Source organism: Nomascus leucogenys, chromosome 7b (assembly GCF_006542625.1).
Source record: "Nomascus leucogenys isolate Asia chromosome 7b, Asia_NLE_v1, whole genome shotgun sequence".
Lineage (NCBI taxonomy): Eukaryota > Metazoa > Chordata > Mammalia > Primates > Hylobatidae > Nomascus > Nomascus leucogenys.
The window spans coordinates 12,068,357-12,349,535 of record NC_044387.1 but is presented as its reverse complement, the minus strand read 5'-3'; the positions used below and the strand labels follow the sequence as shown (position 1 = coordinate 12,349,535).

The 281,179-nt window shown below is 52.7% G+C and overlaps 6 protein-coding genes across 27 annotated transcripts; 2 read left to right on the top strand and 4 right to left on the bottom strand.

Moving 5' to 3' along the window:
- The first annotated feature begins 56,415 nt into the window (after positions 1-56,415).
- Positions 56,416-77,083, top strand: PICK1 (protein interacting with PRKCA 1). 3 transcript variants are annotated; one of them, XM_030815575.1, is made up of 13 exons: positions 56,416-57,390; positions 57,709-57,806; positions 59,209-59,320; positions 65,034-65,162; positions 67,700-67,766; positions 69,026-69,115; positions 71,826-71,879; positions 73,005-73,067; positions 73,834-73,967; positions 74,353-74,445; positions 75,133-75,183; positions 75,664-75,808; positions 76,236-77,083. In XM_030815575.1, the coding sequence occupies exons 2-13, from the start codon at positions 57,766-57,768 to the stop codon at positions 76,502-76,504; spliced, it is 1,248 nt and encodes a 415-aa protein (XP_030671435.1). In that variant the 5' UTR covers positions 56,416-57,390; positions 57,709-57,765; the 3' UTR covers positions 76,505-77,083. The 3 variants fall into 3 exon arrangements, with proteins under 3 accessions (XP_030671435.1, XP_030671434.1, XP_030671433.1); XM_030815574.1 differs by having other exon boundaries at positions 56,416-57,443; XM_030815573.1 differs by having other exon boundaries at positions 56,416-57,541.
- Positions 77,084-79,532: 2,449 nt separating this feature from the next.
- On the bottom strand, positions 79,533-85,202 carry SLC16A8 (solute carrier family 16 member 8). The gene is made up of 5 exons (XM_030815572.1): positions 84,485-85,202; positions 84,103-84,370; positions 83,329-83,472; positions 82,280-83,119; positions 79,533-80,119 (listed from the first exon to the last, which is right to left on the bottom strand). Exons 2-5 carry the CDS (start codon positions 84,314-84,316, stop codon positions 79,803-79,805), a joined length of 1,515 nt encoding a protein of 504 aa, XP_030671432.1. The 5' UTR covers positions 84,317-84,370; positions 84,485-85,202; the 3' UTR covers positions 79,533-79,802.
- A 1,104-nt stretch (positions 85,203-86,306) lies between these two features.
- On the bottom strand, positions 86,307-118,418 carry BAIAP2L2 (BAR/IMD domain containing adaptor protein 2 like 2). Of its 2 annotated transcripts, XM_030815570.1 has the most exons (14): positions 118,155-118,416; positions 116,942-117,017; positions 116,064-116,150; positions 115,662-115,723; positions 101,412-101,483; positions 101,068-101,184; positions 99,989-100,135; positions 91,433-91,585; positions 90,994-91,129; positions 90,646-90,862; positions 89,036-89,176; positions 88,179-88,374; positions 87,627-87,673; positions 86,307-86,799 (listed from the first exon to the last, which is right to left on the bottom strand). In XM_030815570.1, exons 1-14 carry the CDS (start codon positions 118,203-118,205, stop codon positions 86,724-86,726), a joined length of 1,578 nt encoding a protein of 525 aa, XP_030671430.1. In that variant the 5' UTR covers positions 118,206-118,416; the 3' UTR covers positions 86,307-86,723. The 2 variants fall into 2 exon arrangements, with proteins under 2 accessions (XP_030671430.1, XP_030671431.1); XM_030815571.1 differs by lacking the exon at positions 87,627-87,673 and having other exon boundaries at positions 118,155-118,418.
- A 755-nt stretch (positions 118,419-119,173) lies between these two features.
- Positions 119,174-188,630, bottom strand: PLA2G6 (phospholipase A2 group VI). 10 transcript variants are annotated; one of them, XM_030815564.1, is made up of 17 exons: positions 188,505-188,630; positions 175,939-176,188; positions 153,017-153,232; positions 150,885-151,068; positions 147,795-147,982; positions 142,785-142,881; positions 140,655-140,837; positions 136,959-137,067; positions 135,782-135,943; positions 133,876-133,954; positions 130,373-130,536; positions 128,018-128,168; positions 123,711-123,847; positions 123,163-123,317; positions 121,133-121,300; positions 120,183-120,256; positions 119,174-119,985 (listed from the first exon to the last, which is right to left on the bottom strand). In XM_030815564.1, the coding sequence occupies exons 2-17, from the start codon at positions 176,145-176,147 to the stop codon at positions 119,841-119,843; spliced, it is 2,421 nt and encodes an 806-aa protein (XP_030671424.1). In that variant the 5' UTR covers positions 176,148-176,188; positions 188,505-188,630; the 3' UTR covers positions 119,174-119,840. The 10 variants fall into 10 exon arrangements, with proteins under 10 accessions (XP_030671424.1, XP_030671427.1, XP_030671422.1 ...); XM_030815567.1 differs by lacking the exon at positions 133,876-133,954 and adding an exon at positions 134,911-134,962 and having other exon boundaries at positions 175,939-176,192; positions 188,505-188,596; XM_030815562.1 differs by having other exon boundaries at positions 175,939-176,192; positions 188,505-188,596.
- A 20,429-nt stretch (positions 188,631-209,059) lies between these two features.
- Positions 209,060-223,687, top strand: MAFF (MAF bZIP transcription factor F). Of its 3 annotated transcripts, none has more exons than XM_030815559.1 (3): positions 209,060-209,390; positions 220,977-221,043; positions 221,580-223,687. In XM_030815559.1, the coding sequence occupies exons 2-3, from the start codon at positions 221,008-221,010 to the stop codon at positions 222,054-222,056; spliced, it is 513 nt and encodes a 170-aa protein (XP_030671419.1). In that variant the 5' UTR covers positions 209,060-209,390; positions 220,977-221,007; the 3' UTR covers positions 222,057-223,687. The 3 variants fall into 3 exon arrangements, with proteins under 3 accessions (XP_030671419.1, XP_030671421.1, XP_030671420.1); XM_030815561.1 differs by lacking the exon at positions 209,060-209,390 and adding an exon at positions 212,898-212,933; XM_030815560.1 differs by lacking the exon at positions 209,060-209,390 and adding an exon at positions 220,096-220,118.
- Positions 223,688-225,950: 2,263 nt separating this feature from the next.
- On the bottom strand, positions 225,951-278,989 carry TMEM184B (transmembrane protein 184B). 8 transcript variants are annotated; one of them, XM_030815557.1, is made up of 10 exons: positions 278,841-278,987; positions 253,176-253,425; positions 251,362-251,527; positions 237,057-237,147; positions 236,483-236,558; positions 233,185-233,276; positions 231,831-232,000; positions 231,192-231,386; positions 229,358-229,378; positions 225,951-228,441 (listed from the first exon to the last, which is right to left on the bottom strand). In XM_030815557.1, the coding sequence occupies exons 2-10, from the start codon at positions 253,365-253,367 to the stop codon at positions 228,164-228,166; spliced, it is 1,281 nt and encodes a 426-aa protein (XP_030671417.1). In that variant the 5' UTR covers positions 253,368-253,425; positions 278,841-278,987; the 3' UTR covers positions 225,951-228,163. The 8 variants fall into 8 exon arrangements, with proteins under 8 accessions (XP_030671417.1, XP_030671418.1, XP_030671413.1 ...); XM_030815558.1 differs by lacking the exon at positions 278,841-278,987 and adding an exon at positions 278,455-278,625; XM_030815553.1 differs by lacking the exon at positions 278,841-278,987 and adding an exon at positions 278,484-278,625.
- Between the last annotated feature and the right edge of the window lie 2,190 nt (positions 278,990-281,179).

The window sequence follows — 281,179 nt, the reverse complement described above, 5'->3', positions numbered from 1 at the left end:
TAGCATGTGATGTGGGTACATTTCAACATGCTTGATGCGATGTGGGGTCAGTGGGACCCACAAGAGTCTTATAAAGCGTCCAGGGCACTGCAACCTCCGCCTCCCGGGCTCAAGCAATTCTCCCACCTCAGCCTCCTGAGTAGCTGGGATTACAGGCACTTGCCACCATGCCTGGCTAATTTTTGTATTTCTAGTAGAGACTGGGTTTCGCCATGTTGGCTGGGGCCATGGGGCTGGGGTTGCTCAGCAAAGTCAGCTGTGTCTGGGGGCAACTAAGAAGGGCTTCCCGGTGGAGGTGATGTTTGGGTGCAACCTTACAGAGAGAGAAGGGATTGAATAGAGGGAAAAATGGCCTGGTGGTGACTTTTGAGTCTTTTTTTTTTTTTTTTTTGAGACGGAGTCTCACTCTATCGCCCAGGCTGGAGTGCAGTGGCACCATCTCAGCTCACTGCAAGCTCTGCCTCCTGGGTTCACGCCATTCTCCTGCCTCAGCCTCCAGAGTGGCTGGGACTACAAGCACCTGCCACCAGGGCCGGCTAATTTTTTATATTTTTAGTAGAGACAGGGTTTCACCGCATTAGCCAGGATGGTCTCGATCTCCTGACCTCGTGATCTGCTCGCCTTGGCCTCTCAAAGTGCTAGGATTACAGGAGTGAGCCACCGCACCCGGCCAACTTTTGTGTCTTGACATAAAGGGAGATGTATGAGCAAAGGTTCAGAGAAGGGAAAGCACATGGAGAATTAGGGAGAAAGGCGAGATACTTGGCATGCAAGATACTTTGGAATTAGGATGTGGAGAACTGGGGAGGGGTTAGGGTAACTCTAGAAAGTTTGGTAGAGGCTTATGTACCAGGCTTGGACTTTATCCTAAGGACAATCAGGAACCATGAGCGAGACAGAGGCTTGCTCTGTTGCCCAGGCTGGAGTGCAGTGGCATGATCTCGGCTCACCGCAACCTCTGCCTCCTGGGTTCGAGCAATTCTCCCGCCTCAGCCTCCTGAGTAGCTGGAATTACAGGCACGTGCCACCACACCTGGCTAACTTTTGTATTTTCAGTAAAGATGGGGTTTCACCAAGTTGGCCAGGCTGGTCTTGAACGCCTGACCTCAAGGGATCCGCCCACCTCGGCCTCCCAAAGTGCTGGGATTACAAGAGTGAGCCACTGCACCCGGCTGGGAGATAGTTTAAGAAGGGTGAGGATAGTGGTGGTGACACAGTCAGCCTATTTTTATTTATTCATTTTTTTTGAGACGGAGTCTCACTGGAGTGCAGTGGTATGATCTCGGCTTACTGCAACCTTTGCCTGTCAGGTTCAAGCGATTCTCACACCTCAGCCTCCCAAGTAGCTGGGATTACTGGTGCACGCCACCACGCCCAGCTAATTTTTGTATTTTTATTAGAGATGGGGTTTCACCATGTTGGCCAGGCTGGTCTCGAACTCCTGACCTCAGGTGATTCACCTGCCTCAGCCTCCCAAAGTGCTGGGATTACAGGCGTGAGCTACTGTGCCCAGAACAGTCAGGCTTTTTTTCCCAAGTTCACTCTGAAAGCATTTTGGCAGCTGCATGGTTGATGGGGAAGGGAGGGAGGTGCTGGAGAGTGGAGGCTGGAGACCCACTAGGAGATTAGGAGACTGTTTTTTTTTTTAGATGGGGTGTCGCTGTGTTGCCCAGGCTGGAGTGCAGTGGCGTGACATAGCTCATTGCAGCCTCAAGCTCCTCAGCTAAAAAAATCCTCCTGCCTCAGTCTCCAGAGTAGCTTGGACTACAGGCATGCACCTCTGTGTCTGGCTAATTTTTATTTTTTTGTAGAGATGTGGGGGTCTCACTATATTGCTCAGGCTGGTCTAGAACTCCTGCCCTCAAGTGACCCTCCCACCTCCCTGAGCTCCTGATGGCATAAGCCACCACACCTGGCCAGAGGCTGGAGTGTTAACACTGGTGAAAAATGATGAGAACCTGTATTAGGATGGGTCGTAGGGAGGGAAGAAGAGGAGAGATTTGAGAACAAGTCAGGCAGTGGCTGGAGTGAAGGGCGTTGGAAATAGGTGGTAATAACACCCTTGCCACTTCCTGAGCGCTCACTGTGGGCCAGGTGCTTTCTACCTATAAGACATGCATATTTACTCGCTGAGTTCTCATGACTGCCAGAGTGGAGCAAGAGATGGCAGGCAGGCCTGATTTAACTGGAATCTGCAGAATCCATACATGCCCTGCAGTTAAAAACCACTGGCTAACTTGATTACCTCTGTAAAGAAAACAATAAATAAAACCCAGTGTCAAAAACCACATGATAGGCTGGCCGCATTGGTTCACGTCTGTAATCCTAATACTTTGGCGTGCCAAGTCGGGCAGATCACTTGAGGCCAGGAGCTCGACACCAGTCTGGCCAACATGGTGAAACCCCATCTCTACTAAAAATACAAAATTAGCCCGGTGTGGTGGTGCACGCCTGTAATCCCAGCTACTTGGGAGGCTGAGGCAGGAGAATCACTTGAACCTGGGAGGTAGAGGTTGCAGTGAGCTGAGATTGGGCCATTGTACTCTAGCCTGGGCAAAAAGAGTGAACCTCCATCTCAAAAAAACAAAACAAAACCATGTGATGCATATTTGTTGTTGGCAAATTAGAAAATATAGAAAAACAAGAAGAAAGGCCAGGAGCTATTGGTTTTTAACTGCAGGGCATGTATGGATTCTGCAGATTCCAGTTAAATCAGGCCTGCCTGCCATCTCTTGCTCCATACTGACAGTTATGAGAACTCAGCGAGTAAATATGCATGTCTTTTAGGTAGAAAGCACCTGGCCCACAGTGAGCACTCAGGAAGTGGTAGGGGTGTTATTACCACCTATTTCCAACACCCTTCACTCCAGCCTCCCGAGTAGCTGGGACTACAGGTGTGTGCCACCATGTCCGGCCAATTTTTGTTTTGTTTTAGTAGGGTCAGGGTTTCACCATATTGGTCAGGCTGATGTCAAATTCCTGGCCTCAAGTGATCTGCCCACCTCAGCCTCCCAAAGGGTGGGATTACAGGCATGTGAGCCACCTCGAATGCCAGATTTAAGAGTTTGGAGTCCTGATGGGGAACCACAAAGGATTTCAGCTCAGGGGTGACAGAACCCTATAGACCTTTAGCAAGCTCATTCTGGACAGATGGAGGAAAGACTGATAGCAGGAGAGCTGGTACTGGCCTGGGGGCTGGAGAGGAGAGCTCCCACCAGCAAAACATTAGGATGGAAGGAAGTTGGTGATCAATTGGGTGTGCAGGAGGCAGGGTGAGGGGTTGTCAGGCAAAATGGGAATGGAGGGGCGATGTAATCACTTAAAATGACAAGACCCAGAGCAGTGCCCTCTGAGCGAGGTCTGCAGAGTGGGACCTCCTTGTGCTGTTTGTCACTGGTCCTCGGTAAGGTCAGAGATGAGTACAGAACTTAGACAAGTATAGTCTAGAAACTCCTGTTACAATTTGACATGGCTGCAATTTCCAAGACTGTGATTCATTTTTAGTAATTATTTTTTATTGTATGTTACAGAAGTATTGGTCCGCAAAGAATTGGTTTTAAAAAACCTTGGGCCAGATGTGGTGGCTCATGCTTGTAATCCCAACATTTTCAGAAGCCAAGGCAGGAGGACCACTGGAGGCCAGGAGTTCAAGACCAGCCTGGGCAACCTAGTGAGACACCATCTCTATTGAAAAAATATTAGCCAGGTGTGGTGGCCCGTGCCTGTTGTCCTAGCTACTTGGGAGGATTGCTTGAACCCAGGAGGTAGAGGCTGCAGTGAGCCATGATGGCACCACTGCATTCTAGACTGGGCAAGAGAGTGAGACCCCATCTCTAAAAAAATAAAATAAAATAGTTTGTTCTTCACTCTATTGAGCTGCAAAAACGCTGGTCTAGATGGACATTGGGACATACGGAGGGCAGCGAACCAGTGAGCGAGGCAGTGAGCAGGCATGTGGGTGGCTGTGCACACACGCCAGGGACCTGGGATTATTTCTGGGGTCAGAGTGATCATGGGGAGCTGACCACAGCCACCCAGCCCATAGCAAGGGCCACCCTCCAGCCGCTCACTCAGCAAATATTTAGCAGGCACGTACTGTGTGCCAGGCCAGGAGCCGAAGCACATGTTGGGAAGACAGAGGAGACGAGGCAGGTTCATCCCTTCCTCTTGGAGCTGATACCTGCTCGCATTAGTCCCCAAGGGTCATTCCAGAAGGGAAACTTCAACGTGGCTCTGGGGAGGAGCGGGCAAGGGGAGCAAGGAGCAGTTTTTCCATCCTACCTGGTCCATTGCCCCCACAGACCCCCCAGGAAGGGCCTGGCTTGGGGAGGCAGCAACCAGGGGAAGGACAGGGAACAGGACTTGGGTCAGCAACCACGGCCCCAGCTCTGTCACCTCTATTTATGCCATTTTCCTGGGAAGCCTGTCATCTCCGAGCTCCAGCTTCCACATCTGCAGGGTGGGGATCCTGGGGTCCTCCTGCCTCATCCAACAGAGGTCTGGATTAGAAGGAGCTTGGGAGAGGACAGTGGGCTGACTCGTGATCACAGTCCAAGTTTCCAGAGTGCATCCTGCTTCTGTCTTCTTGTAGAGCTTCTGGAAGCCACAAGTGCACACATCTGAAAGGAACTTGGAATTTACTGGTATGGGTACTCCATTTTACAGGGAATCAAGCTGAGAGGCCTGGAGGGAGACAGATGTGGCTAAGGTTGCCCATGGTGAGCAGCAGAGTGGGAACATGAACCTAGACCCCCAACTGGACATCTGGCACCCTGAAAGCCTGAGGGAAGGGCCCTCCCAGAGTGCCGTGAAAATCTGGATGACAGAGACCATGTCTCTGGCAGGCCCCCAGCCCCTTCTTCACTAGGTCTCCTAATAGCAGCCACCCAGGACTGCCCAGGGTGGTGGGAACCTTTCAAGAAGGCAGAGGGACAGTGGGCTCAACCATAGGGCAGAACCCTGAGGGGCTCACAGGGCATGAGGTGGCCCAGGCAGGCAGCAGTGGGGTGGCTGGCAGACAGAAGGGGGACCCAGCAGCAGAGACCCATGTCAGGGGGCAAGGCTCCAGACCTGTGAGGGATGTGGCTAAGCTTGACCTGGAAAAAGGAACGCTGGGAGCCCGGGAGGTGGACAGAGTGGGGCCGCCCCCATGCCTCCAAGACCCGCTTTCACCTCTGCAAAATGAGATGGAAAGCCATGCCTCCCAGGGCTCCTGGTGGCTGGCAGATGACAGAGAGGGCGCCACGGGCCTCCAGTTCTTCCCGAGTCCCCCGGGGACTTGCCTGGGCCCATCAGCAGCAGCAGGCGCTCCGCAGACTTGCTGAATTAACAAATGCCTGAGGGAGGGGACGGGAACTCACACTAGTTGTGTTCGTGGTTGATTTCTGTCCTGAAGAATGGGGAATTACGGCGTTGCTGGGCTCCCTGTGATGGGGCAGCAGGACTGAGGCCTGCAAGAGTGAGTGTAGACGCTGTGGTCTGTGTGCAGCCCATTGCCTTCAGGGCTCTGCCACGGCAGGCCCCCTTTAGCTCCTCTATTGCTTTGCAATAAACTCGCTGGCTGCGATGGCTAACGCCTGTAATCCTAGCACTTTGGGAGGCTGAGGCAGGTGGATCACCTGAGGTCAGGAGTTTGAGACCAGCCTGGCCAACATGGTGAAACCCCATCTCTACTAAAAATACAAAAGTTAGCCGGGCGTGGTGGCACCTGCTTCTAATCTCAGCTACTCAGGAGACTGAGGCAGGAGAATCACTTGAACCCAGGAGGCAGAGGTTGCAGTGAGCAGAGATTGCACCACTGCACTCCAGCCTGGGTGACAGAGAAAGACTCTGTCTCAAAACAAAACAAAAAATAAAACATTAAAAAAGGCAGGCACTGTGGCTCATGCCTGTAATCCCACCACTTTCAGAGGCCGAGGTGGGCGGATCATCTGAGATCAGGAGTTCAAGACCAGGCTGGTCCACATGGTAAGACCCTACTGGGATCTGTAAGTCTCTACTACAAAAAATTAGCCGGGCGTGGTGGTGCATGCCTATAATCCTAGCTACTAGGGAGGCTGAGGCGGGAGAATCGCTTGAACCTGGGAGGCGGAGGTTGCAGTGAGCCGAGATCACGCCACTGCACTCCAGCCTAGGTGACAGAGAGAGACTGTCTCAAAAAACAACAAACAACAACAACAACAACAAAACATTTAAAAAGTCAGGTGCGGTGGCTCACGCCTGTACTCCCAGCACTTTGGGAGGCCGAGGCAGGCAGGTCACCTGAGGTCAGGAGTTCGAGACCAGGCTGGCCACATGGTGAGATCCCGTCTCTACTACAAAAAATTAGCCAGGCTTGCACCTGTAATCCCAGCTACTAGGGAGGCTGAGGTGGGAGAATCGCTTGAACCCAGGAGGCAGAGGTTGCAGTGAGCCGAGATTGCGCCATTGCACTCCAGCCTGGGTGACAAAGCGAGATGCTATCTAAAAAAAAAAAAAAAAAAAAGAAAGAAAGAAAGAAAAGAAAAAAAGCAAAAAAGCAGTGAATTAATTAATTTTACATAGTATGATATGTGGGCAAGTGGAGCAGGGAAAGGGGTGTCAGGAGTAGAGGGGACAGTGATGGAGGGGCAGGCCTCTCTGAGAAGGTGGCATATTCATGAAGACCTGAAGTTGCACAGGCAGTTGGGCACTTGGGTATCTGGGGATGAACATTCCAGACAGAAGGAACAACCGTGCAGAGGCTCCAGGTGGGAGCGTGGCCGGAGCGTTCTGAGGACAGCCAGGAGGCCGGTGCAGCTGGGACAGAGTGAGCGAGGACAGTGTGAGAGAGGAAGAGATTCGATGGACCACCAGATGGTCCCTGTGGTGACATGGGCTCATACTCCAAGGGCAGTGGGGCTGCAAAGGGTTTAAGCAGAGCAGAGATGTGCCCTGATCTCTGTGTTCACAGGATTGCTGTCTACTCTGTTGAGAATGGCCCGAGGGGGTCAAAGCAGAAGCTGGGAGGCCAGGGAGGAGGCCCCTGAGGTATTTCAGAGGAGAGGCAGTGGCGGGGGCCAGGGAGTCGGGGGTGGCCTGGCAGGCCACAGTGGCAGTGGTGAGAAGTACACAGTTTCCTGGTTGGGTTTGGTTTTCCTTTTTTAAAATTATGTTTTTGACAGCTTCACTTAGGTACAGTTGACATACAATAAACTGCACATATTGAAAAGGTGCACTTGGATGAGTTTTGACACGTGTATGCATCACACATGAAACTCTATCACCACAATCAAGTAAACAAGCACCTCCACCGTCCCCAAACTTTCCTCTTGCCCCTTTGTCATCCCTCCCTTCACCCCACCCTCTCCCTAGGCAACCACGTGCAGTCACTGTAGATTAATCTGCATTTTCTAGAATTTTATCTAAATGGAATCATACAGAAGGTACTCGTTTTTGTGTGTGGTCTGGCTTCTGTCACTCAGCATAATTGTTTTGAGATGTATCCATGTTGTTGTGTGTATCTGTAGTTTATCCTCTTCATTACAGAAGAATATGTCATTGTATGGCTAGACCATAATTTGTTTATCCCTTCACCTGTTGATAGACATTTGGGTTGTTTCCAGATTTGGGCTATTACAAATAAAGCTCCTATGAACATTCATGTACAAGTTGTGTGGACATATGCTTTCATTTCTTGTAGGTAAATAGCCATGAGTGGAATGTCTGGGTCATGGGGTATGTATATTTAACTTTTTTTTTTTTTTTTTGAGACAGAGTCTCACTGTCACCCAGGCTGGAGTGCAGTGGCACGATCTCGGCTCACTGCAGGCTCCACCCCCTGGGGTTCACGCCATTCTCCTGCCTCAGCCTCCCGAGTAGCTGGGACTACAGGCGCCAGCCACCTCGCCCGGCTAATTTTTTGTATTTTTAGTAGAGACGGGGTTTCACTGTGTTAGCCAGGATGGTCTCGATCTCCTGACCTCGTGATCCGCCCGCCTCGGCCTCCCAAAGTGCTGGGATTACAGGCATGAGCTGTCGCGCCCGGCCTGTATATTTAACTTTTAAAGAAATGATCAAGTCTGGGCGTGGTGGCTCATGCCTGTAATCCCAGCACTTTGAGAGGCCGAGGTGAGAGGATTACTTGGATCCAGAAGTTCAAGGCCAGCCTGGATAACACAGCAAGACCCCATCTCTATTAAAAGTAAAAATGTTAACTAGATATGGCAGGGCACACCTGTAGTCCCAGATACTTGGGAGGCTGAGGTGGGAGGATTGCTTGAACGCAGGAGTTTGAGGTTGCAGTGAGCTATGATTGCAGCACTGCACTCCATCCTGGGCAACTGAGCAAGGCCTTGTCAAAAAAAAAAAAAAGAAAAAGGAAAAGAAAGAGAGGAGAGAGAGAGAGTGAGAGAGAGAAAGAAAGAAAGGATCAAACTGTTTTCCAAATTAGCTGTACCATTTTACATTTCCACCAGCGAGGTTTCAGAGTTCCAGTTCCTTCACCCTGAACAACATCTAGTCTGATCAGTTTGTAAAATTTTAGCCATTCTAATAAATATGTATATGTAATAAATATGTAGTAATAACTCCTTGTGTTTTTTTTTCTTTCCTTTGAGATGGAGTCTTGCTGTGTCACCCAGGCTGGAGTGCAGTGGCGCAATCTCGGCTCACTGCAGCCTCCGCCTCCCAGGTTCAAGCAATTCTCCTGCCTCAGCCTCCCAAGTAGCTGGAATTACAGGAGCACCCCACCATGCCCAGCTAATTTTTGTATTTTTATTAGAGACGGGGTTTCGCCACACAGGCCAGGCTGGTGTTGAACTCCTGACCTCAGGTGATCCACCTGTCTTGGCCTCCCAAAGTGCTAGGATAACAGGCATGAGCCACTGCGTCCAGCCTTAATGGTGTCTTTTGAAGAGAAAAAGTTTTGAATTTTGAGGAAGTATAAGTTATCAATTTTTTTCTTTTATGAGTTGTGCATTTAATGTTATCTAGGAAATCTTTGCCTAAGTTCCCAAATACTATCTCCTATATTTTCTTCTAAAAGTTTTATAGTTTTATATTTAATATTTGAGGCTATGATCTGTTTTTTTCTTTCTTTTTGAGACAGGGTCTTGTTTTGTTACTCGGGCTGGAGTGCAGTGGAATGATCACAGCTCACTACAGCCTCGATCTCCCAGGCTCAAGTGATCCTCCCACCTCAGCCTCCCGAGTAGCTGGGACTATAGGCATTCGCACCATGCCTAGCTAATTTTTGTATTTTTTTTGTAGAGGCAAGGTTTTGCTATATCGCCCAGGCTGGTCTTGAACTCCTGGGCTCAAGTAATCCACCTGCTTTGGCCTCCCAAAGTGCTAGGATTACAGGTGTGAGCCACTGCACCCAGCCTTGTGATCTGTTTCGAGTTAATTTTTAAAAATATGTTGTTAGATAAAGGTTATGGTTCTTTTTTTTTATACACATGCTTATTCAATTGTTTGAGTGCTATTTATTGAAAAGACTGTTCCTTCCCTATTGACTTATCTCTTACACCTTAGTTGAAAATCAGTTGACCACATGTGTGGGTCTATTCTTGGGCTTTTTATTTTTCCACTGATGTATGCCTTTATGTCAATGCTACACTGACTTGATTATTACAGGCTTGTAAATCTTGAGATCAAGTAGTAGAAGTCCTCCAATTCTGTTCTTCTTTTCAAAATTCCTGTACTAGTCTGGATCCTTTGCATTTCCATATAAATTTCAAAATCAGCTTGTTAATTTCTTCAAAAAAAGCTTGCTGGCATTTTTTTTTCTTTACTGGGATTGAATTAAATCTATAGGACAATGTGGGGAGAATTGATATCTCAGCAATGTTTAGTTTTTTTGATCCATGAATGTGGCATATCTCTGCATTTATTTATGTCTTCCTTAATTTCTTTTGGCAACATTTATTTATTTAAAATTTTATTTCTTTTTTCAGCATAATAAAGCACCAAGTAATCAGTAATATTTTATAAATTTCATGTAGAGGTCTTCACATCTTTTGTTAAATTTATCCCTATTTATCCCTAAGTATTTTATATTTTTATACTTTTTTTTTTTTTTTTTTTTGAGACAGACTCTCGCTCTGTTGCCTAGGCTGGAGTGCAGTGGCACAATGTTGGCTCACTGCAACCTCCATCTCCTGGGTTCAAGCGATTCTTGTGCCTCAGCCTCCCCAGTAGCTCGGATTACAGATACCCACCACCATGCTCAGCTAATTTTTGTATTTTTAGTAGAGAGAGGATTTTGCCATATTGGCCAGGCTGGTCTCGAACTCCTTGCCTCAAGTGATCCTCCTGCCTTGGCCTCCCAAAGTGCTGGGTCTACAGATGTAAGCCACCGCACCTGGCCTGTTTTTACTTTTTAGTTTGAAATAATTTTAGATTTACAGAAGCGTTGCCAAGGCAGTACAAAAAATTCCCATATATCCTTTACCCAGCTTCCTCTATGTTAAGATTTTACATAACTATGATACACTTACTAAGAAATTAACATTGGTAAAATACTATAACAGAAGTACAGTCTTTATTCAGATTTCCTCAGTTTTTCCATTAATGTCGTTGTTCCAGGATCCAAACCAGAATCCCACATTACATTTACTCACCATATCTCCCAGGTCTCCCCCTAACTGTTGACAGTTCCTCTATTCTCTTTCCTATGTTTCATGACCTGGACATTTTTGAAGTGTACAAGTCAGGCATTTTGTAGCATGTCCCTCAACTTGTTTTTTTCTGGTGTTTTTTTGTTTTTGTTTTTGTTTTTGAGATGGAGTCTCGCTCTGTCAACCAGGCTGGAGTGCAGTGGCGCAATCGCGGCTCACTGCAAGCCCCGCCTCCTGGGTTCACGCCATTCTCCTGCCTCAGCCTCTCCGAGTAGCTGGGATTACAGGCGCCCACCACCACGCCCGGCTAATTTTTTGTATTTTTTGTACAGACGGGGTTTCACCGTGGTCTCGATCTCCTGACCTCGTGATCCGCCCGCCTCGGCCTCCCAAAGTTCTGGGATTACAAGCGTGAGCCACCGCGCTGGCCCTCTGGTGTTTTTTCAAATGAGGGTGTGGATTTTGGGGAAGAACACCACAGAGGTGATTGCCCTTGTCATCACGTCATTGCAGGGGGCACGTGATATTGATATGTCTTATTCATGGTGATGTCAGCCAGACCTCTGAGTTAAGATGGTGTCTGCTCCACTGTAAAAACAGCTATCTTCATATTCTATCCATCAGAAGTGAGTCACTAAGTCCAGTTCTCACTCAAGGAGATGGAAATGAAGCTGCACCTCCTGCCCCACAGAACTTATTCTAGCACTCCCTCATTGCTTAGTTATGACTTCCTTCCCTTTCTTCCCTTCCTTTCTTTTCTTTCTTTCTTTTTCTTTTTTTCATACAGATTCTCACTGTCGTCCAGGCTGGAGTGCAGTGGCATGATCTTGGCTCACTGTAAACTCTGCCTCCCGGTTTCAAGTGATTCTACTGCCTCAGCTTCCTGAGTAGCTGAGATTACAGGCATATGCCACCATGCCTGGCTAATTTTTGTATTTTTAGTAGAGGCGGGGTTTCATCATGTTGGCCAGGCTGATCTCGAACTCCTGACCTCAGGTGATCCACCCGCCTTGGCCTCCCAAAGTGCTGGGATCACAGGCGTGAGCCACCATGCCCCGTCAGTTGTGACTTCTTTCTTAAGCAGAGAGAAATCTTGCTGTCATTATCTATAGCATATTTACCTATCTGTACAAACTCTGTGTACATGTAAAATGGTCTCAGAATTTCTAAATTATACCCTTGTCAAAAACAAATTTACTAGCTAGCATACAGTGTTTGTGTATAGTTCTTTTTGTCTTTAGCTGTACAGTATCTAGTAAAAACACCATTACACAAAGTTATTTAGGTCACCTTATTCTCTCTCCACATTCTTCAGTTTCATTCTGACATATTTATAATACAAATTTATCCCCAAGTTATCCCTAAAAATTTCATGTTTTGTGATGTGGTTTTAAATATTTTAAAAAGTAATTTCTAGTTGTTTGTTGCTTGCATATAGAAATATAATTGACTTGTGGCTGGGCACGGTGGCTCACGCCTGTAATCCCAGCACTTTGGGAGGCTGAGGTGGGCAGATCACCTGAGGTTGGGAGTTCGAGACCAGCCTGACCAACATGGAGAAACTCTGTCTCTTCTAAAAATACAAAATTAGCTGAGCGTGATGGCGCATGCCTGTAATCCCAGCTACTCTGGAGGCTGAGGCTGGAGAATGGCTTGAACCTGGGAGGTGGAGGTTGCTGTGAGCCGATATAGTGCCATTGCACTCCAGCCTCGACAGCAAGAGTGAAACTCTGTCTCAAAAAAAAAAAAAAAAAAAGGAAAGAAAGAAATATAATTGACTTGTATTCACCTTCTATCTTGCAACCTTGCTAAACTCATGTATAATAGATTTTTTGTAGATTACTTAGGATTTTCTGTATAGATGATTATGTTGTTTGTGAATAAAGACAGTGTTGCTTCTTCCTTTCCACTCTGTATGCCTTTTTTTTCATTTTCTTGCCTTATTGCTCTGGCTGGGACTTATTTTTTTTATTTTTTTTTGAGACAGAGTCTCTCTCTTGTTGCCCAGGCTGGAGTGCAGTGGCGCTATCTCGGCTCATCACAACTACCGCCTCCTGGGTTCAAGTGATTCTCCTGCCTCAGCCTCCTGAGTAGCTGGGATTACAGGCACCCACCACCACGCCAGGCTAATTTTTTTTTTTTTTTTTTTTTGAGACAGAGACTTAGTGTGGCACGATCTCGGCTCACTGCAATCTCTGCCTCCCGGGTTCAAGTGATTCTTCTGCCTCAGCCTCCCAAGTAGCTGGGACTACAGGACCATGCCCAGCTAATTTTTTGTATTTTTATTGGAGATGGGGTTTCACCAGGTTGGCCAGGATGGTCTCAATCTCTTGACCTCGTGATCTATCTGCCTCGGCCTCCCAAAGTGCTGGGGTTACAGGTGTGAGCCACTGGGCCTGGCCTGGCTAATTTTTGTATTTTTGTATGTTTTTTTTTTTTTTTTTTTGAGATGGAGTCTTGCTCTGTCGCCCAGGCTGGAGTGCAGTGGTGCGATCTTGGCTCACTGCAAGTTCTGCCTCCTGGGTTCATGCCATTCTCCTGCCTCAGCTTCCCAAGTAGCTGGGATTACAGGTGTCCGCCACCACACCCGGCTAATTTTTGTATTTTTAACAGAGACGAGGTTTCACCATGTTGATCAGGCTGGTCTCGAACTCCTGACCTTGAGATCCACCCGCCTTAGCCTCCCAAAGTGCTAGGATTACAGGCGTGAGCACCGCACCCGGCCTCTGGCTAGGACTTCTAATACAGTGTTGAATAGAAGTGAGACTGGATATTCTTGGTGTGCTTTGAAGGTAGAGCTGACAGGATTTCCTCAAGGACTGGAGTGTTAGTGATTATTATGAACGTCAAACTTCTGTTGGAGAAAGAGTTGGTGCCCATGGAAGGGGCCTGAGGCTCCATCGGGGGTGGTGGGGATGGTTTTTGGGGAGCAGAGAGGCTCAGGGTGTTGTCAGGAGCCCCTGCTCGGCAGAGGTGAGAGGTAGGTGAACAGGAGACTTTCCCATGTGTCTTCCTTCATCTAGTTTGAGCTTGAACCTGAAGGAGCTAACTGGACTCGATGTGATCTGGGGGAAGGAAGACAGGGTGAGACCTGTTTTGGGATCAACTCTGGAATAGCTCCTTGAGCACTCCTCTCTCCCTCAATCCCAGATTTCTGCTTTTGGGTCCCCCATCCAAAGCAGTTGAATAGGCAGGAAAGGTTCCTGGATTTGGAGTTAGGATCCCTGGGTTGGAATCCTGGCTCTGTAAATGCAGCTATATGACCTGAGAGGTGTCCCAGCCTCAGCTGCCCCCTCTGTGGGGGCCATGATAGAAAGACAGCGGAGTTGTGAGAATCCATGATAGCAACAACACCACCACCACCAACAGCCACACCTGTCTAACCTTAACCATGTGCCAGGCTCTGTTCTAAGTGCCTTATTTTTGTTTGTTTACTTAACTTCCCAAGTTTCTGTGAGATAGGTATTATTATTATCCTCATTTTACTGATGGAGCAGTGGGAAAGGACCCCAGGTCTCATAAGTGGCGGTGGGGGCGCATCTGAGTCTCAGCCTCTGCTGGTACTGCCCATTGTGCTTTTGCTTGTGTGGCCTCCTCTGCTCAAGCATCCGCCCCTCCTGGAACTCTCCCCCAATGGTCTTCCCTACTCTCTAGCCCACACCACCAGTGTCAGGCCCACTGCCCTGGGCTCCTACACACTCATCTTCTATGTTCCCTTCACATTAGGGGCTATGTCTTGCTCAGCCTTACACCCCCTGCGTCTGGCCAGGGACTCAGCACCCACTGGGGCATCAGCGAATCTGTTTTGCCCTCAAAGGCACAGCTGGGCCAAAGCCTGGGGTCATCATCATGTCTCTGACCACACCCTTGGGGGTCACTTCAGAAGGCCTCCTCCAATGAGCATTACTCTGGACAAAGCCCCAGCCCAAAGGCATTTGGGAGCCTGCTCCTCCCTCTGTGCCTCCACCAGCTGTCCCCGGGATGCTCCAGGAAGTGCTGCGCTTGACACACGCCCCCATCCGCCACCTCCCAGAGAAGGGACCATTGTGTCCGAAGGGTTAACGAGGGATGTGAGGAAGGGGCCCTTTAGCCATGATGCCCTCTGACCTTTCATAAATCAGAGGGGCTTGGGGGCGAGGGGGCTGCTTGGCAGGACTTGGTGGGGTGGGGGCTTAGAAGCAGCTGCGCGCGACGTTGACATTGTTCCCACCATTCTAAGTGCAACAAATCCCTCTATTGTGTTCCTGGTTTATCTGGTTCCTCTTGTTTATGAGCAGGGCTCCTTTGGCAGCGGTTCCAGCCCTGGGCGGGTGGAAAGAGTGCTGGCACGCACCGCGGGGGGAGGGGGCGGGAGGGGGCCGCCGTCAATGCCCGCATTGTCCCCGCGCTTTTTGTTTCTACTGTAATGACATGTTGGAATAGAGAGAGAGAGAGAGAAGGAAAAAAAAATACAAGCTGGGGAGGGAAGAGGAGGGCAGAAAAGAAAGAGCAGAGCAAGGGCCTGGTGTGGATTGATGTCTGGGCCTGGGCGGATGTGCCGGCAGCTGGGCGGCCGGGAGAGATGGAGCCAGGCCGGGGTGCTGGGGGGCAGCGCAAGGGACCAGCCAGCCCCCCACCCCAGCCTCTGCTGCCTGGCACCAGGTCCCCCCACCACTCTCCAGCCCTCCTGAGGCAGCTGTGGGGCCGTGCCTGAGCGGGACAGGTGCCAGGGTCTGGGGTCTGCATCCTCGTGTGCCCTGGCCTTGCTGTGCCACCCAAGGCAGCCTCTCTAGGTCTGGGTGCCCAAAGGCTGCAAAACTGGGGTGCTGGGGAAGAAAGGCTCCTCTGGGGTTTTGGAAATGATGACCTGCCTTTCCTAGTCCTGGGTCTGTGCGTCTGAGCCTCGGGTAGAATAGGGGGCTCACACTAGGACAGAAAACCCTGAACTGCCCCCAGAGTGATCGTGCTCAATGTCAGCTTGGCTCTGGGGGTCTGTCTCCCAGCTGGGCCTGGTCCAGATGCGGGGGCAGGAGCTGAGAAGAACCTCAGTAGGGGAGGGTGGGCCCTGGTACCACCTGGTTCTGCCAAGGGCTCCCAAGTTGTTCGCCATCTCTGGGCCTGTGGGTCTCTCCCTCTTCAGGTAATGGGCTGTAGGGTCCTTCCAGATCTGGCAGTCTGGGCTGTATCTAGGGCTATGTCCAGGTTGTAGGGAAGAGCTCAGAGCACCTGAACGGGTCATGTAGTACCGTCAGCATCTCAGGGCTGGAGGGGCCCTCTGAGGCTGTGGCCTCTCCCTGCAACTTCCTGTAGGTCTCTCTGTAGCATCAGCCAAGAAGTCACCCGCCCCCGCTGGCACAGCTCCAGTGACATGGAGCTCACTCCTCACATGGCTTGCTCTGTCCTTGCCCAGCCCAGGCTTTTGGGAAGTTCTTTCTGAACTCTGTCTCCCTGCAGCTTCTACCCTTTGGTTCCAGTTCTACTCATTGGAACCATATGGAACAAGCTAAGCCTCCCTGAGAATTGGTTTCCTCACATGTAAAATGGGCATGATTGTCCCTGCCCTCCTGCCACATAGCAGAGGCTATCATATGGGCCCTATAACGTGGCCATAAGGTGGAACATTATCCAGATTCTCCTGGGCTTCAGCTAGGAATTTCTGTCCTGGGAAACCGGTGGGGACCATCCCTTATATGATGGAGGGCAGAGTTTGCTGAGAGGATTGGCTTAGAGTGGGGACTCAGGCCAGAGCAAGGGCTCAGGCTGTGATCGAAACCAGGGCTCATCTGTGGCTGGGGTGAAAGGTCATTCTGGGAGAGTGCAAAGGCTCAGTCTGAAGTCAAGATCAGGGCTTAGGCTTGAGCCAGGTTAAGGGTTCAGTGTAGGGTTAGGATCAGGGCTATGAAGGATTTGGAACAGGGCTCAGTTTATAGACAGAGTCAGAGATAGGGTAAGCGTTCATTCTGGACTTAGGATAATGGTTCACTCTGGGGTCTGTAGAGTAAATATTCATTTTTGGTTTCAGGATCAGGGTCCAGTTTGTGACCAAGATCAAGGCTCATAAGTGTCATTTTAGATTTAGAATCAAGCTGAAGGAGGGGTCAGGGTCAGGGTCAGGCCTCAGGCTTAGAGTGGGGTCAAGGCCTCAGGCTATCACCGAATTCTGATGGACAATCTCTAACTAGTGTCATGGCTCCATCTGGGGCTGGGCTGCGGTCAGGACTCCGTCTGAGCCTGTGTTTTGACTGTGAGGTGGCCCAGGCTGGGCTGACTCCTGCATGTGCAGTTTTTGCATCTTCTCCCTGCTGAGAGTCCACCAAAGTTTTCTGTGGTAGACCCCAGTCTCTGGAAGTTATCACCAGAGCAGGCAGCACCAGGATGTGCCCGTAGGTTCAGCAGTGGGGAGATGAGGCCAGATGCAGGAGGGTGTCCTCTCTCCAGGCAGCCCATGGGAGGAGGCCAGTGTGTGGTGCGGGAGAGCTGGGGAGGTTGGGGTCAGATTCAGGGAAGAGATTGGCCTCTGGAGGGCCAGGATGGCTCGGGCACATGAAATCCCCCGCTCTCCAGGGAGAACCAGGCCAGTGGCGTCAGGATTTCCAGAAGATCCTCGGGATGCTTTGGGGCTGGGAAACATGGCTAATGTGGAGAAGAGTGAGCCGTGGAGGGAGGGGGTGGAAGAGGTTGGACCAGGAGAGAAGGAGGTGTGGGAGCACCTGGGCCTTTCCCTGTGCACGTGGCTGTGTGTCGGTGGACTGGGAAGGTGTGCATGTGTGTGGGTGTCTGTGTTGGAGTGATAGGGACTTGACACATGTTTGGGGCACAGTGTGGCTGTGGGCGGGGTCAGAGTAGGGGTAAGATGATACCCTCCACATCCCCCATTCCTAAGCTGCTGTTGCCACTTCTTCAGCCCCCGGGCTTGACATTCCCCAAGGGTCCTGGCCATCCCCACATGACTGGCATCTGTGCCCTGGGCAACCATCAGCTGAGAGCCTGTGACTACTGCCCAGCAGCTGGAGACACCCCAGGAGCAGCCTGCCCTGGAGCAGTCCATGGCCTCGCAAGGACCTCCTTGGGGGCGGTTGGGGAGTGAGCCCCTCAGATGACAGATGCGGTCATGACCCCGTGGATCACACACCTACCCTTCCTGATCCCCCAAGCACACCCTGAAAATGGCCCGGTTCACAGGAATCTGCCCAGGAAATAGATCTGCCCAAGGCAGAGAGAGGGAGGGTGGACATGGTCGGGCGGGGGGGGGGGGCGGCACCAGGGAAATCAGGCTGTTGTCTGGGAGAAGGTGGCATTCCCTCCTCACGTGGGCAGGGCCCACAGCAGTCCATGTCTTCACTGGCCTTTTAAGAAGTCTGGTGGGGCTGGGCATGGTGGCTTATGCCTGTACTCTCCCAGCACTTTGGGAGATGGAGGCAGATGGATCACCTGAGGTTGGGAGTTCGAGACCGGCCTGACCAACATGGTGAAACCCCATCTCTACTAAAAATACAAAATTAGCGGGGCGTGGTGGCGCATGCCTGTAATCCCAGCTACTCAGGAGGCTGAGGCAGGAGAATCACTTGAACCCAGGAGGCAGAGGTTGCAGTGAGCCGAGATCATGCTATTGCACTCCAGCCTGGGCAACAAGAGCAAAACTCTGTCTGAAAAAAAAAAACAGAAGAAGCAAACAAACAAAAAAACCAGAAGTCCAGGTCTAGGTGGGCCGGGCGTGGTGGCTCACACCTATAATCCCGGCACTTTAGAAAGCTGAGGTGGGAGGATTGCTTGAGTCTGGGAGTTCGAGATCAGCCTGGGCAACACAGCGAGACCTTGTCTCTGCTAAATATACATACATACACACACACACACACACACATATATATACATATATATACATATTTAAAAAAATTTTTTTAGATGGAGTCTCATATTGTCTCTCAGGCTGGAGAGCAGTGGTGCAACCTCGGCTCACTGCAACCTCCTCCTCCCGGTTTCAAGCAATTCTCCTCCCTCAGCTTCCCGAGTAGCTGGGATTATAGGTGTGCACCACCACACCTGGCTAATTTATTTTTTATTTTTAGTAGGGACGGAGTTTCACCACGTTGGCCAGGCTGGTCTCGATCTCTTGGTCCCACCGGCCTCGGCCTCCCAAAGTGCTGGGATTACAGGCATAAGCCACTGTGCCCGGCCTCTACTAAAAATTAAAAGAAAATTTAGCTAAGCGTGGTGATGCACACCTGTAGTCCCAGCTCCTTGGGAGGCTGAGGTGGGAGGCTTTCTTGAGCCCAGGGGATCAAGACTGCAGTGAGCTATAATCATGCCACTGCACTCTAGCCTGGGCAACAGAGTGAGACTGTCTAAAATAAAACACCAAAACACAAAGAAGTCGGGTGGGATCAGAAGGTTTCCTGCCACCTTTTCCCCTCCACCTCCACCCTCTCTCATTGCCATGGTTTTCTTGGTTCTTCTGTGCTATAACCATCCAGGGTCAGCTGCACATTCACTTACTTGCAATCAGGGTCATGATTGGGTATCAGGGCTAGGAGGGACCTGAGCGGCCTCCCAGTCCCACACTTGTGTGTGCTGCCTAGTGTGAGGCTCTTTTGCGGTTACTCCTGTCCCTTTGCTCACGGCCACTGGCTGGGCCTCTACTGTGTACCAGGCCCTCAGCAAAGCATCCAGGGCACAGAGGAGAGTCCCATGTGGACCTTTCCTGGGGTGCACACTGCTTCTGAGGGGAAGACAGCCAGCAAGGGAAGGCCCAGGCTGAGGGAGTGCCTGGCTGGGGAAGGCACCAGGAAAGGCTTCCTGGAGTTGCTGACCTTGAACCAAGGCTCATAGGTGAGGAGGAATTGGCCAGGCAGAGTGCGTATGTGGTGAGGGTGGCCCAGAACTTGCTGATAGAGAGGGAACTTGGCCATGGGGCTGCCTTTGCCAAGCTCTTTCTTGTGGTTTGATAAGAAAAACTCTGGTGGGTAATAGCATCTGTCTCCTGGGGGTGAAGTGAGAATGACAGAATCTCATTTCTCCCATCTGTTAAAGGAGGACACAAGACTTCAGTACTCCAATGGTCTAAGCAGCTGTCTCTGACCTTTTTCTTTTTTGAGCCCAGGCTGGAGTACAGTGACGCGATCACGGCTCTCTGCAGCCTTGACCTCCCAGGCTCAGGTGATCCTCTCACCTTAGCCTCTCAAGTAGCTGGGATTACAGGCAAGCGCCACCACGCCCAGTTAATTTTTATATTTTTAATAGAGATGGGGTTTCACCATGTTGGCCAGGCTGGTCTCAAACTCCTGGGCTTAAGTGATCCTCCCTTCTCAGCCTCCCTAAGTGCTGGGATTACAGGCGTGAGCCACTGCACCTGGCCAACCTTGTTGATTATGCATCCTTCTCAGTAAAAATGTGGGGCACAGAGTCCCAGAATATGGACAGATATTCCTCATTTGAAAAATCGATTTTGGGCCGGGCACAGTAGCTCACGCCTGTAATCCCAGCACTTTGGGGGCCAAGGCGGGCAGATCACTTGAGGTCAGGAGTTCGAGATCAGCCTGGCCAACATGGTGAAACCCCATCTCTACTAAAAATACAAAAATTAGCCAGGCATGGTGGTGGGTGCCTGTAATCCCAGCTACTCGGAAGGCTGAGGCAGGAGGATCACTTGAACCCGGGGTGCAGAGGTTGCAGTGAGCTGAGATCGTGCCACTGCACTCCAGCCTGAGTGACAGAGGGAGACTGTCTCAAAAAAAAAAAAAAGTTTGCCTCCTGAGTTTGGATAGTATGAATCAGAGGCATTTGAGTATTGAAGCCATTATTGAATATATTTGGGTCCTGAGTTTTGGATAGCAGAGTATATCTCACAGAATTTCTAAGAATCTGGCTGGGCGTGGTGGCTCACACCTGTAATCCCAGAACTTTGGGAGGCCGAGGCAGGTGGATCACCTGAGGTCAGGAGTTTGAGACCAGCCTGACCAACATGGTGAAACCCCGTCTCTACTAAAAATACAAAATTAGCTGGGTGTGGTGCCACATGCCTGTAATCCCAGCTACTCAGGAGGCTGAGGCGGGAGAATTGCTTGAACCCGGAGGCAGAGGTTGCAGTGACCCGAGATTGCGTCACTGCACTCCAGCCTGGGCAACAGGAGTGAAACGCTGTCTCAAAAAAAAAAAAAAGAAGAAAGAGAAGAATCTGTTTAGTTCTTAAGTAAAATCTCAAGGCATTATCTGTTTATTTCTAAGTTATATACATGTTCTACTATGCTCAACATGCACAAAGTAGAAGTTTTAAAATAATGAGAGTAAAAATAAAAAAAAAGAAATAAGTGGGCCAGATGAGGTGGCTCATGCCTGTAATCCCAGCACTTTGGGAGGCTGAGGCAGGAGAATCACTTGAGGCCAGGAGTTCAAGACCAGCCTGGCCAACATAGCAAAACCCTGTCTCTACTAAAAATATAAGAAATTAGCCAGGCGTGGTGGTGGGCACCTGTAATCCCAGCTACTCGGGAGGCTGAGGCAGGAGGATCGCTTGAACCCAGGGTGCGGAGGTTGCAGTGAGCCGAGATCGTGCCATTGCACTCCAGCCTGGGCAACAAGAGCAAGACTCTGTCTCTGAAGAAACAGACAAACAAACAGAAATAAGCACTGAGATTCTCCTTCTGTGCCCCACTGGGCCATTTTGTGTTCCCCTTGGGGTGTCCCAGCCGTCTCTGAAGACTCCTGGGCTGTGATAGGGACTGGGGGGAGGGTGCCTCCAGAGTGGTTTTCCCAGATGGCAGTGGGGTCTGGCAGGGGACCTAGTCATAGAAGGCATTTGTTTATCAGCACACGTCACTGTGCACCCATCTCACCTACACCTGGCGCTGGGACTCTGGGGAGAAGAGATCCGGCATCTGCTTGAAGGACGTCAGTGATGTCTGCTTGTCTTCTGTTATCAACAGGCTACAAGGCCTGAAAACTGTTTCTTAAAATCTATGAAAAGGTCTTCCTCATCAAACTGTGTGGGACTGGTGCCTTTTTTTTTTCAGTAAGTTTGTGTGTGTGGCAAAATATATGTAGCCTAAAATTTCCCATATTAACTATATTATTGAGTGTACAGTTTTGTGGCACTAGGTGCATTCATATTGTGGTACATCCATTACCACTATCCATCCACAGAACTTTTTCATCTTCCCAAACTGAAACTCTATGCCCATTAAACACTAACTCCCTTAGCTCCAGCCCCTGGAGATCCCCATTCTACTTTCTGTCTCTATGATTTTTTATTTTCTTTTTGGGATGGAGTCTCACTCTGTCGCCCAGGCTGGAGTACACTGGCATGATCTTGGCTCACTGCAACCTCTGCCTCCCAGGTTCAAGTGATTCCCCTGCCTCAGCCTCCCGAGCAGCTGGGATTACAGGTGCGCAACACCACGCCTGGCTAATTTTTTTTTTTTTTTTTTTTTTTTTGAGACGAATTCTCACTCTGTCGCCTAGGCTGGAGTGCAATGGTGTGATCTCAGCTCACTGCAACCTCCTCCTCCTGGGTTCCAGCAATTCCCCTGCCTCAGCCTCCCGAGTAGCTGGGATTACAGGTGCCCGCCACCATGCCTGGTTAATTTTTTGTATTTTTAGTAGAGACGGGGTTTCACCATGTTGGTCAGGCTGGTCTCGAACTCCTGACCTCAGGTGATCCATCCGCCTTGGCCTCCCAAAGTGCTGGGATTACAGGCATGAGCCACTGCGCCTGGCCCTGTCTCTATGATTTTGACTACTCTAGGGACCTTAGAAAAATGGAATCATATAATATTTGTTCTTTTATTTCTAGTTTATTTCACTTAGCATAATGTCTTCAAGTTTAATCTATGTTGTGGCGTGTGTCAGAATTTCCTTTTTATGACTGAATAATAAATTATATGGATATAGCACATTTTGTTTATTCATTTATCGATGGACATTTGGGTTGTTTCTACTTTGGGCTATTACGAATGATGCTGCTATGAATACGTGTGGTCAGATTATCTGTTTGAGTCCCTGCTTTCAATTCCTGGTGACTTTTATAAAGAGAATTCTTTGACAAGTTTTCCTTGGTTTTCGGTCTTAGGGATCATGGTTTTGTAAGCTACAGCATGCTGAGAGGACTGTAACAGATGTTTGTGGGGGCACAAGACATTATGGGGTGCAGGAGGGCAGGGGCAGGGACAAACATGGGAAGGATGGACACTTGGTGCTGACTGAGAATGCCCCAGGCAGACCAGGTCTGGGAGGTGGGGGTGCAATCCGTGCAGGTGTGGAGGGTCAAGGGAAGGTGGTGCATCTGAGGGCATGATTTGAGAGTGTGATTTGGTCTGGCCAAAGTTCAGGGAACCAAGGAGGCTGGCAGTGGGAGAGGACTGGGCAGAGTAGCTCAGAGACTCTGCCTGCTCCTGCAGGGTGGGCAGGACCCTGGAGGGGTCGTGCAAGGTGCTGTGGACTATGCAGAGGAGTCCATGGAGGGAAGAGGAAGCCATGGAGATTCTTAGTAGTGGAGGGGAGGGTCTTGCTTCACCCCAGGGGCTGGCTCAACCATTGGTGCCACCTTGCACCAGGGATGCCTGGAATGTCAGGGAAGCCAGGTGGAGCTGAGGCCTCCACCCCACAGCAGCTTTCTCCTTTCTTGGCATCTCCGGGCCTCTTGGAGGTCCCTTCCGTCTCTTGGTGTCCTGGTCCCTCCAGCCACTCAAGAGGACATTCCCTAGGCAGCTTGGCCTCTTCATATATTTGACCATTTCAGGGCTTAGCTCAGTCTCCCTCCCAAGAGATGTTCCCAAATATGGTCCCTTCACGTTGACACATGTGCACTCACTTGCTCACACACACACACAGGCACTCATGTACTCCCACAACACACAAACACATATAGATGCAATCACAGCACACATGCACATACACACATGCAATTATACACACAATCACACACATACACACACATGCAGTCATACACAATCACAATATACATGCATGCGCATGCCCACAACTCAGATACACGTGTGCACACACTGACTCATATACACACACGTACTCAAAGACACAATCACAAACACACATTCACACTCACAGTCCCAACATTCACACATTCCTTGACAGCCCCCCTTGTTTCCCTGCCCACGCCCTTCTCCCATCTCTCTCATTTCCAGACTTCTCTGGGGGCTGGAATACACAGTGCTGAGACCCTCCTAGGCACTGGCCCACGGCCTAGGCTCTTTCAGCATCTCCTCCCGCTGACTCCTCCCGACAGTCCTGCTGGGTGGATATCATCACCCCATTGTACAGATGCACAAACTGAGCCCAGGTTGCTGATGGTCTCACCAGAGCTGAACACAGGATCCAGGGCACTCAATCTGCACCCTCTTTTGGGCACTTTTCATGGCCAGCATGGTGTTTCCTATGTATGAAACTCACTGCACCAAGTTGACATCCTCCCCAGGGCTGAGACCATCTCTTCTCCCTTCTGTCTTCTACATAGGATGGACTCAGGAGTGCTCAACAGATGCTCTAAAATCAATGACTGAATTTAGAAGTCAACTGGAGAATGTGCTCCTCAGAGGGCCCTGGAATCTTCCCCTCATGCACTTGGGTTTCAGTTTGCTGAATAAGACGGGCTCTGCTGCCTGCTCTTGGGAGAAGGTTTTGGCAGAGGACTCTCCTCAGGTGCCCCTGCCTGGATGCCCCCTTGCCCCAGAAGGCTGGCCTTCAGATGCCTGGTAGGCGGGCACCAGGTTGGGGAGGAGGCTTGGTTGGTGCCTTGTCCATCTTCCTGAGCACTGAAGCCCTGAATAGGCAGCTTCTGAGCAGAACACTCAGTTTCCCTCTCTCTCCCTCCTGCCCAGGGCAGCTGGCTTGCTTGACCCAAGCATGGACAAGTGAGAACAGATGAAAGAGGCCAACAGACCCAGGACCCAGCCCTTTCTCTGCCACCAGCCAGCACTCACTCTGCTGTGTGACCTGAGGCCAGGCAGACCATCTCTCTGGGCCTCAGTTTCCCCCTCTATAACACCAGGGGCCGGTCTCCATGATCCCAGGGCCCTCCCCAGCTGTGCCCTTCTGCAACTGTGAGATTCTGAGAGCAGAGGAGGGAAGGCGGGATGGCCCCTCTTTCCCCACCGCCTCTCTCTGTCCCCCAGGGTCACCCCAAAGCCGCCCCCTCCCCTGGCTCCCTGGAACTTCCCTGCAGCTGCAGGCCTGGTGAGACAATTGGGTGTTTTAGAGAAATACATTTTTGGGCTAATTTGCCATGCATAAGTGTTTCTCTTACCCTTTAAAGGCGGAGAACAAAGAGGCCTTTCTGTGCCCAGGCAGGCTGCTGGGGAGGGGACGCAGCTGTACTGGGCTGGCGACCCTCCTCCCTCCCCCCATCCCTGCGAGCGCCCCACCACACCGCCCACCGCCCCCCAGAAGAGACAGCCCGGACTTTCCCAGCCTCCCCCAGTCTCCTACCCCGGCTGCCTCTGAGGCTTCTCTGGCCCTGCCTTGCCCCAGCTCCCCCTCCCAGCTGCCCCAGGCAAGAGGGAAAGTGTGTGTGGGTGGGTGGATGGATGGACGGGGAGGGGCGTGCATGGAGAGACAGTGGCTTTCCATGTGGCCTGGGTGGCGAGGCTCACTGGATGGTGATGACCTGCCGGCTGTGTGTCCGTGTCCCTGGGGACTGTGCGGTGTGTCGTGGTGTGCGAGATGGCATAGGGTGCGGGATGACGCCAGTCCTCAGGTGACTCGTTAGCATCTAGGGGGTTACAGGTGGTCCATTCATTCGTTCATTCATTCATCAACTAGTCTCTATTGAGTTCCTCCTACCTGCAGGCCTCAGAGTGCTCCCATGCTGGGTGAGGGGCACCTGTAGTTCTAGGTAAGCACGCTGAGTTCGTGTTCTTCTCAGAGGATGTGACTGTGGGAGGGGTTGCATGGACAAAGGTGTAGAGGCGTGAAATGGAGGCGTGTCACCCATGTGGGGCAGGGGTCAAGAGCAGCTCAAGGAGATCTCTGTCCTTCTCTGCTCAGTGGGGGTGGTCCTGAAGCTGGCGGCTTCCACAGCACGTCCTTCTTGGCCACAGTTCACTGTCCACACCTTTTCCCAGGCCATTCCTTCTGCCCAGAGCTCCCTCCTCTCGCTGTGCTGTTGAGACCACATCTGGCCTCATGTGGGGCCTGTCACAGCTCCCGATCCTCCTCCATCAGGGCTTGGCCCCTCAACCATCCTCATTTGCTCCTGCAGCACACCCAGAAACAAATGCTCATATGCACATGTGCACACACACATTCCCCCACCTCCGCCACCCCAGGCCTGTGAGCAGCTGGCTCCCTGTCTGCCCCTCCCCATCCTTATGAACTCCTCGGTGTCTTACCCAGCACCCAGCACAGCACGGGCTCATAGGCAAGGACACCGGACACCCCCCTCCACACTTATAACAGCAGCAGCCAATGTTTATTGAGCCCTTACTGCATGCCACAATGTGGTGGACATCAAATGCATTTAATCATAACCACCTTACAAGGTGGCGCTATTACCCACCGCCGTATTCTAGAGAGGAAAACTGAGATATACAGAGGTTAGGATTTTGCTAAAGATCATCCAGCTAGCTCTTAGGGGAGGAGGTGCCACAGTCTGGGTTGTAAGCCATCGTATCTGCGTCGCTGAAAGCCCCAACTCCCTGGAGCTTTCTGGGATGTCCTGGCCCACTGACCGCCCCTTTTGACATCCCGCAGCTTGTTCTGTGTGTTCCTACCTTGTGTGCGAGAGAGAGAGAGAGAGAGAGAGAGAGAGAGAGAGACGCGCTAGAGATGCAGGGGGTTACCACATGAGAACAGTGGGGACCTGGGTGATTTAGACAGAGACACAGAGCCAGGGTTGGAGGCTGCGTAGGCTGCTTTCCTGCTGCACGGCGATGCCTTACTTAGGGTGGGGGGTTTCAAGACTGATGAGGGACTGGGAGCCCCTTCTCACAGCCCCACATGGTCTTCCCTGGGGTCAACACACCTGGATGGCACATGGACAACTCCCTGTGCTCCAAATGTCAGTGCAGGGTGACTGATACGGGGGCTCACGACCCTCTGTGCCTGTGCATGCATCTGTGTGTGTGTGCGCGTGTGTGTACGTGTGTATGTGTGTGCATATGTGTGTGCATGTGTGTATGTGTGTGCATACGTATGTGCACATGCATCTGTCTCTGGGTGTGCTTGGGAGATAGAGAAGAAAGCAGAAATTGGGGAGAGTACAGCGGCCACATAGCCACTGTGTCCCTCTGTGAGATGGGGAGGAAGGGGCAGCAGCCTGTCGCGCTCCTGCACACACACCCTCTGAAGGTCTGAGTGAAATAAGCAGAGAATGGGATGTGGCTGTTTGTCCTGGGGGCTTGAGGGGACGCTCCACCCGCACTGTGATAGGCAGGCAGCTCCCAGGCCTGTCTGAACAGGAACTCTGCCAACTCTCCAAAGGCCCCACAAGCCCCGGCCACTCCATCACAGCCCATTGATGGGCACTTATGGGTGTTGACTGTGCAACTTGGCTGGTGAGCCAGGCCTGGGGTGGGCAGGAGAAGCCTCTGAAAGGGTTTCAGAGGAGTCCACAGTCTGAGAGAAGAGAGCACCCTGAAAACTGGAGTTCAGGGGTCTAAGGAGAGACTGCTGTGGTCTGTAGGGTGAGGTGGTGCTGGTGAAGGCAGCCAAGGAAGGGACATCACCCACTGGAAGGCTTGCAGCTTAGGGAAGGAGACTTGAAGATTAGAGATGGATAAAGAGTGGGGCATATCACAGAATCCCAGAATGGGAGAGGCAGAATGTCTTTGGAAATGACCCTGTCTAAGTCTGGCATATCCAGAGGGGAAAACTGAGGCCCAAAGATAGTGGAGGATGACTTGGCTGACAGTGATGGAGTCATTTCAAGTTAGTTCAACAAGCACCTCCTAAGCCTGTTGGGCACCAGCCTGAGGATAAAGCCTTAAATAAGGCTCTGTCTCCTCTGGCTATGGTCTAGTGGGGTGATGGACAGACAGATAAGCACCACCCTGTGCCATGAGTGCAATGATCAGTGTGTGCAGGGCACAGGGGCAAGGGGGTAATGGAGGACTTCTAACTGGGAAAGACCTCTCAATGGAGGCAGTACCTGGGATGGGTTTTGAAGGATGCAGAGGAGTTTGAGACTGACCACAGAATGAAAGGATTGGTTTCCAGGTAACCTGGATGGTTCAAGTTGGTTTCTGTTTTTGCTACCTGTGAAGCAGTGACCAGTCTGTCCTCCATTAACACCCCATTATTTGGGAGACTGCAAGCAAGCTAGAGAAGGCAGGAAATTTCGGGGTGTCTCTGTCCTGAGGCAGAGGATTGGATGCAGGGTTTCACAGGGTCTTGGCCTTCACCAAGGCACCACCAGGTCAGTCCTGGTTGTGGAGCCTTCGTCCACACTCCCTCCCATTCAGCCAAGAAACATTGATTGAACACCAATTGTGAATGAGCCTTGCAGGCTGGAGATGATTTCAAGAGGCAGAGTTAGGGGAAAGGCATTTTGGGAAAAGGGAATAGCATGAGCAAAGATGCGGCTGTCGCAGCAGCAGGAAACTAAGGAAGCAAGGGCCTTTTTGGCAAGCATCATCTGTTCTTGTTTGGCTCAAGCATGGGGGCACCAAGGGAACAGTCAAGGTGCAGCTAGGAAGATTGCCTGGGCCTGATGCTGGGGCCGGAAAGCCCAGGGGAAGAGTTTGAACTTTCACTGGTGGCAAGTGGGAGATATCTATGGATTTTGAGAAAGAAGGACTCCCCCAAGATCCCCAGATAGGGCTGGGAGCTTGAGAGAACCCAGAAGCCCCCTGGGGAGCCAGGAGTCGGGCCCTCTGGACAGTCATGTGCTGGTAAATATGCTTCACAACCAGCTCTGTCTGTGGGAGTGGGAGACACAGAGGTAGACTGCCAATTTTCATAGTGTAAAAAGTCCCATCAGGGCAGGCTCAAAGCTTCCAAGGTAATATCAACTGGCTTTGATTCCAGAGACTTTCACAGGTGGCTCTCGGGAGCCAGTGTGAGCTGACTCCGGCACACGGCCACACCCTGGGTTATAAACTGTATTTGCCCAAGACTGCTAGTGCTCAACCCTCCTTCTCCCTTGATCTGTCCTGTGGTGCCCTGCAAACCAGAGCCCAAGGATAGAAAAGTACTCTGTGGTTTGTCCAAGCTCAGGGGACCGCCATGGTCTGAGACCCCAGGCCTGTGGGTCTGAGCCTTAGCTCAGCTGCTTATGCGCTTGGTGATTCAGGCACACCCTCACTTCTCTGGGATGACTTGCTTTGCAGGGTCGCTCCTGGGATAAGAAGAGGCCACGCAGTGGGGAGGTGTGGATGGGGGCAGGGTTGTGCTGGGAAGGCCTGGGGAGCGTGGGCAGTGGTTCCCCGGGGATCAGGAACAGGCCCTCTCCCACCCCACCCCCAGCTCAGTCGCTGGACAAATCCATCAGATCAGTCGGCTGTCACCAGTAGGGGGTGGGAAAGGCAGGGTCTGTGAAATGAGGGGCCCTGGGACAGGACGAGGGCCGGAAGAGCTGTGAGAGGCCCTGGGCAAGAGGTAAGGAGGCAGGCTACAGACCACCAGCACTTCAGACCCTGCCGATGGAAAGACGGGTCTTGGCAAATGTCGGTGTCGCCCCCTCCCTCCTTGTCCCTTGGGAAACTCCTACTACTCCATCAGGCCTCAGCTCCAGCACACCTCTTCCAAGACGCAGGGGTTAAGAGTGAGAGTTTGAGCGTCATTCCATCTGCAGGGCCCTGGACAATCTGCTTCATCTTTTTCAAACTCATCTGTAAAATGGGGAGAGTAATACCACAGAGCCTGCAGGATGGTTGCAAGGATTAAATGAGATGTTCTTGGCACGGAGGAGCCTACTTCTGACAACAGGGATTCCCTCGTTCCTTGGCTACTTCCCCCCCCCACGTCCCCCCACAAGGTAGGCTTGGCCCTCTGAGTCCTCACCACACCATCCTCTTAGCTCAGGTAGTAATTACAGTCATGTCTGCCTCCTCCATGGAACAGTGAGCCTCTAAGTGTGGGGACTGGGTCTGATTCACCACCAGGTCCTCAGAGCACAGTGCAGTACCTGGGCAGGCACGGACTTCACACCCTGTGCCGCTGTCCAGGTCCCCACCAGCACCAACACCCTGTCCCAGGCGCCTGATGTCACAGGTGTCCCGGCTGAGTGGCAGCTGCTCACTCAGCCTCCACTTCCTCACGTGTGACCCTGGTGACCTCTGAAGGTTGCTTCCAGCCTGAAAATGCTGTGAGTCCATGTCTCAAACCCACGTCACCATCCTGCCCCCAGACCAACCCCTCCCCGCTTCCCTGCCCCATCAACGGCCCCACTGTTCTCCAGTGACCCAGGCATGAAGCTTTGGAGTCATTTTTGACTCATCCATCCCCTTCATCCCCTATGGCTAGTCATCGGCCACGGCAATTTTTCCTTCCAAACACATCCGTAGTCCCCTCCCCAGCATTCTAGTCCCGTCTGTCTTGACCTCCATTTTGGTCTGAAGTCTGGAGATTTTGTCCACTTTCTTTTTTTTTCTTTTTTTCTTTTTCTTTTTTTTTTTTTTGAGACAAGAGTCTCGCTCTGTCACCCAGGCTGGAGTGCAGTGGCGCAATCTCGGCTCACTGCAAGCTCCGCCTCCCGGGTTCATGCCATTCTCCTGCCTCAGCCTCTCCAAGTAGCTGGGACTACAGGCGCCCGCCACCACGCCCGGCTAATTTTTTGTATTTTTAGTAGAGACGGGGTTTCATCGTGGTCTCGATTTCCTGACCTCGTGATCCAGCCGCCTCGGCCTCCCAAAGTGCTGGGATTACAAGCGTGAGCCACCGCGCCTGGCCTCTTTTTTTTTTGAGACAGGGTCTTGCTCCGTGGCCCAGGTTGGAGTACAATGGCGCGATCTTGGCTCACTGCAGCCTCAACCTCCTGGGCTTGTGATCCTCCCACTTCAGCCTTCCAAATAGCTGGAAGCCTAGGCACAAGCCACCACACCCAGCTAATTTTTAAATTTTTTGTAGAGACAGGGTCTCACTCTGTTGCCCAGGCTGGTCTTGAATTCCTGATCTCAAGCAATTCTCTCACCTTGGCCTCCCAAAGTGCCGGAGTTACAGATGTGAACCACTGCACCACACCTGGCCTGATTTTGTCCATTTTCTAACTGGCCAGTGTCCTCTCACCTTCCACCACAGCCATCTTCCCAGGAGAGCTCTGGAGTTCCACTGCTATGGTCCTCCCAAAAATGCGCAGCGGGTATCTGACAGGGGAAACTGCTTCACACCCATCACCTGTCCCTGAATCCATCAGTCAGAAGCCGAGCTGCTGCCTCGAGGCTGAATGTGCCCAGGAGAGACCCGGGTCTCTGCCCACAGTCAGGCACATAGTCCACTGAGCTCTGATATTCCTTAGGCCCAGCACTGGGCATGGGGCAGGGAAACCAGGATGCTTGAGGCATAGGCCCTGTCCACACCCTGACTGGGGACATGGATGGATGATGCCACACCGACACAGTGTGCTGTAGGAACCAACGTGGGGTGGCGGACGCCCCTCATGCTGCCTGGAATCAGGACGTGTCACAGAGGACGGACAGTCGAGCTGGGTCTTGAGGAATGAGCAGGAGTTCTGTGGAGAGGGTGCTTCAACAAGGAAGCTACCTGGATGCACAGTTATGAAGGCCTACAGGGGCAGGAGGGGTGGCCATGGTGAGAGGCGGGGAGGCCAAGCTGAGAAGGGCTCCGTGGGCCGCTGGTGAGCTGCCTCTGGAATCCCTTACTGCCGTCCATAATTCATGTCCCCCACACGGAGCTGACTTCCCCAACCTGTGAGGCAACACTTCCCTGTAAACATCAAAGCAGCCATCTGTAAGCCATCTTCGAGCCCAGGAGGTTGAGGCTGCAGTGAGTCATGATCATGATACCGCACTCCAGCCTGGGCCCCAGAGTGAGACCCTGTCTAAAAAAAAAAAGAAAGAAAAAGGAAAATAAAAAAAAAAGGAAGTGGACAAAACCTCGAGATTTTGCACAGAGCTGTCCTCCCTAGTTGCCTGTCTTTCTTCGCCAGCCTTTTCAGGTGGATGGGGCATGGCTTATCTCTCCCATTTTACAGATGAGGACTCTGAGACCTACAGAGAGAAGGTGCTTGCCCAGGGCGGCCAGCTAGGCTCTGGTAGAGCCAGGCCTGGAATTCCCTGGCCCCGGATCCCAGAGTCTAAGAGGTTACAGGGGGGCTCAAGCCTGGTTACCCAGTCACTCTGGGGTAGGGCTGGTTCTGTAGGACCAGATGGGACGACAGACAGGCCCAGCTGCTGGGAACCCCAGGACCAATCACCGGTGCCCAGGGAGCCTCGCCAAGGCAAGCCCTGCTGGGCTGGCACAGCCTCTGAGGCCAAGCCTGCTCCCCCAGTGCAGTGGGGGTTGGGGGATGGGATCTGGCCCCGGGGGAGCGGGAGGGACTGGGTGGCGGATTTGTGTTTCCACTTGATTTCCTCAGTTGTTTTCCAAGAGCAGTGGCAGGATCCTGAGGGGAGGGGTGGATGTGGGGAAGCCGCCGGAAGGCGCCAGAGCCCCGCTGCCTGCCCCCCATGTGACTCCGCTGACTGACGACAGTGCCGCGTGGAAGGGCCTCGAGGCTTCTGTCCTGTGCTCACTGGGCGAGGGTGTGACGTGGACGAGGGCACTGGGCGACTCCTCGTGACCCATGCTGACTCCAAGTTTGCTGCCCACTTGGGGCCCCAACCCCTTTGATTCTGGGAGTCAAGAGTGGTTATGACCACTGCTGACCCCTATTCCCTGCACCATCCCAGGGGTCAAGTGGCTGGGGCCAAACCCGGACAGGGCAGGGGTGCCCCAAAACCTAGGGCTTGGCATGGCCCCTTGGTGTCCTCCCGACTCCCGTTGTCAGCCCCTTCCGCCTCCCCTTCTGCTTCCTCTGCTCCCACTGTTTCAGCCTTGCTGCCTCACCACCACCATCTGTCCCCCAGCTCCTCGGGCCTGTCCACGCTGCTCCTTGTCCCCACTAGTTGTCTTTTCCGCCTTCCAGGGCTGCACCGGGCTCTCACTGGGCCTCGGGCCACAGCCTTTTCCCTTCCATGCACCCCTGCGTCCCAGGCCTGGCAGCCTCCCCAGGCCTGTCACAGAGGAGTGGGGTCAGCCACTCCTGGCTTCAGAATCTGCTCGGCCACTTCCTGGCCACGTGTCGGTAGGCAGGTCCCAACCCTTCTCTGGGCTCCAGCTTCCTCCTCCGAGAAGCGGGGGAGGGGATAATGCAAAATCAGCAACCTCCTGCACCAGCTCTAAGGAGACTGAAGTGCCCAGCACGGGGTAGGGTGGGGAGGCAGCCAAGAGGTCAAAGGAGAGCCAGGCCACTTGGAGTTGAAATCCCAGCGCTGACACCAGCTGTGCAGCCCTGGACCTCTCTCTGAGCCTCAATGTCCCCCTCTGTAAAATGGGGATAATAACAGCAGCTTCCCCTTGGGACAGAATGAACTAATCCCAGGGGAGACCTGTCAGCCTGGGCTTTCTGGAGGGGGTTGTGCCTGCGCAGCTCGGAACAATGAGTCAGAAGCGGCCAGCAGAGACATGGAGCGCACTGGAGGTGGGGGCAGGGCTTGAGCAGAGGCCAGAGGAGAAACCAGTAGGGAGCTTTCGGCCCAGGGCTGGGAGTGGTGGGAGGTGAGACCTGGGGCCCTGGCCTAGGACAAGCTGGGGCTTTCCAGGATCCCACCCCAGCCTCCCCACCCCACCTTGCTAGCCAGGGGGCTGACATCCCTCCCCGCTCCCCAGGCAGATTCCCTTGTGCTGGTCCTTCCACCTACAAGCTCTCCCGGTACCTCTTGGCCTCTGCAAATCCTGCCCATTCCTCCATAACACACACAGTGTAAGTCTTGCTTCTTCCAGGAAGTTTTCCCTGCTCTCTGCCATAGCCATCTCTCTCTCTCCCCGTGTCTCTCTCTCTGTCTCACACCCTTCTGTGGCATCACCTGTGGCACAAACTCACCATTGTGGGTTATTCTGTAAATGGTGCACATCTGGAGCCCATTAACTGTTAACAACAGGCGCCTCCGAGGGCTTTACATCCAGTCTAGTGTGTGCATACCCCTCACCTTGCCTGATTCTCAGCACCATCCTATGGGACCAGAGGGATAAGCCCATTTGACAGATGAGGATGCTGAGGCCTAACAGGCCAAGGGGCTGCTGCCCAACAGTCTAGAGCAAGTCAGTGGAGCAAGTGGGAATGAGGGGTCGCTCTCTTCCCTTCCCAGGGCAGGGGGCCTAGCAGGAGCACGTTTCTTTTCTGTTCATTTGCAATCCCTTGGTCTATCCTGCTCCTGTTCTCAGGGCCATACAGCCTCCCTCTCCTGCCCAGCGGCCTCTCTGCCATCTGAAACCCCCTGCTACTGTCACCACTTTCTGCGTGACTGCCCCACCTCACTCTCCAGGTGCTGCCTGACACCCGCAGGCACTTCATATGCATCTGCTTCATAACTGTGGCTGAACTGAGGCACCCGCCGGGCCACTGGGAACGGCAGAAGAGGAGGGGAAGCCCCGGCGGGAGCGGGTGGGAGGTGCTGCCCCTTCCCAGCTGGATGACCATGAGTTGCAGCCTCACATCTCAGAGCCCCCTTCCTGCCCCCAAAGGGCAAGCTGCCTTCTTTTGATGCACCCACAAAGCTCCAGGGTGGGTGTGGTTTTATTGATGAGGAAACTGAGGCCCTGGGAGGCCAGGAACTAGCCTGAGGTCAGAGGTGAGGCACTGAGCCCCTGCTTTTCTTTTTTTTTGAGACAGAGTCTCGATCTGTTGCCCAGGCTGGAGTGCAGTGGCAGGATTTTGGCTCAATGCAACCTCTGCCTCCCGGGTTCAAGCAATTCTCCTGCCTCAGCCTCCCAAGTAGCTGGGATTACAGGCGTCTGCCACTACACCTGGCTAAGTTTTTGTATTTTTAGTAGAGACGGGGTTTTGCCATGTTGACCAGGCTGGTCTCGAGCTCCTGATCTCAGGTGATCCACCCGCCTCAGCCTCCCAAAGTGCTGGAATTACAGGTGTGAGCCACCGCACCTGGCCGAGCCCCTGCTTTTCTAGGCCATTTGCTGATGTCACGGCACCATGAGGCTGGTGGGACAGCGAATGTCCTCAGAGTCCTTTGAGAAGCTTTAAAAATTCCCCCAAGAAGAGGCTTCCTTCTATGCAACCAGGACGTCCACAGGCAAGTTTCCCCTTCAGGGGCCTGGAACCCCCCATTAGTGAACCACCCTCAGGGGCAAGGCTGCTCTCCTTAGGAACCTGCCCTAGAGGAACAGGCCCATTCTTAGCACATACTAGATGCTCAGTAAACACTTACTGAAAGAATGATTTGGATCTCATTTAGGAGGGGTGGGCAATGGGGGAGGAGTGGCTGCAAGGGATGGGAGAACGGGGGCAAGGAGGGCTGCAGCCAAGGCCTGTGGGTCTCTCAGTTTCTGACCTTGACCTCCATAGAGTCCTGTTGTGATGGAGTTCAGACCAAACCATCCCCTGCTCAAAGCCCCAGCGGGCCCCTCATGCCTAGCCTTCCCCCAGCGTTCAGAGCTGGGCCCTCCAACCCCACGTGTCTGACTCCTTTTCCCACACACTGGCCTCCTGGCTGTTCCTAAACTCAACAGCACATTCCCTCTCAGGCCTTTCATGCTGTTGCCACTGGCTGGAACATTCTTTCCCCAGACATCCTTCCTCTCTTCTTTCAGATCTTTGTCAAAGGTCATACTCTCGCAGGGGTCTTCTCTGACCACCATGTCTAACATAACACCCCTCCCATCTCTCTCCACCTTTACCCTGCTTTGTTTTTATTCTGGAACTCATGGCTGCCTGATGTTAGCTTGTAGGTTTACTTGTATACTGTCCATCTTCCTGAGGAGAGAGGAGAATATCTGCTCCGTGAGGGCAAGCTGGTCTGTTATGTCCACTGCTGTAGCCCCAGAGCTGGAACAGTGCTGGCCACGTGGGCACTGCTCAATCAGTGTTTGAGGGAGGAAGGAAGGAAGGAAGGAAGGAAGGAAGGAAGGAAGGAAGGACAGAAGGAAGGACCTCTTTATTCTGCTAATGAGCAACCATACTACCTTTTTGATGTGATGTTATGTTATGTTATGTTGTTATTTTTGAGACAAGGTGTCACTCTGTCTTCCAGGCCAGAGTGCAGTGGCGCAATCTTGGCTCACTGCAGCCTCGAACTCCTGGGCTCAAGCGATCCTCCCACCTCAGCCTCTGGAGTAGCTGGGACTACAGGTGCGCACCACCACGCTCGGCTAAGTATTTTTTTTTTTTTTTTGTAGAGATGGGGATCTTGCTATGTTGCCCAGGCTGGTCTTAAACTCTTGGCCTCAAGCAGTCCTCTGCTTTGGTCTCCCAAAGTGCTGGGATTACAGCTGTGAGCCACTGTGCCTGGACTCTTCCTATCTCCTATCTTTTTTGTTTGTTTGTTTGTTTTTTGAGGCAGAGTCTCACTCTGTTGCCCAGGCTGGAGTGCAGTGGCACCATCTCAGCTCACTGCAACCTCCACCTCCCGGGTTCACACGATTCTCCTGCCTCAGCCTCCTGAGTAGCTGGGACTACAGGCACGAGCCACCATGCCTGGCTAATTTTTGTATTTTTAGTAGAGATGAGGGTTCACCACGTTGGCCAGGATGGTCTTGATCTCCTGACCTCGTGATCTACCTGCCTCGGCCTCCCAACTCTTCCTATCCTTTGTTCATCGAGTGCCTCCTATGTGTGGCCCTGTGTGAGGTGCTTTTTGAATAAGTAGCCTCAGCAGAGAGACAGCAACTCACTTCATGCAGGTTGGCCGGAGGTAGCAAGGGTCATCAAGTCAGCGTGTGGGAAGTGCCCTAAGCACAGTAGGTGCTCATGAATAGTAGCTTCTTTTAGAACCACTTGCCTGCGATCAGATGGCCTCTCTGGCAGCCTGAGACCCAGTGTTGGGGGGTAAAAGGTTGGGGAAAGGGAGAAAGCTGGGGTGGGGAAAGAAGAAATGTGATTAAATTTTAGGAAAAACGTTCTGAAAGGCAAACTGCAAAGATGGAAGGGACAAGCTCCCTGTCAGTATCAGGAGGCCAGTGGAGCCCTGGTGGCCCTGGAGCCAGGACCAGCTTTGGGACCTGAAGCCAGAGGATGTGAGGATTCAGAGGGCGTCCTCTTGAGGTTAAGGTGGGCCAGGCCCCAGAGCTTGGAGCAAGCGGCTTGGGGGAAAGGACCAGGCCGGGCCCAGGCAGGTGGAAGCCATGGCTCTGGCCAGGTCACAGGGCGGCTGGGATTTGACCTGGCGGCCATGATGAGCTCTGGACCCAGGAGCCACCCAGGCACAGGATGGGACGGGTTGAGAGATCTGGCCGTCCAGGCTCTGAGTGTGCCCTCGCTCCGCCCCACCTTCCGCCGTGGCCTCGAGCCCCTTGCGCCCGCGCCCATGGGGTTAAATCTCTCCCTGTCTCTCTCTGCTCCAAGTTGTTTTCCAAATGAGGCAGAGAATGGTTCTCTTGTTACCAACATGGCTTCTGGGCATTGGGTAATGCGCTCCCTCTTCTCCCGCAGCGCCACAAAGGGACCTTTTGTTCCCCTCCCTGCCCCTCTCGCTGGCTCTTCCCGGCCCCCCACCCACCCCAACTCCCTCCTCCCCACGCCGCCGGCGCCCGCACCCCGGGGCTGCGCGCTGACCGTGGCGGCCGCGGCGCCCTCCCTCTCCCAGCGCCTGCACTGGCGGCAGCCATCTTGCGAGCGGCCCTCAGGGCGACCCGGGCTTTCCCGGGGTTCTCGGGGCCGGGGCAGTCGTAGGGGGCGGCTGGGGCTCCACAGGATGTCCCTGACCTACCTTGCACCCCCCAGGGAATGGCAGGACCCTCCTGTCCCCAGCCTCTGCGCCAGGCCTTGTCCCTGCATGGGACAAGAGGCGGCCCTCCGCCATTTCCCACGGCCGTTGCCTCCCGGGAGCGGCTCCCGCCTGAGTGGACTGCGCTTGAGGGGGCTGCTGCTGGGACCCAGCCCCTCCAGAATGAGCCGTCTCTGCACCTGCTCCCACCCGTGGGTAGCACCAGATGGGGCTGTCTCCCGAGACAAAGCCTAAAACCAAATGTACCGGAATTTTTGGAAACTGAAACACGACGTGTCCTAGATAAGAATGTCAGGAAGCCAGCCAGACAACGAAGAGTCTGCCCTCCGGGGACACAATTTCTGTCCACTGTCCCTGCCCACGTCCCCTCACAGCCCTGCAAGGTGGGTGGGGACGGCTGATGATGCCATTTTTCAGATGAGGAAACTGAGGCACAGAGAGGCCCCCCACAGTCAGGACTGGGCGCTCATCCAGTTGACTCCAGCGCAGATCCTCTCTTCCCAGGGCAGCCACCCCCGCCTTGTGAAAGCGGGTGCCCGGGGGAGGGGAGGGATGGAGACCTGGGCAGTTCACCCAGGCCCAGGAGCCAGAGCCCTGGCAGGTTGTACGCAGCGGCTCCCAAGAGGCACCGCTTCCACCCCTGCACCAGCCCTACCTCCACAGACGCGCAAAGGAAGCAAAGCCACTGCTGGTGAAGAACCTTGGCGTTCCAGCCGCGCACAGACACGCAGAGAGGAAACCGGAGCACCTGGAACTGGACGGGCTGGCGGGCAGGGGCAGGGCGAGGACCATTGAGTTCAGCGAGACCCTGGCGGCCCTCAAGGAAGACAGGCAAATCAGTGAAGAGCCCCAGTGCTGCAACAGGGGGCCTGGGCTACCCAGGAGCTCCTAACCTGAAGTTGAGAAAGGAAGGCTTCCTGGAGGAGGTGACTGTGAATAAAGTCTCAAGAGACAGTAAAAGTTCTGCAGGCAATGAAAATGAGAAACGGAGTCAGGCATGGTGGCTCACACCTGTAGTCCCAGCACTTTAGTAGGGTGAGGTGGGAGGATCACTTGAGGCCAAGGAGTTGCAGACCAGCTTGGGCAACATAGGGAGACTCTGTCTCTACAAAAAAATTTAAAAATTAGCTAATCATGGTGGTGTATGCCTGTGGTCCCAGTGGTCCCAGCTACTTGGAAGGCTGAGGCCAGAGGATCACTTGAACCTGTGAAGTCAAAGCTGCAGTGAGCTGAGATCACACCATGGTACCCCAGCCTGGGTGCCAGTGAGACCCTGTCTCAAAAAAAAAAAAAAGAAATTGAGAAAAGGGTAGGAAAGCAGATGTGAATGGCAAAGCTGGTGGAGAGAGGCACCCCAGGCCATAGGCTGGAGCAGAGGGCCTGGCAGGGGTGGTGGGAGAGGCAGCAGGGGGAGGAGCGGTCAGCAAAGTGGCCACAGAGGTCAGCAGGGAGCTCCTGAGGACCAAGGGTGGCCTGGGAAGGTCTGAGGACTAGATCCTGCGGGCAGTGGGGTGGTCACTGTAGGATTTCAAGGGAGTCAGATTTGTGTTCTAGAAAGACTGTCACCGTATGGGCTGGCCATATTCCAGTCTGGTTTATTACTGTTTTCCTAGCACCTAGCTCAGTGCCAGCACACAGTAGATGTTCAGTAAATGCTTTGAATCAATACACAGATGCCAGCGGTGTATCCAGAGGCGATGGTTAACTCCTGCGGGGGTCCTTCAGCTTCAGTTTCCTCCTTTGTGAACGAGGGCACTGGCACCTGCCTGGTGGGCATGTTGTGATGGTGAAGGGAGCATGGCAGTTTGGGCTTGCTGCCCTGCACGTGGTCGGTGCCCCGTAATGGCAGCTTTTATAAAACGTGTGGAGGATGTGCCAAGGGGGACATGGGGGCAAGGACCCTGGTCAGGAGTAGTCAAGTCAGCCAGAGGAGAGAGAATAATGACAACGGTGACGTTGATCAAGGGCTGAAGTTCTTCATGTATTTCATTCGTGTCATCCTCAACACAGTGAAGGAAGACAGCACCGTAGTTATCCCTGTGTTATTTTCCAGGAGGCGGCAGCTCAGATAGGAGTGACTCGCCTGAAGCCCCGTGGCCAATGCATGGTGGACGGAAGCACATGGAATGCCACAGCCAGGCTGGTGACCAGTGCTGCTGGTGGGGACTGGTCAAGGCAGCCGCCGGGGAAGGGATGTGAGGACATGGTCCAGACTGATGGACCAGATGGCAGGGGCAGGCACAGGGGGAGGGAGATTTCAAGGACACCCCTCAGTTTCTGGCCCAGGTGACCAGGTGGAAGGTCATTCCATTTCCTGAGTGAGGGACACAGCAGGGCAGACAGGCTTGGGGAGGGACTGTTGGGATGTCTGGAGTCTAGGAGAGGATCCAGGCGGGGGATGGAGGGGAGGGCAGAATGAGCTCATGGGGCAAGTGGAAGGCTTGTGGGCGGTGGAAGAGCTCCAGCCCCTGGACACCTAGCCAAGGTCAAGTAATAAGGACAGTAGACGTTACATAGCCTTGACTCTGTGCAGACCTCATCCTGCATCCTTATGTTAATTCATTGAACCCTCCCAACCATTATCAAATTGGAGGCACCATTATCACCCCCATTTTATAGTTGGGGAAACTGAGGCAAGAGACATTAAGTCTGCAATATTGGAATAGGCAAATCTGTAGAGAAAGGAATGTGGGTGAGTGGTGGGCTGGGGCTGGGGGCTGGGAAGGATCACGGCTAACGGGCACAGGCTTTTTTGGGTGATGAAAATATTCTAAAATGACTGTGAAAATATTGCACAACTCTGTGAACACACAAAAAACCACTGAATTGTATGCCTTAAATGTGTGAATTGTATGGTATTTGAATTTCACCTCAATAAAGCTGTTATCAAAAAGCAAGAGAGAGAGAAAGAGAATATTTGTACTTGGACACTTTTGCCCCTGGGTGGAGATTACTCCACCTCAGGAAGCAGTAAACCCCAACCACCAATTTTTGGAGGCTTGCTGCATATGACTTTGGGGATGGGTTGGGGAGGGATGGGGTAGGATAGTGTCTCAGCTGCTCTTCCTGGAGGAACGAGGGCCCAGCCAGCAGATCACCCAGAAGTTTGGCGCCCCAGCCCCTCCTAGAGGAACCCTGGTGTCTGTTTGGGTCCAGGAGCACACAGTGGTTGCCTTCCTCCTGGTCCTCCTGGTCCCTGCAGGTCATGGGCTGTAGGCCCAGGACGATATCTGTGACGGTCACACCTGGCTCCTCCCTCCACATCCCAACTGAGGCCGGGAGGCCCAGGGTGCCCTGGTGCCCAGGGGCTGTGACTGACCCATGGCCTGTGCCAGGATGGGGACTGTCAAGAGGCTCCAAGGGACCCCCTGGATGTGAGCCAGTGGGGGAATGAAAAGAGGAAGGGAGAGGTCTGCAGGCCTGCCCCACCCACCTGGAGGGGTCAGAGAAGGAGCCACGCTGTCCAGGAGGGTGGGATGGCCCGCAAAGTGGCCTGGAGAGACAAGGAGGAGAGGGTTTGGGAGAGTGCCTTCCCATGCCATGGCACCTTCTCCAGAGCAGGGTCACAAGCATTCAGGAGGGAAAGAAGTGCAGACAGCTAGTAGACAGTTCTTTGGGGAAGCTGGGCTGGGAAGGGAGAGGGAGTAGAGCAATAGCTGTTCTTATTTTCTAGGCTGAGAGGAAGGAATGGGTAGAGGGGAGTAGAGTTGCTGACCACACAGAAGAGGGGTGGGCCAGAGAGAGAAGGGCTCCTGCAGAGATAGGGGGTTCTGGAGCTGGGTGGGGGCCCCCCACTCCTAGGAGGGCAGCAGGTGGGGTGCGGGCTGAGAGCTGCAAAGCTGTTGGCCAGAGGGGAGGCTGAGGGGCCCTGTCCAATGGCCTCTCCTCTCTGCAATACAGGAGGGGTGTCAGGAGTGTGGGGCTTCAGGGGGTTTACTGTCTCTACTGAATGTCCCAGAAGAAGGAAGCCTTGGGGACCAGAAAGGGTGGGTGGCACTGGGTGAGGGCCCGCATGCCACTGCTGGGCTGTGTGGAAGTCCCCGTCTGAAACAGGGTTGTTCTTTCTCTTCTGAGAGCTCCGAGTGCCGGCCTTGTGCCCCTGGCCTGGGGAGCAAGGGGCCTGTCCTCTGTGGGTTTATTTACAGCTTTTCAGAGGTGCCTCTGCCTGGTCCTGGGCAACTTGTCATCAGCGCACCTGGTGTGGATACTGAGGAGAACTGACAGAGGCTGGGTAGCTCCTGGTGCTTCCCCAGGCCCCCAGCCCTATCCCTCAGCTGAAGACTGCACCTCCCTGTCCCACCCAGGCTGTACCTGTCACTGCCCTCCACTCCACCAGGCTCAGCACACAGCAGGGCCTCAGTCAGTTTGCCCTTATGCCTGTATGCTCTGGGCAGATTCAAAGCACTTTCCCCTAACTACCCACAGTGCGCCATCTCTCCACCACTACCCCTGTGCACACACACTCCCAGTGGGGCTGGGGAGAGTTCTCCCGACCCTGGACCCAAATCAGGCACTTCGTCCTGAGCGAGCACCTCCTGTGCCTTATTGACCCACTCGAAGTCCATTTATTCTTCCTTTTGACACAGTCCTGATACCTTGGGTGCTTCCATTTCCTAGGCTGGAGGGGAATTAGAAAGGTGCGTGGGAGGAGAGAGGGCCCAGAAAGAGAGAAGACAGGTAGTAAGTTGGTTTTGACGATAACATTTGCAGCCTAATTTCAAGGGAGGCCCTAGAGCCACTGTATAACACAGACATGACACCTATGGGGCGCTTGTCGAAGGACACACGGATGCTCTGTTGGTTTGGTGGCTGTGATGACTTCATGCAAATGGCAGCTACATTTGTATGACACTTTGTTAAAGCAAACTAGGTATAAATAAAGATTCATGCCCAAAGATGTGTATTGCGATATGTCTTATTGTGAATAACTGGGCACAACCTTAATCAACAGTAGAGAATTACGGCCGGGCATGGTGGCTGAGTAGCTGGGACTACAGGCACATGCCACCATGTCTGGCTAATTTTTGTATTTTTAATAGAGATGGGGCTTCACCATGTTGGCCAGGATGGTCTTGATCTCTTGACCTTGTGATCTGCCTGCCTCGGCCTCCCAAAGTGCTGAGATTATAGGCATGAGCCACCATGCCCAGCCCTTTTTTTTTTTTTTTTTTTTAAGACAGAGTTGCGCTGTGACGCCCAGGCTGGAGTGCAATGGTGTGATCTCGGCTTACTGCAACCTCCACTTCCCGGGTTTAAGCGATTCTCTTGCCTCAGCTTCCTGAGTAGCTGGGATTACAGGCCCGTGCCATCATGCCCAGCTAATTTTTGTATTTTTAGTGGAGACGGGGTTTCACCATGTTGGCCAGGCTGGTCTCGAACTCTTGACCTCAGCTGATCTGCCTGCCTTGGCCTGCCGAAGTGCTGGGATTATAGGCGTGAACCACCGTGCCTGGCCAGCATCTTACTTCTTAACACAATATGTGAGGCCCTGGAAAACCTAGCCTCTGCTGGCCTCCTTAGCCTCCTCCCTCACTGCTGAACTGCTGTGGTTTTCACAGCTGGTTTTACTCTATGCCTTTGCATATGCTGTTCCCTCTGCCTGGAATACCTTTCCCTGCTGTCCCCATCTACTTTGGTCTAACTTTTACTCCTCCTTTAAGAATCACAGGAAGATTGCTTGAGCCTAAGAGTTTGAGACCAGCCTGGGCAATGTAGTGAGACCTCATCTCTCCAAAAAATGTAAAAAATTAGCTGGGTGTGATGGCACACACTTGTGGTCTCAGCTACCTGGGGGGTTGAAGTGGGAAGATTGCTTGAGCCTGGGAGGTCAAGCCTGTAGTGAGCCGAGATTGTGCCACCGAACTCCAGTATGGGTGACAGAACAAGACTTTTTCTCAAAAATAAATAAATAAAAAATAAGGCCAGACACAGTGGCTCACACCTGTAATCCCAGCACTTTGGGAAGCCGAGGTGGGCAGATCATCTGAGGTCAGGAGTTTGAGACCAGCCTGGCCAACATGGTGAAACCCGTCTCTACTAAAAATACAAAAAATTAGCCGGGCGTGGTGGTAGCTATGTAGGAGGCTGAGGCAGGAGAATCGCTGGAACCCAGGAGGCAGAGGTTGCAGTGAGCTGAGTTTGTGCCACTGCACTGCAGCCTGGGCGACAGAACGAGACTCCGTCTCAAAAAAAAAAAAAAAAAAAAAGAAAAGGAAAGAAAAAGAAAAAAGAATCAGCCCCAGCATCTTCTCCTCCTGGAAGCCTCCCTGGCTTCCTGGCTGGGCTGGGGTTCTCTTTTCTGGTACCCCCTATTCCTCTGTTATAATTTTTGGTTGACATGCTGATCCTCCACTTCCAGCCTGTGAGTCCCTCGAGGGAGAGACTGTGTCTGGTTTGCCTCCATGTCCCGGTGCTGGCCCCATCCTGGCACATCTGGGCAGGAAGTCACACGACCTGGTTCTATTCCTGGTCATGTTCCTGCCCAAGCCACCCCTTTGGTTTCCCCATCCAAAATGTGGGAGAGCTGGGCTTTGCCAGGTCACTTCTGAGGGTACAATTGTCCAGAAGATGGACAGGGCTGGCATGGCCAGGCCTGTGCCAGGCGCCCGAGATTGATGGGTTGAGGGCCATGGGCAGTTCCCTCGGTCAGAAACCCCCTCCTTGGCTCCCTGTAGGCCCGTGTAGAGAATGGGGTAGGTGTAGAGAGGGGGTGGAGGGCCACATGCCAGGGCCTCAGCAGACCAGACCCCACCAAAGAGGCTGGCCTGGCACCCCCCAGCAGGAAGGTGGCCCCCAGTGGTTATCAAAGACCAGCGGTGCCTTCCCTCCAAGGATGAGGGGGTGTCCCTGACAAGCAGGGCCATCCGTCAGCCCTGAGCACAATGGGGTCATTAACCCCTGACCCCAGCTCCTTTTTAGCCACTTCCTCTGAGGGCTGAGTGTGTGGGGCTGAGAAGAACGGAGCGGGGATTTCTGTCAAGCCTCGCTTTTCAGCGAGGGGCCCAGGAGCAATGGCTGCTTGGCTGGTCCCAGGCTCTCTAGCTCCCAACCCCTGAGGCTCCCTTGGAGGTCTGGGGGAGCTTCCCACTCTCGGTCCCCTGAGAGGGCACCCCCTTGGCCAACCACTCTCAAGCCAAAGCAGTGTGTATGGGGAGGGACAGATAGAAACCCTGAGAAAGAGACAGAGACTGGGAGAGAGGGAAGCCGAGGGGGGCAGATCATCGGAGACAGACACTCGAGATCCGAGACGGCTCCTTTCCCTTTACAAAGTGCGTTCACAGGAAAATCATAGACCAACCCTGCTTGTGAAATTAGATGTGAGAATCCTAAATAAAATATTAGCCAAACAGATATATTCATCATGCCCAAACTGAGTTTATCTTAGAAATGTAAGGGTCATTTAACATTTGAAAAATCTGTTCGTGAATTTATCACATTAATAAATTAAGGGAGAAAAGTCATATGATCATCTTGGCACTGGAAATCAAGGTCAACATCTACTTAAGATAAAAATGCTTTAGCAAACTGGAGATAGAAAGGAATTTCCTTAGGCTGGGCATGGTGGCTCCCAGCACTTCGGGAGGCCAAGGCAGACGAATCGCTTGAGCCCAGGGGTTCGAGACCAGCCTGGGCAACACGATGAAACCCCATCTCTACAAAAAATATAAGTTTAACCGGGCCTGTTGGTGTGCGCCCGTAATCCCAGCTACTTGGGAGGCTGAGGTAGGAGGGTCAATTGAGCCCAGGAGTTTGAGACCAGCCTGGGCAACATAGTGAGACTGTGTCTCAAAAAAAAAGAAAGAAACTTCCTTAAACTGATAAAGATTATCCACAAAACCCAGCACAAACACAGTTCTTAAAGGGGTAATGGACACATTTCTTAAAATCAGGGATGGGTTTGCCCCTCATCCATGAGTCGATTCAACATTGTACCTGAGGTCCTAGCCTGGAAAGTAGGCATGAAGAAAAGGGATAAGGATTGGAAAAGAAAAGCAAAACTGGGATTATTTATAAGTGGTATGATGGTCTATTCATAGAAAACCCAAAATCATCTACTGGCAAAGTATTAGAACTATGAATGAAATTTAGCAGAGAAAGGATATTCCTACATCAAATCAATATCAAAAACTAATTATAGGGTGCGGTGGCTCACGCCTGTAATCCTAGCACTTTGGGAGACCAAGGCAGGTGGATCACGCGAGGTCAGGAGTTCGAGACCAGCCTGGCCAACATGGTGAAACCCCGTCTCTACTAAAAATACAAAAATTAGCCGGGCGTGGTGGCGGGTAATCCCAGCTACTCAGGAGGCTGAGGCAGGAGAATCGCTTGAACCCGAGAGGTGGAGGTTGTAGTGAGCCGAGATTGCGCCACTGTACTCCAGCCTGAGTGACAGAGCAAGACTCCACTCAAACAAACCAAAACCAAAACCAAAACAAAACAAACAAAAAAATTAATTAGAGCTAAAACAGATAACCCTTGAAAACATGATGCTCAGCAAAAGAAGCCAGAGGTAAAAGGTCATATATGAAGTGATTCCATTTATATGAAATGCCCAGAATAGACAAATCCATAGTGACAGAGAGTAGATTAGAGGCTTCGGGGAGTTGGGGAGAGGAGGGCTTGGGGAGTGACTATGAATGGGTTAAGTTTTCTTTTGGTGTGATGAAAATGTTCTGGAATTAGATAGCAGTGATGGTTGTATATAACCTCGAGAATATATGAAAAACCACTGAATCATACACTTTAAAATGATGCATTTTTATGGTATGTAAATTGTATCTCAAGAAAAAAGTAATTGCATTTATAAACATCAGAGCTGACAACATATAATTTTTAAAAATCTTCCATTTATAATAATAACAAAAATTACATCTAACAAAATATTTATGGTGATAAACCTAAAATGCTACTGAGGTACAGGCACACTGAAAAATGGCATGGCAGTTTCTTTCTTGTTTTTTTTTTTTGGAGACGGAGTCTCACTCTATCGCCCAGGCTGGAGTGCAGTGGCATGATCCCGGGTCCAAGTGATTCTTGTGCCTCAGCCTCCCGAGTAGCTGGGATTGCAGGTGCGTGCCACCGTGCCCAAATAATTTTTTTTTTTTAAGACAGGGTCTCGCTCTGTTGCCCAGGCTGGAGTGCAATGGTGCGATCTTGGCTCACTGCAACCTCCGCCTCCGAGGTCCAAGCAATTTCCCTGTCTCAGCCTCCCAAGTAGCTGGGATTACAGGCACGCACCACCATGTCCAGCTAATTTTTTGTATTTTAGTAGAGACGGGCTTTCATCATGTTGTCCTGGCTGGTCTCGAACTCCTGAGCTCAGGCAATCCACCCACCTCAGCCTTCCAAAGTGCTAGGATTATAGGCGGGAGCCACCGTGCCCTGCCCAGCTAATTTTTGTATTTTAGGTAGGGACAGAGTGTCACCATGTTGGCCAGGCTGGTCTCAAACTCCTGGCCTCAAGTGATCTGCCTGCCTTGGCCTCCTAATGTGCTGGGATTACAGGTGTGAGCCACCATGCTCACAACTGGCAATTTGGCAATTTCTTAAAAAACTAAACACACATTTACCATAGGACTCCATGATAGCACGCCTGGGCATTTATATCAGAGAAATGAACACTCATATCCACATAAAAATAAGTACACAATTGTCAGGGCAATTTTAGCTGTAATGGGCAAAAATTGGAAACAACTTAAATGCTCTTCAGTGAGTGATTAAACTAACTAGTGCCTCCATTCCACAGAATACTCCTCAGTAATGAAAAGGAATGGACTAAGCTAAGAACAGGCTTCCAGAAGGATGGAGCTCAAGGGAATTAAGCTGATTTTTTTTTTTTTTTTTTTTTGACGAAATCTTGCTCTGTCACCCAGGCTGGAGTGCAGTGGCACGATCTTGGCTCACTGTAACCTCCGCCTCCCGGGTTCAAGCTATTCTTCTGCCTCAGCCTCCTGAGTAGCTGGGATTACAGGAATACATGACCACGCCTGGCTAATTTTTGTATTTTTAGTAGAGACGGGGTTTCACCATGTTGATCAAGCTAGTCTCGAACTCCTGACCTCGTGATCCACCCACCTCGGCCTCCCAAAGTGCTGGGATTACAGGCGTGAGCCACTTCGCCTGGCAAAAAAATCCTATTTTGAAAGGTTACATGCTGAGGAGCTCCATTAATGTAACGTTCTCAGAATGACAAAACTGTAGACACAGAGCACAGAGTTGTGGTAGCTGAGGGTTGAGGCAGGGAGGGGAGGAAGATGGGGAGGGAGGTTACCATAAATGGGTAGTATGGAGGGTCTGTGATGATGGAAGATGGAACAGTTCTGTTTTTTTTTTTTTTGAGACAGAGTCTCACTCTGTCATCCATGCTGGAGTGCAGTAGTGTGGTCTTGGCTCACTGCAGCCTCCACTTCCTGAGCTCCAGTGATCCTCCTGCCTCAGCCTTCTGAATAGCTGGAACCATAGGTGTGCATCACTGTGCCTGGCTAATTTTTGTATTTTTTGGTAGAGGTAGTGTTTCACCATGCTACCCAGGCTTGTCTCGAACTCTTGAGCTCAAGCGATCTGCCCGCCTCAGCCTCCCAAAGTGCTAGGATTACAGGGGTGAGCCACCACGCCTGGTCAGTTCTGTATCTTAATTGTGATGGTGGCTACTTGAATCTACTCATGATGAAATTGCATAGAACCACACACACACACACACACACGCACGTGTACACACATACACATGCACACACAGGCATACACACATATGTGCACACACACCTACCTGAATGCATGCAGAACTAGCGAACTCTGAATAAGGTTCTGTGGTCAAGTACTCTAACTATGTAAGACGTTACCTTTGGGGGAAATTAGGAAAAGAGTACCTGGGGCCCTTCTGTACTATTTTTGCAACTTCATGTGAGTCTAAAATTGTTTGAAAATAAAAACATAGACAAAAAATGTTATTGGAAGACATTAAAGAAGATCCTCAATATTTGCTTCACCATAAGGAAAGCTGAGATGGAGGAAGGGGTGCAGCATGGGCAGGGTTGTGGCTGAAAATGGAGCGGCTGTGAGGGATCACTGGGCAACTTGGTGTTAGGTAAAAAAAGCGTCATTACCCTCTTCTCTCTAATTTTGTACTTTAAAAAATTTCCTTAATAAGAAATAAAAGATGTAAGTGAACGCAAAGGGACAGCTATTAAGTTGCATAGAGAGATTCAGTATAAAGATGTTCATTCTCCCCAAATTAATGTCAGTTCAACTCAGTCCTGATCAAAACCCAACAGGCTTTCTGATGGAGCTAATCAAGCTGATTCCAAAAATCAGTGAGAGAGAGCAAAGCAGTAAGAATAGCTGAGACATTCCTACAGAACGAGGTGGGACACCTGCCCTACCCACTATCAAGGCCAGGCGTACAGCTACGGTCTTTAGGCCAGTCTGGGATTTATCAGTGCAGAGGCGGCCACCGAGACCTGTGGGACAAAGAGCCCGGCACAGACCAACGCACACAGGGATATTGAAGGTGGGGGCGTGGCAGGCGAGGAGAAAGGAAGGACCAGGTGCATTCACATCAGTTTCACCTGCTGTCTGTCCTCATTCCTCTCCTCTAGGCTGGCCTTGCTCTTCGCATCCCAAGATCCCATTCCACACTGAGGTCACTGAGGCTCAGAGGGGGCCAGTGACACGCAAGGTCTTCTGGCTCTGGTCCTGGGCTCTTTCCAAAGTGTGGTCCCACCAGCCCTCCCCGCCTGTGTCTGAATCATGGGCCTCCAACCCACTAAGGTCCTGAAGATTCAGAACCTCTGAGGGAGAGGTGGGGTTGGGGTGTTGCGGCATCTACAAGAGAAATAGCCTCCCACTTGAGTTTGAGAACCCTGACCAAGGGAGAGGGAGGAGAGAGAGAGGGCGAGCGCAATGAGCCAGCCACTGTGCTGCCAGGGTGGGGAACAATCAGGCTCTGTCCCTCTCCTCCCCACCCCCCTGGGCTCCCACCAGCTTTCATCACTGACCTAACCCGGGGGCAGGGCACTGGGGGGTGGGGGTGGAGGGGAGGGCAGAGGTCAGCCCATTACACGCCCAGCCAAGCCAGGAATAGAACCACTTTGGGGGTGGCTGCGGGGACTTGGGGACCCATGGAAGCCCACCTCCCACCTTTGGCTGGAGGCAGCTGACTGGAGGAGGCAGTGGAGAAGAGAGGAGATAGCTGCCCTGTACCCCAAGGGTGGTGAGAGCCAGGGCTCCATCAAAGCTAGGAACAGGCTTCCAGAAGGATGTGGATGCCCCTGAGCCACGCTAACCCCCTCCCTGGCCTCCACTGCTGCCACCCTAGTGGGAGACACTTTCCTGTCCCAAGACGAAGGTGACCCTTGCGACCCGCTGTCCTCAGGGCTGGCCCACCCCACCAGGCCTCCCTTCTGCTGCCCCAACCCAGCCTCCTAGTGGTTTGTTCCCTGCGCCCTGTCCCCACCTTGCTTCAGACTCAGGGGGTGGTGGTTCCCACCCCCACCAATGGGCCCCCCTGTCTCCCTCAGCCTGTCTATGGTAGCCAGGGGCCTCCAGGCAAACACAAGTCTGACTGCCCTTTCCCTTCCCGGCTAGAGTCTCCTGTGGCTCCTCAGTGCCAGGCAGATCAAGGCCTGGTGGGGTGGGCCAGCCCTGAGGACAGCGGGTCGAAAGGGTCACCTTCGTCTTGGGACAGGAAAGTGTCTCCCACTAGGGTGGCAGCAGTGGAGGCCAGGGAGGGGGTTAGCGTGGCTCAGGGGCATCCACATCCTTCTGGAAGCCTGTTCCTAGCTTTGATGGAGCCCTGGCTCTCACCACCCTTGGGGTTCTGATGCCAGCACTTGAGGCCTCTGCTATCTCTGGCCACCGCCTGGTATCTGGCCTCCTACTTTTGATGACACAGTTATTCATTCATTTAACAGACAGGTGTTGAGTGTTACCCCATGCTAACCAATGTGCTAGGTGTTGGGGACAGAGGTGTGACCTGGATGGACCAGGTTTCTGCCCTCAGGTACCTGGCCATCTGTAGAAAACAGACCAGAGACTGGTTAGCAAGCAGGCCCCATCACCAGCCACTGTGCAGGCATCTGTGCCATGAGGGGGATAAGAACATAGGACTGGCCCCTGCTGGCTGCGCCACCTCTTCTCAGGCCGCTCGAGGGTGACAGTGCACACCTGCCGCAGAAACGTCCTGCTGCTTCCTCCCGGGTGTCCCTGAGCACTTCCTCAGAGAGACCCTCTCAGAGCAGCATGTCTAAAGAACCCCTGGGCCAGGCATAGTGGCTCATGCCTGTAATCCCAGCACTTTGGGAGGCCGAGGTGGGCAGATCATCTGAGGTCAGGAGTTCGAGACCAGCCTGACCAACATAGTGAAACCCCATCTCTACAAAAAAAACACAAAAATTAACCAGGTGTCGTGGCACTTGCCTGTAATCCCAGCTACTTGGAAGGCTGAGGCAGGAGAATCACTTGAACTCAGGAGGCGGAGGTTGCAGTGAGCCGAGATCGCGCCACTGCACCCATCACCTTTCCCACCCCTCCATTTTATAAAATCTCTGGTGTTTGCCACCAGCTGGAAGCAGCCAATTCTTTGCTTACCAGTTGATTGCCTGCTCCTCCCACTCACGAGGGCTCTGTCAAGGCAGGGCCTTGCTTGTCTCATTCCCTGGTGTGTGGCCTGGACGTAGTAGGTGCTCAAGAAATATGTACTGAATGAATGAGTGCGTGAATGAGTGAGCGTGTGGGATCACCGCACTGCTGAGGCTCATGTGAGGAAAGGAATGGAAGCTGCTCGGTTCTGGGCCTGTGCACAGAAGACACCCAGCCTTAGCTGCCCGGGTCACTGTCGTCTGCTTGACCTGAAAGCCCACACTCTAAATGTCTATGTTGACGACGAACTGAGCTAAATTCCAGCAACCCACTCCGGCTTCTGGACCTTTAAGTAAGGAGGATTGCAGGCCTGGGCTGGGGGACAGCGGTGGCTGCAGAGCGGACAGCCAGGCACAACGCGGGCATGCACAAGACCAGCTCACCCGTCCACAAAGTATACAGACCCCTGAGCTCCACGGCAGCCCTGAGTCAGCAGGTGGCGACAGTGGCAGGTGCGGAAAGCTGGGGGCTCTGTGGCTGGCCACAGACGCCAGAAGCTGTCTTTCCTAATGGCCACCGGGTGGCAGCACTTCACCAGGAATGTGGGCAGCAGAGCCAGCCCTTGTGGATTGAACCTCAGACGGAGCCACATGGACGGAAGCTTGGAGGGGACCCAGGCCCAGGGTCACACAACTTTCAGTGGCAGGGCTAGGCCAGGACAGAGCTCACTTGCCTTGGCGCCTGGACGGACTCAGGAGTAGCCTCAGGGGAGGAGGAGATGCGAGCTGAAGAGGGAGGGTGTGAGCCGCAGCCCTAGCTCAGCCTTCTGGGAGTGGGTGGGTGTCCTCATCCTGATTTCAACCCCTAGAATCCTACCCATCCTGAGGAAGGGGCTCTACCCAGCCCTCCCCTCTGAGGCCCTTGCCAGTCGCTGCCCCCAGCTGTCTCCCTCACCAGACTGTGATTCCCAGGGGCCTGGGACTGTGCCTTGTCCCCTCCACCACCCGCCACAGGAAGCCTTTGCACCTTTCCCTCTTTCCCTTTGCCTGCCTCAGCCTGGGCACCACCAGCACCTCCCCCAGGAAGCCTTCGCTGGCCTTTGGTTGGGCAGGAGCCCCTCCTCTGGGCCCACGCAATGCCCTGGATTATCTGGGATGGTGAGGCCCTGGGGGCAGGGATTGCTGGTGCCTCGCACAGGCCCACCTGAGTGTGCACAGACACTGCATGTTCGCAGCCTCTGGCACAGTGGTCCTCAAACCGCAGCAGGCATTGGCATCACCCGCAGAGCGTTGTGAAAATGCAGTCCCCAAGATCTCTCCTTCCCCAGAGATTCCAATCCAACAGGTCTAAGCTGGAGCCCAGGGATCTGCATTTAAGACACTTCCCAGCCAAGTCTGATGCAGAGGCCTGAGCATCTTAGGGTTCGTTAAATGTACCATCGGCCCCGACCTCTGCAGGGTTCAGCAAAATAACTCTAAACAGAAGGACCATAAAAACCTCTGACATCTGTGCTCTGTGAATCACTCGCAAAACACTTTCACATCTGGTTCTCCTTTTTTGTCTTCCCCTTTTAATTAATTAATTTGTTTATTTATCTATTTTTTTGAGACGGAGTCTCACTCTGTTGCCCAGGCTGGAGTGCAGTGGCGCAATCTCGGCTCACTCCAACCTCTGCCTCCTGCATTCAAGCAATTTTCATGCCTCAGCCTCCCAAGTAGCTGGGACTACAGGCGTGTGCCACCACGCCCGGCTAATTTTTTGTATTTTTAGTAGAGACGGGGTTTCGCCATGTTGGCCAGGTTGGTCTTGAACTCCTGACCTCAGGTGATCCACCTGCCTCGGCCTCCCAAAGTGCTGGGATTACAGGCGAGAGCCACCGCGCCCAGCCTGTCTTCCTCTTTTTAACCACTGTCTTGGGAGGATCATCATCCTCACTCCACAGACACGAAGGCTCAGAGACAAAGGGTGACATGTCCAAGGTCCTCCAGCTAAAAGAGTGGAGCTGGGACTTGAGCTGGAGCCACCCTGGGCTAGGGGAGCTCCAGTCTCTGTTACAGCTGTTGGGTTTGAAGGATGCTGTTTTTCCAAAACCAAAATTCAGGACCTAGACAAGGCCTGGTGACTCCAGCCCTGTGGAGGAAACTCGGGCCACTGCCACTGTCCCTGTTGAGGCCCTCCTCATCTCTTCCCTGAGACACCCAACCCTCTTGATCCCCTCTGCTCATCCAAGTCCTCTCCTCCTGGACCCAGAGAAAGTTTCATCCCATACTAAAGCCGCAGCAGTTTCTGCAAGCACTAGATTTGCAGCCAGGTATTGCACTGGACATCGTGGTCAATTCAGAGAAGGGCAAAATGGAGCACCTGCCCCCCAACCAGGGGCTTCCTGTCCAGCTGGAAAGACAAGAAGTGCTTACTTAGGTGATAGAATAAGATACTTGAACTTTCTTTTCCCTCAAATAGATTCCTGGTCCCAACCAGACCCCCTCAATTGACTGGGACATGTTCCTCTGCTGTGTGGGCTGATTCCAGTGACCCCCTCTGCTAAAAAAGCTAAGCAGATTGTGACATTTTCACACGAACAGTATTACAAAGCAATCCGATTTCCTTTTTCTTGTCTGTTACAATGACACCTGTTGATGGATTTCAAGTATACTGTGGAAGATGGGGGTGCCAGAGATTAGAAAGTAAGTAGAGAAAAAGGCCGGGTGCAGTGGCTCACACCTGTAATCCTAGCACTTTGGGAGGCCGAGGTGGGTGGATCATCTGAGGTCAGGAGTTCGAGACCAGCCTGATCAACATGGTGAAACCCCGTCTCTACTAAAAATACAAAAAATTAGCCGGGCATGGTGGCGGGTGCCTGTAATCCCAGCTACTCAGGAGGCTGGGGCAGGAGAATCGCTTGAACCTGGGAGGCGGACGTTGCAGTGAGCTGAGATCGCGCCACTTAACTCCAGCCTGGGCGACAAGAGGGAGACTCCATCTCAAAGAAAAAAAGAAAAAAGAAAAGAAAAGAAAAAAAATTGCAAAAATTAGCCAGGCGTAGCTATGAGCTCTAAGCCCCAAATTTAAAGGGGATAAAAACCTTGCCAGACAAAATACAAGCATGTAATAAATTAATCACCGCAGAATTGGCTCAGGAAAACCATGAAGAGATTTCACAAGGCAAATACATAGCCAATTGCTGAACAAATGATTCAAATAGCAACTGCTCAGGAGCTCAGAAAAGGGAGCAAGGTATATGAGCTGAGATTGTCTGCTAAGGCTGCCGGGAAGAGGTGAATTAGAGCAGAGCCTGCAGGCAAGGGATGAACAAGGCAGAAAAGAGGGGCATCTTTCCCAACCTGAGAAGGGCCAGAGTGGGTAGGGGATTATGAGGTCAGAGTGACAGCTGTGCCATGCAAATTGTTTACAAAGCACTCACACCTGTTTCTCCTTTTAATCTTTTGTTTTCGAGATAGAGTCTGGCTCTGTCACCCAGGCTGGCATGCAATGGTGCGATCTCGGTTCACTGCAATCTCCACCACCCAGGTCCAAGCGATTCTTCTGCCTCAGCCTCCTGAGTAGCTGGGATTACAGGTGCATACCACCACGCCTGGCTAATTTTTGCATTTTTAGTAGAGACGGGGTTTCACCATGTTGGCCAGGCTGGTCCAGATATATGATCTAGATCTTATACCAACTCCTAATCTCATGATCCACACTCCTCAGCCTCCCAAAGTGCTGGGATTACAGGCATGAGCCACCATACCCAGCCTCTCCTTTTTTTTTTTTTTTTTGAGACGGAGTCTCGCTCTTTCACCCAGGCTGGAGTGCAGTGGCGCGATCTCGGCTCACTGCAAGCTCCGCCTCCCGGGTTCACGCCATTCTCCTGCCTCAGCCTCTCCGAGTAGCTGGGACTACAGGCGCCCGCCACCACACCCGGCTAATTTTTTGTATTTTTAGTAGAGACGGGGTTTCACTGTGGTCTCGATCTCCTGACCTCGTGATCCGCCCGCCTCGGCCTCCCAAAGTGCTGGGATTACAAGTGTGAGCCACCGCGCCCGGCCTCCTTTTAATCTTGACTTTCGCAAATACCTGGTGGCAGGTGTCATTTCCTCATTCTACACATACCTGAGGCTCAGAGTGAGACAGTGACTCACCCAAGATCTCCCAGCTACAAAATGGTAGAGCCTGGGCTTGAGCTAGCATGGTCATGGGCTGGAAGAGCCACAGTCCATGTTAAGGCACCCGGGTTTGGAGACTGCTGCCTTTTTTTTTTTTTTTTGAGACGGAGTCTCACTCTCTTGCCCAGGCTGGAGTGCAATGACCTGATCTCGGCTCACTGCAACCTCCCTCTCCCATTTTATTTTCTTTTTCTTTTTTTTTCTTTTTTCTTTTTTTTGAGACGCAGTCTCGCTCTGTCGCCCAGGCTGGAGTGCAGTGGTGCGATCTCGGCTCACTGCAAGCTCCGCCTCCCAGGTTTACGCCATTCTCTTGCCTCAGCCGCCTGAATAGCTGGGACTGCAGGCGCCCGCCACCACGCCCGGGCTAATTTTTTTGTATTTTTAGCAGAGACGGGGTTTCACCATGTTAGCCAGGATGGTCTCGGTCTTCTGACCTTGTGATGCGCCCGCCTTGGCCTCCCAAAGTGCTGGGATTACAGGCATGAGCCACTGCGCCCAGCCTCTCCTTTTAATCTTGACTTTCACAAATACCTGGTGGCAAGTGTCATTTCCCCATTCTACAGGTACCCAAGGCTCAGAGTGAGACAGTGACTCACCCAAGATCTCCCAGCTACAAAATGGCAGAGCCTGGGCTTGAGCCAGCACGGTCATGGGCTGGAAGAGCCACAGTCCATGTTAAGGCACCTGGGTTCGGAGACTGCTGCCTTTTTTTTTTTTGAAACGGAGTCTTGCTCTCTCGCCCAGGCTGGAGTGCAATGGCCTGATCTCGGCTCATTGCAACCTCCCTCTCCCATTTTCAAGCGATTCTCCTGCCTCAGGCTCCCGAATAGCTGGAATTACAGGTGTGCACCACCTCACCTGGCCTTAGACTGCTGCTTTTTGAAACCAAAATTCTGGCCTGGAAACAGAGCTTGGTTTTCCCAGCCCTAGCCCTGCCGCTATGATACCAGAGGAAGAGGCTTCCCAGGGCCTCCGTTTCCTTGCCTGCACAACGTGGCTGGCAAGACTTGGTCTTCTCTCACGGGGTGGTGGTGAGCTTTAAAATCCTGCGAAAGTGATCTGACTGGAGAGCAGTGGACACGTGGGAAGGCTGTTGTTGTCACGGCATTCTGCACATCTGTCCGGACTCAATTAGCCACCTAAGGAGAGAGTAGGGTGGGGCTTCCATCGGCCGTGGGATATGCGGATAATCATCCTTCTGTATCTTTCTTCCATGGCTCCTGGGGCAGCTGGGGAAGCAAGCTGGATGGGCCTGGCCCCATACTGCCGGATGAGGTGGATGCCTGGCTGTGGCTCTGGGAGAGCCAACCTCCCCCAGGGAAGCCACTTTACACAATAGCAGTGGCAGCAGAGGCTAGCGAGAAGACAAGATTCAGACTCTTCAACTGGGGAGCACAGCTAGCATTTCCCGAGCCTCAGGTACATGCGGACCGTGACCCTCCCTGGGACCCCAGGGGGGCTGCTCCTCAGGACTAAGGAAGGAGAAGGGGGTGTGAGAAACCTTTCACCATATACCATCGAAAACATTTACCTCAATGGCCTTGGTTTACACATGGGGAAACTGAGGCACATAAAGGGAAGGGAGCATGTCCAGTCTGTCCTTAATAGCAAGACCCACTGAATACACCTCTCCTGGCTCTCTGTTTAGTGTTTGGACGTTCAAAGATGCCTAGACTAGGCGGCGGGAGTTTCAGGGCCACGATCCAGATCTTATACCAACTGTGTGTGGCCCCGCACAAAATCACTCCCGGTTCTTTGGCACTTAAGTTGGAGAAACTGGGATGCGCTGGGACCTCAAAGGGCCATTCCAGTAGGGGAGTCACAGGCCCAGGTGGTGAAGGGGTGAAAGGGCATGATGTCTCGGGGTTTATAGTCCACTGAGCCTCGCCGGAGGTAACACCGGCTCAGGGATGCTTTCGTTGCCATGGCAACCGCCGGGCCGGCGCGGGCCCCTGAGTGCGGCTGAGGAAGCTGGGACAAACCCTGCCCTTCCCAAGATGGCGGCGGCGGCAGGGCAAAGGGCGGGGTTAGACGCTGTCAGCCTGTCCAGACCGTTCCTCTGTTTTCGCTTGTTCCTACTAACGGCGAGCTTCCGCCAATACTTGTTCTTGTTCTTGGTTCCGAGCGTCCCGGGAGCCGGGAAGGGAAGGATTGTCTGCAGTGATTGGAGCAAATATCCAGTGGGGGAAAGGCGGGACTTCCGCGTCCTGCCGGAAGTGACGTGACAATCGCGGCCACCGCCAGGTGGAACGGCAGGTGGGTTCAGGTACCAGCCTGGCCCGGACCCGGCTGTGGGACCAACGCTTCCGGTGAGCGACAGAGGCAGCTCCCCAGGGCCTGGAGACCCGTGGGGCGGGCTCTGGGATCCGAGCCCATCGCCCTGGCCTGGAGTCCCCCTTTGTACCTAGTAAGAATCACCTACCCAGCCCCCCACCCGGAGACTGCCCCATCCCACTCCAGAGGGGAAGAGGAGGGCCCTGCTGTCCCGTATGAGGGTGGTGGAGGGAGGGGTGGCGTTGGCATTTAGGCACTTCGGTTCCCTAAATCCTATGCTCCTTTCTCTCCCGGATCCAGTTCCCCATTCCCCTACCGAGCTGGGCAGTTAGCCAGCCCACTCCAACTCTCGGAACCATGTTTGCAGACTTGGATTATGACATTGAAGAGGATAAACTGTGAGTATTTTATTCCCCCAAGTTCCAGCAGTATAGGAGCCCCAAGTTCCTCATTTCCCTGGACTTCCCAGTCCCACAAACCCTTGCTTCTCAGCGGTGGATCAGTTGTCGTACTGAAGCAGCAATGGACCCTGCTCTCCCAGGAGCTCACTATTTGTAGGGGGCTGTGGACAGTTAAAGGGATAATCACAGCTCAGTGCCATAAGGGCACTGTTAGCATGACTTGGTGACGAGAAGAGCAAAGCAGATGGAGCAGTGCTTCTGCTGGGGTGGTCAAGGAAAGCTTCATGGAGGACGTAGCAGTTGAGCCAGGTTTTGAAGGTTGAATAGAAATATTGTAGGCACACCTTCCTTCCCAACATAGGCTGTTAGTAGGACAGATTTTCAAAAATTAGATTTGTCTTCCCATTAGAATATATCCTCTTTCAGATCAAGCAGTGGGTGCAATGCCTTTCTCTGTGCTCAGCAGTTAGTAAGGGACTTGATGTCAGTAGGTTGTTAGGGAATGTTTTTTGAATGAATAAGTGAATTAGCGTGAGTACTTATCATAACACACCAGTCAATGCTTATTTATAGTGGAAACTGAGAGGTAATTGAGCAGTTGAGAGGTGGGAGGTGGACAGTTTAATAGAGGAAGACTCCCTGGAGTAGGTGGCCATCATACTTCATAGACGCCTGATAAGGTGACAAGGACAGAACGTGGCTCAAATCTCAGAGATCGAATAAATGAAAGGGAAGGGGGACCTATTTTTATGGAGTGACTGCTGTGGACTGGGTTGCTGTTAGTGCCCTCCACGCATGGTTAGAAGAACTCTGATGAGGGTGCTCATCCCCATTTTATGGATGAGGAAATTGAGATACACAGAGGGTGACTTACCCAAGTCCCATAGCTGGCCGGGCGCGGTGGCTCACGTCTGTAATCCCAGCACTTTGGGAGGCTGAGGCAGGCAGATCAACTGAGGTCGGGAGTTCAAGACCAGCCTGGCCAACATGGTGAAACCCCATCTCTACTAAAAATACAGAAACATTAGCCAGGCATGGTGGTGGGCGCCTGTAGTCCCAGCTACTTAGGAGACTGAGGCAGGAGAATCACTTGAACCCGGGAGGCAGAGGTTGCAGTGAGCCGAGATTGTGCCATTGCACTCCAGCCTGGGCAAAAAGAGCAAGACTCCGTCTCAAAAAAAACCAAGTTCCATAGCTGATAAATGGCAGAGCTGGGGTTTGATCCCACATCTGCTTAACTCCAAGAGCTGTGCATGTTCCAGCACAAAATGTTGTTTTGTCCAAGGGAGGGAGAGAAAAAGCTGGGCAGCCAGTGGAGCCCCTCAGGAGTTTTAGAGGGCCCACCCCCTCCAGTCATCCTTCCGCCAGGAGAGTCAGCCTAGCTTGCTTTTCTTTCTAGTGGAATCCCGACTGTGCCTGGGAAGGTGACCCTGCAGAAGGATGCTCAGAACCTGATCGGGATCAGCATTGGAGGAGGGGCCCAGTACTGTCCCTGCCTCTATATCGTCCAGGTATTGGGCACTTTGGAGGGGGGGCACAAGGTACATCCCTACTTGGGCATGACAAAGGCAGGTTCATTTCTCCACGCTGCATAGCTGACTCCTTCTCATTCTTGAGGTCTGACCCTCTCAGAGGGGCTTTCTGACCACCTGCGCTGCATTGGTCTGCCCTGTCTTCTCCCCTGTGTTGCTCTGTTTTTTTCCTTCTTGGCACTCATTACTTGTTATTTGCCCTCTGTCTAGTAGAGTAGACTCTTTGCCCTGAGGGCAGTGTCCTGGTTTGCTTTTTCACTGCAGTAAGCACCAGGTACAGTGCCTGGCACATAGTGGACATGCAATAGAAATTGACTGTTGAATCAACAAAACCATCAGCCTTGGGTACTAGCCAAAATGAAGTGTCATAGGAACACGATGAAATAATGGCCTGAGTTCAAATGCAAGCTTCTTCCCTACTTACTGGCAAGTTACTTAACCTCTTTGGGCCTCAGTTTCATCACCTAGAAAGCGGGGATTTAAAACAGGTAGACATAATCATCTCTGGGTTCTTGTGAAACTCAACAAAATGACATGACACACTAGAACTTAAGAAACGTGCATTGGCCAGGCGTAGTGGCTCACACCTGTAATCCCAGCACTTTGGGAGGCCGAGGTGGGTGGATCACGAGGTCAGGAGTTCGAGACCAGCCTGGCCAACATGGTGAAACCCCATCTCTACTAAAATACAAAAAATCAGCTGCGTGTGGTGGTGCATGCCTGTACTTCCAGCTACTTGGGAGGCTGAGGTAGGAGAATCGCTTGAACCTGTAAAGTAGAGGTTGCAGTGAGCTGAGATCACGCCACTGCATTCCGTGCATTCCAGCCTGGGTGACAGAGTGAGACCCTGTTTCAAAGAAAAAAAAAGAAAGAACCATGCATTAAGCAGTAGCTGCTGCTATTTTCCAGGTAGCTGTACATTTTCCCAGATGCTCTGCCAGTGGTGAGGAGCACTCTTGTGTCTCTTGTAGAGGAAGCTGTGCTGGTGATATTCTGTCCACTGTAACTCAGGAGTGGTGACAGGCCTGCTGTGGGGCCTCCTTCACTGTGTGGCTCATTCAAGTCAGTGACCTTGCTGTAGCCTTGGGAAGATCTGTTCTAACCCTCTCACTGGTGGCAGATGGGAAACTGGCCTCTGTGAGGATCTTGCTAAGGAGTCGCTTGTAGGCCTGGAAGACAGATTCCCAGGATTGACCTGGTCTTGCTTCTGCTCACAGTGCTGCCTCCTTCATGAGCCATTCGGCCTCCTGTGACCCAGGAGGCATTAGCCAAGCCTCCCCCAGGCCTGGCCTCCTGGCCATGTGTCTGCTCAGCCTCTTGCCACCTCCCTCTACCTACCTCGGGTGCAAGTTTGCTTAGAATGATCAGACATTATAAAATCGTATAATTGATTTTTTTTTTTTTTTTTGAGACAGAGTCTCACTGTGTTGCCCAGCCTGGAGTGCAGTGGCATGATCTTAGCCTACTGCAACCTCTGCCTCCTGGATTCAAACGATTCTCATGCCTCAGCCTCCCGAGTAGCTGGTATTACAGGTGTGCGCCATCATGCCCAGCTAATTTTTGTATTTGTAGGAGAGAGAGGGTTTAGCTATGTTGGCCAGGCTGGTCTCGAACTCCTGATCTCAAGCGATCTGCCCACCTCAGCCTCCCAAAGTGCTAGGATTACAGGCGTGAACCACCAGCCAATAAAATAATAGAACTGGCCGGGCGCGGGTGGCTCACACCTGTAATCCCAGCGCTTTGGGAGGCCGAGGTGGGCAGATCACCTGAGGTGAAAACTTCAAGACAAGCTTGGCCAACATGGTGAAACCCTGTTTCTACTAAAATACAAAAATTAGCCAGGCATGATGGTGGGTGCCTGTAATCCCAGCTACTTGGGAGGCTGAGACAGGAGAATCGCTTGAACCCGGGAGATGGTGGTTGCAGTGAGCTGAGATCATGCCATTGCACTCCAGCCTGGGCGGCTGAGTGAGACTCCGTCTCAAAAATAATAATAATAATCATCATCATCATCATCATAGAATTTATTTTTTTAATTCAATTTCGTTTTTATCAAAGTGCCATGTGACTTGCCTCTACCAAGTCAAGAGCATTGAAAGGCCTGTGTCAAATAATTGCAATCCACTGCCCTTCCCCTGGGCACCTCACCCGGCTTTCTCTGTCTCTTCATGCATGGGCTTCCATTTTTCTCAATAGTCTCACTCTGTCGCCCAGGCTGGAGGGCAGTGGTGCAATCATGGGTCACTGCAGCCTTGATCTCCCCAGACTCAGATGATTCTCCCACTTCAGGCTCCAAGTAGCTGGGATTACAGGCATGTGCCACCAAACCTGGCTAATTTTTGTGTATTTTTTGTAGAGACGGGGTTTTGCCATGTTGCCCAGGCTTGTCTCAAACTCTTGGGTTCAAGTGATCCTCCCGCCTCAGCCTCCCAAGGTGCTGGGATTACAGGCGTGAGCCACCGTGCTCAGCCTATCCTGTTATTTCTTGATCTATCACCTGTAAATATCCATTGACTTTGCCTCGTCCGGTAGATGAGAATTTAGTTCTTCCCATGACCAGTCTGTTTCCTCTCATCCCACCTTTCCAACGTAGTTATTTTTCCATTTTTGGCTAAATTAATATTAGTACAACAGAGATTTTGTTCGGGAAATCTTTTCCAAATGCCTCCTAGGCTCTGTTGTAGGCACTAGGGATAAAAAATTGAAGAAAACAAAGATCTCACTCTTGCAGAGCTCTCATTCTAGTCAAAACAACTCTATGTTTAACTTTCTGCGGAATCTATGTTTGTTTTCTTAATTCAGCCTTTTCTTCTTTTTTGAGAGGGTGGGGGTAATTTCCTGTTTTTTTTTTTTTTGTTTTTTTTTTCATTTGCACTCTCCTTGTTTTCTCAGTACGTTTTCCACAATTTCCCATCTTTTTTTTTTTTTTTTTTTTGAAATTAAGTCTTGCTCTGTTGCCAGGCTGGAGTGCAATGGTGCAATCTTGGCTCACTGCAACCTCCGGCCCCCGGGTTCAAGTGATGCCCCTGCCTCTGCCTCCCAAGTAGCTGGGATTACAGGCACGTGCCACCACTGGCCTGGCTAATTCTTGCATTTTTACTAGAGACGGGGTTTCACCGTGTTGGTCAGGCTGGTCTCGAACTCCTGACATCAAGTGATCCACCTGCCTCGACCTCCCAAAGTGCTGGGATTACAGGCGTGAGCCACCATGCCCGGCCCCATTTTCTTCAGTCTGTTTTCCGCCCTGTAGTCTCTCCCCCTTGTGCCCTCCCCCTGCCCCTGCCCCTTCTCTTTGGATTCCCCCATCTTGGGGGTCCCTTTCCTGATTTACTCCCTGATCTCCCGTGGAGAATATCCTCCTGTAGCTTTCTGAGAAAGGGCACGTGGGATGTCAATTTTTTGAGACCTCGGGTCTGTCGTTTTTGGTCATTGTGGTTCCCATATTCCTTTCAGTTGACATTTTGGCTCATTCGATTCAAGAATGAACGTCAAGGTTGACAGTAATTCCTTCGTGGAAGTGTGATGGCCTTGTCACATTGTCCTTTGCTGTCACATGGCTATTGCCATTCTTATTTGTGATCCTTTATTTGTGATGTGTTTTGTTTCTGATCTGTGAGGACTTTGAGGACTTTCTTTTTGTCCCTGGTGTTAGGAGGAGTCGTGATGATAGCTGCAGGCACAGGCTTTTGTTTGTTGTGCCAGATCCTCAGAGGGCGGCGTCATTGGGAACGCCGTGTCCTTCTTGTCATGTATCTGGATGATGACATCCTGCTTTCTGTATTCTCTGTTCTGTTTTTTTCTATATTTTTATTGTGGTAAAATTTACCATCTTAATTTTTTTTTTTTTTGAGACAGGATCTTGCTCTGTCGCCCAGGCTGGAGTGCAGGGGTGCGATCACGGCTCACTGCAGCCTCAACCTCCTGGGCTCAAGCAATCCTCCCACCTCAGCCCCCCAAGTAGCTGGGACTACAGGCACGCGCCAACATGCCTGGCTCATTTTTGTATTTTTTTTTGTAGAGACAGAGTTTTGCCATATTGCCCAGGTGATCTTCTCACCTTAGTTTCCCAAAATGCTGAGATTACAGGTGTGCACCCCCGTGCCCAGCCCTTGGTCTATTTTTGAATTAGGTTGTTTGGTTTTTGTTGTTGAGTTTTAAGAATTCTCTACAAAGCACAATCAGCTAAGAGGAAAAAAAGAAAAAAGAGTTTTAGGAATTCTGTATATATTCTGGATATTAATCCCCTATCAAAAATGTGATTTGCAAATATTTTCTCCCATTCTGTGGGTTGCCTTTTTACACTGTTGATAATGTTCTTTTCTTTTCTTCTCGTCTCTTTTCTTTCTTTTTTTTTTTTTGAGTCAGAGTCTCTGTTGCCCAAGCTGGAGTACAGTGATGGGATCTCAGCTCACTGCAGCCTCCGTTTCCCAGGCTCAAGCGATCCTCCCACCTCAGCCTCCCAAGTAGCTGGGACTACAGGCGTACACCACTATGGCCAGCTAATTTTCGTATTTTTTGTAGAGACAAGGTTTTGCCACATTGCCCAGACTGGATGGTGTATTTTGATGCACCAGTTTTAAAATTTTTATGAAGTTCAATTTGTTTATTTTTTCTTTTGTTACTTGGATCTTAGGTGTCATATCCAAGAAATTACCATCAAATCCAATGTCATAAAGGTTTTGGGCTAGGCGTTTTTCTGAGTTTTATAGTTTTAACTTTTACATTTAGGTCTTTGATCAATTTTGAGTTAATTATTATTATTATTATTTTTGAGACAGAGTCTCGTTCTGTTGCTCAGGCTGGAATGCAGTGACATGATCTCGGCTTACTACAACCTCCGCTTCCCAGGTTCAAGCGATTCTCCTGCCTCTGCCTTCTGAGTAGCTGGGACTACAGGCGCCTGCCACCATGCCCAGCTAATTTTTGTATTTTTAGTAGAGATGGGGTTTCGCCATGTTGACCAGGTTAGTCTCGAACTCCTGACCTCAGGTGATCCGCCTGCCTTGGCCTCCCAGAGTGTTGGAATCACAGGCGTGAGCCACTGCGCCTGGCCTTGAGTTAATTTTTGTATATGGTGTTAAGTAGTGTCAACTTCATTTTTCACATACCATTGTTGAAATGACTGTCCTTTCCCATTGAATGTTCTTGACACCCTTGTCAAAAATCATTTGACGCCGGGCATGGTGGCTCACGCCTGTAATCCCAGCACTTTGGGAGGCCAAGGCAGGTGGATCACCTGAGGTCAGGAGTTCGAGACCAGTCTGACCAACATGGATAAACCCTGTCTCTACTGAAAATACGAAATTAGCCGGGTGTGGTGGTGCATGCCTGTAACCCCAGCTACTCGGGAGGCTGAGGCAGGAGAATTGCTTGAACCTGGGAGGCAGAGGTTGCGGTGAGCGAGATGGCACTATTGCACTCCAGCCTGGGCAACAAGAGCGAAACGTCAACTCAAAAAAAAAATCATTTGACTATGTATCTGAGGCAGGAGGATTGCTGGAGCCCAGGAGTTCAGTGCCACAGTGAGCTGTGATCACGCCACTGCACTCCAGCCCCGGTGGTGAGACGCTTTCTCAAAAAACGAGAGCAGAGGGTAGAGTGGAAGACAGAGCCAGGCAGTGGTCAGGTGTCTTCCCAGGTTCCATCTTAGCCCTCCCTTTCTTCCCCCACAACTCTCCTTATGCACCCACAGGTATTTGACAACACCCCAGCAGCCTTGGACGGCACAGTGGCAGCTGGCGATGAGATCACCGGTGTCAATGGCAGGTCAATCAAAGGGAAAACTAAGGTGGAGGTGGCGAAGATGATTCAGGAGGTGAAGGTAAGGGTTGCTGCAGAGCAGGTGTCCAGAGGCAGTCACACATGCTTCTGAGACCTCCAGGCTGCCAGAGGCCCCAGCGGGCTTGGAAGGGGGTATCAGCCCTCACCACCCCCTTCCTTGGCACGTGGAGGGTCAGGGTCACACTCCAGCCTTCCTCATCCATCCCTCGTTCATTCAATAAATAGTAATCGTGCTTCAGGACTTGTGCTGAACCTTGTCAAGAGAGTGGGCAGCAAGACCACAAGGTCCCCGTGAGCTCCCAGGGAGCTGACAGACTCGGAACCACCCCTCAGGCAAGCCCATGTGTCCCCCGTCAGCGCTGGAGCTGAAGCTAAAAGTCCAAGGTGATCCTCCCTGGGTCAGTAGACACCCAATAATGTCAGCCGGGTCACGCTGGGCCTGCGAGGGCTAAGAGGGAAAGAAGAGCGCCCTTTCCCCATCCTGTGGGAACTTTCGGTCCCACGCAGCCTCCTGGGCTCATAGACACCCAGAGACCCCCCTCCCAGGCCAGCTGATCTGCTGCTCTACAGACCAGAGTCACCTGCTGCTCCAGGCCCAGGCCTCTCTGCAGGGACGCTCCCTCCTGGAATGGCAGGCGGCATCCCGGCCTCTCCCGAAGCGAGCATGCAGCCGCTTTGTCATTTCCTAGCCATGTGGCTGCTAGCGAGTCTCAGGAAACCAATACCGTGAAAGAAGTGATGTGCAGGCAGTGCACAGCCATGGGATGATATGAAAGTCCCAGGGGCAAGGGTCCCCACTGTGAGTTCAGCTTGGCCAAGGGTGGCAGCTACCTCCCTCAGCCCCACTTCCGTCCTCCGAGTTCTGGCACCCCTGATAGTCCCCCTTCCTGCCTTAACCCAGGCCAACTGCTGCTCCATCCTCTCTCCCCTTTATCCTCCTGTCCTGCTCCTGAGTGGCCCCTGCTTGTCTCCTTCCTTGCTGTAGGAAGAGTCCCATCCTGCACATTCTCCTATTCCAGCCCCTTTAGCCATAGGACAAATCAGGGCCTGGGGCTGGGGCTCAGAGCTCTGTTGTAAAAAAGGAAGCAGAAAGGTTCATTGAGACCCCACAGCTACCACTCCACGTGGTCTGGGTATCACTGCCTGAGGCATGACCTGTTAGGCAAAGGAGCTGATCACGGGAACAGGTGCAGGGGGTCTCGTTCTGGCCAAGTTGGGTTGTGTGTGCCTGCCTCCCCATCTCTGCTCGCCAGGTCCCTCCCTGTCCTCTCAGGCTTGGTCATATCAGCTCCTGAGGTTGCTCGTGAGAACAAAAGCTCTTTGTATTTGCACACGGCCATGACAGGGATGGAGCAATGGCCCAGCTCCCCTGTTTGGGTGCTGGGCAGGGATTACTCTCCTCACCCATCTTACAGGTGTCCACAGGTGGGGAGTGACCTGCTTGTGGTCACACAGCTGAACTGGAGCCCGGGCCTGACTCCCACTGCAGCCCGCTTGCCGTTGGCCTACAGCTGCTCCCTGTGGGGTGGCCCCTGAGCACGCCTGTGTTTCATTCTGGGGGAGCAGTTCACCCCACCTCTGACTCTGATTGCATCTGCTCATTTTGGTTTCCCTTTGGGACTTGATTTTTAAATCCTGTTTTATATTTGGATGAATGTGGTCCCAAGTTCAAGGGCTTTTGGTTTGCAAGGATGAGAGTGAACACAGTGCCCTCCCGTGCTCAGGGAAGTCCTCTTGGGAGAAGCCTGTGTCTCCTGAGCAGTCATTAGAAAGTAGTTTGTGTAATTCCCTGATTCGCATCAGCCTTGGGGGGCTGGGGCTGCCCCTGCCCCTTCCCCTTGGTGCCCCAGCACCAGGCACAGAGCAAGTGCTCAGATGTAGCTGTTCAATGAGTAGAAGGATTCCTGGGGATGGGGTGGTTTGGGGTGGAGGAGGGAATAATCAGGGTAGGGAAATGACACGGCAAAGGCTTAGAGTGTGGTTTGCGTGGGGAGGGATGAAGGAGAACCTGACCTGGCCAAAGCACAAGACATCAGAGACTGCCAGGCTGTGGGCCGTGTGCCGGCCCTGTCCCCACTGATGCCCCAGGGCTTGGATGTAGAGTAGGAAGGGAGGGGCCTGAGAACAGACAGGGTCACAAGGTGGGGCCATGTCACAGCTCTCAGCCTGGCCCTTACTGGGGCTTTTTTTTTTTTTTTTGAGACAGAATCTCATTCTGTCATCCAGGCTGGAGTGCAATGGTGCGATCTCAGCTCACTGCAACCTCCGCCTCCCTGGTTCAAGTGGTTATTGTGCCTCAGCCTCCTGAGTAGCTGGGATTACAGGCACATGCCACTACGCCCAGCTAATTTTTGTATTTTTAATAGAGATGGGGTTTTGCCATGTTGCCCAGGCTGGTCTCAAAACTCCTGACCTCAAGTGATCTGCCCGCCTCAGCCTCCCAAATTGTTGGGATTACAGGTGTGAGCCACCACATCCGGTGCTGGGCTCAGGATTCTCAGTCCAGAACAGTCTTGGCGGGGAAGGGGCTCAGGGTCTGGAACCTTCCTCACTAGTCTGTGTGTGCTGCTTTTCCAGGGGGAGGTGACCATCCACTACAACAAGCTGCAGGCGGACCCCAAGCAGGGCATGTCCCTGGACATTGGTAAGCTGGTCAGAGCAGTTACGGGTGTCCAGCAGCCTCCCTGGATGGGCCCTGGCCCAAAGGAGAAGTGCCACAGCCAGCCCTGCCCTCCCCTTTATGACAGGAGAATCCAGAGTTACATGGCTGTGGGCTCTGACCTCTGACCAAGCAAATCTGAAAGGCCTGGGAGGACTCCCGGTGCTCTCCCTGCATCTGTTCCTGTACTCTGTCCCTGGTTTCTCACTCCCCCATGTTTCACCCCTACCTCCCTGCTTCGGCCACCTCCTCTGGGAACTTGCTACCCTAGGGTTGTCCTTTGCAGGCCAGTGCCTCGGCTTACATGGCCCAGGGCCTCACTCTTCATAAAGGGAGAGCAGCCTAACCCTGGCCTGGCGCCTCATGCCCTCTAGCACAGCTGCTTTCCTCCCTGGCCTCTCCTGCCTTCAGCTCCCAGGGAGACTCTGGATCTGAACTGGACCTCAGGCATTGGGCAGAGGGTCTGCGCCCTGGGATAAGTTCCCTCCTGTTAGAGGGGCTGAGCCTCGGTTCTGTAGAAACTTTAAGACTCAAGAGCTGGACAGCAGCTTCGAGTCCTCTGGACCTTCACATTACGGATCAAAGCCTGAGACCCAGAGAGGGCGCTGCAGCCCCTGGTGAGCGCACACCTAGGTCTCTCAGCTCTGGAGCCCAGCAATCCTCTTCATACACCCTAGGGCCAGAGGCCAAGGGCCTAAGGGCAGGCTGGATCTCTCTGGCAGCTCCCTCCGAAACCCTCTGGTTCCAACACAGGACTAAGTCCCCTTCCTAGGACTAAGCTGGTCAGATGCAGTAATTCAGTCTGGGGTCCGAGTTTCACGGTCATTGATGGTGCCCATTACTTTCACATAACCAGCCCAGGGGCCCCTCTTCTCCCCCTCCCCTTTATGTGATACCCTAGGTCCTGATGTGACACAGAGGAGAGGAAGAGGCCTCCTTGGCTTCCATTAGCCTGTGCTGAGCCCGGGCAGCACTGGGCTCTCAGCGACCACCAGTTGATGTTGCGCAGCAGGCCCTGGGCGAAGCACTTCATGTTTAACTGCCCAGACTGCCAGCACCTCTGTGAAGCAGAGGGAATAGGGCAGGGGCCTAGGACCTCCCCACTGGACATTCCCCACTTCACAGCCACCCCCATCAGCCCTTCTGCCCCCTATGGGGTGCTCCCTGTGAATGGAGGTAAGGCTGGGGGCAGGGATGGCCTCTGGGCAGCCACAGACTCACCAGGTCCTTTGTCCCCCGCTCAGTGTTGAAGAAAGTCAAGCACCGGCTGGTGGAGAACATGAGTTCAGGGACCGCAGATGCTCTGGGCCTGAGCCGGGCCATCCTGTGCAATGGTGAGTCCCTTCCTACCCAGCTTGGGCCCCGGAGACTCAAGCCCAGGCTGAGAAGAGGGGAGGGGCACCATGGCTGCCCACCAGGCTGCTGTGGGTCCCGCGGGTCTGACCCTGGCCTCTGCCCATGGAACTGAGAAGTCACCATCTCTGCATCCCCAGAGGCCTCTCCAGCTCCCGGAGGGTCCACAGCTGTCAGCTGGGCTGTCTTAGCCAGTGTCCCTCAGGTCACAGATGGGGAAACAGACTTAGTGTGGGGAGGTGCCTCTGCCTCTGCCCTCAGCCCCCTTACCCCTCACCCCAGCACTCTCACTGCCCACCTCGCGCCTCCTTTGTCCAGGAGGTGGCGCTGCTGCCCTTGCCTCTGCAGGTCCTCCCTTCGTGGTGGCTGCCCAGGCGAGGGGGGAGGCGTGTACATGCACATTTACACACGCATGCACACATGCGCACACACTTTCCCTCCTTGGGGTGGCCAGCGAAACACTCAGTCCCACTCCTACCGTCGCCAGTCCGAGTTTAAGAATAGCAGCAGCTCTGCAGTGTGCGTGTGGGGTAGATATAAATACCTTTAGAAATTGTAGGCTCAGCTGGGCACACTGGGCTTTATTGGCTAGGGAAGTGGGGGTGGGGTCTGAGCTTGTTCCAAATGGTGTACAAAAGTGGCGGCTGCTATTTTCAGCCTCCTGGTGCCTATAAATCCCTGTTACTGTAGTTACCAGCCGTTGAGATGAAATTAGAACTGGTTGTTGTGTTTTTCCCCCCAAACCTTGCAATTTCCCTGGCCTTAAATAGGGTTTCTAAAATTGAAGCTGTCATGATGTCCCATGACCCAGCTAAAAACAACAGCACAATGCTTACATGGCTCCTTTCCTGCCGGCTGGCCAGGTGCTAAGGCTCTGGGGAGCCCAGGCCTGGAGGCCACCGAGTGGCCAAAGCCTCCCCAAGACCTCTGAATTGCTCCCTTCCTCCCCCGACAGCCTGTCGCACAGCCACCTCCCTGCCCAGAGAGGCCTGAACACAGCCTCCGCTCTGTAGGGACCAGCCCCACAGGGTCGGTGGGTCTCTCCCTGTGTGCGGCAACGAGAGAGTGTGGAAATAAAGACACAAGACAGAGATAAAAGAAAAGGCAGCTGGGCCCGGGGGACCACTACCACCAATGCGCAGAGACCGGTAGTGGCCCCGAATGTCTGGCTGCGCTGTTATTTATTGGATACAAAGCAAAAGGGGCAGGGTAAAGAATGTGAGTCTTCTCCAATGATAGGTAAGGTCACGTGTCCACTGGACAGGGAGCCCTTCCCTGCCTGGCAGCCGAGGCAGAGAGAGAGAGAAGACAAAGAGAAAGACAGCTTACGCCATTATTTCTACATATCAGAGACTTTTAGTACTTTCACTAATTTACTACTGCTATCTAGAAGGCAGAGCCAGGTGTACAGGATGGAACATGAAGGTGGACTAGGAGCGTGACCACTGAAGCACAGCATCACAGGGAGACGGTTAGGCCTCCGGATAACTGCGGGAAAGCCTGACTGGTGTCAGGCCCTCCACAAGAGGTGGAGGAACAGAGTCTTCTCTAAACTCCCCCGGGGAAAAGGAGACTCCCTTTCCGGGTCTGCTAAGTAGCGGGTGTTGTTCCTTGACACCTTTTGCTACCGCTAGACCACGGTCCACCTGGCAACAGGTGTCTTCCCAGACGCTGGTGTCACCGCTAGACCAAGGAGCCCTTCTGGTGGCCCTGTCTGGGCATAACAAAAGGCACTCTTGTCTTCTGGTCACACCTCACTATGTCCGCTCAGCTCCTACCTCTCTATGGCCTGGTTTTTCCTAGGTTATGATTATAGAGCAGGGATTATTATAATATTGGAATAAAGGGCAATTGCTACAAACTAATGATTAACGATATATATAATCATATCTAAGATCTATATCTGGTATGACTATTCTTGTTTTATATTTTATTATACTGGAACAGCTCGTGTCCTTGATCTCTTGCCTCGGCACCTGGGTGGCTTGCCACCCACACCGCTCCTCCCTTCTTCTGCTAAAAAACCCTGACCCAGGTCAACACAGGGGGCTGGGGAGCAGAGAGCGCCCGACTGCCCCCCCTCTCCCCTGCAGCCCTCACTGTCACACTGCTGCCCATCGCCCGGCCACTGGGCTGGCTTCTCTGCTGGGCTTTGAGCCTTGAGAGCAAGACTTGGCTCAAAGTGAGCCTGACATGGTGGTTGGCACACAGTAGGTGCTCAAGAAACACTAAGCCAGTGAATGTGATCACCAAGGCCTCTTCCCAGTGTGAGCTCTCTCAGCCTTCCTGAATTTCCCCCTCCCTCCCCAAGTTGCGTTTTCCCTTCTGAGCCATCTGTGTGCTTGGGAGGCAGAGACCACGTCCTTCCTGCGCTAGAGGCCTGGCTGCTCCATCTCCAGTCCTATGGCTCCTGCCAGCCTTCCTCCCCAGCTGCCAGCAGGCTTTGTGATAGAAGTGCGGGAGCTTTGCCTGCTAGGCACGGACCCTCCGCTGGCCATGAGGAGGGCCTAGTCATTTACAAAACACCTTTGAACCCAGCTGACCCGAGGTGCCAAATCCCCCTCCCTGGGACCCCTGATCTTTCCCATCCTGGTTCTCCTCTGGGGTTGCCTCTCGCCTCCCCAGCCTGGCCCTGGGCCTCCTGTGGCTTGCTGAGCCCACTGACCTCCCCTCTTCTTTGAATCCCGACAGATGGGCTTGTCAAGAGGCTAGAGGAGCTGGAGCGGACCGCTGAGCTGTACAAAGGTGGGTTGGGGGTGGCCTCGTCCTGGCACTAGCTCTACCCCAGGGAGCATGCTCTTAGCAGAGTGGCAATAGGGGTGCTGGCACTAGGAATGCCAGCCTACAAAATCCTAGGGCCATGGGCATTAAGAGTTCTTAAGAATATATCCTTCTTCTGAATTTAAAAATAACTCGGGCCTGGTGCAGTGGCTCACGCCTGTAATCTCAGCACTTTGGGAGGCTGAGGTGGGCGGATCACTTAAGGTCAGGAGTTTGAGACCAGCCTGGCCAACATGGTGAAATGCCATCTCTACTGAAAATACAAAAATTAGCCAGGCATGATGGTGCGTGCCTATAATCAGTACTCGAGAGGCTGAGGCATGAGAATCGCTTGAACCAGGGAGGCAGAGGTTGCAGTGAGCCAAGATCACACTACCGCACTCTAGTCTGGGCAATAGAGCAAGACTCTATCTCAAAAAAAAACACAAAACCTGATACTCATAAAAATTCAGAGAATAGCACTTGTAAACATAGCGAGAATGCCCTGGAATCCCATGCTGTCCCAGGGCTAAAGCCCACAGCAGGCTGTGTACCCCTGCATCTTAATCCTGGTGCCCCTGTCTAATGGGGCTCCTCATGGGTTGGGTCAGACTGAGCTTTTACCCCTGGGCTGTGGTTGGGCAGTGGGGAAAGGCCATGTATCAGGGCCTAGCAGAGGCCTTGGGTGGGGTGGGCAGTTGGAGGCCTTGGGTGGGGTGGGCAGTTGGAGGCCTTGGGTGGGGTGGGCAGTTGGAGGCCTTGGGTGGGGTGGGCAGTTGGAGGCCTTGGGTGGGGTGGGCAGTTGGAGGCCTTGGGTGGGGTGGGCAGTTGGAGGGCTTGGGTGGGGTGGGCAGTTGGAGGCCTTGGGTGGGGTGGGCAGTTGGAGGCCTTGGGTGGGGTGAGCAGTTGGAGGGCTTGGGTGGGGTGTGCAGTTGGAGGCCTTGGGTGGCATGGGCAGTTGGAGGCCTTGGGTGGGGTGAGCAGTTGGAGGCCTTGGGTGGGGTGGGCAGTTGGAGGCCTTGGGTGGCATGGGCAGTTGGAGGCCTTGCCCTGGGCCAGTGTGGTCCCCGCCATGCGTCCCCGTTCTGCATCACTCAGTCTCTCCCACAGGGATGACGGAACACACCAAGAACCTCCTACGGGCCTTTTATGAGCTGTCGCAGACTCACCGGGGTAATGGCATCCCCCAAACCTGTGGCGTGACCCTGGGCAATCCCTGGGGCTTCTCACTCCCATGCTGAGGTGGGTCAGACCCACAGCGCCTGACCTCAGGCTCCCTCTGGGCTGGGCCTGGTCCCAGGTGCTGGGATTTGCTATGGGCCTGCGGGGAGCATCTAGATCAGCTGGCCTCTTAAGGGCCGCAACGATGGACAGGCCCCACCCTGTCTCCTCACACTGCCACTGGCAGTCCACAAGGCCCTTGCTTATTTATATTTCTGACAACCCTGTAACTCTGGGCAGGCCGACTGCAGCTGACCCCAGCTACTGCAGAAAATGAAGCCCAGACCGAGGAAAGGGCCACGCCGCTCCCAAGTGGTGGAGCTGTTGTTCCAATCCAGGTGTCTAGACTCGGCCAGTGTTGTTTCAATCCAGGTGTCTAGACTCGGCCAGTGTTCTGCCTCAGGCGGCGCCACCTCCACAAACCTTGACCCAGTCTTCTCTCACTGGTCCCTCTGGGGAATGAGGGCCAACTCCCTTGGTGTGTACACTCAGGACTTTAGGGGGCATAGACCAGCTCTTGGAGGTGTCAATCCAGTTTCCTCCAGGTGCAGACTCAGCTCCTTCAGGGGGTTTAGACCAGCTGTCTTGGAGGTGTAGCCCCTGTGCAGACATTGGCCTCCAGCCTGTCAGGCCCCCTGCCCTGCTTCTCCCCAACAAACCCCTGGCTTCTCTTAGGGGGCCAAGTAGGGGCAGCCTTCAAGGCAAACTTGTCCTGCAGCCTTTGGGGACGTGTTCTCTGTGATCGGGGTGCGGGAGCCCCAGCCAGCTGCGAGCGAGGCTTTTGTTAAGTTCGCCGATGCCCACCGCAGCATCGAGAAGTTCGGCATTCGGCTTCTGAAAACCATCAAGCCGGTAGGTCCTGTTGAGCATGCGTGTGTCTGGCGTGTGAAGGTGGGGAGGGGAGAGTGCGGCAGAGAAGGTCCTGTGCTGGAGTCCTGTGCCTGGGTACAGCCTCTGGCTCAGTCACCCACACAGTGGACTGTGGGTGAGTCACTGTGCCCCCTTGGGCCTTGCCATTGACCTCTGGGCTGGCTTCTGACCCTGGCTCGCCACTAAGTCACAGCTTGCCCTAGGCCTGGCACTAGTCTTCTCATCCTTGAGAGGGACAAGGCATCGGGGAGCACCATCTGGCTCTGATAGTCGAGTCCACCAACAGGGGTGACGCATCAGTGCCATTCATTGTCACCCTGGCACCCCCCCGCTGTGACAGCCTCAGCATCCACCCACCCTCTTCCAGATGCTGACGGATCTGAACACGTACCTCAACAAAGCCATCCCGGACACTCGCCTCACCATCAAGAAGTACCTGGACGTGAAGTTTGAGTACCTGGTGAGTAGTCCAGGTGCCCAGGCTGCTAGGGCGAGCGCCCACCCTGGAGATCTGCCCCACTTTAGTCAGCCACGCTGCGGCCAGCGAGGCCAGCCAGCGCCGACCGCATGTCTGCTCCAGGTGTGGGCCCAGAGGCCCAGGGAGGTGCAGCCAAAGCTCTGCTGCGCCTGCACAAAGAAGCGTCTGAGAGCCTGGGGTGGGCGTGGCTCTCGCTGTGTGCACTCTGACCCCTTGGGATTTGTTGCCTTTAAACAATGGGATAGACTAGGTGAGTGAGCATAAAGTGGGTGTCAGTGAACGTTCGTGAGTTTTACATTTAATTATTCTATAGTCAAAGGAATTGAGAGAAAATGCTCCATTAAGCAAGCCAAGGTTCCTTTGCTGCAGGACTTATCAGAGCCTTTGATAGGCCCAGGTGCAGTGTGAATTTTCAAGGGTCTTCCTAAGCTCCTTTAACGACAGACCCCTTTTTTCCCAGAGCACTCTTGGGCCTTGAGTTTGGTCAACTTGGCCGCAACTCGGCTGCCTAAGCCTCAGGCCCTGTCATCCCCCAGCACCTGCCGCTGTCCTCTCTGGGACTCTCTGAACACCTGCGCCAGCCTCTCCCGCTGCGTGTGGGTGATGGGGGTGGAGCTGGGGATCTGGGGTGGGGGTAGCCACTCTGACAGCCTCACCTGTCCCACACAGTCGTACTGCCTGAAGGTGAAGGAGATGGATGACGAGGAATACAGCTGCATTGTGAGTGTTGGAGGGGGTGGGGGGCTTGTACCTCCCCCCACCTGGTCTGCCAGGGATAGCAGGTGGCTCAGGCCAACCCGGGAGAGACCTGGGGGACTTGGCTGGACTCTCGTTCCTGGAGATTTGGGGCCATCTTCCCAGTCCCGCTGGGCCTCGGTGTGCTGGGCACCCGGCCGGGAACCACTCCCTCAGTCTGGGGGACTCTTGGAGGGAAAATCGGATTTTCTTCACTCCTATGAGGCATTTTTAAGTTTTTGATTTTTCTGCTGTCGGGATCCATCTCGTGGCCAATGTTCATTGAATGTGGCAGAGGTTTGGGTTTGGTTTTTTCCTCTCTTCAAAGCTATCACTGAGTGCTTCTGAGAAACACTGAAGTCTCAGAAATGAGGTCTCAGGAATGAGGAAAAGCCGTGGCTTTGAAAGCTCAGTGCTGTGCGAGGCTGTCCCTGAGCAGGCCCTCCTGTCCCACCCCCGCCCCAGGCCCTAGGCGAGCCCCTTTACCGGGTGAGCACCGGCAACTATGAGTACCGCCTGATCCTGCGCTGCCGCCAGGAGGCGCGCGCCCGCTTCTCCCAGATGCGCAAGGATGTGCTGGAGAAGATGGAGCTGCTGGACCAGAAGCACGGTGAGCGCAGCCCTCCTCCCTGTCGGCTCTCCATTAAAGAGGTGGGAAAACTGAGGCCCAGAGGGGTAAGGTACTCACCTGAGGTCTCAGGGCCAGGCCACGGCCCGGATGTAAAGCCCCTCTAGGAGCCCAGCCATCTGCCCAGAGCCTGGCCTGGGTGGGGCTGGCCTGTGCGCGTGGGCTCCGTGGGCTGCACTCCATGATCCATTTACCCGACAGCCTCCTGCCTTCCCTGAACTGGGAGCTGGGAGGCCCCGGGCTGGGCAGCGCCTGCCTCCGCCCCTTGCCAGGTCATGAGGGGTCAGGGAAGTGCCCGAGTGGGAAGCCCAGGGGAGGCGAGAGTTGGGCCGGGTGGGCTGGGAGAGTCTCCTCCCTGAGGCAGGCAGCCAGAGCCCACTGCAGCCTGTCCCCCGACCTCCCACCCCAGTCCAGGACATCGTGTTCCAGCTGCAGCGCCTCGTGTCCACCATGTCCAAGTACTACAACGACTGCTACGCAGTGCTGCGGGATGCCGACGTCTTCCCCATCGAGGTAGACCTGGCGCACACCACACTGGCCTATGGCCTCAACCAGGAGGAGTTCACAGATGGGGAGGAGGAGGAGGAGGAGGAAGACACGGCAGCTGGGGAGCCGGCCAGGGATACACGAGGGGCTGCTGGGCCATTGGACAAGGGTGGAAGCTGGTGTGACTCCTGAGTGCCCCGCGGGTGTGGTGCCCGGGGCAGGGTGCGTGGGAGGACGGAGCCTGGGAGCGGGGCGGGGCGGGGCCGCCGCGCAAGGGGGCGACACATAAAGGCCTGCTGGCTTGGGGCGCCTGCCTCCCTGCTCCTCTGTCCTCGCACAGCGAACCTGGGCTCCTGCCCAGGACAGGCACCAGGGTCATGGCCTGGGACCTGGACACTGGCCCCTCCACCCTCCCTCCCCTCCCGGCTCCCTGGCCAGAGGGAGAGCTTGGTCTCTGGACCTGCCTTAGGAAGGAGAGGGAGGGCAGGAAGGAAAAGAAAGGACTTGGATGTGGCAGTCATCTGGGCCCTGCTCCTTGTGGGCACTCACACTGCCCCCGGAGCCTGCCGGGAGTGGGGCTGGCGGTAGACAGCTGAGGTTGGGGCCAATGTCTCCTGGGCACCCTTGCCTCGCCCCAGACCGGCCCGTCCAGTCCCCATCACACCTCGGCGGCCTTTATTTATTCTGTTCCCCCAGCTCGGCCACTTCTCTGAAGGAGGGCTGGGTTCTGGGCCTGTATCAAATAAACACAAACCTGGATGGCGCAGTGGTCGCAGTGGCTTCAGACTCTCCTCGTCTGCCCTTCCCCTCCACCATCTATTGACAGCGCCCTTGCTATGCGCCATTTATGCCTCACTGAAGTGTTGCAGGGCTAGCACTGTGGTCCCCTCACAGCTGGTGATTTGAGGCTCAGAGAGAGATCTTGCCCAAGGCCACACCCTGTGTGGAGACACAGTGGGTTTTAATTCAGATCTGTCCTGAAGGCCTGACTTTGCCACCTGCCTCCAAAGCTTTCTGCTTTTTGGAGCCTTTTGTATCTCACCCCCGCCCCCTTCCCCTTACCCCCTTCCCCCCGCCTCCAATCTGTGACCTTTCTGTGCTTCTGACAGGAAATAAACCTTTGGGGAAGAGAAGGGCAGACATGGAGCCAGGGCGACTGAGCCCCCAAGTAGGGGAGGGTGGTAAGGGGTAAGTGCTGACTCCAGGTGCGCCTGTGCTGCCCGGGTGGTGGGGAAAGGCGTATGGGGAGAGGTGCTCGGGGGCTGTGGGAAGGGGGGCATGGGGAGAGGCCATGGGGAGTGTCTGCAGAGTGGCAGAAACAGAGTGGCCACTTCTCCTGCTTCTGGCCAGCCTTGGCCTGGTGTGATCAGTCATAGTGGCCCTTGTCACTCTAACGTGTTCCTGTTCGGACGATGAATATGGCCATCCTGAGAATGCGTGGGGGCAAGAGGGTGTGCAAGGTGGGCTGAGTCTAGGATGGAAAAAGGGTTTCTGCATCAGCTTTGAGCATGCAGTGCTGGGCAGAAACCCAAATGGGAGGCTTGGCAGGGGTGGGACATGGAGGAGGGGCCAGCTGTCACCAGGAGCCCACCTGGGTCCTCACAGAGCCATCAGACAGACCACACTGCCTCCCTGAAGGGGGCAGCCAGAGTGGAGGCCAAGAGCACAGGCTGGAACTGACAGCCTGGGTTAGTTCCTGACCTCCCTGGGCTTCAATTTCCCTATCTGAAGTGTGGCACCTACCTCATTGGCTTGTTAGGAGATTAAATGAACATCTGGAGAGGGCTAAGAACAGGGCTTGGCACAGAGCAAACGCTCTTAAGTGTTAAATAAAGTCAGACGGGCCGGGAGCGGTGGCTCACGCCTGTAATCCCAGTACTTTGGGAGGCCGAGGCAGGTGGATCACGAGGTCAGGAGATCGAGACCATCCTGGCTAACACGGTGAAACCTCGTCTCCACTAAAAATACAAAAAATTAGCTGGGTGTGGTGGTGGGTGCCTGTAGTCCCAGCTACTCAGGAGGCTGAGGCAGGAGAATGGTGTGAACCTGGGAGGCAGAGCTTGCAGTGAGCTGAGATCGTGCCACTGCACTCCAGTCTGGGCAACAGAGCGAGGCTCCATTTCAAAAAAATACATAAAATAAATAAAGTCAAACGCAGTCACTGCTCTAGTGGCGCAGGGGAAGCCACAGGCCGTATAAGTGGAAGCCAGCCAGGCATCCGTGGGGCTCCCCAGACCTTCCTGGGGCCTGGATGGAAAATGAGGGCCAGCAGGGACCAGTGGGGAGGGGTCACTATGGGCTGGGCTGGAAGGTGAGGGGAGTTTGCGGAGGGAAGGTGGCTTCCTCTGCAGGGGCCTGTTCACCAGGCTCATGATTTGGAGGGAGGCAAAGAAAGGAGGGGTGATGTATGGGAGGAGGATAAATGCGTAGAGGGAATAAATCACATCTTGCCAGATTCGTGCACCTGGATCCAAGTGCAGGAGGTCAGATGTCAAAGTGTGAGGGAGATCATGGGATGCTCCGTGGGGAGAGGGCAGGTGCTGGGATCAGCAGATGACCTGGCTGCCAGCACAGTGTCCACAGCAAAAGCCCCTGGCCCTGGATACCCAAGTTTGTCCTCTAGGGGGAGAGATGCCCTCTGGAAAGGTGAGGGGACATGGCCACCTCGTGGAAGGCAGCAGGGCCCATGGTGTTACTAAGCGCCTGGTCCCACCCCCCACCCTCCCCAGGATCCCAGGGGACAGAGTCATGTGCTCAGCCTCCAGTGAGCAAAGAAGGCAGCGGGGCTGGGATTCAAACCGACCCTGACCCTGGGACCTGTGAGTCTTCTCAGACCGCTCAGGCCCCCCGCCTGCAGGCAGCCCCCAACCCTGAACCCTGGTTGCTGCCAACCCCTCATTCCCTCCACAGGAAAAGGCAGATGCCAGCGAGGGGGCCTTCAGCCAGCTCTGAGCAGTGGGGCTGGGCAGGAGCCAGGCACTGTGCCCACCCAGCCCCGTGCCCCTGAGCCCTGTGCCCGCCCAGCCCCGTGCCCCTGAGCCCTGTGCCCACCCAGCCCCTTGTGTCTCTACACCTGGGAATGATGGGTCTCTTCATCCATCTCGGACGCTTCCTCCCAACACTGCCCACCTAGAAGCCTGCTTAGGGGGCCTGGAGAGAGACCTCCCAGACTCCCTCCTGCCACCCCAACCCCCAACTCAGGTGGCAGCCGGAGCCTGGGTGGAGGAATAGAACCTTCTGTCATTCAGCTGAGTTTTATCAACAGTTTCCTGTTGCTCCATAGCGGCTTCACTGGCGATGGGGGCAGGGCCTGGCGGAACTTGGGGCACAGATGAGGGAGGCAGTTCCCAGACACCCAGGGGATCAACTGGAGCCCAGACGTGGACCCCAGGGGTGACCATCCCAGATCAGCCTCCCAGCGTACCAGACTCTCTGAGACAAGAAGCTGTGTTCCCAAGTCACTGGGCCACCCCACCCAGTGCACCCTGAGTTACACAGACTCGGCAGCCAGCCTTGGCCTTGCCTCTATTTCTGGTTCTGTGGGCTCGCCCCGGGCGCTGAGCACCTCCAGGGCCTCCAGGTTGCCGGGTTCCTCTGCGACGACAGGCAGGGGCTCAGAGTCCCCTTCAGCCTCAGCGTCCTCAGTGTCACTGGCTCCGCCCTCAGTGCCTGATCCTGACGGGGCAGCTTTAGCATAACGCAGGCAGCAGTTGGTGGCGACAGCCATGAAGACCCCGGCCAGGGCCACCTCAGAGCCGGCCAGGTAGAAGATGATGTCGTAGTTCTTCAACGCATCCACCAGGCGGCCTGGGGAGGAGGAGGAAGAGGAGGAAGAGGAGGGAGAGGTAAGGTCCTGTGGGGTCCTCCCCTCACTTCCCTGCACTCTCAGGTCAAGGGTGGTGCCACTGACTTGGTGAGGCTCATGGGTGACACACACATGCCCACTCTTTATTCCTGTTTTACAGATGTGAAACCCCATGTGGATTCTGCCATTTGAAACTTTAAAAATGTCACTTGCTGTCCCTGGACCTCAATTGCTTAAGTGATATGTGGCTTTTGGTGAGGCATCCCCTCCACCCGCTGATTCAAGCCCAAGTGTCCTGTGACTTGCTTGGCAGTGGGGCATCTGGGGTGGGAGCGGCGAGGGGGCCCTGGGCTTAGCTCTGCCCTCCTGGGGGCCTCCACCTCTTGCTGTTGCCATGTAAATGCCCTGGTCCTCAGGGGCTCGGCCTAGTCCTCCCACCCCTCAGTCCCAGGAGGCCCATGAGCATCCCAGACCAAGCCATCATCAGCACAGGCGGGGCTTGTGGGCCAGTTACTCATTTCCTTCTCTATTTCTCAAGGCTTCTATCACTTGTAGATACTACTTTCAAACTCAGGAAAGTCTCTCTTTTATTATATATTTTTTTAGAGATGGGGTCTTCCTCTGTTGCCCAGGCTGGTCTTGAACTCCTGAGCTCAAGGGATCCTCCCGACTTGGCCTCTCAAAGTGCTGGGATTACAGGTGTGAACCACTGCACCTGGCTTCAGGAATTTTCTTATTCTTTTGAGACAGGGTCTCACTCCATTGCTCAGGCTGGAATGTAGTGGTGCCATCTTGGCTCACTGCAACCTCCACCTCCTGGGCTCAAGCCATCCTCCCACTTCAGCCTCCTGAGTAGCTGGAACCAGAGGTGCATGCCACCACACCTAGCTAATTTTTGTTTTGTTTTGTTTTGTTTTGTTTTGTTTTGGTAGAGACAGGGTTTTGCCATGTTGCCCCGGCTGGTTTCAAACTTCTGGCCTTAGCCTCCCAAAGTGTTGAGATTACATGTGTGAGCCACTACTCCTGACCAGGAAAATCTCTTAATTGCAGATATTTCCCCCTAAAGTGTGGTTTGTCTGTGTGCTTCACCCTCTCTCTAGGTCATTCTCCTCACCCCATGCACCTCCTCTGCCCATCACATCCATCCAGATCCACACAAGAAATGGAAGACAGTTCCTGGAGGCCTGGGCAGGCTGGTTTTGTGGGCTGCCCACACACTGGCTCAGGGGCTTTGCCGCTCTCACTGGGTCAGGTGGGTTGACAGAGCTCAGTGAGGGCACTCGGTTAGCCCAGCCCTGAAGGAAGGACGGGCAGCTCACCCCATCTCAGTGCAGCCTGTGGCCCCCGCAAGGTGTCCTCCCTGGTTACTGCACCATCTCACAGCCCTCTGGCCTCTGGGACTCAAAGGCAGGCTCCCTGCTGTTTCAAGATAACTTGACAACCCGGGAAAACCCTCATGTCCCCAACTCCCACCTTTCCAATTTTGGTTCCTGCCTTGCTTGCATAAGGACGCTGTTCTCCCCAACAAGCCCTGCCCATCCATGCTGTGCCTTCACCTGGGGGATCTTCCAGGAAGCCTTCCCTGACCACCCTCATGACGATGACTTCCTAAGGGTGACGGTGACAAGTGCCAGCAGGCCATCTGCACAGTGAAAAACACCAGTGCTTCTCCTCCCCATCTGCCCGCTGAGCACCGCCACTCTATTTCTGGCCCCAACACCAGTTTCCCAAAGATACTGTTCCCGTTCCAGTCACCATTCTAGATGCACCATTCTAAAGGCGTGGGCATTTAGCATCAGGTACACTGAGGCTCTCATTCTGGGGCTGCAACTTGCGCTAAGGCTTTGTGCCTCAGTTTCCTCATCTGCAAAATGAGAATAAGCACCTGCGCTTCAGACGGCCTTGTGCCAACTGCTTGGGATGGCAGACCTGACCAGCTACCAGTGTTGCTTTCTTCCCCGCACCTTCCTCGGCTTTCCTGTCCTCACCCAGAGCGGGCGGTCCGGCTTGGAGGAGGGACTAACTGGCCATGAAGAGGAGTCCACCCACCCGGCTGCCCCTTCCCCTCATCCCGGGAAGTTCCATCTGAGACGTGGAGGAGGGAGCTTCCCTGGGTCTAAGGGGCAACTAGGCTCGCCACCCCTTCTTTCTTCGGGGCGCACCGGCAGAGGGCGGTCCGATGAGCACAGCCACGGCCTCCACGAGCAACACCAGGCCCAGCGCACTGGGGAAGCGGGGCGCTCCCACAGCCGCCATGAGCACCTCGAACTGCAGCGCGCCCACCATGCCGTAGGAGAGGCCAAAGGCGACGCAGAAGGCGACGAGGGCGCCGTAGGAGCGCGCGCGCGCGCTGCTCAGGTCCGTGAGCCCGTTGGCCAGCAGGGCCAGGCTGAACAGATACGGGACGTGCGGTCGCAGACGCGCCAGGCCCGCCAGGGCGCCGCACGCCGGCCGCGCCACGATGTCCACGAAGCCCACGATGGACAGCAGGAAGGCGGCGTCGGTGTCGGGCACGCCCGCGTCCTTGGCGTAGTTCACCAGCAGGATGGCGGGGACGAAGAGCCCAAGCGCCATCAGGAACTTGGTGACGGCGTACACGGCGAAGGCGCGGTCGGTGCACACTGCCAAGTCCAGCAGGCGCCGGCGGGGCCGGGCCCTGGGGGGTGCCTCGCGCAGCTGCAGCCCCGCACCGTCAGCCTCCGCCTCGCCCGGAGCGTCCCCGGCGCAGTCGCCGGCGCTGTCCCTGCGCGGTCGCGGGCCCGGCCCGGGCGGCGGCCTCATGACAGCCCCGCAGGCGCAGCAGTGCAGCAGGAGCCCGCCGAGCAGCAGGAAGCCGCCGCGCCAGCCGAAGCGCTCCAGCAGCTGCTGGCCGAGCGGCGACAGCGCGGACAGGAACACCGGGCTGCCCGCCGCCGCCAGCCCGTTGGCCAGAGGCCGCCGCCGCTCGAAGTACAGCCCCAGCATGATGAGCGACGGCTGGAAGTTGAGGGCCAGGCCCAGGCCTGCGGGCGAGGCGGCGCTGTGCCGGGGTCCCCGGAGAGCCCCTCCCTGGCCCCCGCAGGAGGGAGGGGCCAGGCCCGGGAACCCAGCAGATCCGGGAACCCAGCCGAGGGACTTCGAAGACTGTCCCTCATAGGGAAACCGAGGACAGATCTTGCAGCAAGAACCCCCGACCCCCAACCCAGCGGGGAGGAGACCAGGGGGCCCTCACCTGTGAGCACCCCAGCGGTCAGGTAGAGCTCCAGGAGGCGCGTGGCAAAGGAAGCTAGGATCATGCCCGCGGAAGCCAGCAGCCCACCCGCCAGCATCACCGGGCGACAGCCAAAGCGGGTCACGAGGATGCTGGACACAGGGCCTGTGGGCAGGGCAGGGTCACCACCCGGGTCCCGGGATGGCTTGAGTCCTCTAAGGAATAAGGTCACCTCCGGCTCAGGGACACAGAGAGGAGGGCATTGTCTGGCCAAATTCACACAGCTTGGAGGGGACAGGCCAAAGAGACAGCATCCTGCGAGGGCAAGGCCCAGAGCACCCCATCCTGCGAACCCAAACCCCAAGCAGAGCGGGGGCTTCCACACCCCTTTAACCTTCACAGCCTCCAAGTCCCGCCCTGGCACAGACTGGGATTCCTCCGCAGCCCCGCCTCCCAGGATGGAAACTCCAGCAAGCCCCCCACCTACAGGTCAGGGCTGCGGGGAGGGGGAGTGCTTCTGTAGATCTCAGCTTTCCCGCCTCTACAATGGGCGGGTGTGGGTCTTAGAAGGGGCCCGCTGAGCTCGCAGGGCAGCCCCCTGGGCCGGCCCCGCCTCTGGCCGCTGTTCCCCTCCCTCACTCTCTTCCCCTCTTTCTGGTGCCAGGGTTCCCACAGTCAGGAAGGGACTTCGGGGGCCGCCCCCGAGGGTCAGGGGGATGCTCAGGGGGTCGGGTGTCTCCTGGTTCCGGATCCCAGGGGTCCCGGGGAGGCGGAGGGCCGGGCGGGGACACTGACCCGTGCCGTAGAGCATGGCCAGCATGATGGAGGACACCCAGGCCGTGTCGCTGTAGCCGGCGCCGAAGTCGCTCATGAGAGCGCGGAAGAAGACGCTCACGGCTTTGGGGAAGCCGTAGGCGAAGCCGGTGACCACAAAGCAGGCGCCCAGCACCACCCAGCCCCAGCCGCCGTCTGGGGGGCCCTCGCCTCGCCGGGGGCCGCCAGCGCCCATCGCTGCCTCTGTTGGGAGGGGGCAGGGACAAGAGGGAGTGGCTGGGCCAGAAGCCTAGAGAAGGAGGGGGATGGAGACGAAGCATGGGGAAACTGAGGCACAGGGCTACCCACGTGAGCGTGGCTCAGGTCTGGGAACCAAAAGGGGAAACGGAGGTAGGACTCTCACCCCAAGTCTCCTTCTCCTGCAAAGGGCGCTGAAGGACGAGGGGAGGACGACGGGTCCCACCTGACTCTGCACCTCGGCAGGCTCCCTCTGAAGGACACTGCTGGCCCGTCAGGACCTCAGGTGGAAGGCGTCGGGAAGTGGAGCAGGTATGTCCCTGGAGGTGGGCGTCCAGCACCAAAGTCGCCCCGCACGCGTGAGGGTCTCGGGACAACAGAACAAACAGCAGAGGGGCAGATGCCAGCTGCAAAGGGCCGGTGTGCGTGACTTTCCTCTTTAGCCTTGCACCATGTTCCTAATGTTTCTCAGCGATCACAAATGACTATTGTCATTAGAACATTAAGGGGACAAAAGCCACTTTCAACAGATATCAGCCAGGGGAGCTGAGTTCCCATGCATCCCAGCTCAGCCATGGATTCCCTCCCTGACTTGGGCCGGTCGCCTCCCCTCTCCCAACCTCGGTTTCCTCCGATGTAAGATGGGTGATTGATCACCCCCAGGCCAGCTGGGAATCTTGCGGGAGAGGAGTCAGGCCTCTGGCTTCTGCCAGACAGGTAGGAACCTTAGCAGCACTGGGAGAGTGGCCTTCTGCCCTCCAAACCTCAAACCGTCTGTATGCAAAGAATGGCTCCAAAGCCTGTCTCATTCCTGGGGCTCCACCCAGGGCCCTCCCAGCAGCTACAAGCGCCCCCATAACAGATGAGGAGGGTGTACTCAGAGACAGGTGCATCAGGAGCCCGGGGCTGGGGATAGCCTCCTCCCCTCTTGCCTGGAGTGTCCCTCCTGGCGCTGGGCAGTGCCACCACCCCCAGGGTATCCGGGACTCTGCCCCTCCTCCACTAGGACCAGGTTGTGGCTTTTCCTGCCTGTTGTCCTCTTGTCACAGGGGCAGCCACTTGAAGGTGGAGACAGGAGGGTGATCCCAGGCAGCCCTCACATCGCACTCACCTGAGCCTGCCTCGTGGGTTTGGGGGTCCAGCCTCACATCTCCTGAGGCCTGCAGGGAGGGGCCGCCGTCGCAGCTCCCGGTGAAGCTTACCCGGATGGGGGCTGCCAGACACCCCAGCTTCCCACCAGCCTGGGCTGAGCCTCTGGCCGAATCCCGCCTGACGCTTCCTCCCCCAGGCCTGGAGCTTAGAGTGTGTGCCCCCACCACACCTCACCCCTGCTAAGAGGCTTTTGTCCAGGAGGGGAGAAGAGACTGGGAGCCCCAGGTCAGGCTGGGCCTCCACGGTGGGCTCCCTGTCCCAAGCCAGTCCAGGAGGGAGGAAGAGAATCCCTCCGCCTCCTGGAGCCTGGGGTGGCAGACACAGAGACCCTGCCCAGGGGGTCCTAGTCTGGTGCTGGAGGCACAGCCCTGCCCTGAAGAGACCCCAACGGTTCTAATCACCTCAGTGCCTCATCTGCCCCCGCCCCAGGCCACATTCCAGGAGGGGCTGGCAGCTTTCTCTAGAATGAAGCTAATCCACGCCTGTGCTTGGGAATGTGGGGGTGGGGAGGGACCAGAACAAAGGGTGCTGTGTCCAGGCTGCCTGAGGGCAGCTTGCTGGTGGTCCCAGCCCTTGGCCACTGCCACCTCTCCCCTGACCCAGGCAGCCGCCACTTCCTAGGAAACCCACACGTCGAAATGAGAGCAGGTGGCGATGGGGGCTGCAGCACGAGGGCTTTGGGGCAGCCCTAAAGAGTTCTCCAAACGAGGGGCTGGGAGTGAGATGGCTTCCGGGGAACAGCCAGGACCTCAGTACCCCCTAGACCCCATTCTCCAATGGGGGAGTCTCTATCCCTCACCCCCTGCCCTGTCCCCCCAAATAAGACACCACTAATCCTGCTGCCGCGTCACTTTGCGTCCACTTCCTTTATTTCTCATCATTTACAAAAGACGTACAGAGAGGGCATGTGTTGGGCACGGAGCAGGTACAAGGGGCTCCTCCCCACGGGGGCAGAAAAGGGGGAAAGAGGTTATGGGGCAAGAGTTGGGCCCCCCAGGGAGAGTCCTGGAGCCCCTGGAGGGGGAGAAATTGTCCTGTCCCCCTATTCCGCCCTGCTTTACTTTGAAGGTCTCTGACCCCAAGCCAGTGCTTTGGAGCTGCTCAGGCTGCCGGGGTGGTCTGGGGAAGGACAGCCACCCCCGGTCTCAGGGCCCCGCTTCTCGGATCCGCTGCTGTTGCTGCTGTCACTGCCACTGCCAGCTCTGAACAGTCCCTGGGCAGGTGCGCTGGGGGGTACGACCTCGGACCCTGCCTCAGCGGATGAGGGGTGCTGAGCGGTCATTGGTGATAGTGGGACGAAGCTTGACGGTTGCAAAAGGATTTGTGCCCCTGTAGGAGGAGAGGATGGGGTGAGAAGGGCAGATGATCCCCACCTGGCCGTGGCTCAGGAAGGCAGCTGGGCAACTGAGGTGGGTCCTGCCTCCTGCCCCTAGTTGGTCTCCATCCACTCCTTGCTCCACTTCATCTTTTTTTTTTTTTTCTTTTAAGAGATAGGGTCTCGGCCGGGCACGGTGGCTCACGCTTGTAATCCCAGCACTTTGGGAGGCTGAGGCGGGCGGATCATGAGGTCAGGAGATCGAGACCACGGTGAAACCCCGTCTCTACTAAAAATATAAAAAAATTAGCCGGGCGTGGTGGCGGGCGCCCGTAGTCCCAGCTACTCGGAGAGGCTGACGCAGGAGAATGGCGTGAACCCGGGAGGCGGAGCTTGCAGTGAGCCGAGATTGCGCCACTGCACTCCAGCCTGGGCGACAGAGCGAGACTCCGTCTCAAAAAAAAAAAAAAAACATAAAAAATAAAAAATAAAAAATAAAAATACAAAAAAATTAGCCGGGCGTAGTGGCGGGCGCCTGTAGTCCCAGCTACTCGGAGAGGCTGAGGCAGGAGAATGGCGTGAACCCGGGAGGTGGAGCTTGCAGTGAGCTGAGATTGCGCCACTGCACTCCAGCCTGGGCGACAGAGCGAGACTCCGTCTCAAAAAAAAAAAAAAAAAAAAAAAAAAAGAGATAGGGTCTCACGGTGTTGCCCAAGCTGATGTTGAACTGTTGGAATCAAGAGCTCCTCCCGCCCCAGTCTCCCTAGTAGCTGGGATTACAAGTGTGTGCTGCCGCGCCTGCCACCCTCCTCACTGTTTGGGCCCCCATTTGAGGACTCACCTCGGGAAGAGCTCCTGTGGCGGGTACTGCTCTGAGGACATCAGTTTCTGCAGTGGGGGTGGGGAAGGGCTGGTTTGGTGGGGAGAGGGGCAAGCAATCCCTTGCTCCTCCCCTCCCTCTCCCCATGCCCGAGGGCAGAGCACTGGGCCAGAGAGCCCCTGCCATGCCAGGCTCCTGGGAAATGAGACCCTGAGGTTCTGAAGCCCAGAATTCTGTGGGTTGCAGAAGTGAGAAACCCCTGGGCCAGAGCACCACCTCCGAGGACTAACCACCCCCCATGATAAGACCAGGGTGGTTCCATGCAGAGATGCTCTCCCTGGCCTCCCCCAGCCCTGTCCTACTGGCCAGCCCCAGGCCACACTCTGCCCCGGGACCCTGGTCTTCCCCTTCAGCACAGACTCAGCCTCACACCACCCCTCCCTGCACTGAGGAACAGACTGACGCCAGGTGGGCGGGTCCCCTGCCAGACAGCTGGTGACAGAGCCTTGGGATCCCTGCTCTCCTGCCTCCCTGCCTGCTGGAGGCCCCAAGAGAGGGCGGGCGAGGGCTCACCTTGACGTCAGTGGCAACTGCTGTGCTGCGGCAGCTGCTGGGCAAGGGCGGAGGTGCAGGGCTGGGGGCACGGCTTGGCACCCGGCTTGGGGTGCGGGAGCGGGACTGGCCATCCCAGTACTCCAAGGGTGCTGTGGAGTTGCCCGGCCGGTCCAGGAGGTCATTGAGGCTGTGGCTGCCCCGGAGTGGGTAGGACCTAAGTCCAGAGAAAGGAGGGGGAAAGAAGGGGGTTGGGGCCTGTCCAATCCCTTGTCCTGTCAGTAGCTGGGGCACCTTAGGGAGGAGGCATCCGACAGCTTCCTCCCCACACCTGCGTGAAAGGAGACTGCTGACTGGAGGGAGGTCCTGAGAGGAGGCAGAGGGATGGACGCAGTGACCTTCAGGGCAGAGAGAGGGGCTCAGGGCTGGTGGTTCTGCAGGGGCTGAAGGGGGCTGGGTCCACTCAAGACTGCACCTTGCCACCTGGTGCAGTGACTCAAGCCTGTAATCCCAGCACTTTGGGAGGCCGAGGTGAGTGGATCACCTGAGGTCAGGAGTTCAAGACCAGCCTGGCCAACATAGTGAAACCGTCTCTACTAAAAATACAAAAAGCCAGGTGTGGTAGTGTGCGCCTGTAATCCCAGCTACTCAGGAGGCTCAGGCAGGAGAATCGCTTGAATGCAGGAGGCAGAGGTTGCAGTGAACTGAGATGGCACCACTGCACTCCAGCCTGGGTGACAGGGTGAGACTCCGTCTCAAAAAAAAAAAAAAACAAAAAAAACAAAAAAACAAGCCTGCACCTTGCAGATCCTCTCCACTGGGCAGTGACACCCTTGCCGGAGTCCTCACCCCCGCCCCACCCCTGATGACTCGGGTACCTGGAAGGCAGCTCGTTCCCGGGGTTCATGGGCATCATGGGTGTCATGGGGGACATGGAGGTCATGGGGGTCACAGGGGTCATGGGATTCACGGGCCCCTCCTCCAGAGCCTTCACGTAGGCCTCGGGGAACCAGCCGCTCCTGTGGGGCAGAGGCAGAGGACAATGACCAAAAGAAGCCAGGCCCGGGGACAATGACCAAAAGAAGACATCCTCCCCTCAGGGTCACTGGAAGCTACTTCACCTCGAATTGACAGAGGAGAATCAATTCCGTATGTTTACTTCTGTTTTCACCTGCAAGTGCCTACTGATGATGAAACACGCTATCCTTTTCCCTAACAGGCTATGTGAGTCAAGGATGGCTAATGACCTTCCCAGAACATCCCAGGAGGGTGTGACAGCTTCGGCCTAGAAGGTTCTATCCTCAGGTCCCCAAGGCATCTGCAGCACACCGTCTTCTGCTGTGGGTCTGTGAAGCAGGCACTCCAGCAGCGGGTGTCCCTGTCATTGGCGTTCTCAGTCATCTCTCTCCCCACTGACCCCCTTCCGTTCCTGTCCCTGTGGTCACCCACCCAGCTATGGACCTTCGAGCCTAACTATGAGTCCCTCCACACATCATCTATCCCCCACTCACCTGTCTATACTCCATCCCCTGTGTAGCCACGAATCCATCCCCTCACCACTCACACCTCTCCAATCACCCATCAGTCTGTCCACCACATCTTTGCATCCTCCCATGTCCCTAACTACCCAGTCAGTGACCCCCCATTTATGCCCATCCACTTGCACACACAGACCTCCACCTACCCACACGCCCATCCCCTGGTCCACCCATCCGACTGTCCACCATCCACTAAGCACAAGACCACTCATCCATCCGTGGGCTGGTGCGGGCAGCCACCCTCCGCTCTGCCCGTGCACGCATTCATCCTGCGCTTCTTCTCTCCTGCAGCAGGGGTGGGCACCGTACACTACCCTGCTCATGAAGCCCTGAGGGGGCACTGCCTGGCTCCAGCCAGCCCCATCTGCCCCGTTTTCCCCTGCAGGACAGTGGTGCCTGTCCATTCCCTCTGCTAGCTGCCAGCCCTGCTGTCCTGCACGCTTTCTGGCGACCTCACTGTATGAAACTCCCCAACTCCTCCTCCACGCCAAGTGTCAAAACAGCAGGGTTTAGGTGCTTTGAGGATTTCCACCGCGCGTGACTGCAAAGAGGTGAGCACATTTAAGCTCCTACTCCCAGCCCAGTCCCCTGCATCAGAGTTCCAGGGCTGACTCTGCAGAGCGGACGCAGCCTCCTCCCAGAGGCAGGCACACAGTAGGTGCTCAAGCAATAGGATTTCTGCCATTTCCACACTTTTGGAAGAACCTGCCCATCCCCCATCCTCTGCCCGCTCTCAAGGGCCGTCATCCTGAACTTGTTAAGGCGGCTCTTCCCACTCCCACTGAATGAATGAGGAAACTGAGGCAGGGTGTGGGGGCCTGGAGGAGAGGAGCATTGTCCGAGGCCCCCGGGGGAGGCCAGGGAAGCCTTAGTCCGGCAGGTCCCCGGGTTCCCGGCCCCCAGGGCCTTCTTCTTAACCCACCCCCGGCCCCTCCAAGGCTCCCACTCACGCGGACGAGCCCTCCAGCTTGCCGTAGAGCCAGCCGTTCTGGGCCTCGGGCACCAGCACCTCCACCACGTCCCCGGCGGAGAAGCGCAGCAGCGTGTGGTTGGCGCCCTCCGAGTGGGAGACCAGGGCGCGGACCCTCCTGGCGCCCCCGCCGCCGCCCGGGCGCTCGCCAAAGGAGTTGGAGCGCGAGCTTTGGGCGCTGCCGCTGTAGAGCGAGGCTGCGGGGGGGAGAGCGCGGCGGCACGTGGACAGGAAGTTCTCCCTAGCGTCTGCCCTCGATCCCTCCTGCGGCAGCCCCACCCCCGCGCCTCTCCCGGCCCTCCTGCCGCCCCGGGGCGGGGGCACTCACAGGCCGACGGCGTGCGGGGCAGGGAGCGACGGTCTGGCTCCAGCTGGGACGCGGGCCTCGTGTCGGGCTCGGGGCCGTAGGAGCCGGAGCCGTGCCGGCTGCGGGGGGAGCTGAACTCTCCCAGGGGCCTCGGGGGCTGCGGGGGAGATGGGCAGGGGAGGGTGGGGCGGGGGGGGGCGGGGGCCGCGCCCTAGTCCAGCCCCCACCCCCAGTCCCAGGCGTCGGCGTAGGGGTTCTGGGGGCGGCGGCCGGGCCACCACGGGGGCGCGGAGAACGCGGGCGGCGCCGAGAACGCGCCGGGGCGGAAGGGCAGGCCGGGAGGTGCGGCGTAGAGCGGAAGCCTCGGGGGCAGGAGGCTCCAGGCTGGGGGCCTGAGGCCCCAGGGCCCCGCGGGGGGCGGCGGGGGCGCGAAAGGCGGCGGGGGCGCCCAGGGCCTCACCATGTCCAGGCGGGTGGGCGTCAGGCGGCCCGAGGGGTAGGGCGGCCCCAGCGCGGGGCCAAGCAGGCCGGGGGAGTGGGCGCGCGACGGGCTGCGGCTGGCCTCAGACTGCTCCTTCCACAGCAGCACGCGGTTCTGGAGCATCCCACGGGCCTGGCCGGGTGGGGACACGGGGGTCAGCTAGGTCCGGGCGGCTCCCTGAATCCTGGGGACCCAAAATGGCACCCTCGACCTGAGAGCTCAGGCCCTACCAGCTCGGGACGACCGGATTTTCTAGCTGGAAGGAGCCAGAAGCCAGCTCACCGTCCAACCCGCACCCTCCACTTTTGGCAAAGGCGCCTCCATTTTCCACGAAGAGCTTCCTCTGTCCCCCACTTCCCCCGTCAATGTGTGCGCTTTGAGCGGGGCTGTCCTCACTGCCCAGCTTCAGGGGTAGGGGTGGCACCCAGGCCCGGCCACTCAATCACCCCATCCTCCTTCCTGCAGCGATAGGCTCAGGAATGGCGCTTAGATAGAAACTACGACCAAAGAACCCAGTCCCATTACTTACCTTGTAACACTCTGGAAAATGCATTTTTTTTTCTTTTTTTTTTTTTTTTTAGACGGAATCTGGCTCTGTTGCCCAGGCTGGAGTGCAATGGCGCGATCTCGGCTCATGGCACCCTCCGCCTCCTAGGTTCAAGCAATTCTCCTGCCTCAGCCTCTCGAGTAGCTGGGATTACAGGCAGGCGCCACCATGCCCGGCTAATTTTTGTATTTTTAGTAGAGACGGGGTTTCACCATGTTGGCCAGGCTGGTCTCAAACTCCTGACCTCAGGTGATCTGCCTGCCCTCGGACTCCCAAAGTGCTGGGACTACAGGCGTGAGCCACCGCGCGTGGCCTAAAACTTTCAATGGCACTGACCTTTCTGTGTTGTCACTCAGTCATAATTAAATCCCAGGTACAATCAGAATGCCGCATTCTCCAGCCATAAAGATCTCTCCCTCTTCTTTTCAAACTCCCTGTTCCTCAAGGCCTAGTTCAAGACGGTCACCTTAAGAAAAGCTCCCTTTGTCGAGCAGTGACTCCTTACCAGGCCCTGCTTTAAATGCTTTATCTGCATTATCTTACTTGATTCTTGCAATAGCCCTGGGTGGTAGGTGCAATTATTATCTCCAGTTTATAAAAGAAGATACTGAGGGTCAGAAAGTTAAGTGACTGGCTCAAGGTCTCACATTCAGTAAGCGTTGAAGGGGTCTGTGTCGGTCTGTCCTTTAAGACGCCCACTATGACTACACCTTTCAATGACTTCTGCCTTGAACCTGACCCCATAACTGAAAACCTCATGTCAAACTCAGGCAGCAATAATGGGAAGGCTTGGTGCCTCCCATCACTGGAGCAACTAGTCTAGCTGGTCACTAAGTGGACAGCCCCTCTGTTTCCCTGCAGTAACTAATTAGCAGAATAGCACAAAGATAAAACCCGAAGGCCCTTGTGCAGAAGTTTCAGAGGCATAAGCAAAGTGACAGCATTAGGTTCTGCATATCTTTCTTGTTGTTGTTGAGACAGTCTCGTTGTGTTGCCCAGGCTGGAGTGCAGTGGCACAATCTTGGCTCACTGCAACCTCTGCCTCCCGGGTTCAAGTGATTATTCTGCCTCAGCTTCCCAAGTAACTGGGACTATAGGCATGCGCCACCACTCCTGGCTAATTTTTGTATTTTTAGTAGAGACAGGGTTTCACCATATAGGCCAGGCTGGTCTCAAAGTCCTCAACTCGTGATCCACCTGTCTTAGCCTCCCAAAGTGCTGGGATTACAGGTGTGAGCCACTGCACCCGGCCACATGTCATATTTTAAAAGGGGTTTGAAAGAGTATCATTGGATTGTTTGTAACACGAAGGATAAATGCTTGAGGGGATGGATACCCATTCTCCAGCATGTCATGATTACACATTGCATGCCTGTATCAAAACACCTCATGTACCCCATAAATATATACACCTACTATGTACCACAGAAATTAAAATAAATAGTGGGTGAGAAGAAACACTGCATACGGTTTCAAAACCATCAAAGAGGCCATGGGAAAAATTTTAAAAATATATTTACGAGCCGGGCACGGTGGCTCACGCCTGTAATCCCAGCACTTTGGGTGGCCGAGGTGGGCGGATCACGAGGTCAGGAGATCGAGACCATCCTGGCTAACACGGCGAAACCCTGTCTCTACTAAAAATACAAAAAATTAGCCGGGCGCGGTGGCGGGTGCCTGTAGTTCCAGCTACTCAGGAGGCTGAGGCAGGAGAATGATGCAAACCCGGGAGGCGGAGCTTGCAGTGAGCCGAGATCGCGCCACTGCACTCCAGCCTGGGTGACAGAGCGAGACTCCGTCTCAAAAAAAAAAAAAAAAAAAAAAAATATATATATATATATGTATATTTACGAAGTGAAAAAGCCATTCTAAGTATGACACCAAACACAAACTTGAGAAGACTGATACATTTTACTAAATAAAAATGTTTTTCTATAGCAAAACCAATCATAACACAGGCAAATGATAAATGGCAAACTGGCTATCGTATTTGCAACTCATCACCAAGAAAAAGCTGGTTTCAGTAACATATCAAGAGCTCCCACAAATTAATAAGTGGATGAAAAGACACTGGCATGTCACAGCACAGAAAATCCAATGGCTTTGAAACATGAAAAGATGTCAAGCTCGCGTTTAAGACAAGTATGAGGTAAAGCCACACTGAGATACCATTTTTACCTTTCTAATTAGCCAAGATCAGAAAGTTTGCTCATACACTGTTGTCAAGGGGTGCGGAAGCACAGAAATTCATACGTCACTGATGGAAGTGTAAATTGGTGCAACCAATGACTATATTCTTGGGCTTACCAATTCCACTTCTAGGAATTTATCCTGGAGATGCATTTGCACAGCTGCAGTAAACCAGAGAATCTAAGGATGAGGTGGGAAGGCACGTTACTGACTAGACTTGGACTAAGCAAAGACTAATTAGTGAAGATGAATAAGAAAGACAATTTACCGTGCCCAGGCACCTAGAGTTCTTTAAATCTTATTCTAAGGGTGCCTTCTTTTTTTTTTTTTTTTTTTTTTTGAGAGAGAGCCTTGCTCTGTTGCCCAAGCTGGAGTGCAGTGGCGCAATCTCGGCTCACTGCAACCTCTGCCTCCCGGGTTCAAGCCATTCTCGTGCCTCAGCCTCCCGAGTAGCTGGGATTACAGGCATCTACCACCATTCCTGGCTAATTTTTGTATTTTTAGTAGAGATGGGGTTTCACCATGTTGGCCAGGCTGGTCTTGAACTCCTGACCTCAGGTGATCCACCCACCTCGACCTCCCAAAGTGCTGGGATTACAGACATGAGCCACCACGCCCAGCCCTAAATGTGCCTTCTACTTATAAATAGAACAAGAAGTAAATATATATGCTTAGCTATCTTAGGAGTTATATCTTGGATGTTCTAAAGTCTAGCTGGGTCAGACAACATGTTACTTGCTCCCTATGTGATATGGTTTGGATATTTGTCCTCTCTAAATCTCATCTTGAAATATGACCCCCCAGTGTTGGAGGTGGGACCTAGTGGGAGGTGGTGGGTCATGGGGGCAGCTCCCTCATAAATGGCTTGGTGCTGTACCCCACGGTAATGAGTGGGATGAGTTCATGCAAGATCTCCTTGTTTAAAAGATTGTAGTGGCCGGGTACGGTGGCTCACACCTTAATCCCAGCACTTTGGGAGGCCGAAGTGGGTGGATCACCTGAGGTCAGGAGTTCAAGACCAGCCTGTCCAACATGGTGAAACTCCGTCCCTACTAAAAATACAAAAATTAGCGGGGTGTGGTGGTGCATGCCTGTAATCCCAGCTACTCAGAAGGCTGAGGCAGGAGAATTGCTTGAACCCAGGAGGTGGAGGTTGCAGTGAGCTGAGATCATGCCATTGCACTCCAGCCTGAGCGACAAGAGCAAAACTTCATCTTAAAATAAAAAGAAAAAAGAAAGTGTGGCACCCCACTGGATCCCTCTCTGGCCATGTGATATGAACTTCCCCTTTGCCTTCTGCCACGATTGTAAGCTTCTAGAGGCTTCACCAGGAGCAGATGCGGGCAATGCACTTCTTGTACAGCCTGCAGAACTGAGAGCCAAATAAACCTCTTTTAAAATAAATTACCCAGCCTCAGGTATTCCTTTATAGCAATGCACAACGGACTAACACACCATACATAGGGGAAAATCGGCCTGTTCAACCCACAGCTCCCTCCCGAGGGACCCTCACCCACCAGGAGGCAGTCAAGGAGGGGGTCAGCTCTTCTCTTAATGTTGATGGTTAACTATTTACAGGCAAAAAGGAGTTTAACCCAGGTGAAAAAGAGTTTCCTTCCAAAGAAGATCTATAAATAGCTAAGAAGCACAGGAAAACATGTTTAACATCAGTAGCCATCTGGGAACCGGAAATCAATATCGCAATGAGCTACCGCTTCACACCTGCTAGGATGGCTATTATCAAAAAGACAGTAACAAATAGTAGCGAGGACGTGAAACAACTGGAGCCCTCATAAACTGCTGATAGACATGGAAACACTCGGGAAAAGGGTCTGGAAGTTCCACAAACAGCTAAACATAGAGTTACCATATGGCCCCACAATTCTACTCTTATATACCCAAGAGAGATGAAAACATGTCCACATGAAGACTCATACATGGATGCTCAGAGCAGCATTGGTCACGACAGCCAAAAAGTGGAAGCAACCAGGCGTCCATCAGCTGACATCTGAGTAAACACATCGAGTAAACGAGTAAATACAATGTGGTCTATCCAAGCAATGGAATATTATCCAGCAATGAAAAGGAAGCCAGTCGCAAAAGAGCACATATTGTATGATTCTGTTTATATGAAATGTCCAGAATGGGCAAATGTATTGAGACAGAAAGTAGATTCCTGGTGGCCTAGGGCTGGGGGAGTGGGAGGATTGGGAATGACAGTTAAGGGGTACTGGTTTGTATTTTTTTTTTTTTTTTTTTTTGAGACGGAATTTCACTCTTGTCCAGGCTGGAGTGCAGTGGTGCAATCTTGGCTCACTGCAACCTCCACCTCCTGGGTTCAAGCAATTCTCCTGCCTCAGCCTCCCATGTAGCTGGGATTATAGGCATGTACCACCACGCTTGGCTAACTTTTGTATTTTTAGTAGAGACGGGTTTTCACCATGTTGGTCAGGGTGGCCTCGAACTCCTGTCCTCAGGTGATCCACCTGCCTCAGCCTTCCAAAGTGCTGGGATTACAGGTGTGAACCACCGCGCCCAGCTGAGGTACTGGGTTACTGTGGTGGAGGGTATTGAAAATATTTTAAGCTTGATTGTGGTGATGGATGCACAACTCTGTGAATATACTACAAACCAGAAAGTGTACACTGTAAATGGGTGAATCGTATGTGAATTATATCTCAATAAAACTGTTTTTCAAAAAAGGAAGTTGTTTCTCCCTGGCTGACCTTTTGTGGGATAGTAGGGGACGAGAAGGCTGAGCCTGGGGCTGGGTGAGGCGGTGACAGTGGGCAGATGAAAGCCTGAGCCGAAATCTGGGTCTCTGGATCCAGTCATGTACCCCTGGGCCCCTGGGTTCAGATCCAGAGACTCAGGGAGGGCCTGGGAGGGATAAGAACCCCGAGCCAGGACCAGGCGCGGTGCCTCACGATCCCAGCACTTTGGGAGGCCGAGGCGGGTGGATCACCTGAGGTCAGGAGTTCGAGACCAGCCTGGCCAACATGATGAACTCCTGTCTCTACTAAAAATACAAAAATTAGTTGGGCATGGTGATGCACACCTGTAATCCCAGCACTTGGGAGGCTGAGGCAGGAGAACCACTTGAACCTGGAAGATGGAGGTTGCAGTGAGCCAAGATGACTCCATCTCAAAAAAAAAAAAAAAAAAAAAAAACAACAAGAAAAGAACCCTGAGCCAGGCGAGGCTGCAGGGCCAGCTGACTGCAAGCAGGCAGGCCTCCGGATGATGGCTTTTGTTTTCACCTTTGGTGGAGAGGGCAGGAGTGGAATCAGATTTATGAGGTGCCTTCACCGCCAGGCTCTGCCACTGTGCCTGCCTTGTGAGGTGGGAATTAGTCCCCTCCTTAATCAGACAAGAAAATGAAGCCCAAAGAGATGGAATCATTTGCTGGAATTTGCAGCCAGGGCACAGGGAAACTAAGCAAGAATGTGAAGAATTAGAAGGTGATGGAAAGAGCAGTGAGGCTGGGGGAGGAGCGGGTGGTGTCAGAAAAGAGAGGCCTAGTGGGTGGATGGGTCGGGGACTCACTCTCAGATGTCAAATAGGGCCAGGGCATGGGCACATCATCTGGGCTCAAAAAATAATTGTTGAGGCCAGGCACGGTGGCTCACACCTGTAATCCCAGCACTTTGGGAGGCCAAGGCGGGAGGATCACTTGAGATCAGGAGTTTGAGACCACCCTGGCCAACATGGTGAAACCCCATCTCTACTAAAAGTACAAAAATTAGCTGGGCGTGGTGGCATGTGCCTGTAATACCAGCTACTTGGGAGGCTGAGGCAGGAGAATCACTTGAACCTGGGAGGTGGAGGTTGCAGGGAGCTGAGATTGCGTCACTAAACTCCAGCCTGGGCAACAGAGCAAGACTCCATCTCAAAATAAATAAATACATACACACACAAATAAAATTAGTTTATCAAAATACAAGGGTCATGCTGCAGAGATGACTAGTGAGGTCTGAAACTAAGTCCTAAAGTATCTTGGCAAAACCAAGAAGTGGAGGATGGGAAGGATGAAGAGAAGAGTAAAAGCTTTCCAAAGGCCCCACCTCAGAATAGTTGGAGGGCAGGAAAATACTTCTTAAGGTGTTATCTCATCTTTTTTTTTTTTGAGACTTAGTCTCGCTCTGTCGCCCAGGCTGGAGTGCAGTGGCTTGATTTTGGCTCACTACAACTTCTGCCCCCCAGGTTCAAGCGATGCTCCTGCCTCAGCCTCCTGAGTAGCTGGGATTACAAGTGCCTGCCACCACGCCCAGCTAATTTTTGTATTTTTAGTAGAAACGGGGTTTTGCCATGTTGGCCAGGCTGGTCTCAAACTCCTGACCTCAAGCGATCCACCCACCTCGGGCTCCCAAAGTGTTGGGGTTACTGGTGTGAGCCACCACACCCAGCCTAATTTTTGCGGAAAGCTTTAAATCAAGGTCTCGTCTTATGAATTGGGGGAGCAATGGACTGAACAGTGTGTGTGTGCAGTAGGGTGAAGTTGGCATTTTTGGAAAAGATAATAGGTGGATATATATGTGATTATGAAAGTCACAAAGTGAGGTCACCACAGGTAGAGAAAAAAAAAATAGTGCAATTTCTAAAGTAATAAAGGGAAAGGGGGAATGTATAGTATAATAACTCAACCAAACTGACAAGAAATAGCACGGGAGAAAGAGAGGAAATGACAAAGTAAATACAGTTAGCTCAAGTTATCTAAAAGGAATAAAACCCAGGTATATTCATTATTATGTTAAATGGGAATGGGCTGAATTCCTTTTCTATGAGAAGACACAGACTGTAAGACTGGGCAAAAACTCAAAGTCAGCTATAGGTCAGTAACAGAAAGTATACTTAACATACAAAGAGATAAGCAAAGAGAAGAGAAAATAGAGCAGTATTAATATCAAAGGCAGAATTAAAAGCATCAAACTTGATTAAGGGAGACATTAAGTACATAAATGGCAATATTTACAAAGAAGGTAGAATAGTTATAACCAAAAAAGCACCAAACAACATGGCAGCTCAATTCAGAAAGTGAAATCTATTAGAAATCCAATGAGAAATGAGAGAGTCTGACTAGTCTAGCAGACAGAACAATGCAAGAGCATAGAGGATTTAAATAATATGATAAAATGGCTGGGTGTGGTAGCTCATGCCTGTAATCGCAGCACTTTGGGAGGCCCAAGCAGGCAGATCGCTTGAGGTCAGGAGTTTGAGATCGGCCTGGCCAACATGGCGAAACCTCGTCTCTACTAAAAATAGAAAAATTAGCCGGGTGTGGTGGCACATGCCTGTAGTCCCAGCTACTCGGGAGGCTGAGGCAGGAGAATCGCTTGAACCCAGGAGGCGGAGGTTGCAGTGAGCCAAGATTGTGCCATTGCACTCCAGCCTGGGCAACAAGAGTGAAACTCTGTCTCAAAACATAAATAAATAAATAATATGATAAAACTAATAGACAATAACTGAGCAAACCTATCAATTAATGAATTTGTGAATTGTGAGAATATACAAGCAAGAATTAAAAAATGGTCCACACATGAATAAATAAATGCATGAATTAGTGAATGCATTAAAAACAAACAGTATCACGAGTGAATAAATGAGTGAATATACAGTGATACAAGCAAACCCAGAAACAAAGAAAGAAATGGATGGAGAGAGCAAAATAAAATGAATTTCTACAGATAGGCAGGCAGGGAGGGAAGAGGGAAGAAGGGAGGCAAATCTCTATGTACGGCCACTCAGGGAGGGGGCAGCTCCTAGAAGCGCCCCGCTTGCTGCCCCCCAGTCCAGCTCACCCGGCCGAAGAACCGCAGGAAGGTGTTGGAAAGTAGCAGGTGCTTCTCTGCCAGGAAGCGATAGCGCCGCTTCTCTTCCAGTTCAGCCGCCCGCTGACTCTCAGACACGAAGGCCTGCATCTGGGCGTGCAGCCGGCTCACACTCTCCTGGGGGGAATGGGAGTTCTGGCTGGGGGCGGTGGGTGTGTCTCATTCCACTCACCTCACTCACAGGTGCCAGGTGTTCAAGCCCCCTGTTCTTCCTGACTGCCCTCTCCCCAAGCCCACCCCCCATCACCTAGCCCATCCTAGCTCCTGAGCCTGCCCCCTCATCGGCAGCCTTGTTACGAGTCTGGGCCCTGTGTCCCCCTCGCCCGGGTGCTTCTCACAAGCGGGGCTGCTGTCTGAGCCATCGCTCTGTCCCTGGCCCCCAGCACAAGCCCAAGCACGGGCTTAGGGGGCAGGGGGATGGGTTTAATGAGAATATGAGTGAGTAGGTTAATAGCCCCTACTTAGGGGGAAGGTTCTGAGGAGGGGAGGCATGAGCTCATTTAAAGGAGCCAGGAGCAAGAAGAAGAGACGGGAAGGGAGGCAGAGGGTTAATCCATGGGTTTGGATCTTGGAAACAGAGGCCAGGGATGGGACCCCAGGCTCGGGAAGGGGAATGGCCCTAGCCGGGGGCGGGAAGCCTCTGCCTGGCACGAGGGAGGGGAGGAGGATGGGCAGCTGGTGGATGACACCTTTGGCACCATGTTCAAGCGAGCAATTTTCTCGGTGAAGTAGGAGACGGGGGAGGTGGGATGGGGTTGCAGGAGAGGCAACCTGGGGATTCTGGGGAAGGCCAGGAAGCCACAGGGCAAGGGGCGGTGCTGGGCGTGGCTCCGGGAGCTAGTGACGCCCACCCCACCAGGGGCTAGCTGACCTCCCCTGCCACGCTCATCACAGTTGAGCTGGTGCTCGGTGGGGGAGCTCAGGGAGGTGTTCGGGGTTCCCAGGGCCCGGTCTCGCCCCGAGGTCTGCCCACCCGCCCTTCCCGGCCCACCCCCGCTTCCCGGCCCTCCCCCGCTTCCCGGCCCACCCCCGCTTCTCGGCCCTCGCACCTTCATCTCCCGCACATTCTTGTCCCTCTTGCGCTCCATGCGCCACAGCTCAGACATGCACTTCTCCAGGTTGGCCGCTCGGTGGCGGTACTCGAGCTCATAGTGCTGGCGGCTGTCCTGGGGTAGGATGGAGTGGGGGAGGGAGAATCCCCCCACATCAGAGAGCTCAAGACACCCCTCCCAGAGATCAGGGCCCTGGAAGTTTGGAGACTTGGGGCTCAGCTGAGAACATGGATAATCTGGGGCCCAGTCAATGCTCAGCACTGGCCTGTGTGTGCCTGTCAAATGGGAGAGGGGGTCCTGCCTACAGTGGGTTGGGGGCCGAGTGGGGAGGCCAGACTCACTTTGATGAACTGCATGTCCAGCTTGGTGTTCTTCTCCATGTGCTGCAGCAGGTCTCCATGGAATGTCTGCACCTGAGCGGAGTGCAGGGTGAGGGTGATCAAGGCCCCCGTACTGTTCCCAGGCCCCAGCACCCCCTTGCACTTTCTGCTATAACAGACTGCCCACCGTGCTCCTAGTATACCAGGCACCTGCCCACCTGTCAGAGAAACGGAGACAAGAAGAACACCTGGCTGGAGGGAGGACGAAATGGTTAAACATTCACCATGTTTAGTGCAGTGCTGGCTGGAAACGAACCCTTGATAAGTGTGTCAGAGTCTGCCGGTTCCTATTTTTTGTCTTATTCTTAGTTTGTGCTTTGTTAACGTCATTCCCTCTGCCTGGAATTTCCTCCCTATCTTCCAGTGCCAGCTTCCTGTCTTCCTGACTTTCCCAAGCAGAATCCATTGCTCCCTCGTTTTGTTTCTGGAATGTGTGCACATTTGTTCTTTTGTTGTCCATTCCTCCAGTTGTATACAGAATTTATGGCCAGGCCCCCATGCATAGCCCCTTGGAGCTGCTATGGCCATGGCTCACCTCTGTGTCCTCAGCACCACGGGCAGGGCACAGCCCAGCAAAAACACTCAGAAGCTGTTGAGGTCTCAGATGGGCCTGGGAGGTGACAGGTTCCCATGATAAGTGGATGTCTGGCCACCAGGGCAGGACAGGAAAGGCTGCTGGGCTCAGGCTCAGAAGCTTCATCCTCATTCTAGTTCTGCCTCCTATTTGCTTTGTGACTTTGGACAAGTTGCCACCCATCTCTGGGCCTCAGTTGCCCCATCTGTAACAGGAAAGGCTTGACCAGGCTGGGCACGGTGGCTCACGCCTGTAATCCCAGCACTTTGGGAGGCTGAGGTGGGTGGATCACCTGAGGCCAGGAGTTCGAGACCAGCCTGGCCAACACGGTGAAACCCCATCTCTACCAAAAATGCAAAAATTAGCTGGGCGTGGTGGTGCGTGCCTGTAATCCCAGCTACTCAGGAGGCTGAGGCACAAGAATCACTTGAACCAGGGAGGCAGAGGTTGCAGTGAGCCGAGATCACGCCACTGCACTCCAGCCTGGGTGACAGAGTGAAACTCTGTCTCAAAAGAAAAAAAAAAAAAATGAAAAAGGAAAGGTTTGACTAGCCGCTCACTGAGAGCTTGATGGGCTTCGATTCTGTGGGCCCAGGTGGTGCCCTGGTACCCTGTATTCTCCATCAGCTTTCTCTGAGTCACTCCATGTTGTTGGACAGTTGGACCTAAACCCTTCCAGTTGCAAGAGGGTTCAGGCTGCATGGGACACAAGAGGCGCTTCCCCAACCCCGCGGACACGTCCTCCTCTAGAGGCCCTCCCACCTCTGCGCGGCCTCTGTCCACACACCCTTTTCCCACAGTGGGTCCTTCCTCCTGCTCTAGGCATCCTCACATTGTCCCATGGGGCTAGGGGATGGCCCAGAAAAGGAATGCTGGCAATCTCCTCCCAGTATGCAGAAAAAATCACTACATAATAAAATTTCTAAAGTTTAAGGTTTTCTCCCACAGTTGTTTCCCAAACTTTGGTGCTCACTGGTCTGCAAGGGAGCTTGAGGGCGCCTCTTTGGTACTGAAACCCTGAGCTATGGCTGCCAGTGTGTGTAGAGAAGGGTGTCAGCACCAAGAAGGAAGTGGCCACGTAGGTTTGCAGAATGATAGAACAGTGAACAGAAACGTGTGTTGTTATAGAAATGCCAGGTAGATGCTTCTGGGGGGCTGCTTGCTGCTAGATCCAATCAAAAGGAAGCCTTCCCGGCCCTGCACTAGTGTGAATGTCACAGCGCTGCCTCCTTAAATTTTGTGAACTCAGGCCAGGCGTGGTGGCTCACGCCTGTAATCCCAGCACTTTGGGAGGCCGAGTTCATGACCAGCCTGGCCAACATGCTGAAACCCCGTCTCTACTAAAAATAAAAAAATTAGCTGGGCCTGGTGGCGGCTGCCTGCAATCCCAGCTACTGGGGAGGCTGAGGCAGGAGAATCGCTTGAATCCGGGAGGCAGAGGTCGCAGTGAGCCAAGATTGTGCCATTAAAAAAAAACAACGAAACTCCGTCTCAAAAAAAAAAACATTTGTGACCTCGCTTGTAAAGAGACAGTCCAAGGTTTCTGTAAATGACAATCCACATGTTGCTGAAAATGCCCACCTTCTGCAAAAATGCACAATATAAACAACAGGGCTTGGGGCAGACCCTCAAAACCCAGGCAGCCTTGTAACCAGAGCACTTTAAAGATGGTGAATGGCACCTGGAGAGACTGACTTGAACCACACCGAAAGTCACAGAAAATACTTTAAATGCATAAACTCAAAGTACAGACCTGCAGAGAACACTCAGTTACAGCAGGGCTGGTCTGCAGAGGCAACAGGGACACAGATGATGCCAGAGGAAGCAGAGCCTAGCCAGTGGGGCTGTCACAACTCTCCGAGAGCCCTGGGAGATGTGGAGGGCTCTCCCCAAAAGGCCTGGGTGCAGGAACTCTCCTAAGGTATCCTTCAAATACAGCCTGAAGGACTCTTGCTGTCAGCTCAGCAGACAAGCTGGGGCTCTTTCCTTTCCTGCTAACTCTCTTTGCCCCATTCCCTTCCTCTTGCCCAGGAAAAATCACTTAGGAACAAGCTGAGTCCCGTCTCATGGGATAGTGTTGCTTCTGCTTCCAGTCACGCGTGAACATGGTGGCATTGTGCACTTCAGCAGGACAGCCATATCATAGCTCTTCCTGTTGTCGTGGTTTGGCTGTGATCACCAATGAAGCAGAGGACACAGACCCAGGATGCCCCCAGCTGGTAGGTCCCAGGCATCACTGGGTTAATGGAAAGGATGCCAAGCTCCTGAAGAAGTGGGTCCATCAAGAGGTTGACAATGGGCCAGGCATGATGACTCATGCCTGTAGTCCCAGCACTTTGGGAGGCTGAGGTGGGCGGATCACTTGAGGTCAGGAGTTCGAGACCAGCCTGGCCAACAAGACAAAACCCCGTCTCTACTAAAAATACAAAAATTAGCCCAGCGTGGTGGTGCATGCCTATAATCCCAACTACTCGGGAGGCTGAGGCAGGACAATCCGTTGAACCCAGGAGGTGGAGGTTGCAGTGAGTTGAGATTGCACTACTGAGGTGGAGGTTGCAGACAGCCAAGATCACGCCACTGCACTCCAGCCTGGGCAACAGAGTGAGACTCCATCTCAAAAACAAAACAAAACAAAACAAAGAGGTTGACAATGGAAGTGAAGTTTGAGCTCTCGCTGTGTCCATTACAGGTAGAGAACAGTCTGTTAGCTTGTGGCTTCTGACAGAGGAAGTCACCAACCCCAGAGCAGGCTGAGGAATTCCCAGTGGACTAGACAGAGACTGCCCTCTCCATCTCCACTCCCTGGGGCACACGCTTCATTAGAGGGTCCTGTGTACGCCTCAGTACAGAAGTACAGAAAGCTGACAGCAGATCCCATCGTCTCAACCACGCTTGCAAGCTCTATGGACAGAGGGACTCCAGTAACTCTTTTTTTTTTTTTTTTATTGAGACAGCGTGTTTCTCTGTTGCCCGAGCTGGAGTGCAATGGTGCTATCTTGGCTCACTGCAACCTCTGCCTCCCAAGTTCAAGTGATTCTCACACCTCGGCCACCTGAGTAGCTGGGATTACAGGTGTGCGCCACCACATCTGGCTAATTTTTGTATTTTTAGTAGGGACAGGGTTTTTCCAGGTTGGCCAGGCTGGTCTAAAACTCCTGACCTCAAGCCATCTGCTCACCTCAGCCTCCCAAAGTGCTGGGATTACAGGCATGAGCCACTGTGCCCAGCTTCCAGTAACTCTTGAGGAATCCTTTTGCCACCTCTGCAAATGTCACTTGCTGAAAATAACAAAACATTGCTAAGAAAAATAAATAAATGGAGAGATGAATAAATGGAGAGATAATAAATAAATGGAGAGATAAATAAATGGAGAGATAAATAAATGGAGAGATATGCCATATTCATGGATCTGGAAGACTCAATATTGTTAAGATGACTATTGATTTACAGATTAATGCAACTCTATCAAAATTCCAGAAGCCTTTCTTAAAGGTAAGATGACTGATTCTATAATTTAGATAAAATGCAAAGAATCAGGCCGGGTGTGGTGGCTCACTCCTGTAATCCCAGCACTTTGGGAGGCCGAGGCGGGTGGATCACGAGGTCAGGAGATCGACACCAGCTTGGCTAACACGGTGAAACCTCATCTCTACTAAAAATACAAAAAAAAAATTAGCCGGGCGAGGTGGCGGGTGCCTGTAGTCCCAGCTACTCGGGAGGCTGAGGCAGGAGAATGGTGTGAACCTGGGAGGCGGAGCTTGCAGTGAGCCAAGACCACACCACTGCACCCCATCCTGGGCGACAGAGCGAGACTCTGTCTCAAAAAAAAAAAAATGCAAACAATCTTAAATAGGCAAAATAATTTTGAAAAGGACAAAGTATTTAGCCTACTTGACTTCAGTACTTACTATAAAGCTAAAGTAATACAGTGTGATATTGGCATAAGTATAGAAACACATACCAATGGAACAGAGTCCAGAAACAAACACACACATATATGCAAAATCAATTTTTTTTTTTTTTGGAGACAGAGTCTTGCTCTGTCGCCCAGGCTGGAGTACAGTGGCACGATCTCAGCTCACTGCAACCTCCGCCTCCTGGGTTCAAGCAATTCTCCTGTATCAGCCTCTTGAATAGCTGGGACTACAGGCACACACCACCACACCAGGCTAATTTTTCTATTTTTAGTAGAGATGGGCTTTCACCATATTGGTCAGGCTGGTCTGAAACTCCTGACCTCAGGTGATCCGCCCGCCTCGGCCCCCCAAAGTGCTGGGATTACAGGCATGAGCCACTGCGCCTGGCCTGATTCTTTGCCTGGCCCAAAATCAATTTTTGACCAAGATACCAAGTCATTTCAGGGAGTCAAGGGAAGTGTTTTTAAAATGATGTGGGAATAACTGAATATCCATCCAGGAATAATTAAACTCCATCTCAATATGCAAAAGTAAGTTTAAGACAAATCATAGAAATAAATGTAAAATCCATAATATAGAGTTTCTAGAAGAAAACTTAGGAGAATATCTATGTCATGGGGTAGGCAAAGATTTCTTGGATAGAACACAAGCAAAAACCACTGCAAAAAAAGCACAAAAATTGCAAAATTGGGCTTCCATAAAAATTTATGTATTTATTTATTTATATTTTTAGAGACAGTGTCTTGCTCTGTCACCCAGAATGGAGTGCAGTGGTGTGATCAGAGCTTGAACCTCAGCCTTGAACTCCTGGGCTCAAGTGGCCCTCCCACCTCAATCTCCTAAGTAGCTAAGACTATAGGTGTGTGCTGCCATGCCTGGCTATAAAAGTTTATAATTCATGTTCATTAAAGACAGACAGTATTAAGAAAATAAATAGGCAAGCTACAGATTGAAAAAAAATATTTCCCGCACATCTCCTGACAAAGGATTCATATCTTTACTATATAAAGAATTCAACAATAAGTATACCCCAATAAAAAAAATGAGTAAAAGACTAAACCAACATCTTAAGGAAAAAGATGTACAAATGTCCAGTAAGCACATTAAACGTTATTAGTCATCAGGGATATCAGAACAAAACCACAGTGAGACGCCACTCCATACCCATGAGAATGACTAAAATAAAACAGACTGACGACGTTTGGACACTGGCAAGAATGTAGAACGACAGCAATTTTCATTCATTGCTGGCGGAATGCAGAATAGCACAAGAACACTGGAGAACTCTAATAAACATATGTCAACCCCATGCCCTGCAAATTCCACTCCTAGGTATTTGTCCAACAGAAATGAAAACATATATCCATAAAAAGACTTGTACAAGAATATTCATAACAGCCTTATTCATAATAGCTCCATAATAGCCTTCAACTGGAAACGACCCAAAGGACTATCAGCAGAAGAATGGATAGATACATTGTGGGATATTCATACAATGGGATACTAAGCAATAAAACAGAAAAAAATATTGTTACACCCATGATATGGATTGGATCTGTGTCCCCTCCAGCCTCATATGGAAATGTAATCCCCAGTGTAGGAGGTGGGGCCTGGTGGGAGGTGTTTGAATCATGGGGGCGGATCCCTCATGAATGGCTTGGTGACCTCCCTGTAGTAATGAGTTCATGCAAGATCTGGTTGTTTAAAAAGAGGCTGGCAGCCAGGCGCGGTGGCTCACGCCTGTCATCCCAGCACTTTGGGAGGCCGAGGCGGATGGATTGCCTGAGGTCAGGAGTTGGAGACCAGCCTGGCCAACATGGTGAAACCCCATCTCTACTAAAAATACAAAAAATTAGCTGGGCATGGTGGTGGATGCCTGTAATCCCAGCTACTCGGAAGGCGGAGGCAGGACTGTCGCTTGAACCTGGGAGGTGGAGGCTGCAGTGAGCCAAGATCACGCCACTGCACTTCAGCCTGGACAACAAGAGCAAAACTCCATCTCAATAAATAAATAAATAAATAAATAAATAAATAGAGCCTGCCACCTCCCCAGTGTCTCTCTCTCCCTCGCTCTCTTTGCCGTATGACACACCTGTTACCACTTCGCCTCGGCAACAAGAGCAAAACTCCGTCTCAAAAAATAAATAAATAAGGCCGGGTGCAGTGGCTCACACCTGTAATCCCAGCACTTTGGGAGGCTGAGGCGGGTGGATCACGAGGTCAGGAGTTCAAGACCAGCCTGGCCAAGATGGTGAAACCCCATCTCTACTAAAAATACAGCAATTAGCCGGGCATGGTGGCAGGGGCCTGAATCCCAGCTACTCGGGAGGCTGAGGCAGGAGAATCGCTTGAACCCCAGGGGGCGGAGGTTGTAGTGAGCCAAGATCGCACCACTGGAGGCCAGCCTGGGCAACAGGGTGGGACTCCGTCTCAATAAATAAATAAATAAATAAATAAATAAATAAAGCTTGGCACCTCCCCACTCTCTCTCTTGCTGTCTTGCCATGTGACGCCCCTGTTACTCCTTCACCTTCTGCCATGATTGTAAGCTTCCTGAGGCCCTCATGAGAAGCTAAGCAGACGTTGGTGTCATGCTTGTACAGTTTGCAGAACCATGAGCCAAAATATACCTCTTTTCCTTATAAATTACCCAGTCTCAGGTATTCCTTGATAGTGACACAGATTCATACAATGCAACAACATGAATTAATCTTAGAGACCTTATGCTGAGTGAAAGAAGCTAGACACAAAAGAATATACAGGGTACAGTTCCACTCAAATGAAGCACTAGAACAGGCAAAATTAATCCGCAGAGATAGAAGTCAGAAAGCCTTTGCCCCTAGGGGGCGAGACTGACAAAAGGGACATAAGAGAACTTTCTGGGTTGATGGAAACATTCTAAATAAATCCTGTTTAACATGGTGGCCACACAGGGCATATAATTGTCAAAATCTGTTGAACTTAACACTTAAGATATTTAGGAACTTTATTTTATTGTATGTAAATTTTATCTCAGTAGAAAAAAAAACTCAGGTCTGGGATGATGGTGGAAATGAAATGTAGTTTCAAAACCTTCCTTCATCTTCTCTTAAAAATGAATGGAGAAACCAGACAGCAAAATAAAAAACTCAAGACGAGCCAGGCACAGTGGCTCACACCTGTAATTCCAGCACTTTGGGAGGCTGAGGTGGGAGGATTGCTTGAGCCCAAGAGTTCCAGACCAGACTGGGCAACATAGTGAGATGCTGTCTCTACCAAAAAAAAAAAAAAAAAAAAAATGCCAGATGTGGTGGCTCACACCTGTGGTCCTAACTACTTGGGAGGCTGAGGTGAGAGGATTGCCTGAGCCCAGGAAGTCTAGGCTGCAATGAGCTGTGATTGCACCACTGTACTCCAGCCTGGGTGACACAGTGAGATCCTGTCTCAAAAAAAAAAAAAAAAAAAAGGCCAGGCACAGTGGCTCATGCCTGTAATCACAGCACTTTGGGAGGCCAAGGTGTGTGGATCACCTGAGGTCAGGAGTTTGAGACCAGCCTGGCCAACATAGTGAAAGCCCATCTCTACTAAAAGTACATAAATTAGGTGGGCATGGTGGCACGCGCCTATGATCTCAGCTATTTGGGAGGCTGAGGCAGGAGAATCGCTTGAACCCGGGAGGCAGAGGTTGCAGTGAGCTGAGATGGCGCCATTGCACTCCAGCCTGGGCAACAGAGCAAGACTCCGTCTCAAAAAACAAATAAACAAAACAAAACAAAGAAAACCACCAAAAGAAAAAAAATAAAGAAACTCAAGACAACATTCAGAACAAAACTATGACAGTATATCTCTACAACCCCCAAACACAAATCAGCACTGGTTGTGAGGTCAGTGTGACCAGCAAGCATGTGGATGGAGCAGTGGGAGGTAGTTGGGCATCGAGGGACCTGAGCACAGGCGCACCCCGACATGGCCAGCAGATGGTCATGGGAAGCTCAGTAGGCCAGTCTGTGAACAGCAGCTGAAACTCCAAGGAGTTTGTGAGTCCAGAGGGTGAAGGTAAGAGGTCCCTGGTAAAGTCTGAAGGGGCTGGAGTAGTGGAGCCTCTAGGAAGTCTTGAAACTGACCAGCCAGGCTCCCAACCAGACAGGGCCCACGTGGAGGAGAGAATGCCGTGAGGGGGATCAAAATCAGGAACAAGGGCAACAGACACAAAAGGAAAGAGAAAGTCTAACAAAAGTAGGAGCATGAACAGAACCAGGAAATTGCAGAAAGGGAACTGCCATATTTTTGGAAAACTACATAAGAACAACAGAAAGAGATCTTGCAAAGTGAGAAAAGCTGTCTTCACTGTGCTCCTTTTACAATTTCAGGAAAAAACCTACTTTTCCACAGAAAATCTCTGAGGTGAAATCCAATAGAAAGTTATTATTAGAAAAAAGGGAATATGGAAGAGAATAACATTCCTACTGACAACCAAAACACACCAGAAAGGCCCACGAAACAGAAGAAAACGAATCAATGGTCTAAAAGTGATCCTAGCACTTTGGGAGGCCCAGATGGGAGGATTGCTTGATGCCAGGAGTTCAAGACCAGCCTGGGCAACATAGTGAGACCTCATCTCTATAAAAAGAGTTAAAAAATTATCCAGGCACAGCCGGGTGCAGTGGCTCATGCCTGTAATCCCAGGACTCTGGGAGGCCAAGGCGGGCCAATCACGAGGTCAGGAGATCGAGACCATCCTGGCTAACACGGCGAAACCCCGTCTCTACTAAACGTACAAAAAAAAATTAGCTGGGCATGGTGGCGGGTGCCTGTAGTCCCAGCTACTCGGGAGGCTGAGGCAAAAGAATGGCATGAACCTGGGAGGCGTAGCTTGCACTGAGTGGAGATCACACCACTGCACTCCAGCCTGGGCGATAGAGCGACACTCCATCTCAAAATAAAAAAAAAAAAATTAGCCAGGCACGGTGGCATTTTCTTATAGTCCCAGCTACTTGGGAGGCTGAGGCAGGAAGATCATTTGAGCCCAGGAGTTGGAGGCTGCAGTGAGCTATGATTGTACCACTGCACTTCAGCCTGGGTGACAGAGTGAGACTCTGCCTCTGAAAATAAATAAATAAATAAATAAATAAGATTAATTTGTAAAGCAGCAATAGAAATAAAGAGACACAGAGAGAGAATATGTGTTATATGTGTGTACATGCACATTGCATGTAAATATGTATCAATCTATGCATTGCACAGCCACCAAAAAAGCCTAGAAACAAAGATCAACCCAGTGGCAATGAGCACCACTAGTATTCAGATTATGGTTTTGAAATACCACTTGCACTAAAAACAAAAAGTAAAAACAGGGCTTCATGAAGAAATGGCTGATTCCACGTCTTGCACAGCACAAGTAGCAGATGAGCCTGGAACCTCTTGTCAGGCAGACAGCAAGGACTCAGGAGGCTTCCACTGGCCGGGTGCAGTGACTCACGCCTATAATCCCGGAACTTTGGGAGGCTAAGCTGGGCAGATCATCTGAGGTTAGGAGTTCGAGATCAGCCTGGCCAACATGGTGAAACCCAGTCTCTACTAAAAATACGAAAATTAGCCAGATGCAGTGGTGCATACCTGTAGTCCCAGCTACATGGGAGGCTGAGGCTGGAGAATTGCTTGAACCTGGGAGGCAGAGGTTGCAGTGAGCCGAGACTGCGTCACTGTACTCCAGCCTCGGTGACAGGGTGAGACTCCATGTCAGAAAAAAAAAAAAAAAAAAAAAGAAGCTTCCACTGGCCAAAAATAGGACATTTTCAACTTCAGTAAAGATAATAATTGCCAACCATTGAAATAGGTCAAATGAGTTTAAATCTACAATATTGATTATAGTAAATAAAAGTACTACATAATGGTGCTAGTAAAAACATAAAGTTAATTGGTAGCTTCACCTTCAGAGGATGACAGGGCACAGATTCATTATCTTGGAACCTCATGAATAAAGGGAATGAATGAAGCCTTTCTCCTGCCCTCCCCATATGAAACGTGCCAGTGGGTAATAACAGCAGATAAGGGGAAGCGTCTCTTTCTGGAAGCATCCTAGCTAAGAATGCTTTGAAAGGGCATCGGAAGAACAGTGGTGTGTATCCCCTGATGCATGGCAGATCTAGACACAGTGATGCCTCCTGGTGGAAGAACTCAGCAGCCCCTCCAAGACTCCGGATCTAGAGGACAGAGAAACCAGCTGAACATACCAAGAGAGCATCATCAGCAACTTCCAGACTATGGGAAAGTCAGGGCAGATGGTCCCAGGGTCTCCAACAGACAAAGTGTAAGGAAAAGAAACAGATGGAGGGGGAACCCGTAGGTTCAAAGAGACTCAAATTTCTTTCTTTTTTTTTTTTTTTTTTTGAGACAGAGTCTCGCTCTGTCGCCCAGGCTGGAGTGCATTGGCGCCATCTTGGCTCACTGCAAGCTCCGCCTTCCGGGTTCACGCCATTCTCCTGCCTCAGCCTCCCGAGTCGCTGGGACTACAGGCGCCCACCACCACGCCCGGCTAATTGTTTTGTATTTTTAGTAAAGACGGGGTCTCACCGTGTTAGCCAGGATGGTCTCGATTTCCTGACCTTGTGATCCGCCCGCCTTGGCCTCCCAAAGTGCTGGGATTACAGGCGTGAGCCACCACACCCAGCCCCCATTTTTTTTTTTAAGAGTAAAACCAAATTCTAGTGTCTCGGGCTGTAAGGTAGAGTGATAAACTACGAAGGCACACAAGGAACTGCGACCTCAGACCAGTGGCCACTTTTAGAGGGAGGGAGAGGCTGTGGTTTTGATGGGGGCTCCTGAACGGGCTTCTGGGGAGGCTGGCAAAGTTCTGCATGGTAGTTTCAGGTCTGATTTGCCTAATAATGATTCATTAAGCTCTAATCTGTTCAGCAAGATTTTCTGTGTCTGTGTTTTAATTTATAATAAAAAACATTAAAAAAAATTCTACGTCAGATCCTGTCCCTCCTTAGCTCAAGACCTTCCGATGGTGTCCCTTTCACTGAGAGGAAGGACCAGAGTCCCGCCGGGGCCTGCAGAGTCAGGGCCTGTTAATGGCTGGTCATCTCAGACTTGCCCTCTACTGCAGCCTTCGGTCTTTCCACGTGCTGTCCTTTCTGTCCAGATTGCCCTTCCCCCAGAGGTCTCCCTGGCTAATGCCCTTACCTCCTTCAGGCCTTTTTCTTTTCTTTTCTTTTCTTTTCTTTTTTTTTTTTTTTTTTTTTTTTTTAAGACAGAGTCTCACTGTCACCCAGGCTGGAGTGCTGTGGCATGGTCTCTGCTCATTGCAACCTCCACTTCCCAGGTTCAAGCAATTCTCCTGCCTCAGCCTCCTGAGTAGCTAGGATTACAGGTGCCCGCCACCACATGCCTGGCTAATTTTTTGTATTTTTAGTAGAGACGAGGTTTCACCATGTTGGCCAGGTTGGTCTCGAACTCCTGACCTCAGGTGATCCGCCCGCCTCAGCCTCCCAAAGTGCTGGGATTACAAGCGTGAGCCACCGTGCCCGGCCCTTTAGGCCCTTTTCAATGTCACCTTTCTGGTGATGTTTTCCTTGAGCATCTGTTAAAAACTGCACCCCCAAAGACATCCCGTCCCTGCTCTACTTTTCTCCTAGTGTATTTTGCATGGAACGTGTTACGTATCGATTCACTTACTCCCTGTGGGTTTTTCTGGCTCCCTCTTTGGGATGGCAGGGGTTTTTGTCTGCTGTATCCCTGCTGCCTACCACAGTGCCTGGCACAGGGCAGTAAGTAGGGATCAAATAAATGAGCTGCAGGTGGGGGTGGCCTCTGGCACTGTTCTGTCTGGTATGATTCTGGCCAGTGGACCTGCCCAGTTATCACAGCTTAGATGCCACTGCCTGGAGAGGGCAGCTCTCCTTACAGAGTGGGCCTGGGTGACACTCATCCCTGCCCAGCCCAGGTGTGCCACAAGTGATAAGGACAGCCATTGAACACAAGGACAGGAACCCACAGGCTCCATAACTCTGTGCCCACATCCAAGGGGGTGGCAGGGGCTTAATGCTACATCCTAAAGTGCCCATGGAGTCCACGGAGCCCAGGGGCTTTGGGGCCTTGTTGTGTGTGCGTGGGATGAGAATTTTCTAATAGAAAGATTGTTCCCCCGCCAGGCGGGGTGACTCACACCTGTAATCACAGCACTTTGGGAGGCCGAGGCGGGCAGATCACTTGAGGTCAGGAGTTCAAGACCAGCCTGGCCAACATGGTGAAACCCCGTCTCTACAAAAAAATAAAAAAATTAGCCACGCATGATGACAGGTGCCTGTAATCCCAGCCGCTCAGGAGGCTGAGGCAGGAGAATGGCGTGAACCCGGGAGGCGGAGGTTGCAGTGAGCTGAGATTGTGACACTGCACTCCGGCCTGGACAACAGAGCAAGACTCCATCTCAAAAAAAAAAAAAAAAAGATTGTTCCCCATGCCCAACTGACTAGTATTTTATGGTATCCCCCAAAGAGCACCTAAATTCCAGGGGCACACATTGGAGGGAGAACAATTAGTTGAAATTTCCTTCCGAACCTTCCGAGGTGCCTCACCACCAGGCCCCACCCCACCTCTCCCATTCAGCCCCTGTGCCCAAGCCCTGGCTCATGCCTGCCTGTTGCCTGCTCATGGCTGTGCGCAGCCCGCTGCCATGCTGCCTTGGAAAGCCCTCTCTTCTCTCCATCTAGCCAAGCTGACTCCCTCAGCTCTTTTCTTTCCCCTGTGTCACTGAAGCCCTGCTTGGCGCCAGGCCCTAGAGCTATGGAGAGGAAGGAAGCCTTTGTGGAGCTCCCAGTCTTGGGAGGGATAGGGGCAGGCAAGTTAACTTCTGGTTATCATAGCTAAGGTATCCAGGGGCAGTAAGTAGGGGCCAGGGCAAACAGTTTATGCTTATTAATTCACGTCATCCTCTCAAGAATCCTGGGAGGCAGTTATTATGATTCTCTCCATTCCTCAGGTAAGCAGAGGCATAGAGTCCAAGGTCACAAAACTAGTCACTGGTGAAGCTGGGCTTTGAACCCACCACGAGCTAAAACAGACAGAAGCATCTGTTGGAGTCCAGGGGGAGGGATGACTGGACTTGCCCCAGGGAGTCAGGGGAGGCTTTGGGAAGGAGGGGACAGCTGCTTCCCAACTGGACGGCAGGGGAAGGGACCGGTGGCTCTAGGCTGAGAGGACAGCAGGGCAGCAGCCCCGCAGCGGGGACACCAGCAGAGGGACCCCTCTTCCAGGGGACTGGGCTGGACTGGGGGTGTCGGGAGAAGCTGCTGGATCGACAGAGCCAGGGACCCCTCACTGAGAAGCCCATGTTCACTTCTGTGGGCAGTGGAGCCGTGGAATGGTTCTGCTCCTGGGAGTGACATGGTCAGGTCTGCGTGGCTGCTCCCTGGGAGGCTGCAGTGAGGAGGGCTGCAGTGAAAGGACCTTTCTCTTCCTTGGGCCTCCACTCACTCTGGCATCTCAGGCAATGACTAGCTCTTTTTGAGACTCAGTTTCTTCCTCTATAAAATGGAGGCAGAAATGCCACCAGCCTCCTAGGGCTGCTAGAGGCTTGAACGACTATTGCAGGGAACCGTGCCCCACAGAGCCAGGTGCTGGGAAGGGCAGCCACAGTCATCCTCCCTGGGAAGGGCATCTGGTAGGCTGGGCCCTCTTCTTGGAACGTGGCCCACTTTCCTTGAGTGACCCCTCCAGGCCCTGGGGTCTGATACTCACCACAACCTCCAGGTCAGAGTTCAAGTGCCGCTGGGTGTCAGACATCTGCACCAAGATCTCCCCTGGAGGTATGGAGGGAGCTGTGGCTTCGGTGTGGCGGAGTCTGCCCCACCCACCCACCACCCTCTTCCGCTGAAAGCCAACAGAGGGCCTGCCCGAGGCTGGATTTTGGGACCAAAGTCCAGGACTTCCCATATGATTCTCTGGGAGCCAGGCCATGTGTGTCCCAGCCTGGGAGCAGCCTGGCAGGGAGTGGTGGCGGGGAGCCTGGGTCCCAGAACAAGAGTCTGGCTCTGGGCCCTGGGCTGAAAGGCCTGTGTCAAGGATGCGGGACATCCTGGAAGGGCAAGGGTGCAAAAGGAGGGCCCGAGAATGGGGTCTGCTGTGGAGGGGGAGCCTCACCCAGAATCTGTGAGGTGGGGCTCTGCAGGGCACGCTCCCCAATCTTCTGGATGGCACTGAAGTAGACCTCGGCCGCCTCGGACAGAGCTGTGGACCAGAAGGGACAGGTCCGGTCCAGCCCTGCCTCTGCCCCACTCTTCTGGAGGCTCTTTTCATCTGGAGGGGACTGTGTCTGTCCTGGGTGGGGTGTGGGCATCTGTGTGTGCCCCTGAGGAGGGTGTGACCAGTTGAGCTGTGAAGCTCAGGTGCAGGGGCATAAGGTGAGGGCTGGGGGCAGGCAGGTGGCGTGGAGAGCATCTAAGAAGCAGGGGGATGGGTGGCCCTGAGATTCAGGGTTGATCAGCGCTTGTGGGTAGGGGGATGCTACTGGCAGGTATGAGCAGCCACAGTGGACGGGTACGAGGGTTTGCATGGGGACTGAGTGAATGTCAAGGCCAGCTGCAGGGTGTGTGGGTGGTGGTCGGTTGGAGTGAGGAAGCCAGCTGCTGTGTGAGCCTGGGTGCAGAGGTGGGACTGGGTATAGGGGTGGGTTCAGCAGGTGGCACTGAGGTGACGCCTAGAAACGTATGCACTGTCAGGGTTTGCACTGGGGCTGTGTGGGCCTGCAGGGCCTGGTACTGCATCATGGGAGTGTCTGGAGGCACCTGAAGGAGGGGGCAATGAGGGGTGCTGGGTGTGGACTGGGGCGTGTGGGCACAGGAGAGTGGGGGTGCCTAAGGCCTCTCTGGCTGCAGAGGTGTGAGGGTGAGGGTGGTGGGTAGGAGGGTGTAGGGCTGAGGATGAACAGGTGTGGGGTGCAGAGAATCTGGGAGGGGCCTGGGTGGGTGGGGACAGCAGAGGCCCAGGGCTGGTGCTCAGTGGCCCGGGCAGGCACTCACCGTGGAAGGCACGCAGGTAGTTGTTGCCCAGGTACACCAGGTTCTCCAGGGCGGGGTTAAACTGCTCCATGATGCTCTGGACCCCAGGGCCAGGGGAGGAAAAATGTGTGGAGACGGGGGAGCGAGAAGGAACGATGGATAGAGTCAAGTCACCGGGCGTCAGGGACAGGGCACCCCCAGCCCAGTGAGAAGCCCCAGACTTTGGGGAGCCCACCTACACACCTAGGCTCACCCAGAATCCTGGCTCTTGGCTGCAGGGACCTCAGAGCCCATCTTTTGGGGTCCTGTTCCAAGCTATGGTCCCCTCACAGCCAGCTCCCGCTCACACCTGCTCTGGCGGGACCAAGGTGCCTCCTGAGATGGTGCACCTGGAAGGTTCTCCTCCTCCCGCTGGGCTGAAGCTGGCCCACCCGCTGTGGTCCCCACTGGGCACAGCTCAGCCCTGCCCTGTGTCCAGGCCTTGCTGGACTATACACCTGGGGCTGCCAACAGTCGCCCCCGGGGCAAGGGCAGCTCTTGCCCTCCTCCAAGAACAGCCCCCCGTGGGCAAGGCTGTGGCTGGATTAGTGTGGGCCTCCCCAGGCTGGGGCCAGGCAGAGAGCTCCCTGGATGGTGGAGACGGGCCTGGACTGAGGCTTGGACTTGGACTTGGGTCTCAGTTCAAATCCCAGCAGCACCTCTTCCTCCCTCCATGACCTTGAATGAGCTGTTTAACCTCTTTGGTCTCAGTTTTCTCATCTATCAAACAGGGTGGTCATTTTCGACTTCACAGGTGGGTGATGTGAGGCTTACAGGTGAAAGGGTCCTGCACACAGGAGGTGCTTAATAAATGTCTGTGGCAGCTGCAACAACCCCCTGGGGGTGAAGTAGGAAGTCTGAGTGAGGGGCTCAGACATGAGAGAGAGAGAGAGAGAGGGTCTTTATTCCCAGGCCGGGCAGCCAGGCCCTTCTCATCCAGACTCTCAACGGTCCCCACCCTGGGCCCTGGGCCCCCTCCTGCCTTGTCCAGCATCTGGGAGTTGGGGGTTCCTGCTGTATGGCTGAGTGCTCTCGGGGATCCTTACCCCCCTACCCACCCCTGGCTCAGCCTGGCTCCAGGCTTCCCTTTCCAGGACATCTGCAGCCCCGGCTGGCCCTCTCCTCCAGAGCGGGCCTGACTTCTGTGCCCTGGGAGGAGGGGCGCAGGCCCTGGCTTGGCCACCCACGTGCTCACCTTGTAGATGGCCATGGTGGACCTGTAGAACTGGTCCATCTCGGGGGCCATGGAGTGGCTGTCCTGGGTCTGAGCAGGAGGTGGGAGCTGGTGGCGATGGCACAGCCGGGAGCAGTGGTAGGTAGTCCCTCAGGTGCCCACGGCTCGGCTGGCAGCGAGGAAGCCACGGAGAGGGACCTGGAGATGGAGGCCTGCCTCAGAGGAGTGGCAGCTTAATTATTCACTAGCTCGGGATGTCAGAATGTGATCTGGGGCGTAACCAGATCCAGCAGGGAAGGCATCCTGTGACGGGCAGGCTCGTGTGACCTGCCCTTCAATTATTCACCCCTTGGAGCTGTGGGCTGATACAAGTGCCCATGTGGATGAGCCCCCTCCTGGGTCACCCCCTCCTCAAGGACCCTGACCCTGGGGGGCCCCGCCCTCCCACCTGCCTATACCAGGCATTGCCCACTTTACTGGGTGGGCGCTGCCCGATGCCCTCCCCCAAGACTCTCTCTGCCAGACCCAGCAGCAGCAGCCCCTGGAGGGGAATGCAGCTTTACTTCTCACTGTCCTCAGGCCTGCAGCTCACAGTGGTGCCACACCCTCTGAGCGTGGCTCCCACAGCCGCTCTGGCCCGCCCAGCTCCTCCACCTGCCGGAGCAGGAGCAGCACAAACGCTGGAGTTGCCCAGCCCCGGGCAGACCTTGGCCCTGCACACGCGCTGCCTGTCCATGCGGAGTCCCCGGCCTCTCTGGGTGACAAATGGGGCTCTCCCTGGTCCTCCAAGATGAAGTTGAGGATTGTGGCCCTCCTTGGGCCTGCCCGGTGTATGTGGGCCTGGCAGCTGCCTCTGCATACCCTAAGGGCCGGTTTAGGGGAGGCCTAAAGGAAAGAGGAGGTGTCCCTGCCCAGGAATCCTGGAAAACAGAGTGTCCGGGTACAAAAGAAAAGGCCAGTCAAGGCCAAGGGTCAAGGCTGAGAGGAGCTGGGGGTCAGGGGAGCAGGGGGAACTCACACCACTGCACACACAACACAGATGAACTTGAATCCAAATGGTTTATTTCACAGTTTTGGCTCTTAAGCCACTTCTACTGGGAAGAAGAAACTCCCAGGAGTGACCTTTGAGAGCTGGGAGTTCTCGGGGTGGGGCAGTGTGAGGGGCTGGGCCAGTGCGAGGGGCAAAGTCGAACAGGCATCCCACTCCTGCGGCCTGGGCTTTCCCAGCTGATGGGGTGGGGGACACCCCGTTTCTCTAGTCCCAGGCCCAGGGAACGGAACAGAGGGCAGAGGGAGTGGGCTGCACCCACCAGGAAGCCTGGGAGTGCCCTTGCTGGGGGCTGGGGCAGAGGCAGCCCCGCAGGCCCTCAGGGAGGCTGGGGCTGGGGGCAGGGGTACGGTTGTGCCCGGGTACCCTTAATGTTTGAGCTGATGGGGAGTCAGTTGTCCCTGACAGTCAGGGAAAGGGGCCAAAGGGGGCTCTAGACTTTCCCAGCCTGGAATGACGGAAAGTGCTGGAAGGCGGGGTTAGTGGGAGAGAGGCCTTCAGAACCAGCCTCGGGCAGGCAGCTTGGCACTCTCCCAGGCCTGGTCTACGGACTCAGAGGTGCCTGGGCCCAGATCTGCCCGGGAGGGCAGTGGCTGGGCCTGGCCTGGCAGGGGCTGAATGGACGAGGTCAGCTGGGGCTGGTGAGAGGCCGGGGACCCTCAGGGTGAGAGCAGCAGCTGGATGAGTTTCTGGAACTCCTCGCGGTGCTCATAGATGTAGACCTCAGTCTCCCAGAGGGCGTTGACCAGCACTGTGTCACTGACCTCATCCAGCATGATGTCCGTCCCCAGCTGGGGGTTCAATCTGTTCGGGCCAGGGAGGAGGGGGTCACCCTAGGATGCTCAGGCTGGGCAGGGGACGCCAGCTAGGACCAGGGTGGGCTTGGGGAACAGAGCAGACCCTTGGGGAAGGGAAAGTCCACACTAGGGCTGGGACGCGAAGTCAGTGAGTCTGACCAGGCCAGGGCACCGGGCCAAGGGCTGGGGCGGCTGAGCCCTCACCTGAAGTACTGGATGCCAACCATCTCGCACCACGCCCGCGCCCGGTCCACAGCCCGCCCGTCTGGATCCGTGCACTGGTGAGAAGCAGTCTTGGTGGGCGCCGGGCCCACACCCCGCCCGGCCTGCACCCCGCCCGGCCCTGCCCTGTACTCTCGGAGCCCCGGCCTGGGGAGCCTCAGGCTCTTTCGAGTCAGGCTGAGCCACACAGCAGCAGAGTGGCTCGGGCAAAACCCCTTCCTGGGACTGCAGGGACTGTCCCAGCTGTGCAATCAGAGGGGCAGAGGTCTCAGCAGTGCCCTTTCAGGGATGGTGACTTGGGGAAAGGGTAGCGGCTGAGTGGACAGGCCTCCATGTCCCCTCTCCCTGAAGTTTTCTTTTTTTTTTTTTGAGACAAGGTCTCCTTCTGTCACCCAGGCTGGAGTGCAGTGGCATGATCACAGCTCACTGCAGCCTCTGCCTCTTGGGCTTAAGCAATCCTCCCACCTCAGCCTCCTGAGTAGCTGGGACCACAGGCACACACCACCATGTCCGGCTAAGTTTTTAATTTTTTTGTAGAGACGAAGTCTCATTATATTGCTCAGGCTGGTCTTAAACTGCTGGGCTCAAGTGGTCCGCCTGCCTTGGCCTCCCAAAGTGCTGGAATTAGAGGGTGAGCGCCCAGCCCGCTCTGGGGCCTTTGTCCATTCTGGGCTTCTACACTGCGCTATGTTTGCAGAAAGGGATCCACAGCTAAAAAGGGTTTGAAAACCCCCCTGCTGGTGGTCACTGAGGGTCCCTGACCCGCACTGAGACTCTGAATTGTGGACTCTTTCTCCCTCCAGCTGGCTAAAGGCGATGGACAGAGCCCTGCTGTCTCCTCCGACACCAAAGGCCCCACAGGATGAGGGGAAGCCATCGACCTGGGCTGCAGACCCTGAGGGAAGTGGCCTGGGGGAGGGGTCCACACTCACACAGTCCACCACCATCTTGCCCAGTTCCTTGGCCCCAAAAACAGTCTTGGCCAGTTCCCAGGGGTTGCTGGGACGGAAGACATCTACACAGGTCACAGGCACCTGTGGGGACCTCCCTGTCCCCAGGGAGACAACGATGGAGAGTTTCTTCACCTTGTTGGCCTGACCCTGTTGGGAACAGGACAGGGGCAGTCAGAAGGGACCTTCCACAGGTAGGGGGCACGAAGGGGAGCGTCAAGGGGAGGCCCAAAACTGGGCTCTGGGGCACATGAGAACAGGGCAAGAGGTCTCTGGTGGCAAGAGCACGCCTGGCATGATTTCCAGCCAGCCTCTTGCACGTGACCCAAGAAGGGCTGGTGCAGGCATCACATGCCATCTGCTCAGGACAGCACCTGTGTACCAACAGGACCACACATACACCAGCTACAAGAAGGATCCTGCCCACCCCATCTGATGCTGGCCCAAGTCAAGTCGTGGCCAAGGGCGGAAAGGCAGAGGCTGTTCCTTGGTGTTGGTGATTTGCCAGGTATTTGCATCATTACTTCATTTAATCTCCAGCCAGTCTGTGGAGAGGGCACTGATCACCCAGTTTGCAAATCAGGGCTCTCAGCGAAGCTCAGGCCGGGAAGCAGCTGCCGGGGCCATGTGGTAGGGAAGTAGGGGCTAAGGCTTGAACCCGAGCCCTGGGTGCTGCCTCTCTTTGTTTTGTTGAGACGGAGTCTCACTCTGTCTCCCAGTCTGGAGTGCAGTGGCACGATCTTGGCTCACTGCAAGCTCCGCCTCCCGGGTTCACACCATTCTCCTGCCTCAGCGTCCCGAGTAGCTAGGACTACAGGCTCTTGCCACTATGCCTGCCCAGCTAATTTTTTTGCATTTTTAGTAGAGACAGGGTTTCACCGTGTTAGCCAGGATGGTCTTGATCTCCTGACCTCGAGATCCACTCGCCTCAGCCTCCCAGAGTGCTGGGATTACAGGCGTGAGCCACCGCGCCTGGCCGCTGCCTCTCTTGTTTGTTTCCGAACAAGCTCTGCTGCCGATTTGCTGGATGATCTTGGGTGATGCCTCCCACTCTGGGTCCCAGGCTCCCCACCCGCATGCAATAGGAGAGTTAGACTGGCTAGTGTCTGACAGTCTCTGCCGCCTGCAGGAAGCCCGCCCTGCCTGATCTGGCCCCTAGAGGGCGCTTCTCTGTCTGCCCAGAGCCTCTGCTGCGCTGCCCAGGATGCCCTGGGGCTTTGGGAAACCACAGCAGCAAGGATGCAGCTCAGGCTCCGGGCGCTGCTGTGAACATTTCACAGACAACAGCATGCCAAGGCCTCGCAGCCTCCCCAGGCAGGTGCTATGATGGCCCCATTCAGTAGCTGCAGTGAGCACGGGCAGAACCGGGACCCCCAGAGGCGCTCTGGCTCCAGGGTCCGAGCTCAGCCACTGCGCTCGCCCACCCCGGTCACCCACCGCCCGCCGCGCCACAGGGCCTCCCCTAGCATGCTGGGTCCTGCCAGCCTCTGCTGTACCTCCACAGAGGGAGGGCTGCTGCTCTTCCTCCAGATCATTGATTCTGCACTGCTCTGTCCCCAAAGGCCTCAGGATGGGTCCCGTGTTCCGTGGAGCCCTTTCCGGGCCCCCAGGCCTTTTAGCAGAGGCATCACAGTCCTCCACCACAGCACTGGCAACCCGTGGGGGCAGGCATTCCTGTTGGACTGTCTATCCACAGAGGTGAGCTCAAGGGCAAGCATGTGTCCTGTCCCCAGGCTGGCTCGAGTGGCACGTTCATGGTATGCATGCCGCCCTCCCCACTCATGCACACTTAGAGCACAGTGGTCCTCAGACCCCCCTGAGCACAGTGCTTCAGGCAGACCCCACCCATGGAACAGGTTCCGGTGAGATCAATTTGCCCTGCGTGCACATATGAATGAGTGCGTGTGTAAAAGCTACCTGCTGTCCTGGGGGTCGGTCCCTAGCACGGTTTGCCGAAACAGGATTGGCTCCAGGGAGCGGTGGGTCCAGGCCCTCTGGCCTGTGGCACTCACCTTGCGGATCAGGTCCTGATTGTACTCATGGATCTCGGTCATGGCATCCAGCGTGGGGTTGTTGGCCAGCAGCCCGCCGTCCAGGAAGCGCCCATTGGGTCGGAAGTAAGTAGGAGCTGCCCCGCTGCTTCGGGCTGCCCGCCACACCAGCTGGTCTAGGGGAGGGGAAGGAGGGCGGCCCAGTGGCATAAGGGACTGGTATAAAACCCAGGCACTCCAGATCTCAGGGTGTGTGTGTCGGGGGCTGGGGGTGCGGGAAGAGGGGACGCTGGGAACTCTTCAGAAGCAGGACCCATGAGGCCACACTGTCTGGCTAGTTCGTCCTGGTGGAAGGCAGGTACAGCTGAAGACTTTCCAGGGACTTTTCTAACCTGCCAGGGGCCCGACAGCTCCCCCGCAATCCCTGTCCTCAGCCAATACAGACCAGTGCAGTGGGTGGGCTGGTGGCACGGTGAGGGTGCCCGATGGCAAGTGCACGACTCCCACCCACCACCCCGCAGCCTCTCGGGCCAGTCGCTTCCCATGGATGCATCAAACATGGTTTAAACCTGAGGGCTGAGCTGGAGGCCTGAGGTTAACATTCTGGTTGAAACGAGGCTCCCGGACAGTTTCTGGAGCATCGTAGTTCCGGAAGAGGTGGAGTTCAGCCGGCTGCCGGTCAGACAGTGTCCCTGTCAGCATCACCCTGGAGAGAAATGAGGCAGGAGGACCGCTGAGCCACCCACCCATCCACCTTTCCCCTTCCCCACCATTCATGCCCCAGGAACTTGGGTAGCAGAGTGCCCACTCCAATCTCTGTTCGAGATAGGTGGGCTTCTCCCACCATCTCCCCCAAAACAGGCTCTCTCCGGCAGTGCTGGAGGAGTGTCAGATTGGTCCAACCTTGGGAGCACAATTCGGCAAAAGTTGGTTTTTTTGAAAGGCTGATCCAATGGAAAAACCTGTGGCAAGACTGATAAAACATGTCTGTTATCTGTTATCAAAACCAGGAAAAAGGGGGCTGCATCAACAGACACTGCAGATATTAGAAAAAGAAGAATCGGTTGGGCATGGTGGCTCATACCTGTAATCCCAGCAATTTGGGAGGCCGAGGCAGGTGGATCACCTGAGGTCAGGAGTTCGAGACCAGCCTGGCCAACATGGTGAAACCCTGTCTCTACTAGTAATACAAAAATTAGGCATGGTGGCACATGCCTGTAATCCCAGCTACTTGGGAGGCTGAAGCAGAAGAATTGCTTGAACCCAGGAGGCGGAGGTTGCAGTGAGCTGAGATCACGCCATTGCACTCCAGCCCGGGCGACAAGAGTGAAACTCTGTCTCAAAAAAAAAGAATATTTTGAACAACTCTATGCCAGTAAGCTTAAAGATTTAGGTGAAATGGACACATTCCTAGAAAAGCCTCACTTAACCAAAACTAACTCAAAAAGGTATTTAGAAACCCCGAGTGGTCAGTCTCACAACCACTAAAGAAATTAATTCCATCATCAAAAATCCTCCCACCAAGCAAACTCCAGGCCCAGAAGAATTTACTATCAAGTTCTACCATAAATTCAAAATAAAGTCACTATTACACTAACTCTTCCAAAAAAAATAGAAAGAGGAAACATTTCCTCAAAACCCAAAATAGGAAAAAACGGGTCAAGCTCACCCACGAGCATGGACACAAAAATCTTAAACAAAATATGATCAAACTGAACCCATCAGAATTCTCTCTGGAGAAGGCACCAGTAATAGAGAGTAGGCATCAAACAGGTATTTGCACACCCGACGTTCACAGCAGTGTTATTTACAATAGCCAAAAGGTGGCAACCAAAATATCCATCAGTGGATGAATGGAGAAGCAAAACGTGGTGGATACAGACAATGGAGTTTTTCAGCCTTAAAAAGGAAGGAAATTCTGACACACGCTACAATATGGATGCCACGTGAAATAAGCCAGTCATAGCTGGGCATGGTGGCTCACGCCTGTAATCCCAGCACTTTGGGAGTCCGAGGTGGGTGGATCACGAGGTTAGGGGTTCGAGACTGGCCTGGCCAACATGGTGAAACCCTGTCTCTACTAAAATACAAAAAATTAGCCAGGCATGGTGGCGTGTGCCTGTAATCCCAGCTACTTGGGAGGCTGAGGCAGGAGAATAACTTGAACCCGGGAAGCAGAAATTGCAGTGAGCTGAGATCACACCACTGCACTCCAGCCTGGGCGATAGAGCGAGACTCCATCTCAAAAAAAAAAAAAAGAAAGAAATAAGCCAGTCACAAAAAGACAAATACTGTATGATTCCACTTACATAAGGTACTGTCAAAGATAAAATTGCAACAAATTTAAAGATGTTAATTGGCTTTTACTGATGAACTGAGAGTCAGGCAGGCCACAAAACCAGAATAGGTTCAAAGAACTCTGGCCTGCAACGTGGTCAGGCAGTGTTGATGGGCTGAAAACCAAAGTGAGGTGTGGAGCTTAATTGGTTTGCCTTGTTTGAATCAGGTGGCCATCTAGGATTGATTAAAGCTCAGCTGTTGTAGCTAACCAGAACTCAGCTGTTTGTTACATGGGTAAATGCCTAAGCTAACTAGGTTCACTTGGCATGAGTGACTCCATATTGGTTTGGTCTGTTGGGCCTGGTACAGAATCCTGGTCCAAATCAATTATCCCCTACAAATTTTACTTAACAGTACCTGGAGTAGTTAAACTCATAGGAAGAAAAAGTAAAATGGTGGTTACTATTTTGAGCATTTCTGAATGATCTTTTCATATTTTGAAAATGAGTCCTTTGATGGATGTATGGATTTGAAATCTTTTCTCCCACTCTGTGGCTTTTTACTCCCTTTATGGTGTTTTTGTTTTATTTATTTATTTATTTGGATGGACCCATGTTCTTAATGGAGTAGAATTTATAAATATTTTTTCTTTTTATAGTTTGTGGTTTTTTTTTTTTTTTTTTTTTCTTAAGACAGGGTCTCACTCTATTGCCCAGGCTGGAGTGCAGTGATGGGATCACAGCCCACTGCAGCCTCAGCCTCCAGGCCTCAAGTGATCCTCCCACCTCCGCATCTCAATTAGCTGGGACTACAGCCGTAGTGCCACCATGCCCAGCTAATTGTTAGTTTTAAATTTTTTGTAGAGATGAGGGTCTCACTATGTTGCCCAGGCTGGTCTTGACCTCCTGGCCTCAAGTGATCCTCCTGCCTCAGCCTCCCAAAGAGCTGGGATTATAGGCTTGAGCCACCATGCCTGGCGTATTCCTATTTTTGAGAAGAGGTAGAAACTTCAGGGTCCATGCTTGTATCCACTTCTCTCTACTGCCCCCAGGAATAGCCATGATGTTTTTGAAGAAGGCCAAGGTGGAGGATCTGCCGCCCAGACACCAGGACTCACCACACAGCGGTGGTTTTTTATGCTCTGTGGTCCGGGCACAGGGACAGCTTTCCAACCAGTGGAACAAAACACAGCCTGGAGCAGATCCAAGCACAGAGGGATGCTTGACCCACTGCTGAGGAAGCGGAGAGAAGGACAGACTTCACAGATGGGGCTGGGAAAATTGGCCAATTACATGGAAAACATTAAATTGGATCTTGGACTTCACCCTCATACAAAAATCAATTCCAGGTTGATAAAAGACCTCAATGTAAAAGGCAGATCTAGAGAGCTTTCCAACTTAACACAGGAGAATCGTGTGCTGCTTGGGGGCAGCAAAGGGGTTTATGAATGAGACATAAAAAGCACAAACTAGGCTGGGCATGGTGGCTGACGCCTGTAATGGGAGGCCAAGGTGGGAGGATTGCCTGAGCTCAGGAGTTCAAGACTAGCCTGGGCAACATGGTGAAACCCCATCTCTACAAAAGATACATGTGTTGGCACATGCTAGTAGTCCCAGCCACTCAGGAGGCTGAGATGGGAGGACTGCTTGAACCCAGGAGGTCGAGGCTGTAGTTCACGGCAATATACTCCAGCCTAGGCCCCACAGCAAGACCCTGTTTCAAAAAAAAAGAAAGAAAGGAAAAAATCACAAACTACAAGAAAAATATTTATAAATATTATCTACCCCATTAAGAACATGGGCCCACCAAAACCAAACAAAACAAAAAACAAAAACCCAAAAACACTTCACAGAGCAAAAAGACAAGCCACAGAGTGGGAAAAAAGAGTTAAGGTCCCTGGCCTTGAACCCCAGAGAAGACCACAGAGGGGATGCCGGGCCCCTAAGACTGGAGGAGACTCGCTTTCAAAATATGAAAAAATCACTCAGAAATGCTCAAAACACTCCTCTTGGAACACACCATTCATCCGGCCCCGAATGGGATGCATTGCTTAGTCCTAGGATTTGGGCCTCCCAAACAAATGTTTCCTGGAAATGTGACTTTCTCCTTTAGTCTGACTTAAATTAGTTCAAGTCTCGTAGGCCTTAAATTAAAGGCAAGACTGAAGCCCTCTGATTATAACCTAGTAGTCCGATCCTGGGAGCAAGTGCTGTCTGAAATGTGAGAAAATGTTTAGCCGTGTCATTTGAAAGGCTGGTAGGTTCCTTTTGCCTGGGCAGCAAAAACCCAGCCTCTGCCCAGGTGGACTCAGAGAAGGGTGGCCCAGGCTCTCTCCAGGTAAGCCCCAGACCCCTGGCCAGGCCACACCCTTCCTGCGCTCAGCAGGTGTCTGCATGCCCAAGTGAGAGCCACACCCCAGCCCTCTGCCTCCCTGGGAAGGGGGTTCCCTCTGCTCCCCTCAAGTGTGGGGCACTCTTCACCTGTTCTCCAGAAGCTGCTCTTCTCCCTCCCTCAGCAGGACAGGGAGCCCTCTGTCCCCAGGGAACAGCCACAGTGGGCACAGCTGCGGCCACCGCCCCAGTGAGCCAGGGCTTACTTGGGTTTCTTGACGTCTGTCATCTTGGTGTGCTCCCCAAACTCCCGCTTCAGGAACTCCTCCAGGGGCCCTGACTCATAGGGCCTGGAGCCCCGGAACACCTCATCCTTCATGCGAAAGTACACGCCGCGCATGTAGGCCATGGACTTACCTAGGAACAAGGGGGTTGGAGGTGGGGAGATGCAACGGCCACACACAGGGCTCCCGTAGAACAGCCTGCAGAGGGCCTGAGCGCAGGAGGTGGCAGGAGGAAGCGGGTTTACCGAGGCCTAAGCAAACCCACATTCTGGGCCCTTCCTTTGCAACCTCCCAGACAGACAGACAGAGAGAAACCCCCTTCCGGTTGGACATGGTGGCTCATGCCTGTAATCCCAGCACTTTGGGAGGCTGAGGCAGGTGGATCACTTGAGGTCAGGAGTTTGAGACCAGCCTGCCCAACATGGTGAAACCCCGTCTCTACTAAAAATACAAAAATTGGCCAGGTGTGGTGGCGGGCGCCTGTAATCCCAGCTACTCGGGAGGCTGACAGGCAGGAGAATCGCTTGAACCCAGGAGTGGAGGTTGCAGTGAGCTGAGATGCACCACTGCACTCTAACCTGGGCAACAGAGAGACTCAAAAACCACTGAAGCCCCCCTTCAGGAGCCCCAAGGCTCTGCACCTCATCTTGTATTCATGATTTTGTATTATTTTCCTTAAAGAAGAGCCCCTCAAGAGTAAAAGCTTATAAAAGCTAGACCCACCTTGTTTGTCACAGAAAACAAGGAACAGCCCTGTCCTTTGAGCCTTCAGAACAGACAGGGCCAAGGGGCTGGCTGCACCTCCAGGAAGGAGAAGCTGCTCCACCTCCCCCGTGAAGCAGTGAGTTCCCCAGGGCCAGGGATGTAAAAGCAGAGGGTAGCTGAAAGGAGGCCATCTGCCCAACTGGCGGATCAGCCAGGAGACCTCTCAAATCCCCTCCGTGGCCTCTGGGAGTCTCAAGACCCCGGATGGGGAAGAAATGGTCCCTGAAGAAGGACGTGACCCTTTTGGAGAAGAAACTGGGACTCTGCCCACTCTGCCTGCTCAGACCTCGTGCCCGCCCTTGGACCCTATGGAAGACCAGAGAGGGGATGCTGGGACCCTGAGGCCAGGGGAGAGAGCTGGGTGCACTGCTGGAGACCCAGTCCTGACTGACCAATTCACTGGGTGATCCTCTCTGGTTCTCATGTTCCCCATCTGCTCACCTCACAGGGTTATGGTGAGAATCATCAAAAGGAAATGAAATACCAGTCAATAAACCGCCGTGGACACTAACATCCCGGCAACTTAACAGATGACTCTCCTTCTCCATCCATGGGACTCTGTCCCCAGCACCTCCTGGACTGGCTGAGCCCCCTACTCCTGAGGCTGGGGGTATGCCTGGCTCAGCTCTGCATCCCCAGCATCCAACACAGGCCTGGCCCACAGGCCCTGATACCCACCCTAGGGTGAGGAGTCTCCCCGGCACCTCCAAGACTTTGCATGACCAGGATCCAGATGTGGGGGCGCTCTGGAGAAAATGGAATCTGACCAGCACAGGGGCAGGGGCACCAGTCAGACATGTTGAGTTCCAGGACAAGGCCCAGGGGGTTGGGGGGAGCTGAGGACCCTGATCTGGGAGTGCCCCTCCCCGCCGTTCAGCACCTAGAAGCTCAGACAGCTCCACAGAGGAGCCATCACAACACAGGCCACCCGGCTATCTGTCCAGCAAGCCAGGCGCCTTTGCAAAGCAGCAGTGAAAAGAGACTACACAGTGGCCTGTGGCCTGGGAAATGCCAGGCTGGGAGTCTAGGGGACTGTGCTCCAGCCCAGCGACCCCATGGATGAGCTATGTGGCTTCAGGTCATCCCTCCCCGCCTGGGAACTTAATTTCCCAGTAAAATTTCCCGGTAAAATGAAGTGTGCAGGCAAGGGCTCTGACATCCTGAGGCTCAGTGGCTCCTCATTCCTGAGACTGCCTGCTGCGTGCACCCTGGGAATGGGATTCCTTATGTGCAGCAGGCTGTGTGGCCCCTGGTGCCTGCTTTGCAGGGGTGAGGGGAGGAGGGGTTAAGGCAATCGATAGAAAATGCTTCCTATGCTGAACTTTCACCCAGCTAGCTCTACCCTCTGTGGCCAGAGGGTGGGGGATCCCCAAACCCAAGCCCATGGGCCCAGCCCTTCTCCTTCCAGCCTGGGACCCCAGCACCTGCAGCCCCGCCCCCGCCTCCTCAAAGGGCTTATAACCCTCCCCTACCCCTCCACTCTGTTTTTGCAAAGCCCTGAAGACGAACTCGGCCCCCTTGAGGACACAGGTCTCAGCCCCGCCTGGCCCCATCCCCAGGGGCCGCCCTCACTGTGCAGAATGGCCAGGGCCAGGATGCCTCCAGTGCTGGTGCCTGCCACCCAGTCAAACAGGTCCTTGGTGGCCACACCCGAGGCCTTCTCGATGGCGATGAGGAGCTGGATGATGACGAGGCCTTTCACTCCTCCTCCGTCCAGGCACAGCAGGTGGTCATGGCTGCAGTGGGAGAGAGGAGGGTCCTGCCACAGCCCGGCACTTTACTTCCACCCTCACAGCCCTTGTCCCCTGCAGCTGTGCCCTGGCAGACAGACCCAGACGGACCCGAGAAACTTCTGTTCTAAGCAGGGCAGCGAGGGTGGGGGTGAGGGCAGTAAAGGAACAAATGTCTAGTATTTCAGGGGCTGGAGAGTGCAACAGAGAAAGGGAAAGGAAGGTCGGGGGATGGCTTCACTGACCAGGCGCCATCCCAGCAGGCTCTGGGCCAGTCTCCCCAACTTGGGACACCTGATTTTGGTCAGTATCAGGCCTGATCCAAAGCAGGTGCCTGACAAAGTCTGCTGGAATTAAATAAGGCTGGGGAAGGAGGGGCTGGGACCCTACAGCCAGGCCAGGAATGGGCAGTGACAGGATGTCAGGGCCTTCCACACAAGGTGGGAGAAGCAGGGGAGGAGGGGGCAAGGAGGAAGGAAGAGGTTCATGCCAGGGGCTATGGGAGGGGTGCTGCCAGCATTAGCTCATGTCATTGCCCCAAACGCCTCTGAGGTAGACCCTCCCTGACATCCCTGTGCTTATTTATTTATTTATTTAGAAACGGAGTTTCACTCTTGTTGCCCAGGCTGGAGTGCAATAACGTGATCTCGGCTCACCGCAACCTCTGCCTCCCGGGTTCAAGCGATTCTCCTGCCTCAGCCTCCCGAGTAGCTGGGATCACAGGCACCTGCCACCACACTCAGCTAATTTTGTATTTTTAGTAGAGACGGGGTTTCTCCATGTTGGCCAGGCTGGTCTTGAACTCCCGACCTCAGGTGATCCGCCTGCCTCAGCCTCCCAAAGTGCTGGGATTACAGGCACGAGCCACCGTGCCTGGCTTTATTTATTTATTTATTTATTTATTTATTTATTTATTTACAGAGTCAGGGTCTCACTCTGTCGCCCAGGCTGGTGTGCGGTGGCGCAATCACAGTTCACTGCAGCCTCAACCTTCTGGGCTCAAGTGATCCTTCCGAGTAGCTGGGACTACAGGCAGGAGCCACTGTGCCTACTCTCTGCATATTTTTTTTTTTTTTTTTTTTTTTTTTTTGAGACGGAGTCTCGCTCTGTCACCCAGGCTGGAGTGCAGTGGCGCGATCTCAGCTCACTGCAAGCTCTGCCTCCCGGGTTCACGCCATTCTCCTGCCTCAGCCTCTCCGAGTAGCTGGGACTACAGGCGCCCGCCACCACGCCCGGCTAATTTTTTTTTTTTTTTGTATTTTTAGTAGAGACGGGGTTTCACCATGGTCTCGATCTCCTGACCTCGTGATCTGCCCGCCTCGGCCTCCCAAAGTGCTGGGATTACAAGCGTGAGCCACCGCGTCCGGCCCTCTCTGCATATTTTTAAGTGAAGGAGGGAGTATAGCTCAGAGGTTAGGTGACAGGAACCAAGTCATATGGATGCGGACTGGACCTGGACCCGGGTCTGCCGCCTCCTGAGTCACATGCTCTCCGGCGCGCCCTGACACATCTCCCCACATCCTGCCTGTCCTCATTGGCCATGCCAATGAGGTTCAGCCTGGAACCTTCCTCTGATCTTCTCATCTTCCCATCTCAGCTTGAATGTCACTGCCTGAGAGAAGCCTGCCCTGACACCATCAAGACCCTTCTGCACGGCCCGCCTGCTGCTCCACCCGCTTCCTGGTGGAGGCTGCTTCCATTCCATTAGCAATCTTTCTTTTACTCTCTCCTGCGCTGACCTGGAAGCTCCACCAGGGCAGAGGCGCCTCTGCTCTGGGCAGCGCTGTGTGTCAAGGGGACGCAGGAGGTGCCTGAGAGGGCTATGGAGGAGGCCCGGGTCCCACCTCTAGGGGTCTTTTCCTGGACCAGGTACCCAGCCCTCCAGCAAGCCTAGAGGTGGCAAGGGAGGCTACGCTGTTGCTGGAGGCCAAAGCAAACTCCTGAAGATGGGGGCTGGCGACAGAGATCAACCCAGAGGGCGCAGGGCTCTGTAGCTTGGAAGGCCCAAGTGGGGAGGTACTGAGGGGTCTCCTGACTCTCACCTCAGCCCCGCTCCAGGGAGGGTTCTGAGGCTCCAGAATCTGGGGAATCTGCTTTTCCTCCCTTGGGAAATGTGGGTCCCCCCTCAGGTGCAGCTGCCTCACCTCAGCCCCTGCACAGGTGTGTGTATGTACATGCGTGTGTGTGCGTGTGTGTGTCCATGTGTTTGCACGTGTGCAAGCATACGTGTGCATGTGTGTGCATGCATGTTTGCGTGTGTGCATGTGTGTGTGCATGTCCATGTGTTTGCATGTGGGCATGCATGCGTGTGCGTGTGTGTGCCCGCGTGCAAGAGCATGCAAGGGGCACAGGGGAGGGAATGCTGATGGGGCAGGGGCACCTCCAGGGCACACAACAGGGTGGCATGGAAGTGAGTGCGACGTATGAGGACCCACAGAGCTGCACTATCACTGCCTGGCCCTGGGAGTGGAGCTGCCTCTGATTCTGAGAAGAGAGCTTTCCCTGCAGGGGGCTGGCACTAGGTATAGAGTCCACAGAGAACCAGAGAGAGGCTGGGGTAGCACAAAGGACGTGGGTTCGGAAGACCCGGGTGTGAGTTGCCACCCTGACACTCACTCCGTGTGACCTTGAGCAAGTCACTTCACCTCTCAGGGGCTCAGGTTCTGCATCTGTGAAACAAGGTTACTAATTCCTCCCTGGGAAGGCTGTTAGGAACATGAGAGACTAATAAAGAATAAATGAATCAACTGCAGCAATCAAGGGAGGTGGCGACAGCACAGTGGCTGGAAACGCATTTGTCCTGGTACCTTGCCGTGCCAGCTGGCACTGATTCCAAGCACCCGGGATTATGCCTGAAGGGCAAGGCCTGGGCGTCTTCTCTTTGCATCCTGTCACCCAGGCCCGCCTCTTACAATGGGCCTGGGTACACAGCAGGTGCTGGGGAAGGCAGCCCACGCCACTATTCTGCAGAGGCAGGTGGTTAAGGATGCCAGTAGGAGCAGTGGGAAGCAGCTGCTGAGATCTCCCCAGGGGGGACCCGGGCATCTCCCCCTCCTCTAGCCATGAGATCAGGGAGGGAGGTCAGAACACTGCACCAGCCCCACCAAGTCCAAGAAGCCTGGCACCCTGGGCTGATCTCCAGAGCCTGCACCACCCGGCATTAATGAACGAGCGACACAGGCGCTCCATATTCTGTCTCTGCTGAGAACTATACGACTAGGAGCAGAGCCACTTCGCCAGCTGTGAGGGTGCAGAGAGTAAAGCCCTGAGCCCACGACAGGGGGTGGGTGAGGGGCAGGAAAGCGAACACGTTCCCCCCTCTGCCCCCGCTCTCGATCCACTTACGTCCGCTTCTCGTCCCTCATGGAGCCCAGGATGAACCCTGGCTTCCGGGCCCGCGAGATGTGCATGAGATCCTGCAGTTCTGTGAGGCACAGAGCGGGGCATGCTGTGGCCAGGCAGGTCCCCAAGCCCTGCCACCCCAGAGGTCCCTAGATCAAACCTGGGCTGTGCCTCGCCCACGGCCACGCCCTCACCCCCCCCACTCCCCCTGTCATCTGTCCCTTCCCCACAAGAAGGACTCTGTCCCAGGAGAAAGCTGAGCCACAGGCCACAGGAGAGAAATGGGCTGGAGTGGAAAGGGGGGCCCACTGCTCTGGGAAGGGCTCCCCATCCTACCTAGCCAGCTCCCAGGTTCCCCTCAATCTCTTCCTCTTAAAACCCCGAGGCATGAATTCCCTTGCGTGTCCTCTTCAGACAAAGTGCTTCTTCTTGCATTGGAGCCGATGCTGTGATAACCACCTGGGGCCTAAGAATTCTTATTCCCTACTGACAGTGAGGCTCTAAGAGGGTCCATGATTCGCCCAAGGTCATTTAGTCAAAAGGCTGAGTCAGGACGTTCCTCGGGTTTAAGTCCATGGATGAAGGGAGACATCCCGTGTCCTGATCCCAGGTCTGGAAATCCCAGTGGCCTCCGGGATCAGGCCCACCATCCACTCTGTCCACGTCTTCCTTTGTGTCCACGGCCTGCCCCATGCCCACCCAACTGACTAGCTGCCCCTCCCGATAAGCAGCCCAGTCCCCAGGTGCCTGGCGCAGCAGCCCGCATGACCCCAACTCTGAGAACCCCCCACCACTGTGCAGAGTCTAGAAGCAGCAAAGCAGAACCGAGGGCTGCGAAGCGGTGTCTCCTCCTCCCCAGGGCACAAGGCTGCACAGTGAACAAGGGAAGCAGGAGAGTGGCCAAGAGAGGCCGGGGACAGGGTGCAGGGAAGGAGGTGTGTGGTGTGTGTGCAGCTAAGAAGGATGAATTAGGGAACGAGAGCTAGAGCTAATGTCGCATGGCTAGGCTCGGCGGCCTCTCCAGGCCCAGAGTGTTACCCATCTGATGCCGCACCCCAGGCCCACCATCCGACCTGGCTTGGGTGACTGCCTGCAAAATTGAGAGATAAAGATGGGAGGTGGAGGGGGGAGTTCCTGGGAGGGGAGAGAGAGGTGGAGCCAGAAGGACTGGGAGCCATGGTCACAGTGCCTCTCCAGAGCTCCAGGCTTGGTCGGGCTACCCTGGCTGGAGGTGCTGCCGCCTCCACAGTTAAAAGTCTGGCTCACCAAGGTCTGGTTCCTGGCTGCCCTCTGTTCAGGGGACCCCACTCCCAAACAATTGAGGTCCCTGGGTGGGCCAGCCCACAGAAAGGCCACAGAAGGGTCCTGTCTAGTCTGGGGGGTGTCTCCCTGGGCACCAAGGAATGCACCGGGGCAGATGCCAGCTGCCTGGCCACATTCAATGTCTGAAAGTCACCATGGGGCCGGGAAGGGGGCACACAGGTCTCAGGCCCAACTGAGATTCAAACAGTGTGATAGAGGTGAAGCCAGAGTCACAGAGGAGGAGCCAGAGGGCCTGGGCCCCCAGTCCCCCGACAGCACTCCTTGCTGCCCACCCTGAGCGCCCTGGGGACAGGAGGGCAATGAGAGCAGCCACCTTATGGGTGCCACTGGAAACGCCCAGGCCTGAGACTGTGTGTAGGGCACATCCTCTCAGGGGCAACGGAGCGTGGGACATCAGCCAGGGACACCCTAGACCTGTGGGATCTGCGGGTTGCTGGCTGCCTAGAGGCTGACAACTCCGGCTCCGTCCTCACTGGCTACCTTCAGTGACTTCCGTCCTGGGGATCCTGTTGCTTTGGTGGGGCCTGCTCTGATCCAGGGGCCTGGGAACCAGCTGGAGAAGAGGGAGTTGGGAGGCAAGGCCTACCTAGGTTGTTTAGGCTGATTGGTGGTGGCTGAGCCCTTTCCAGGGAGAAGGGATGACGTGGCGCTGCAGAGCCCTGCTCTGCGGGGACCCCGTGGATGGGTGGGAAGCAGTATTCGGCCCCCACGGTTCTCAGCAGAGTCAAGATCGCCTTCCTCGTGACAACTGGTCATGGTTTAGGGAAGGGGAGATCGCACAGGATCAGAAATGATGTCAACATGCAAAGGTGAGGCCCCTCCTTTCCACACTCCGTCCCCTGTCCCAGCTACCAGGCCCTGGGCACGTGGGCTGCTCCAGAGGCCTCAGCCTACCCTGACAGGGAGTGCTGCCCCCAGGCTGGTACATCCCAAGCAGCTTCCTAAGGCCAGGGAAGGAGGATATGGGAGCAGGAGGTCAGTGTCACCCTGCCTGATGACTGTGGGAACCCCTTCTTTCCTTCTACTCTAGCCAAGAAAGCAGGAATCCCATGGCCACATTCAGTGATTCTCAAAAATGCTAAGTGATAGTTCAGGGTTCCAAAGGGACTAACGAGCCAGACAGTGGGCACCTATTTCATTTGATGGATGGGATTGCTGAAAAGGAGGTCACAGATGCGGTGCATGCAGACACACACGTGTGCACTGGCACGCATACACTGGTGCCATCAGGTACCTGCCCACAGTGACCCCCACAGCTCCTGAAACCCTCCAGAGCGGGCTCCAGGCCTCTGGTGAGGTGGATCTGCTCTGTCCAGCTCTGAAGCTAAGGCTCACTGTGCGAGCGTGCAGCATGCACTCCTGTCCACACAGGCATGCCCAGAGCTCGTGCAGTATAGTGCATGCACCCTATGGTCATTCTAGCCAGTGGTTCCATCAGTGAATTCCCCAACAGTGGGGGACGAAGGCTGCTGCTGGCTCTCCTGTTCCCACCCCTGCTGGGAATCTTAGCACCCTGAGGTGGGGGGAGCTGCACGGAAGAGGATGCTGGTATAGCAAGCCCCGTGCTGGGCCTGCATCTACTGCTCAGGGCCCTTGCGCTTGGGTAAGGAAGTCCCCTCTGGGTATGAGGTGCTCCTGGCAGCTCTGAGCAGGGCGGGTCAGCACAGGATGCTGGCGCCTGATGGCTGGGACTTCCCTCCTTCTCAGTCCCTGTACCTACCCAACCCTCGCCCCACGCCGGCCCCAGAGTGCAGAGCACATACGTCTGCTGATCTTGGAGGCTAGGAATGCAGGAGTCTCCCCAAAGTCATTCAGGGTGTCCACTTCTGCTCCAAACACAATGAGGGCCTTGACCATCTCCACGTTGTCTTTCTGTTGGGGATGGAGAGAGATGCAACGGCCGGGGAAGTGAAGAACAAAGGGGCCCCTGCTTGCCGGCCCCAACCTGTCAACTCACCCAGCGGGCCTCTCCTCAGCACGGGGAGACACTGGAACCCTCACCCCCACCCAAAGTCTGCCATTTGATGGCTGGGGACCTGACAAACGGCTTAAAAGCACCCACAGGGGAGGGTGTAAGAACCCAGGCAGAAACTAGAGGTGACTCGCCCCTGCTCTACCAGCTCCGCCTCCAAGGAAGCAGTGCATCTGTGACCCTGACCCAGGAGCCATGGGGACACAGTAGGTCAGCTGCTGATGGCTTTCAGGAGTAGCAAGGAGAGGGTGGGTGAGGGCAGGGAAGGCCATCTTGCCCACCCAGTCCAGGGTGCCATCCCTGAGGGGTAACCGAACACACATGCCCCTGATGGCAGCCTTCGGGGGAGTGCCCCCGCGAAAAGCATCACACATTTCCACACCTGGCGGCCAGGCAGGGGCGCAGAGCATGGCATGGTTTCAGAGGACACACTGGCCACCTGGAACTGTGGGCTCTGGCCTTGTCACCTTCCACTTCTTGGGACCCAATTTCCCTGCCTAGAGAATGAAGCTGTGGGTCTAGAATGCGGTTTTCCAAACAGTTCTTCACATTCTATTAGGACATTTATGGCTACAGATATGTGTGTGTTTTCAGCATTTTTTTTTTTTTTTTTTTTTTTTTTGAGACGGAGTCTCGCTCTGTCACCCAGGCTGGAGTGCAGTGGCGCAATCTCAGCTCACTGCAAGCTCCGCCTCCCGGGTTCACGCCATTCTCCTGCCTCAGCCTCTCCGAGTAGCTGGGACTACAGGCGCCCGCCACCACGCCCGGCTAATTTTTTTGTATTTTTAGTAGAGACGGGGTTTCACCGTGGTCTCGATCTCCTGACCTTGTGATTCGCCCGCCTCGGCCTCCCAAAGTGCTGGGATTACAAGCGTGAGCCACCGCGCCCGGCCGTGTTTTCAGCATTAACTGTGATTTTTTGTTGTTGTTACTGTTTTTTTGTTTGTTTGTTTGTTTGTTTGTTTGTTTTGAGACGGAGTCTCACTCTGTCATCCAGGCTGGAGTGCAGTGGCGCGATCTCAGCTCACTGCAACCTCCGCCTCCCGAGTTAAAGCAATTCTCCTGCCTCAGCCTCCCGAGTAGCTGGGATTACAGGTGCCCGCCACTACGCCCAGCTAATTTTTTGTATTTTTAGTAGAGACAGGGTTTCACCATGTTGGCCAGGCTGGTCTTGAACTCCGGACCTCGTGATTCGCCCACCTTGGCCTCCCAAAGTGCTGGGATTACAGGCGTGAGCCACCGCGCCCTGCATTGGTTACCTTTTATGGTTGGCACTGGATGGATGGATGGCCATTTATGGTAGTGATGCAACATTTCTCTCAAAATAAATTTAAGTCAGTTTAAAAGTAAGCCAGCCCGGGCGCGGTGGCTCACGCTTGTAATCCCAGCAGTTTGGGAGGCTGAGGCAGGTGGATCACCTGAGGTCGGGAGTTCAAGACCAGCCTGACCAACATGGAGAAACCCCGTCTCTACTAAAAATACAAAATCAGCCAGGCGTGGTGGTGCACGCCTATAATCCCAGCTACTCGGGAAGCTGAGGCAGGAGAATCGCTTGAACCCGGGAGGCAGAGGTTGCGGTGAGCCAAGATCGCGCCATTGCACTCCAGCCTGGGCAACAAAAGCGAAATTCTGTCTCAAAATAAATAAATAAATAAATAAATAAATAAAAGGAAGCCAATTTGAAGAGGTGATTAAGTACATAATTGTAAAGGTGGTTGATGAATATGCCAAAAACTGTGAAGATGGGATGAAGATGACCAAAGTCTATCAGCAGTTCTTAAAGTAAGACCTGGACACCCCTGTGAACGCGTAATACCCTTTCAGAGGTCTCACACCCAGCTAATTTTGCATTTTTAGTAGAGATGGGGTTTTGCCATGTTGGCCAGGCTGGTCTCGAACTCCTGGCCTCAGGTGATCTGCCCATCCTGGCCTCCCAAAGTGCTGGGATTACGGGTTTACACGAGCCACTGCACCCGGCCAGTTATTTTTTAAGTTTTTTTTAAATTTTTTAATTTTAATTTTTGTGGGTCATAGTAGGTGTATGTATTTATTATTGCTATTTTTAAATGAATTAATATTTTTAAAATTTCACACTTTAAATTTCTAAAATGGTAAATATAGATAAAGAAAATCCAGATGATTAAAAAATCTTTGTGATCCTCAATAATTTTTCAGAGTACAAAGGGATCAAATAGGCCAAAAAACTTGAGAACTGCTGAGTTAGATCATTCCAAGGGCCCACCCAGTGCTAAAAATGTCCACAGTTTCAAAAATGAAACTATTTATAGTTTCAGCCTTTTGGGCAACATCTCTTCCAAGTTTTGACCTTTGGTATAAAACTGGACGTCCCTGAACGTGTCCTGAATCAACTTCTTTTAGAGTCCCGGGGGTCTCTCATGTTCTGTCACTGAGACTCAGTAAACAGACTTATGTACATATGGTATTGCTATAGAATACGTGCACATGGTGGGGCGTGGTGGCTCACACCTGTAATCTCTGCACTTTGGGGTGCCAAGGAGGGTGGATCATGAGGTCAGGCGTTTGAAACCAGCCTGGCCAACATAGGCGTTCGAGACCAGCCTGGCCAACATAGTGAAACCCCGTCTCTACTAAAAATACAAAAATTATCTGGGCATGGTGGCGCATGCCTGTAATCCCAGCTACTCAGGAGGCTGAGGCAGGAGGATCGCTGGAACCCGGGAGGTGGAGGTTGTGGTGAGCCAAGATCGTGCCACTGCACTCCAGCCTGGGTGACAGTGCAAGACTCCATCTCAAAACAAAAGAATATGCGCACACACACGTCTGTAACACAGTGACGTCCTCCTCTTTTAGGTTTAATATGTTCATACTCTAGCTGTCTAACCAGACAGTCAGGGCTTTGAGGGCAGGAACTGTGTTCTACAATAAACCAACGAATATGCCCGGCACCTGCCACGGGCTGCTGGGCTGCACACTCAGGCTTTGCCTGCCAGGATCTCACAGCCTCCCAGGGGAGATGAGAGCAACACGTGGACCAGTGAAAGGAAGCAGGATGCTCACTTGGGCCAGGTACTGTGTGTGTCGCTTAGACATTCTGTAGAGGGTGACCAAGTGTCCACCATAACTTTTCCACAACTCTTCCAGGTAAGTATTGACACCACCATTTTCCAGATGAGGAAATCGAGGCTGACAGGTGACATGGCTTGCCCAGGGCCAGTCTGTGGCCAGAGCTGTCATTTTTCCCTCTCGCGCCATGGAAGTGCCAAATGGGGGCACAGGTGGAAAAGGTACCAAAGCACACAGAAGGTGGTGTTATTCTGGGCTGAGAGGGGGACTTGGAAGGCTTCCTGAGGGAAGAGTTAGGGTCTGAACTGAGCTTTGGGTGGGAAGGTGATTTGGAGCAGCTGAAGATAGGAGGGAGACAGTGGGAAGGAGTGCTCCAGTCCGGACAGCCCTCCTGCATTCCCACCGGGGCCCCACAGGGCAGGACACATGGTCCCGGGCTCACCGACATGGCCAGGTGCAGCGGGGTGTTGCCGTGCTCTCCGCGGGCATCCGCGTTGGCCCCGTGGGTCAGCAGCACTATGGCGCAGTCGAAGCGGTTGCGCATCACCGCCACGTGCAGGGCCGTGTTCCCCGCAGAGCTGGTGCTGTTCACGTTGCAGCCCCGTTTCAGCAGCATGCGGGCCATCTGCGGGAGACGGTCAGGCCGAGTTAGCACAGGCACTCGGGGAGCTGCCGGACCCCAGGACATGTGGGCACTGCCACTTCCTCTCTGAGAGGCCTACAGGTACTGGGATGTTGGAAAGCACTAGCAACAGGATTCCAGGGGCAGGCCCCAGTTCTAGGGGGGCCTACAATGCCTCCCATACCATCAGCATCCCAAGACTGGGGAGAAAAAACCAAAGATGTGCTGTTTTAAGAGGCTTCTGGTCCTTTCCTAGCGCCAACAGAACCCATCTCTCCTTGCGAAGGCTCCTCCGGGGCCTGTCCTGAAGTGCCCCACTCCCTGCATCCCTCCTGGAACCCTGCAAAGGTATCACCTCTCACTGGGCCTTGGCAGTGCACATCCCTGGGACAGCCTTGGGACCAGGGAGGGGAGCCTGGCTTTGGAGTCACAGACCTGAGCCCAAAGCCCAGCTCCACTCATCCCAGCTGCCTGTAGCCATGTGCACTTCAGGTTTCTCTTCTGTGAAGATGGGAATACAAGTCCCCACCTCACAGCATGTGATGGCAATGAGTGACCAAACCTATACGGAAGGGCCTGACTCAGTGTCCAGCTCCTGGAATGCAGAGGTACCCCCGAGGCTGGCAGTGCCCTCCCTCCTGGCCCATCACATTAAGAAGTAGGCCATGAACTCTGGGGCATCCCATTCCCTGTCAAGCTGTGCTTCCTGGTGATAAGACCACAGGCCTCCATCCTCCCAGGAGGACAGAGCTTAGCTTAGGGGAAGAACTCAGAGGAGATGCCCAGCCAGGCTCCCTGTGTGTGCAGCTAGGCCCAGCACCACCACCACCACCATCATCATCATCGTGATGGTTAATAATGAGTGTCAACTTGATTGGATTGAAGGAAGTAAAGTATTATCCCGGGTGTGTCTGAGAGGGTGCTGCTAACGGAGATTAACATTTGAGTCAGTAGGCTGGGGAAGGCAGACCTACCCTTAATCTGGGTGGACACCATCTAATCAGCTGCCAGCACGGCCAGAATATAAAGCAGGTGGAAAAAAATGTGAAAAGGCCAGACTGGCTTAGCTTCCCAGCCTACATCTGTCTCCCGTGCTGGATGCTTCCTGCCCTCAAACATCGGACTCCAAGTCCTTCAGCTTTGGGACTTGGACTGGCTTCCTTGCTCCTCAGCTTGCAGATGGCCTATTGTGGGACCTTGTGATCGTGTGAGTTAAGGCTCCTTAATAAACCCCCCTTTAGGCCGGGTGTGGTGGCTCATGCCTGTAATCCCAGCACTTTCGGAGGCTGAGACGGGTGGATCACGAGGTCAAGAGATCGAGACCATCCTGGCTAACACGGTGAAACCCCGTCTCTACTAAAAATACAAAAAAATTAGCCGGGCTTGGTGGCGGGCGCCTGTAGTCCCAGCTACTCAGGAGGCTGAGGCAGAAGAATGGCATGAACCCGGGAGGCGGAGCTTGCAGTGAGCCGAGATCACGCCACTGCACTCCAGCCTGGACAACAGAGCGAGACTCCGTTTCAAAAAAAATAAAATAAATAAATAAACCCCCCTTTATATATATATATATATATCTCCTATTAGTTCTGGCCCTCTGGAGAACCCTGACCAATAATACAACCATCATCACGCCACCTTCTATTTGGGAAGCACTTTACAATTTGTGCCGAGTTTTGTCACGCACTACCTTGCTGACTTCACCACATCTCCAAAGCAGAATTCATGGATGAGGAAACTGAGGCACAGGGCAGATCCCCCCGTCCAGCCAGAGAGCAGCAGAGCCCTGCCAGGATCCCAGCTCTTCATGGACTTCTCTGACTGCAGACCCACTGCAAGGTCAGCCCCCAAGTGCTAGCCTCAGGGTCCTCTCGGTAACCTGCTTCCTGAGGGCCCTGAGGACCTGCGGGGCCCGGCCCTCTGCCCCACCCACCTACCTCAGGATCCACTCACCTCTGCGTTCTTGGCCCAGTGGAGGGGGCTGGCTCCGTAACGGGGGTCTTTGCTGTGGATCTGGCTGCTGTCCATGCTGATGATCATCTCCGCACACCTGGGGAGAGAGGGGCCCCGGTTGGTGAGCAGAGGCTGTGGTCCACGTAGCGTGGGATGAAGCCAGGACTTGGAGCTTCATCTACTGCTTACAGACAGCATCACTGCAAACAAAGTTCGGCAAACCCAACCAGCACACTCACCACGGTTAAGGCTGTACTGAGCCCCTCAAGGCACAACTAACCCCCTCCTCCAGGAAGCCTTCCTGATGACTGCCACCAGCAATGATTACCCTCCCTGGTGCTGGCTTTAGAGTCAGATGGGCTTGAAGTCAAGCCCCAGCTTCCTCACTGGTGGCCTCCAGAAGCTGAGCAACATGGAGAGAGTGCTGAGACGAGTGGCTGGGGTGTAAGAAAGACCAGGCATTTCAGAGCCCAGTTCTGTGCCTGGCACACAGCCACCCTCCACCTCCTTACCACACTGTCAGTGAGTCACACAGTGACCTGCATGCTATAGGAAGCAGTATGACAGAGTGGGAAAGAGCACAATTGCTTTCTATTCGGTGCCTGAGGCAAGCAGTGTCCACCATAGATCTTAGCATCTCCAGCCTCAGAGCAGAGGCCCTGGGTTCACAAGCCTCATTAGGCCCGGCCTGGCCCGAGGAAAGTGCTCCATCATTGTATTATGGGTAGGAATCTCAGTTCACAAGTTCAGCTGTGCAAGGGGGAGAATTTAAAATTTTTCTGGCTGGGCGCGGTGGCTCACGCCTGTAATCCCAACACTGAGAGGCTGAGGCAGGCGGATCACCTGAGGTCGGGAGTATCAAAGGACGGAACGCAGGGACTTGAATGGACATTTGCAGACCCATGTACACAGCAGCATTCTTCACAACAGACAAAAGCTGGAAACAACTCAAGAGTCTATCAGTGAAGGACTGAATGGATAAACAAAATAGTATTCTGCCTTAAAAAGAAAGGAAATTCTGATACGTGCTACAACATGGATGAACCTTGAAGACATCATGCTAAGTGAAATAAGCCAGGCACAAAAGGACAAACGCTGTATGATTTCACTGATACGAGGTTCTACAACGGGCAAGTTCTGAGAGACAGACAGGATATGGGAGGTTATCAGGGGCTGTGGGGAGGGGAAAATCGGGAGTTATTAATGGTTACAGAGTTTCTGTTTGAGGTGATAAGAAATGTTTTAGAAAGGGGTGATGGTTGGACAACATTGTAAATGTGATTAAAACCACCGAATTGTACACTTAAAAGCAGTTAAAAATGGGCCGGGCACGGTGGCTCACGCCTGTAGTCCTAGCACTTTGGGAGGCCAAGGTGGGTGGATCACCTGAGGTCAGGAGTTCAAGACCAGCCTGACCAACATGGAGAAACCCCGTCTCTACTAAAAAATACAAAATTAATGGTGGTGCATGCCTGTAATCCCAGCTACTACTCGGGAGGCTGAGGCAGGAGAATCACTTGAACCTGGGAGGTGGAGGTTGCGGTAAGCCGAGATCGCACCATTGCACCCCAGCCTGGGCACAAGAGCGAAACTGTCTCAAACACAAAAAACAAAGAACGAAAGTGGTTAAAATGGCTAATTTAATGTTATATATAATTTACCACAGTTGAAAAAATCAACACAATATATCAGAACCATTGTATACTATCAATAGGTGGATTGCATGGAATAGGAACTATATCTCAATAAAGCTTTTTTTTTTTTTTTTTTTTTTTAGTGCAATTACTAGGACAGCCCACATGGGTTTAATTCCCAGGTCTGGCACTTACTGACTGCCTGACTTTGAGCAAGTTACTTAATCTCTCTAAGCCTTGGTTTCCTCATCTGTTTTTCGTTTGTTTGTTTGTTTGTTTGTTTGAGACAGGATTTCCCTTTGTCACTCAGGCTGGAAGGCAATGGCATGATCATAGCTCACTGTAGCCTCAAACTCCTAGGCTCAAGCGATCCTCCTGCCTCAGCCTCCCAAAGTGCTGGGATTAGAGGCATGAGCCACCACACTTGGCCCTCAGCTTTAAAAAGGGAATAAAATACATCAGCTCTCTGGGCTATAGTGAAATAGCCCACATGAAGGCTAAGCTGGTGGCTGGGACAGTGTTAGTGTTCAGCTGCTCTTCTCTATTATTAGGGGTGCCCAGCGCAGGCCCAGGATTTATGCTGCCCAGCTCCCTACAGCCCTTATGCCAGGGCTTGGTGCTCAGCACTAGGCACATGGAGTCAGGCCCAGCTTCTTTCCCTAAGGCGCTCTGGAGCCCCCCAAGTCTTCATCCAAGTGGCCAGCTCTGGCTAGTGTCCATGGCTTGGCTCGGGCTCTGCTGCCCCCAAGCGTTCCCTGAACTCCAGCTGCCTGAGTGCCGTCTCTGAGCTCCCAGTGCAGCCCCCAGGCATCCTCAGTCTCAGCCTCCATCTCACTGTCTGGGATTATCTGTTTCCCTTCCCCAGCAGGGGCTTAACCATCTGAGAACCACAGGCACAAACCCAGCTTTGTGGGAAAGGTCAGCTGCATTGAAAAACAGCAGAGGTGGCCGGGCGCAGTGGCTCACGCCTGTAATCCCATCATGTTGGGAGGGCGAGGCAGGTACATCATCTGAGGTCAGGAGTTCAAGACTAGCCTGGTCAACATCATGAAACCCCATTTCTACTGAAAATACAAAAATTAGTTGGGCATGGAGGCACACACCTGTAATCTCAGCTCCTTGGGAGGCTGAGGCAGGAGAATCAGTTGAACCTGGGAGGCAGAGGTTGCAGTGAGCCAAGATCATGCCATTGCACTCTAGCCTGGGTGACAGAGTGAAACTCTGTCTCAAAAACAAAACAAAACAAAGAAAAGAAAAAGAAAAACAGCAAGGGAGCTCCTAGTCTGAGCTGTGAGGGAACCACTTGTCAGTAACACTGAGGCTGTGCGATGCTTGGAGTAGGGCTGTGCTGGCTGCCATGTGGATAAGGGATCTCCCTGCTCCACTCAAGGTAGGAGCCTCTTCCTTTGTCTTCTGTGCAAAGATCCTCTTATGTGATGGGACGCTGGACCCAACCAGGATGGCCTGTGTGGGGACAGAGAGGGACCGGTGAGGGCTGAGGTTGTTTGAAGAGAGAGAAAACTGGTCAATTACAGCTCCTGCCCAGTACAGCTCAGGGTGGCTGGAGACAAGCAAGAGTGGGGCCATGTGCCAGCCCTTTGGGTAGAGAAGAGCATCACCCGTCACCTGGTGTCCACTCAGGTCACAACCTGCAAATGGGGAACCTGACTGCGGGGCTAGGGGTGTTGGTATCTTCTCTGTTTGGTCAAGTATTTCTGAAAGTTCTAGCTCATTCTGGCTGTGCTTGGGAGATTCAAGGAAAGGAGGGTTTGTCCAGGCTTGGTCCAGCCCTTAGAAGGGCTAGCAATGCCCCGTGGGGCTAGCAAGGTGGAGGCAGCTCCCAGAGGAAGGAACAACCCAAGGACAGGCACGAGTGTCAGCCTCCCCGCCTGAGTGGTGCCCGCCCATGCCTTCTCTCTGCTTGTCTGGCACTGCGCTATGAGGTTCTGGGTGGCTGGGGTGTCTCCTGTCCTGGAGTGGCTTATTCATTTCAGTGAGGCTAGTGCTTTAGCACAGTGCCAGGACTGAAGGACTCATTGGCTCATTCATTCATTCTAGATGTTGTTCCTGCTAGATAGTATTTTTTTTTTTTTGAGATGGAGTCTTATTCTGTCGCCCTGGCTGGAGTGCTGTGGCACGATCTTGAATCACTGCAACATCTGCCTCCTAGTTTCAAGCAATTCTCCTGTCTCAGCCTCCTGAGTAGCTGGGACTACAGGCACATGCCACCACACCCGGCTAATTTTTGTATTTTTAGTAGAGACAGGGTTTTACCATATTGGTCAGGCTGGTCTCGAACTCCTGATTTCAGGTGATCCACCCACCTTGGCCTCCTAAAGTGCTGGGATTACAGGTGTGAGCCACCGTGCCTGGCCTAGATAGTATTTTGAGATTTGAGATATTCATCTCTTTTATCCTTTTTATCTCATCCCCCATCCCTTTGAAAACAATTTTCCTGACACCAGGGTTTCCCAGGCTCCCAAAACATGAGCCTGCACCTGCCTCCCAACAGTGCCACAAGCCAGAAAGGAAAGAGGCATCTAGGTAGACGGGCGCTCAGCCACCTTACCAAGCATTTCCCAGGCTTTGAGCTGGGCACACAAGAAACCAAGGAGCAATAAAGCCATCGGGGGGCTGTTCAGATCAGGCTGGGCTGGGTTAGAGGAGGGGCCAGGTGGGCCTTGGGGTTGCATCAGACTCCAGAACTGGAGTACCACCTGGAGGGGAGCTGGAAAGAGGAGACCCCAAAGAGAGCTAAGATTGGTTGTCTCCAGTTTTATAGAGGGAGATTCACTTCTAGGAATTAAGGTACATTATAGAAATTTTTATTTATTTATTTATTTTTTGAGACGGAGTTTTGCTCTTATTGCCCAGGCTGGAATGCAACGGTGCGATCTCGGCTCACTGCAACTTCCGCCTCCGGGGTTCAACCAATTCTCCTGCCTCAGCCTTCCAAGTAGCTGGGATTACAGACATGTGTCACCATGCCCAGCTAATTTTGTATTTTTTAGTAGAGATGGGGTTTCTTCATGTTGGTCAGGCTGGTCTCGAACTCCCGACCTCAGGTGATCTGCCCGCCTCTGCCTCCCACAGTGTTGGGATTACAGGCATGAGCCACCGCGCCCAGCCAGAAAAATTTTAAAGTCTTCTCCTTGCACAGCTGAACTTGTGAACTGAGATTCCTACCCATGATACAGTGATGGAGCACTTTCTTTGGGCCAGGCAGGGCCTAACGAGGCTTGTGAACCCAGGGCCTCTGCTCTGAGGCTGGAGATGCTAAGATCTACAGTGGACACTGCTTGCCTCAGGCACGGGATAGGTGATAGGAGAGCTGGACCCCAGCATACCAGCAGATGGGGAGGGGAGGAGGTCTTACCCCTTCTGAGAGAACTTCATGGCCGAGTGGATGGGGTAGCCGTTGGGGCCCATGATGTTGCACCGAGCGTTGCACAGCAGCAGCACGCGGACCATTTCTTGCTTCCCCAGCTGGCAGGCCAGGTGCAGCGGGGTCAGCCCTTGGTTATTCACCTGGTTCAGGCCAGCCACTGCGTTCTTTCCAAGGAGCTGGTGAAAGAGGAAGGTAAGTTTGACTCCATAGGATGCTGATAAGAACGTAAAGAGGCCGGGCGCAGTGGCTCACGCCTGTAATCCTAGCACTTTAGGAGGCCAAGGTGGGTGGTCATCTGAGGTCAAGAGTTTGAGACCAGCCCAGCTGACATGGTGAAATGTCATCACTTCTAAAAATACAAAAATTAGCCAGGTGTGGTGACAGGCACCTGTAATCCCAGCTACTCAGGAACCTGAGGAAAGAGAATTGCTCGAACCCAGGGGGGCGGAGGTTGCAGTGAGCTGAGATTGCACCATTGCACTCTAGCCTGGGCAATACAGCAAAAACTCTGTTTAAAAAAAAAGAACGTAAAGAGAAGCACCAGGAAAGCCAAGTGCCAGTGTGGATGGGAGGGAGGGGGTCGACCTGGCATGACTGTGGCTCACATGAAACATTTCTGAGTCAAGGAACTGAAAAGGTAGCTGTATCTGAGGATGGGCACTGGGGGTTCAGGTGGGAGTGATTCTTGCTTTTCATTCTGTCCTGATTGATTTTTTTCTACATGCAGGTACTACGTTTTCAGTGAAAGAACAGCAGTATTAAAAAGAGAGCTAGGGTCCAGGCGCAGTGGCTCATGCCTTTAATCCCAACACATTGGGAGGTGAGAGGATCACTTGAGACCAGGAGTTTGATACCAGCCTGGGAAACATAGGGAGACCCTGTCTCTACCAAAAAAAATTTTAAAAATTAGCCAGTGTGGGCCGGGTGCGGTGGCTCATGCCTTTTATCCCAGCACTTTGGGACGCCGAGGCGGGCAGATCACAAGGTCAGGAGACCCAGACCATCCTGGCGAACACGGTGAAACCCTGTCTCCACTAAAAATACAAAAAAAATTAGCTGGGCGTGGTGGCAGGTGCTTGTAGTCCCAGCTACTCGGGAGGCTGAGGCAGGAGAATGGCATGAACCCAGGAGGCAGAGCTTGCAGTGAGCCGAGATCACGCCACTGCACTCCAGCCTGGGCAACAGAGAGAGACTCTGTCTCAAAAAAAAAAAAAAAAAAAAATTAGCCCATGTGGTGGCACAAAACTGTAGTCCCAGCTGCTCAGGAAGCTGAGGTGGGAGGATCACCTGAGCCCAGGAGGTCGAGGCTGCAGTGAGCCATGATCACGCCACTGCACGCCAGCCTGGGCGACAGAGCTAGATCCTGTCTCAAAAAAAAGCAAGCACTAGGAGGGTTTCACTATCTCACCTTTGGCTCAATGCTGTCCCCATGAGGTTCATTACAACCACAGTGTACCCATGTGACACCAGGGTCACCTCACAGCAGTCCCACTGGACCTGAGGCAGGCCAGAGACAGAGCAGGGAGAGCAAGGGGCTGGCATCGAGGCCAATGGAAGGTCAAGCCCCACTCTCTCAGCTTTGTGGCCCTCCCTGCGCACACTTCTTAACAACACTGAACCTCAGTTTCTTCAGAGAGGAAAGGGGAATAATGACCTCCACCCCATGAGTGTATTCTGAGAATTAACTAGAACACATACAACACTCAGTTCAGGGTCAGGCACCAATCAGCACCAGATAAAGGACAGCTGCAGTCGTGCATGACTATCGAGACCCGTGTGGAGGCAGGGTCTGCGCAGCACCGTGCTGGGTGCACAGAGGATTCTTGGTGAAAGTGGAGTTCAACAGTGGGTGGAGAATTCCCTTCCCTGAGAGCAAGAAGCATAAGATATGAATCCACATTTTCTGGGCCGGGCACAGTGGCTCACACCTGTAATCCTGGCATTTTGGGAGGCTGAGGCGGGCGGATCACTTAAGGCCAGGAGTTGGAGGCCAGCCTGGGCAACATGGCAAAACCACATCTCTACTAAAAATACGGAAATTACCCAGGCATGGTGGCACATGCCTGTAATCCCAGCTACTCAGGAAGCTGAGGCACGAGCATCACTTGAACCCGAGAGGTAGAGGTTGCAGTGAACCGAGATCGCACCACTGCACTCCAGCCTGGGAGACACAGGGAGACTCTGTCTCAAAAAAAAAAAGGAATCCACATTTTCTGGTATAACGTAGTTGCATTCTGATGCCAAGGCAGAGAAAACATGCTCTTTAGAAGAATTTTCTAATTCTAGACAATAAAACATAATCCAACATCCTGCCTTTTCTGTTCAATCTAATATATGAAATAGCTATTTAATAGTATCACCCCATCTGCTTGCCCACAATTAAAAAACCACATCTTTTGCCCAGGTAATCAAAAACATTAACAGGAGGGCCTCTGGCACAAACGCCTACAGGAACTGGAGAGAGTTTGGTTTGTTTGGTTTGAATTCCTGTAAAACAGGGGTGTCCAATATTTTGGCCTCCCTGGGCCACATTGGAAGAATTGTCTTGGGTCACACATAAAATACATGAATGCTAATGACAGCTGATCTAAAAAAAAAGTCCATGCATGAATCCCATAATGTTTTAAGAAAGTCTGTGAATTTGTGTTGGGCCACATTCAAAGCCGTCCTGGGCTGCATGCAGCCTGCAGGGCCACAGATTGGACAAGCTTGCAAAAGGGTAAGCCCAGGTCCCACTGGCCCACGAGCCCCTCCAGGCAGGCATCTGGCTCACAGTTTGTGCTCAGGAAAAGCGGAACTGAACTGACTGGAGCTGGGCCTTTTTTGGGGTTTATTTTGCTGGGTTAGAGGTCGTCCCCAGGTTTATCAAGCAAAGAGACTGAAGACGTGGCTCCTGGAAAAGGGCTGGGAAGGAAGAGCCAGGGAGGGGTCTGCACCCTCCATGAAGGAGCTCAGGCCTCAAGGACCAATGGGGGACAGTGAGAGGCCCGAGAGTGACACCTGAGCCCAGGGGCCCAAAGGGAACTGTGGACACTGGGAGGTATCAGTACCAGTCACCCTGCCTCTCCCCCTGCTCACCTGCAGCACCTGAGAATTGTCACCCTGGACAGCATAATGGAAGACGGTCTCTCCCTTGTAGTCGGTGACATCCATCTGAGCGTGGCAGTACTGCACCAGCTCCACCAGGATCTCCCCATCACCCTTGCGGCAGGCCAGGTGCAGTGGTGTGCAGCCCTCCTCGTTCTCCGTGCAATTGGCACAGCTGCAGGAGAGGGCCAGGGTGAGCAGAGGTGAGCAGGTGTGGCACAAGGTGGCAGGGGGACCTAAGTGCACATGCAGGGAAGTGGGCTCGGAAACTCGGACTTTCTGGTTTGAGCGCAAGAGCATTCCTGCCACTCAGCTAGTTGGGCTGATTTGAATGTAATTATATCTGATGTGAACTGTACCAGGTTTCTGTTCAGCTTGCTCACTTGTACAAGAGATGGGCCCTAGGGCCACACCAGCAGGAAGTGGGCAGGGTGGTGGCACAGGAAAGGGTCACAGAACATGGATATCTCACTAGCCTCGGGCAATTCACTTAACCTTCCTGGGCGTCAATATCCTTATCTACACAAGCTGCTGTGCCTGCCCCAGGAAATGGACAGAGTGGTGGTGAGATGAGACACTGTGCTGTCCAAAAGCACGCCTGGAAACTAAAGTGCAGTGAGGGGTTTTGTTTTGTTTTGTTTTTTTGAGGTGGAGTTTCACTCTTGTTGCCCAGGCTGTAATGCAGTGATGCAATCTCGGCTCACTGCAACCTCCGCCTCTGGGTTCAAGCAATTCTCCTGCCTCAGCCTCCCGAGTAGCTGGGATTACAGGCGTGCACCACCACGCCTTGCTAATTTTTTGTATTTTTAGTACAGATGGGGTTTCACCATGTTGGCCAGGCTGGTCTCAAACTCTTGACCTCAAGTGATACGCCTGCCTCGGCCTCACAAAGTGCTGGGATTACAGGTGTGAGCCACCACGCCCGGCCAGCAGTGAGGTTTTGAGTTTTGGGCCTGGGAGCTTAACTGAGCCATCTAGGATACAGTCTCAGAGGAGGTGTGGCTACCTCTGCACAAGATGGGCCAACTGGTGTCCTGTGCAAGGGTGGGGACAGTGCCCTCACCAGGGGCAACCGCTGCTCCATCTGCTGGCTGAATGGATTCACAAAAGGAGGCCTTCAGCTTCCAGAAGAGCAGCTTGGAAGCAGACACCAAGGATCCAAGCCCCTCTTTCACTCTCTCTGGCTGAGTGACCTGCACAAGTCCTGTTAGCTCTCTCTAGAATGATGATACCTGGGCCGGGCATGATGGCTCATGTTGTAATCCCAGCACTTTGGGAGGCCAAGGAGGGCAGATCACCTGAGGTTAGGAGTTCGAGACCAACCTGGCCAACATGGTGAAACCCTGTCTCTACTAAAAACACAAAAATTACCCAGGCATGATGGCACATGACTGTAGTCCCAGCTATTCGGGAGGCTGAGGCAGGAGAATCACCTGAACCCAGGAGGCAGAGGTTGCAGTGAGCCGAGATCGCGCCACTGCACTCCAGCCTGGGTGACAGACTAAGACTCTGTCATAAATAAAATAAAATAATAAAATAAAGTAAAGAAATGAAATAAAATAAAATAAAACAAAGATACCTTGTGGGGGTTGGTAAAATTCAATTTCATGGTGGGTAGAAATCAGCTCCCACAGACCTGGCACCTGGTGAGCACTTCGGACTCTGGAAACATTACATTGTCCTTCTTACATTTTAATCCGGTAGCAATGCAGCGCCTTATTTTTTTATTTTTATTTTTTCCCCTAGAGACAAGGTCTCATTCTGTCACCCAGGCTGAAGTGCAGTGGTGCAATCATAGCTCACTGTAAACTCTAACTCCTGGGCTCAAGCAATCCTCCTGCCTCAGCATCCCAAGTAGCTAGGACTATAGACACATGCTAATTTTTTAATTTTTTCGTACAGACAAGGTCTTGCTATTTTGCCAGACTGGTCTTGAACTCCTAACCTCAAGTAATCCTCCCTCCTCAGCCTCCCAAAGTGCTGGGACTGCGTTAGTGAGTGACCAGGCCAGGCCCTGCTCCTTTTAAAGTCAAACTATGGAGGGGAACCGAGGCCTGCGGCCCCCACTGCCCACACAAGCAGGTACACACACGTTGTCCAAATGGTCTTGTTCCCTTGCTCACCTGATGATACGGCTGTGATGGAAGCACTCGCGGATCCCTAGCTCCACGGCCAGGTGGGCCACTGACCAGCTGGGGTGGTTACGGATGAGGTCGGTCAGGTGCTGCAGGACCTCAGTGTGCAGGACCTGAGGGGAGCTCTCATAGAAGGGTAGCAGCTGGGAAGAATACTGCCGGAAATTCACCAGGGCGTCAGCCTCCAACTCCAGCTGGAAGAGTCTGTAGAGCCAGGACAGAGGAGCAAGACCCGGAAATGAGTCAGGCAAGACCCTCGGCCACATCCCTGCTGGAATCAGAAGGCCCCCAGACTGTGGCCTGGCCTGCTCCAGCCTGACTCCCCTCCCAAGCGCACACACACACACACACACACGTATACACATGTAAATGACATAATAGTGTTCAGGTTAGACTTTCTTTGTTTTTTAGAGACAAGGTCTTGCTCTGTAACCCAACACACACACACACACACACACACACACACACACACACACACACACACACACACACATCTATACACATGTAAATGACATAATGGTGTTTAGGTTAGACTTTCTTTGTTTTTTAGAGACAAGGTCTTGCTCTGTAACCCAAGCTGGGGTGCGGTGGTGTGATCATGACTCACTGCATCTTCGAATTCCTGGGCTGAAGGGATCCTCCTACCTTAGTTCCTGAGTAGCTGGGATTACAGGCATGCACCACCATGCCCAGCTAATTTTTTTTTTTTTTTTTGGAGACACAGTCTCGTTTTGTCACCCAGGCTGGAGTGCAGTGTTATAATCTCACCTCACTGCGACCTTCGCCTCCCAGGTTCAAGCAATTCTCCTACCTCAGCCTCCAGAGTAGCTGGGATTAAAGGTGTATGCCGTCACACCTGGCTAATTTTTTGTGTTTTTAGTAGAGATGGGGTTTGGCCATGTTGCCCAGGATGGTTTCGAACTCCTGAGCTCAGGCAGTCCGCCCCCCTCAGCCTCTCAAAGTGCTAGGATTTCAGGCACGAGCCACCGTGAGCCACTGCACCTGGCCTAATTTTTTTTCTTTTTGTAGACAGGGGGTCTTGCTATGTTGCCCAGGCTGGTCTTGAACTCCTGGCCTCAAGTGTTCCTCCTGCCTCAGCCTCCAAAAGTACTGGGATTACAGGTGTGAGCCACTATGCTTGTCTAGATTTTCTTTTATTCTGAAAAACTTTTCTTTGGTAATATCATTTATTACTTTTATATTTTATTTTACCACAGCCCTGCCACATCCACTTTCTAATTTGATTGCCACATCTGAGAGCCCCAGCCTCGAGTACTTGGCACCTGTTCACAGTAGGAACTAAGTAAGTATTCTTTAACCTAAATATACAGCAACAAAATATTATATAAATTATGGTATAACTATGTAATATACTATTATGCAGCCATTAAAATGAGATATAAAAAAAGGGAAATTTTTCTCTCTTTTTTTTTTTTTTGATGGAGTTTTGCTCTTGTTGCCCAGGTTGGAGTACAATGGCACGATCTCGGCTCACTGCAGCCTCCATCGCCCAGGTTCAAGTGATTCTCTTGCCTCAGCCTCCCAAGTAGCTGGGATTACAGGCACCCGCTACCACGCCTGGCTAATTTTTTGTATTTTTAGAAAAGACAGGGTTTCATCATGTTGGCCAGGCTGATCTTAAACTCCTGGCCTCAGGTGACCTGCCTGCCTGGGCCTCCCAAAGTGCTGGGATTACAGGCATGAGCCACCGTGCCCAGCCAGCTTTGTTCATTTTTAAATGTTGAGGTTGAGTCCAAGTTTTGCTACTAAGGTGCTGTGTGATCTTGGGAAATCCTTTTCCCTCTCTGAGCCCCATTTGAAACATAAGACTAACTGTACCTGTCCTACCTACTTCCCAGAGGTTCTGTGAGGACAGATGAAAAAGCACTATAAAAGCACTTTCAAAACCATAACCATTACATGTCAGTGATGGTTAAAGTTCTGACCAGGGCTTTTAACATACCAGAAGGTTTTGTCTTGCATACCTCTACAAGTGCAGCAGCCAGCCAGAGTCTAGTGAAGGCAGTGCCCAGAGAGTGTTGGCTCAACGGGACCAGCCTGTTGTCCCACAGAGAGTGCGTCGATTAACAGTTAACTACTGGGCATGTGATCTGTGCCAAACGGAGGGGTCAATTAATGAACAATTGCATAAAATGCTCTGCCCTCCTGAAGCCTATTTTTTTTTTTTTTTTTTTTTGAGACAGAGTCTCACTCTGTCACCCAGGCTGGAGTGCAGTGGCACGATCTCAGCTCACTGCAACCTCCGCCCCCTGGGTTCAAGTGATTCTCCTGCAATTCTCTTGCCTCAGCCTCCCTAGTAGCTGGGATTACAGGAGTGTGCTACCACGCCCAGCTAATTTTTGTATTTTTAGTAGGGACAGGGTTTCGCCATGTTGGCCAGGCTGGTTTCGAACTCCTGACCTCAAGTGATCCACCCATCTTGGTCTCCCAAAGTGCTGGATTACAGGCGTTAGCCACTGCGCTTGGCCCGAGCCTATGTTATTATGGAGGAGATCAACAAAATGACTAAAGTAAAAACATAGAATAAGGAAGTACATTAAATAAACTATACAGTAATCAGTGTTATAGAAACAACAAAAACCACAACAAAGGTAGGGAAGGAGGAGGTGGAAGGAAGCCATTCCTCATTGCCCTTGGCCGGGTTTTTCCTTCATCTCACCAGCCTCTCAACATCAGGGCACTCCACATCAAGTGTTGCCGATATGTCAGAGAATGACAACTGAAAACTCTTCACTGGAATTAGCATCATGGAGGCATGCACGACCTTGACAACAATACTTTTAGTGGAATGGTGGGAACCAAGGCCTGATTAAAGTGGGTTTAAGGACAGGATGTGAGAATCTGATGATTGCAAAGATAGATATTTTTGAGGAGTTTTGCCGTGGACAGGAGCAAATAAAGGAAGGGGTAGCGAATGGGGAAAGTGTAATCAGGCATTTGAATGCTGATGGGAACGATGATTCTCTCTCAGAACTTCCACTTACCATTAACAGCAGACTAGGGAATGTGAAACAGACCACCTACTGAGGACAGCCAGAAATGCTGGACAAATTATTAAAAAACATCTGCTGGCAGGCACTGCATACCTTCAAAGACACTGATGACTCACCAGGCTGGAAGAAATGATGGAAACCCAGGAATTGAGCTCAGTGTTCAGGTGGCTGCTACTGGAGAGGATGGGGGGATTGATCAGCACCAGTAATAGCCTCGTGGGGCTCAGGACACAGGGATTAGAGCCCAGGGGTCTGCCAAGAGAGCCCTGATGAACATCTCTTACTTTGGGTTAGGGTCCTAAAGAACTACATAGCCTAGGAATAAGGGTGAGCCATACACAGACATGCTCTCACAGGGACCACAGTTCAGCCTCAAGTAATTTCAGTTCCAGAAACTAGACTGAGGTTATGCTAGTTGCGAGTGTTCCCAGGTACCTGGGAGAAGCAAAAATAAATTCATTCTTTATAAGGAAACATCAAACTAGACTCTAGATTATTTCTTTTTTTTTTTTTTTAGATGGAGTCTCGCTCTGTTGCCCAGGCTGGGGTGCAGTGGCGCAATCTTGGCTCACTGCAACCTCTGCCTCCTGGTTCAAGCGATTCTCCTGCCTCAGCCTCCCGAGTAGCTGGGATTACAGGAACCTGCCACCACGCTCAGCTAATTTTTTGTATTTTTAGTAGAGACAGGGTTTCACTGTGTTAGCCAGGATGGTCTTGATCTCCTGATCTCGTGATCCACCTGCCTCAGCCTCCCAAAGTGCTGGGATTACAGATGTGAGCCACCGCGCCCGGCCACTCCAGATTATTTCTACAAGCATACTTGCAAATACAATGACCAACACATAATCAAAACCCACCAGACATATATGGAGATAAGATGTGAAAGAAAACCAACAGAAACAATATACAAAAGAAACATATCTGTAAGTGAGGGAGCTGTAAATATTTAAGTTATCCAAAATAGACTTTAAAGTAACTGTGATAACATTCAAGAGGTTAAAAAAGGAAATTTAGAATTTTGGCAAAGAGTTTTGAATGATCAAAAAAGGATCAAATGGAAAGTACAGAATTAAAAAACATAATCAGGAAAGAGTAAACAGAATAACGCATGGAGAGACAAAAGAATACAAAATATAGTAGAGTACATAAGAGACATAGACTATCTAATAAAAGATCTAGCATACACATACAAGTGGAGGATCAGAGGCAGAGTAGAAAAAGAATCAAATGGAAGCCACATGTGAAGAGTTAATGTCTGCAAACTTTCCAAAACTGATTTTTAAAAAACATTATAGGTCAGGCACAGTGGCTCATACCTGTAATCCCACCACTTTGGGAGGCCAAGGTGGGTGGATCACCTGAGGTCAGGAATTCCAGACTAGCCATGGCGAAACCCCATGTCTACTAAAAATACAAAAATTAGCCGGGCGTGGTGATGGGTGCCTATAATCCCAGCTAGTTGGGAGGCGAAGGCAGGAGAATCGCTTGAACCAGTGGGGCGGAGGTTGCAGTGAGCCGAGATCACGCCACTTTACTCCAGCTTAGGCAAAAGAGTGAAACTCCATCTCCAAATAAATAAATAAATAAATAAAATTATTCTGCTGACTTAACATACCCTATAAGCCCTCCCTGACCCCACCACCAAAAAAACACATAGAAAAAAACAAAAACAAGAAAGCCCCAGAAATCCACACTTAGCACCTTGTAGGGGTTTTAAAACACAGCCCCCTAAATCACTGATATTTCTTGCACTGAGCAGTGGGAATTTGTACCTCTTTACCCTTTAATCTGGTGATGTAACTGCGTTACCAACAGAATATGGCAGAAGTGATGCTGTCCCAGTTTCCAGACCAATGCCTTAAGAGACTGGAAGTTTCTATTTCTCTTCTCTTCGGGCCCAGCCATCATGCCTCAAGGAGGCTGAAGCAACCCATGGTGAGGACTCTTGGTCCTGGGCCCTGAGCCCTGAATGAACTCCCAGCCAACAGCCAGCACCAACTTGCCAGTTGCAAGTTACCTTACATGGTTCCATATAAAGTAGAGCTGAGGCTTTCCCACTGAGCTCTGCTCAAATTGCAGATTTATGGACTAAATAAATGATTCCTTTTATAAGCCACTGTGTTCTGGAGTAGTTTGTTACACAGCAATAACTGATGATGACACATATGTTGCACAATATGTATTGTATGTAACATAGCAATTGCTGATATATGTGCCATATTATACCTGTTGAAAATAAAATACAAGGAGGAAATATTTAAAATAGCAGAGGAAAAAAAGTTATCTCCAAAGGGCAACCATTAGAATGACAGCTGGCTTCTCAACAATGGTAGCCAGAGATAATGGAATGACTTCCTTAAAGAGCTAAAAAGAAAATAAATGCTGGCCAGGCACGGTGGCTCATGCCTATAATCTCAGCACTTTGGGAGGCCAAGGCAGGCAAATCACTTGAGCTCAGGAGTTTTGAGATCAGCCTGGGCAACACGGTGAAACCCCGTCTCTACTAAAAATACAAAAATTAGTCAGGTGTAGTGGCGCATGCCTGTAGCTCCAGCTACTCAGGAGGCTGAGGGAGGAGAATCGCTTGAACCTGGGAGGCAGAGATTGTGCCACCGTACTCTAGCCTGGGCCACAGAGCAAGACTCTGTCTCTAAATAAATAAATAAATAAATGCCAATGAGAATTCTGTACTTGGCACACAAAACAAAATGAAAACAAAAACAAAACCTTCAAGAATAAAGTTAAAATTAAAACATTTCTCTAGTCAAACAAAAAACCCAGAGACTTTGTCATTAGCAGACCTACACAAAAGGAAATACAAAAGCTTTTTCTTTCCTTGTTTTTTTTTTTTTTTTTTTTTTGGAGACAAGGTGTCACTCCTGTTACCCAGGCTGGAGTGCGGTGAGTGGTGCAATCACTGCTCACTGCAGCCTCAACCTCCCAGGTTTAAGTAATCCTTCCACCTCAGCCTCCCGAGTAGCTGGGACTACAGGCGTGCACCACCACACCTGGCTAATTTTTTGTATTTTCAGTAGAGACAGGGTTTTGCCACGTAGCCCAGGCTGGTCTGGAAATCCTGGGCTCAAGCGATCCTCCTGCCTCAGCTTCCCAAAGTGCTGGGATTACAGATGTGAGCCATCGTGCTGGGCCAAAAGCTTTCTTTTCATGTGGAATGAACACGGTCCTAGATGGATGCTTAAAGAGGCATGAAAGAATGAAGCACCATGGCAAGTTAAATATGTGGGGGGATCTAAATAAGTATTGATGGTATAGCATCTTGTTGGGTTTAAAATAAAAACTAAATAAAACAACAGCACACGGCATCGAAGCCTGGAAGGGAATATATAGCTAAAGCATTCTAGGACCAACTTATTGTTCTGGAAGATACTAATGGACCTTGAGTAAGGCAAAGATATATCTTGTAATCTCTAAGGTTCTGTCAAGATGTGCAAAAGGTTTCAGACTTTGCCCCACTTGCTGTTGTCGAAGTTTTGCTCCAGAAGAAGATACAATCTTGATTATGCTGAAAAGTAAGCAAACTTACCCTGTGCTCTACAAGGGGACCCTAACTCTATTTTTCAAGGCTGTTTGCTGTATAAACATCCTTTGAAGGTAGCCTGGAACAAAGGTAGTGCTATAATTTGGATGTCTGCCCTCCAAACCTCATGTTAAATTTTGACCCCAATGTTGGAGGTGGGGGGCTAATGGGAGGTGTTTGGGTCATAGGGGTGGATCCCTCATGAATGAATTAGTGCCCTCCCAGTGGGGTGGGGGTGAGTGAGTTTTCACTGTATTAGTTCCTGTAAGAACTGGTTGTTAAAAAGAGCCTGGTGCTTTTTTTTTCCTTTGAGACAGAGTTTCGCTCTTGTCGCCCAGGTGACCTCAGCTCACTGCAACCTCCGCCTCCTGGATTCAAGCAATTCTCCTGCCTCAGCCTCCCGAGTAGCTGGGATTACAGGCATGCACCACCATGCCCAGCTAATTTTTTTGTATTTTTTTAGTAGACACAGGGTTTCTCCATGTTGGTCAGGCTGGTCTCAAACTCCTGACCTCAGGTGATCCACCCGCCTTGGCCTCCCAAAGCGCTGGGATTACAGGCATGAGCTACCGTGCCCAGCCCAGGCCTGGCACTTTTTAACAACCGGTTAACAACTTCTTTTCTCTTCCTCACTTCCTTTCTTGCCATGTGACGCTGGTAAGATGCTGGCACCATGTTTCTTGTACGGCCTGAGGAGCCACAAGACAAATAAAACCTCTTTTCTATGTATAATACTCAGACTTAGGTATTCCTTTATAGCAACACTAAACAGACAAAAACAGGTAGTCAATGTCTCCGCTAGCAGGATGTATAGAAACATGAGAGTTACTACTAAAAAGTGTATAACTTCCAAGCTAAGAGAGAGAAAAAACAGAATCATATGAAAACGCTCAATCACAAATTGCAAAAGCATTATGCTAAGTGAAAAAGTCAGACTCATAAGACTACATGCTATATGATTAAAAGCAGCAGTGATGGAAAGCACATAGGTATAGGAAGACGTCCTCTTGCAGAGAAAAAAAAAAAAAGGAAGCACATAGGTGTTTGTCCAGGGGTGGGATGGGTGCCATGGACTAGAAAGGAGCATGAAGGAAATTTGGGGAATAACAGAAATGTCTTATATCTTGATTGTGGTGGTGGTTACATAGGGGTGTTCTGTTATCAAATGAAGGTAGAGGCAAAGCAAGATGGCCAAATAGGGCCGGGCGCGGTGGCTCACGCCTGTAATCCCGGCACTTTGGAAGGCCGAAGTGCGTCGATCATCTGAGGTCAGGAGTTTGAGACCAGCCTGGCCAACATGGAGAATCCCTGCCCCTACTAAAAATACAAAAATTAGCCAGGCACGTGGCCGCCGCCCCATCTGGCAAGTGAGGAGCGCCTCTCTCTGGCCGCCGCCCCGTCTGGGAAGTAAGGAGCGTCTCTGCCCGGCCCCCGCCCTGTCTGGGAAGTGAGGAGCACCTCTCCTGGCTGCCGTGCAACCTTCCAAGTATGAAGCGACAGCCTTGTGTGTGATCTTTCTGCCTTCCCCAAGTTTGCATTTTCGACATTAAAGTTTACTTTTTAATAAAAAAAAAAAAATTAGCCAGGCATGGTGGCGGGTGCCTGTAATCCCAGCTACTGGGGAGGCTGAGGCTGGAGAATTGCTTGAACCCAGGAGGCAGAGGTTGCAGTGAGCCAAGATCGCGCCATTGCACTCCAGCCTGGGTGAAAGAGCAAAACTTCGTCTCAAAAAAAAAGATGCCCAAATAGAAACCTCCACCAATTGTCCTCCCTGGAGGAACACCAAATTGAACAACTGTACAAACAAAAAAGTACCTTCATAAAAAGCAAAAATCAGCCCAGGTACCAGCTCAGCTACAGTGCGGTAGAGCACCAAGAGGGCTCTTGGGGTCCCAGATTCTAAGTGTTGGCTGTGGGATGGCATTTCTGGACCTTCCCTGGGTCAGAGGGGAGCCCACTACCCTAAAGGGAGAGTCCCAGGCCTGGCAGCATTCACAAGTTGATTCAAGAGCCCTTAGGCCCGGAATGAACGTTGGTGGTGGCCAGGCAGCACTTGCCACAGGGCTTGGGCAGTGGTGGCCATGGAGAGAGACTTCTCTGCTTGTGGAAACGGGAGGGAAGAATAGGAAGGACTTTGCCTTATGGCTTGGGTATCAGCCAGGCTGTAACAGAATAGAGCACTGGGGAGATTACTAAGGTTTCTGACTGCAGGCCCTGCCTCCCAGATGGCATCTAAGGACCTTCCCAGGATGGGGGTGGGGGGAACTTGAAGGGTGGCTGCCTTGAAGGGAAGAACATAATCTCACTGGCTTCACCACCTGCTGACTGTAGAGCCCTAGTGCCTTAAGCAAACATAGGCAGTAGCCAGGCAGTGGTGACTGTAGGCCTTGAGTGAGACCCAGTGCTGTGCCGGCTTCAGGTCTGAGCCAGCATAGTCCTAGTGATAGTGACCACAGAGGTGCCTGTGTCACCCCTCTCCTAGCTCCAAGCAGCCCAGCACAGAGAGAGGGACTCCATTTTTAGGGGAGAAAGTAAGGGAAGAGAACAAGAGCCTCTGCCTGGTAATCCAGAGAATTCTTCCAGATCTTATCCAAGACCACCCAAGTGGTACCTTTACGAGTCTGCAAGAGCCATAGTATTGGTAGGCTTGGGGTGCTCCCTAATACAGATATGGCTGCAGTGACCAGAAACTTAGATCACAATACCCAAGTCCTTTTATTACCTGGAAAGTCTCCCTAAGAAGAACAGGTACAAACAAGCCCAGACTGCAAAGACTACAATAAATACCTAACTTCAATGCCCAGATACTGACGAACATCACAAGCATCAAGACCATACAGGAAAACATGACCTCACCAAATGAACTAAATAAGGTACCAGTGGCCAATTCTGGAGAGACAGAGATATGTGACCTTTCAGACAGAGAATTCAAAATAGCTGTTTTGAGGGAACTCAGTGAAATTCAAGATAACACAGAGAAGGAATTCAGAATCCTAACAGACAAACTTAGCAAAGAGATTGAAATAATTTAAAAGAATCAAGCAGGCTGGGCACGGCCACTCACGCCTGTAATCCCAGCACTTTGGGAGGCCAAGGCAGGCAGATCATGAGGTCAGGAGATCGAGACCATCCTGGCTAACATGGTGAAATCCCATCTCTACTAAAAATACAAAAAATTAGCCGGGCATGGTGGCAGGCGCCTGTAATCCCAGCTACTCGGGAGGCTGAGGCAGGAGAATGGCGTGAACCCGGGAGGTGGAGCTTGCAGTGAGTCGAGATCGCACCACTGCACTCCAGCCTGGGCGACAGAGCGAGACTCCGTCTCAAAAAAAAAAAAAGAATCAAGCAGAAATTCTGGAGTTGAAAAATGCAGTTCACATACTGCTAAATGCTAAAGGGAGTTTTTCAATCTGAAAGAAAAGGACATTAATGAGCAATAAGAAATCACTTGAAAGTACAGAACTTAATGGTAATAGCAAGTACACAGAAACATATAGAATATTATAACACTGTCGTATGTAGACCACTCATATCTTGAGTAGAAAGGCTAAAAGAGGAAACAATCAAAAATAATAACTACAACTTCTCAAGACATAAACAGTACAATAAGTTAAAAAGTGGAGGGACAAAGTTAAAATGTAGAGTTTTTATTAGTTTTCTCTTTTTTTGTTTATCTGTTTATGCAATCAGTGTTAAGGTGTCATCAGTTTAAAATATTAGGTTATAAGATATTATTTGCAAGCCTCATGTTAACCTCAAATCAAAAAACATACAGCAGATACACACAAAAAAATAAAAAGCAAGAAATTAAAACATACCACCAGAGAAAATCACCTTCACTAAAAGGAAAACAGGAAGGAAGGAAAGAAGATCACAAAGCAACAAGAAAACAATTAATAAAATGACAGGAGTAAGTCCTTACTTGTCAATAATAACATTGAACATAAATGGACTAAACTCTCCAATCAAAAGACAGAGAGTGGCAGAATGGATAGAAAAACAAGACCCAGTGATCTGTTGCCTACGTGAAACACACTTCACCTATAAAGACACACACAGACTGAAAGTAAAGGGATGGAGAAAGATATTCCATGCAAATGGAAACCAAACAAGAGCAGGAATAGCTATGCTTCTATCAGGCAAAACAGACTTCAAGACAAAAAATATAAAAAGAGACAAAGAAGGTCAATATATAAAAGGGTCAATTCAGCAAGATAATGTAACAATTTTAAATACATATTCACCTAACACTGGAATACCCAGATATATAAAGGAAGTATTCTTTGAGCTAAAGAGAGATAGACCTCAACACAATAATAGCTGGAGACTTCAATACTCCACTTTCAGCATTAGACAGATCATCCAGACAGAAAATCAACAAAGAAACACCAGCCTTAGTCTGCAGCATAGATCAGATGAACCTATTAGATATTTACAGAACATTTCATCCAACAGCTGCAGAATACACATTCTTCTCCTCAGCATATGGATCATTCTCAAGGATAGACCACATGGTAGGCCACAAAACAAGTCTTAAATTATTATTATTGTTTTTTTTTTTTTTTTTTTTTTTTGAGACAGAGTCTCGCTCTGTTGCCCAGGCTGGAGTGCAGTGGCGGGATCTCAGCTCACTACCAGCTCCGCCTCCCGGGTTCACTCCATTCTCCTGCCTCAGCCTCCTGAATAGCTGGGACTACAGGCACCTGCCACCATGCCCGGCTAACTTTTTGTATTTTTAGTAGAGACAGGGTTTCACTGTGTTAGCCAGGATGGTCTTGATCTCCTGACCTTGTGATCTGCCCACCTTGGCCTCCCAAAGCACTGGGATTACAAGCATGAGCCACTTCTCCCAGCCAAATTACTTTTTAAATTTGAAATCATATCAAGTATCTTCTGTGATCACAATGGAATAAAACTACAAATTAAAAACAAGGTATTTTGCAAACCATACAAACACATGGAAATTAAATAATATGCTCCTGAATGGTCAATGAAGAAATTAAGAAGGAAATTTAAAAATGTCCTGAAACAAATGATAATGGAAACACAACATACCAAAGCCTATGAGATACAGGGAAAGAAGTACTAAGAGGAAAGTTTATAGCTATAAGCACCTACATCAAGTAAGTAGAAAAACTTCAAAATAATCTAATGATGTCTCTTAAAGAACTAGAAAAGTAAGAGCAAACCAAACCCAAAATTAGTAGAAGAAAAGAAATAATAAAGATCATAGCAGAAATAAATGAAATTGAAATGATACAAAAGATCAACAAAATAAAGTTTTTTGAAAAGATAAAATCAACAAACCTTTAGCTAGACTAACAAAAAAAGAGAGAAAACCCAAATTAAAAAATCAGAAATGAAAAAAGAGATATTACAACCAATATTACAGAAATTCAAAGGATTATTAGAGGTTACTATGAACAATTATATGCCAATAAATTGAAAACCCTAGAAGAAATGGATAAATTCCTAGGCATACACAACCTACCAAGATGGAACCGTGAAGAAATCCAAAACCTAAATAGACCAATAACAACTAATGAGATCAAAGCAGTAATGAAAAGTCTCCCAGCAAAGAAAAGCCTGGGACCCAATGGCTTCACTGCTTAATTTTACCAAACATTTAAAGAAAAACTAATACCAACCCTACTCAAACTGTTATGAAAAACAGAGGAGAGAAAACTTCCAAACTCATTCTATGAGGCCAGTATTGCCCTAACACCAAAACCAGACAAAGACATATAAAAAAAGAAAACTACAGGCCAGTATCCCTGATGGATATTGACACAAAACTCCTCAACAAAATACTAGCAAATCAAATTCAACAACACATTAAAAAGGTCATTCAGGGCCAGGCGCAGTGGCTCACACCTGTAATCCCAGCACTTTGGGAGGCAGGGGCAGGTGGATCACCTGAGGTCAGGTGTCGAGACCAGCCTGGCCAACATGATGAAACCCCGTCTCTACTAAAAATATAAAAAACTAGCTGGCTGTGGTGATGGGCGCCTGTAATCCCAGCTACTTGGAAGGCTGAGACAAGAGAATCGCTTGAACCCAGGAGGCAGAGGTTGCAATGAGCTGAGATTGCACCACTGCACTCCAACCTGGGTGACAGGGCGAGACCCCATCTCAAAAATAAATATATAAATAGGAAGGCAAGTAAATACAGGCTACTCTGTCATGGCCAGAAGTAGAAGTTCATCCTACAAGTTTGATAGGTAGTATTTCCATCATCATTGGGTCAAGATATTTTCTTTCTTTTTTCTTTTTCTTTCTTTTTCTTTTTTCTTTCTTTTTTTTTTTTGAGATGGAGTTCCACTCATGTTGCCCAGGCTGCAGTGCAGTGGTGCAATCTTGGCTCACTGCAACCTCTGCCTCTCAGGTTCAAGTGATTCTCCTGCCTCAGCCTCCCAAGTAGCTGTGACCACAGGTGCCCACCACCACGCCCAGCTAATTTTTTGTATTTTTAGTAGAGACAGGGTTTCTCCATGTTGGCCAGGCTGGTCTCGAACTCCTAACCTCAGGTGATCCACCCACCTTGGCCTCCCAAAGTGCTGGGATTACAGGCGTGAGCCACTGCACCCAGCTGGGTCAAGATATTTTCTAAATTTCACTGTGACTTCTTTTTTGAACCATAGGTAATTTACATATATCTTGCTTAAAATTCAAACATATGGGCTCATCTATAGTTACATTTTTGCTATTGATTTCTAGCTTAATTGCACTGTAGTTGGAGGACATAGTCTAAATCTTTTCAGGTATCTGAAATTTGTTCATATTTGCTTTATGGCCAGCATAGGTCAGTGTCTATAATTTTTATATAGGTGTGCTTGAAAAGAATGTGTATTCTGTTAGTTGGTAGGACAACTGTTTTATATATGTTCCATGGTCTGAATGTTTGTGTCTTCCTAAAATTCTTATGTTAAAACTTAATTCTCAGTGCGATAGTATTAAGAAATGGGGCCATTAGGAGGTAATTCGATCATCAGGGATCTGCCCTCATGAATGGGATTGGTGCCATTTAAAAAGAGGCTTGCCAGGCACAGTGCCTCACACCTGTAATCCCAGCACTTTGGGAGGCTGAGGTGGGTGGATCACCTGAGATCAGGAGTTCGAGACCAGCCTGGCCAATTTGGTGAAACCCCACCTCTACTAAAAATACAAAAAATTAGCCGGGTGTGATGGTGGGCACCTGTAATCCCAGCTACTCAGGGATTCAAAAAATAAACAAAGCCAAAAGTTGGTTCTTTGGAAAGATTTTTTAAATTGGCAAATCACTAGCAAAACCAAACAAGAAATAGAGGAAACACAAAGTACCATCCCTTCAGATCCTCCATACATTAAAAAGAAAATAAGAGGATCTGCAGACAAATTTGACAACTTAGATAAAACAGAAAAATTTCTTGAAAACACAACATAACCAAACCGACATGACATGAAAATCTCATAGTCCTATATTTGTTAAAGACATTGAATCCATGTTTTAAAAGCTGCCCACAAATAAACTCCAGGGTCATATGGCTTTACCCATGAGTTCTTCCAAACATTTAAGAAAGAAATAATACAGGCTGGACATGTGGCTCATGCCTGTAATCCTAGCACTTTGGGAGGTTGAGGTGGGAGGATTGTTTGAGCCCAGGAGTTCAAGACCAGCCTGGGTAACATGGTGAGACCCTGTCTCTACAAAAAATTTTTAAAATTAGCCAGGCATGGTGGTGCATGCCTGTAGTCCCCGCTACTCGGGAGGCTGAGGCAGGAGGATCACTTGAGCCTGGGAAGTTGAGGCTGCAGTGAGCCATGATCATGCCACTGAAGTTTGGCCTGGGTGAGAGAGGGAGATGGATGAAAGGAAGGAAGGAAGGAAGGAAGGAAGGAAGGAAGGAAGGAAGGAAGGAAGGAAGGAAAGAAGGAAGGAAGGAAGGAAGGAAGGAAGGAAGGAAGGAAGGAAGGAAGGAAGGAAGATCTTCAACAATTTTTAGAAAATAAGAGAAAGAAGGAATGCTTCTCAAAGCTTTAAGATAGAGAAGGACTTCCTTAAACAAGACACGAAAAGTACACCGTAAAGAAGATGAACAAATCTGACTTCATTAAAACTAAGAACTCATGTTTATCAATAGATACCATTAAAAGAATAAAAACGCAAAACACTGTGTGTGCAGCTGAACGCCTATCACTGACAAAAGGTATGTATTTGGACTGCACATACACCCAAAAAATCCTCCTAAAACTCTGTAAGAAAAAAATAAACAACTTTATTTTTTAAATAGTCAAGAGAATTGAGCTGATACTTCACTGAAGAGGATATCCAAATGGTTAATCACTGTATCAAAAAGTGCTCAACTTCATTTGCAATCAGGCAAATGCAAAATAAAACCACAATAACATACTACTAGACACCCGACAGAATGACTAAAATTTTAAAATCTGACAGTACCAAGTAACAGAAGGTATGAAGTAACAGAAAGTGTCATTCACTGCTGCTTGGAAAACAGACAGGCGGTATTATTTACTAACGTTGAAGACAAGTTATGGCCCATAATGCAGCCAGTTCACTCCTAGGTATATGTCTACCAGAAATGTAACACATGTATGCACCAAAAAAACTAGAAATAACCCAAATTTTCATCAGTAGTAGAATGAGTAACTAAAACTGTGATATAGTAGACAATGGAATTCTACTGCAATGAAAATGACAGACAGCTGCACACAAAACATATCAATCTCGCCAACAAAATGCTGAACAAAGAAGCCAGATACAAAAGCCTTTATCTTGGCCGGGGGCAGTGGCTCACGCCTGTAATCCCAGCACTTTGGGAGGCTGAGGTGGGTGGATCACGAGGTCAGCAGATCGAGACCATCCTGGCTAACACAGTGAAACCTCGTCTCTACTAAAATACAAAAAATTAGCCGGGTGTGGTGGCGGGCACCTGTAGTCCCAGCTACTCAGGAGGCTGAGGCAGGAGAATGGCATCAACCCAGGAGGCAGAGCTTGCAGTGAGCAGAGATCGTGCCACCACACTCCAACCTGGGCAACAGAGCAAGACTCCATCTCAAAAAAAAGAAAAAGCCTTTATCATAAAAGGCAAGTTATTGGTTACCCTTCTTTGGGAAGAGGGGACAAAAGGAGGGCTTCTGGGGTGCTGTAATGTCCTATCTCTTGATTCGAGTGGTGGTTACACAGGTGTTTGTGATAAATCACTGAGCTGTATATCATTTTCTGTATATGTGTTATATTTTGCTATTTTTGAAAAGTTTAAAGAGAGAAAATAGGAGGAGAGGAATGAAGACAGTTGAATATAAGCAGTCCCTGGAGGAAAAAGTAGAGTCAAGAAAGAATTTTTTTTAAAGAAAAAAATAACCCATTGTATAATGATGGAAAATAACTTAGGTCAGGACATTATAACAGAAAACTATAGACTGGGAGGCTTAATTTCTCACAGTTCTAGCAGCTAGGAAGTCTATGATCAAGGTGCTGGCTGATCGAGTTCCTGGTGAGGGTTCACTTCCTGGTTTGCAGATGGCTACCTTCTTGTTGTGTCCTCACATGGCAGAGACAGATCATCTCTTTCAAGTCTCTTCTTATAAGGGCACTAATCCCATTCATGAGGGCTCCATCCTCATGACCTAATCACCCCCATAGTGCCCGACCTCCTAGTACCCTCACACAGGGGATTGGGGCTTCAACAGATGATTTCGGGGGGATACATTCAATCCACAGCAGAAAATATATAGTAGAAAAGGGGAAAGTGTTATGTAGGAAAGAGGGGAAATAATTGTTCAAATGGTGTCAAGAAGTAGATGACAGGAGATGATGGCCTTGAATGGGGGGACCACCCTCAGCTAGACACATTGGTGCTGACAACAGGGAATGTGGAGTAGGCGGGGACAGAGGTGTGTGCGTGGGGTGGAGGGAATTCTCCTCTGGCTGTCTCTATTTTTTCAGCAAGACAGCAGCAGGGCTATCAGCTGAGAGTAAGCGTGGAGGGGAAGGGGCTGCAGGCTGAGGGGAGGGAGGGAGGCATGCCTTCTGGGAGAGGGGTAAACAGAGAAATGTAGAAAGATGTCAAACCACATCATAGGCTCACTGTGGCTCATGTCGTGATTTCAAAGTGAGAGCAATAGGGCCGGGCAGGGTGGCTCATGCCTGTAATCCCAGCACTTTGGGAGGCCGAGGCAGGCACATCACCTGAGGTCAGGAGTTCAAGACCAGCCTGGCCAACATGGCAAAACCCTGTCTCTACTAAAAAAAATACAAAAATTAGCTGGGCTTGGTGGCGGGTGCCTGTAATACCAGCTACTCAGGAGGCTGAGGCAGGAAGAATTGCTTGAACCCTGGAGGTGGAGGTTGCAGGGAGCTGACAGTGCACCACTGCATTCCAGCCCGGGCAACACAGCGAGACTCTGTGTCAAAAAAAAAAAAAAGAAAGTGAGAGCAGTCAGCAGAAAGGTCTGTTCCCCTAGCCATGGTGGAGAACTGGAGTCAAGCAGTTCTGGGGTTGGTGATGCCAGGATGACGAAGAGAGAGAGAAGCAAGGAGGCAGGAAGTGTAGGTGAAGGAGTGACAATGACAGGTCATGGAGTCCACGTTGGGTACAAAGCGAGGCACGTGAACGGGATGGGGCTGGGAAAAGCAGCCAGGAGCAATTCCGTGTCGATGGGGAGAAGCACTGTGTGGGAGGAGGACTAGAGGGAATGAGCTGGAAAGACAGAAGGCAGAGACTGGAAAGTGGGGTGCTTGAAGCTTGTATTTATGGGAGAGCTGCTGCCACTGGCGATGATAAAGGCCAGCGGGTGGTCGTGTGAATGTGGAGGGGTCAGGAACCAGAGGCAACACTGAGTCAGGGGTTCATATCTTTGAGGATGTGGGGGAGCACCCCAGGCTTGTAGATACCTATCACCAGGGTAACAGCGAGTGGTATTGCAGGGTGACAGAAGATTCAAGGCTGGGGGCAAGGAGGCCCCTACCCCACCTCCAGGCCCAGTGGGAGAGGGACTGGGAGAGAAAATTCTCAGGGGACTGCGGGGGAAGCGGGGTCCTTCAAGGAGAGCCAGGTGTGGGTTACAGTGAGGAGGTAAAGGGGAGATTCAGGGAGAAGGCTGAGGCTCTGGAGGACACATGGGGGTGTGTCTCTTCCCTCCCTTCTAGAACCCCAGACGGAAGCCACCTGGCCTCCACTCGGAGAAGCCTCTGCTGTGCCTCTGCTGGGGTGGGAGGGGTCTGCGGCTAAGCCTCAGGGGACCTGCGAACCTCTTGAAAGCGGCTGTGTGAGCCTGTTCTCATTCTCCAGGGACCTCAGGGGGTCCCAGACCAAAAAAATGCCAAGGACCCTCAGCTAGAGCAGTACCTGAGTCCCCAGTTTCAAAGCCTAGCACAGGCCCTTCCTGACCACAGGCTCCCCACAGGGCCCCTCCCCTGTCCTCTGGGCCTTTCCTGGTGCCTTGTCTCTGTAGGGCCTTTCCCTCCAGCTGGTGGAGTCTTCTAGACCCCTTAAGGTGTATCTCTACCCCAGCCACCCCAGGGGAGCCTTTCCCACGCCCTCTGGTCAACACACTTGGCCTTTAGCAACCATGGATACATCTAGCCACTCGGCAGATATTTACCGTGCACCCACAGAGAGTGTGGCATAACACCGGGCATCAGGAACGCAGAGGAGACTTGGTCCCAGGCCCTGTCCCTCAGGAGCCCTGCAGTCTGGAGGGGAAACAGATGTGGAAACAGACCCACAGCAACCTAAGGCAAGAGGGGCTGTGTCTTGGCCACATGGCGGGTACTGAGGCTCTGAGTGGGAACCGGACAGGCCCACAGAGCAGGGAGCCGTGTGTCCAGCCAAGGAGTCGGGGAGGAGCATTCTTAGCAGAAGGAGAAGCAAGAGCAAAGAAGCCGTGTCGGGGACAAGGCCTGTGTAGGGAATACAAGGCTAACATTATCTCACTGAAGGCTGGGGACAGAGCCTCCTTTTCTCGCAGAGACCTGCTGCTTTCCACTCTGCTTGGTGAAGATGGGATGTTGGGCGGACTGAATGGATGGAGGAGCTGGCCCCAGAGTACGTGGCCAGGACACAGGGCACTCCACTTATCTGAGGTTCCTGATAAGCAGTTTTATGGCAAAGTCCCAGTCCAGAGAGCCTCAAAAGTCAGCTCCCGGTAGGGAAGCACAGATCACACGCTTCTATCATCCTTCCCAGGATGCCTGGGAGGTACAGCCCTGTTTCTGCTGAGATACCAGTGAGAGGCTGGCTGATTTCATCAAATGTCATCTGTTACAAGTCAATGCCAGCCGTAAATGATTAATCTGTACCAGGAACAGAAGTATCTATGCTATCATAACGTACACAGGCATATTACAAGTGACCCCTGGGGGGTCACACGGGGAGAGCCAGGACCCCTGCACCATAGGCCAGGCAGGAAGGGCCAGGACCAGCCCAGGGGGGTGGAGCTCCACTCAGCTCGCCACACTACAAAGCAGCCTTGACGTAAGAAAGGTAAACGAGTGGGTTCTGGAGCCAGGTGACGGGGTCTGAATAATCGCTACACTGACCAGCTGTGTGATCTCCAATTCTGCAAGCCTCTGTTTCCTCATCTGTAATAGGTCAGTAATGACCCCACCTCGTGGGACTGTCGTGAGGATAACATGAGTTACTACCTAGACTAGTGCCAAGCCCAGGCATGCAGGACCCGCTGGGAAACTGCAGATGCTCCTGCTGCTGTCGCCGTCTGTATCAGCAGGGTCCAGTCTCTCCGCCCAGCAGCAGTGCTGTGGGACTCTCTGGCCTTAGGTTATACAACCCAAGAATTCAGAAGCTCCTAATTCCATCCCCCAGGTCTATCCAGAAGCTCAGCCTGGCAGCCCACTGCAGCAACAGCAGCAAAAGAACAACAGAAACTCCTCCACCTGGAGCAGAAGGCTAGCAGCCCACGCTCACTCTAACACACGTCAAGTACTCAGGACAGTCCAGAGGCCTCTAGGGCAGCACAGGAGTGGGATCGTTTAGAAGGCAGAACCTCAGCCCTGGCCAGAGGAAGTCCAGTGCACCAGGCCTGCTCTCCGCAGACTGCAGGGTGTTGACAGGAGCTGGCAGAACACTGCAATGACCACCCCCGGCCCTGGAGAACCCCAGGGCTCCGGCAGTGCCCTGACCCTCCTCCACAGCCTCGACCCCACCCCACCCCATCGCAGCCCTCACTCCAGGTCACAGCCTAGGCCTTGGCATTACTGCTGCGGGGACCCTTGGTAATCTCAAACCCTGCCTCCCAGTCCCCATCCTCCACCTCCCACTTCCCAGCTCACTCCTTCAACTGCCCTGAATGCAACAGTCCTCCACCCTCCACTCAGGTGGCACAGAGGGCCTGGCACACAGCAGCCCTCAGTGAATACTGTAAAGCTGAATTAATATATCACATTCATTTGTTCCACAAACCTGATCTACACCAGGCACCTGCTGGGGGCTGGGCACACTGTCATGAACCCAACAGACACAGTCCCTCCCCTCACAAGGTCTGTGGTCAACCAGCAAGGCAGGCTCCCCAGTGCAGGGATGGGTGCCATGGGATGCCCAGCAGAAACTCCTAATCCAGCCTGCAGGTCAGGGGAGGGCAAGAGGAAGGGAGGCAGGCAAAGAAAGGGGAGTATTCCAGGCCACAGCAAGAGCCTGGGCAAAGGCCAGGAGCACAAGGCGGCATGAGCTGAGAACACAGAGGCAGAAACTTGATCACACTGGGCCCTTTTAAGCCATTAAGCACCTGATGTGTTAAGAAAACAGGAAGTTGGCCGAGCGCGGTGGCTCACGCCTGTAATCCCAGCACTTTGGGAGGCCGAGGCAGGCAGATCACAAGGTCAGGAGATCGAGACCATTCGGGCTAAGAGTAGATGGTGAAACCCCGTCTCTACTAAAAATACAAAAAAAAATTAGCTGGGCATGGTGGTGTGCGCCTGTATTCCCAGCTACTTGGGAGGCTGAGGCAGGAGAATGGCGTGAACCCAGGAGGAGGGGCTTGCAGTGAGCCAACATTGTGCCACTGCACTCCAGCCTGGGTGACAGAGTGAGACGCCATCTCAAAAAATAAAAATAAAAAGAAAAGAAAACAGGAAGCCCTTGAGGAGTTAAGCAGGGGAGTGACCAATCAGATTTGCCCGCTGGAAACAGCACTGTGACAGCAGCTTGGAAGAGGATGAGAGGAGTGCAGGCCACAGCCGGAGCAGCAGGAGACACATGCACAATGACTGTGATCTGGAGAAGCGAGCCAGCAGCAAGACGGAGGGGGAGAGAACCTCTGATTCTCGACTGGCACGTGGCTGCCTGCAACACAGGCAACACTTCCCAGTGTACTTTGAAGTTAGCTGTGGCCATATGACCGGGTTCTGGCCAATGCGTGCAACTTCCATGAAATGTCCCTGAGGAGGGGGAGATTGACCTTCTGCACCCTGCCCTTCCTCCCTCCCTTTGGCTGGAAAGGTGGATGTGATGGCTGGATCTGGCACAGCCAGCTGCAATGATGCTATCTGCTGAAATGGAAAGGCTCAGGTGGGAGCAGGTTAGAGGAGAGAAGATAAAAAAGACTCCAGAGCTATGACAGTGAAAATAAATAAATCAATAAAATTTAGAAATAAGACAAACAAGGCTGGGCGTGGTGACTCATGCCTGTAATCCTAGCACTTTGGGAGGCCAAGGCGGGCAGATCACGAGGTCAGGAGTTCAAGACCATCCTGGCTAACACAGTGAAACCCTGTCTCTACTAAAAATACAAAAATTAGCCAGGCGTGGTGGCACGCACCTGTAGTCCCAGCTACTTGGGAGGCTGAGGCAGAAGAATAGCTTGAACCCAGGAGGCAGAGGTTGCTGTAAGCCAAGATCATGCCACTGCACTCCAGCCTGGGCAACAGAGCAAGATTCCATCTCAAAAAAAGAAATAAATACATACATACATGGAAACAACACAGCAGCACAGACAGAGAAATGGATTGCGAACCAGAAGACATTGATTCTGTTTCTTCACTGCTTCCTGTGTAATCTAGGATGAATCACTTATCATCCCAAGGCTATTTTCTCACACATAAAATGGAATACTGCCTTCCTTGCCCACCTCTATGGGTTGGCAGAGAATGTGCTAACCCAACATACTTAAAAACATCCTGTAACATTGTAATCCCAGCACTTTAGGAGGCTGAGGCGGGTGGATCACGAGGTCAGGAGATTGAGACCATCCTGGCTAACACGGTGAAACCCCTTCTCTACTAAAAATACAAAATATTAGCCGGGCATTGTGGTGGGTGCCTGTAGTCCCAGCTACTTGGGAGGCTGAGGCAGCAGAATGGCATGAACCTGGGAGGCGGAGCTTGCAATGAGCCGAGATCGCGTCACTGCACTCCAGCCTGGGTGACAGAGTGAGCCTCCGTCTCAAAAAAAAAAAAAAAAGAAAACAAAAAAAAATCCTGTAAAGTACCACGAATAGCTTAGGTGTAGCTAAGAAGCTGCTGGCAAAGGACCGAATGCCCCTGGGATGGAGGTCTGCCCACACTGGGGCTTAAGCTGGCTGAGACAAAATCTGGAATCCTGTCAAGGGATTTTACAACTGACAGAACTTGGTGATTATTGGTACGTGGAGGTTGGTGGTATCCCCAGGGCCGTGTATCTCAAAAGTGGGGCTGTCCAGCTCTCCAAGGAGTGGACCCTTGAGAATGGCCATGCCCTTAAAGAGCCAGGGCTAGGCCAGGCGCGGTGGCTCACGCCTGTAATCCCAGCACTTTGGGGAGGCCAAGGTGGGCAGATCACCTGAAGTCAGGAGTTTGAGACCAGACTGGCGAATATGATGAAACCCCATCTCTACTAAAAATACAAAAATCAGCTGGGTGTGGCAGTGGGTGCCTGTAATCCCAGCTACTCAGGAGGCTGAGGCAGGAGAATCGCTTGAACCTGGGAGGCAGAGGTTGCAGTAAGCCGAGATTGAGCCACTGCACTCCAGCCTGGGCAACAGAGCAAGACTGTCTCAAAAAACAAAACCAAAACCAAAAATAAAAAGCCAGGGCTAAAGGTTCTCCCTGTGGGCCTTATCTGATGTGGACACTCTCAGTCTCCCTGTCCTTCCTTCTTCCCTTTGTCCGTATAGGTTGAGCCTCCAGGCCAGAAACAACCCAGGCTTCCATCCCCGGCCTCGTGCTGTGACACTGACGGGCCAGAAGTGTGGCGTCTCGGAAGCGCTTCCCTCTGGTCTAAGAGTACAGTCTCCCCTCTCTCCCACCCCTCTCCAGACCCCTCAGATAGAGACTCAAAGAAGCTGCTTCTCGGCCAATGAGACCTCCAATCCGAGATGTGGGGGAGTGAAAGCAGAGAAGTATGTTCCCGCTGAGCATCACCCACCGGAATCCACTCTGTGAGTTCCTGGGGTTGACCAGGACGCAGTCCCAGGTGCGGTTGGGAGTGTTCTGGAACAGAATCAGCTGCCCTTCCTCCCGAACTCGGTCACTCGAGGTATAGTCGGCCACAGCCACCTCCTTCACCCGGAATGGGTTAGAGAACAAGTTGGTGACGCCACTGAGGGTATTGACCAGGCGGCCGAAGAACTGCATCTTCTGCGGGGCAGGTGGGGAGGCCCCACCGTCTTCCCCCTCTGTCTGGAAGAAAACGAGGTCTCTGGTCAGCCAGGCACAGTCTCCCATGCCCACCTCACCCAGTGCAGCGGTTTCCTGCACAGACACCCAGATCGCTCCCCACCAGTGTTGTCCCCAGATCCTGGGCCTGGAGGGACCTGAAAAGGAGGGGAAAGAAAGAGAAACAACACTGAGTGGGAGGTAAAAGTGACAGAACCCTCAGGCCAGGCTGGGTACCTAGAAGGCTGTCCCCCTGTGCTGCCACTGTGCAGGTGACCTTAACTGCCTGCTTCCTGACCCAGTGTCCCAGCAGAGACTCAGTTTCCTCACCTGTAGTGTGTGGTATTTACCAAAGGAGATAGCACATGTGAACATACATTATAGGCAGTAATGCCCTGGGCAAATGGAGGGTTCTCACTATAAGTTACAGAGATAACCTTTCAGCACTCAAAGAGGCCAGTATGGACCAGACACAGTGGCTCAGGCATGTAATCCCAGCACTTTGAGAGGCTGAGGCGGGCGGATCATTTGAGGTCAGAAATTCGAGACCAGCCTGGCCAACATGGTGAAATCCCGCCTCTACTAAAAATACAAAAATTAGCCAGATGTGGTGGCAGGCGCCTGTAGTTCCAGCTGCCCAGGAGGCTGAGGCAGGAAAATCGCTTGAACCCGGGAGGCGGAGGTTGCAGTGAGCTGAGATCGTGCCACTGCACTCCAGCCTGGGCGACAGGGTGAGACTCTGTCTCAAAAAAAAAAAAAAGGCCAGCATGGATCATTTCACTTCCGCATGCAAAATCAATGTCCCCCCTCCTAGATACCAAAAGGTGACCAGCATCATGTCACACTCTATCGGAGCAACGGGATCATCGGCATTGGTCTAAATCCTTTGTTTCCTGCTACCACAGGTTTCCCGAAGAGCTCTGAGAGACAGCACACAAAAGCAAGCTCCTTGGAAATGAACGAACTGCACCTTCCGCGGGGGCAGGTGGGGGAGCCCCTGCAGAAGATGCCATTCAAGACTCAGGAGCAGCAGTGTCTGGGTGGTAACTTTACGCTGCATATTCAGAGTCAAAGTTTCTGCCATGGAAATTGTCCCCAGTGTTAATGATGGAATTAGATACCTTGTTATTTCCTAGGTTCCCAGAAAATACATTCCTTCCTAAGGTACTGTCACCAAAGCCAGGCGCCAATCAGATGGAGACCGCCCTCTGCCTCTGTGCCAAGATGTCACCAGACAAAAGACACTAAGGACAGAGTATGGGTGCCCTGGGGGAGAGAGGACATCTGAGTGGACACTGGGTCACAGCCACATTCTTCCCTGGCCTATGTGCTGAGCACAGAATCAACCCTGGGGACAGAAGGAAGACAAAAGCAAGGGGCCCACTAAGAGGCACATGAAAAGGAAAAAAGATCAATACTAATAATTATACCAACCAGGCACAGTGGCTCACGCCTGTAATCCCAGCACTTTGGGAGGCCGATTCGGGCGGATCACCTGAGGTCAGGAGTTTGAGACCAGCCTGACCAACATGGAGAAACCCCGTCTCTACTAAAAATACAAAAAATTAGCCAGGCGTGGTGGCGCATGCCTGTAATCCCAGCTACTCGGGAGGCTGAGGCAGGAGAATCGATTGAACCCGGGAGGTGGAGGTTGCAGTGAGCTGAGATCGTGCCATTGCACTCCAGCCTGGGCAACAAGAGCGAAACTCCGTCTCAAAAAAAAAAAAAAAAAAGATTATAACAACTGAAGAAAAGTTTGCAGTGTCCCGTTACAAGGCTCAGGGACATCTCTCAATGATGTCTATCTGGAATGTTCTTCCTCTCCTTTTCCGTCTGAGAAAGCCCTGATCCTTCTTCAAATCCAAGCTCGGTTCTAATGGTTCTCACCTCCTCCTTAAAAATGTTTTTGTTGTTGTCGTTTTGAAACAGGGTCTAGCTCTGTTGCCCAGGCTGGAGTACAGTGGCTCAATCATGGCTCACTGCAGCCTCTACGTCCTTCCACCTCAGCCTCCTGAGTAGCTAGGACTACAGGTGTGTATCACCAGGCCTAGGTAAATTCTTCAAAACAATTTTTATAGAGGCCAGGCATGGTGGCTCATGCCTGTAATCTCAGTACCTTGGGAGGCTGAGGAGGGCAGATCACTTGAGGTCAGGAATTTGAGACCAGCCTGACCAACATGGTGAAACTCTGTCTCTACTAAAAATGCAAAAAAATTAGCTGGGCATGGTGGTGGGCACCTATAATCCCAGCTACTTGGGAGATTGAGGCAGGAGAATCACTTGAGCCCGGGAGGTGGAGGTTGCAGTGAGCCAAGATAGCACCACTGCACTGCAACCTAGGTGACAGAGTGAAGACTCTGTCTCAGGAAAAAAAAAAAAAAAATTATAAAGACAGGGTCTTACCATGTTGTTCAGGCTGGTCTCGAACGCCCGGGTTGAAGCGATCTGCCTGCCTCGGCCTCTCAAAGTGCTGGGATTACAGGTGTGAGTCACCGTGCCTGGCCTAAAATGTTCTTGATATACCATCACCAGACGCCAGGTTCTCTCTCCTTGCTCTGGGCTCTCCCTCACTTTAAACACATCTGTACTATCACACCCCAGCAAGTTACAACTGCCCCTCCTGCCAGACTGTAAGCTTCGTCATCCTTCTACCAAATACTCTTGTGCATCTTTCTGGCACCATCCTGAAAGCTTTACGTACATTAATCATTTTGTCTGCACAACCACTCTATGAACTGGTTACTATTATTATCCTCATTTTACATATGAGAACACCAAAGAACGGAGGGGTAAAGTCACAGGCCCAGGGTCACCCAGCTAGTGGGTGGAGCAGTGAAAGCTGGCACCCAGCTGGGCTGGCCCAGAGTCTGAGTTTCTCAAAGGCAGCTGCTCATCTTTTCATCTCCGTCCACGAGCTTGGCTCACAGAAAGTTTGTCAAAACAAAAATTTAACTGAGTAAATATTATGCATAGAAAACACAAAGCCTGATAGAAAACAAACCAAGATAGACTGACAGAAAACATGCCATTGAGTAGATGAGGGTGCTGGGTTTATGGGCTTTTGTTTTTTTCTTTTCCTTATTTTCCAGATGCTATGTAAAGCGATTATAGTTTTCAAAGGAAGTAGCAGTGTAGGCTGAGCCTCTGGGGGCTGCAGCCAGGAAGATGGGGACCTGTGGGACTCAGGCCTGGCCTGGAAGAGCGCAGAGAAGCTCCCCCAAGGATGGGCCCGCAGGGACATGGAGGGGTGCTCCCAGGAAGGGCAGAGAGTCAAGAGCATCCAGCACCCATGAGCCTCAGGTTGAGAGAGAAAGCCACCAGGGGTGCAGTGAAATCAAAGAAAGATTCCACACCCCCAGAGAGACCCCTTCATCAGTGCCCCAGCCTGTGTCCCCCCTACCAGAGCCTGGGACTAGGGGATGCCCCCCACACACCCACAGGAGCATGGCCACAGAAACGACAGGCTTGGCTGGCATCCAGCCTTCAGGGTTGGCAGGAGGACGAGATGACGCAATGGAGGGAAGGTGTCTGGGACACAGGCCGACCGTGGGCGCACAAACAGTGGCCATTGTTATCGCTAGGTGGAAGAAAGGAAATGACAGCCACGGGGCCACATCCTGGAACACTCACGGCATCGCCAACCAGGAAGGCGGCCAGCAGGGAGAAAGTGCTCACACGTGCTTCCTTCTGTCCCTGCCACCTTGGACCCTGGAGCCCAGGCTCTTCCCAGCACAGCTGCAAGAGGGGGATGGTGGGTGAGAGCCACCCCCATCATGCCTCACTTCATCTCTCCCCCTGGTTTCTCACAGCCTCCTACCCTTGACCTTCCCGTGGGGCAGACAATCACTTTTCCCCATTGATGACTAGCCCCTCCTGCTCCTTACCTGGGCTTCTCCCTGCACCCCCAGGATGCCCGGGTCACCTGACACAGACCGCAGCTCGGCTGTGTCAAGCAGCTCTCTCAAACACCACAAGCAGAAAGACAAAGACCCAAGAACGTTGGTGGTGGGGGTTGACAGTGACAATTCTGCCTGTCCAAGCCAGGCAATTTCCAGGTACCAGTTTTGGTGCCCCCTTTGAGGGAAGCCAGATATTTCTGGCCTTTTTCCTTATCTCTGCTCACCTATCCCCTGTCAAAACCAAGCTTGCCTGCTGGGTTCATGCAGGGAAGACTGACAGAGAGTGTGCTGGTGTGAGGCTCCCCTGGAGGAGCTGAAGGGCGGGAGGAACAAGTATTATTATCCCATCTCAGAGATCAAGAAACTGAGGCCCGGAGAGGCCCCAAATTATACATGTTCAAAGGGCAAATTAAGGCCGGACACAGTGGCTTGTGCCTGTAATCCCAGCATTTTGGGAGGCTGAGGCAGGCAGATTGCTTGAGCCCAGGAATTCGAGACCAGCCTGGGCAACATGGCAAAACCCTGTCTCTACAAAATATACAATAAAATTAGCTGGGCATGGTGATGTGCGCCTATGGTCACAGCTACTCGGGAGGCTGAGGCAAAAGGATCACTTGAGCCCAGGTCGAGACTGCAGTGAGCCAAGATTGCACCACTGCACTCCAGCCTGGGAGACAGAGCAAGACCCTGCCTCAAAAACAAAACAAAACAAAACAAAGGGCAAATTAAAGTTGATGTCCACCAAAAAAGAAAAACAAACGGGCTGGGCACGGTGGCTCATGCCTGTAATCCCAGCACTTTGGGAGGCTGAGGTGGTGGATCACAAAGTCAGGAGATCGAGACCATCCTGGCTAACATGGTGAAACCCCGTCTCTACTAAAAATACAAAAAAAAATTAGCTGGGCTTGGTGGCAGGCGCCTGTAGTCCCAGCTACTCGGGAGGCTGAGGCAGGAGAATGGCATGAACCCGGGAGGCAGAGCTTGCAGTGAGCCGAGATCACGTCACTGCACTCCAGCCTGGGTGAGAGCGAGACTCTGTCTCAAAAAAAAAAAAAAAAAAAGAAAGAAAGAAAAACAAATGAAGAAACAAAAAACCTTGAGTGGGAACAGAGGGAGATTGGAGCCAATGGTAGAATCTCTGATGAGTTCCCTGGAAGTGACTACCTGGGTTCATTCAACAGTCACCAGAGAGACCCAAGACCAGTCCCTGTCTCGTCAAGTGCACGGTCCCCTGGGGGAAGGACCCCCTAAAAGGGATGACTTTTGAGCTGAACTTTCCAGGAAGAACAGGAGTTTGCCAGCAGGGGAAATGGCGAGAGGCCTTCACAGCAGATGAAGCAGATCAGAACATGGGGGAAGGCAGAGATCAGGGGCTTGCTCAGCCCACCCGTGAACAGTGAGCATTTTCACGGGGACTGGATGGCTTGAGAGGGGAAGGTGTCGAAAGGAGGGGCTGTGGTTAGTGCTGCGATCAACGTGAACACAGGTCACCCGGAGCCACTTGTCCAGTGGCTGCTATGTCAGTCACGCCCCTAACCATGCCCAGGGAAGCTCCTCTTACGACGAGGAGCCAAGCCCCGGAAGAAGTGCAGTAGAGAACAAGGGAACAAGAGGGTCGCTCAGAGTGGGTGGTGAGGGAGAACTCAGTCCCAAAAATCTGGTTCCTCCTCAGCTACGAATTCCCTGAAGGACCCTGGGCAGGTCTGGGGCAGATCTGAGGCAGGAGAGGAGCAGTCCTTGCCCTCTGATGGTTGCTATCTGCCACAGCTGCCAGGCCCGGGCAGTTCCCTCTCCTCCCCTTTGGAAGGTCTGTGTAAAAACTGCTTTTCTGGAGTGAAAGGGGCCTGCGCTTGCATCCTCCCTGGAATGCGCTCTACAGTACCTGCCGGAGCCCCTGCTCGTTCTTCAAGGCCCAGCTGCCCCCTCTGAATGCTCAGAGCACCAGAGCGCCCTTCCAGCCTGCACGGTTCCCAACCCAGCCTGACACCCCTCCATGCCCACTGTACGACTCAAATCCAGCTGCAGGTCTCCCTGCTGACCCTGGCCAGTGGCGCCCCATGACCTCCCAGGGAAAGCCCAGACTCCAGCATCCATGAGAGCTGGCCCAACTCACCCCTCCAGCTCATCCCTCACCTCTACTCCAGCCACGCCGCACCATCGATCCTCCCAGAACACGTCAAACTCGTGTCTCAGTGCACCTGGGGATACCACACATACGCTCCATCGGCTTAGCCCATCCTTCCCACTTTCTTAACCTGAATGTGTGCTCCATAAAGGACAAATGAATAAATCTCTTCTTATCCATGAAGATTCAGCTCAGGTGCCATCTCCTCTAAAAATTCATACCCGCACCTCCGCCCTGCAGCCTGGTGTGCCTTCCCCTTCTCCTCAGCACCCCACACCACCCAGGGCCCAGCCCACAGGAACACACACCATGTGAGAATGGGGGTGCATCTGTTGACTTGGGCTGCTCACCCCACCCGCTTTGATTTGTTTCCCTAAGCACCTGGCATGATGTTCCTGACTCACAGTGGGTGTTTAATAAATGTTTGGTGAATGAATGAATGAGAATGAATGAATGAGCCACTTATAAGCCCATGGGGCCAGCACCTCTGAAGCCCCCAGACACACTTTATTCCCTTGAAGGTGATAACAGGGACCACACACACTGTTCCCACCCACTCTGAGCTGCCATGCTCCACTCCACAACAGATAGGGAAATATGCTCAAATCCCACCAGTGGCTAACGGCCCACAAGGGGTTCGCTCCTCCACCGGGAGAACCTGTATCTAGCACTTGCACTCCTTCAGGAGCGGCCCTAAGTGATCGGACTGATCCATCCCCAGGCTTTGGTGTGGAAAGTTCAGCTTTATATATAGTCAGGGCACTTAGGCTGAGCTCACTCCTAGTCCAAGCAGGAAAGACTCCAAGCCTTCTGCTTCCTCCTTGACTAAGCCGAGAGCAGAGGAGCCGGACAGCTGCCCGAGAGGTGCGTGACAGGAACCCACAGGCAGCGGGCCAGGAAGCAGACCTCACAGGCTTGGCCACGTGGGGGATTCCAGGAGCACACACAGAACTGCCCGAGGTGGAAATCAGGCCTCACGAGCCCCAGCTGCTGACGACAGGATGTCCCATGATTGGAACAACTGTTGGATGGTCCTGGCAGCAGAACCTGGCAGCAGTGACACCCTCCTGAGCACCCTCCTCCCGCCCAGTCAAGACAGAGCAGGCTGGAAACTCAGGGTCCGCTCAGAGTGCCAAGCTGCCCCAACTTCCTTCCTGTAGCTCCCACTGTCTGTGCCACCCAGCACGTGAGCATGCCACCACACACCGGCCTCCGGCCTCTCACAAGGCCACCACGTCTCACGGTTGGCAAAGGGTTTCACACTTGTGATCCACCTCCAAGCTCACAAAGAAACAGGGAAGGCGCAGCCTGGCACGGTGGCTCACACCTGTAATCCCAGCACTTTGGGAGGGTGAGACGGGCAGATCACCGGAGGTCAGAAGTTCAAGACCAGCCTGGCCAACGTGGTGAGAAAGAAACCCCATCTCTACTAAAAATACAAAAAAAATTAGCCTGGCGTGGTGGTGGGTGCCTATAATCACAGCTACTTGGGAGGCAGAAGCAGGAGAATCCTTGAACCTGAGAGGCAGAGGCTGTAGTGAGCTGAGATCACGCCACTGCACTAAAGCTTGGATGACAGAGTGAGACTCCATCTCAAAAAAAAAAAAAAAAAAAGAAACAACGAAGGTGCAATCATTCTCCCTGTTTGGCATATGGGGAAATCAAGGCCTCAAGAGAGGAAATGGGGTGGCAGGTTGTGGCGGGAGGTTGCCTGCCTCTGTCCTCTGATTCTTGAACAGCACTAGGCAAAGGGCTGGCCACACAGCAGGTGCTCAATCCGTGGGTGAGAAAACACTGAATGAACACAGGGGTCACGTCAGCTCCCATCTGAGCCTCTGGACCTCCAAGGCAGCCTCCTGGCAAAATGTCCCCGCAAATGTTCCCTGTGACCCCAGCTCACTCCAACCTCTTTGCTAAGTTAGTGGGAAAGGGCTTGATCCCATCCCCTCACACCCCATCAGCACCCACTGCTGCCCAGCACCCACAGGGCGCCAGATGCTTCACCACTGTTTCAGGTAAATTGCCACTTTTTTTTTCTTTTTTTGAAACGGAGTTTCACTCTTGTTGCCCAAGCTGGAATGCAGTGGCACGATCTTGGCTCACTGCAACCTCTGCCTCCCAGGTTCAAGCGATTCTCCTGCCTCAGCCTCCACAGTAGCTGGGATTACAGGCACGCACCACCACGCCCAGCTAATTTTTTGTATTTTTAGTAGAAATGGGGTTTCACCATGTTAACCAGGCTGGTCTTGAACTCCTGACCTCAGGTGATCTGCCCACCTCCACCTCCCAAAGTGCTAGGATTACAGGCATGAGCCACTGTGCCCGGCCGAATTGCCACATTTAACCCTCCAAACACCTGAAAGAAAAGGTCCAAGTCTCTCCACATTACACAGGAAACTGGGGCCCAGGTTACACAATTTGCCAGGATCTGAACCCGATTAGCTGGAATCCGGAGCATCAGGCTCTTAATCCTCAAACTGCCCTCAGGAGAAAGCTGAAAGAAAGTGGCTAAGCGAGGCTTGCTCAACAGGCTCTTCGATTCCAAAAGCCAAGGCCCTCGTCTCAAAATGCACTGCTGCTCACGTGAGCCAGAGCAAAACGTCCTTTCACAAAAGGAAAAAGCGTCTCTTTCATTCACTCGGCTTGGCTGGACCACAGCTGGAAGCAAACTGCCCCGAAACTGTCACTGGAGCTCCCAAGCACATGAGACAAGGGTGACTTTAAGAGATCTTTGGGCTGGTAGCATGGTACAGTGTGGCCCATGTTATGACTCACTCCACAGATATTTACTGAGATGGACTGTGGCAGGCATTGTTCTAACCGCTGAGGATACAATTGTAAACAAACAGACTGGTCAGGCACAGCGGTTCACTCCTGTAATCCCAGCACTTTAGGAGGCCGAGGAAGGAGGATCACTTAAGCTCAGGACTTTGAGACCAGCCTGGGTAATATAGCGAGACCTCACCTCTACAAAAATTTAAAAATTACCCGGGCATGGTATCTCTCATGCCTGTAAGTCCCAGCTACTAAGGTGGCTGAGGTGGGGGGATTGCTTAAGTCTAGCAGGTCGAGGCTACAGTGAGCTGTGATTGTGCCACTGCAATCCAGCCTGGGCGACAGTGAGACCCTGTTAAAACAAAACAAGGCCGGGTGCAGTGGCTCACACCAGTAATCCCAGAACTTTGGGAGGCCGAGGCGGGTGGATCACTTGAGGTCAAGAGTTCAAGACCAGCCTGGCCAACATAGTGAAACCCCATCTCTACCAAAAAATACAAAAATTAGCTGGGTGTGGTGGCGTGCACCTGTAATTCCAGCTCCCTGGGAGACTGAGGTGGGAGAATCACTCGAACCCAGGAGGTGGAGGCTGCAGTGAGCTGAGATCCCACCACTGGGCTCCAGCCTGGGCAACAGAGTGAGACCCTGTCTCAAAACCAAAACAACCAACCAACCAAAAAAACCCCCACAAAATCCCTGACATCCTGGAACTTATATTTTAGACAGAGCTACTAATAATAAAGAAGATTAACAGGTAAATATTTACAAAGGTTTTAGATGCCAATTAACTACTGAGGAGAAAAACCAGAGAATGGGGATAGGAAGTGCTGAGGTGGAGAGTGAAATTTTAGATAGGGTGAAGAGGGAAGTCTTCACCAAGAAATTGATCTTAAATAAATACCTGATGGAGAGAGATGAAAGTCATATGAATACCTAGGCAAAGAGAGCGTGTGCAAAGGCCATGGGGCTGGAACATGTTTAGCGAGTTCCAGGAAAAGCAAGGAAGCCAGTGACATCAGAGAGGCAACAGGGGGCCAGGCGTGTGCCATGAGAGGAGAGGCCACTGCAAAGAAACAACATTTTAACAAGATCACTCTGGCTGGGTGTGGGGTAAGAAACAGAGAGGCATCATGGATAATCTCACAGCTTGGACCTGAGCAACTGAATGAATAATACTCCTATTTCCTAAGATGAGAAAGGGAGTGGGAGGGACATGTTTTGGTGAAGAGTGGGGTCAGGGATGGAGGGCAGAACTAACAGGAGCTCAAACTCTAAGTTTGAGGCCTGGCGCGGTGGCACACACCTGTAATCCCACCATTTTGGGAGGCTAAGGCAGGTGGATCACTTGAGATCAGGAGTTCGAGACCAGCCTGGCCAACATGGTGAAACCCTGTCTCTACAAAAATACAAAAATTAGTTGGGCACGATGGCGCATGCTTGTAATCCCAGCTACTCGGGAGGCTGAGGCGGGAGAATCAGGAGGTGGGGGTTGCAGTGAGCCGGGATTGCGCGATTGCATTCCAGCCTGGGTGACAGAGTGAGACTCTGTCTCAAAAAAATAAATAAATCAATAAATACTTCAAGTTTGAAAAGCCTAAGTTTGAGGTGCTGAGTAAGCAACTAGAGTTGAGTCTGTCATTCCAGGGAAAGGTCTGGACTGGACCGGGGATATAAATCTGTGGGCTGACAGAATAGAGACGGCACTTAAAGAAATAAGACTGGATGAAATCACCATCCGAAAACGAGAAGAGGCATTTAAGACATGATCCTATCAAAATCCACTGTGAAAGACAGAACATATTCTCCCAGGGAGCCACCCTCTACAAAGTGAAGCTTGTAACACACTCTTCACTGCGGCCCCTTACCCCTTGCCTACCTACTTCCCCCAGCACACACCCAATAGATGTGCGCAGACACACACATACACAGTATTTAAATTTCTCCTTTCTGCATCTCTTAGTGATGTCATTCTGCTGAGTAAGAGGGAAACTCCCTTTTGGGGAGTCTGTCATGTAACAAGAAAGTAATCCATGGAAGGAACAAAAAGTGTCCTAAGCACTGAGACAACAGTAGCAAACCTTACACATGAGGACAATCACACAGGCTCTGGTGTCAGATTCCAGCTTCAACCTCATTGGTGTGACCTCAAGCAACTCATTCGCCCTCTTTTTCTCATGTGAAATGAGAATATCATTGGCCACACCAAGGGTAGCCTAGAACATCAGACAGTCCATAAATATTTGTTAGATAAACGCTGACTGAATGAATGGTGAAGAGAACATATACAGAAGAGCCCGACTCACAAGAGGTGATGAACAAACACTGCCAAATGATACACTGAAAAACAGGGGACCTCCTGCTCATCCTTCTCTCCTTGTCTTCTCATTCAATCCGTTTCCCTTTCCATTCCTTTCAATCCTGCCTATGACCCAACAGTAAAATCATGTATTCGTACAGGGCCCTACTGGTTATAAAGCTTTACCTTCTACATTTTCTCATTCAAATTTTGAACCTCATGGCAGCCTTACGAGGGCAGGAGGTACAGTCCCCCTGTCACCGATGAGGAAACTGAGACTTGGACAGAAAACAGCTTCCAAACTCCAGGCAGAGACTGTAACAAAAACAATGCATTCAAAAACAATGCATTCAGCCCAAGGGTGGAGCCTCAACGTTGCCAAACCAAACCTGCCTGACATCCTGTTGGGCGGGTAAGAGGCAGGTGAGAGAAAGACCCAGAAGCTAGGGGGAGGTATTCGTTGGGGTCATGTGGGTAGCCCATTAAAAATACGGCCACAGGTCCCCTTGCCCTGTGCCCTCCCTGTCCCACACCCACAGGCTTGCCCCTGACCCAGTCCCATGATCACCCGAGTCACATGCTCCCTGTCACCAGCTTCCAAGTCGTCTGTGGGAGCAGGAGGTGGACACACGATTGGGAGTGGGAGACTCTGGGGTGGCCAGGCTGAGGGGAAGGAGGGAGCACGTCGGGGGCAGGTCTGGAGGCACGTGAGAGAGGAAAGGCAGGGAGGAAAAGCAGGGAGGAAAGGCAGGAGAAGCAGGGAGTGAGAAATGGGTAGAGGCACCACGAAAGGTGGAGACGGAGGTGAAGTGGGGAATCAAGTGAGCACTTAGAGGAGCACAGGAAGGAAAATGAGGACGGCCAATGGGGCCTAAAGAGGCACTGAGAGTGGGGGAAAGAGAAGAGACGGATTGACTCGGGAAGTTAGTGATACTGAGGGAGACACACGGAGGAGACTGGGGTTCAGGGGAGGAACTCAGGGTCGAAGCTGCGGTCCCTGGGGTCCACAAGTTCGAGATGAGACACGGGCGGTCTCGGGATGGGAACTGGGGACGCAGGGGGATGAAACGATGGAAAGTGGGGGCACTCAGGGAGTCACATAAGGGTCAATGGAGGACATGCCTCAGAATCGGAGACACGAGGAAGATCCAAAGGAGGGTCGGACCGAGACTCAGGAGTCCGGAGCGCGGAGGAGGTTAGGGAAGGGACCCCAGGCCCCGCCCACCTGCGAGGTCACTCACCTCGGCTTACTCAGCACTTCTACTTCCTCCTACTTCCGCAAACAAACGAGCCTCGGGCCACGTGATGGCCTGACCACCGCTCTTCGCCAATCACTGGTGGCCCTGTCCCAGGCCTCCTCTAGGCTCCGCCCCCGCACCCGAGGACGGCCGGAGGCGGGGTCCGCCATTTTTTTTTTAACTGCCCAATGGAAGGGGCTCCCTTAGCCAAGGGAGGACGAGCTTTCGGCGGGAGCCAATCCTCGGCGGCGAGGCGCGGCCATGTTTGTGCGGGGCAGAAGGTGCCAGGCTTCTTGGCAGTCATGTTGATGAGGGCCAGGAGTCCCACCCTAGTCCGCCTTCTGCCTCCTAAAGCGGTCAGAGCCTGGAGTCTGAAGTTACTGTTAATGATTGCTTGTAAAGATAAAAATAAAGGCAACAGAGGCATAGGGCATAACAAGGAGGAACCTGTTTTGATTTTTGCCAGGTAGCCTCAAGCCAGGGTTGCCAGATGTAGCATATAAAAAATACGGGATCTTCAGTTACATTTGAATTTCAGCTAAACAGCCAATACATTTTTTTCCGATAGAACAGAAATTGATTATAGCTTTTTTATTTTTCACAACGAAGGCCAAACTCCCTAGTGGAATTACCACGTCTTTTTTTTTTTTTTTTTTTTGAGACAAGTCTCGCTCTGTCGCCCAGGCTGGAGTGCAGTGGCACGATCTCGGCCCACTGCAACCTCCGCCACCCGGATTCAAGCGATTCTTCTGCGTCAGCCTCCCGCTTAGCTGGGATTGCAGGCGCCCGCCACTACGCCCAGCTAAGTTTTTGTATTTTTAGTACAGACGGGGTTTCACCATGTTGGCCAGGCTGGTCTCGAACTGCTGACCTCAAGTGATCTGCCCGCCTCAGCCTCCCAAAGTTCTGGAATTACAGGCGTGAGCCACCACGCCCGGCTCCTAAATTTGTAACATAAGTATAATATACTAAGTTTAGTATTGTGCTAAAAATGTGTGCATTGTTGTCTGGCAACACACCCTGAGCCAGTCTCAGGAAATACCTTAGCACTTTCAGTAGGAACTTGGGCAAATGATCTCTGTGAACCTCAGACCCATCATCCAGGAAGTGGGCACAGTAATACAAGATTGTTGTGACATCTAGAAGTAAATTAGTCCCCATTCGTGCACATAGTGGGATTTCAATAAATGGCAGTTGTTAGGGTTAATAATGCCAATAATGAGGTATTTTGCAGAGAAGCCAGGAGACTAGTCTTTAGTCACACATCTGCTTCGGACTGAGCAGGTCATGTCCTCTCTTCAGCCCACTGGCTTGGTTGGACCTTTTCTTTCCCTAATAATCACCCAACCATAGGTCTAGATGAATTTGCCAGACTGCTCTCCATTTACGTGGGAAGTATAGTTGCTGGTGTCATTCTTGTGAAAAGAAGTGTGTAGGCCGGGTGCGGTGGCTCACGCCTATAATCCCAGGAGTTTGGGAGGCTGAGGCGGGTGGATCACTTGAGGTCAGGAGTTTGAGACCAGCCTGACCAACATGGTGAAACGCCATCTCTACTGAAAATACAAATAATAGGCCGGGCGCGGTGGCTCACGCTTGTAATCCCAGCACTTTGGGAGGCCGAGGTGGGCGGATCACGAGGTCAGGAGATCGAGACCACGGTGAAACCCCGTCTCTACTAAAAATATAAAAAAAAAAAATTAGCCGGGCGTGGTGGCGGGCGCCTGTAGTCCCAGCTACTCGGAGAGGCTAAGGCAGGAGAATGGCGTGAACCCGGGAGGCGGGGCTTGCAGTGAGCCGAGATCGTGCCACTGCACTCCAGCCTGGGCGACAGAGCGAGACTCCGTCTCAAAAAAAAAAAAAAAAAAAAAAAAAGAAAATACAAATAATTAGCTGCGTGTGCTGGCCACAGTCTGTAGTCCTAGCTGCTCGGGAGGCTGAGGCAGGAGAATTGCTTGAACCCGGGAGGCAGAGGTTGCAGTAAGCCAAGATCACACCACTGTACTCCAGCCTGGGTGACCGAGCGAGACTCTGTCTCAAAAAAAAAAAAAAAAAGTGTGTTTCCTCCTCAGTCCGTCTAAAGATATTAGTGCCTAGACAGGGCGGCCAATGCAACTTGCGCAAGGTTTAGTTAAGAATCTTCACAGGTTAATGAAATTAACCATCTTAACTAATGTCTGTACAGAGCTTTACCAGTTACAAAGTGACTTCCATCATCTCCTCGTGTCCCCATTTTACAGGTGAGGAAATTGTTCCTTAAAGTAAGATTTAAAATTTGCTTAAGAGTTTCAGCTTGACTGCACACATTGGCTCACGCCTGTAATCCCAACACTTTGGGAGGCCGAGGTGGGCGGATCACTTGAGCTCAGGAGTTCAAGATCAGCTTGTGCAACATGGAGAAACCTCTTTAAAATATATATAAAAATTATCCAGGTGTGGTCTTGCATGCCTTTGGTCCCAGCTACTGTGCAGGGGAGGCCAGGGGGTCGAGGATGCAGTGAGCCAAGATCGCCTGCACGCCAGCCTGGGTGACAGAGCAAGACCATGTCTCAAAAAAAAAAAAAAGAGTTCAGCTTAAAGTGGAGAGAAAAGGATAAAGACTCAGAATTCTCAATGAAAATATCTTGCCTCCACACCCCAAACAAGCAAAGTTAGAGCGATGGTTATCAAGGACCTTGCAAAAGGCCATGCATTCCACCCACTGCCAAGCAATCTTTCCTGAGAAAACCCACAGGGGCAACATGAGATGTCCCATTCTTCAACAAACACCCACCCTTGCATTCAGGATTTTGCAAAGCACATTTGGAAATGCAGATACACAGGTGAATCCAAAATGCAGACAAGGGCCAAGTGCGGTGGCTCATGCCTATAATCCCAACACTTTGGGAGGCTGAGGCGGGTGGATTACCTGAGGTCAGGAGTTTGAGACCATCCTGACCAACATGGTGAAAGCCCGTCTCTACAAAAAGTACAAAAAAATTAGCCAGGCATGGTGGCAGGCGCCTGTAATCCCAGCTACTGGGGAGGCTGAGGCAGGAGAATCGCTTGAACCCAGGAGGTGGAGGTTGCAGTGAACCGAGATAACACCACTGCACTCCAGCCTGGGTGACAGAGTGAGACTCTGTCTGTCTCAAAAAATAAATAAATAGACCGGGTGCGGTGACTCACACCTGTAATCCCAACACTTTGGGAGGCCGAGACAGGTGGATCACGAGGTCAGGAGATTGAGACCATCCTGGCTAACACGGTGAAATCCCGTCTCTACTAAAAATACAAAAAATTAGCCAGGCATGGTGGCATGCACCTGTAGTCCCAGCTACTCAGGAGGCTGAGGCAGGAGAATTGCTTGAACCCAGAAGGCGGAGGTTGCAGTGAGCCGATATCGTGCCACTGCACTCCAGCCTGGGCGACAGAGCAAGACCTTATCTCAATATATAAATAAATAAATAATAAAATGCAGAAAAGGCCAAGGGAGGCTGGATCACTTGTTGGAAATAGTCAAAGATCCACAGAAGACATTCACAAAACAGAATCTCAGTACCTGATGAAGTTAAGTATCCCTTCCCTAGGTATTTCTGGTGGAAACCATTTAATGAGTAGATAAATCAAAAGATGGAACAGAGGGAATTATTAGGTAGCATTGAATGAGCAAGTAAAAGGATGGTGCAAGTAGGCACGAGGGAGTGTGTTCTGTAGCGCTAGCAGATGGAGCTGCTAGCGGTTAAAGTCAAAAGAACTTCTGAGGTGCTGTGCTAGGCTCCTCCCATATATTAGGGAGGGCGTCTGCCCTCTAAGAGCCCAGAGCACAGAGGGTCAGACTAGACTAATCCTTTCCTTCAAGGAGCTAGATGGAAATCTAACTAACATGTTAACAGTGCAATGTTACACCTTTTACTTTTTTTTTTTTTTTTTTTTTGAGACAGGGTCTCCCTCTGTCGCCCAGGCTGGAGCACAGTGGCGCGATCTCGGCTCACGGCAACCTTCACCTCCTGGGTTCTAACTGATTCTCCTGCCTCAGACTCCCGAGTAGCTGGAATTACAGGCGTGCACTACCACGCTTGGCTAATTTTTGTATTTCTAATAGAGACGGGGTTTCACCACGTTGGCCAGGCTGGTCTCAAACTCCTGACCTCAGGGGATCCACCCGCCTCGGTCTCCCAAAGTGCTGGGATTACAGGTGTGAGCCACCACCCCCCAGCCGACCTCTTACTTTTTAATCCTTGCAACAGCCCTGTGATGTAGTACTGCCATCCCCACTTTGTAGATGAAGAGAATGAGGTTCCACAAGGGAAAATTATCCCCAGAGTTGCCAATGAGAGGCAGTGCCAGTTGCCAGCATCAATGAGAGGCAGAACCAGAATCAGCACCTGTCTTGTCTTTTCCCTCTCCAGACTCTAGGGGCACTCATTATGTGCCAGGCAGTGTTCTTGGTGCACGTGTAATCCCATGCACTGAACAAAATAGACAAAAATTCCTGCCTTTGTGCTGCTCACATCCTGGTGGGGAAAGATGGAGAATAAACTAGATAGAGAAGGAAACAGAGAGTGTGTTTTGCTAACGCCTTTGAGTGAGGGTGTCATCATGTCAGCATCTTACATTCAAAGCACCTTAACTGTGGGATCTGGGCTTGTGTATTTGAATACATTTGCACTAGTCCTCCAATTATCTGTGTGCTTGAACTTTTTCTTTTTTTTTTTTGGAGACAGGCTCTGGCTCTCTCACCCAGGCTGGAGTGCAGTGGGGTGATCTTGGCTGACTGCAGTCTCTGCCTTCTGGGCTCAAGCGGTCCTCCCATCTCAGTGTCCTGAGTAGCTGGGACTACAGGTTGAGGCCACTATGCTTTTTTTTTTTTTCGGTAGAGTCTGGTTTTCGCCATGTTGCCTAGGCTGGTCTCAAACTCCTGGCCTCAAGCAATCTGCCTGCCTCAGCCTCCCAAAGTGCTGAGATTATAGGCGTGAACCACCATGCTTGGCCTGAACATTTTTATAATTAAAAAGTTGGAGGAGGCTGGGCATGGTGGCTCATGCCTGTAATCCCAGCACTTTGGGAGGCCGAGGTGGACAGATCACTTGAGGTCAGGAGTTCAAGACCAGCCTGGCCAACATGGTGAAACCCCGTCTCTACTAAAAATACAAAAATTAGCTAGGCGTGACAGCTGGCACCTCTAATCCCAGCTACTCGGGAGGCTGAGGCAGGAGAATCGCTTGAACCCGGAAGGCGGAGGTTGCAATGAGCCAAGATCTTGCCACTGCACGCCAGCCTGGGCAACAGAAGGAGACTCTGCCTCAAAACAAAACAAAACAAAACAAAACAAAACAAAACAAAAAGTTGGGGGAATATATAGTGAGTTAGAGGGTGAGGAATGCTGGGGAGTAAACACAGGAAGGAGAGACCCGGGAGGGTTGCAGTTTTAACTAGACGGGCCAGGAAAAGCGTTAGAAGGGAGATAATTAAATAAAGACCTGCTGGAGGCGAAGGAGTGAGCTATGTGGACAACCAGGAAAAGAGTGTTCCAGATGGAGCAAGAACAAAGGCCCTGAGGCAGGCAGAAGCCCGCCTGGCTTGTTTTAAGAGGAAAAGCAAAGAGGCTGTTATAGCTTTGTTTTGGAGTAGAGAGCCAGTGGCGGTGCAGTAGGCAATAACGTTGAGGTTAAAAGGATATTGGGAGTAGAACTTGTAGGACATTGGAAACCATTTTAAGACTTTGGCTTTCAATCTCAGGGCAATAGGGAACCATGAGAGGTTTTTGAGCAGAGGAGTGACCGGAATGAATTTACACTTTAACAGCTTATGTCTGTTCAGTGAGAATAGAGTGTAAAGGAACGCAGAGGCTGGGAGACCAGTGAGGAGGCTATTGTAGAAATCCGTGGTCGGGCACGGTGGCTCATGCCTGTAATCCCAGCACTTTGGGAGGCTGAGGCAGGCAGATCACGAGGTCAGGAGTTCAAGACCAGCCTGGCCAAGATGGTGAAACCCCTGTCTCTACTAAAAATACAAAAATTAGGCAGGCATGGTGGCGGGCACGTGTAATCCCAGCTACTAGGGAGGCTGAGGCAGAGAATTGCCTGAACCCGGGAAGCAAAGACTGCAGTGAGCCGAGATAGTGCCACTGTACTCCAGCCTGGGCAACAGAGCGAGACCCCATCTCAAAAAAAAAAAAAAAGAAAGACAGAAAGAAAAAGAAATCCAGGTGAGAGATGATGGTCTGACCACCAGTCCATTTAATCATCACAGCTATAGGTTCATTACGGTAAAATACGTAAGCCATTGCTAGAAGGCATTGTTAAACTCCTTCCTGTGGGAAGCTTTGTGAGATTATTCTTGAGCAGGAGTGGGCAAACTATCCTGCCTGCCACCTGTTTCTGTAAACAAGTGTTATTGGAACACAGCCACGCCATTTGTTTACACACGTTTCTGCTTTCTGCAGTGGGAGAATTCAGTAATCATGACAGATATCTCATGGCCCACAAAGCCTGAAATATTTCTCTCTGGCCCTTTACAGAAAAAAAAATTTACCCACCTCTGATCTTAAATTGGATGTCAAAGGTTAAGTAGGAGTTTCCCGGCTGGATTAGGAAAGAGAACATTCTAGGTAGAAGGAACTGTGTGAGCAAAAGTCAATACCATGAGATTGTGTGGATTGTTTGGGGACCTGCAAGGGGTTGAGCACTGCTGAAACCTGGTGTGTGAGCAGGAGAACAGTCCCCAGAGGCCATCTAGAAAGAGTCTCCCCGTAATCCCAGCACTTTGGGAGCACAAAATGGGTGACTCGCTTGAGCCCAGGAGTTCAAAACCAGCCTGGGCAACATAGCGAGACTCTCATCTCTACAAAAATTTTTAAAATTAGCCAGGCATGGTGGTGCATGCCTGCAGTCCCAGCTACTTCAGAAGGCTGGGGCAGGAGGATTGCTTGAGACCCAGCCTCCCAAGGGAAGGGAGGTTGTAGTAAGCTATGATTGTGCCACTGCACTCCAGCCTGGGTGACTTAGTGAGATCCTGTCTCAAAATAAGAAAAAAAGGGCTGGTGCGGTGGCTCACGCCTGTAATCCCAACACTTTGGGAGGCTAGGCAGGCAGATCACTTGAGGTCAGTAGTTCGTGACCAGCTGGGCAACATGGTGAAACTCCCGTATCTACTAAAGCTACAAAAAATTAGCTGGGCGTGGTGGCAGGCGCCTATAGTCCCAGCTACTCTACTTGGGACGCTGAGGCACGAGAATTGCCTGAACCCGGGAGGCGGAGGTTACAGTGAGCTGACGTCATGCCACTGCACTCCAGCCTGGGCAACAGAGCGAGACTCCGTCTCAAAAAATATACATAAAAGAAAAAAAAAAAGAAAAGAAAGAGTTTTGAGTTCCAGGCCAAGGATGCAGACCTTGTCCCACAAGCAGTGGGTGCCCTGGAAGGTTGGGGCCAGGAAGCAATGTGGAAAAATCCGTCTGCTGCCATGGGAGAGGTGATGGGAGGGTGCGGAGTCCACACGGCAGCTGTGCATGCTTATGCTAATTACATGGCTTCTGACTTGCTGAGCAGGACATCAGGGCTTGTGCAGTGAGCCGAGATAGTGCCACTGTACTCCAGCCTGGGCAACAGAGCAAGACGCCATCTCAAAAAAAAAAAAAAAAAAAGAAAGAAAGAAAAAGAAATCCAGGTGAGAGATGATGGTCTGACCACCAGTCCATTTAATCATCACAGCTATAGGTTCATTACAGTAAAATACGTAAGGTAAAATACCCACAGGAGGGAAGTGGGCTCCTCAGGAGGTGACCTTGAGCTGTGAGGCAGCAGCCCAGTGTGTTCCCATCCCAAGGGCAAAAGCCAGGCCTGGTCAAGAAAGGCAGGATTTCCCTACTCTGGGGGGACCTCAGCCCAGCTCAGGGGCTCACAGGACAGACTGTGGGCTGAGGAGAAGCTGGTTCTCAGAAACAGGGAACCAGGGAGCTTCACAAGGAAGCTGGCTTAAACCTGAGTCCTGAAGGATGGTGAAGGATGGAGAAGGATGGAGAGGGATGGAGAGGGATGGAGAGGGATGGTGGGGGATGGAGAGGGATGGTGAGGGATGGTGGGGGATGGAGAGGGATGGTGAGGGATGGTGAGGGATGGTGAGGGATTGAGGGGGATGGAGAGGGATGGAGGGGGATGGTGGGGGATGGAGAGGGATGGTGAGGGATGGTGGGGGATGGAGAGGGTTGGTGAGGGATTGAGAGGGATGGAGAGGGATGGTGGGGGATGGTGAGGGATGGTGAGAGATGGTGAAGGATGGCGAAGGACATGAGGATTTGGAGAGGCTGAGCAGGGGTATTTCAGGCAAAGATGCAGGGTGTGTGCCAAGCCTCTCACGATGGGGGAATCTAATGTGGAGTTCTTGAGGGTCAGAGTGTGCAAGCTCTTAATCCCTTTGTCCCTTCTCTTGTGCTTCTCGTCCTCATTTCTGTTTTATCAGCCATTAATTATGAAATACCTGCTATGTGCATGACCTTACTCTTTTCTTTTTTTTTTTTTTTTTGACTTAAAGTCTTGCTCTGTTGCCAGGCTGGAGTGCCGTGGTGAGATCTCAGCTCATTGCAACCTCTGCCTCCGGGGTTCAAGAGATTCCCCTGTCTCAGCCTCCTGAGCAGCTGGGACTACAGGCGCACGCCACCACACCCAGCTAATTTTTGTATTTTTAGTAGAGACGGGTTGTCACCATGTTGGCCAGGATAGTCTCAATCTCTTGACCTCATGATCCACCCACCTTGGCCTTCAAAGTGCTGGGATTACTGGCGTGAGCCACCGTGCCTGGCCGGACTTACTCTTAGTATGGTGGGGACACTAAAGACATCTCTATTCTTGTCCTTGGGGCTCACAATTTAATACAAACTTGTCTCAGATATACAGATAATAGTTTATTGTGAAAAAGCACTGGAATATAAAGGCAAATACATTTTTCCATATCATCGCGTGTTCTATGGTCTGAATGTATCACCCCAAAATACTTTTTATTTATTTATTTTTATTTTTATTTTTTTAAGATAGAGTCTTGCTCCATCACTGAGGCCGGAGTACAGTGGCACAATCTCAGGTCTCTGCAACCTCCACTTCCCGAGTTCAAGTGATTCTCCTGCCTCTGCCTCCCCAAGTAGCTAGAATTACAGGCGCCCACCACCACGCCCAGCTAATTTTTGTATTTTTAGTAGAGATGGGGTTTCACCATGTTGGCCAGGCTGGTCTCAAACTCCTGACCTCAAGCTATCTGCTTACCTCAGCCTCCCAAAGTGCTGGGATTACAGGGGTGAGCCACTGTGCCCAGCCCCTACCTTTTTTTTTTTTTTTTTTGAGACAGAGTCTTGCTCTGTCACCCAGGCTGGAGTGCAGTGGCTCAAACATGGCTGACTGCACCCCCGATTTCCTGGGCCCAAGCAATCCTCCCACCTCAACCTCCCAAGTAGCTGGAACCACAGGAGAGCACCACCATACCTGGCTAATTTTTAAAAAAAATTTTTGTAGAGATGGGTCTTGCTATGTTGCCCCAGCTAGTCTTGAACTCCTGGGCTCAAGCAATCCTCCTGCCTTGGCCTCCCAAAGTCCTGGTATTACAGGTGTGAGCCACCACACCCAGCCGTGATAATCCTCTTTTATGTCCCAGAGGCTCCTGAAATTCTACTGCAAATCACACATTCATGAGTAGGCTGAATCACTGTGCCCCCAGGATGCAATGGTAATAAAGGGGAATTGCAGGGATCTCCAGAGAATCAACCCGTTTTTGGCTGCCCTACCATAGCATTATGCAGGGCATGAGGGCAATCAGTGATATAAACACAGTCCCCACTGTCAGGGAGCCAAAGGACCGTGTAGGACCGAGGTCCCCAACCTTTTTGGCACCAGGGACTGGTTTTGTGGAAGACAATTTTTCCGCGGAGCCGGGGTATAGTTTGGGAATGATCCAAGTCCATTACGTTGATTGTGCACTTTACTTCTATTATTATTACATTGTAATACATAATGAAACAATTATACAACTCATCACAATGTAGAATCAGTGGGAGCCCTGAGCTGGTTTTCCTGCAACTAGATGGTCCCATCTGGGGGTGATGGGAGACAGTGACAGATCATCAAGCAGACAGATCATCAAATTCTCATAAGGAATGCAAAACCTAGATCCTTTGCATGCAAAGTCACAATAGACTCATAGATCCTATGAGAATCTAATGCCGCCACTGATCTGACAGAAAGTGGAGCTCAGATGGCAATGTGAGTGAGCAATGAGCAGTGGCTGTAAATATCCATGAAGCTTCACTCGCTCACTTGCCCACCGCTCACCTCCTGCCGTGCAGCTGAGTTCCTAACAGGCCATCGACCCAGACCAGGGGTTAGGGACCCCTGTTCTTAGAAACTAATGATACCCTCTTCCTTCCTCCCTTTCCTGCCACAGCCTGACCCTCTTGCTTGAGCCTAGGACAAGGCCCAGTGGAACAAGGACAACTCCTCCATTCATCCCATTAACATTCATCATGCTCCTAGCATAGGCATGGTGGCCTAGGCAGGGCATGGTGGCTCATGCCTATAATCCCAGTCCTTTGGGAAGCTGAGGCAGGCAAATCATTGAGGCCAGGAGTTCGAGGCCAGCCTAGCCAACAGGGTGAAACCCCATCTTTACTAAAATAAAAAATACAAAAAAAAAAAAAATTAACCAGGCGTGGCGATGCACGCCTGTCATCCCAGCTACTTGGGCGGCTGAGGCATGAGAATCGCGTGAACTCGGGAGGCAGAGTTTGCAGTGAGTCGAGATCACGACACTGCACTCCAGCCTGGGTGACAGTGTAGGACTCTGCCTCAAAAAAAAAAAAGAAAAGAAGAAAGAAAAACATTGATCATGCTTCTGCTATGTGCCATGGCCCGGGCAAAACTCTGGAGACATAAAAATGAAAGGATGTAATCCTGGTCCTGAAAAAGCACGTGGTTTAAGAGAAGACAGCCACGAAGACACAGAACACCCAGTCAGAGAGGAAAGTGCTATCATGAGGGCTACACTGGTAGGTTTCCTACTTTGAACACAGCAACCTCAGTCAGCCTGGGGATGATCTGGGAAGCCTGCTGAATAAAGTGACATCTGAGCTGGGGACTGAAGCACAAGCCAGGGAGGGAGTTCCAGGAAGAAGGACTGGCAAGATTGAAAGCACGAGGCGGTAGAAGAGAATGATGGGTACGAGGACAGAGTTCACAGTGGCTGCAGTCGAGAGGAGGTGGTGGAAGCAGGCAGAGGCCAGATCGAGGAGGCTTATGGAAAGAGTTTACACTTTGTCCTGACAGCACTGGGGAGCCATGGAAGGGTTGTGAGCGGAGCAGTAGCCTGGCCAAGTTTAGGTTTTAGAAAGCTCTCTCTATCCTCTGCATGGAGGCTAGAGGCAGGGAGACCAGGCAGAAGGCTGCTGCAATTGTCCTGGAGCCAGATGCTGTGGCTTGAACGGAGGCCATGGCTGAGGGAAGAGAGAGAGAGGCTAGAGAGAAGTTAAGGAGATGAGATCACTGAAGCCTGGTGACTTGTTCGCTGTGGGAGGGAAGGAGAGGGTGAGGTGAGCATGATGGCCTGGTTTCTCTCCCTGGTGACTGGGGAGGAGGTGGCATCATCAACCTGCTGGAGAAATTAGGTGGGGAGGGTGGTGCTAAGCTCCACTGAGACAATGTGGAGTTAGACGTGCCGGGAAGGGCAGGGGAAAATCCATGTCATCCATGCAGTTGCTTAAGCAGATCTGGTCCATGAGAGACAGCTGGGAGCCCAAAATAGAGATTTGGGAGTCCTCAGCATCAGGTAGCACCTGAAATCTTGAGGCAGGGATAAGGTTCCCCAGCGATAAGAAAAGAGGGCAAAGGCTAAAGCTCTGAGCCTCGCTAAGAATTAAGAGGCCAAGATGGAGGACCAGGGATGAAAGCTGAAAGGATAGGAGGGAAATCCGAGCTTTAGAAGGCAAATGGAGGTAGGCACATGGCTGCATGCCTGTAACCCCAGCTATTCGGGAGGCTGAGACGGGACGATGGCTTGAGCCCACGAATTCAAGGTTACAGTGAGCTGTGATGGCACTACTGCACTCCAGCCTGGGCAACAGAGGGAGACCCTGTCTCAAAACAAAAACAAAAACAAAAATACCAAGGAGAAAACAGTGTTTCCAAAAAGAGGGGGAAAATAGGCCGGGCACAGTAGCTCATGCCTGTAATCCCAGCACTTTGGGAGGCCGAGGTGGGTGGATCACCTGAGGTCAGGAGTTCGAGACCAGCCTGGCCAACATGGCAAACCCTGTCTCTACTAAAAATACAAAAATGCCGGGTGCAGTGGCTCACGCCTGTAATCCCAGCACTTTGGGAGGCTGAGGCGGGTGGACCATGAGGTCAGGAGATCGAGACCATCCTGGCTAACACAGTGCAACCCTGTCTCTACTAAAAATACAAAAGATTAGCTGGGCGTGGTGGTGGGGGCCTGTAGTCCCAGCTACTTGGGAGGCTGAGGCAAGAGAATGGTGTGAACCCAGGAAGCAGAGCTTGCCGATATCATGCCACTGCACTCCAGCCTGGGCGACAGAGCGAGACTCTGTCTTAAAAAAAAAAAATTAGCTGGTTGTGGTGGCAGGGCACCTATAATTCCAGCTACTCAGGAGGCTGAGGCAGGAGAATCGCTTGAACCCAGGATGCAGAGATTGCAGTGAGCCGAGATGGTGACACTGCACTCCACCCTTGATGACAAAGAAAGACACCATTTCAAAAAAAAAAGAGGAAAAAAATTAAAAGGAAGGGAGATTGCAACATCATTGCATGCTGTCAAAGGTCAAGACAGATTAGGGCTAAAATTGGACCTGGATTTAGTAACAAAGAGGTCACTGGGACCCTGGCCAGAGTCCCTTCAGAGGTTTCTTGAGGGCAACCCTCAGCCTGTGAGGGATTGGGAATGAAAGGCAGTGAGAACCCAGAGGCAGTGAGTGGGGATGACTTGAGGTTTGCCCATAAAGGGAAGAAAAAACAAGGGTGGGTGTTAGGGTGAGGGTGGAGTGAAAGGTAGGGTTCAGGGGTGGCTGCTAGAGATGACAGCCACTTGGAGACATTTCAGTCCCATCCCCAGTGTGGTGGCAGGTGCCTGTAGCCCCAACTACTTAGAAGACTGAGGCAGGAGAATCACTTGAACCCAGGAGGCAGATGTTACAGTGAGCTGAGATTTTGCCACTGCACTCCAGCCTGGGCAATGGGGCGAGACTGTCTCAATAAAAAAAAAAAAAAAAAAAAAAAAAAATCCAGACAACCCCAGTACCTATGTTATTATTGTTTATGAATCACGTTGATGTGCCTAAGAGCTGTCATCTCACAAAATTCTATGAAGTATCTGTATCACCCCCACTTTATAGATGAGGAAACCGAGCCTAGGATGGCTGAAGCCATTTGCTTCAGAGGGAGGGGATGGGGACTGGGGTGTGGGCATGGGGATTCTGGAAGGAGAAGAGGTAGGTTTGGGGCGAGACAAAGAACAGCCTCTGAAGGGACCGGGAGGGAGCGGGAAGGGCAGGTGCAGAGGGTCGAGGCAGTGCCTATCACATGGCCTCTGCTTCCTCTGGAAGTGGCCGGAGAGTGGGTTCGATGGAGATGAGGATGAAGGCCTGCGGATGAAGGAGAAAGGCGAGTACTCCAGGGATTCCTGGCAGCTCTGAGGATCTGGCTGTGACTGGAGAAGATGACCTTGTCGTGACCACAGCTGTTGTTGCAGTGGTGGTTGTGGTCGCGATGGTGGTTTCTCTCCAGAAGCCAGAGCAGCTGGCGTGCAGGAGTGAAGTGCACGGAGCAGCAGTGCCCCAGTGATGGTTTTACAGGCTTGGCACAAAAGGACTCAGACCAAGGCTGGCGCATCTCCAGGTATATTGAAGCTGCTGGGGGTTCGGAGGGGGGAGGTTTTAGAGGGAAAATGATGGAGGGCTGGGGAAAAATGGAGTATGTGCAGTACTGTTTCGGGTTTCTAAAATATCAGTTTGCAAACATAAAAATGTATTCTCTAAAATAGGCGAAGTACACGAACAAAAGAAGAAAAAACCCAACTGGTTAACAAGCAAATGGGAATGTGTTCAAGCTCATTCCTATTCAGAGAAATGCAAATTTAAATACAATAACGTCATTTGCCTAGGAAATTAGCAGAGCTTAGACAATGAAAACTCCCAGTGCTGGTGAAGTGGAGATGAAAGGGCCCTTAGCAAATGGCTTCAGCCCTCCTAGCCTCAGTTTCCTCATCTATAAAGTGGGGATGATACAGATACTTCATAGAATTTTGTGAGAAGACAGCTCTTAGGCACATAAACGTGATTCATAAACAATAATACGCCTGTAGTCCCAGCTACTCGGGAGGCTGAGGCAGGAGAATGGCATGAACCCGGGAGGCGGAGCTTGCAGTGAGCCGAGATTGCGCCACTGCCCTCCAGCCTGGGCGACAGAGCAAGACTCCGTCTCAAAAGAAAAAAAAAAGCAATAATAGTAGGAATAGTAGGTACTGGGGTTGCTTGGTTGTTTTTTTTTTGTTTTTTTTTGTTTTGAGACAGTCTTGCTCTATCGCCCCGGTTAGAGTGCAGTGGTGAGATCTCAGCTCACTGCAACCTCTGCCTCCTGGGTTCAAGCGATTCTCCTGCCTTAAACTCCTGAGTAGCTGGGGCTACAGGCGCACGCCACCACACTGAGCTAATTGTTGTAATTTTTAATAGAGATGATGGTTTCACCATGTTGGCCAGGCTAAGTCTCGAACTCCTGGCCTCAAGTGATCCACCTTGGCCTCCCAACATGCTGGGATTACAGGCATGAGCCACTGCACCTGGCCCGATTGTTTGAGTTTGCTCAAACCTTTTTTTCTCTCTGCTGAACAATCACATCTCCAGCCCAGACTCAGGACCCTTGTATTTGCAGAAAGTGGCCCTGGTCAAGAGTCACCCTCTGCCAGGCCCTGCCCGGTTTGCCTTAGGATTGACAAAGTAGAGGGAAAGGAAGAGGAAGAAGAAGGGGAGGAGGGCACAAGCTTCCTCCAGGATCCCACCCGGGGGTGCCCAAGGGGAGAAATGGCGTGTGCTCTAATTATCGTCAGACTCGGAAGTGGCCCACGTGAAATATCGAATCTCTCCGGAACAAAACCCAGCAAGTCATTCCGGCGGGGGCAGCAGGAGAGAGCACAGCCCTCGAGTCAGACCAGCCTGAGTTCAAGTCCTTCTCTGCCAGGGACTGGCTGTGCAATACTGGGCAAGTTTCCTCACCTGCCACGGTCTCGATTTCCTCATCTGCAACATGGCCATGATAATACCTAAGTGCTGAGACATGGAGAGGATTGAGGGCGACCTGATACACGGGAGCACCACACCCAGCACCCAGGGCGTGCTCCCTCAGCCTCTCGGGGAACTGATCACTCTGTTCATTTCCTCTGCTTTTGAGACCAGGGACCATTTCGTAGAAGACAACTTTTCCACAGATGGGGGTGGGGTGGGGGTGGAGAGTGGGGAGTGTGGGTGGGGGATGGTTTCGGGATGAAACTGTTCCAGTGACCAGGCGCGGTGGCTCACACCTGTAATCCCAGCACTTTGGGAGGCTGAGGTGGACAGATCACCTGAGGTCAGGAGTTTGAGACCATCCTGGCCAACATGGCAAAACCCTGTCTCTACTAAAAATACAAAAATTAGACGGGCGTGGTGGCATATGCCTGTAGTCCCAGCTACTTGGGGGAGGCTGAGGCGGGAGAATCAGTTGAACCCAAGAGGTGGAGGTTGCGGTGAGCCAAGATGGCTCCACTGCACTCCAACCTGGGGGATAGAGTGAGACTGTCTCTCCAAAAAAAAAAAAAAGAAAAGAAACTGTCCCACCTCAGGTCATCAGGCATATCTGGCCGTAGTTAGATTCTCACAAGGAGTGCACAGCCTGGATCCCTCAAAAGGGCAGTTCACAATAGGGTTCACACTCTTATCTGAGACTCTAATGCCAGTGCTGATCCTACAGGAGGCGAAGCTCAGGCGGTGATGCTCACTCAGCCCACTGCTTCCTAACAGGCCACGGACAAACGGTACTGGTCCTCGGCCTGCGGTCTGGGGACCCCTGCTGTAGAGGACTCCTCTCTCTAACCTGATGTTATTGATCTTTCATTGCATACTAAGTGCTGTGCCAGAGGCTTATAAGTGCAAAGACATTATGTTGTTTCACAGCCTGTAAAGGAGGCACTATTAGTAAGCCCGGTTTACAGAGGGTGGAGATGAGGTCAGCTGATGAGGCATGGGGCCAGGATCTGAACCCGACAGGCTGACTTGAGAATCCCTACTTTCAAAAAACAATTTTTTTTTTTTGAGACAGAGTCTCGCTCTGTCGCCCAGGCTGGAGTGCAATGGCGCGATCTCGGCTCACTGCAACCTCCGCCTCCCAGGTTCAAGCGATTCTCCTGCCTCAGCCTCCTGAGTAGCTGGGATGATAGGCATGTGCCACAACTCCCGACTAATTTTTTTTTTTTTATTAAGTAGAGACAGGGTTTTGCACGTTGGCCAGGCTGGTCTCAAACTCCTGACCTCAAGTGATCTGCCTGCCTCGGCGTCCCAAAGTGCTGGGATTACACTGCGCCTGGCCAAATTTCCTTTTCTTATAAGGACACTGGTCAGATTGGATTAGGGCCTACCATAAATATTTTAATTTACTTATGCCTTTTAAAACTTTATCTCCAAATACAGTCACATTCTGAGATTTTTAGGCATTAGGACTTCAACATACACATTTTAACATTATGAAATTCCACCCATAACACTATCCATCTATACGTATTATTTTCAGAACCATGTCAGAGTAAATTGCAAACATGAGGCCCTTTACCTCTAAATACTCCAGTGGGCCAGGCACCATGGCTCACACCTGTAATCCCAGCTCTTCAGGAGGCTGAGGCGGACGGATCACCTGAGGTCAGGAGTTCAAGACCAGCCTGGCCAACACGGTGAAACCCCCTCTCTACAAAAATACAAAAATTAGCCGGGCATGATGGTGGATGCCTGTAATCCCAGCTACTCAGGAGGCTGAGGCAGGAGAATCACTTGAACCCAGGAGGCAGAGGTTGCAGTGAGCCGAGGTCGCGCCATTGCACTCCAGCCTGTGTGACAGAGTAAGACTCCGTCTCAAAAAAATAAAAAATAAATAAATACCCCAGTGCATATTTCCTAAAATCAAGGACACATTGTCTTCTATGACCACAGGACAAGCATTGAAGTCAGGAAGTTGGGCATCCATACGATAATTACCTCATCTACAAACTCCATGGCAATTTGCCCCTTACTGGTGATATTAACTTGGATCACTTAGCGAAGGTTGTGTCTGCCAAATTTCTCCACTGCAGAGTTACTATTTTTCCTTCCATAATTAATTATCATCTTGTGGGTAAATAACTTGAAACTACGTAAATACTTTCTCATCAAGCTTTCATATCCATTGGTGATTCTTGCTGCAACCCATGATTACTATGGTGGCTGCCTGATGGTCATTTTCTTTTTTTTTTTCTTCCCCTTCTTTTTTTAATAGAGACAAGATTTCGCCATATTGCCCAGGCTGGTCTTGAACTCCTGGGCTCAAGTGATTCTCCTGCCTCGGTCTCCCAAAGTGCTGAGAATACAGTTGTGAGCCACCATGCCTGGCCTGAGCTCCCACTTTTAAATAGGACATTGTACCATGGCCCTTGATCTTGACCAGCGAGGGAGCTATGTCTATGGGAAGCGGTCCCTGCAGGGTGGATAATGAGGCACTGACCCCCTTGTTCTGGCAGGCTGGGGATGGGAGTAAAGGATCTAGGCAGCACTGGTGTCCAGGGGTATTGTTCAGGTCCACTGAGAATTCACTCACTAGCTGAGCACCTACAGTGTTCCAGGCGTGGCCCCAGCTCTTGAGAAGATCATAAAAAAGGGAGTAGATTGGGAGGCTGAGGCAGAAGGAAGGCTTGAGGCCAGGGGTTCAAGATCAACCTATGCAATATGGTGAGACCCACATCTCTGCAAAAAAATAGAAAAATTATCCAGGCACAGTGATGCACACTTGTAGTCCCAACTACTTGGGAGGCTGAGGTGAGAGGATCGCTTGAGCCCAGAAGTTCAAGGCTGCGGTGAGCTATGATCATGCCACTGCACTCCAGCCGGGGCAACAGGGCAAGACCCTGTTTTGTTTTGTTTGGTTTTGGTTTTGTTTTTAAAGGGGGTGGAGGGTAGAGAAAATAGACAACTCACCATTGTGCAGTTTCTAAAATTGAGAACTTTTGTACCCCGAAGTTACCCTAGGTGGCTCTTTTAGCTATGCACATGGAGAGGAGCGAGCGATTGGTTTTTAGAGATCCTTTGAAGTGCTAGACAAAGCTGCCTCAACATTTGACCACTTGGGAAACTAGTGGGCCAATCTGCATACCAAACCCACGGCCTGTGGGAGGGATGGGAAAGAAGCCATAGTGTCTGGTGGACCAAGGCACAGAGGCAGGAAAGCAAGACAAGGGCGCTGAAATCGAATTCGCTACATCAAGGAAAGTGGGGATCCTTGCTGGTGATCAGGGTGCCACACAGAGGCCTCCCCATTTGGAGAGGTCCTATGCCCTCCACAGGGGAGTAAGTGCCATGATGTCGGCTTCACAGGAGAGACTGGGAGCGATGGAATTTCAGGCAGTGGGAACATCATGAGCAAAGGAAAGCGGGGGATGAACAGCAACATCCACCCCCCATGTGGCCTCCAAAGCCATCTCTTTTGGGTGGGACTTCCCACCACGGCATGCACCCCTCATATTTATGTGGCCCTCCTCCCCTGGTTGTGATGTACCCCCAAACATCTGGGCCAGGAATCATTCAAACCTGGATTCCAATTCCAGTGCTTGTACTTCCTAGCTGAGTGAATTTAGAAAGTCACTTTCACGTCTCTGAGCCTCCAGTCATGTATTCCTTCAACATGTATTTACTGTGGGCCTACTATGTGCCAAGCACTATTCTAGGCACTGGGCAGGCAGTGGTGAATAAGATAAGCCTGGCCACGCGCAGTGGCTCATGTCTGTAATCCCAAAACTTTGGGAGGCCGAGGTGAGTGGCCTGAGGTCAGGAGTTTAAGACCAGCCTAGCCGGGCATGGTGATGCACCTGTAGTCCAGCTACTGGGGGGCTGAATTGCTTGAATCTGGGAGGCGGAGGTTGCAGTGAGCCAAGATTATGCCACTGCACCCCATTCTGGGCAACAGAGTGAGACTCTGTCTCAAAAAAAAAAGAAAAAGAAATAAGGCCTGCCTTCATGAAACATACATTCTGGTTGGGGAAGGCAGACAATAACCAGCACTCACATATGTAAATGATGAAACACCCTACAGAAGTATTAAGACAATATAAGAACAAATTTCAAGGCCGGGTGTGGTGGCTTGCGCCTGTAATCTCATCACTTTGGGAGGCTAGCGTGGGTGGATTGCCTGAGTCCCGGAGTTTGAGACCAGTTTGGGCAACATGGCAAAACCCTGTCTCTACAAAAAAAAAAAAAAAAAAAAAAAAATTGAACCTAGCATGGTGGTGCATGCTTATGGTCCCAGCTACTTGGGAGGCTGAGGTGGGAGAATGGCTGGAGTCCAGGAGAAGGAGGTTGCAGTGAGCTGAGATTGTGCCACTGCACTCCAGCCTGGGTGACAGAGTGACACCCTGTCTGAAAAAAAAAAAAAAAAATTCAGAGGTGAAGACTGCTTTAACCAGGGTGGTCAGGAAAGGTCTCTCTGAGGCAGTGACATCCGGGCTGACGTGAAAGATGAGAAAGAGCCAGGCAAGTGAACAGAAGACCAGACAGCCAGTGCCAAGGGCCTGTCGCAGGAATGAGCTTGGTATGTTTGGGGGACAGAAAGAAGGGCACTGTGGCCGAAGAGCAGTGGATGAGGAGAGAGCGGCCAAAGGAGGTGTGTAAACAACCTGAGCTTTGTTTTGACAAGAACATTGGCTGGTAGAAAGACTTTGGAGGCAAAGTAGGGAGCCTATATATCCGGAGGCTGCTGCCATTGTCCGGGTAAGCTGATGGTGCCGAGACCAGGTGCCATGACTGGAGGTGGTGAGAAGTGGTCCTATGCAGGAGACCTGGAGACACCGCTAGCTTGAGTCCTGAGGCGGGGAGGAAGGGTGAGCGAGGGATGGAGCCAGGCTCCCAGGTTTTGGCTTGAGCAGCTGAGATGGGGTGGCAAGCAAGGGAGCGGAGGTAGGGCTGACGATCAGGAGCGGTTTTTGGGCCCAGTCCTCTGCAGTCCCCATCTGACACCCACTGGATGCGCAGAGTGGGCAGCTGGCTATGAGTCTGGAACTCAGAGAAGCTGTTCCCTCTGGAAATACAAACCTGGGGCTCATAGCCATATAGATGTCATTTAAAGCCACGGGACTGGATGAGATCATTAAGGCAGAAGGTCTAGGTCGAAAGAAGAGGGCCAGGACCACTACCTGTAAAATGAGCCAATGACACCTACACCCACGGGGCTCTCGCGAGGTGTCACGTGAACGCACCCAGCGAGCCCTGGAACCAGGCAGAGAATCGCGGCAGCCCCGGGGGCGGGGCTTCCAGGGGGCGGGGTCATACGGGGGCGGGGCCGAGGGACCCAGCGGCCGCTCCTGGCCGGAGGGCGGCCGGGACGGTGACGTCACCGCATGACTGGGTTTTTATGAATGAAAGGAATCCTGTGAGTGAGTAATTCCGGGAAGCTCGCCTTACAACTCCGCGCGGCCTCGGCCCCCTGCGCCGCCCGCCCCACAACAAAACTCAGCGCAGCGCTCCCGGGCGCCCGGTTCAGAGCGACCTGCGGCTCAGAGCGGAGGGGGGACTGACCAGAGCGCGGGCCGGGACAGCGGCCGGGACAGCGGCGAGACGCGCGCGTGCGAGCTCGCCGGGCCAAGCGGGCCCAGAAGCGGGTGAGGAACGCGGGGCCAGGAGGACGGTGCGCGGGACCCCAAGGCGGCAGGGTTTCTGCGCCCCAGGACGCGCCTGGGGTGGGCGCCCGGGCCCGATCCGTCGGGGCTCCCGGGGCTCCATCGCCCGGACGGCTCGGGGCGGGGAGAAGGGAGCGGCCGTCCCGGGGACTGCGAGGACGGGGCCGAGGCCATCTCGGCGGAGTGGGGGTGGAGACGGGGCCCCTTCCCGGGGCGCGGGCGGGTAGGCGGCGGCGCCGGGAGGAAGGGGCAGCGCAGGCTGGCAATCTCCGCGTCCGCCCGGCGGGGGCGGGGGCGCTGTGCTCCTACGTGACTCGGTGGGAACAGGCCTTGGCCCGGCGCCCGCGGGCGGTGCGTGCGCGGTTTGTTTACCTCCGAGGGCAGGCGGGCGGGCGTGTGTTCCCTGGCGGGCGGCCTGGGTATCCTGCCCGGTGCGTGCGTGCGCTGTGTACCTCGGGGGGCGTGTGTGCGTGTGTTGTGCTTGTGTGTGCGTGTCCGCGCGCGCGCTCCCTGGGGCCTGTACACCAGCAGTGTGTACCTCGGAGAGGGCGTGCCCTGGGCCGGCCACCGGAGTAAACGCGGAACAAGGACCCGAGCGAAGGAAGAGGACCCGTGCGTCTTCGCACGGGGTCTGGGAATTCTGGCCCGGGCCGCCCCAGTCCTACTACCCAGGGCTGTCCGTCCCCCGCTCTCCCCGGAGTTTCCCAGGGCCTCCGCCACGTGACCCCAGTGTTTGTCTCCCGCCCCGAGCCGGCGCCCGCAGCCACAGGGTGGGGCCAAGGTATCAAAGACCCCACCCAGCTGAGCTGGGAGTGAGGGGTGTGAGCCACACCCGCTGGGCACCCTGGTGAATCTGGTAACAAAGTGAGTTGGAGCCCAGGTTCTTGTCCCCAGATTTTGGGGCTTCCTGGGGGAAGAACCAAGGTACTCTCGTTCATCCACAGGGTTGCCCATCCCCTCAGTCCCATGAGAACAGGAAGGGCCAGAAAACCTTGACTGCAAAGGTGCGGGGCAGGGAGAGGACCACAGGTTTTCTAGCTAGTCCAGGTTCTGGAGGCTGTACCTGCTAGGTCGTGGAGGATGGGGCGGAGCCGGTTTCCGCCCTCCTGGTAGTTTCAGTTCACAAGTGGGACTAGTGAGACTAGACTGACCTACAGCTGGACGCCGGAAGCTAGCTGAGGCTCTGAGCCAGCCGACAGACCCCGAGTCCTCACCCTGGGCCAGGCAGGGTCAGCAGGCAGTGGGGATAGGCCTCTGACTGCACGAAGGATTAATGAGTGAGGGGTGGGGCCTGACCTAGCCGCCACCCACCCACTCACCCAATAGCCCTGCAGAAAGCACCTGTTTTTCGTAGCTGCCTGCAGGATGGGCTGGGGGCTAGAGATTCCTTGGTCTTAATCCACCTTCCCCCTCCACCCACCCACGGGCTATGGAATCCTGGGAGGGGAGCAATTGAACTTGCTAGGGTGAGGAACCAATGATCCTTTGACTTTGGATCTTTGAACCCTGGGTGAGCTCTGCTACAGCAGCCAGGACCCTCAGTGTTCCCATCTACCGCTGGAACTAGGTAACAGCCAGGATGGCAGGATGGTGGGTAGAAGGGGGAAGCTCTGGAAGTCTCTGCAGACAGCGTATTTTCCAGGCGAATTGTGGAAGAGAAAGCAGAGCTGACAGCCCCATGCCAGGAGCTGGGGGTACCCAAGAGTAGGTGGGGTTTGAGTCAGGGGGGTTGGGGCCAGGAGCACAGGAACCAGACAGGCCCACCCTCAAAGCTGGGCAGGAAACATTCCAAAGTAGGGCCTGGGGTCAGGGGATGAGGGGAAGTGGCTGGTTGACTCAGTCCCAGATGGAAAGTTAGCATTGAGAGGCTTAACTTCCCATTGAATCACCCCTGGGCCCTGCACTGCCATTGGGCCCTTGTCCTGGACCAGATGCCAGGGATGAGATGAACAGACCAGATCCAGAGACTGCCCTCTGGGAGCTTACAGCTCAGCAGCGGACACAAAGTTGAAAAAAGATCCACAGAAGTAAATGCAAAACACAGCTGAGATGGGTGATGTGAGGGAGAAGTCACTGTGGTTTGAAAGTACATAACAGTGCTCTGACTTAGCCAAGGCAATCAAGGAAGGCTTCCCTGGGGAAGTGACTAGTGTGCTGAGTCTGACAGAGTGGTGGTTGTCTGTGAAGCCCTTGAAGGCAGGATTCACTTCAGGGTCTCCAGGGCCCAGCACAGAGCCTGGAACATAGTAGGTGCTTCTTGGATGTTTGCTGATTGAATGAATGAGCCCTGGATCCCTGTCCTCGAAGAGCTCCACAACACATGGAGAAAAAGGCCTGGGAACCCCAGAGAAACAGGAAGCCAGGGCAGGGGCTGGAGGAATCTTGAAGCAGTCTCCCAAAAGGGAGCAGATCCTTCAGGACTCAGGCAACTTCCTCCCTCACACACACAGGCATGCACTGCCCGCTTGTCCCTTTGGGAAACATTCAGGGATAGTAGAATTTGCTGTCTGTTCATTCATTTGTTAGCATATGATCCTGGGAGAGAGTGGACAGGAATATGGTTGAGGCCTGAGGACCCTACTATGTTGGCTTGCGGGGAGGCTGGCATTGCAGGGTTTTGAAATGGGCCAAGCACGGATAGGCCCGTGGGTTTGTGTCAGTAGTGATCCCTCTGACAGCTCTTGGGGGAGGATCAATGATGGGGATTGGAGACGGAGGGCAAGGCAAGAGGCTGGTGAGCAGGCGGCTGTGGTCATGGTCCAGATGAAAGAGGAAGTGGTCTGTGGCTGGCCAGGTGGAGAAGAGGGCTAGTCTGATAGTCTGATATACGTCTCATGCCCCCCCCACCCACAGGAAGCCTTCACCGCTTTCCTTTCCCTACCTCTATTCTGCTGGTGGTCTTGGAGCTCTGGGCCAGAATCTGAAACTCTAAACTGGAGACAGTCATTGTTGAAAGGTTAGGCTCAGAGGAGGTTTGGCATATTGGGAAAACTGAGGCCCAGAGAGAGGCAGTGCCATACCTGAAGCCACACAGCGAGTGTGAGAGGGTGCCTGAACTGGGGCTGGAACCCCAGGCTGTTGCTTCTCTGTGGTGCTTGGTTCTTCTAGCCTTGCTCCCCTTCCAGCAGGGAGGAGGCTCCAGCAGTGCTGGCTGCCAAGAGCTACGAAAACACATTTTTTCCCTCTGTCCTCACAGAGCGAGCAGAATGGCTCAGCAGCCAGAAAGGAGCCCATGCCAGCGGGTGGGCCTTCTACAGGACGTCTCTGGAGTGGACTGGTGGGGCCAGGGAGGGGGACGTTGGAGGGTTGTGGCTGCTGACTGGACAAGGCAGTTGTCAGTCCCTCAAGAGTCACCTCTCTCCTTATGCCTCCAGAAGGCGTCATGAACCTGCAGACCCTGGAGGTCAGCTCTGCTGGCTTCCAAGGGAAGAAGCCAGGGAGAGGTGGTGGTGGCCGGCATAGAAGAGAGAGGAGCCCTGGGTTCCAGTCCGCCACTGCTACCAAACAGTGGCTTGGTTGCCTCAGGTGCTGAACAGGGGATTGGATCAGCTACTATTTCTCAGGCCCAGGGTCAGCCAGCCTGGCAAAGGCAGAGGACCCAGGCCCCTTGGCAGCCCCTGGCCTGGGGTTGGCAGCGGAAAGCCTGAGGTTACCAGAAAGTTCCCCCTTCTTGTGACTTTCCCTCTGTGATTGCCTGACTTTGCTGAGCTAGGACATTCCTGGGCAAACGTGGGTGCCTCGGCTGACATCCAGGATGCGGTTGAGGGGGCTGAGGCTGGGACAGGAGGGCATGGAGGAGTGGGGGAAGAGCAGGTTCAAAACCTTCCTAGCACCTGAGGGTATTTACAATCACAGCCAGCTTCCGCTATTATCAAGGGTAGGTAATGGCTGATGGTTCCATCTCTCGGGCCTGGTCTGGAGGCAGTGTTGAGGATTCTAGGCTGTGTCCAAGCTCAGGAGAAAACAGTTCTGTGCTGAGAAAGACTCAGGGGCTGTGGCCTGCCTCACTGGGAATCGGTGCTGTGTGTGGTTAGTGGTGTCTCTGTTGCTTGTGGATAGTGGGGTGATGGTGAGATGAGGTGATCTTTCTTGCCTACGCCTCTTTTTCTTTTTGACGGAGTCTCGCTCTGTTGCCAGTGGCTTGTTCTCAGCTCACTGAAACCTCCACCTCCCGGGTTCATGCGATTCTCCAGCCTCAGCCTCCCAAGCAGCTGCGACTATAGGTGTGCGCCACCACACCCGGCTAATTTTTGCCTTTTTTTTTTTTTTTTTTTTTTTTTTTTTTTAGTAGAGACAGGATTTCACCATGTTGGCCAGGCTGTTCTTGAACTCCTGGCCTCAGATGATCTGCCCACCTTTGCCTCCCAAAGTGCTGGGATTACAGGCGTGAGCCACCACACCTGGCCTTGCCTAAGCCTCTTATATTCTACACACTAAGATTATTATGATCATTCCCACTTAGCAAGGAATCCAGGACTCAGGAAAAATGACTTGTGCATGAGGCCAGACTGTGCCTCTGAGGTTCTGTATCAGCCGCAGCACCCAATGGGCAGTTGATTAACTTGTGTGGGGAGAGGCTTCCCTTCTCCCATTGGGTCTTTCTGTGTGGCTCAGGTGGCTCAAGCATCACCGCATGTGCCAGCTCCCCAAACGGCTGGCAAGGGGGCCTGGATACTTAGCTGTAACTTGCAAATCATATCCCTAGCGGGCCCAACACAAATCCTGGAGAATCAGAGCTGGGGTGGCCTTGGAAACTGGCAAGTCCAGCTTCATCTTCACAGGGCTAGGGAAACAGGGCCCAGGGAGGTCGCCCTGCCAGGGCCACACAGGGAGGAGGTGTGTGGCTCCATGTGGACTCAGGCCTGAATTCTATTATTATTATTTATTTATTTATTTTTTTTTTTTTTGAGACGGAGTCTTGCTCTGTCGCCCAGGCTGGAGTGCAGTGGCGTAATCTCGGCTCACTGCAACCTCTGCCTCCCAGGTTCTAAGCGATTCTCCTGCCTCAGCCTCCTGAGTAGCTGGGACTACAGGTGTGTGCCACCAGGCCCAGCTAATTTTTTGTATTTTTAGTAGAGATGGGGTTTCACCGTGTTAGCCAGGATGGTCTCAATCTCCTGACCTCATGATCCACCCACCTCGGCCTCCAAAAGTGCTGGATTACAGGCGTGAGCCACCTTGCTTGGCCATCTTTTTTTTTTTTTTTTTTTTTTTTGAGACGGAGTCTCGCTCTGTCACCCAGGCTGGAGTGCAGTGGCGCGATCTCGGCTCACTGCAAGCTCCATCTGCGGATTCACGCCATTCTCCTGCCTCAGCCTCCCCAGTAGCTGGGACTACAGGCACCCACCACCACGCCCGGCTAATTTTTTTTTTTCTAAGAGGTGAGGTCTTGCTTTGTCACCCAGGGAGTGCAGTGGCAGGATCACAGCTCACTGCCGCCTTGAATTCCTGGGCTCAAGGGTTCCTCCTGCCTCAGCCTCCTGAGTAGCTGGGACTACAGGTGTGCACCACTGCACCCGGCTAATCTTATTTTTTGGAGATGGAGTCTAGCCATCTTGCCCAGGTTGGTCTTGAACTCTCAGGCTGAATTCTACCCCATGCTGGCTGTATGAGCCTGGACTACTCTGTTGCCCTCTCTGCGCATTACCTCAGGGTTGGGCGAACCAGGGAGGTGATGGTGTGAAGGGACCAGGTTTCAGTCCTGGGCCTTTGCAGATATTCATTCACACCTGTTGTGTGACTTTAGGCAAGTGATGCCCCTCTCTGGGTCTCTACCTCCCCTTGGGTAAAGTGAGGAGGCAGGACCTGATGGCCTCTAAGGGCCTTTCCTGCAGTTCCCTGTGTGACCCCAGCCAGCTGGGAGATGCTGAATCAGAGCGAGACCCCAATGCTGGCTACAGGCCTGACCCCTCCTGGACAGACAGCAATTCTAACCTCCCAGGTGCTCACAGACCTCTACAGTGTTTACCACTTGATTCCACCAAAACCCTGCGAGGCAGGTATTGTTCTGATCCTTTAGATGGGAAAGTGGAGACTCAGAGAGATGGAGCGGCTCACCCCAGGTCACACAGCCTGAGAAAACAGAGATGGGACTTAAACGCAAGCTTGACTCCCAATCCAGTCCTCCTTTCCCTGTTTCCCACACCCCGCCCTTGGGCCCAAAGTCACGTGGATGGGACCCCCTCGTGCTCTCTTCCCATTCGCCTAGCATCTGTACTGTCTCTGCCAACAGGCCCAAGGAAGCAGCTGGAGAGGAGGAAGAATTAGAGACAGGGCCAGGAGGTACTGAAATACGTTTCGGCTTGGAACTTGGTTTGGACAGTGACAAGCTGGGTGATGGCGTCAGAGACTCTGCCCATCCCCCCTTCCCCAGTTCCTGCTCCCTGCCAGGTCTTGAGATGGGTGGCCTCAAGCACCCAGAGCTGACTCAGCCTCTCTCTGTCTGGTGGAGAGACAGCAAGGAAATACAACCCATTACACACAGGGGTGGGGGTGCCTAACAAGTCCTAGGGATCAGGGAGGGCTTCCTGGAGGAGGAGGAGACGTCTATACCCAGGGCAGAAGGATGAGTAGGAGTCTGCCAAACAAAGTAGAGGGGAGTGAGGGGAGAGAAATGTCATGGGGTGGGAGGTGGCTCAGAGGCAAGAAAGCGCGGGTGGGAGGAAGTGAAAGAAATTCTGTGTGGCTGGAGCACAGAGTGGAGGTGGCAGTGGTGGGAAATGGGCGTGGGGCTGGACACACAGGGCCTGGGGTGCTGTGAGGGTGGGTCTGGACTCCGTCCTTAGGATAGTAGGGAACCATGGAAGGTTTTTTTTTGCTTGTTTGTTTTTGTTTGTTTGTTTTTGAGACGGAGTATCACTCTGTTGCCCAGGCTGGAGTGCAGTGGCGCGATCTCGGCTCACTGCATGCTCCGCCTCCCAGGTTCACGCCATTCTCCTGCCTCAGCCTCCTGAGAGCTGGGACTACAGGTGCCTGCCACCACGCCCGGCTAACTTTTTTTGTATTTTTTAGTAGAGACAGAGTTTCACCATGTTAGCCAGGATGGTCTCAATCTCCTTATCTTGTGATCCGCCCGCCTCAGCCTCCTAAAGTGCTGGGATTATAGGCATGAGCCACCGCGCCCAGCCCAACCATGGAAGGTTTTAATCTGGCTGGTAGCATGGTCAGATTCACGTGGTGCAAAGATTGTCTGGTTGCTGTGTGGGGATGAGCTGAGGCCAGCAGGGAGGCGTGCTGGGACCTCCCCAGGTGTGTATAGGGCGGTGACGGTGACCACTTAAGAGGCCTGCATTGGGTTGGACGTGGTGGCTCACACTTGTAATCCCGGCACTTCAGGAGGCCGAGGTAGATGGATCGCCTGAGGTTAAGAGTTCGAGACCAGCCTGACCAATATGGTGAAACTCTGTCTCTACTAAAAATACAAAAATTAGCTGGGCATGGTGGTGGGCACCTGTAGTCCCAGCTATTCAGGAGGCTGAGGCAGAGCGAATCGCTTGAACCCAGGAGGCGGAGGTTGCAGTGAGCTGAGATCCTGTCACTGCACTCCAGCCTGGGTGACAGAGCAAGACTCCATCTCAAAAAAAAAAAAAAAAAAAAAAGGCCTGCATTGAAGGGTAGGATCAGTGAGGCTGACATGTAAACGTCTCCAGATAGTGTCTGAAAGGTCAGGGTAGCCAGCAGATCTCATATGACTTTTCCAGGTAGGATGGGAGTGCACAGAGGCCCCCAAGGAGAGCTAGGTGGGCAGCCAGGGCCTGAGCCCCCTAGGATTTGGAGTGCTAGGCAGGGAAACTGAGGCCAGAGCCCAGGCTAAGCCGGCATGTTCAGCAGTGGAGGTTGCAGCTCAGGGGTCACCCCATGAAGCCACTGGTCTTCACCGTGGATCCGCACAGGGGTCTAAAGCTGCCTGGGTCCTGACCTGGCACTCTGGGTCCACCCAGCTACCCCCAGCGAAACCTGGGTGACTGCTAAGACTCTCCTGCTTAAGGGCCACAGTGGCTGCCCCTGTCAGGGGATCTCTGCAAGCACCAACTTCCTTCTGTCCCACTCCTTCGTTCCCTCTCAGCTGCCAGACCCCCTGACTGTGTGGGCCGGGAGGGGCTGGGGAGTTTCCTAAGAAGCCCCGGACTGTCCCCACCTCGGCCTGAGTCACACTGAGAACTCAGCAAGGATTCCTTGAGCATCTGCGAGGTGCCAGGCGCTGTTCTAGGCATGGGGGAGGCCACGGTGAATTAGGTACAAGCTCTGCCCTCATGGAGCTGGCATTCTAATCAGGGGGCTGGGAGGGACAGACACTGAACAAATACCCACCATATATGTGAGTGATGATAATTACACATGGGGAAACCTGAGGTGGGGAAGGGACACAGGAAGTGTGTGTGTGTGTGTGTGTGTGTGTGCTTGTGTGTGTGTGTATCAGGGGTTGCAAATTCTAAACTGAGTGAACATGAGATTTGAAGAGACCTCAGGAGGTGATGGAGCAAACTTTGTGGATATCTAGGGAACAAGGATGCCAGCAGAGGCCATGCGTGGTGGCTCATGCCTATAATCCCAACACTTTGGGAGGCAGAGGCAGGCAGATCGCTTGAGCCAAAGAGTTCAAGACCAGCCTGGGCAACATGATGAAACTCTGTACAAAAAGTACAAAAATTGGCCAGGCGTGGTAGCATACACCTATAGTTCCAGCTACTAGGGAGGCTGAGGTAGGAGGACCACTTGAGCCTGGAAATTTGAGGCTGCAATGAGCTGTGATCGTGTCACTGCACTCCAGCCTGTAACAGAGTGAGTGAGACCCTGTATAAAAAACAAAAACAAAAACAAAACAAAAATGCCAGCAGAGGGACCAGCCAGTGCAAAGGCCCTGGAGAGGAGCATGCATCCTGTGTTGAGGAACGGTGGGTGTGGCTGAGGCAGGGGAAACAAAAGGAAGCCAAGTAGGGCTGAGGTGGGAGAGGGATGCTGGGAAGCACTTTCTTTTTTTTTTTTTTTTTTTTCCAGACGGAGTCTCACTCTCACCCAGGCTGGAGTGCAGTGGCACAATCTTGGCTCACTGCAACCTCCACCTCCCGGGTTCAAGCAATTCTTTTGCCTCAGCCTCCCAAGTAGCTGGGACTACAGGCGCGTGCCACCACGCCCGGCTAATTTTCATATTTTTAGTAGAGCTGGGGTTTCACCATGTTGACCAGGCTGGTTTCGATCTCCTGACTTCATGATCCACCCGCCTTGGCCTCCCAAAGTGCTGGGATTACAGGCGTGAACCACTGCGCCCGGCCACTGGGGATCACTTTCTGCAGCACTTTGTGGGCCGTGGTGACGACTCTGGCTTTACTCCAGTGAGCCGTGGGAAGGTCCTGACAGAGGCATGACATGAGCTGACTTAACACAGCTACCTGTGTCACCCAGGGGGAAAGTGAGGCGCAGAAAGAGTGGCTGACCTACCAGAACCACACAACTAGAGAGCGAGACCACCCCCAAAAGGCCCCAGGTGTATCTGGCACCAAGGTCCATGTGCTTTCCATTTCTGCACCTTGTCCCCGGGAGACACCCCGGTCCTGCCAGAATGTGTCAGAGGCTGAGCCGACCTGTGAGGTCAACCCTGCAGACAGCTCAAGGAACCAGGGCTTGGACCCGGCTTTTGCCCTCTGCTGTCCACCAAACTGAGTAATGCTCTTTCCGATACGGCACGTGTTTATAGGATGCTACAGCTCAGATCACAGAGCATCTTCCTTTGTTTTCTATTTATTTATTTATTTATTATTTATTTATTTATTTTGAGATGGAGTCTCACTCTGTCACCCAGGCTCCCAGGCTGGAGTGCAGTGGTGCAATCTCAGCTCATTGTAACCTCCACCTCCCAGGTTTAAGCAATTCTCCTGCCTCAGCCTCTCGAATAGCTGGGACTACAGGAGCAAACCACCACGCCTGGCTAATTTTTGTATTTTTGGTAGAGACAGGGTTTCACCGTGTTGGCCAGGCTGGTCTCAAACTCCTGAACTCAGGTGATCTGCCCGCCTCAGCCTCCTCAAGTGCTGGGATTATAGGCGTGAGCCACCGTGCCCAGCCTATCTTCCTTTATTTTCCTTGGCTTCTTATCACTGCCCCCTCCCCTTGGAGACAGATGAGAAAACTCAGGTTCTCATGGCGGAGAACCTGAGAGGAATGGCAAAGTAGATCCTATCAGCTAGGGACACAGAGGACTGCTGCTTTAAAGGGGCCTTTGGGAGATGGTCCCCTTCTCCAGCCCAGAGCAATGACCACTGACCCTCTACGAGTTTTATTCACCTTTTTCTCCCCATTACCAAGTACATGTTTGGCAAAGAGCTCAATAAATAGTTGTTGAAGGAGCATGCGGCTGTCAGGCTTGTGGGAGGGGGGATTAGGAGATGAGAGGCCCTCATTGGTCTAGGGATGGCTGCCCCACCTGCCTATGGCATGCTGAGTTAGTGTGGGGCAGCCCCCAGGCGGTTGGGAAAACTTTCCCAAAACAGAGGTCTAGATGAAGGAGGCCTGGGGAGAGAGGGGACTGGCTGATGTTGTATCTTACGGGGTACCGGATGGGCTTTGTGAAAAGGCATTTACTGGTGCACATATGCTGTGTGTACTTTTCTGTATGTAGGTTATACTTTAAGAAAAGTTCTGAAAAGTCGGCCAGGCACAGTGGCTCACACCTGTCCAGCACTTTGGGAGGCCGAGGCGGGTGGATCACCTGAGGTCAGTAGTTCAAAACCAGCCTGGCCAACATGGCGAAACCCTGTCTCTAAAAATAAAAATAAACTAAAAATCAAAAAATTAGCTGGGCGTGGTGGCAGGCACCTGTAATCCCAGCTACTTGGGAGGCTGAGGCAGGAGAATCGCTTGAACCCGGGAGGCGGAGGTTGCAGTGAGCCGAGATCGCGCCACTGCACTCCAGCCTGGGTGACAGAGTGAGACTCTGTCTCAAAAAAAAAAAAAGAAACAGAAAGAAAAAGAAAAGTTCTGAAAAATCAAATCAAAGGCACATGTCCAAGCAGCATGTGGAAGAATGGTCAAGAGAGGGACATCTATTCATTTGGTGCACACTTACTGAACCATCTACTATATACCAGGCACTGATTTAGGCATATTGATGCTGTGGTGAGACAGGCAAGGCCTCTGCCTTCATGGGCTTCCATTTTGGTGGAGGAGGAGTGGGAAGGAGAAACAAATCATAGATGAGGAACCAAGTATGAGATATGCAGAAGAGGTGACTGTTACAAGGGTTAATAGGCGGGGTTATGTGATGTGACAGAAAGAGGCGTTTAGCCAGAATGGTCAAAGAGGACCTCTTGAGGAGGTGACATTGGGCAAAGACCTAAATGATGAGGAGTCACCATGGGGGGCTAACAGTAAAGAGAACAGCGTGTGCACAGCTTCCAAGGCTGGAAGGAGCCATTCAAGGAGGCCTGTGGACCAATGTGGAGAGAGGAAGGTGGCAGGTATGAATCAGTTCTAAGATAGCAGAGGCCTTGAATGGCAAGGTAGTGGGTTTGGATTTTATTCTAAGGGGAGAACAAAAACAAAACAGTGACTTTGACCTCCTTTCTACCCTAGGTCTGCAGCCCAGAGGGCACCTTCTGCAAACATGTCTGTGGATCCCCTATCCAGCAAAGCTCTAAAGGTGAGGAGGCAGCCTCTGTCAACCCAGTGAAGCCCTCCCTCCCTGCCCATGCAGAGCCTCCTCACCCCAACTTCCCCTTCTTTCCTGGAATCCCCTGGGTGGCTCAGCAGGCACCAGGCCTTCATGATGCCAAAGGGAAGGGCCACAGCCACGGGCTGGGACCAGGAGGCCTGGGCTCTGGTCACAGGCTGCATGTCCCCGGGGTAGGTCACTTCCCTCTCCAGGCCTCCCTCCCCATTGGGTCAATGTCCCCTGGGGCATTCAAAGGTGCTTTCCGGCCTGGGTTTCTCTGGCTGAGTCCAAGGCTTGGCGCTAGGTTAGAATTCAGGCTGAGCCCCGGGGTGGCCTCCTTTTGTGTCCCGATCCTAGTCTGGCCCGGTTTCCCCTTCCCGGATTCCTGCTCCCCTTCGGGGTTTTGGATCAAGTCCAGCCACCACCTCCACGGCTAAGGCGGTGAAAGAGGAACACCGGGGGTGGAGCGGGGTTGGGGGGGGCCCGTCCCCAGTCCCTGGGTCTCAGTTTCCTCATGCCCTCAGATCAAGCGAGAGCTGAGCGAGAACACGCCGCACCTGTCGGACGAGGCGCTGATGGGGCTGTCGGTGCGCGAGCTGAACCGGCACCTGCGCGGGCTCTCCGCCGAGGAGGTGACACGGCTTAAGCAGCGGCGCCGCACACTCAAAAACCGTGGCTACGCCGCCAGCTGCCGCGTGAAGCGCGTGTGCCAGAAGGAGGAGCTGCAGAAGCAGAAGTCGGAGCTGGAGCGCGAGGTGGACAAGCTGGCGCGCGAGAACGCCGCCATGCGCCTGGAGCTCGACGCGCTGCGCGGCAAGTGCGAGGCGCTGCAGGGCTTCGCGCGCTCCGTGGCCGCCGCCCGCGGGCCCGCCACGCTCGTGGCGCCGGCCAGCGTCATCACCATCGTCAAGTCCACCCCGGGCTCGGGGTCTGGCCCCGCCCCCGGCCCGGGCCCCGCCCACGGCCCGGGCCCCGCCCACGGCCCGGCCTCCTGCTCCTAGTGCCCGCCCCCGCCATGCCTCAGCCACGCCCCTCCGGCCCCAGCTCCCTCCCCAAAGTGCCTGAGCACCGCCTCTGTGCCCAGGTCCCATTTCTCTGCAGCACTGGCCCTTTGGTGCACACACATTCCCTCCGTGGGCCCTGTCTTCCTCTTGCAGCCCCCAAAACTGGGACCGAATGACCCTGGGAAGGGGAACTTTGGTAGGTTGGGGATGGGGCAGAGGTCTGGATCTGGGATCGCCCTTGGCTGAAAGTTTAGCCTTTTTAGATTGAGAGATATAGAGCCGGCTTAGAGAACAGCTGTTGGGGGAGAAGAGGGCACCCCTCATCTTGGAAACTGCTCTGATTGTGCCAATATGCCCTCCAAACCCATCCAGGATTCAGAGCTAGGTTTGGCTGTCTGTGACTTACAGGGCCGTCCTGCTGAGAAATTGCACTGAAGAGATGCCCCCGCCTCTGGTTGGGCCTGGGGGTGCCTGGCCTTCCGAAACTAAAAGAGTGGGTGGGAAGACTAGTGAAACCCAGTTCACAGATGGGGAAACAGGCCTGAGGTCACATTTCACTTAGTGGTTGTGTTGGGACCAAAACCTGGGTTTCCTCACTGCTGCCCTAAGATTCCAGCCATGGTTTTCAGGGGGACAGTGGACAGGGACTCAGAAACGTGGTGGGAGGGCCTCCCTGGCCTGGGAGACCGCTCTCTGCAAGGGAGGGGGAGAGAAGCAGAGGGAGAGAGAAGGTGACACGGATGGAAGAGTGGGAAGGAGCTGGCGTGGCTCAGCCCTGGGCTGTCCCCGCAGCCAGGGTGTCCGGGGGCTGGCCAGTCAGAGAAAGGGGGCCATGGACTGCTGTGGCAAATAGGGAGACAAGGAGACAGACCCTGCAGTCCTACTACAGTCTGGAGTGGGGTCTCAAGAAGAAGGGTCCCACCTCAACCCCTGTCAGTGTCCACTGTGGGGTGGGGGGCTGACCCCTGCCTTTGATTGTCATTCTCCTGGGAAGCCCAGCCTCAGTCCCTCCCCCAACACTGTCCACACTGCCCCTCCCCACTGTTTATTTATTGCACGGATCTAAGTTATTCTCCCCAGCCAGAGCCCGAGCTCCTGCTCCCTGGGAAAAGTGGCGTATGGCCCTGAGCTGGACTTTATATTTTATATCTGCAAATAAATCACATTTTATCTTATATTTAGGGAAAGCCGGAGAGCAACAACAAAAAATGTTTAAGCCGGGCGCGGTGGCTCACATCTGTAATCCCAGCACTTTGGGAGGCCAAGGAGGGGGATCGCTTGAGTCCAGGAGTTTGAGGCCAGCCTGGACAACATGGTGAAACCCCGTCTCTACAAAAAATACAAAAATTAGCCATGCGTGGTGGCTCATGCCTGTAGTCCCAGCTACTTGGGAGGCTGAGGCAGGAGGATCACTTAAGTCCAGAAGGCAGAGGTTGTAGTGAGCTGAGATCGCACGACTACACTCCAGCCTGGGCAACACAGCAAAATCCTGTCTCAAAAAAAAAGTTAAAAAATACTGCCCGGCTCCTAGAATTTATTTATTTCCTGACTTACAGCAAGCGAGTTATCGCCTTCTGTATTTTGTAGACTTTCTAAATAAAGTCAAATTCTTTTTCCACAGAGAATAAGTGTGTATCCTGGACTATGTTTTTTGGGGAGGGGTGTCTAAAATGGGGTTCTTTCAACCCCTTGGGGCTTCTGGTGGCGGAGAGGGCTAGTGCACATCACCAGCTATTGCACAGGGTATGAGGTGGAGGGGAGACGGCGACAGAGACCAGTGGTGCTAAAACTTCCACGCTTCCTTTTGGTTGCTTAGAGCACAGGAGCTCCTGGGAAGACAAAGCCATGAGCACGATGAAATTTAGGACTGGATTCTGGTGGAGCATGGTGGCTCACACCTGTAATCCCAGCACTCTGGGAGGCTGAAGCAAGAGGATCATTTGAGACTAGGAGTCCAAGACCAACCTGGGCAACATAGTGAGACCCCCATCTCTACAAAAAATAAAAAATAATTAGCTACGTGTGGTGGTACACATGCCTATTGTTCCAGCTACTGAAGAGGCTGAGGTGGGAGGATCACTTGAGGCCAAGAGTTTGAGACCAGCCTGGGCAACATAGCAGGACCCCCATCTCTACAAGAAATTTAAAAGAAAACAGGCCGGGCACGGTGGCTCACACCTGTAATCCCAGCACTTTGGGAGGCCGAGACAGCTGGATCATTTGAGGTCAGGAGTTCAAGACCAGCCTGACCAACATGGTGAAACCCCGTCTCTACTAAAAATACAAAAACAAAACAAACAAACAAAAAAAACACATAGCCGAGTGTGGTGGCGCATGTCTGTAGTCCCGGCTACTTGGGAAGTTGAGACGACAGAATCGCTTAAACCTGGGAAGCGGAGGTTGCAGTAAGCTGAGATCGTGCCACTGCACTCCAGCCTGGGTGACAGAGCAAGACTCCATCTCAAAAAAGAAAAGAAAAGAAAAGAAAACAATTAGCCAGTCATGGTGGTGTGGTTGAGCCCAGGAGTTTGAGGCTGCGGTGAGCTATGATTGCACCACTGCACAATCTAGGTGACAGAGACCCTGTCTCAAAAGAAATTTAGGGTTAAATTCCCCGGGCATCCCTTTAGTGAACAGACAGTCCCACCCAGAGAGGAAAAAACCCAGATTTCAGAGTAATTTTTCCAGCACTTTCACATTGAGGTCTGATTTTCTACAGCCAAGTAGAAACTATCTTCCCCATGTTTCGGAATGCCCAGGGAGGCAGGGAGAGTGGCTTCCCCAGCCCCTATCTGCAGGCCTAAACCATAACCCTGTGTCTTGTCCTAGGCCTCAAACTCACTAATTTCAACCCAATTTGCCAGCCCTTCTGGGGCACCTTGAAGAAGGAGTGGAGTGTACTGTGGTCTGTGGGTCACGGCAATTGGGGTTTGAATCTAGGTGTCTGTTCTCAGCTGTGGGATCTTTGGTACTTACTTGGTTTCTTACAGCCTCAGTTCACCCATCTGTAAAATGAAGATGCTATGGGGCATTATGTGTGAAAAACCCTGGAGACCTGTGGGGCTGCAAGTTTTAACATTCAAAACACACATTTACACTGGCATAGACTGAGGTGAGGCCAACTGTGTGGCTGGGTATGGGGCCGGCGGGGTAAGGGATCAGTTGGGCAAAGGTGCAGGATTTGAGTCCGGGAAAGGGCCAGATCGCGTAGGTAGGCCGCGTCCACGGGGCTTTCTCCCCTTCTCAGGTTGGGGCTCAGTGCTTTCCCTGCCAAGCCCATGACCCTGAAATGCTGAGCTCAGGCCTGCGGGAAAGGCAGCAGGAAGCTGCGGGAGGACGCAGGCTATTTACCCGCCTCGGGAGGCTGGCGGGAATTCCCCCACCCACACTGCATTCCTGAGTGCTCCCGTCAGCAGCAAGCCAGGCCCCGAGAAGGCATGCGGTACCAGAGAGGCCAGGCACTGTGTCCAGGGCCAGTGGCCCCCTACCCCAGGATCCCTGGCCCTGAGGGTCCCAGGGTGGAGGATAGTCCCAGAGACGCAGGAAGCTCGTCTGAAAGGGGGATCCCAGGAAATCCTGGGAGATGCCTGCAGGAGCAGGGCTGCCAGCATGTGGGCCCCATGGACCTGGTTGACCAAACAGGGAAGGAGCATCGACTGCCTGTGGCCCGGCCATCCTGGGGTGGGAGCTGGCTGGAGGTTGGGGAGACCCTTTGTCCAAGGGGGTCCTGGGCCTTGACCTTGGTCCCTATCAATCCGAACCCCCATCACTGAAAGTTTACACACAGGAAGGAGAGGGTTTCCTAAGCCGTCTCTACCCACAGCCACTCCACCCACCCCAAACCCAACGCAGGAGGCAGGGAGGAGGAAGGAAAAACCTCACCCACAGGCAGAGATTTCAATACAATCTATATTATCTCATATATATATTTCTTCCTCACTTTATTTGCTCACTTCTGTCACGCATTTAAAATGTCACAGAGACCAAAATAGAGTGGCTTTCTGGTGGAACTCATGGCAGTCATACAACAAGATACAAAACTAGGAGACTCTGTCTTCTCATACATCATACAATTAATTTTTCAAGTATTCTTTATGTACAAAGAGCTACTCTATCTGGAAAGAAAATTTTTTTTTAAAAAAGACAAGGTAGGTTATGCATCCTAAGAAGGAGGAGGGGATGGAGTGGTCGGGCACACGTTCCCGTCCCCACGACCCCAGGGACCGCTGATTCCCTGCCACTGAGCTCCCCCCACTCCCACCCTCCACGCAAACAGCAACGCTGGGGCAGGTGAAGACCAAGGGGGTGGCAATCAGCAGCACACTTTGGCCTGGAGGGAGAAGGGAAGCCACGTTGGAGAGACAGCTTGGTGAAAGCAGACGGCAGGGCAGGGCAGGGCCAGGGCTGGTCCTCAGCCTGTGTCTGCACCCACCCTCCCGGGCAGCTTGGGCCCAGCTGGTCAGGCCCCCCAAAGATGGAGGGGCAGAGCTGGCCTCTGGCACCCACATGCAGGCCTCTGCCACCCACATGAAGGCCTCTGCCACGAGGGAAGGAGGCCAGGAAGGCGGCTGGGCCCTGACTCTCCTCACAGGTGGCAGAGAGGGAACCTGTTCATTCCAGGAAGGACCAAAAGAAAGAATCCCCAGTGAACACCGGCAGGGTCCCTCTCCCTTACCCTACCAGCTTCTCCAGGTGACTGCAGCCCAAACCCAGGGATAATCTGGGTTTTAAATGCCAGGACACTTTGCCTGTAGGGACACATGTTGTGACACAAGGCTCTTCCTAAGTCAGGAGCTAGTATAAGCCCAGCCTGCTGGGGGCTCCGGAGGCCCCAGGTCTAGAGGTGTGGAGGGGGAGAGAAGGGGCTTGGTGGTCCTGACCACTCCTGAGGCCTGTCCAAGGGCTCTGGGCCCAGCACTGCAGGATCCTGCAAGCGCCAGCAGCTGAACTAAGAGCCTCAGGCAGCATGTGGGACAGATGGGGAGCCAGGGAGGGGCGCTTTCATATGTGACTAAGGCACAGAAGAGATGGGCCAGGGGCTGGATGGAGCAGAACACCAGGCCCTGTGTGGATGGGGCCCCCGAGAGGAATCTGGGACCATTCCCCCCACCTCCCAGCTCCCCACCGTGTGGCCACCCCTCCCGGCCTCCCTGTCAGACTGCCTTCCCCCGGAAGCTGGTCTGAAACGTGGAGACTCAGACCTTTCCCCTGAAACGGGAGGGAGAAGCCCCAAAGAGAGACAGGACCCAGCATCAGCCTGGGAAGGAGGGCTGGGAGCCCCTGAGCCCTGGAGCAGCCAGGAAGCGAGGGCTCTGCCCAAAGCTATCGAGGAAGGACCCAAGCGAGCCGGCAGTGCGGGCTGTGGGCTGTCCTTGGTAGGCCATGGGGAAGGGGCACGAGGCAGGCAGAGGTGTGGCCCCGACGGGTGGGGATACCCAGGGGCCCAGAAGCCCCTGCTTCAACAGAAGCGGTGCCCAGGGGCCCCTGAATGCCCTTCCTGGGTGGGGCCTGTGACTCCTGGTGTCTGGCTCTGATCCTTGCAGCATGCCACGGAGGCCTGGGTCAGGAGGGGAGGACCACAGAGCGTCCACATCCCCACTCCTGCCCGGGGTGATGTGAATCTAGCACTGGACAAAGGTGGACAGGGGAGGGACGCAGGCGGGAAGAGCCCAGGTCAGACAGGTATTGCACGGTGTGTGGGGGAGCTACGGCTTGCCGACCTCAGCCTGAGAGTCTCGCGGGGAGGAGGGGGGCTAGAAGGCTGCAGCCGCTGGTCCACACACAAGCACTGGGGCCTGGGTGTGGCTGGTCCCAGCATGCCCCCAGCACAGGACGGGCAGCAGGGGCATAAGCCTTGCTCCCAGTGTCCTCTGCCCTTGCCCGGGCAGTGCAGGCTGGGCCACGTATAAATATTCCTGAAGGCCCATGGGCGAGCCTGGCTGTCCCCCGTTCCTCTGGAAGCGACATGTGAGTGTTTCTGGTCCAATAAATAAAGGCGGCGTGAGCATTGTGCCAGCTGCCTCCTGGCCTGGTTGTGAGGCTGGAGGTAGGGCACAGCCTGACCGTGGCTACGGCGCCAGCACTTACGCCACCGCAGCCCGCACCTAGAATTCATCATCAGAGCTGAGCAGGAGAGTCTTCTCGTTGTCGCGGGCACCACTGAGGCTGTGGGAGCGGGAGAGGCCGTGGGCGCCACCACGCCAGGTGGGCCCAGGCTCCAGGGTGGACTGCTGTGTGTACTGCTGGTAGGCAGGTGAGAAGTTGTGGATGGCGTCCTGCACGATGTCGTGCGGGTTCATGGTCTCCTTGAGGCTGCTGGAGATGCTCTTCATGGGGGCACAGCGGCCTGCCGGGCAGGGGACGGGAGGCGCAGGTGAGGAGGCTGGGACGGTGAGAGGGAGGTGGCTCAGCCCCTGCCCGTGATTCTGGGACAGACCCCCCCAACCCAAAGCTATGCCCTTCAACCACCCCTTCTGGGACAGAGAATGGGGTCCAGGATATGAGAAGGGGCAGCAAAAAATGGACTCCTTTGGCTGGGGAGCCCCAAGGGGAGGTTCAACTGTGAAGAGGAGCAGATACATAAACCCCCACTGGGAGCTGGGCCAGCTGCGGGGAAGGGACCCAGGCTTGAGACTGGCAAGCTATGGGCAGTGAGCCTGGAATGCCCCAGAGAGGCCAGAGCAGGCTCAGCACCGACTGAAATTGGGGCATGTGGGGCCAGAGGGCCTGGAAGCCAGGGGTGCCCGGTTCCACAGGAGCCAGGCGCGTCCCCCACCACCTGGGGAAGTGCTGTGCTCTCTCCACTCTGGAGAGTGGGCCAGCGGCTGGCCCCATCAGGACCAGGCTGGCCTGCACCCCCAGGGGAGCAGATTCGATGCACTCGCTCCCTCTAAGAGGGCTTCCTCCTCATCTCCTCCAATCAATTGTCCCCGTCCTCACAGGCTCAGAGGGGAAAAGTGGCCCAGGACACCTGGATGTAAGGGACGAGCCCAACTCTGGAACCCAGGATTCCTGACTCAGCTTGTGAACTCTTGGAAACATCGTGAAATGCCCTGATATCCCATGAAGAGCACTGTGCCCCCAGAATAGGGCAGGGCATATTCCAGAACAAGAGACCAGGATGGAAGCAGGCAAGCTCTACAGAGGGTGGCCCTTGGGAGGTGCTCTGGGCGCTCCCACCCAGGGGTGCTGGTGGGGAGGAGATGGGGACACAGAAGGAGCTACAGAGAGAGGCATGCCAGTGACGGTGACCAGAACTGACGTGCAGGACAGACATGCAGACCAAGAGCGGGACCTACCGTAAGGGCCGTATGTTGGCACTGCCCGCGGCCAAACCCCGGGCAAAAGCAGGGCAAGGGGGGCGGGGAGAGAAGCCAAAGAAATAAAGACAAGAGACAGCTGAGTGAACAATGTGTGCCCACCACCAAGGCCCACCAGCACAACACACCACACCCTGCCCCCGCCCTCCCAGGCCCCACAGGGCACCCCGGAAGCTCCAGGTGCCTCCTGGGGCCTGGCAGGGGGGATATCCACCTAGGGATGACTCCTCCCCTGGTGTTCGCGCCAACAGGAAACATCCGCCTGGCGGCTGAGTTCCGCCTCCACGTCTAGGTCAGGACGTCCCATCCCCACTTCTTCCCAGGCTAGCCTGGGGCCACATCCGCACCTCACATTTTACAAACCTCTTAACACTTCCCAGACCAGGACATGGAGGCTCAGAGGGAGGGGTTACAATCGCACAGCTGAGCCGGCTCTGCACCTAAGCCTATCCTGAGGGCTGAGGGTCTGGGCCTGGGTTAGAGGGTAGCAGGGGGCTCAGGACCAGTGGGGAGGCAGAAGAGGGCAAGCAGTTTCCCCGGCCGGGCGCGGGTATGTCTAGGGGCAGTGTGTAGAGGGACAGCTCAGGCCAGGCAGCAGAGACCCTCTGCTAAGCCCCGATGGTGCAGGAATGGTTCTCTGCCATGGCCCCACTTGCTCCTTGGGGTGGCCCCAGGCCCCAGGCCCAAGGATGGTGTTCCCACGGGCACAGGGTATACCAGACCAGGTCCAAGGGACATTGCCCTCAACGCTGGGTGTGTGTTTGCTAGATCCTTCCAACTGGGCCATCAGGTGGCAAGCCCTGGCCTTTGTGCACCTGCTCTTTGGGCACAGAGTAGGTCTTCCCCCACCAGGGAAGGCACAGAGGAAGCGGGGCGGGAAATGGGCCGCGGAGCCCCACTGCAGGCAGACATTTCTACAATCCACACCACCCACCATGGACCTGTGTGGGGCCTGCAGGTAGGCCTGGGGAAGTGGGTTTCTTGCCTCCAGCCACTCGGGCAGACAGCTGGCAGCAGCCAGGCTCCTGGGTGGATGTGTCAGAGAAGGAGGCTCCCCTCTCCCCAGTCCCTCCTGCCCCTTTACTGGCTCAATCAGTCTCAGGCATTCCCAGCCTCCTCTTCCCCATCCTCCAAGGACAACCCCCTTCTGCCCAGTGGCCAGAGGCAGCCCTTCCAGCCCAGTGGAGCGTCCCGGGCAGCAGCACTTTCACATCACCCTGGGAGTGCTTAAAGCACAGAACTCTCACAGCACACACAGCCTGCCAGCCCGGACCCATTACAGCGGCATCTCCGAGGGTGGGGCTGGGTATCAGCACTTTCAAAAGCTCTCCAGGGCATTTTCCAGTACAACTGGGGCTACTTACCACTGTTCTAGCAAGGAGGAAGATTCGCAGGTGTAAAAGAAAGCTGTCAAAACCTATTACCATCCGAGTCTGTTTCTCAGAAGTATTCTTTTTTTAAAAAATAGTACATGAGATGAGGGAATTACAGGACAAAATGGTAACCACAGTGTTGGGAGTTAGAAGCCCGAGGGAATTTGCCTATTCATTACAGTCTCTGTCTGTATCAGCCCTGGGACTCCACACTTGGACCTGCTGCAAGGGACAGGTGGCCTGAGCTTCCAGGACCGAATCAGTCGTGCTGGTGGCACCTGCTCTTCCCCGACCTCTGTGGCCCCATTCCTGCATATAGAGTGGGGATCCCATGTCCTGACCCAGCCGCACCTGTAGGATGCTGGGAGGTGGGAGGGCCCTGGGACGTTTGGGGCCCCCTGCTTCTCCCAGCGGGGGTCGCCTACGACCCTGGCTCATACCTTGTGCGTCCAGCCTCTTGTCAGCATAGACCTTGTAGGTGAAGGCGTGCCGCAGGGCCAGGGCTGCAAAGAACATCTCCACACAGATGATGAAGTCCTGGTAGCCGGCAGCCACGGTGCCCTCGCCCACCGACACGCGGGCCGAGTGGATTTTGGGGATGGCCCCACACTTCTCCAGGATGGCCAGGAGCATACCTGGATGAGGAGGCATGGGTGTCTGGACCCAGACTGATCCCTTTCCTGCTCCCCCTTCTTCCACAATGCCCCATTCAGCTGCCCACATGCCCCAGTGAGGATGTGAGCAGGGCCACAGCTGCTCCTGCAGGGCAGAGGTGGCGACACAAGGCCACAGCCTCCAGAAACCCCACTCTCCCAGCTCTTTGCCACCGAAACTGAGAGGCCAGCAATTATGCAGGGTCTCCTGGGCCCTCTCATCCATGTAGCAGCCCCACCAAAGCTCTAACTAGCCCCTGGGAAAGGCCCGCGAGGGCTCAGATTTTGCCCCCAGCAAGTGCCCAGTGGGCTGAGGCCCCTCTGAACAGGCCGCACAGGCACCAGGGACCATAAGCAGAAGGGGCAGCAGGAAGCACAGAGGACAGGGTGGCATGGGCAGCCTCCAGGCGCTGGGAGGGGGCTCACCTTGCCAGAAGGAAAGAAAGATGACGGACTTGACCATGAAGAACTTGAGGACGGGGCTGTAGGGGCTGAGCAGCTCCCGGGTGGCGAAGTAGAAGAGGAAGAGGGCGTAGAGGGCCAGGCTGACAGAGATGTTGTAGATGATGGTCACGTAGAGGTAGCCGCTGGTGACGCTGCGGGACGGGGAGCATTTTCTGGCTGGGACAGACCCTTGGAGGGAAGGGGCTCTCCTCAACTGCACCACACGCAGTCCCCATGGCTCTTAGCCCCACATCTCCAGCAGAGCTCAATGAGCCACAGAAGGGGTCAAAGTGGATGATCAAAGCGACAGACAGGGGTAGGGGTATATGGGGTGCGCCTGCAGGCCAGACCAGCTCTACGGCCTCTGCGTGGCTCACGGACTTGTCTAAGCCCTGGTGCCCACACTGCTAACGTTGGACACCAGTGTGGAAGCCAGGGCTGGGCCCGAGGCCATAGCCTGACAGTCAGATAACAGGCATCAAAATAGGTGACGCTGCTCAGCTCTGCTGCCTTTTCACTCAGTTGGCTGCATCCCCCGACCTCCTTTTGCTCACCTGCCCTGGCAGGGCTGTTACGCAGTTCACAGACAGTGTGTGCCAAGCGCTTGAAAGCACAGGACTAGACACATGGTCACTTTTTTTTTTTTTTTTTTGAGAGATGGAGTTTTGTTCTTGTCGCCCAGGCTGGAGTGCAATGGTGTGATCTCGGCCCACCGCAACCTCTGCCTCCTGGGTTCAAGCGATTCTCCTGCCTCAGCCTCCCGAGTAGCTTGGATTATAGGCGCCCATCACCACACCCGGTTAATTTTTTGTATTTTTAGTAGAGACGGGGTTTCACCATGTTGGCCAGGCTGGTCTTGAACTCCTGACCTCCGGTGATCTACCCGCGTTGGCCTCCCAAAGTCCTGGGATTACAGGTGTGAACCACTGCGCCCAGCCACGTGGTCACTTTCACTAAGCCCAGAATGAAATGTGTGTGGACAATTTACACAGCAGGGGCTTTGTATCTGTGGACTTGAGCCGACCACTTGGGGCTCTGACCCTCTCGCTCCCTGCCTCAGCAGTGGTCACTGTCCTTTTGTGGCCCATCCCTTTGTGGTACCACTCTGCAGCCTGGACATGAACGTGACTGCTGCCAATGGCTCACTCCGGGGCCGGCAGCGGGGCCAACTGCAAGGGTGTCCACTGCTGGGCTCGGACTTCAGGGGGGTTGTGAGCACCAGGCACCCAGGAAGGTCATGGCTGTGCGGCCACTCTGGCTGCCCCCTTCCCTGAGCCAAGGCACCAGCCTGTGCCAACACTCCTCCCACATACCCTGGGGAGCACCCGCTGCTTACTCAAAGTCCCCATCCCGGTACTTGCCGAAGGCCTGGAGGACCACAGTGCTGACCGCCATGAGTGGCTTCACCACACAGAACTGCAGGGTGGCCTGTTGGGGGGAAAAGGAGGTCGAGTGTGGAGGAGGAGCGCAGAAGGCATGAAGCAAGCCCTGCCTCTGGCAGCTGGAACTGAGACGGAGAGTACAGAGGGATGGAGGGACGGAGGGGTTGGAGGGATGAAGGGATGGAGGGGATGGAAGGATACAGGAGATGGGGGGGATGGCTCCGTGTCCTGCTCCCAGGGGACTGCTGTCTGCGTGGGGTGGGGGGCAGAACATATAGGAGATGCAGCCAGCGTAATGCCGTGTGTGAGATGAGCATGTGGAGGAAGGGAGGAACAGTGTAGCAGGGCGTGATGGAGGCGGGGGACAGGAGATGCAACCAGCGCAGTGCCATGTGTGAGATGAGCATGTGGAGGAAGGGAGGAAGGGAGGAACAGCGTGGCAGGGCACGGTGGAGGCGGGGGACAGGAGATGCACACAAGGAAGCTTCTCGAGCCAGGACCATCAGGAAGGTGCCGGAGATGAGAGGCTCGACAGGCAGAGGGGGCAGCTTGCACCAAGGCCCCGAGGCAGAGGGTGGACAGGTACAAGGGGCTGTGCACTAGAGAGGTGGCTGAGATGTGCAGGGCCAGGTCCTGGAGACCTTGGTGCCTGGGGCAAGGCTAGGGCCCTGCTCAAGGAACCAGCCACCGGGAAGCCGGCACTGGGGAGGGCCTCCTCCCATCCTCCATGTCCACCCCCCGTCTGGTTCCTGGCCCCACCCTCTGGGCCTGGGTCCAGGGTTTCTGGTCAGCAGAGGTCACTCTGGGGATGGAGATGACCTGCAGGAGCCCAGAGCACATGGACTCCAGAGTCTCGAAATCTGAGTTTGAACTCTGGGGGCAGCTTGGGCAGACACTTGGCCTCCGAGCACAGAATCTCTGATGAAAAGGACGTAGTCACCCCCACACCACAGGGCCACTGCTGCAGGGATGGCACAGCCAGGAAGCGCAGTGTCTACTCGGGAGTCTCCCGCCTCTGTACATGCGCTAACAGCGCCTGCTAGCTGGCTGTGCCACGGAAAGAATTCCTCAGCCAGGTTTTCCCCAATACCCTACTGGGGGACCCATGGTGTCCATAACATCACTAGTATCACTATTATCTTGAAAGCAAATAAATCTGAGCCCTAAGACCCCTTCTGAGTTGCTGGGGGGTGGTTAAATCCAATCCGAAAGGCTCAGCTAGTGTAACTGCAAAGAGGACGAGGAGCCTGGAGCGGGAACCGTGATCTGTGGAACCTGCAGCTTCTGCCCCAACTGGGGATCTCAGTGAGGCTTGCAGAGGAGCCCCAGGCAGCCTGCACCATGGGACTGCCATACGGAGAGGCCTGTGTGATGGGGCAGACGTGTAGTCTCACTCTCAGAAAGCCCCACAGAACGTCCCTGGCCCTGTCATCCCGCCTAGAGAAGTGGGACTGGCACCTTCTGGGGAAAAGGGAAGAGAGGCAGTTTGCATGAGTTCCAGTTATGAGCCTAGCAACAGGCTGGTGCTTCCCTGGGTCAGCTCACCTGGTACTCGTGACAGCCCCCTGATGTGGGTGCTATCATTATCCCCATGGTACAGATGAGGAAACTGAGGCACAGAGAAGCTGAACCAGCAGAAGCAGAGCCCAGGCCAGTAGGCCCCAGAATCATCACCTGACCATACCCTGGACCAGTCAGCAGTTCCCAGGCTGGGCTGGACATCAGAACCCCCCGGGGAGCTTTAGACATGTGCCAGGTTCCAGGGCTCCATTCTAGAACTTCTCCTACGGGCTAGGGTAAGTTGGTGGTTGATCTGGGAATCTCTACTTTAAGTAGGGAATCTCTCCAGAAGATCTGGATATTGAGCACTGGCCCTGAGGAGTCAAAGGCCTGTCTCTGTGCCTCCAGGACAAAGCTGTGGGGTGTGCTCTCTCGCCTTGGTAAAGAAAGGAAGAGGCCTCTTTTGTTCTCTTTCTTCTTATATCTCTCCCTGCCACCGCCAGGAACAAGGGCAGAACATCTGAGCCCACACGGCTGGGGAATAATTTCTAACAAGGCCACACTAGCTAACAATCATGAAATCAAAATTTTGTAGACAATATAATCATCAAACAAGGCGGTGAGTCACAGCTGGCCGGAACCTGGGTGGCTGCACCAGCTGGTAAACAATGGCTCTCAATGCCCCACCCTGAACCCAGGATAGTTTTAACTCTTTCCCTGCAGGTCCAGTGGTGAGATTCTGAATTTAGGAACATGCTAGGGAAGGAAGGTCTGGAAGCAGAACTGGAGACTTGGCATGTCCAGGTGGAGGCTTTGTGGGTGTGCCCGCCCTGTGGCCTGGGCCCTGCACAGAAGGGAGCAGCAGGCCCTGCCCTCTGGGGCCATCGTGACTTGGCTGTGGGTTTCATGTACTTTCGTGACTACTCTTGGCGAAGCTGGAGGGGCTGACATGACAGAGCCCCTACGGAGCCCCAGAGGAGACTAAAGCAAGGTCATGAATGGGCATGATTCCCTCAGACTCTGCCTCCCTGAACAGGAGGCCATGGGCTCTGCCACGCCGGGCTGAAAGCTCTACATCCATGACCTCATCTGATCCTCACAACCATCTCTCAAGAGGAGTATCATTACACTCATTTTACAGTGGAGGAAACTAAAGCTCAGAGAGGGTAAGCCAATTATCCAAGGTCACACAGTCAGAGGAAAAGCTGGAAATCAGGCTCAGATGGTCAGACACCCAGGCCCACACACTGAGCGACCCCACTACACTGCCCCCACCCAGGCTACTCTAGACCACAGGGAGGTCAGCCCAGGAAGCTAGAGTGGCTGGACTGCCAACCAGGAAATGCAGGGAGAGACGGAGAGACGGCACAGGCCTGTTCTGGCGTGTGTCTTTAATGCCAAAACCCTCCTGCCCCCTAGCTGCAGCTGATGAGAAGTTTTCAAATGGAGGTTCTAGAATCCCCATGCACTTCTGATTCTCACACACACCAAAACTTGGTCACATGAGCAAGAGTCTGGGATCAGCTCTTGCTCACAGTGCAGCAGACACTCCCAGGATGCCGGTCGCTGCCCCTCCAAGCACACCCTGCTAATGTGGTGCCTGCCTAACAGCTTCGCGGAGTGGGTGCTGGGGGCCTGGGGTGCCTCATAGGAAAGGGGACCTCTACAGGTGGGGCCCAGGGCAGCCCACGGCATGGTCTCCCAGTCCCCACCCTGCTCCTCCTGACCTAGGCAGCTGCTGGGGGCACACACCTGTTTGCAGAACCTCAGAAATCCGATGGAATACGTCTTTCCCCAGAGGCAGCAGGTGCCATACACACAGCTGGACCTGGAAGAGACAAGCATAGGAGGCAGCGGCGGTGAGTGAAGAGCCAGTACTTGGGAACGGTGGGGTGGGGAAGGCTGCCCTCCCACCCATCCAGACGAGCTGGGGCACAAATCCCAGGCAGACTTTGAACCCGAGGCCAAGCACAGGGAGAGGCATGGCAGGGCATCCGCACATGCCATAGGCGGAGGGACACAAGGCTGCACTGGCCCTGGGGTGACAAACCAACTTGGAGAGCTCTGAATGTAAAAACTGCAGGAGGCAGAAACTGACAGGAAAGCACTAAGACTGAGACAGGAAGAGAAAGAGAGAGAAAGAATGAGCCACAGAGGCCCTCCTAAACGCCCAGAAGCACGGCATTGCTCAGGAAATGTGGTGAGGCACAGCAGGTCAAGGTCATGGGCAGAGATGGTCTGTGTCCAGCTGGTACCAGGACAGCTCGAGGTACACCAGGTCCAGGAAACAGGGTGGTTTAGGGCTCCGGGAAGACTCCATACTCACTCAATGGGTTTTCCTCTGATCTCCGACATGATAGAACTTTCTCCTCCTAGGTACTCATAGCACAGGCTCAGGAAATTATAGATGACCAAGGCTGCGAAAAGAGTGTCCGGGGAAACCAGTCAAATCAGCAGAACGGGTCCACAGATGCTGGGGTTCTAAACAGCAATGGAGGTGAAAGAGCCACAGCCGTGTGTGGCAACAGGGAGGAGCCTAGGGGACCTAGGGTTGTGCAAAAGGAGCCTGTCAAGAACGCAGACAGCTGACCTCCCACTCCTAAGTTCAAAACCTGGCACACCTAAATTATCCTATCCAGGGATGCACCCCTGCACTGGCGTAATACTATGAAGGGACTGCCATGAGTTCAGGGTTATGTGGGGAGGCCGGAGGAGGCTGCGATAAGGGTGGGTACTCAGGAGGTTTGAGAGGGCTGGCAGTGTCGACCCTGGGGTGAAACAGTATTGGCTTTATTAGTTTTCCGGGCGCAGTGGCACGCGCCTGTGGTCCCAGCTACTGCTGAGGCAGGAGGACGTCTTGAGTCTGGGAGTTCCGGGCTGTAGTGTGCCATGTCGATGTGGTGTCTGCACCAAGACTGGCAGCAGTACGGTGACCTTCTGGGAGTGGGGGATCACCAGGATGCCTAAGGAGGGGTGAACCAGCCCAGGCTGGAAACAGAGCAAGTCAAACTCCAGAGTGGGATCGCACCTCTGAACAGCCACTGCACTCCAGCCTGGGCAACATAGCGAGACCTCATCTCTAATGTATGTATAAATAATTATTTGTCTTACATACTTGTGTGTTACAGGTCACAATTTTGTAAGATAACAACAAAACAGTCTCTGTGAAAATCTTCAGAGAAATTCCAAGCAGGAGTGAGAGGGCAGAACCTTCATCCAGTCAACAACCTGTAGCGGTATCCGGAATACGAACAGCACTATGAGCTACAACAAAGCACACAGCAGCACACAGAACACAGTGCAAAAACCTCGGGAAGCTTGGGCTGCTCATTCTAAATTGGGACTCGGCTCAACATCTCCACAAAGACCCAAAATTTGCCACAGGGAGTGACGGCACAGCAAGTCTGCTGTAATGTTGATGCTATAAATGCAGCAATGTGCTGTAACGGGCCTCCTGGTCAGGGGGTTCCTTCTGGGTCAGCAAAATGAAGGCTGCTGCCTGCAGGGTGCTAGAGGCAAATGGATATGCCAGGATGGAGGAGAGTGTGGAGAAGAGGAGGAAAAGGGGTGCAGCAGAGGGTACCCAAAAGGAAAGAACGCAAGAGGAAGAGCCAGGGTGAGGACATGGGAATGAGGATGGGCATCCAGCAAAGGCACAAGGCCAAGGGGAGGGGCAGAACAGGGTCAGGAGAACAGGTCCAGGGAGCCACGGTGGCCCTTCAGCCAGAGGGCTTCTTCTCATCCGATCCCGCCAGCCCCTGCAGCACAGAGTCCTTTAAGGCTCCCTGGTGCCGCGCAGCTTGGCACTTGATCTTTCAATGGGTGACCTGGTCCCTACCCAAGCTCCCGCCACTCCCAAGCAGCACTAATGCTGTGCTAATCCCCAGAGCAGGTTCTCCACCCTTTGCTGCTTCTGCACTCCCAGATCCCAGAGGCCCTAGCACCCTTCCCGCTGTACTCTCAGGATCCCTCAACCCCAGCTGGGATGGCACCCAGTGTGACAAGTCCCTGGTGACCATCGTGGAGGTGAGTGCCCTCCTACCCACGGAACCTGATTTGCAGACACTTCCCAGCGCTTCCCACCCTGTGTCACAATGACTGGTCTCCCCCTCTCTCCTTCCTCAGGACACAGGCGCCACTCGTGGCACACACGGGGCACACCACAACTGTTTCACTCACTGACTGAACTGGAGCGTGGAAAGCCCTGGTGATGTTTTTTAGGCAAAGCTGGCCTTCGGCGATTTGGAAAGGAACACATTTGCGGCATTTTACACCACTCATGGTTGCCCTAATCCATTAAGAGCTCCCATCTCCAGGTGGCATCCACATGTATATGTCCCCCAGCACTGACCACGCCTTGTTGTAACTGTCCCTTCGCCCTTCACACACATACAGCAGAGGTATGCGATGTGTGTGGGCCTCTTTGGGTTTCAGTTTCCTCATCTGTCAAAGGGGATCACAGGAGCACCAACTTGGCAGGTGGCTGTGAGGCGTGAGCATGAAAGTGTTCAGAGAAGTGTGTCCGGGGCTCACTGCGCTGGGTGTTGGCTGTCATGACCATTACTGTCTATCTGCTGCCTGCAGGGCCAGGAGCCCCTAGACAGGGCTGAGGGCCGTGTGTACTGCCTGCCTGTGCTGGAGGCAGCTCAGGATGTCTCAGGACAGACGAGTCTCCACCAATCTCCAGATGACTCTTCACCAGCAAGAACTATGGGGCAAAGGGTAAGGGGTGGGCATTAAGCCAAAGCTGATGTCAGCCTGCCAGTAACCTCTGTTCAAAACCTCACAAGGCCAAGCACAATGACCATGGCCATTCTAAGCCAGGTCCAGCTATATCATGATGGTTGTATTCTCTTTTTTGTTTTTGTTTTTTGTTGTTTTGAGACACAGTCTCGCTCTATCCCCCAGGCTGGAGTGCAGTGGCATGATCTTGGCTCACTGCAACCTCCACCTCTAGGGTTCAAGTGGTTCTCCTGTCTCAGCCGCCCGAGTAACTGGGATTACAGGTGCGCACCACCACACCCAGCTAATTTCATATTTTTAGTACAGACAGGGTTTTACCATGTTGGCCAGGGTGGTCTCGAACTCCCGACCTCAGGTGATCCGCCCACCTCGGCCTCCCAAAGCGCTGGGATGACAGGTGTGAGCCACCGCGCCCGGCTGACGGTTGCATTTTCTAAAGACTGCCACACCTCGTGATGCTGACACTCCTCCTCTGAGAGATGCAGTCGTCCCCTCCCTTTGCATCTGGTGGCCCTGAGTAACCACAGCCAAAGTGATGTTTTGTGACATCTGATGTAGGGGTTGGAAGAGGCCTCTTTCCTCTGGCTCTTTCTCTCTTGAGTGCCTGACCTTGCACCCAGTCACCATGCAGCGGGGAAGCATGAGCTAGCATTTGGAGACACCGCACAGACAGGCTCATGTGAGGGAACTGAGGCCTTCAGCTGACAGCCAGCATCAACTGCCAGGCACACAAGGGAGTGAGCCTTCAGGTGATTTGCCCCAGCCTTCATGCTCTCCTGCCAAGGCCCAGAGGTCACGGAACAGGGACAAACTATCTCCCCCGCATCCAGTCCAAATTCTTGACCTATAATATCCATGAAGAAATTGGATGATTGTTTTACACTAGTGTGTTTTGGCAGTAGTTATTTGCACAGCCATGATAAGTGGAATACAGATAAAACCATGACTGAAGCTCCTGGGACGTGCCGTGATCACTCATGCCTGCATGCAATGGTACATTCTGGTCCCTCTGCTCACCCCAGAGGCAGACCCCACTGAGATGCCACCTCCTCTGTCCTGCACCCCGCTTACTTCACACACCACCCCTCTCTGGGCTCTGCCTGATCCCTCTGGCACAAAAGCAACATCAAGTAAGGTAAAGAGCCATGGGCCCTGGAGCCAGCCTGCCTTGGTGTGGACTGTGGTTCCAACTCTTAGGAGCTGTGTGGCCTCAGGCAAGTGTCTTAAGCGCTCCATGCCTGAATTTCCTCATGTGTAAGCGGGATAACTCTTCCCTTGGTGGGGTGAGGGGCTGTGAACGTGCAGAGCCTTAGATGAGCTGAGGGCACAGTCAAGAGTCCACTGTGTGTTACCTACTGCTTTTTCCAGACTGTAAACTCCTTGCAGGTAGAATGCAGTCCTACCTCCAATGACTACCGGAGGGCCTGGCAGCTACAAACATGCAATCAACACTGAAGGAGGGAATGAACAGACGTACATGGACCATCTCCCAAGGGGAGCCTGACATGACAACAGGCTCAGGCAGGGCAGGAGGGGACACCCCACTCTCATTCCAATACTGGGGGAACTCCTCTCAGAGGCTGGCCCCAAGACCATCAGCTTTCCAGCCTCCAACAACAAAACCCTCCAGGGAAGCCACAGGGGCCCCAGGCCCATGAGCCCCCTTTATCTGGAAGTTCCCTCCTGGGAGAGCCCATCCCTGCAGTCCTCTCCCAAGAAAGCCTTGGTGCCTGGGCTCATGTCCTTTCCTGCATCAAAACACACGTCAGCAGTCAGCACACTTGAATTATGTGGCCAAGGTCCATCCGTAACCGGCTTTGCACACAATTGATCAGAATCATCAAATGTCATCGTCTCTCTCAGTTCAAGATTCTTGACCTTTTGGAGGTGCTCTGGGGCCAGCCAGTCTGTAAAATACCAATTTGCTGACAGTTCCCTTTAAAGAATCATTAGTGAGTCGATAATGGACTCCCTAATTCTTGGAGAAGATGAGACAGAATCTCCTCAGACGTGACGCAACTGGCCCAAGCCTGGCCCCACTGACCAACTGGACACATCAGTCTCCCTCCTGGAAAGCACAAAGCCATGTGAAACACCACCTCGAACATCCCAGCAAAGGTGTTTAAAATGGAAAACTCAACACATCCCCTGGAAACAAATAAAAGATGCGTGCCCTGGATGTAAGAAGAGCGGAGAAGCTGAGACGGGGCTGGAGGGAGGTGCTTGGCCGGGAAGCTCACTGCCCACCGCCCTTCCCACCACAGCTCCATACCAGACCCCTGGAGAGGCCTCGGAGACACACAATGACTCTACACCTCCCTAAATATCTACCACAGCTTGTGTGCCAGGCTCTGTGCTAAGCCCTCTCATAAATGACCAAGGAGCCCTCGGGCCAAGTCCAGAGGGCAGCAACCAGCGTGAGGGACCGGAGGGCCTCTCTCTCCTGGCCTGGACAATCAGGCTGTGTCTTCTCCGGAGGGTTTTGTCTTTGGAGACTGGAAAGTTGGTGGCCTTGGGGCCAGCCTCTGGGAGGAACTCCTCCATCGTTGGAATGAGAGTAGGCTGTCCGCCCCCCACCCCCATGCCCCACCTGGAACTTTCTGCTCCATTCTAGACACCACATCTTAAACTAGAGACAAATGCACACTCTCAGGAGAGAAGGACCAGGATGAACACAAAAAAAGGACTGTGCTGGGGATGAGAAGACATCAGGGGTCACTCTCTTAATAGACATGACAAGCACCTTGTTCCCAGGGTCAGATGGGACTCCCAGGGGCAGATCGCAGAAGGACTGCAGCTCAATATACTCAATATAAGAAACCATTTCCTTTTTTTTTTTTTCCTGATGCACAGTCTCACTCTGTTGCCCAGGCTGGAGCGCACAGATGCTATCATAGCTCACTGCAGCCTTGACCTCCCAGGCTCAATCGATCTTCCCACCTCAGCCTCCTGAGTAGCTGGGACTACAGGCGTGTGCCACCATGCCTGGTTAATTTTTTTTTTTTTTTTTATAGAGACAGGGTTTCACCATGTTGCCCAGGCTGGTCTTGAACTCCTGGGCTCAAGTGATCCACTGGTCTCAGCCTCCCAAAGTGCTGGGATTAAGGGCATGAGCCACTGCACCTGGCATATAAGAAACCATTTCTAACAGGCAGAGTCCAGAGGTGGAAGTCGCGAGCTTGCTGCCAACAGAAGCAATCAGGCTGGGTAACCCCTCAGCAGACTTTCTAAAGGGGTCCCTTCCAAACCCGAGGCTCTAGGCTTCTCCCTCATGACTTTCCTGTCCCTTGTGGATCCTGTTTATTCCTGTTTCTCGCCACCCCAAATGCTGCTTCTGACCTCTCCTCTACTGGCTTCTTTTGAATGGCCTTCTTTCCTATTGGCAGCTCCTTGAGCCTGGGTAGGAAGCTGTAAGCCAAGAGACTGCTCCCCACCCAGCCTCTCAGCTGCCCCGTGACCTAATAACTGCTACAGGACCCAGCAGATGTAAGCTCTACATGTTCACACCCCTGCCCCCACAACCGCCATCCCCATTCCCCCACAAAGAAGGAGTTATCCCTGCTTACAGATAAGGAAATTCAGGCACGGAGCACCTAAGACACTTGCCCCAAGAGCCCCTGGGCTTTGAGAAAAGACTCAGTACTTGCCCTCCCACGTTTCTGCGTGCAGCTCCCAGGGTCAGGAGGCAGACACACTCATATAACTTGTTATAACTTCAATACACACTCGCTGTGTGCCTACTGTGTGCCACACACTGCGTGTGGGACCTCGATGACCCTGGGCACACTGGGCCATTCTAAGCTCACCTCCTGTGCACACCTTCAGCGCCTAAAGCTGGCCTTGTGGTCCAGCCTTCTGCTGCAGAGAAACACTGGTTACTTGGAAAGACTGGGGGCATTCTGTATTTCAGATAACTGGTGGATGAGCCTGGAAAAGTTAATTTTGCCCACTTTGGGCAGAAATCTTCTCTGCTCAGAAAACAGGGGTCTCAGAACGTTCTTCTGCCTCTTTTCAGTGATGGGTGATCACCCTGGACAAGAATGGGCACAGTGTGTTGCAACCAAGGGGGCAGGGGTCTGTGCGGTACAAGTGACCCCAGACTCCAAGCTGTGCCAAATGGCTCCTCTTCTCCTCCCTACTGGCTTTTTTTTTTTTTGAGACGGAGTTTCACTCTTGTTGCCCAGGCTGGAGTGCAATGGCACGATCTCAGCTCACTGCAACCTCTGCTTCCTGGGTTCAAGCAATTCTCCTGCCTCAGCCTCCTGAGTAGCTGGAATTACAGGCATGCGCCACCACGCCTGGCTAATTTTGTATTTTTAGTAGAGATGGGGTTTCTCCATGTTGGCCAGGCTGGTCTCGAACTCCCGACCTCAGGTGATCCACCTGCCTTGGCCTCCCAAATTGCTGGGATTACAGGTGTGAGCCACTGCGCCCAGCCCCCTCGTGGCTTTTTTGTCCTCTGCTGATCCTGCTTATTCCTGCCTCTTGCCACCCTGAATGCTGTTTCTGACCTCTCTTCTACTGGCTTCTTCTGAATGTCTTTCTGCACTTGGATCTATCGAGTTTTTGTTTTTTTTTTTTTTTTTTTTTTTTGAGACAGAGTCTCTCGCTATCGCAGGCTGGGGTGCAGTGGCGCAATCTCGGCTCACTGCAACCTCCATCTCCTGGTTTTAGGCGATTCTCCTGCCTGATCAGCCTCCTGAGTAGCTGGGACTACAGGCATGCACCACCACGCCCAGCTAATTTTTGTATTTTTAGTACAGATGGGGTTTTGCCATGTTGGCCAGGATGGTCTCGATCTCTTGACTTCACGATCTGCCCACCTTGGCCTCCCAAAGTGCTGGGATTACAGGTGTAAGCTACCGCGCCTGGCCACTATCGAGGTCTTATAATCCTCGGCTCTATCTGTAACAGCCACGGCCAGCCAGGGAGTCCTTCTGGCAGCAAACTGGCCTCTGGCTCTTGTGTGGCCCTGCACCTGTGGCCCTCGGCTGTGCTCACCCCAGTTGGACAGTGAATGAAGCATCATTCTCTGTTGCTTTCATGCATTAAAATCTCTTTCCCTAACAGGAGTTCACACTTTTCCAGGGGAGAAACTTGTCCTGTCCTCTCCTTCACCATGCTGGCACAGAGCCCCAGGATTCAGAGACCCAGATGCAAGTCTGGCCTTTGGCCATTACGAGATCTGGGTCACTCTGGACAAGTTTTAGAGCCTATTCAAATTTTTTTCACATTTGTAAATGGGGATAATATATATACTCTGCCAGGTACTTGGGAGGTGAGAATGAGCTAACAGTGATGAAAAACACGTGGGAAAGCTGTGAAATGCCACGCAAACATTCCTAACAAACAGCAACTGCATAAAGCGACATACGGACACTGTCTCCTGCCTCTGAACCCCAAGGCCCTGTGCCTCTGATCACAGAACTCCCCAGCACTGTCTCAGAGTTGTCTTTATGGCCCACCCCCAACCCCACAATCAAACACTGAATGCATATGGGGGGTGGTATCCACCCTGCCCCCATCTGCCTGCCCCTCCACACCCTCTGGTGACAGATGCCAGCACTATGAATTCCAGCCCTCGCAGATGGTACGTGGCACTAAGCCCTCTTCCAAGACTCAGCCCTCTCTTTGAGAACAGGAAGCACTAGTCACAGGTTCACAGGCTAAACACACACTTATCTCCACTATCCCCCTCCTCGCCCTCCTAACAACCCTGAAATGAGAAGGAATGAAGGTAGGGTGGGGAGCAAACCTTCAAGGACAAGAGGAATGGCAACAGCCAAGCAACATCAACAAAGCTCTGAACGCCACATGCTCACCGCTACATGGTCACCGAGTGGCGGACGGTTAGGGGGGTGGGGGTGGGAGCCAGAACCCTAGGAAACCTCAGCACTGCACATGCCATGCAGCTTTGGTGGCTGTGGGTGAGGGTGCAGATGCAGAAGCTGGTTAAAAGTCTCCACGTGGAGCCACTGGATTACAAGTTTCAACAGAGGCTGAGACAGCTCTATCCTCAGAACACGGTCCAGCTGAGGGCAGTAATGGGACAACTTGGAGAAAATCCAAAGACTAAGCCTGAATACGAAGGGCGAGAGGTCCTCTCAGATCTCTGCCATGCTGTACCAGTCACTTAGCCTGTTCAGTGTTTTGAGGCAGGAGATGAAAAATTATTCTTTACAGAAACAGGTCCCAGAATTTAAAAAGCCTTCATTTGGTACCTGCCCCCTACGCTGCATAAAAATAGCCAAGGAAACACCCCATGTTCCATCACCCAATCAGGAGGCCCAGCAATTTTTTTTTTCTGTGGGTGGGGGAGAGATGAGGTCTTGCTCATCTGCCCAGGCTGGAGTGCAGTGGCACGATCACAGCTCACTGCAGCCTCAAACTTGAGCCCAGGCTCAAGCCATCCTCCCGCCTCAGCCTCCTGAGTTGCTGGTATTTTAAGCCCCATTCTTATATATAAAAAATGGCCAAGGATACTGATATTTGAGGAGCGCTTCTAACAAGAAGGTCAAAGACCAAAGCGAACAAACAGAAGAAAGGAATTCAAGAGATAGAGACAATGTAGGGAACAGAAGAAAACTTCAATGACCATCCCCAGAGACCAAAGAACAATACTCTCTCCCATACCAAGAACAAGGCATCATAAAGAAAAAGAACGGAGACATTTTAAAACATGATAAAGGAACTAAAACATTCAATAGAAAAGCTCAAAGGTAAGATTAAAAAAAATAACAAACAAAAACAAAAAACAAAACAAAACAAAGTTCATGGAAAACAGTACCAAAAAAGAGCCAGAAAATTATAAAGAAAATTTGAGGCTCGATCCAGAAGCATGAGGTCCTACTAGCAAGAATTCCAGAAAGGGAGATTGGAAGAAAGTGGAGGGGAAGAAATGATCAAAGAAACATACAGAAAGACTTCCCAGAACCTTAAGGCAGGAGCATCCACACTGGAAGGACCCGCCAGGTTGCCGAGCACAATGACTATCCCACCTCCTGTGAGATTTCAGGACACTAGGGATTAAGACAAGATCCTAAATACAAAGAGGAGAGGGGGGAAAAAAAAAGCAAAAAAAAAAAAAAAAAGAAGAGCGCAAGCAGATCACACACACATACAGGCACTAGGGATTGAATACAGCAGACTTTCCAGAAATTACATCAGAATCTAAGACAGTGAAGACATGCCTTCAAAATTCAAAGGGAGAAGGATTTCCAACTTAGGATTGTATTTCCCTTGAATACCAATCAAATAGAAAAATATACTAAAGATATTTTCAGATTCCACAAAATAGACCTCCCATGCACTCTCTTTCTCAAGTAGCTGCTGGAAGACGTGCTCCAACCAGGCAGAGAGAGCAAACCATGAACAAGGAGGAAACAGCCTCCACGGAACAGGTGACTCAGCACAGGAGAAGCAGTTTCCAGGCTGATGATGAATGAAAGAGCCAGGGCAACAGCTGAGCAGCGGGATCCTGGAAAGCAGGCATTCCTGACTGCAGCACAGGGAGAAGGCTCCAGGAGAAACGTCACAGGGAAAATGGCAGAGCTCAGGGATTCCTGGATTGGCCTGGCTTTACTGAGAGCAGGGCTGGTTGGTTGGTTTGTTTGTTTTGTTTTGTTTTTTAAATTCAACTGAAGTATTTAGGAATAAACTAATGATAGGTATATGTAGAAAACTCAGCAAACTAAAAGAAGGCAAGTAGTAACTGGAGCAAAAACAAAAAGTTACACAAGAAAAGGAAATGGATTGGATGCGGTGGCTCACGCCTATAATCCCGGCACTTTGGGAGGTCGAGGTGGAAGGATCATTTGAGCCTAGGAGTTCAAGACCACCCTGGGCAACACAGTGAGACCTCATCTCTATAAAAAAAAAAAAAAAAAATTAGCGGGGCATGGTGGTGGCACACACCTGTGTTTGCCAGAACAAGACCTGTCTCTTCAGAGCCAGGCGCAGTGGCTCACGCCTGTAATCCCAGCACTTTGGGAGGCCGAGGCGGGCGGATCACGAGGTCAGGAGATCGAGACCATCCTGGCTAACACCATGAAACCCCATCTCTACTAAAAATACAAAAAATTAGCCAGGCGTGCTGGCAGGCGCCTGTAGTCCCAGCTACTCAGGAGGCTGAGGCAGGAGAATGGCGTGAACCCAGGAGGCAGAGTTTGCAGTGAGCCGAGATCGCGTCACTGCACTCCAGTCTGGGTGCCAGAGCGAGATTCCGTCTCAAAAAAAAAAAAAGAACGAGACCTGTCTCTTAAACAAACAAAGCCCTTCCATAGTAGGAAGTCACCACGTATGTAACATCATATAAAACTGAAAAACAAACAACAACAAAAACCAGTACAAGCATATTTTTAGGTCATTCTAGGAAGAAAACAGCTGAAAGAGTTGAAACTAGGAAGAAAACAGCTGAAAGAGTTGAAAGTACAGTGAACTTCGAAGTGAGGAGTTAGGGGAGTTTTGTGTTTCAACCATATGCCTATATTACTTTAATAAATGTAATTTTTTTAGTGTTTTTTAAAAGCAGAATTTTGTTAACAAAGAAAAAAAGCAGGGCCAGGCTTGATGGCTCACGCCTGTAATCCTAGCACTTTGGGAGGCCGAGGCAGGCATATTGCCTGAGCTCAGGAGTTTGAGACCAGCCTAGGCAACACGGTGAAACTCCGTCTCTACTAAAATACAAAAAAAAAAAAAAAAAAAAAAAAAAAATTAGCCGGGCGTGGAGGCGTGTGCCTGTAGTCCCAGCTACTCGAGAGGCTGAGGCAGGAGACTGCTTCAACCCAGGAGGCGGAGGTTGCAGTGAGCCAAGATTGCACCACTGCACTCCAGCCTGGGCGACAGAACGAGACAGACTCCGTCTCTGAAAAAAAAAAAAAAAAGAAAGAAAAAAAGCGAACGACTGTAGTGCCCAGCTCTGAGCAGGCCCTCAGGAAGGGCTGGCTGGATCTGCAGAGTTCTCCGGTCCAGGCGAATCCCACTCCCTCCCGGGCCCTCCTGGCCCCTCTTGGGCACTGAGAAGGATGAGAGGGGAAATACAAGGATGGGGGGGACTGCCCCATCACTGACTCTGCAGAGGCAGCTGCAAGAGAAGGGCTAGGACCCAGAGGAGTGGTGCAGGGACAAGGCAAGGAGCAGGCCCCGCTGCCTCTGATGCTAAAAGCTGGTGAACTTGGCCAGGCACGGTGGCTCACACCTGTAATCCCACCACTTTGGGAGGCCGAGGGCAGATCACGAGGTCAAGAGATCGAGACCATCCTGGCCAACATGGTGAAACCCCGTCTCTATTAAAAATACAAAAATTAGCTGGGCGTGGTAGCACACGCCTGTAGTCCCAGCTACTCGGGAGGCTGAGGCAGGAGAATCACTTGAACCTAGGAGGTGGAGGACGCAGCGAGCTGAGATCGCACCACTGCACTCCAGCCTGGCAATGGTCTCAAAAAAAAATAAAAAAAATAAAGCTGGTGAACTCGGGGGCAGCCTGAACTTCACTGCAGCTGCTGTGCTGTCTGTAAACTCCCTGGGAGAGGCCAGGCCAAAGGGATAATCGTGTTGCTAGGAGATGTGCTTCACAGGGTGGCCGACTTCCTGGAGGACCTCTCCCCGGGCTGGGAGGCAGGTCAGGGCAGGCGGGGCCTGAACAAAGAGGCTTCTGGAGCGAGGGGTACCCGCCAGCCATCTGCTGCCGCCTCTGGGGCATGGAGCGAGGGTGAAGCGGAGGCTCCCCTGGCTGTGTGCCCCACCTTCTGCCATGTGCCTGTCTCTGGGGTCCCGCCGAGAAGAGAGCCCACACTTCTCCCCCGACCACACAAGGAGAGGCCGCCTTGGCAGGGAACAGCTTTGTGCTTCTGAAGGAACAGGTGAGCAGAGGCTGCCCCTGGGTACCCATGCGAGGCTGGCAGCTGAATGGAAGAGGATTCTCGCCCCACGCTTTGCCAATTCCAGCCTTTATGGTGCCCCAGGGACCCAGAGGTTTCCCTGGAGACTTGGCTGCTTCCAGAAACATTAGACACGAGAGCCCCAGTTAAGCCCTGGGCAGGTCCCCATCTGGCCTCAGTATTCTCACCTGGAAGGACAGGACGGAACGCCAGCCTGCTAGGAGGGAGCATGGGAAGTTACTGAGGCCCCACACGGAGGAATGCAAGGCACAGGGCAGGGGTTTGATCAAGTCCCTTATTCATCCAAAAGGGGGGAAGTAGGCACCTCCCATGGGCCCAGCTCTGTCTGGGCATGGCTGCGCCCCATCCTGCTCTGGCAAAGCTAATCATGCTCATGAAGATCGAACACGAAGCAAGGCAGCTGCAGACTGTGGTGGGGCCGAGGACCTGGATGAGTGCTGGGAGTGACAGTTGTGGGGAACAGACGGATGGAAAGGAGGGACCCCACGCAGAGCAGAAGAGCTTCCCAGGCCAGGGACACGGCACACATCAAGCCCTTGAGGCTGGGAAGCACCTGCCTGATGTGGCCGCAGTTGGGGGTGGGCAGGCGGAAATACGAAAGGCTAGGGTGCAATGGGCTCCTGTGGGCGCCTCCATTTTCTTGCCAAATGCTAAAGGCATTTCCTGTGCCCTGTGAGTTCTCAGGGATACACAAGGTTCAGCACAGACAGGAAGAGAGACTCCAGCTGCTTAGGGGATGAGCATGCTGCACCCCAATATCCACAGAGTACAGGCCTGGGGCAGCACTCTCCCAGGTCAGGGAAACAGACAACTTCTGGGCATGGCCAGAGCTGCTCTCCTGAGATGAGGAAAACCACATCCGGTCACTTTACCTAAAACCAGCAGCACAGGTGTGGGTAGGAGACGGGAAACCTCACACTCTGAGAATAGCATGGGTATCAATGTAGGGGTCTTTTTTTTTCTTTTTTAATTTGAGACAGAGTTTCGCTCTTGTTGCCCAGGCTGGAATGCAATGGCACAAACTGGGCTCACCACAACCTCTGCCTCCCAGGTTCAAGCGATTCTCCTGCCTCAGCCTCCTGAGTAGCTGGGATTACAGGCATGCACCACCATGCCCGGATAATTTTGTATTTTTAGTAGAGACGGGGTTTCTCCATGTTGGTCAGGCTGGTCTCGAACTCCCGAACTCAGGTGATCTGCCTGCCTCGGCCTCCCGAAGTAATGGGATTTCAGGTGTGAGCCACTGCACCCGGCCCAATGTAGGGGTCTTGAGGAACCCCTCCTCTCCATTCCTGCTGGCCTGTCTAGGGCAGACCTGGGCATCGCCTGCCTCTGACAGAGGAGGAATGCCTGGGACCTGCCCAAGACAGGTCAGAGGCCAGCTCCCATGAGAGCAGCATCCTGGTCTCCTTGTGGTGTCTGTTTAGGGGCCACAGCCTCCCGCAGGGCAGCAGGGGTGAGGCTGGCTTCTCCTCTTGGCAACCCAGCTCCTGGCCTGTGGTCGGAGCTCAGGATGGGAGCAGTGATGGAACCAAGTCCCCGAAAGGAATCGAGTCTTCTTCCTGGGTGGCACAGTAGGGCACCCACTCGTGGGACAAAGCCCTCAGAATTAAGACCCATGGGGACAGAGGCCCAGCCCTGCCACTGACTTGCCAGGGATCCCTGGAAGGGTCCCTACCCAACTGCACCTGGGGCCACCTGGGGTCTCTACAAATAGACCACTTGCTTGCTGCCCCCACCCTGCCTCAGATGCCGGCATTGAGAAACGAGACCCAGGTGGAGGGTCTTTGCTTCCAGGTACCTGTGAGGTGAGACTCTGGCTGCATGTGCTGTTACCTGTCAATTTGGGACAGAAACCCTGTAGTAGGTAAAGAAGCAAGGTGTGTGTCAAGACAGTCCTCGTGAAGCCCCTCGGGGAGGAATGTGGGGAGAGGGGCTCCCAGCACCCCAGCCCTCCGCCAGCCCTCCCCACTCCGCCCCCATCCTCACCCTCGTAGCAGTCGCGGACGGTGCCGAAGTACACGTAGTACTGGTCGTTGGTGAAGAAGAGGAGGCTGAGCCAGGAGTCAAAGGCGTAGATGGGCACGATGAAGAGGATACGCACGATGTAGCGCTGCTCGTTGGGGCAGCTGTAGCAGCGCAGGTGCATATAGATCTGGGGGCAGAGGTGCGGGGTCAGCTGGGGACCCTCCTGTCTGCAGGGACGGGAGGGCAGGTGGGCTTCCAGCTCTGCCACCGACTCATCTGTGACCCGATGCACGTGACCTACCCCTGAGCCTCAGAGCCCTGCTCTGCAAAATGCGGATGACAAGACTTGCCTCCCAAGGCCATTGTGAGACTCAGACCAGCGGGCGTGCACAAGGCTCGTGGAGTGCATGCAGCAGTGCCCACAGGGCGGTCTTGCAGGTGCAGGTGGCGGTGAGCCCACACCCCTGACCACAGGAGGGCCAAGGACGAGGATGGAAATCCAGTTTCCACAAGCTCCCCAGGGGACCTCACGCACAGGCAGCTCTGGGCCATCAGTGTGTGTGCCCTTTCCCTCTGCCTCGCTCCGGCTGTGACTGTGGCAGCACTGAGCTAAATCACTGCCACCTGGGTTGCAGCCCTGCCCCGTCGCTTAACTTATGGCAATATAGACGCGGCCCTCACTCTATGGCGGGTGGACACACTTCCTGGCTGAGTGGCTGCAGGCATGTCCTCAGGTTGTGCCTCCTCCTCCCATCTGGTAAACAGAGGCAGCACCACTGCCTACCTCACCAGGAAGTTAGGAGAATGAATGCTACTTTTAGGAAGCAGAGGAAAAAAGTAAAAGCTACACACAAATGCCAAGAGCTGCTCTACCACAGTCCTCAGTCCCGGCAGCCCCTGGGTGTCTCGTCCCAGCTCTCATGACATCACACTTGGCCCAGCCAAGCCCTGGGCTGGGGAGGAAAAGAACAAAATATTCTCCATCTGCTATGAGCGAAAAGCCTTGGACGCAAATGGGTTCTAAAAGGGATGGGGACACAGGGCAGCTGGCAAGGGGCTGACTGGGGAACGCGAGCAGACTCGCCCTGCCCCTCTCCACTGGACCACCTTCAAACCTCTGCAGGCCACCAAGGCCCGTCCCAGCCCACATCTGCCTCCTCTGGGGCCACAAGTGTAGGCAGATGGGAGACTTGACTTCTATCCCAGTCTGCCACCAACTTCCAAGTGACCGGGCTAGTTCCTCTCCCCCTCCCTCTCAGGCTCTCCATTTTCTCATCTGCAAAGCGGTCCCTGTCCCTGTGCTCCTGCAGTTCTAGGCTCTCTGTTGTTTAGGATGGACACGAGACTAGTTCCAGCCAATGGAAGGTGAACAGAGTGACGAGTGTCACCTCTGGCTGGAGGTGGTTAAATATATAGAGGGCCTTCACACACTCCCTGCTGCCAGGTGTCAGATGGGCGAGGCTTGAAGCCAGAGCCACACATCGGAACCTGCGCTGCACTGGGCCCTGGGACGTGGGCAAGAAGGCAACTTCTTGGCACACGCCTATAGTCCCAGCTACTTGGGAGGCTGAGGCAGGAGAATTGTTCCAACCCAGGAGGCAGAGGTTGCAGTGAGCCAAGATCGCACTACTGTACTCCAGCCTGGGTGACAGAGTGAGACTCTGTCTCAAAACAAACAAACAAACAAACAAGAAGTAGACTTCTATCGAGGGAAGCCTCTGAGAACACAGGGCTTACCTACCACTGCAGCACAGCCTGGCCTAGCCTAACCCACACTCTGTTCGGCCAGGAACCTTTCTGGACCCTTCTAGAGGCCCCCTGCCAGGCTTGGGTACCTGGTGGCATGTGATGAGCAGGGCTGTCCACACAAAGAAGCCAGAGATGGCCTGAGCGGCAGTTGTCATCAGGAACACAGGCTGCTCCATGGCAGTGGGGCTGCCCTCGGGGATCACGGAGATGCTGGGCGAGGCTGCTGCGGTCGTGGGCGATGCTGGATCTGGGGCCAGCACAGCCCCCCTCACTGTCATGGTGCCCGGCAGCAGGAGGCTCCCTGAGGGAAACCTTTGCAGAAAGTGACAAGCTAGCCTAGAGAGAAGAAATTGCAATGTGAGTCTCCTCCCAGGGCAAGTGGTAGCATTGGAAAGAATCTTCCAGGTCTCTCCACCCACCTCCTGACCATGTCTGTATTGACCCCAACCATCACCCTGTCCCAGCCAGCCTCTCCCCTGGATTGATGCAACAGGCCCCTGAGCAGTTTCTCTGCTTCTGCCCTTGCCTCTAATGACCAGTCCCCACTCAGCAGGCTTGTGAGCCTTCCAAGGATTAGCCAGACCAGGCCGCCCCTGCTCAAAACTCTCCAATAGCTCCCAGCTCTCCCGGAGTAAAAACCATAGTCTGCGCCCAAGGACTGACTCAATGGGACCTCCCGGCCTCTATGATCTCAGCTCCTACAGTTCCCACTTCCATCCTCAGCTGCAGCCACGCTGGCCTCTTTGCTGTTCCTTGAACATATTAAACCTGCTTCTGCCACAGGGCCTTTGCACTGGCTGTCTCTGCTCAGTCAAATAGCTCCCTCCCACCCTTCCTTTAGGTCTCTACCTTGACCACCATGAAAACATGTCAGCCTCTCCCAGGTCGGGCATGCCTGACTCCCTGCTTTCCTTTCTTTTCCTCCAGAGCACTCATTACGTTGACACCACCCGACTAACTCGATTCATTTATGTATTTATTAACTGTTCCCCCCACCCCACCTAGAATGCAGGCCCCCTGGGGACAGCGGCTCTGGTTGGGACTATACAGGCAGCACTGGGAACCGTGGGCACACAACAGAAATTCGGGAGATTCCTGCTGGGCCTGAACATCTTTATACCCTGGAGCCAGTAAAACCACTTTACTGCTGAGGCCTCCTCCGAGGGCTTGTGTGCGTTCTTCGCCATTTCTCCCCCTTTCCTTAATGGCTGACCCACTCCCCATCATCCAGCTGTGCTGTTTCGGAGACTCTGTGGCTCCTCCCCAATCTGTGTACCTCCAAACTCTCATCTTTTAACCCAGCTCATGTGCCACCCCTCCTGAAAGCCTGCCTGCACACCTTCTCCAGTTCTGAGACTTCTAGCCATTCCGCATCCTCGAACACGCGGGTCTGTTACCACTCACATGTTCATCCTCCTGCCTACTCTTTGAGGCAAGATCTCACACCCCCAGCCCACTTATAATACCTAACTTTATTATTATAATTTTGAGACAGGGTCTCGCTCTGTTGCCCAGGCTGGAGTGCAGTGGTGCAATCTCGGCTCCCTGCAGCTTCCGCCTCCTGGGCTCAAGTAATCCTCCTGCCTTAGCCTCCTGAGTAGCTGGGATTACAGGCGTGCGCCATCACACCTGGCTAATTTTCTAATTTTTTGTAGAGATAGGGTCTCCCTATGTTGCCCAGGTTGGTCTTGAACTCCTGGCCTCAAGCAATCCTCCTGCCTCATCCTCCCAAAATGCTGGGATTATAGGCGTGAGCCACTGTGCCTGGCCTATCTACTGATTTTCACTGCTTGTTTCCAAAGATTGTGAGGTGCCTCACAGTGAAACAAAGAATAGTGGGTGGAGCCCTCATGAATGAGATTAGTGCCCTCATAAAAGGAACCTCAGGGAGCTGCCATGCCCCTTCTACCACATGAGGACACAAGGAGAAGGCACCGTCTCTGAACCAAAAAGTGAGCCCTCTCCACACACTGAATCTGCCAGCACCTTGATCTTGGACTTCCCAGCCTCCAGAACTGTGAGGAAGAAGGCAGTTGATTTATGGGATTTTGTCATAGTGGCTCAAGAAGACTAAGGCAGGAGCCTGGCTGCACCCTCTACCCACAGCCCTGATGGGGTGGCCCTTTCAGTTCAGCCACCTACTGACAGGCTGGTCGATGCCATCCAGCAAACACCTCTGCCCAAATCACCAACCCTAGCAATAACCTGCAATGCAACCAGAGGAACACCGGACAATTTTAAAAGATGCAAAGTGCGGTGTGTGGGCACTGCGGAAAGAGCCTGGCAGGAGCGTGAGCACCAGCTCCCCCGCCAACCAGCCACGTGGGTTCCCTGCTCCAAAACTGAGCTCAGAAAATTAGCGAACACCAACCCCGACCATCTCGGTCTGAACCCAGAGGTCAACCTAGATGATCTCATGGTCCCTTCCAAATCCGCAAGCTGGTATTCAAGTCAGAATATCCTGACACCGACGGAGGTTTCCCTGGGCCTTCCCGGGTGCGGCGGCCTGCAGCCTGGCCCTGTGATGCAGAGGATCCTGCGCCCGCTGTCTGTCTGCCCTGCTCGCCTGCGCCCCGGCTCCTCGCCAACGGCCGCAGCATCTCTGCCACCATGTTGGCTCTTAGCTGTAAGTGTGCACCCTAGGAGAGCCCTTTACATTTCTGTTTTCCCACACATACGTGATCTCTTAACACACCAATCGAGACACGAATCCAGATTAAAACTCAAAACTGGAGAAGGCGTCTATATAAAGAAATTCAAAAATGGAGAAGGTGTCTATATAAAGACTGGTGGCAAGCTTTGAAAAAGAGACACAGTGACAAGTCCAAGAATAGCTCCTGTAAGTATGGTTGCAAAACTGAAAACCAGTGCCAGAAATATTTCTTGAAAAAGACTTGGGTTGTAAATCATCATCTTTGTCTATCATCCCAAATTAAATGAATAAACATGGAGAATTGTGGGGGGACCAAAGGAAGTACAAATACGCCCAAATCTTCACCTTCCAAGCAAGGTGCAGGGGGGATGTCAAAGGCTGTTTTGTTCACGACTAAGGGCAGTGTTGAGAAGCCCCCAGCTTGGACTCCCAGGCAGAGGGGCAACCCCAGGGAGCAGACCCGAGCCAGGGCTAGGATCTGGGTGAAGGCTGCAGGCCAGCTTCCTGCTGCGGCTCTGCTCACTCACATAAACATGCCCACTTGGCATTCAGGGCCCCTTCACGTTCTTCACATAGGTCACTTATTTCACAAGAGGAAATGCACCCAGAGATGTGAGTGACCTACCCCCAAATCAGAGCCAGGACTCAAGGCCAGGTCCTATCAACACGTTGTCTCCTCACCTCCTACAAAGTGGGGGGACCTAGCTAAGCCACCCTTCCTGCTCCAGAGCCTCTTAACAAGACATGGCTATGCCCATCCTCCCATAGCCTCCAGACTCTTCTAGCAGGAGGGGAGGCAGGTCCCCCCAGGGTGGAGGAGAAGCCACCATGGCTGGGAGTGTTGCCGCAGCCCAGCCCATGCTGGCCACGTTTCTGCACCGGGGCCAATTCATAAACAACTTATTTTACTCTTGGGCAACCCCGGTGGTTTACAAAGCATTTCCTCAAACATTATCTCATGTATTTTCTCAAGGCAACTTTGAAGAAAGTAACATTATCTCTATCTTAGAGATGAGGGAAAGCGATGCAGAACTTGGTTTTACAGCCATCCAGGGTGGCAACAATTCAAGGGTTTTCATAATTCCCCAAAATACTTAAAGCAATATTCTGGCTCATAGATGCATGGTCCCCAACACCCAAGAGAACAGGTGCAGGCAGCTGCTCGAGGGCCCAGAGCTCGCCTTGCTCCCTGGACCCAAGGCAGCAGACGGAGGCTGTCAAACGTACTCCCAAGCCAGTGACCACAAGGCCAGACTCTGCAAACTGTTCACAGTGTGTTGGGGCTGGGGCAGGGTGGGCACTGGGATCTGACCCTTTCACACTCTGTACAGGCACCGACCAGGAAGCTACCTGCCCAGGTACCACAAGCAAGCAGGACGTTCACCTGGCACAGCCTGTGGACCTTGGGGAAGCAGGGGCAATGCCGTCTGGTGCAGCCTCTTTACTCCCATGGGGAAAGGGGTGGGGAAGGACTCCATCCACGTCTCCCCTTTTCCAATGCAGTCCATGGAAACAGATGAGGCTCAGAATTCCAGCTGTTCTGGCAGGACCAGATAATGCTTTTTTTTTTTTTTTTTTTGAGACAGAGTCTTGCTCTGTTGCTCAGGCTGGAGTGCAATGGCATGATCACAGCTCACTGTAGCCTTGACCTCCCTAGGCCCGAGTGATCCTCTCACCTCAGTCTCCCAAGCAGCTGGGACCACAGGCATGTGCCACCATGCCCCCAATTTTTTTTTTCTTTTTTTTTTTTTTTTGAGACAGGGCTTCGCTCTGTTGCTCTGTTGCCTAGACTGGAATGCAGTGGCGTGATCTTAGCTCACTACAACCTCTGCCTCCTGGGGTCAAGCCATCCTCCCACCTCAGCCTCCCAAGTAGCTGGGACTACAGGCGTGAGCCACCATGCCCGGCTAATTTTTGTATTTTTTTGGAGAGATGGGGTTTTACCACTTTACTCATGCTGGTCTCGAGCTCCTGGGCTCAAGCGATCCTCCCATCTTGGCCTCCCAAAGTGCTGGGATTACAGGCATGAGCCACCACAACTGTCTCCCATTATTTCCCTAATTGACCAAGTTTTAAACTTCTGCCAGGAACATGACAGAGGGCCCTGATGGAAGATGCTGAAATCATCTTTCTAACAAATCCTGAGGCCTCTGGACTCCATGCCAGGCACCGGCAGACCCAGCCTCAGCCTTTAAGGTGCTCCAAGCCGCTCTTCATGCCTGCTCTATGCCACATGCAGGAGTGACCTGGAGGCCTCTTCCCCTTGCACTGCTGAGGTGAGTGTCCAGCACTACAGGAGCCTAGAACAAGCATCGGGCTTGGGCAGGCTGGGAAGGGGGTCAGGGAAGGCTTCCATGTGGTGGGGACATAACCAGGCTTCTGCTGTGAGTCACCCAACAGGACTCCCACTAGACTCCACCACGTGCAACCTGCATGGGGACTTCTCTCGGAGCCTCAGTTTCTTCATTATAACATTTCAGGAGAATTACATAATTAACAAGGGACAGTTCTAGGTTACAGAAGTCTCATTAATACATGGAGAAAGGGCCCAGCAAGGTGCCTCACGCCTGTAATCCTAGCACTTTGGGAGGCCGAGGAGGGTGGATCACGAGGTCAGGAGATCGAGACCAACCTGGCTAACACGGTGAAACCCCGTCTCTACTAAAAATACAAAAAATTAGCCGGGCCTGGTGGCAGACGCCCGTAGTCCCAGCTACTGGGGAAGCTGAGGCAGGAGAATGGCGTGAACCCGGGAGGCAGAGCTTGCAGTGAGCCGAGATCGCGCCACTGCACTCCAGCCTGGGTGACAGAGCCAGACTCTGTCTCAAAAATAAGTAAAAAAATAAAAATAATAATGGGAGCCGCGATGGCTCAGGCCGGTTGCCCTGGCACTCGGGTAGGCGAGGCTACACGTTCAAGGCCGACCTGGTCAACATTGATTAAAAAATAATACTACTACTAAAACAACATTAGTTGGGTGCGGTGGCGAAGACCTGTAATCTCAGCACTTTGGGAGGCCAAGGTGGGTGGATCACTCGAGGTCAGGAGTTCGAGACCAGCCAGGGCAACATAGCGAAACCCTGTCTCTACTAAAAATACAAAAATTAGCCAGACGTAGTGGCATGTGCCTGTAATCCCCAGCTACTTGGGAGGCTGAGGCGGGAGAATCACTTGAACCTGGGAGGTGGAGGTTGCAGTGAGCTAAGATCACACCACTGCACTCCAGCCTGGGCAACAGAGCAAGACTCCATCTCAAAAATAAATAAATAAATAAATAAATAATTAAAAACCTTAACATAAACGCTTACACATATACAAAAATTAATTCAAAATAAATCACACATTTAAATGTAAAATGTAAAACTCTAAACCTTTTAGAAGACAGGAGAAAATATTTGAAACCTAGAGATGGCCAAGTATTCTTAGACTTGACACCAAAAGCATGATCCATAAAAGGAAAAAATCGATAAACTGCAATATAGGAAAAGTAAAAACTTATGCACTATGAGTAAACAAGCCACAGAGTAGAAGAATATATTTGCAAGTCACAGATCTGGTAAATGACTAGCATTGGGAATGTGTGAAGAATGCTCAAAAGCTCCATGGGCCGGGCACGGTGGCTCACGCCTGTAATCCCAGCACTTTGGGAGGCCAAGGTGGACGGATCACCTGAGGTCAGGAGTTCGAGATCAGCCTGGCCAACATGGCAAAACCCTGTCTCTACTAAAAATAAGAAAATTAGCCAGGCGTGGTGGCTGGCGCCTGTAAGCCCAGCTACTCAGGAGGCTGAGGCAGCAGAATCGCTTGAACCAGGAAGGCAGAGGTTGCAGTGAGCCGAGATCGTGCCATTGTACTCCAGCCCTTAGGGGACAGAGCAAGATTCTGTCTCCAAAAAAAAAAAAAAAAGCGCCATGGTAAAAAGAAAACCAGACAATCCCACTTGAAAATAGGCAAAATATATGAACAGACATCTCAGTAAAGAAGAGATACACAGCAAATAAGCACATGGCACAGTGGCTCACGCCTGTAATCCCAAAACTTTGAGGGGCTGAGGCAGGTGGATCACTTGAGGCCAGGAGTTCAAGACCAGTCTGGCCAACATGGCGAAACCCTGTCTCTACTAAAAATACAAAAATTAGCCGGGTATGGTGGTACACGTCTGTAATCCCAGCTACTCGGGAGGCTGAGGCAGAAGAATCGCTTGAACCCGGGAGGTGGAGGTTGCAGTGAGCTGAGATCACACCACCGCACTCCAGCCTGGGCGACAGAGCGAGACTATCTCCAAAAAAAAAAAAAACAAACAAAAGTTAAACATCATTAGCCAGCTGGGCACAGTGGCTCACACCTGTAATCCCAGCACTTTGGGAGGCCGAGGAAGGCGGATCACGAGGTCAGGAGATCGAGACCATGGTGAAACCCCGTCTGTACTAAAAATACAAAAAATTAGCCGGGTGCTGTGGCGGGCACCTGTAGTCCCAGCTATTCGGAGGCTGAGGCGGGAGAATGGCATCAACCCGGGAGGCGGAGCTTGCAGTGAGCCGAGATTGTGCCACTGCACTCCAGCCTGGGCGACAGAGCAAGACTCCATCTCAAAAAAAAAAAAAAAATCATCATTAGCCATTAAGGAAATGCAAACTGAAAAACTGAAAACACCTTCACGTCCCATACCTGGGTACCAAAAAATATATATCATATACCTATAAAATAAAAAATATTGACAATATCAAATGCTGGCAAGGATGCAGAGAAACCTGATCTCCCATACATTGCTGGTGGGAAGATAAAATGGTGCAGCCACCATGGAAAACAACTTTGGCAGTTTCTTTCTTTTTTTTTTTTTCTGAGTCAGAGCCTTGCTCTGTCGCCCAGGCTGGAGTGCAGTGGCGCCATCTCGGCTCACTGCAACCTCTACCTCCCGGGTTCAAGCAATTCTCTGCCTGTGCCTCCTGAGTAGCTGGGATTACAGGTGCCCGCCACCACGGCCAGCTAATTTTTTTTTTTTTTTTTTTAATGAGACGGAGTCTCACTCTGTCGCCCCAGGCTGGAGTGCAGTAGCATGATCCCGGTTCACTGCAACCTCCGCCTCCCTGGTTCAAGCTATTCTCCTGCCTCAGCCTCCTGAGTAGCTGGGATTACAGGCATGTGTCACCATGCCCGGCTAATTTTTGTATTTTTAGTAGAGATGGGGTTTCATCCTGTTGGTCAGGCTGATCTTGAACTCCTGACCTCGTGATCCGCCCGCCTCGGCCTCCCAGAGTGCTGGGATTACAGGCGTGAGCCACCGTGCCTGGCCCGAGCAGTTTCTTATAAAACTAACATGCATTTACTACACAACCCAGTAATCACTGTTTCATTCTACAGGAATGAAAACGTATATTCACACAAAAGCCTGTACACAAATGTTCACGGCAGCCGTATTTGTAATCATCAAAATCTGGAAAGAACCATGTCCTTCAACAGACAAAAGGTTAAACAAACTCTGGTACATCCAGACCATGGAATAGTACCCAGCAAGAAAAAAGAACAAATTACTGATACACGCAAGTGATCTGGATGGATCTCAGGGGCATTACATTTTGTGAAACCAGCCAGTCTCAAAAGGTCACATACTGCATGATTCATTTACATAACATTCTCAAAATGACGAAGCTATAAAGATGGAGCATGGTGTAGTAGTTGGCAGAGGACAGTGACAATGATGGGTGGGGGTGTGCAATTTTAAAGGGGTACCAGAGGAGTTCCTTCCAGGTGATGAAATAGTTTGTATCTTGATAGTGGTGGTGGTTACATGAATCTACATGTGATAAAACTGAATAGAACTACACATACACCCTACATGAAAATGTAGAAAACTGAATAAGGTCTGTACTTCAGTTAATAATACTGTTGGGCTGGGCATGGTGGCTCACGCCTGTAATCCCAGCACTTTGGGAGTCCAAGGTGGGTGGATCATCTGAGGTCAGGAGTTTGAGAACAGCTTGACCAACATGAAGAAACCCTGTCTCTACTAAAAATATAAAAATTAGCCCAGGAGACCTTTTTTTTTTTTTTTTGAGTCTCACTCTGTCACCCAGGCTGGAGTGCAGTGGCGCAATCTTCACCTCACTATAACCTCTGCCTCCCAGGTTCAAGCAAGTCTCCTGCCTCAGCCTCCCAAGTAGCTGGGATTACAGGCACCCACCACCATGCCTGGCTAATTTTTGTATTTTTAGTAGAGAGGGGGTTTCACCTTATTGGCCGGGCCACCCTCTTGGACAGGGTGGTATCAAACTCCTGACCTCGTGATCCTCCCGCCTAGGCCTCCCAAAGTGCTGGGATTACAGGCATGAGCCACCATGCCCAGCCAACAATTCTTATTGATTGCTTTTCTACAAGATAACCAATAAATCTCTGATAGAGACTGAGTCCCTCCCCATCTTACTACACATTTCATAGAAAAATCTGTTGTTCTACCGTCTAAAGCTTTTTATTATGGAAAATTTCAAACATACAAAACTGGAACAAACAGTGTAATAAATTTTTCCACCTCTCCGTCACCGAGCTTTAATGGTTAGCAACATTACGCAATCGTGTTGCATCTTTCCCTGTCCCCCAGATGTAATGTTAAATACTTCGGTATGCATCTGTACTTGATAAAGACTTTTTAAACTTTCTATTTTGAAATAATCGTAGGCTCACAGGAAATTGCAAAAATAGAATCTAGGGTCCTGTATGCCCTTCACCCAGCTTCCTCAAAGGGTGACGTCTAGTCTAGCTGTAGTACAGTATCAAAACCTGGAAGTGGACATTAATAGTATTTTTTTTTTTTTTTTTTTTTTTGAGATAGAGTTTCGCTCTTGTTGCCCAGGCTGGAGTGCAATGGCGCGATCTTGGCTCATGGCAACCTCCACCTCCGGGCTTCAAGCGATTCTCCTGCCTCAGCCTCCCGAGTAGCTGGAATTACTGGCATGCACCGAAACAATATGTCTGTTACTGATTTTAAAAAGAAAAAAAAAATCCTCTCATAGCTGAACTCCTAAAAATCTACCTAACAGAATTTTCTAGTACATTAAAAATTTTCCAGAGCATTTCAGTGGGTTTTGGACTCACTTGTTAAGATTTTTAAAATAAAATACCTTCCATTTCATTTACAAAAACATGTGATTGGCATCAGGGAGGATGGAAATGTACTGGCCAAATTTCAACAAATCCTTTGCATACTCAGTGGACGGGATGGAAAAATGAGTAACCCGATTTAGAAAGAAAGCCAAGGATGCGTCTGCTCCGTGTGCAGCTTCCTGTCCCAGACAGGATCTTTTGCAGGGAAAGCAGCCATTAAAACCCAGTCTCTAAACAAGCTGAACGTGAAGCCAGCCCTTCCAAACGCTCTCTCACTGAGCACGAAGGCGCGCATCCCAAAAAATGACCCCGTGTATGAACCCAGGTTTTTGTACCATCAACAAAGTAAAAATTTTCTTTATTACATCTTTAGCTTGGCCTTTGGTTTCTGTTTTTGGTGTAGGTTTTATTACATACACAGTGAAACAGTAAAGTACTATATGTGTATACTTATTGTAACATACACTTATAATTACACCAATATCCACATATTGGGGGTGCATGCTCAACAGGTTTTGTTCTGGTTTTTACTGATAGGGCTGTGTGATCCAAGGAAGTTTGGAGAGCAGTGCTGTAGTGATGGACAAAGGCCCAAGGCTTCCTAATGGCTGCTGCTATTCCTCTCTCCTCTGCAATCTCTCTGCCTCTCTGCCCTTCCCCAGACAAGACCCCCGGCTCAGTTCCAGGCTGCAGATCAGACAGAAAACAAAGTCAAGGACCCCCATCTCCCACACATACAGCCTACCTGCCAGTGAGTGCAGTCTCCACACCTGTCTCTCACTCACATGCCACCCAGCAGGTGGCAAAGAGGCCAGCCCACGCAGTCTGCACTTTGTCCCAGGCTCTGAGACAGGGAACTGAGTTGGAACCTCAGCGCTATCACCTCAGCTGGACCTGAGACAGGTGACTGGACCTCTCTGACTGTGTTTCTTGGGGAGAAAAGTCTAGGTGAACTGTCCTGTAGCTAAGGCTTTTGGACTAAATGGCTTTAAGAATTTAGAATTTTTCCGTTTTTTGTCTTTTTTTTTTTTTTTTTTTTTACTAAGTCTCACTCTGTCACCCAGACTGGAGTGCAGAGGAACAATCTCGGCTCACTGCAACCTCCGCCTCCCAGGTTCAAGTGATTCTCCTGCCTCAGCCTTCCTAGTAGCTGGGATTACAGGCATAAGCCACATGCCTGGCTAATTTTTGTATTTTTAGTAGAGACGGGGTTTCATCATGTTGGCCAGGCTGGTCTCGAACTCCTGACCTCAAGTGATCCACCCACCTCAGCCTCCCAAAGAGCTGGGATTATAGGCATGAGCCACCGTGCCCAGTCGAATTTTTCAGATTTTAGAAAGGATTATGCTGCTAGACACAGTGACACTCCTGGAAGGGTGGGGGCAGCACCCCAAAAGCAAACATATAGTACTTTCATAGGAAAACATACTGTTAGTCACCCTAAGTAAGAGTTTTAAAGGCCATAATTAGTATCACATCAATTCAGGTCAGATTTTGCAGCAGAAATTAGTCTGCTGCAGACTTAGGAAGAACCTTTGGGATTTCTGAGCATTCTGAATTCTAGAACAGCAAAGAAGGGGATGTGGGCCTGGACCATCTTCCAGAACTGTAGGGAGGCTGATGAGGAAGCAGACATCCAGTGTGGTTTATTTATATGTTTATTTTCAACTGTAATGGTATCCCTCCTCCCAACCTGAAATCCACTGAGAATGTGGCAGGAGCTGGCCGTGGGACCCAAAGTCTCACTTATCCCAAGACTGCCCCACCTCCCTCCTCTTCCAGGAAAGACGTCTTCCGGCTGGCCCCCCATCAGAGACATCCTTTCTCAGATAAGCTACGCAGCTATGTCGTCACTGAACTTGGCCACCTGCCTTGGAGTTTATTTCAGGAGCATCCCACCATCTCACCCAGATTCTATCGTCAGAGTCATTTTAACTCATGTTTGAGGGACACCTTACTGCTGCTATCCCCTCCACCCATGGATTTTATTATGTGCTGTGTGGTAGGCTGAAGAATAATCCCCCAAAGATGTTGACACCCTAACCCCCAGAGCCTGTGAACATGCTACCTTACATGGCAAAAGGGACTTTGCAGAAGTGACTGAGTTAAGGGTCCTGAAATAAGAGATTATCCTGGATAAACTGGGTGGGCCCATGTCATCACAAGCATCCTCGTAGGAGGAAGGCAGGAGGGAGAGAGCGAGAAGAGGGCAGCGTGACAAAGGAAGCAGAGAGAGGAAAGTGGAAGCTGCTATGCTGCTGCCCTTGCAGATGGCGAAAGGGGCCACAAGCCACAGATGCAGGTGGTTTCTAGGAGCTGGAAGAGGCAGGGAAATAATTCTCCCCCAGAGCCTCCAGAAGAAGAATGGCCCTGCCGACACCTTGATTTTAGCCCAGTGAAACACGTTCTGGACCTCTGACCTCCAAAACTGTAAGATAATTAATGTGTGCGCACGCGTTTTATTGGTTTTTCTTATTGTAAGTAATCTGTAATTTGTGTTTGTTTTGTTTTTGAGAGGGAGTCTCGCTCTGTGGCCCAGGCTGGAGTGCAGTGGTGCGATCTCGGCTCACTGCAACCTCTGCCTCCTGGGTTCAAGCGATTCTCCTGCCTCAGCCTCCAGAGTAGCTGGGGTTACAGGCGCGCACCACCACGCCTGGCTTTTTTTTTCCTTTTTTTTTTTTTTTTTTTGAGACGGAGTCTCACTCCGTCACCCAGGCTGGAGTGCAGTGCCGCGATCCTGGCTCACTGCAACCTCTGCCTCCCAGTAACTGGGACTACAGGCACATGCCACCATGCCCTGCTAATTTTGTATTCTTAGCAGAGACAGGGTTTCACCATATTGGTCAGGCTGGTCTTGAACTCCTGACCTCGTGTTCCGCCCACCTTGTCCTCCCAAAGTTCTGGGATTACAGGCGTGATCCACCGCACCCGGCCAAACGCCTGGCTAATTTTTTATATTTTTGGTAGAGACAGGGTTTCATCATGTTGGCCAGGCTGGTCTCAAACTCCTGACCTCAAGTGATCCACCTACCTCAGCCTCCCAAAGTGCTGGGATTACAGATGTGAGCCACCACACCCGGCCTAATTTGTGTTTTAAGTCACTAAGTTTCTGGTAATTTGATGCAGCAGCAAGCAGCTTGCAAATGCAAAACAGATATTTGAAGGGCTGAAGTCATTTGCCTACAATCACCTGACAAATGGTTCTTCCAACTGCCGCTGCCGCTGCTGTGCTGTGAAATCTGCAGAACTCTGGAGCCTGACCACCTAGACCTGACCTCCAGCTTTGCCACTGGCTAGCTTTGTGTCTGTGGGCAAGTTACACAACCTCTCCTTGCCTCAGCTTCCTCATCTATAAAATGGGGATGCAGCCATACCTGCCTCTGAGAGCGCAGGACGGAATAATGAGTGAACGCAGACAGCACTGAGAAGGTCTGGCACCGTGTGATGTCAGCTGCCATTGCTCTCCCACTTCCTCCTTCGGCCAGCCTGGGATTTCATGCTCCCAATAGCCTCTGGGACCCAGGTTCTGTTGCTGGGTATTTGCTCTCTTTAAATCTTCTGAGGTCATATTTTCATTCATTAGTTTCAGATCCAAACCCTTTAGAGCTGCAGCCACGAACTGCTCACTCAGGCGGCTGCCACCCACGGGCCAAGCTAAACTGGCAACCCGTTCACATATATATTCCTGCAATATTCACGCAGCCTGGGAGGGCTTTTGTTCTCTTATTTAATATAGATGGATAACCTTCCATCTTACCATAACTCGCTGGTTGGGGTCGGACTCGAGCGCTGTTCATCTGAACTGACCGCTCTGCTCCCACTCCAGCCGCCTGGGAATGACAACGGGAATGACAGCCGGCCCTCCTGCCTTTGGGGGTTGCCTGGGCTCTCTGAGCTTCTGGGCGGCTGCATTGTGGGGGGAGGCTGATCCACATCAGAGCAGGTCAGCAACCCACAGCCTGGCCCTTCTCCAGAGGGGATTAGAGAGAGAGCAGCCACTGGCCAGGCACTTCTGCCTGGTGAGCCTTTTGAAAAGGATCACATGCCCTCACAAGGGGTCAGGGGTCCACAGCTCTCCTTCCGTCTCCCCTTCAATCAACACAAACAAGCTGAGGCCACTCTAGCAGCTCCACATTTCTCCCCCTTCTCCTGGGCCAAGTTCCCAGGAATCTCTCAACCAGGAAAGAAAAATCATCCAATCATGTACATATCTGTCACTTGGGTGGGGGTGCAGAAATAAAGGGGAACAACAAAGAAATCCAAAGTCCCTCAGCGAGGGCTTACTCAATTCAGCCTTGTAATTAGGTCCTGTCCTTTAGTATATACCAGTCCTAATTTTGATGATCTCAGTTTTCTCTCAAATTGAGAACAATGGACCAACACTCAGCCTCTTTAGCTGGATTGTTGAGCCCCTCTACATGTGACCACCTTTCCAGCCAGCTAAAATCCCATTGGGCACTGAGCAGATAGATAGGTCCCCTGCAGATTCAGCCAACAGTCCTACCGCCCCATGGGAGCAGGCTGTCTAAGCCAGGATCCCTGTACCTGCTCTGTCCCTGTAAGCAAGAAGCCTGGCTCCAGCCAGGACACCCTAGATTTCTCATGCCAACTTGAATTTCATTCATGCAAACACATACTGAGTCAGGTAAGCCATCAACCCACCCTGGGTATATACCCAGCAAAGAGCGCACACGCGCCCCCAAAAACAAGAATGAATTTCACCGAAGAGGCTGGACATAACCCAATGCCTGTCCACAGGAGAATGAATAAATAGTGGTATATTTGGTGAACGCCTACGCAGCAGAGAAAAAACCAAAGGGCCACTACAGACAACCTGGATGATCTGACAGTACTGCGGGAAGGCAGCCAGACACCGAGGAGTCCATTCTGTACACTCCATGTGTGGGAGGCCCAAACAGGCAGCGGCACCACGCGACAGTGCCAAGGTGTGAGTGGTGACTACCGAGGGAGAGCAAGTGGCCAGGAGGGGGCCCCAGGGAGCTTCCTTGGGTGCAGGAACCATTGTGTGGCTTGATCTGGGCAGTTTACACAGAAGCCAGGGAGGTCAGAAGGCAGTGCAGAGGTGGAAACTAAGCTGGCCCTTGAAAGTCAGACAGGACCTGGGCATGTAGAGACTGCTCTGGAGGGAAAGGCAGGCAAAGGGAACTATATGAGCAAAGGCACGGACGTGGGGAGTTAAGGGGGCAGACAGAGGAAGGAGTGACAGGCCAAGTGCGGCTCAAGAAGAGGCCCAGTAAAGAGGGCCTGGGATGCCCAGTGCTGAGTTAAACTGTATCTTTCTGTCAGTGGGGAAGCCCCCAAAGGTTTCAGAAATCATGATGTGAGCCGATCAGAGCAAGGGTTGAAAATGACAAAGTCAGCCAACAGCAGTGTGTCCAAGGGGCCCAGAGAGCGGCTCCATCTCTCCAAGGCCGGGACTGGGGGTCGTATTTACCAAGCAATACCCAAGCCCTCACACTCGGCCCCTTTGTGAGAACCAAGCACATATTTTTTGATTAGTGGTCTGGGGCCCGAGTGAGGATCCTGTCCTTGAGAAGCAGCCGGAACCTTGACCTTCCTACACTGCGCAGGAGGCAAGGTTACAGTCTTTATGTTTTTAGTTTATTTTATTTTATTATTTGAGACAGAGTCTCGCTCTGTAGCTCAGGCTGGAGTACAATGGCATGATCTTGGCTCACTGTAAACTCGGCCTCCAGGGTTCACGTGATTCTCCTACCTCAGCCTCTGGAGCAGCTGGGATTACAGGCACGTACCACCATTTCTGGCTAATTTGTGTATTTTTAGTGGAGATGGGGTTTCCTCATCTTGGCCAGGCTGGTCTCGAATCCCTGACCTCAAGTGATCCTCCAACATCAGCCTCCCAAAGTGTGGGATTACAGGCATGAGCCACTGCACCTGGCCTATTTTAATTTCTTGGAAAGGCCTACATTCACCTGCTTCAGCAATCAAAAGGTACATGGGATCTCCAGCAAACAAGCAATCTCCCGTGACCAGCACCCCCTCCAGAGGCATCACAATCACCGACTTCCTGTGTCTGCCCAGAGACCCCCTGGGCATAGACAAGCAAAGACACTTTTGATTCTCTTGCCTTTTACACTGATGGCAGCTCCGAGACACATCGCCCAGACCTGCTTCTTCCCTCGGCAATCCACCTTGCTGATCAATCCGGCACAGTGCGTGCAGCGTCCATCTTATTTATTATGGTCACGCGGTATCCCATGTTTGGATGGGCCACGGTTTGTTCGTGGCTCCCTGCAAATGAACATTTAAGCTGCCTCCAATCTTTTGCTATTACAAATAAGGCAACAATGACTAACCTTGCAAATAAATCATTTTGCACGCATGTTAACACACCTGTAGGATAAATTCTGAGAGGTAGAGCTGCCAGTGAAAGTGCAGAAACATCTGTAATTTTGGAAAATATTGCCAGGGAGGCACAGTACACTTAAATTGTTCATCCAAGAAATGAGCCTCAATGTTGGGGGAAATATAGACAATATGTAGGTTTTTGTTTGTTTTCTGAGATGGAGTCTCGCTCTGTCTCCCAGGCTGAAGTGCAGTGATGGAATCTCAGCTCACTGCAACCTTCGCCTCCCAAGTTGAAGCGATTCTTCTGCCTCAGCCTCCCGAGTAACTGGGATTACAGGCACGTGTCACCACACTGGGCTAATTTTTGTATTTTTAGTAGAGATAAGGTTTCACCATGTTGGCCAGGCTGGTCTCGACCTCCCAACCTCAAGTTACCTGCCCACCTCGGCCTCCCAAAGTGCTGGGATTATAGGTGTGAGCCACCGCAGCCAGCCAATACATAGTTTAAAGTTGTCCAAGTGAAGAAACGGTAGAGAAAGCCTGTTTTCAACAAATGGAGCTCTGGGTAGGGAGATGGTGCTGAATCCACACCGACCCCAACTCACTTGGTGCTCTGGTCCACACGCTTGCATTTCCCAGCTGTCAGTAAAAGGCTAGGCCCACTTGGCCCCTTGACCCTTCTCAGGGCTCTGATGTCCTGGTCCCAGGGCAGGTGGAAGTGTGGATGGTGACCTGAGCCACTATGACAAGCAGCCATAATTGGTCTCCCCGGGTGCCCATACCAGAGGAGGAGCAGGCAGGCCAGGCGGGAGGGGGTGGGGGTGCAGAGCCCAAGAGGGCCAAGTGCTTCCAGTCTAGCCATTCCGAATGAGTGGTGAGCACCTCTTGTCACATCCCCTGCACAAGCTGCAGGGGACACCACAGCCATGCAAGACCACTCCCACTCCATGACATTCACTCAACTGGCTCTGCTCCTGGGTCCGTCACAGATCTGTTACGTAACTCCTGTGCCCAACAGCCATCACCACCTAAGCATCAAGCCAGGGAGTTGAGGAGATGGAGGCGGGTCTCTGGAAGGCACACCGAGTGTCAAGTCAGGACAGCCAAGCCTATGTAGAAGCAGGGCAGGCCTTTCTTCCACTTCCACAAATCTGGCCCAACTACTGCAAACTGGGAATAGAAGGAAAGGTCTTCTGCCCCCAGCCGAGTAGGGGATACCTCTTAGCAAACCAAAGGCAGTATTTGAGAGAAAGAACCCTTGTCAACCTCATCTCCCAGCCCAAGCCCTGCTCCTACTGACTGAGACGGCCAGGCACTCTAGTAAATCAAATCATACTTACATGCTCTGAGGTTACTGCTATTAAAATTATCTAACCTATGCATCCTGCATCTACTCAAAGCAAATATGTATTGTTTTGGAAAATCTAGATTTTCCCACATCCTATTTAAACTCCATTGACAAATATGTGTATAGATGCACTTCCTCCTCCTGGAGGTGAGGCTAGGACCCCGCATGTTCTGGGAAGGGGTCACGAGACCTCTGCTCCTTGAGTTACCTGCCTGTCTCATTCCTCTGTGTGTACTCGAGGTGGTCCCACTTGCTGCAAAGCCCTCCTGCACTTCACCTGCCAACCTCCACTGTCCACTGAGCCTCAACCCAACTGCCCTTGCTCCAGAGAGCACTGGCTCCTCAGCTCACCACCAGGCAGAGCCAACTGCTGCCTCCCGGAACCCCCATGGTTTTAACCTGAAGCTTTATTCACGTGCTTTCTGGGTCTAAGCGGCAATCCAACACACTGGGCTTCCCAGTGGGGCTGCAAGCTCTCCAAGGGCAGGTCTGTGTTGGGGGCAGCTACTCAGCAGGAAGGGCCCAGGACTCAAAACCAGAAAACCTGGGTGCTTCCTCCCCCGGTATCTTAGGCAATTCACCCCTCTGAGCCTCAGTCTCTCCATCTATAAAATAGATGAAATAATTTCAAGGTTTCAGGGCAGTTAAAAGTATTATATAAAACCATATATTTGAAATATAATTTGCGAAGCCCCACAAATTCCAATGAGAATATTAATATAATTCGCATATTAATATTAATTAATATCCTCACACATACCCTTCGCCAACATCTATCATTGTGCCTCGCAGGCACCCAAACTGATTGCTGATGGGACCCCAGATTCACTGCTCATTCTGGATGAAACAAAAACCACAGGCACTAGAGGTGGAGACCAGGAGGCTCTGCCAGTAGCTACAGCGGCGCCATGGGGTTAGTTATTTTCTCTCAGAGCTTTTCAGTAAATGATGACCCAGAGGGCTTTGGGGAACAGCCCTGCTGAGTGGAGTGGACGTTCTCAGCCACTTGCCAGCAGGACAGGCCCCCCTCTGGGTGCAGGGAGTCCACATTGGAGCAGGAGATAAATAAAGGTACCAAGCTCCACACACGTCCCTTGGAGTAGGGGGGCTGTCTGATCTGAAAATCCCTTTGAGGGTAACAGAGGCAGTAACTTCCGGAGGTCTCACTGCACCCCCTCTGTTGGGGAGGGGGACCATCTGGGACTGCCCATGACCCACAGGTAAAGGGTCTACGGATCCTGGCTTCCCAGAGAGGAGGCTGGAGTCTTCAGGAGATCACCAAGCATTTTAAGTTGGGAAAGAAGCAACAGGCACACGTGCTTCCACATTTCTCCTTCCATCTTCATGGTCATATGACCTGCCCTACCTCCAAACCACAACCTTGGGAGCCAAAGGCATTCTAATCGAGGACTTCACCAGAGCCTGTGAGGTGGGCAGAGAGGGTACGAATAGTGCCCCTTGTCTTGGCAGGAGTGAAGCTCAAAGAGGGCAAGTGGCTTGCCCAAGGTCACAGCTGGGTTTCCTGACTCAATCCAGTGCCCTGTTCACCACTCCTGCAACGGTGCCGTCCAGCTAAAAAAAGGCTGAAGACCTCATCTTTCCTGCAGCGAATTTGAAACAAAGCGCGAGAGCTGTTTTAGAACTTCTCTGATTCTTTTCTATCTATAGCTACCTTTCAAATGCTATGGGTAAATGTTTATAACCCGGTGTTAAGTAAACATGAGTGTGTTCATGCCTAGAAAGAACATCTGCCCAAACCTGAACCATGATTACTTCTTGATTTGGAAATTTGGGGTAATTTTTATACTTCTTGATTTGGAAATTTGGGGTAATTTTTATGCTTATCCCCAGTCTTTCCTGTGCTTCAAGTTTACTATAATCAACAAGTACGGCCGGGCGCGGTGGCTCACGCCTGTAATCCCAGCACTTTGGGAGGCCGAGGCGAGTAGATCAAGAGGTCAGAAGATCGAGACTATCCTGGCTAACACTGTGAAACCCCGTCTCTACTAAAAATACAAAAAATTAGCCGGGCGCCGTGGCAGGTGCCTGTAGTCCCAGCTACTCAGGAGGCTGAGGCAGGAGAATGGCGTGAACCCGGGAAGCGGAGCTTGCAGTGAGCCGAGATTGCGCCACTGCACTCAAGCCTGGGCGACAGAGCAAAACTCTGTCTCAAAAAAAAAAAAAAACAAACAACAACAAAAAAAAAAAACAAGTACTACTTCTAACCTCAGAGAAGCCTATTGTTTTTCAAAGGTACAAGACTGAGATCAACGTGGCAAACTTTTCACCAAATATGCACTTAGTGGGATGTGACTTTGTAAAACATGGTTGAGCTGGAAGTGACGCAGGTTCAGCACAAAGGCTTTCTGGGTGGATCTTCCCCCTGTGGTTTCCACCCCAGAGAAGGAAAAGGAGGTGTCCACCAAGCTTCCTGTCTCCCATCACAGGCCTAAGACCTCCCACACCAGCCAGCCAGACTCAAGGCTGTTTAGTGAGCACCACCGGCTCCTGGAATAACCAATCCTGTTCTAACCACCTCTAATATCTTTTTTTTTTTTTTTTTTTGAGATGGAGTCTCGCTGTCACCCAGGCTGGAGTGCAATGGCGTAGTCTCAGCTCACTGCAACCTCCGCCTCCCAGGTTCAAGCAATTCTCCTGCCTCAGCCTCCCAAGTAGCTGGGACTATAGGCACGTGCCACCACACCTGGCTGATTTTTGTTGTTTTTTTTTTGAGACGGAGTCTTGCTCTGTCACCCAGGCTGGAGTGCAGTGGCGCAATCTCGGCTCACTGCAAGCTCCGCCTCCCGGGTTCACGCCATTCTCCTGCCTCAGCCTCTCCGAGTAGCTGGGACTACAGGCGCCTGCCACCACACCCGGCAATTTTTTGTATTTTTAGTGAGACGGGGTTTCACCGTGGTCTCGATCTCCTGACCTCGGGATCTGCCCGCCTCGGCCTCCCAAAGTGCTGGGATTAGAAGCGTGAGCCACCGCGCCCGGCCTGATTTTTGTATTTTTTAGTAGAGACGGGATTTCACCACGTTGGCCAGGCTGGTCTCCAATTCCTGAGCTCAAGTGATCCGCCCACCTCGGCCTCCCAAAGTACTGGGATTACAGGCGTGAACCACCGCACCCAGCCATATCCGTCATTTTTCAAGAATAATTATAGCTTTATCCTGAGTGGCAGTGCCACGAACCCATCCAACCATTCATTTGTTTAGTCAAAAACCACTTCACTACCTACTATGTGCATTTCACCAGACACTGAGCCATGATTAACTTAAGACTGGAAAAGTCACCAACCAGAAGCCACGCACCATCCTTCTACACCACACCCGAGCATAGGGCTTCAGCGATGCTAAAACAGCAGCAAATAGACACGTGAACAAATGCTACCTGGGTGTCTGCCTAATTCCAACTGTCAGCCACCTCTGCATTTAGATTTATCCTCTCCAGTCCTGAGGACAAGCAGTTTGGGAATGAGTGCCCGGTAAGAATGCTGGCGGAGGCCGGGCACGGTGGCTCACGCCTGTAATCCCAACACTTTGGGAGGCCAAGGCGGGCAGATCACAAGGTCAGGAGTTCGAGACCAGCTTGGCTAACATGGTGAAACCCCATCTCTACTAAAAATACAAAAATTAGCCAGGCATGATGGTGGGTGCCTGTAATCCCCGCTACTTGGGAGGCTGAGGCACGAGAATCACCCAGGAGGCGGAGGTTGCAGTGAGCCAAGATCCTGCCACTACACTCCAGCCTGGGCAACAGAGGGAGACCCTGTCTCAAAAAAAAAAAAAGAATTCTGGCAGACTTAGACACACTGTTCGTACCTGCACCACATTAGTACCTGCTTTTCCACAGAGACGGAGGCGAAGGGGAGGGAATGATGAGAAAATCTACAACTTGGGTGACCCTTCAATTCTTCTCTCTGTGGCTGCCTCCCACTCTACCTCTTCCTGTTTCTGTCCTCTCTGAGGCTGAGAAGATGGCATTCAGCAAACATTTATTTCAGGTCTACTAAGTGCTGAGAATTAGTATCAAACAACTCCATAGACATGAACTCAGACCACTGCTTTGCATGTGCTCTTCCTTCTACCTGGAGCCCACTTCTTCCTCCATCTTAATACACATCACCTCACTAGACAAGCGCCCGCCCAGGCGACAATGGCCTAAGGTTCCCTAAGAGCCCCCAGGACAATCATAATTACTTGTGTGTCTGATTTCTCTCTCCCCAGCTCCTGAGGGTGGCTCCCCACAAACAGCCTGGCATACAGGCCTGCGATGCCTCCTTCTCAAATAAATGAATGGGCCTGTAAGGTCATAATAAAAGCATGTCCTGTGTGCCAGGTACCATGCTGAGCTCCATCAGACATTGCTCATGCCAGCCACGTGACGGCCACACTGTTATTACTCCCATCTTACAGATGAAGGAAAGTGTATCATTTGCCCCCTATTTTTAAACAGCAGGAATTAGAACCTGGTAAGCATCTTGCCCAAGGCCACAGGGCTAATAAGCGCACAGATTTAAACTGCATCTCCCAATTCTCTCTCTGGGTCACCAGGACTGCTCGGCGCATTACCTCCCTCTCTCCCTCCTCCTCCCGTGGTCCTAGTGACCATTTCCTTTTAAGATGGAGTCTTGTTCTATCACCCACCAGACTGGAGTGTAGTGGCACTATCTCAGCTCACTGTAACCTCCACCTCCCGGATTAAAGCAATTCTCCTGCCTTAGCCTCCCGAGTAGCTGGGACTACAGGCGTGTGCCATCATGCCTGGCTAATTTTTTTTAGTAGAGACAGGGTTTCACTGTGTTGGCCAGGCTGGTCTCAAACTCCTGACCTCAGGCGATCTGCCCACCTCAGCCTCCCAAAGCTGGGATTACAGGTGTGAGCCACCACGCCCAGCCTAAGACTCTGTCTTAAAAGAAAAAAAAAAAAGTTCCAGCTGACCAGGCATGGTGGTTCACACCTATAATCTCAATGCTTTAGAAGGCCAAGGTGGAAGGATCTCCTGGGCCCAGGAGGTAGAAGCTGCAGCAAGCTACGATAGCACCACTGCACTCCAACCTGGGCAACAGAGCAAGATTCCATCCCAAAAAACAAAAAAAGTGCCAGCTCAGAGGAGCCAGTTCCCGGCAGGCAAGGGGTCAGCAGTGGGGCAGACACCGTTACAACAGCGGGCTCCAGAACCTGCCTTGGGTCACACAGGGTCTTCAAGACCAGAAGCTGCTAGAAGACAACAAGAGAAAGGCAGCGGGGTCTAAAAGCAATGCCGGGGCTGTAGGAAAGCCAATGGGACAAAGCCCTGGTCTTCCAGAAGTTCTCTGCAGGAATGAAGGAGGGATGAGAAGGGATGGTAATACTGCCCCATAACACGTGGCTGAGCATGTCACATCCTTCCAGAAACTTTCAAGGCCTCCCTGTTGACTACATCAGGATCAAGTTCAAACTCCTTGGCGGGGCCTCCAAAGGTTTTCAGGACACAGACCCAACACAGCCACAGGCAGTTCAAGCCTCTGCGTCTGAGAGGTGAGGCAGCTCAGACCTCCACATCTGACCGGAGTTCCCTCTACCTGGAACGCCCTCCTTCTCTTTCATAGGTCGAGCACCTCTCGTCCTTCAGGGCCAAGACGACTTCCAGCACCCCAGGGTTATGGGGGAGGAGCCTGGGCTCTGAGGTCAGACCTACTGGTTCAAAATCAGCTGTTCCACCCTCTGCTGCCTCCCCTACAAAATGCAGACAGTGACAGCCCCCACCACATTGGGTGGTAGGAAGATTAAATACAGTAATTCAGGAAAGCGCTTTGAACTGTGCCTGGCACACAGTAAGTGCTCAATAAACGGACTGTTGTTCCTATTGTCCTCTGGGCCCCTTTAGGGCCCTCTGTTTCCACCACAAGTAGGGCACTGTCTTGCACATATTTGTTACACATTGGGCTCCCTCTGCCAGCCACCTTTTAGGGGACTGCCCCAGCACAGTGCAGGGCGGCATGGTCTTTGGTGAGTGCTCACTACCCGGCGCTGCAGGGCCTGGGGCAGACCCCACACAGAGCTCTCCCAGGGGCCCAGCTATTGGCCTCCCAGAACTCCCACACCAAATCCCCAGTCTAAAGGCCCAGAGCTGTGACTCGTTTTCAAAACAATAAAAAGCTGTACCCTGCCTTGCCGGGGCTGTTTCCACTCCAGGGAATTTACAGAGAAAAAATGAGCACAGCAGGGACTGGAAACAGCACTGAGCCCTTCTCAGGGTGAGGGACTGGGCAGGCCAGCCAGAGACCAGGAGCAAAACCTCTAAGACAGAGAGGGAGCAAATGGCCTCCGGACAGAAGCCCCTGCTCACAGAACTCGGCCAACAGGAAAGAACTAGGACAAGTGGCTCATTCACCCTTCTGCCTCGAAGCTCTTCTTTCTACTTGGTTGGAGAAATTCAGAAGGGGCTCCCTGAATAACCCACCACCACCGTGGGTGCAACAAATAAGACATCCCGAATCCCAACGACTGCACAAATGCTTCTGGGGGAATTCACAGCGCCTTCTCCACCCACATTAGCTATTGGAGCCTCGTATCCGAATTGGGGTCACTAATAATCAGTGTCCATCTTCCCAGCACTGGGAGCCCCTAGAAGGCAGGCACCAGGTCCTTACACAGCTGCTGTGCAAATTACACAGGAAAATACATGTGGAAAGCACATTGATCATCAGACCGCTATGCCCCAGCATAGTGCCTGGCACATAGCAGATGCTCAGTAAGTTGCAAGACAAGATCTGGCAGCAAGAGAGAGGTCCTGGTTCAAGGATGATTCCATCCAAGCTTGCCACGTATCATGGAGAATAGCGTCACGAATTCCCTCTGGGCCTCAGTTTATCGCATCTGCAAATAGGGACAACTGTTCCTTACACAGCTGCTGTGCAAATTACACAGGAAAATATATGTGGAAAGCACAAAAGCCTCAGATGAACATCAGTCATCCTTCAGGCTTCAGCTCAACCTTCTCCTTATGAGGGAGTCTTTCCTGCGGCCATGATCTCCCTCCCCGGGAACTGAACCTGCCTCTAACTCCTTCTACTCCTTTGTTTGGTATTTTTCACATCATTGTGATCACCTGTTTCCAAGTCTGATTCCCCCATGCTTGAGAGCTCCTTGATGGCTTGGGCATCAAATGTTTGTGTCCAGGTGGGCACACATACCTGGCTGCTGGGGCTCTCCCACCCCAGCGTCCCAGGTCCCAACTCTGATACGCACAGCACCCTAGGCAAGGTTCAGAGGTGCAGAGCCTAGGGGTCCTACCAAGGAAGCTGAATAGGTAGATGGAAAGGGACACTGTAGGCATAACCTGTCAACGAAGTCACACCTCTGAGACCTGCGCTGCCTCTGCAGGTGCAGGTAAGCTTGTTTGCCTGGCTGACTCTGCAGCGCAGGGCCTCCAGGGCACAGATTGCTGCTTCTTTCCTTACAAAAGCACCAGCAGTCAGATAAATAATACATGGCCTTCACCTCACCACAGGTATCAGGCATGCAAATACCTGCTTTGCCCCAAAATGCCCTGGAAAGGAGGGAGGAGTAAAACGTCTGGCCTTATACAACACCTCCAGAGGGGATATGTATTGGGAATCCATGCCCAACCCCCAGCCTAATTGCCTTGCCTTGGCCTGGAGCCACCCAGCACTGGAGGTAAGTGGATCCAAGCGAGGTACCAAGGGTGTGCCCAGGAGGAAATGTACAATCCACGGGAAGGATACAGACACCCAAAACCAGTCTCCACGGTACCTTTGGAGGCAAACATCTTTCGAGCCCCAGGTCCCAGTCGATCCCCTTCCAAACCTGCGGACCTGTGTGGCGGGCGTGTACACCCTCCACTCACGACGCAGCCCCGAAAGCCCCCCGCCGACCACCCTCCCAGGTCACTGCCACCCGCACAGGGCACGGACGCTTCCCCCACTCACTCGGCCGTGCCAGTAGCCAGCACACCCACCCGGGAGCACACAATCCCTCCTGCAAAGCGCCTTGGTCCATCCGCCTCCCTCTCCCGGGGGCCACCCCCTGCACAGGTCCGATTACACTCCAGGCGCTGCCCCCGCCACGTTGGCGTGGAAAGGGAGCGGGCACACCCACGGGCGATCTCGCGGGGCGGAGAGGAGGCACCGGTGGGGAGACGGATGCCCCCTCCCTCCGCGGCCGCGCCGGCCTCCGTAGTGCCCTCCCCGCCCGGGCGCCGGCGGCCGAAGCCGGGCGTCCCTCGCGCGGGCCTCTCCGAAACAAGCAGCCCCCCGCGCTCGGGAGTCGCAGCTCCCCCTTGGGGCTCCCGGGCGAAGCCGGCCAGGCGAGATACCTCAGGAGCCCATGGCGGTGGCGGCGTGTGCGGACGATGCGCGGAAGCCGGGCTCTGCGGACGGGGCGGGCGGGCGGCGCCGCAGCCCCGGAGTCTCCGCCGCCGCCGGAGCGTCCCGGGCCCAGTGGAGTGCAGCTGCGGCGCGCATGCGCTCTGGGCTCGCCGCCGGGGAGGGCGGGGCGGCGGACGCGGCTGAGATCACTGCCTGGGCCTTAAAGGGGCCGCGCCCCGAACCCCAGCCCGCCGCCCCGCGAGTTGGGGCGCGACCCGGGTTCTTTTGCCACTCACAAAACCAGCTACGACCGGTCCCCAACCCCGAGAGCTTTCTGGGCTGCGATCTCTGCCCCGACCCTCGCTGGTGCTTCACTTCTCTTAACCCTAATTTCCTCCATTTGAGCCTGTTTTGAAGATGAAACGAAATACAATGGCTATTTGTTGAGTGAAGGATGCGTGTGGAATTGTGGAATGAACGTGGACCGAGTGTTGTGTGCAATTAGGCCAGATGAAATTGCAAAGCACTGAAAGAGGCCTTTTTTTCCCACTCCACTTAGCAGCGATTCTTTCTTGCCCCATCTGGCTCTAGGCTGCCGAACTAGCAAAAGTCTTCAGATAGGGTTCAAGCCGCCTAGTCCATTTCTGTTCGCCGGTCCAGACATCACCTAGGTTAATTAAGTTCTGGCATTGATGTGCTCAAGATCCCCAAATGTATTTATGTCTCCAGACTCCTCCCCTGAACTGTCTACCCAACACCTCTTCCTTGGAGGTCCAGCAGGCATCTCAAAGTCAGCGTGTCTGAGCTGAGCCAACCCCACTTCCACACACACAAACCTGCTCCCTCTCAGCCTTGCCTCCATCAGCTGTTGACAATTCCATCCTTCCAGTCCCCAGGCCAGAACTCGGAGTCAGCTGTGAATGAATGCCCCCCTTCTGCCCGCTACCCAATAAGGCAGGCAGGAGATCCTGTTGGCTCTACCTGCAAAATAGATCTAGACTCTGATGTCTGCCACTCCTCCTCCAGTGCTATCACCCTGGTCCAGTATCTGCACAGGATTATTGCAAAGTTCTGCTAACCCATCTCCCTTGTTCCAACCTTGCCCTCTGATCCATTCTATCAATTCAGGGGTGAGGGAGATCCTTTTTTTTTTCTTTTTGAGACAAACTCTCGCACTTTGTCTCAAAGTTGCCCAGGCTGGAGTGCAGTGGCGCGATCTCGGCTCACTGCAAGCTCCGCCTCCCGGGTTCACGCCATTCTCCTGCCTCAGCCTCCCGAGTAGTTGGGACTAGAGGCGCCCGCCACCACGCCCGGCCAATTTTTTGTATTTTTAGTAGAGACGGGGTTTCACCGTGTTAGCCAGGATGGTCTGGGTCTCCTGACCTCGTGATCCGCCCGCCTCGGCCTCCCAAAGTGCTGGGATTACAGGCGTGAGCCACCGCGCCCAGCCCTGTCACTTCATTTCTATCATATTATATAGTTTGCCTATTTCCCTGTGTGTCTTCTTCTAGTAGAATATGAGATTTTTGGTTTTTGTGTTTTTTGTTTTTGAGACAGTCTCTGTCACCCAGGCTGGAGTGCAGTGGCTCACTGCAACCTCTGCCACTCAGGCTCAAGTGATCCTCCCACCTCAGCCTCCTGATTAGCTGGGATTATAGGCATGTGCCACCATACCTGGCTAATTTTTTTTTTTTTTTTTTTTTTTTGTAGAGATGGGGTTTTGCTATGTTGCCAGGGCTGGTCTGGAACTCCTGGGCTCAAAGCAATCGCCCGTCTTGACCGCTCAAAGTGCTGAGATTACGGGTGTGAGCCACTGTGCACCTGGGCGATAAATTCTGAGGAGAAAGATTTTCATCCTTTTTGGCTTTTTTTTGTTATTGTTGTTGTTGTTGTTTGAGATGGAGTCTCACTCTGTCACCCAAGGTGGAATGCAGTGGCGCAGTTTCGGCTCACTGCAGCCTCAACCTCCCAGGTTCAAGCGATTCTCTTGCCTGTGCCTCCCAAGTATCCTTTTTGTTTTCTGATGTAATCTCAGTACTTAGTACAGGGTCTGGCATAGAGAACATGCCCCCCAAAAGCAGGTATAACATGACCAGAGATCTGGTAATAGCAAAATCCTATAGAACAATTCCTCCCCAGCCCCAGGTAGGACATGCCTGGGTCTGTCCTAACAAGAGCAAGGCTTATCAATTGCATTGTAGTAACTTGTTTATGACTTCCCAGCTCTCCCTCCCTACACACTAACCCCTTCAGGAGGAAGTCTTTGTCCCAATTACCCACCATATCTGCAATGTGTAGTACAAAACACTTACAGACCAGACACAAGCTGACTTACACTTCCCCTCCA

What these genes read in the sequence shown, in the direction of transcription:
- MAFF (XM_030815559.1), top strand. Translation starts at nt 221,008, where the DNA reads ATGTCTGTGGATCCCCTATCCAGCAAAGCTCTAAAG. An exon ending in TATCCAGCAAAGCTCTAAAG is followed by an intron (nt 221,044 to 221,579) that starts GTGAGGAGGCAG and finishes TCATGCCCTCAG; the next exon opens with ATCAAGCGAGAGCTGAGCGA.
- PLA2G6 (XM_030815564.1), bottom strand. Translation starts at nt 176,147, where the DNA reads ATGCAGTTCTTCGGCCGCCTGGTCAATACCCTCAGTGGCGTCACCAAC. An exon ending in GGCCCTGGCCATTCTGCACA is followed by an intron (nt 128,169 to 130,372) that starts GTGAGGGCGGCC and finishes CCTTGTTCCTAG; the next exon opens with GTAAGTCCATGGCCTACATG. An exon ending in GCAAGATGGTGGTGGACTGT is followed by an intron (nt 120,257 to 121,132) that starts GTGAGTGTGGAC and finishes GCTTCTCACCAG; the next exon opens with TGCACGGATCCAGACGGGCG.
- SLC16A8 (XM_030815572.1), bottom strand. Translation starts at nt 84,316, where the DNA reads ATGGGCGCTGGCGGCCCCCGGCGAGGCGAGGGCCCCCCAGACGGCGGC. An exon ending in GGCCATGCTCTACGGCACGG is followed by an intron (nt 83,473 to 84,102) that starts GTCAGTGTCCCC and finishes CCCTGCCCACAG; the next exon opens with GCCCTGTGTCCAGCATCCTC. An exon ending in GACCGCTGGGGTGCTCACAG is followed by an intron (nt 83,120 to 83,328) that starts GTGAGGGCCCCC and finishes CCTCGCCCGCAG; the next exon opens with GCCTGGGCCTGGCCCTCAAC.
- PICK1 (XM_030815575.1), top strand. Translation starts at nt 57,766, where the DNA reads ATGTTTGCAGACTTGGATTATGACATTGAAGAGGATAAACT. An exon ending in AGATGATTCAGGAGGTGAAG is followed by an intron (nt 65,163 to 67,699) that starts GTAAGGGTTGCT and finishes CTGCTTTTCCAG; the next exon opens with GGGGAGGTGACCATCCACTA. An exon ending in TTCTGAAAACCATCAAGCCG is followed by an intron (nt 73,968 to 74,352) that starts GTAGGTCCTGTT and finishes ACCCTCTTCCAG; the next exon opens with ATGCTGACGGATCTGAACAC.
- TMEM184B (XM_030815553.1), bottom strand. Translation starts at nt 278,524, where the DNA reads ATGGACCAAGGCGCTTTGCAGGAGGGATTGTGTGCTCCCGG. An exon ending in ATCAGAGGAAAACCCATTGA is followed by an intron (nt 236,559 to 237,056) that starts GTGAGTATGGAG and finishes TGTCTCTTCCAG; the next exon opens with GTCCAGCTGTGTGTATGGCA. An exon ending in CTTTCTTTCCTTCTGGCAAG is followed by an intron (nt 231,387 to 231,830) that starts GTGAGCCCCCTC and finishes CTCCTCATCCAG; the next exon opens with GTATGCTCCTGGCCATCCTG.
- BAIAP2L2 (XM_030815570.1), bottom strand. Translation starts at nt 118,205, where the DNA reads ATGGCCCCCGAGATGGACCAGTTCTACAGGTCCACCATGGCCATCTAC. An exon ending in TGGACATGCAGTTCATCAAA is followed by an intron (nt 101,185 to 101,411) that starts GTGAGTCTGGCC and finishes ATCCTACCCCAG; the next exon opens with GACAGCCGCCAGCACTATGA. An exon ending in AGAATGTGCGGGAGATGAAG is followed by an intron (nt 100,136 to 101,067) that starts GTGCGAGGGCCG and finishes CATTCCCCCCAG; the next exon opens with GAGAGTGTGAGCCGGCTGCA.